The following is a 288358-nucleotide window of genomic DNA, read 5'->3' on the forward strand; positions in this document are numbered from 1 at the left end:
CTTCCATAATAATTAGCAAGTAGTACACGTGTCAGGTATTCAGAAACACTTCATAATAACTACACTATTTGCAGCATTAATAAACCACAAAGAAAGAATAATTCATGATGAACAAATAGTTTAATAAGAATGATTCAGGCCTGAATAATTCTTCTATTTGTTTATTATGAATGAAGTCTTTCTTCATGCTTTATTTAGGCTAATTAAAACTGTACCCCCCTCATCTCACCTGGCACCCTTTTTACCTGTGGTCTCTGGTCTTCTGTTAGGCCTGAGGTGGCACACTATCAGACAATAACTAACATGGGTAGCATCTAGTGGTGATACTTTATGTGAGCATACAACAGGGCCTGGTTGGCCAAACTAATTACAGCTTTAAGGTGTTAACAGAATTTTTGAGACACCCAGGAATAAAATATGTCAAAAGGTACGACTAAATTACTTTTTGGATACATCTGGAGGGAGTCAGGGTCACCAACACAACACTTGGCTGGTGGCAGCTTCTAAATGAATTAGGTCCATCTGTTGTTGCTTCATCTAATGAAAGTGTAGTTATTATCAAATCTTATCAACATTATTCTACTGTGGATACGTGTGTGTATATACCTCTGCAACAACCAGTTATAATCTGTGAAGTTGAACTGAAAATCTTTGCTACATTGATTGTTCTTCTATCACAAATGTGAATGATTTTGGTCAAATGACTTAATAATTTCCTGACAATAAATATTCTCTACAAACTCTAAAAATATGTCATAAATAGTCTACCTCTTATAATTTCACTTTTTTATATATCATTTTGAATATGTCTCACAATGCCAAAGATAACCAGGAATCTTTTAGTTCCAGGGTAAATGCTCTTATCCACTGAGCCAAAAAGCCCTTGTATCTTGGAATATAATATTTGTAATCTACAAAAATACATTTGCTGCTACAGCACAACAACAGTCATAGACACTGATAGTATTTTACTGAATATGCCTGATTTTGGAAAAAGATTACAGTTTAGTTTGTCCTCTCTGAGCTACCATATAATGAAGAAAAATAAAAGGTGTTTTGGTTATCATAAACAAATTATTTTTTTATACAATACGAGACCTATGTGTCTAAACTACTTGGGCTGCTGCATCCTCACTGGAATGCTTCTCACCTAATTTCTTTTTGATCTCTTTCATCATCACTGTTCTGTAAACTACAACAAATTATTGTGAAATAGGGAAAGAATGAGGTATTTTTAGGGTAAAATGTCAGAAATTAGTGAAGACAAAGATAAACATTGTCTATAATTACCAGTGAAAATGCTACTTGAAAAGGGCCTGAGTTTGTCACATGAAAAAAAGAAAATGTCAAATTTGTTGAAAGCAAAATGCAGGCAGGTGATGTGGGCAAATCACACAAATGTTTTTTTCCTGCTCGCAATTCAGAAAAAACAATAGTAATATCATTGTGGACTGTACATTTCCCTTGAAGAGAATTGTAATAAGTGCATAAGTGCATTTTCTACTACACATTTGAATCTAGAAGTTACATAAGTTTAACTACTGCATTGATGATGAACATGTTGGCACAAGACTTGCATGTTTGTGGTTTCAAGTAAATGTAAATATTTTAAAATGACAAGAATTTAGCATACAATGGTGCTGGAAAATCACTGCTCAAGCCACATTGTCTACTTTCTGGGCCTTGCATTATGGTGTCGTAAGTTACCACTGGGCAAGCAATAAATAAATGGGACAAATTACATTACTGGCTTGTGTCAATAGCTAAAATTCAGTGTGAGCCAATACAAAATAGCAAAATAACATCTTCTTTTCCAATATTTGTCACACTTTTCTGGAAATAAACTACAAATGGGCATGTATTTCAATTTTCTTGTACCATTTCTATTGAGCTGTAACTCACTGTGATGTCTGCAATCTCTTTGATACTGCCAGATGCCACTTCAATAAATAATGCAGTGCCACATCTGATTGTCATACACTGATTGAAACCAGCCAACTCACAAATCCTCAAGTTGTGCATATAGACCGATTTGATTTTAAGTGTGCCCCTGATTTGTACATTAAATGATAAATGATTCTAGCACCAATTTTCCAAGCACCACTGTTTGCCGTTATTAGTATGTGCATGATAATGAGCTTGTGATTCCACCAATCCAGAACATGAAAGGATTGACTACATCCAGAGTGGTTAGAAAGCTGCATTTTTCCCAACACTGACCAGTCCAGAGCTTATGAGGGGTGGCCTGAATTGTCTTAAGTGCCACATGCTTCATCAAAGTTGAGGTATTTCGAGCATTGGCACAGTTTGAATCTACTGTTAGATTTTCAAATGCAAATAAAAAAACTCAACTAAAATGGCTCAAAGGTAGAGGAAAGTTTATATCGCTCGAAATTAATATATTGTTTTTCTTACAATTGTTGCTCAAAGACCTGGTTGCTGGTAGGTTTTGAAAGCTGCACTTTTTAAATGGCACTTTGCAAATGCTGGAAAAACTCCACGCGTGAGCACAACAGCTGGATATAAGCATCACCAGCCACCAATACAACCCATGTCAAAGAAAAACACACACGATTTGGCAATGGGACAACAGGCTCAGCACATCCTACTGACCAGTGGAGCTTGGCAATGGGAGGATGGCTACCGAGACAGAATGATGGAGCAAGGAAGTTTTGACAGAGGAGAAGCAGTCTAGAAAAAAGGCTAGTTTCGAAGTTGTAAGATGTTTTGGAACAGTTCAAAGTTGCTCGGGTCTTCTCAAAGTCTAGTCTGAGCTTCAGGGATATAGATCTCAATGCTGTCCGCCCGCTCTGACGCTGAGTTCTGTCTAAAGGAGGCCGCTCTCTTGGCTGCCATAAGCCTCCGCCGTGCCTCCTGCCTGTGCCGGTCTGGCAGGTCCAGGGACTTCTCCCGCACGATGCCACTCCGCTGTCGCACCACCTTCTTTGGTACAGGAGCTGGCAGCTGAGTGAAAAGTTAAACAATATTAACACTAGGATGTCAAATTTTGAAATGTATCTATCAAAAATGCTGTTCAGTGTGATGACATTATTAAAAGTATACTATATATAACTTGTCTGGTGGAGGGTCCTTTACTTGCTTGTCTGAGATGTTAATAAGTATTAACACTTCAAAATATTGCACAGTATGTCAGTTTTATTATTTTTATTAGTTTTGTTACATTTTCAGTTACAGTGTTAGAAAACATGCATTCTTGTGAGCGTGGTCACCTCTCCGCACACCTGACCTGTAACTTGGCCTGGTGGCACCATTTGAATGTCATTATGGAGACAGATAAGTTTAATGCCTAACTATGAAACATTGCTAAGAATTAACATCTCCATGGAGACGAGCAGATGGGAGACTCATCACCAGAAAAGATACACAGCACACATTTAAGTCTTGTTATTATCTTTCTAACATGTATAATACTGTACATTCACAATTAGCCTGTGTCTTTACTATTACAGATGTAAAATATTGTAATTTTGTAAGTCAGTAAGAGGCAAAGATAAGACATACACATATAGACAACAATTCACATCAAGTCACATCCATTACGGGCGGTTGTCAGTATTACTATGTACCTTGCTGTATGAAGGACACCATACCTTCTTCTCAGGGCTGTCCAAAGGCCTCCAGTTATTGTTCTTGATCTGCTGCAGCTGGTCAAACTTCATGGTGACGTCGTCGATGGAGAGCTGCAGCAGGTCCCAGAAGCCAGCCAGGTCCTGAGAGGTGGGCCGAGGCATGGCACTGGGGTCCTATCAAAGAGCAGAGGCACACACTTTACTGAACACAAAGTGTACCTTTAATGAGGTCTGTAGTGTAGGAGCAGCACCCCAGGCAATAGCTGCAACTCCTGTAATCCATAACAATGACTTGCACTGCTTGCATCCAAAAACATTACTGCAAAGAGTGTGTTTGTTCGCACTGCAACTTTTATCCACTAGATGGCAGACCCATCAAAAGGCTTCGGGGAACCATTGAGTCTCCAAAGGCACTGTACAGTAAAAACTGTGTTCTCTTCTCAACAGTCTATGGATTGTACAAGAGAGTGTAAGGACAGTCTGTGTATCTGGTTTATTATATAATGTCAATTCAACAGTCCCATTTAAACTTTTAGTACATTTAATGTTTTGACCTGCTTAGTGATGGTACCAGTGGCCTCTCCCTATGAATTGATTACAGACACTTACATGTTGTTTGTCCTGCCCCACTTGTGATTAGGCAGCTCTGTGTTTTGATGTATAATTACCACAGGGCTGCCTCAGCGGATGATCGGCTTTCCTCTGACCCGTGAACTCATCATTTCCTTCTCAGAACTGTCTCTAAAGTCGAACATATCCATAGCCCGCAGATTTGGAGGAGTTCATTTTAAGCCCTGGCTGACAGCGTGCTGTTTAATCCAAGACTGCCTTCCTCCGGAGAATTGTTCTGCACTATTCCACAACACACTTAGCTTGAGCTGCAGAAAATTTTGATACAGCACCAAATCACTAATCTGTAACACAATTTAGTTTAGTTTATTCAGTTTATTTGACATTGACCATGTACAAGAGCATTAATCAAAGAAACATTGAAGAAATGCTTTGTATCTGATTATAGCTCTCTGAACAAATTTTATTTTCTGTAATATATAATATAATACATAATATAATACTTTTATTTATAGAGTAAAGACAAGTATTGGTAGTGTATAGAACATTTGAACAGTGATAATACTGGTGATAGTCCTTTAGCAGTCATGGCTGCTCTGGGACAGACTGACATAGAAGCACACTCTGCACTCGCTCAGGTAACATTTTTCCAGTAACATTGTCTTTACAAGTTTCATCAATTGATTAAAAACTGCAGTATGGTAAATTCATATCCAAGTGAACCCAGCTCAATAATGTTTATGGACTACAGGTAAACTGCATATCATTATTTTGGTACTTCTCCATTTATATATTCATAATAACCAGACATAGAGAGTAAAATTAGAGTTCAGATTGAAAAAGCCTCATACTGTGGGCCCATTGTGTAGCGCAGCTAATAAGCACCACCCACTGTGATCTGCACCTGTGTGAGTTTAAAAGAGAATTTAGAATTAAGTTACTTGAGACACATTAGCCAGGCAAATTTTCAGGGAAGCGAAGTCAGACAATATTGCTAATTACGCTTGGGGTGTTTAGTCAACAGAAAGGGGCGCTGCACAAACTTTGAAATGTTTGAATTGTAAATGTACTGATGACTTTATGAGAAGCTCCCTGTTGGAAAGGAGCCACACAGTGCGACAGTAGATACAGATTTACAGCCCTCCAAGACAATATTACCCTCTTTTCCACACCGCCTTTGTCTCTTACCAGATTTTGCTGACACAGCCAGTAAAACTGCTGGAATTTCTGAGACATAAGCAGCTGAGCGCTCCCCACTGCACTCCGGATCTTGCCCAGGACTGAAACACAGGTATTAGAGCAATTAAATTTGATAACTGAAGGCAGATGTGCAAAGAAAAATATTCTAAAATACATACATAAAAACATATTAATCCATATTTTAATTTCAAAATATACTTAGAATCATGATGCTGTGTGTGAGGAGATTAAATTGGGAATTATAAGCACAAGCTCCACTAGCACTTAGGTGTTTAGGTTAGGTATTTTTGCAGTCCTGGTCATTTCTTCATTCTTGGGACATAAATGAAAAGTAGTTTGTGTTTGAAAAGTAGTTTATGATCCTATGAATCCTACATAATGGATACACGTACTTGCTAATTAGCAGTGCTTTTGTTTTCATTATCACATTTAGAATTCAGTCTATAATTTAGTCACTCACTCTCCTCTGTCAGATCATTTTCCTCTGCTTCTGCTTCCATCTCTTTACACCATCCCTCCATCCTCTTGGTCTCTGTGTGAAGCAGCTGCATGAACCAGGTGCCATCTCTCCTGAGGGATGGGGAGGCCCGACCTGACTCCACGGGTGAGGCGGTGCTGTCCCGTGGGGAGGGGGGCTCCAGCTGCCAGGTGGCCTCACTGCTGCTCTCTCTGGGACTGGTGGGCTCGGCAGGGGTGCGGTAGTCGTCCCGATAGCTGAAGAGGCCCTGGGTGCGGACTGTCCGGACTGCCCCGTACTGAGTGGGCGTGCTGGGTTCTGAGTGGCGCTGGAAGCCCCCTCCAAACTGCAGACCCTTGTCCTCCATGATTCGGGAAGCCCTCCACCTCCAGGTCTGCTTGTACTGCAGCTGTTACACTGTTGGAACGCTTGAACCGGCCCTGTCTGAGATACAAACACAAGAATACATTTTCAAAACTTGACGCAATGTAGAGAGGTGTTTTGAGAATTTAATTAGCTCCAAAATTCAAATGAAGGGCAAAAAAGATGGCAAAAATTTTAACCCAAAAATACATGCATGGAAATTGTTAATGGGTGGATCCTGTGCCTTTACATATTATTTATCTTCTTTTATCTTTTATGACCTGACTGAAGATGTTGAGCATGATAAATTTTTATGTGGGTGATCATTACCATATAGTAAAATGTGACAACACCATACAAAAAGATCCATCCACCATCTGTTCCTGTTGCTTATTTATACAGTTTTTGGCTCAAAACATCAAAACATCCCGGCTTTTAGTACTATATGCTAGAGGGGGGTATTTTGCTGGTATAATTTTGTCACCAGATACTAGAAAACAACCTATTCAGAAACAACCGCACTCCTAAAAGCACTCTTACCCTTTCTTGTCATCCTCCACCTGGATGCCGACCGAGTGGTACTCCCGCGAGCCTTTGCTTTCTGATTCCGAGTCTGTGGCTGCCTCCACCTAATATGGAACAAAAGAAAAAAAAAGAAAGAAAAGATTCAACATTGCTGCTCATTACGTGCACAAGAATTCCCATGGTAATTCAGGCTTTATTGGTTTGGAACTGGTCAGAGCACCTTAACTGTAGTGCACTGTCAGGAAGTAAACACTGTATGATTAATGGCGGAGGCTAAGGAGACGAGACCGGAGAGGATTTGAGCGGGGGATTATAGGTTAATATTGGGATTCTTAATATAAGGGCAGAGGGGATGGGGCAAGGTTAAAACACTCCATCACCACCATTACTGTAAGTGGCTTCTTATTACAAGATACAGGAAATATTAACAAGAGCAATGCAACTGATAATACAACAGCAATACTTGAGGCAGTTTTCTCCGCTCACACGCTCACAAGTACCACGTTTTATTGGCGTCATGTAGAGCCTTTTGCTATATTTATGCAGAATTAAGCTGGTTGTCCATTCTACTATCCATTTTCTAATTTCCTCACGACATCCTATCTATTGTCTGCCTTAAGCATTTTTTTATTGCCGCTGTCTGAGATATTAAGGGAAACATAAACAAATAATAGCGCCAAATCTCAAGATGTGGAGATGGGTCCCCACTGCTATTGACAGGTTGCCCCAGCGGCACTGAAGGAAGGGTCAAACGCAGGGGATAAATATTTCCACGGAGACAACATGGTGTACATTAAAGCACCCATATTACGCTATTTTCTGATCTATGTTATAATGTTGTTTCCTTGTCATGTTTTGTTTCATGTTTTAAGACGTAAACCCTGCATATTTAGGCTGCATTCTTTACTTAGCGAGAAAACACTAATACAGGAAGCGTTACACCGTACACCTTCACTAGAATCATTTAGATGATTTCAACCCTGGAATTGCTAATCTCTGCTGAACTAAATGTAAAGGGTAGCTGTTAAAGGGACAGTCCAGAATTTTGGACATAGGACCTCATTTCCTAGTGAGCCAGAGTGCTGGAGACTTGTGGAGACACTTTTAAAAATATTCCATCCAGTCCTTGTATTTGCAGAGGTCGCTGGTGCTAGGCTAGTGCATGTCAATGGCCATAGTTAAGCCTGACACTAAAAAAGTCTTACCCATTCCACAAAGACTGTCAATGTAAATGTCTGTGTTGATAGAATAATGTTTGAAATAAAACTAACCTTGCATTGTATGAATCGTCGCATGTTGAGGGACTATTTTCTCAGCAGCAGCAAAATTTTATTTTGCCGGTAAGATAGGGGCTAGGTGATATCAGTCCACCGCTGCCAAGTTTTCTATCAGGAAATACAACTCGCTGCTCCTGCTCAGACATAAATCCTTCAAATGCAAGGTTGGTTTTACTTCTAAAATAATTCTATCGACACAGACGTTCACATCGACAGTCTGGTGTAATAATAGATTTGCTTCAGATGCTTTGTGGAGTGGGTAAGACTGTTTTTAGTGTCAGACTAACTATGCCCATTGACATGCACTAGCTTAGCACCAGCGACCTCTCCAAATACAAGGACTGGATGGAATATTTAAAAAAGTGTCTCCACATGTCTCCAACACTGTGGATAACTAGGAAAGGTCCTATGTCCAAAATTCCAAACTGTCCCTTTAAGTTGAAAACTACCACTACATGAAGTGGAATAGAGCATTTTGAGCTTTGAAGATGTAGACTAAGTATATTTTTCAGGAGGTAACATCATTATAATGTGACTTTAAGTTCACAAGAGACAATTTTGGGTAATATAAGACATTTAATCTTAACCACCCTACAATATTTATGGCCAGAATGTTATGTGGAGAGACTAATATGCATTTGTGCACTACTAAAGGTGTATTCTGATATGTTTTTCTTCCAGCCAGCATAACTACTTCAAGAATGTGACCTGAAGTAGTTAATCTAGTAGTTTCTCCACTTCTAGCTTGGAGTACTTTTTGACAGACACTGACCTCTACAGAACTATGGCTGCGGACTCAGAGTTGCTTGGATACAGTAGTCTAGCTATCACAGTTTGTATGACAGTTTGGCTTAATACCTGTTTGAGAAGAGTCCAAATAGTAAAAAAGGTTTGGCATTTACACATCTTCAGCCCCAGCGCACCCTTTTTACGAACATGTCAAAACACTGGTTAAAAATAGCCCATACTGGAGATGCAGGGAAATGTCAGGGCTTTGGTGCAGAGTGGTCAGTATTAGTGGAGTTTTTGGAGAGGCGCTTTGTATTCTGTCGGGGGAGATGCCGTTAGCGGGCTAGCGATGAGTGCTGCTGACCTCCATTTTACTCGGCGGTGTTAGTGCCGCAGCTAAGTCCAGAGAATGAGACGTGACTGTGTGATGGATGAGGACGAGAAGAAGACAAACATCAAGGTTGGTGAATAAGGTTTAGATCAAGTTTAAAGGTGCATTCTGAAACTTTTTAGTTGGGGACCGTCACCTGCTTGTTTCTATGGAGAGATGTCATTGCTCTCACTGGAATTTTCCACAGTATGACATTAAACAACTCTACCTTACATTTATTCAGTTACAGGTGGTTTTATAACTCATACCTAGAACCATACCAGTACCTAGAAAAACAAGCATTCTGATTATCTCTCCACAGATCTGACCTGTAATTGGTTTGGTCTCCATGAAGATAGAAAGGTTTAACACCATACTGTGAAAAATTTAATAGGCTCTCCACCAGAAAAGTTGCACAAAGCACCTTTAAGTTTGAGCAAGAGAATATTGTATCGTCGATCACATATCACACATCTCAATTTTGAGTGAAAATATTATGACACATCGCAAGTCAACTCTATATTCTTATCCTCGCAGTTATCTAATTTTATATTCTTAATTACATGGAATGTGAAAGGATAATAAGTAATTTACATGATAATTAATTTTGAACCTTTGAAAATTATTTTTTCCCTGCAAGCTCTCTCCAGGCAATTTCACTTCTTTATGAAGATATTTAACATGTTTAATCTGACTTACTACATCCATACATATTAAGGGTAAGTAAGTAAGTAAGTAAGTCTTTATTTATATAGCGCTTTCACAGATATTTTCTGTACCCAAAGACGCTTTACACAGCATTATTCTGCATTATTCATTCACTCTATACCTGGTGATGGTAAGCTACTATTGTAGCCACAGCTGCCCTGGGGCACACTGACAGAGGCGCGGCTGCCATGCCACTCGGCGCCATCAGTCCCTCCGACCACCACCATCGCTCACACACACACCACTTTCATACTAGGCAATGTGGGTGAAGTGTCTTGCCTAAGGACACAATGATTGAATTGATTGTATTTAACTGACCTTGACTATCAACTGTTTTTTTATGGAGACCTATGTAGCATGTTTTGGGTTGTAACAATATCTCAAGTCTCACAACACGATATCATCATGGTATGAACCTCACGATACAATATTTATTGCACCGTAAGGTTCATACCATACATACATTATGGGGAGACTCATGATTAGGAATGTAACAATATCCAAATCTCTCAGTACAATGTTTTCACGATACACATCTCACAGTATATTTATAGCAATATTTTGTGGAGGCTAAACAGGTAAAAATATTAATATGCTACTTTTTCCTCTTAAAATGCCTTGACAAGACTTAATCCAAAGAACTAAGACTTAAAAGTGCTTAGAACTGTTATTTCTTCATGTAATCTACACTGAAATGGAGCAAAGGATCATGGTCTATGTAGTTCCCTTCGCCTTTTATTTTAGCTACTGCTGCAGCATAACACTTAATTTAAACAAAGAGACTTGTAATTCAGTATATTGTGATGGTCCATGATATTATTGTGAGAACTTTGACAACACGATATCACAATATTTCAGTGATTGTTACATCTTTATTACATATAAAACGAATAACTATATTTTTCAGACCCTAACATGTGAAAAGTGTTCTTTTTTCTTGGGGTAGTTTTGGCAGAGCTTGGACTTGTGTTTTGTTATCTTTTATCTTTTTTTAACCTCTGGCTGTTCAGTTCTTATCTTTGAACCATTTCAAGCTCTTCATTGGACTTAAATGACTTGAACTGCAATAAATAAATGGAAAAAATTAAGCTGTTCTAAAACTTTTGACCGGAAGTTTACATTTGAGCAATACAAACACCTGTAATTTAATAACTGCATAGATAGTTTTATGCAATACAGTAGAATATTCCCAGCATCCTCATGGTGAGAAGTAGTTGGTGGACCGCTCCCATCAGAAAAGTTACACATTTCCCCTTTAAATGTGTAAATTAGCAAGGCACTATCTTCTATCTCCAAAAAACAGAAACTCTAGTCTGTAACATACATTTTTCTCTCTGTTTCCAAAACCTTAACCCAGGAATGCACTTTAGTTTTGTTTGGTTTTGTCATCTCAGAACTGAACTGGAGATGTTTGGGAATATAGAGTCAGTGAGATGTGCAAACATACACTGCCACCATGCGCCAGTGATCGCAGAGTCAGCACAGATATGAAAAAGTGTGCGCCTAAGCGAAAACTGCACTGTGCTTTTGAAAACAAACAACTCCCGGTGCCTTCTCCAGACGACATGTGCGCCCGGGGTTAAATACTTTGACTTCCTCCGTAATTACTCTAATGATGCACACAATTACAACTATTTTTGGTCAGGAACAAATCAATGATGGTTTCAAATGATGTCTTTAGGATGAAGCGGGTCCAGCAGGGCACGTCCTCAAGATCAAAGGTAACGCATTTGTTGTCTGCTGCTGAAATGACAGTTGTTACAAACTTCAACCTGGATCAATACAGAAGCAGGATAATTTAGTTAATTGTTTGAGTCAGACTGACAAATGAAACTGTATGATAGAAAACTAACCTCAGGTCAAATGATGTGCTTAGCTCTACAAGTCAATCAATATTACTGCAGTTCGATAAGACAAATGGACTCAACTTTTAGACATTTTATAAGAAGGATAAAAGTGGTAAGTCAGGTTCTTTCATTATAACAGTCGCTGTGATAGAGGGAGTCAGAGAGAAAAAAATGGAAATGAAAAATCACAGAATAGGGTCTTTTAAATTGTAAAATTGTACAGCTTGTTACTTTGTATTATCCTGCACTGTAGCCCTTTGTGGCCTAATAAATGACAAGATAAAGAACGCAAATCCTTGAACTAACTAGACTAACAAATTATTTCATACTCTAATTATTGAGATACATTAGTTTAGTTGGCAATGCTTTAAAAGAAGGTTCCTTAGCAAAGAATTAGATAAGGCGATAATAAGCACTCATTTGTTCCTAAGCACTTACACATAATTTGTCGATACTTTATAATATTAATAAGGCATTAACAACAAAACATTAGTGTGAGCATCAATAAGCTGCTTATTATACTATTACTAACAAACCAAGTGATTCACGGGTTGTATTCAAGCCCTTAATAAACATGCTCAATGTGATTATAACAGAAGGCAGGTTAATAAATACATTTATAAAGGCTTTCTTACAGTAAAGTTTATACAGTGGTCTTATAGTTCCATAATCTCAAGTGTGGACTACTTTTGTAACCATGAAGAATCATACTATGAAAGTGTAACTTTTATTTTAAGTAAAGAGGTGGGACTTGCAAGTCGTGACTTGGACTCAAGTCAGTGACTTGGGACTTGACTTGACAGTGACTTGGGACTTGACTTTGACATGAGGCCCGTGCCTTGACAAGACTTGAGAAGCACTTTTTAACCTGAATTCTTTCTATTCTGACCATAATGATTCACACTAAAATCTTGTCAAGACATTTAAAAAGGAACAATTTACATTTCTACAATTTACATATTCTATAAATACTCATATATAAATATACTATGATATACTATATTTTTTTAAGTACAATTTAGTTTAAAATTCATATAAATTGTAAAAATCTAAGCTATATTTGGTACTTTGGTTTAAAGACTTGAAATGACTTGAAGCTCAAAGCAGACGACTTGAACTTGACTTGGAGAAGTGATTCGAGACTCGACTTGGACTTGCCTGTATTTGACTTGGGTCTTGACTCGGACTTGAGGTCAAAGACTTGATTTACTTGAGACTTGCAAAACAATGCCTTGGACCCACCTCTGAGACACTCCTCAACAAACAAGCCTGTTAATAAATCACAGTGTACTTTTGTAACAACATTCCTTTCCTTTCCATACTCTTCCATAAAAAAATCCAGTGAATTTAATGTAAAATAACGTATATATATTGTTTAAACTAGCAAAATGTCTACTTTAAAGGCCTTTACTAGACTTTAGGATGATATTATGTAGCTAAACACAAACACATGGATGCATCTGTCTTGTTGTCTTAACACCAGGAGCCAAACCAAAGTAAACACATGACTGAGCTAACTGGACAATTACAATGATTTCCTTTTTACCCAGCTATAATTTAGGCTCATTTGATTTATCATTGTTTACCCCTTTAGACTTTCTCTTAGTAATGAGTGAGTCAGATCCCATTCGTGTATTCATTTGGAAAGATTTGTTTCACCAAACCTGACGTTTAGTGAGGCGTGACGACAAGCTTCTATTTTAAATTAACCACTTATCAAATGATCATTCCAGAGTGACTGATCTGCCAGCGGATCCATAGAGTAAGCAGAGATGTGTGATGTGCTCAGTGGAGTGGAGGCACAGATGAGGGAGATCAGGGAGTTTGAATGGGAAGCACAAGTGATTAAGTGTGGAGCGCTGGTTCAGATCGGACAGAATGAATGCAGCAGTTCACCCTGTCCTCGGCTTCAAACAAGTGTGAATATGTGAACGCACTGACATTTAACTCAATCTAAAAATACTATTATGGTACATACAGTATAATGATGGCTATAAAAAGTATTCAGGCCACAGAACTGTTCACAGCTACAGTCATGTCATTTCCTGTGATATTAACTAATGCGCTGAATGGTCAAGCAGCCTGTTTTATTTTGTTAGTGTCTTGAGGCAGAGACACTGTGAAATATGACACATAATACCATACAGAGACGGTTAATACTGTCCAATTCATTATGATCGCTTTATATTCAGCTTAAAGTATCCTTTGTCAGGGGATAGGGGTAAGAGAGCATGGGAGAACTAAATGATTATGTGTGCCCAAACCTGGAGTCAGAGGGGAAGTGCTAAGGACTCAAAATCATATGCTAAAATAAAAATATATATATTATAACTATTCAGTTTTTTTTAAAAGGTTGCACATAAAAGCAATAAAAAATAACTGGACAGAGATACTCACAGCTAGTGCATTTCAGCTGGAAGTATTTATAAACCATATATATTTGGTTGACTTTTATGTAGTTTTTCTGGTGGAAAGTCCACCACCTACTTGACTCCACTGAGGTGTTTGTTACTGCTCTGCCTTGTATGTTGTGTTTTCATTGTTTCACTAGAAAAGTTACATCAGGCATCTTCAAATACTAGATACAAAAATCCACCCATGAGTGCTAAACATACTACATGTGTGGGAAGTTAAAAACAGACATAGCACTGTTACACAGGCCTCATCTTGAAATATTTTATTCGCTAGAGTCAACCATCGCTTATTTTACGATCAAAGCAAAACAACAAAGTCTGTAAGAGTGAGAGATGAGTAATGGTTGGACCTGTGGCTGTGGGGGGAACAATTCCACACTGAGATAATGGGAAATAGGAGGTGAAATTGCACAAAGAGAAAATGGGGCTGGAGCAGGAGGAGGCTGAGTGTGAGGCAGAAGAAGGTACAGTAAGTGGGTGGGGAATGAATGGACCATGGCTACAAACCATTCACTAAAACCTGCTCCGCCTGACTTGAATCTTAATTGATGGATTGCGGTAAAATGACTCACTCGGGCTATTTTTAGAAAAGAAAACAGAGCAGAGTTTTCACCCCCTGACTTGGCCATGTTACTTTTAGCAATGGGGAGAGAATTAAGTCTGCATTGTTTATATAGTTATATGCTGAACAATTAGAGGTACAATTAAGATATAATAGTTTGTTGATGTACTTCCCTAGAGGCTATGTTTGCACCAGACGATTAGCTACCCAAGCGAATTCAAAACCAACATTTGTTTGGTGTTTCTATTTCAGTAATTTATTTCTGCTCTAGGGCAAAAGTTTATTCATGTAATAATTTCATTTAATTTGCTGTTTAGATGCTGTTGACATACCTGATTCACTGGTGCTCCAGGTAACAGCTACAAGTACTTCTTGTGAAAACAGCTGTGGTTATACTTATAAACATCAGCCAAAATTAATACCTAAATATCTAAACCCAAACCAAAACTGTCCTATTATAATCTCATCATATTTTTAACTTTTCCAAACCAAAAGAATTTAAAGGTGTACAATGGAAATTTTCATGTCTCCATAGAGATGTTACACTGGGAAAAAACAATATCTAGGTAAGTTAAAATGACTTAAAGGTTGTATGGAGGATTTTTTTTTGTTTGTTTTTGTTTCAAGTTGTCAATGATAGCATTATAGAGGTGCAGTAGCCTTGTAATTATGATGACAAAAAAAAGAGAATAAAAATTCATCAACTCTGGACGTGGTGGGGCCAGCTAAACATTTGCCAATAGATAACGACACTGCCTCGTTATCTGTTAGCTGACAGGCTGTCAATCAATCTCCCTAAGTTTCTAGCGTAACTGACTTGCCTGCGCGCCGCCGGTACGTGGTTTACGTACGCCTGTCACGCAGTCCACAGACGCAAGCCGCACAGACGCTGTTTACTCCACCAACGCAACAGTTCTTAGCGGCTTTTTTTGACCTATATCTTCCTCGCAGTTAGCACAAAGTTTGTTGCAATGGCAACAAGAATCCAGGAGCAGTTAGCCGCAAAAGAAAGTCCGTTTTTGAGGTCGCTGAAAGAAGAAGACAAGGGGAAAAGCAGCGAAGCTAAACTAAGGTCATTCTTGAAGATTCATTCCAGCGAGGGCGCGACTGAAGCAGACGCAGGGTCTAAAGACTGACGCATTGGTCGCCAAATTACTCCTGGACAGGTCACTTCTGCTTATTATGAAAACGTACTTTATTTCCAAGAGCTAGACAAACGTTTTTCAGGACACGAAAGCGATATCCTATGTCTGAAACGTAATTTTCAAGGCAAAGAAAGAGTCCGCTTGCTGCTGCGTGTTGTAGCTAGTTCATTCGCACGGAATCTCCGCGCAACCTTCTCTGCACCCCTTTCCTGTCCCCGCTGCCCGATCCGCTCTTTCCCCTGCTCCGCTCTTCTCCCTGCTCCTCACTTCTCGTCCGTGAACGAAATGTCCGCGCACCCGCTCCCCCGCTCCTCACTTCTCCACCTTGCCTAACTAACACTGTAGTTAGTTGTTTACAAGTCATGTGCAGCACCGGCTGTAAACAAACCTGTTTCTGGCGTAAGGAGGCGGGAGGAGGCTTTCTACGTAGGGAGCTGTAGGGGAGGGGGGGTGGTTTCACGCATGCGCAACATTTGAAAAAGGACAAACAGTCGCTGGATTTCTCGTTCCTTGGAAAATCCTCTATACAACCTTAAATTAAGAACATTTTACCTTATTTGAGTAAATTCAACTTGACAAGTAAAATGATCTACCAATGGAATAAGTGCGTTTTTCTTAATTCAAGCAACATTGGATTTAGTTTCTTATTTTAAGTGCAAAAACTTGTTGTTTTTCTTATTTGAAGTGTAGCAAGATGTATTTTTATATTTAAAGTACAAAAAGTCTTATTCCACTGGCAGATAATTTTATGTGTCAAGTGAAATTTACTCAAATCATTCTTAATTCAAGTCATCTTAATTTGACTACATTTTTTGCAGTGTATTGCTATTTAATTGTGTGTTTTTGCTGAAATATACAGAGAAACACATGTATTCTAACTGTGAGCAGGCTTGAACCTCCACTGATCAGATCTGTAACTTGCCTCTAATACAATATTCAAAAACACGGCAATACTGAGAAACACCGCGTCAAAATCTTCATAGAGACAAGCAGGTGACGGATCCTCCACCAGAAAAGTTACACACTGCACCTTTAACTTCAACCCCAACCTTTTTTCTTTACCAAATAAACATAAACCTGTTTCCTGACCTGTATGCCAATAGAGGAGCGAGGTGTCTTCAGGTACTCCTCCGCCTTGGACACGAGGATGGCTTTGTCGCACGTGAGCACTGAGCTATGGCTGTCTGTGGATGGGTGCCTCTTCCCTGCCATGGCCTTGGCCGCTTCCATGGCTAAAGTGACGGCCTTGGTGCTGTCCAAGCTGTCTGTGGAGTTGTACAGGGCTCTGCCAGGACTTAGGCCCAGGGTGAGGCCGTCGGGGGTCCACATGGAGGTGTGGAGGTGGCGGCCCTCGTGGTAGGCGTCCTGGGTGGACTCGGTGCTGCTCTGGGCCGTGATGGAGATGAGAGGTTTGGAGGTGGTGCGCGGAGGGACAGGAGGGGGGTCCTTCTTGTAGCTAGGGGTGTAGGTGATGGCTGTAAGGAGAGATGATGAGGATACTATAAAAACAGTATATTTTGCTGCATGTATTTATGAGATCTCTACTAAATTTACTATATTTTATAATCAATATGGTTTATTTTGTACTGATTTAAAAGAGGAATGAAATTTGATTACATTTAGAACAACCTCCAGTCAAAAAAGGTTGGCAAACAAACATAGTTAGTTTTAATGCATTCTTCACTAACGTAAGACATGTAAGTCACTGTAGGTTCTACAAGCACTAAATTTACAATGTCTTGATTGGGGTGGCTTTAATTTCATTATTATTTAGTATGTTCTCCAAAGCAAAGACAAGACTTGAGTTACCTTTCCTTTTCACCTGAAAGAAAAGACATTCAATGTTGCTCATAAGCACTGTCGGGCAAGTTACTACAAAACTGTAATGTGTTATTTATTACTTATTACAGTCATTTTGTTACATTAAAATATTACTGCATTTAAAATGTAAGACATTACACTACTATTGCATTACTTCTAAGTTACTCTCACCAAAATAACTGTTGCCGATCGTCAAATAACAATCAGTGAGCAAAGATGCCAAACTTTTGCGCCATATATGGACTGAACTAAGAATAAACCAGGACTGAACCAGGACTGAACCAGGACTAAACCAGGACTAAACCAGGAAAAATGAAAACTCACCACTTCCAGGTTAAAAATGCATTGTGACACGCAACACTGACATTTGTACCAAGTAAAATATTAATTTTTTTTCCCTGTAATGCCTTACATTACTGTGTTACAGCAAAAAGCAATGCATTACAGTAATTTGTTATTTTATAACATGTTACTCCAAACAGTGCTTATAAGAAATAAATACATTTATAGGTCAACACAACATATTTTTTCTTGAAAACACAAAAAAACATTGCATATTCACAGAATTGAAGGAAAGGTACAAAAACCAAAGCTCGCTAGATGTCACAGAAGGATCTCTAAAGGTGTCACTATAGCTGATTTCATTCAGTACAAGTTTCTCTGACCCTCTTTGTTCAGTTCTTAGCGCTGGGATTTGTTGCTTTACAAGTGCAGATGAATAATATCGCTCTAATCCACTCGCAGATGAACCTGTAGAGTGGGTCGCTGATGTCTGCCAGGCCTTTTCTGTTCTTTATTTTGAGGAAAATCTCAGGTCAATGTAGTTACTATCCGAACCATTGTACCGGGATCAAAGCAAAGCTGACTCCAATGAAAAGAACTGGGTTATATTTCAGCTTTTCCGACAATAGCTTTAACACAATGATTCAAGTCTGTCCGCAAAAATCAATGCCTCCACATTCGGGATGGCCTTCCTCTCACCCTTGTTTTGGTTTATTAATACCACACCATAGCTCATAAAGGATCCATCTGCTTTAGGGCATGGTAAAATGACTCACACCATAGTTCATTCACAAAATTATTCATCCTCCGATTTGAACGCAGGTATTAGCAAAGAGCAAAATGAGGACGGTGCATGGGAGGGCATCTGCGGAGAAAGATTTTGTGTGCGCGGATAAATCAAGGAGATCAAGGCGGCAAAGAGATGACCCATGATTCAGCAGGACGACCAAAATAGAGCTATTATGAGGCAGCCAGTCGTGCAAAGGGGGGGCCATAACTCTCATCCCTGTCCTGGCAGCAACAGTATTACTCAGCATTTAAATTTCACTTTGATGACCAGGGCTAGGGAGATGAAGGGAATGTATCAGATTTATAAAGCATAGGCTAACAAGATGCTCCGCCATGGCCAAGGTTATCCTCTCATTTATGCACAAACCTGGGAATGAAAAGATTGCGTGTTCAGTCAGATGGAACGACCTGGTATTTTAAGTGTTTATATGCAAACATCATCACAGAAAAAGGACTAATATAAAGTGCGTAAACAGTTTTGAGAACGTTTACTAAAATCTAAAACTCATCTGTAAATGCTTATGTCCGTGTTTTGGAATTTCACACTAAAACTTGAGCTCACTCTAGTGCCGGTCCTAAATGGAGAGGAATGCGTGGCCTGTCTTGAAACAAAGTTGTATCCATAATGGCAAAAGGTGCACTGTGTAACTTTTCTGGTTGGGGGTCCTCTACCTGCTTGTCTCCATGGAAATGTTATTGCTTTGCTTGGAATTTTCCACAATACTGAATAAAAAATCCACAGTTTTGAATTTAAATCTTATGCTAATTCCATCACAGGTATTTTATGGCTCAAAATATCTTACAAAACATATATTCTTACAATGAGTGGGGTTGCCTCTTCATAGATCTGACCTGTAACTTGACCAGATGCCATTACCAAGCAGGTGGCAGAACCTCCAACAGAAAAGATACAAAGTGCATCTTTAGGATCAGCTCTACAGTCGTCCCTCACTATAATGCGGTTCACCTATCGTGGCGTCACTGTTTCTTGAATTTTTTTGTGTGCAATTTGGCATGCTTTTTTTTTTTTTTTTTTACAGAGTATGAATACTCATTGTGTTCCTCCCCCTGTGTCCTAATTGGCTAAGGGACTGAAGACCACTGTCAATCAGTCTCCTCCATGCCGTGTCTCCTGTACAGTACAGAATGTGATCAGCTTGACAAAGGCACATAAATGTTCGATCGCTTGCAGTGTGATTCTGAAGTGCTGTATGTTTGCAAGTTTTCTCCTCGACAAAACCCACAATGTCGACAAAACATTGTGCACCGACAAAGGCCATCGCACAAAAAGTTTGACTTCTGGACATACTGAAGAAAGGTAGAATTTAAGCGCTGGCTGTAGGACGCCATTACAGAATAAATTAATCTTCAGTTTGTTACATAAAGAAGGAGGAAAATAACATAAGGACGACAGCAGCATTAAGTTTTAATAAGGATGCAAAAAGGGTTGTAACTGTCCTGTCTGAGAAAAGTGTGTGGTGAGAGTTTTAACAACCTTAAAATATATATAATAATTATAAAAAGTTAAGCTGACTACTTCAGGGATTTCGCCTATTGTGGGTTATTTTTAGAACGTAACCCCCCGCGATAAACAAGGGACCACTGTATATGAAAAGAAACTGTAGTTCAGTAGCTCAATTGTAACAGCATGTTTAATTACTATTTTTATTTAATATGTAAATGCATTTGGTGTTAATAAACCTTACAATTCTCTGTGTAGTTTTTAAGCTGTAAAAACAATAGCTATCTTCTCCCTGTGCGCAGAAGTACCAGCAGCAGCCGCTCTGTGCCTTTGTGCCGAGATAAAACCAAACACAAAAGCAGTGAACCGGGCTCTCCATCTTTGCTAGTTACCCTCTATCTATCAAACAGTTCGCCGCTATGCCAACGTTGGCTGGGCTGGGGCAGGCTGAGTGACAACAGGATTTGTCACTATGAGGAATGTAGTTTGTTTTGTGTGGTGGACTTTTTAAGAATATGTAAATAATAATAATATGTGCAAAAATGGAGGTTGAGTCATGATTTTGCATTGGTAATCTTAATGCCATATACAATGTGAAAGAATTATATTATTTGTAAGAGAGTGGGTGATAAACAAACAAAAATAAGATAAAAAAAACACCAACATACAAAACATAAAACATCTAATTGAAGTTGAAGGAGTTTGTAGACCTCTTAAAAACTTCTGCACAGCACGGTAGTTTCAAAAATGTTTCAATGCCGACATAGACATCAAAATACACCAAAATAGGGCAATTTTCTGGATGTTTCTCTTGATCTCTGAATCAAAGGCAGTGATTTGGTCTAATGCTTTGCCACTGTCCTCCTGTTCTGTCGGTATACTGTCGCTGGAGTCTGATAAAACACCTCTCTGTTGTGAGTCAGATGCATGTGGATACTGGGTTCTCAAGGACATATGGCAAACAACAGCTAAGACAAAACACAAATACATCAATGTAGCAGTAGACGTACACAGAGAATACCTGAGCGTAATTATGTTAACTATGTGATCTGTCAATATCATCGGCTGGAATGGACTAGGAGAAGACTCACTCTCCATACAAATCTGATGTGACTGCAATTATTCCAACAACAGCACAGACAGACCACAGTAGTTTCTCACAATGCTTCACAGAGTCATCTAATCATACCATTAATGTTTTGTTATGACACTTATTTCTCTGGTTTATTTAAAGGTGCACTGTGTAACTTTTTTGGTTACAGATTTGCCTGTAATGTTTCTCTGTATGGTTAAAGTCAAATGGAGGAAAATGACTCATCTTTTCTGAATGTATTCATTGTTTACTGTCATAAAAATACCTTGAAACATACATTCATAGTGTGAGCAAGACTGCCTCTCCACAACTGTTGGGCAAGTTATTTCAAGTTACTTCAGAACTGTAATGTGTTATTTATGACTTGTTACTGTCATTTCAAAGTAATTTGTTACATTACAACAGTACTGCATTTCAAATGTAAGACATTACTTGACTATTGCAGCACTTCTGCTCTCACCAAAATAACTGTAGCTGATTGTCAAATAACAACGACGTGTCTGGACAGAACCAGAACTAAACCAGGACTGAACCTGAGGACTGAACCAAGAACTGAACCAAGACTAAACCAGATCTAAACCAGGACTGAACCGAGGACTGAACCAGGACTAAACCAGGTCTAAACCAGGATTAAACCAGGACTGAACTGAGAACTGAACTGAGGACTGAACTGAGGACTGAACCAGGACTAAACCAGGACTAAACCAGGACTGAACCGAGGACTGAACCAGGACTAAACCAGGACTAAACCAAGATTTGTAATCTAGTCCTAGTCTGTGATTAGCCCTGTGGAGAGTGGAGCTACACCAGTCTTTTTGCTCGCAGTTACCCGATGGTCTACATGGGCGCACCTCCGGCTCATCCTGACATTTAGAACCATAATGATGGTGTTACGTCACTGCTGATATCGCAGTGATTTTAGAAAATTGGTATGAAGAAAAACTAAACCCCTCCTCTTCAGTCCAGGTTAAAAAAGCATTATAATATGTGTTACTGATATTTAATATATTACCTTTTTTCCCCTGTAATGCCACATTACTGCGTTACAGCAAAAAGCATTGCATTACAGTAATTCGTTACTTTTATAACACGTTACTCCCAACACTGCCCTCCACAGATCTATTACTCTATCTATTACTTATCTTGGTGTCTCCAGATTGTCTCCATGGAGATATGACTTTAATGCTAGTCTGTGGAGTATTCTACGCAAAGCAATAACATTTCCAAGGAGACAAGAAGGTGGCAAAGTCTCACTAGAAAAAGAGACTGATGCAAAGGCTCTTGTATACATTGCCATTGTTTAACCTGAGTCTTCATAGTGCACCTTTGAATAAAACCTATTCAACAAAACACTTACTTCTAATTTAGCCTACAAATGACTTTCAACACATATAAGTAACACGAGGTTTTAAATTATGAATCATGTGTAACATACCCACAAATAGCACATGCATTTTTTCATTGTAAATTTAGCAACTGGCTTCATAAATAGATCTAAGTGTTCCATATGGAATAGTGGGGGTGTATTAGAGACTGGTGTTCCACATGAATAAAACAATGCAACCCAATTAACTCCCTCGCTCCCTTCTTATCGAACCAATTTAAAAACTTTTTAGCCAAAGCGTTGTGCACATTTTCATTTGAAGACAAACACAGAAGCTTCTCCCTTTGTGGCACAGCTTCACTGATGTTCTGCTGAAAGATTCTTTTTGTTTCACTGCACTTTATTAGAGCACAGACTTCAACGGGCCATTCCATACACAGCCCAGTAATTGGACAAAAAGACAGATAGAAGTTGTGATTTGCCTAGCTTTTGGGCTGCTGGCAAATAGACTTCCTTAATCTTGGGGGGCATAACATTTTCCCTCTAATATCCATCCAAAACTATGAACAGAGAATGAATGTACACACCATTCAAACATAACATTATGACTACAGTCTTATCATGCTACCAGTAAAGAACAGTGTAATGTATGACAAATTAAAAAGCAGTGTTATTTGATATGTTCTAATTAAGCTAGATTGGATCAGTTTTGAGAAATATTGCCCATAAGAGCTGCAGTTTTGAAGATACTAGGACCAATTTGTCTAGTCTTCCAAATGTATGCCTTGACATTTCCCCATTTTTACAGATGCAGATTTTTCTTACTTGTAGAAACTAGGGCTGTGCAATTAATCAAATTTTAATTGAGATCAAGATTCTGTCATTTCTAATCTAATTATCAGCTTTGGTCTTTTTAATTGAGGGGTTCGGCAGCAAAAGCGTGTGGTTTGTGTTGTCATTCGGGAAATTGATATTGAATGAAATTTTCGTTTGTTCTGAATATAATTTTAAAAAGTTTGAACATTGACATTGATTGAAACTGAACAATTGAAGAGAAAAAAAGTGCACCCAGCCCTATTTGTAAGACTATTTTTTTTCTTTTCTAATACTGGATCTACTTCTCACAGTCATACTCAAGAGAAAATGTGTTCTGCTACTTTTGCACTCATCTGTGGTCATAATGTTTTGCCTGATTGAAGTACAAAGAATATAACAATGAGGCACCTTGAAATGCACAAAATACTGAGCCCATCAATCATGCACTGTTACATCATTATTATCATCATTCAAAGTCACATATATATAAAATAGTTACATTAGGATCTCATTTCAGTATAATTTCACATATCATTACTTTTCATTGTCCATTGCCGTTACAATCTCAGTCTTAAATTCCTGAGCATTTTGGTTATATTTCTCTATACAAAAAATACATTTATTTTTTCTCTCTGCACTATTATTACTGTAGTCAGGTCTTATAATATTCATACTTGACCATATTTGTTTTACAAAGATACTCCAGAATAGCTTCATAGAGTAGCATTTAGGCAACATATTTACATTTTAGCTACATATACAACACTGTGCTAATAACATAGATTTGTTATTTTTGATTGAATGCATTAGTACAGTATGTTACATCAGTCTATTGTTGTGCAAACATTATTTCACAGCATAATTTTCCCTTTTTGTTTTAGATAAGGAGTTCCATAAATAGTTTATATTTGTTTGATAACAGTATTATTCACACAAGTAATAAAAGAATTCCATCATTATTGTGAGATTATCCAGGGTTACATAGTGAGTCACAGTGCCACTTTAGGGATTACCACCGCTTAAAAACAAATTGTCCATAATTTAAATCCAATATAATTTAATTTAAGCGTTCTTTGAAACAGTACATTTGGAAGATCTATGCCACAAGTGGTGGTAGAGTAGTCTAAGGGTCAAAGGGTAAACCAACTGTTTGTTTAATTCCACCAACCTCCATTTCAGTGTTCTTCATTTTTCTAGAGTACTGTGGGAAAGTTAAGAATCCACATTTCAATGCCCCAAAGTTCACTGGAGTGGCTGTAAGGGTCTTGACAGCAACTAATGACTTGATGCTACATGTTGCCTGCATTTTATGAGGTATTGTTTACAAAGTAAGAGATACATATGTTATTTCTGCGCTGTTATAGTCGTATCTCCCACTCCAGAGCTCAACACTAGCGCTCCTGCGAACTGGCTCATCTCTATTGGTTCTTCTATGGCATCGATACCAAAGAAATGTCTCTTCAACTGACCTCTCGGGGTTACTGGCTGTCTCCCCAGCAACGCTCCCGCTCTCTTGGGATATGGACAAACTTTCCTGTGATCTTGCTAACATTTCGTCAGATTCTGCGACCAAGTCTGGTGAGGATGGAGGGTCTGGTGTTCCAAAATCCACAGATGAATCTGGAGAAACTGAGCTAGGAGGAGATATAGTGACAGTGACTAGCGGCAGTGGCACTTGGAAATTTTGAGGCATGTCATCCAAGTTGTATTCCATGCTTGGATCCAGGTATGGCAGTTCAGATTGCGGGCACAGTGTGTCAGGTTCCACGGAGGGCAGGGGTGAGGTTGGATCAGATTGATAAAATGGTGGATCCTCACTATTGGATAAGGAGTCACTAAGGTCAAGTGGTTCGGGTTCAGGATCCATAAAAACTGAGTCAAGATCATCCTGGTCAAGTGATGTTAGCATGACCAAGTCAAAATGCACAAGATCAGACTGGTAGATTGGGGTTGTCGTAAGTGGTTCAGGAAGTGGAGGCCATTCAGAATCTTTGGGGTCTTCTTCAGAAGTCGGTTGAGGTGAAGATGAGCGAGAAGTTGGTTCCGATGTTGGTGGAGAAGAAATGATCACCTCAGGAATGTTTGCAATAGACGATGGTCCTGGATTGCTTTCAGTTGGACTTTCTGGAGGCTCTGGGTCGAAATGCTCCGATACTACGATAGATGGACATGTGATAAAGATACCATCTTTAGCTTCAGTAACAGTCACTTCAGGGGTCCCAGGGTAAGGTGGAGGAGGTGAGTCACATGTTTCCGGCTCAGGCTCCTGGTCTATGGGACTTTGATCTGCACTTGGAGGTTGTGTTGTCACAGTAGCAGGGTCCGTTGGGTCCACGGTCAGAGGATCAATGGATTCCGAGTCAGATGTGACCTCGTTATCGTCTGGCGGTGACACAGTTACCATTGGAACTGGGTATGGGAGAAGCACGATTGTTTCCTTGCTTTCGTCTGATGCTGTGTCATCAGAGAGGTCAATTTTTGGAGAAGTCTCTGTCTCCTCACTTTCCGGTTTATCAGTGACAGATTCTGAAGAAGTGACACTGGAGGATTGTACTGTACTTTGAGTTATGGACTCATGGACAGCCCTCCTCTCAGGTGACTTAACCACTTCCTCATCAGGTAGCTTTGTAACAGGCTCCGCTCTAGCTTTGGCAGGTTTGATCGTCATTTCTACTTTCTTTGGTTTGAATGTTCGGACAGTGCTTGGAAGTATGGGGTCGAGTGGGATGGCACTTTCCACAAACATTGACTGTGGGCTTGCAAGGATACTGGGGTCCATAGAGAGCTGTTTGGGTAAACCTTTGCGCCCTGATTTCTTTTCCTCTTTTTCATCAGGACAGTTGACCGCAGCATCAGCAGTGCTCTGTCGAACAAGGACCTTACTCCGAGCCTGGGTGCCCACTGACACCTTAGATACTTGTGGTTTCTTTTCCCTAGCCCCCAAAGTGGCCCGATCTATTTCAGATGGTCGTGGTTTTTCAGTTGAAGACTCCATGCCAGTTGATGTCCCTGTTGCTGCAGCAGTTCCGAAACCTTGTCCCCCAACCACCCCCCCGCCCAAACTTGGCCCCACTCCGACAGTCATGTGAGCAGCCTGAGGAGACCATGTGTTGTAGTGCTGGGTGAAGGTGTTGAAGTTGCTGTTAAAAGCTCGCAGTTCTTTACACAGGTCCCTTCGGAGCTCGGCTAGCTCTCGTCTCATCGCAGAGACCTCTTCCTTCCACTGCATACTGATGGCAGCGGCCAGGGTGGCAGATTCCTTGATACTGGCCTGGATGGCTTTAGGCGAGCGTTCTGGGGCGCTGGACCTGGGTGACCTGAAGAGGCTGGGAGACACAGGAGGTCCCGAGACAGGTTTGGCTGTGGCTCCCATGGTTTCTGGTGTGTAAACTCGTGCTGGGATGTCTCTCCTGATGGGACAGCCTAAATCGTCATGAGCCAAAGGAGCAGTGTCTAGTAACTTCTCCTGAACACTGGGCCGCTCGGGTAAACATGACTCTTCCTGCATATAATTTCTGTCTGTAAGACAAATGTAAATATGCAGTTGTAATATGGCCACAGGTGTGAGCAGCTGGAGATTATGTGCTTTTTATTGCCACTAAAAACTAACATCAAGTCATGCACTGAATGTTATGAGTCAAAATAAGGCATTAGTGGGATTCTCACACAATATTCATATTTCATGACGACTGGTCACACATTTCCATGACAGATATCAGGGATTATGTTTAATATTAGACTTTACTTTTTACAAGCAAAACAATGAGAAATATTTCTCATTTTGACTCATTTCTTAATTGTTTACACTGCCTTCTCGATCTTAGATTGCAGCATGCAATGTTAAATTTCTTCAATGCACAAAGCTGATCTACTGACTACAAATAAAATAGACATTTTTAACAGATGTAAATGAACACTTCTTGCATGCTCCTTATGTTTGGAGATTTGTGCAATGAAAAGAAACAAAAGGTAAGCAACTCTTCCAAAACTTTTCCACCAATCAGGAAGTATAGTATGAACCCTATTGAAAATGTGAGGTCCAGTTTGACCAAGTCATTCCAAGCTGCAAATTGTGACAAACCTTATGAAAAGTTTTGCAACTTAAAATACTGAGAAAGCAGTGTAAGCAATCTTTAGGCATAAAGAAATCATCAAAGCACATCACCAGATGGCCACACCTCTGGCTTTGAATACTGACTGTCCACAGCAGGATTCTAAGGTCTCATGTTTATCTTTGGGAGGAGGAGAGAGGCTCTTCATCTTCTTTTGCCCGTTCTTCTTCACTTCTTCACATATTGATAAAATGATTACCATTCAAACTAGAACCACAGATGTTCACAGTTGTTACATCATTCTGTATGTAGCACATTTGTAGAACCTTGTGACAAATTTGTGGTAAAGCAACAGTGTCTTATCCCCGTCTCTCCATGTTGCACATGAAAAGGAAAATGTGTGATGTGTAGCCAGGTTTTGTCCCAATACAATTCCATGTGTGGTTTTCAATAGGGTTCATAGCTTTACTCTCTGATGCATCCAATGAGCAGATGAAGCACTGTATTGCAAATACAGTTGATGGACTGGCTCACAAGTTGCAGCTACAGAAACCAAACATCCATAAAAGCAATGGCAACATATACCAATATACATGCAACAAAATGAAGCAATCAGTTATATCTAATGTAAGGGTTAATAAATACGACAACATTCAGCTCGTCACAACCAGGATTTTAGTACTGCCTTCTACAGCTATTGATGAGCGCTTACCTGTGGTGGACCTGATGGTGGAGGTGACAGTGGAGGTTATGGGAGGGATGCAGTCGTCATCCTGGGAGTAGCCGGCCTGGATGGCCCTCAGGTAGCTGTGGCTGCGCGTTCGGAAGCAGCCCGGCAGGTCCAGAGCCTCCATGGCCTGGGATTCCACTTCACTAAACACTGACTCGCAAACTGATTCGAACTGTCCGTTAATCTCAGTCTCACTCACCTGGGACACACACGTATTTATTTATTTAGATAAGTGTCAGAGATTTGTTCAAGAGACTTGCCTCAGAAAATGAAGTAGACTCTAAATGTTTTACTCCGAGCTGAACAGATATCATCATGCGCTGTTTACTTTGGGATTTAGCAGTTTAGCTTTAGTTGAGCTTTTAAGACTCTCAACAAATCAATGTGCCTCAGTTTAAGGAGATAAGGTGCTTGGATCTTGTCGCTGTATTTGTTGAGATAAAAAGACAATTAATTTGTATAATTTGTGTAATTAAATGCCCCCAGTTCTAATATTTCTGGAATAAATCCATCAATATAAAAACATTATGAGAAGCAGGAAAGAAACCCAACCAAGAGGGCAAATACAGACAAACACAGAAAGCTATTACTGACACTTAAAAAAAGATGGCCAAATCTTTTTAAACTATTTTTAATATACTATTGAGTATATACTATTTTATGCAATTTAAGATGCAACTATACATACATCTAACTATACACCAAAGTTTGGATACATTTAGTGAAGAGTCTTACCTGACTAACTTGGCTGACACAGCTGGCCTGGCTGAGTGTGCTCACTGCTCGCATGTAGCTCTGGTTCCTGGAGCGAAACTTGGGAGAGTTGTAATTGGTAGAAGGGTCCAGGCCGATGCTCGGATGCATGTCTCTGGTTTGCAAGTGGTAGTTCTGACTGAACAGACAGAAATAAAAGGAACAAACATGAGTGCGAGTGCAGAGACAGAAATTGCCTTCCATTTAACACAATTAGAGAATTATAAACATGGTTTACCAAGTGGCTACAGGTGTTGCCTGATGACAGAAACTGTGAGAGCTAACTTAAGAGGGAAGTGATTACGGCAGCTCTTCTCCCAGGTGGAAACCTTTTCTCTTACTTTGAGCTGAGCTTTGTGGATGGTGGAAACATCCACTCAGTGTGAGTATTAAAGGAAATGCAAATCAAAAGGCAGAAAAGAGAGCCCACTTCTGACCAAGAGCTCGATCAATTACATGTGCAACCCAAGCACAACAAAAGGGTTTGGAAGAATAAAAGCCAGGAATGAAACAAGCATTATGAGTGCTTGTGAAAAAGACGGCCAAAACATGACATTACTGAAACATGTGAATGAAACACAACTCCAAGTATATGTCTGATGTCAAAACATGTAGTGTAGAATTAGACAATAGAAAGGCAACAGAAAATATACTTTAATTCCCATAGATGATGACATTTTGAAACAACAATACTGTAGAGCGATCAGTCAGAGAGCATGATTATTCTGTTCAACTATGGTTTATGCGGTGGCAACCTTGATAAGTGCACATTGCCCCAGGTGACCTCTCATTGACTGGCCCTGAGTGTTTAGGCCCCTCTGTGAGGGGTCTAAATTGAGTATGTCAGCGGGGCAGTGGGCCAGCTGGCTCCTGCATCCAGCCACTGCAACACACCGACACAACACAACATAACTGAGCCTGTATTCACCTTAAGTCTGCAGCAAAATTGGTGATGTAGTTACGCATGTCACTGTTGATTTTATCCAGGCGGTAAGAGCTGTGGGTAGAGAAGAGAACACAGTTACTGGGTCCCATAAGAGGGAGTTGGATGATGTGATACCAGTGAGTGCACTAGCAACTGCACTGAATGTTTGCTTGGATTTCGCACCAAAATGCTGCAAACATTAGGGTGATAGGAATGGCCTAAGAGGATGGGTAAAGTGAGTATATGTTGTATTTGGTGGACACAACAGTTTTCCATAGCAATGTCCTTGAATGAAATGTGTACACACACGGACAGCATAATAATGGAGTTTAATGGGAGCTGTCACACACACGCACTGTTCACCTCCATCACCATCACACATAAATATAGTGAGACAAAGCATTAGGGACAAAAAGCTGCATCCATCAAACTGTTATTTTTCATCAATACAATCTTTCCCAGTGTGGTTAATTGAATTTGGTTAACGGCGCCGAATGAGGATTTCACTAAATGGCTAACATCCATCTCTGGGCATTTCAGCTTGGCCAGCCTTTCAAAAGTCCCCCCTTTTCCTCTCTGTCCGAAACGGTGCCTGACTATTATCACAATGTGAATCTGGAAAGACTTTTGTTAAATATGTCAGCCCCTTTAGCAAATTACACTTGACAACATTTCCACACAATGCCACGGACCAAAGATAATACATTTCTTTCAAAAAATGAAAACATCTTTGAGAGATGTTTGGGTAGTTGATTTGAGAGGTTGAATAAAGTCAGTGTTGTTATTACTGTGGTCAGCTAATAACACTTTTCTATGTATTAATTTAATGTTTGATATTTATTATTGAACCAAGCGTAAAAAAAATCAAAGCAGTTAGCAGCTATTTAGAGCATGAAGCATTTGACTTATGGTCCGATCCATAGTTTGCTAGAAGTGCTTTGATTTTTCTAAACCAAATACTACCCTTGAAAATTTGTCCACAGAGGAATGATGAGAAGATCCAAGTCTGATCTTAGTCTGTTGACTCAGCTGCACTTAAAGTCTATAAGATAACTTACTATGCATTGCACATCCCTCTTCACTTAATCAGTGGATTAGAGTTGCCTTGACCTTGGATTCGAAAACCTCTGCTTAAACACCAGGAAACAGCTAAAAGAATATGACCATTACACCTGCTCATAATAATTGTCCTTATGTCCAATATGCAATCTAAAATCTACTTCTGTATTTCTTTATTTACAAAATTACAACTAACACAAATGGCTAACACAACCACTTGTACTTGTAGCAATAATGTTATGCAGGATTTGTTCCAACTGAAGCATATCTGCACAGTCTATAATCAATCCATGGGAATTTTGCATTGACCTTGAGATCTGATGAGCCATTGTTTAGTTTTAGTTTATGGTTTACATTAACAGGGACCATATGCAAACCCATTCATCTCGTAAAAGAAGAGATGCTTTACACAAGATTCAGATAAAGCTACTTTCCATCTGGGCAGGTTAATTGTTAATTTGTGATGTTCTTTGGGCGGGAAAATGGACTAGAATGTTAGCCCCACAATTTACCCCAACTGCCGATGTTAAAACTGAACAAACTACAGCTGAAGTAAATATAAATGAGCCAAAAAGGATGGAATAGTGCGACCAAAGTCTTTCATAGTTAGGTTGGAGGTTAACCATTTCTCTGTGTCGGCCTAAGTGGCAATCAGGGATCCAGTCATTATGCTAATGGCTAACTGTGGGATTGGCTGCATGTCATTCAGCTTCCATCATCATTATCTATTAACATCTATGACATGCTCGGATATAGCACAAAAGGTATCATCTGTTTTTCACAAATAATGCGTTTTTTTTTTTTTTTTTTCAAGAGCTGAAGGTAAAGTTAGAAGTGATTGAGAATAATTAAATCAGCTCCCTTAAGTGTGCACAACTTTCCCATTGAGACGCATTGCTTAGAAATGACATGAGCAAAGCCATGACCTTATAGAGACGTGACTGAGAGTTTGAAGAGAGGGGGAGGGAGGGACACAACCTGACAGCCTGTTCTCATTCCGACATGATTTGCTTCAGGGAGCCGCTGCTGTCAAATTTGTGTTTTGGCCCATGTGAATGCCCCCGCGGGACAACAAATTGCTACAAGTTGCAAGGGGAATTTCAACCAACGCCCACGTCTGTCTCCAATCCGGTCCAATTGTGTCCCAGCCGAGGCGAGGAGCGTGAGAGCTGAGATGCCAGGTGACACTTGTGACTCGACAGTGGAGACCCCAAATAGAAATACAGATGCAAAAATAGGAACATGCTGTAGCCACTCATGCAACAAAGGAGTAATGACATAATGTGTGCTATTTATACTGGCTTTGCTCTGATGGCAGCTAGAGGCTCGGTTTTGTCCATGATTGAAATTGTGGTTTTTGTTTTTTTTTCATAACACTTTACAATAATTGCACTTTAATTTGCCTAAATAAAGCATGAAAAAATACTCAGTGACTTAATTAATACCCTAACTCCCAAATCTATAATCCCTTATGAAGTAATTACCAAGCCCGAATCATTCTTAATAAAATATCTGTTCATTATGAAATACGACTTGATCAATTTTTATTAAGGCCAATTAACTATGTAGTTATTGGTGGTAGCAGAAAGAAGATAGAAGAGGTACAATATTTGTACTAGACTTGTCAATCACAATAGCAGCACACAGAAAACAACAGAAGACATTAGTATAAATTTAAAGATGCATCATGTAACTTTTCTGATGGAGGGTCTGTCAAATTATTTTCTTCATGGACATTATTGTTAGCTAGGTTGGCGCCACCTAGTGCCTCCGCTCAATTTCATTTCTCTCCAACGACTGGGTCAGGAATTGGAATACACTAGATGGTTTGGAAGAACCCTGGAAGTTGTAGACCGCGCACTGGCCAATCAGAGAAGAGCTGTGAAGCCATGACGTCAAACTCAAGCGCCTGTCTGGGTCCCATTTGTGGTACAACACAACAGTAAACAAAGTGGTTGAGATGGATGTAGATGAGGACATACATTCTGTGTTGGCAACAATTCCTGAGATCGAGGATTTAAAGCCAGAACAAAGAGAATGTTTGGTGAATTTTATCAAGGGGAAAGACGTTATTGCCTGTCTTCCTACAGAATTTAGGAAAAGCTTAATATACCAGTTAGCTCCGTTAGTGGCGCATTACATACGTCACAACCAAACAGCAGCGACTGGTTAAATACTGTAGAGCAAACGAATCCTAATGCTGGGAGGTCAGACGGTTTCCACAAAGTGAAACCAGTTGATCAATCAGGCTAGATTATTACTTTGTCTGTTATGTTTCACAGTATCGCATTAAACCTTTCTATCTTTATGGAGAGCCCTAACCAGACCAAGTTAAAAAAACACATAACATACACACATATAATTGAATAAATGTAAGGCAGAGCTGTTTAATATCATATTGTGGAGCATTCAAGGCAGAGCAATGAAATATCCATAGAAACAAGCAGGTGCATGTTTAAAGAAAAGGAATGGAAAAGTATAAATAGAGCAAACTATCCAAAATAAACAAAATTTTGGTCATTAATAATCACAGCCAAATGCAGAATTCACTAAAAAGCATTATACACACAATACAGGCTACCCTCTGCGTCCCAGAATAGAACAGCTGGTGCATTCGTAGCATTTACACTACAAAGCTGCCATGATGAAATGCCTCGCAAACAACCTTGACGTTCAGTTAAGCGATCAGATGACAACATGAGGTTCTGCAGATTTGCATGGAACTACCTCATTTCTTACTCATGCACGCTTCTTCATTGACAAACCCCCACTTAAAGACTATACATAGTGTCCAGGATGATCTGTAATGACACCCATGGGAGACTTTTGGGAGACTAAAATGAATGCACAAACAGAGCCCACTCAATAGCAGCACCTCTCTTGTCAATTGCAGCTGAAGCGAAGGGTGCAGTGTGATCCATGCCTGTCAATATCTTGCTTTCAGAGGAGGCCTGGGACGCTCTTGGTCTAACCACTGAGAAAGCCATTATACAAGAGGCCTCAGAGTACAATAACTGCAATTGATAGGGCTTCCTGCTATTCTATCCTCATAAATCATTCACTGTTTACTGCTATTCAAAAAGACAGCCAGGGAACGCTTGGGATGATGGGGGAAAGAGTAAGCCAGAATGGTCCATCATGTTCTCAAGGAGGCAGTTTTAAAAAGTAAAAATGGCTGTATTACACATAGAAGTATCATTTTAGTATCAATTCAGTATGATCATAACATTGGATTTGTCATTTTTTGAATAGCTGAGTTATTAAGTAACTTACGGGTGTGTGAGCATTATCCTTGTTTTCTGTCAAAGACTAAGGTAACAGAGGAAAGTAGAAAAACATGTTCCTGAGTGCATTATGAATATTTTATAATAGGTAGAGTATAAGAATGAGTGAGCACTGCAGCAGTAGCTTTAGGAATATTAATACTAGTATAGGTGCAGTCAACATGGTAGAAGTAGTTTCAGTGGAAATAATGCTGCATTACATACGCCTCAGACCTCAAAGTACTGTTCCAGTGCTCAAGTCAGAAAAACAATGACGACTTGGCTACATTATAATGTATGTACAGTAATGACTTAAAAGTAGTAGTAACCTAAGAAAGTACTGGTCAGTTCAAGTCAATTATTAATCTGGATATTGTCCCTACATTTACTATTACAGATACTTTCAAATCAACATCTGAGAGAGAATCTTTGCTTTTTTTGGACAATAGTTCTGTGTATCCATTAGCATAACAGAGCATAACAGCACATTTGTAGCTGCAGGGGCTCAACACGATACTTTCACTGAACTTAACTTTTAATACTTTGAAATTGGTAACAAAGTGCCGCTGTGTCCTTAGGCAAGACATGTCCACCAGCATTGTGACCAGAACTGAAGAAGCAGTTTGGTTGGATGAGCTGCGAAATGTATTTGATCTAAATAAACTTTTGTCCAGTTGACAAATTTAATTTCTCCTTTGCTTTGCTTAGGCAAGACACTTCATCCACATTGCCTGTATGAAAGTGATGTGTGCGTGAGTAGGGGTGTGCAAAAATATCAAAATATTGATATATAGTATCTAGGGATGTAACAATAATCGAAATATCATGATATCGTATCGTCAAATTTCTCACAATAATATCGTGAACCATCACAGTTTATCAAATTACAAGTCTCTTTGCTTAAATTAAGAGTTATGGTGCAGCAATAGCTAAAAAAAAAAAAAGACAGAGGGAACTACATAGACCATGATTCTTTGCTCCCTTTCAGTGTAGACTACATGAAGAAATAACTTAATCTTTGGATCATGTTTTGTCAAGGCATTTTAAGAGGAAAAAGTAGTATATTAACAGTTTTGTTAGCCTCCACAAAATATCGCAATAAATATCATACCATGAGATGTATATTGTGAAAATATTGTATCCAGAGATTTGGATATTGTTACATCCCTAATCATGAGCTTCCCCACCATATAGTGATAAATATTGTACCGTGAGGTTCATACTGTGATGATATTGTACCGTGAGACTTGGATATCGTTGCAGAACTAGTCGTATCATTTAATGTGATGATACAGTATTGATATCGTAGGCTGCTGTGTCGATATGTCGCATATTTATTTATTTATTTATTTATTTATTTATTTGAGACAGGGACAGCGCACAATTTTTGCATTTTTTTTATTTTTATATATATATAATTTATATTTTTTGGTATATTTTACTCTGTTGTTTTTTTTTTTTGTTTTTTTTTTACAGCGCTACAGTTTTGTTCCTTGTTTAGTGGAAAAAAACTTGTTAATGCAACACATTTGACATTTTCACAGTTTTGATGGCGTGTTAAAATGGGCGTGTTTCATGTTAACTTTGCAATGGTTTAACAAAGACTTTTAGTATCACAGCCATTATTTTGACTGAACCGTATTGAATCGATTTGAAATATATCATATCGAATAGAAAGTGCACTGTGTCGAGATATGTATTGTATCAAGGCTGATGTATTGAGGTACATATCGTATCGGCAACTTCTTAATGATAGCCAGCCCTATGCAAGAGTACTGGTGGTGGTCAGAGGGACCAATGGAGAAGACTGGCAGCCTCGCTACCTTGCACTCTGGACCCTTTAAATTCTGCGGTAAATGCTTTGTTAAGTGATATAATGAATACAAAAGGTGCTAATATAAAATATACAGTGTTACCTAAGCCAAAATCTACAAAATGGCAGATGTTGGAAATATGTGTTTCTCATATCCCTTGCCATTCCTCATAAATACACAATACAAAATACGTCATTATTTTGTTTATATTTAATCAGGGTTAATTTGCCAGTGGTGGATTCTGGTGTTGTTACCCATTGTGGATTTCTTTTATTCCCCAGAGAAAGCCAGAAAGAGCAGCAGCTTTTAAAGGGCTTCCTGTGAATGGTAATGAGCGCGGCCAGTGTTGCGAGACGGGGATGTGACAATCATGGGTGTTAGTGTGTGTATGGCTGTCTGTCAGGGCCACTGCGGGACACCACAAAGAGGCCTCCAAGTGTCAGGCAGAGTACACTCCATCTGAGGAGAGAGGCTGTTTGTATAATGTCAACAAGAGGGCCCATTATTTACTTTCAGGCTTATGCAGGGGAGAGGCGGTCCAGAGGTAGGGTATACTGTTTCAATCAACATACATAGCAACACAGTGTCTTTCTGCCATCTAAAATAATTCTATAAATCTTCAATGTCTCACTATAGCTACTATGTCGGTCACACATATTGTTAAGATGTAGTAAGGATGACTACAAAGGGTTGTAGAAAGGAAAAAAACATGAAAATTAAAATGACTGATTGCTCCTCTAGAGGGTGTTTTGACCGGGCGGGACTAAACTGGAGAAGAAAAAACATAAGTAGAGACAAAAGCAATCCAATAAATTTCTGGAAAAGTTGCAGAGGTCATTTCAATTGAGAATCAAGGTGAGGTGACCAAATCCAATCTAGAATAACACACCACAAGCTGTAAACGTAAAAAGGTGAAGATATAAAACCTCACGATGAGCCATTCGTTTGGATAATTGAAAATACTGACGACAAATCAATCATTGATATTAGTTCCTCAGTTTGAAGGGATGCAAGCAGAGGATGGAGCTATGAACGTTACCAAAAAAGACGTGAAAGAACAGGGCGAGAAGAAAGAGAGCAGAGATGAGACTCAGAAGTAGTTATGGAAAGAAAAATTTGCAGTCTACTAGAGGATGAAGGACATTTGAAGATCAGAAGACCTCAGTAGTGGAGCTAAATCAGGTCCAGACCACTCGGGAGACTTTTGGAGAAGCTGAAGTCTTTTCACAAGAAGAAGAAGGACCAACAAAACAGGCTGAGGAGGAGGTGATCAACATTGAACCATAAGAGAAGGAACAAACTGATTCTCACAGTTAATAGGTCCCTGAGGAGACTGATATTCTGGATGTTTCAACTCTGCAAGAACCTGAAACTGTCAAGTGTGAAGATGACCACCAGACACAAGGACCAGGATACTTGGGAGCCTGATGTAGCAGAGGATTGGTTCACCTGCTTTAAATATACAAATGAAGAGCTAGAGGAGAACACAACGCAGAGGAGCTGAAGTCACTCCAAATAGTGTGGATCCCAGTGTGAGAAGGTGGAGAGGATTCAGGTTTCAACAACCACCACCAGAAACAGAAAGAACAAAAAGAACAAAAATAAGAAGATGGATGATATGGAGTCTCCAGATGAGATCCAAATATATATGACTGCTACTATGATTACGAGGATGTCCTTCTGCAAGGGACAGAGGCCTGAACCAGAGTTAAGAATGCAGTAGTAGAAGTATTCAGAGAACTACGAAGACAACTGGGGGAGGAAGAGAAGCAAGAAGAGGTGCTAGTCCTAAAGAACTTCACTCATTTTTCTTTCTAAACATGTCTTCCTATTTCAACTAACCTTTTCACTGAATGACAAAAGCATGACTCAAAAACATGAGTACCAACAATGATTCATCTCAAAAGACTTAAAAATTGTAGGGTTATTAGTATTACATAACATTTTTTGTGGCAATTATTACGCTCGCTGGGATATCACATTTAATATCGCCCTCATTTTCTTGGGGGGAGGCAGGATAATCAAGAGTTACTTTTAACTTCAACAAACGGGGAGGCAGAACAATGTCAATTCATGTGCATACCACTCACTTTCCTTTTGTCAGGTTTTAAAGGGACAGTTCGGAATTTTGGACATAGGACCTCATTTCTTAGTTAGCTAGAGTGTTGGAGACGTGTGGAGACACTTTTTTAAATATCCAATCCAGTCCTTGTATTTGCAGAGGTCGCTGGTGCTAGGCTAGTGCATGTCAATGACCATAGTTAGCCTGCCACTAAAAACAGTCTTACCCACTTCACAAAGCACCCAAAGCAAAACAATTATTATGCCAGTCTATCATTTTAAATGTCTATGTTGATAGAATAATGTTTGAAATAAAACTAACCTTGTATCACATGAATCGCCGCATGTTGAGGGACTATTTTCTCATATATCAGTCCGCTGCTGTCAAGCTTTTTATCAGGAAGTACAACTCGCTGCTGCTGCTCAGACATAAATTATTAAATACAAGGTTGGTTTTATGTCTAAAATTATTCTATCAACACAGTCATTTACGTCGACAGTCTGGCATTATAATAGATTTGCTTCGGATGTTTTGTGGAGTTGGCAAGACTGTTTTTAGTGGCAGGCTAACTATGGCCATTGACATGCGCTAGCCTAGCACCAGTGACCTCTGCAAATACAAGGACTGAATGGAATATTTAAAAAAGTGTCTCCACACGTCTCCAACACTGTGGATAATTAGAAAATGAGGCTCTATGTCCAAAATTCCGAATTGTCCCTTTAATGCTTATAAGAATCTGTGTGTAGCCAGTCCCATTGCAAACAGAAGAGAAATGAGACAAAACAAACACAAACACACACAATAGGTTTACAAAATGTTCAGTATTGCCATTTAGCATAGTCACATTTGCACAAGCAGGCCTTATATTGTGAATGTAGTGATCTGTAGAGCCTCTGTCTAAAAAAAACAACATTGCATCTTTGCAGTGTTCACAGGCTATTCGAGTCATATTTGGGAAAGTCCCGTCTGGCACCTCCACATAACACTCAGTCATGATTTGCTTTTGGCGCCTTCTCAATCACACTGTGCTGTGCAGTGCTGGGACAAGTTTTACTGACATTTAGCTGTGAGTTTTAATTGAGAATCACATATTTTTCCTTTTTTTCCCCCATCTGCAATCAGCAAAAACACACCCTTGCGTATGTGCTATGTTAACTTTTGTATTATCGACTTTATTTAGAAAGGTATGAAACATAGCACACACCACATGCACAGTCTTGCCAACACCAAAGCTGAAGTGAAATTAAAGATTTTGACAGACTGAGAATTTGGGGCATCTGTCTCCAAGTTAATAATGCATCATTGCAAACTGCCAAGAAAGTGTGTTTATTTGTTCATAGCTAAAAAGAAAATCAGCAAATTAAAAGCAAGGCAAGAATTAAAATTGAGTCCATGTTCCCCAAAAGGTCCAGTTTAAATTTAAATGTAAGTCATTGTTACGTTTACAAGAAAAATGTAGCGTGTTGAATACAACCAGTTTAACAAGGCAAATCATTTTAGTAATATAATGAGCCACAATGCTTTTTTGTGCATAACTGCAGAACAGCATCAGTTACTGTCGGGCTACAATAATGTTGAGAACTGGACTCATAAAAAGAAAATAAAAAGTCATGTTCATTGTTAACCTCGCATTTACTTGCACAAAGAAATTACTAGATAAAAGTTAGTATTTAAAAAATAAAACTCCACTGTAATTACATTTTTATATTATGTTTTGAACAAAGAGATACAAAGAGCTCTTTTTGAAAATGTGAAAGAGACAATTCTCTGCTCCATTTGGGATGAATGGATATCTTCCATACACTGCACAATCCTGTGGACTATAATAATAAAATATAATAGTCGGTCTAATAAAACCTATTTGAAAAGGTTCACTTAAGGATTGGGAGAAAGAATAGCCCTTTTAATAAGCAGCGACTAATATATAGAATGACAAATGATGGCATTATGCTCCTGTGACGTATGCGGCGGTAGATGAATTAGAGTGGAAATAAAAGGTGCGAAAGCCAATGTTAATAATATTTGAACAGATCTGGCGTCCTATTATTCCATATGGTTGTAATGGGTTTAGTGCAATCATCGTTTCCAGTATCACTGAATAACAAAGTTGCTTGTGTTTACTTTGCTGTGACATTGTGCTTCCGCTTGTCCTACCGTGTAATCCTCTTATGTGTGCTTGCTTTCAGCGTCAAATAACAAAAAACAACAGCTTTTACCCTTTATAGAGCACATCCCTGAAGAATGGAGGCACCAAGTACTAACGGATATGACTGGCCATAAAAGGCCTATGGTAAGTGCAAGGATCTGCAACCCACTGCCTGGCACCCAAGTGTCAGTGGGCAACAAAATACTACAAGAAATAGGAGGGATTATGACCTTACGACTAAACTTCAAATTAAATTTACTCACTGGAGTAGAAATACAAACATATTATGGTATTAATTATTTCAATTTTTGAGGTACATTTGTGAGAAAATAATTAGAAATGTCTATAGTTTAACAAATTACAAATAGTTTGTATTCAATCATGCAGGTTTGGGCAGGTTTTTTTCTGCAAAGTCATTCACATCCTGGCAATATTGATGAAGTGTCTTGCTTAAGACATAATGCAATTTAAGTAAGGTTCAAACTGAAATTAAAAAACAAAACTATGACAAAAACCTACAATCACAAATCTTCTGTAAAACTAAAGTACTGTACATTCTGCCTGAAAAGCACATCTTTTGGGATACATAAAGCCACTGTGTAAAATGCTCTATATCAGGTGATTTGAAGTTTATGGACATTTCTAATGGCAACATGATAACCCAAACATTTTACCGTGTAGTGGCTTTATGATCCCAGCCTTACATTTGAATATTGCAGTGTGTACCTCTGTGAGTCCAGTAGGTCTCTAGGTCTAATGAGGGCCTTCACCAGAGCGTCCGGCCTCACTGACTTCTGAGGAGAGGTCTTGGGGCTGGAGTCAGATTCTCCGCTCTCCTCATCTCCCATGGCTTTAACATAACTGCTGCTCCTCATGCGGCGACAGGGGATCTCGTCATCCTTACCCCCTCCAGGATACCCCCCCCACTCATCCTGGGGAACCTGTGGAGAGAAAAGGCACATAGACATACAGTAGTACTTCATTTTAGAGCGCAAAACCAAATCTCACAAGTAGGACTGGATACCTTCTCAATATTTTTGGTACCAGCACTTAAATGATACTTGGTTTTTGGTACCTGTACTTGAAAAATCCATAATCCATTAATCATTCTCAAGGTCAGAAAAGCAAAACAGAATTATAATTTCTTTGATGAAAAAAAAAATTATCATCAGTTTGTGGTGATACTGCTTAGTATTTTTTTGTGTTTATTATCAAAGAAGTCATTTTATGTTTGTTAATATGTATGGAAATGTCTCGTATGCAAAATAATAAATAAAATGATAACAGAGCCTACTGCAGTTTAGGAGATGTGATCAGAATGAATCTCTTGTTTATGTATAGAGTGATCATATGGGACAGATCCCCACTGTGACAAGTAAACCATAAAATACATCCTGTACTTCCATCTGCTGAAAGTATGAATGCGGTCCACTGTGTCTAGTTTATATATAGAGCTCTTTCACTTTCATCATGTTGGTACCACTTAACCACAGCCATACTTGCCACGAAAAGCGTCAGAAAATTGCGTGAGAAAATAGGACACTTGAGGTGGTGTAAAATGGCGGTCATAAATAGCAGTTGGGATCCACTTGTTAGAGCGTCTAAATGAGTGTTTAGACGACAGCATGGACATTATCCTGTTCAGAGCGGGAACAAGGTGTCTCAGTGGCAGTTGGGAGCTGTCTCTCCAGCAAGTGAGAGAATATTTCATGCTTAACAGGGAGGCAGACTGTACTCTACTGTATTGTTTTACTGCTTTTAAATGTTACTATGAAGAACTATATGAACAAGGAAAGATAATAAGAACTAGTCAGGTTTGCTGAGTGCTGAACTGCACTAAAGAAATGTTAAAATTTTAATTTTTCCTCCCCTGTTCTGTAAACTACAGAAAATGGTCAAAACTAAAGATGCACTGGTATTCAGTGATCATATTTAACCTATTAACCATTGGGACCATTAAACACACAACCCCAATATGACATCAGTGATTTCAGAGTGGTCAGTGCTGCAGGGCCCTGTGCTAAACTTTGGTCCCTGTGACTGCACTGAGCTTTCTTGCATTTTCAATGTAATTTATTTGCTAGAAAGTGGAGAAAATAAAAACTAAAAAAAATGATCAAATTAATGGATTAAATTGATTATTATATTCATTGTTTGTTAATCATTTTTTGCCCAGCCCTAAAAGAAACAGTTCCAATCACCAGGGTTACCTGTACTATGTAACTTTTCTGGTGCAGTCTGTCAAATGTTTGTCTCCATAGAAACGTTATGTTTGCCAAAATGTTTCCACTGTATGGCATTTAACTTATCTTGTATTTATTCATTTACAGGTGGTTTTATTGAACAAACGAACAAACAAACAAAAACAAACAAAGAAATCCAGGGTGGATGAGCAGGTGACAGACTCGACAGACAAGTTACATAGTGCTCCTTTAAAATGATTTCACTCTAGGCATGTAAACAAATCTATATTAAAATTCTATTAATCTGATCTCAACTAAATTATCTAAACTATCCATTCAAACATTCATATATGATCTGAAGCCACACACCAAAGGCTTTTATTTGCCCTTATCCCATTAAACAACTTTTCAGAAAATTAAATCAGTAACAACAAAAGCTGTTTTTTTTATTCTTTAAATGCCTCACACAAACATTTACACCATTCAATTCACAAGATTAAGAAGCACATGGCTGAGCACAGACTAATGTTCAGACAGCTCTTTTATTCCTGACACATGAATGTGCTCACACTGTTAAGAGCTTTTATTAGAACACTTGTGATACTGAGCTATTTCACCAATCGTAATCTCCGCTGTGACCCCATTATGTTACACGCCATTATACACCATTTACAAATGTCATTATGTCATTCTAATAGGTTCCTGCATTGGAGCCGCTACTGCAGGCTTATTAAAACCAGACACACTAACTTCACTTATTCATCTCATGGACTTATTAACACTGCACAAGTTCATTACACACTTCCATTCTTTTTCCGACGCCCAATTCATTCTCATTAAATAGTGTTCAGTCACAGGAGTGAGAGATGTTAGATTTTACCAGATACAAAGATTGACAGCTCAGTTTACACTATTTTACTTCTGCTTCTTTAGTAGTTGAACAAGCAGCTTAAAGTTCTAAAATCAAAGTAATGAAGATGTACAAATGTGTACGGTCCCACATCTCAGCCATTTTTATTAAAGATGTTATAATGTTGTTGCCTCCTCAAAAACATACCTGGAGTTGTGTTTTGTTTTATTCACACATTTTTGAGTCTGTCTATTATTATTATCTATTATTAGTCTGTCTACATCACCAAAGCTTGAAATACTCTGTTCCACCTTGTGATGTCATGTAGTGATAGTTTTCAGCAGCTACCTTTCACCTTTTATTTAGTTGAGATGGGCAATTCCAGAGCTGAAATTACTCAAATGATTCTAGTGAAGGTGTATGGAGTTTAAAAACACATTGGCCCACTTCCTGTATTACCACATGACATCACAAGGTGGAACAGAAAGTTTTCCATTTGAGAGAAAAACTCACATGTTAAATGTGTGAATGAAACAAAATGCAACTCCAAGTATGTTTTTGATGAGAAAACCACATTAAACATGGATCACAAAATAGTATAATATGGGCCGTTTATTGCAACTGTTAATAAAGTTCAGAGTCTATTAGGCCTCGTTTACATGTACCCGGGTATTTTAAACTAAACTAAGTTTTAGGAGCTGACACGCCAAAAGTGCGACCAGTGTTTCCCTTTTGCTGTGATGATGACATAGACAGTCTATGGATGATGATCATGAAGCATTCAGAGCAGCAGTCACATTCTTCTGGTGCAAACACTTTCATGTGTTTGCATTTGCACACACACAGCTGATGGATCATATCCATTACCAGAGATGAATGAGCTCAGAGGTCAGTGATTTTGACACTTCTTGAACAGATCTGTGGAGAGGTGTGTTTTTGTGCATGTTTTTCAAGGTATTTTTGAGTAATGCTACAGGCTTGAATCTAATGAAGGTGCCGCCCAAAGGCGTAGTTATGACAGCGCTCGATTGTGTATTTATGCAGATTGACGTAAATGAAAACTTTTTTGAAAATGATGCTATATGCACAAGGTTATTTTGGAAAATGGAGGGAAGGAAATATTCGTTTCTCAACATACCCGGCTAAGTGTAAACGTAGCCTTAGTCTGTCCTGATTACAGTACAAATATTTAGTGTGCTCACTTTAATTCTCTACACAACACCATGTAACTTTATGTTATTTGGTTCTTTTTTCAGACCAAGATTTTGTTTTCATACTCCACACCATGGAGATACATTTTTTCTGCCTGGAATTTTCCACAGTATGGCATTAAACTTATCTATCTTCATGGATATAAGCAGGAGATGCCTCAAGGCTAAGTTATGTCAGGTCATGTGTGGAAAGCGTAGCTGCTGACAGTAAGAGTACATGTTTTTCAAGGATATTTTCAGCCTCATATCTTCACTGATCAAGCTGGTTGCAGTTCTCATACCAGAAAAAAACAAGACAAAAACTTTGGTAATGTTGTTTAATGTTGTGGATGACACCTTGTGCAGTGGAAATAATGGGTCAATATATCACTCAAAGAAATCAATTAGGAAAAGAATTTAATCTGCACACAAACAATGCATTCAGTCCTATTTGGGGAAAGGCATTGAACCGCTGTGATGAAGTGAAGTTGACATAGGGTTTGGGCTTTCATAAAAGATAACATTGTCAGTAATAATTAAATACTTTGGGGAATTTCAGGCCTGCTTGCTCTGGCGTCCATCAGTCACTGCAGGGGCAAGATGGCAGCTGGCTCCGCCTCCAAATCTCATTTAAACTACGCTCTATTCAGGCTTTGTTTAGTCTTCACATTAGCATCAAAATACATGCATCAAAAAGTTGAACACAGAAGTAAACTTGTCCTAAGTGTTGATAAGAATAAAAATGAGTTGAAGATTACACGAACAATGTTGTGATGCTATAGCCAGTGACTAAGCTTCTGCTGACAAGATCACAGTTCACAATGTAACAGCTGACTGGCAAATGTCACCATGTTTAAATGTCAAAAAACAATCAAAAACATGTCCTGTAATAATTCTCCTTGGATATAAATGTGACTCATATTGCAATTAGGTCAAAAACAATGTGACAGAGTATTAAAGGTCCTATATGACACAAAATTGACTCTTGTAGGGACAGTCTGGAATATAGGACCTCATTTCCTAGTGAGCCAGAGTGTGGAGACACTTTTAAAATATTCCATCCAATCCTTGTATTTGCAGAGGTCGGTGGTGCTAGGCTAGTGCATGTCAATGGCCATAGTCCTGCCACTAAAAACAGTCTTACCCACTCCACAAAGCACCCGAAGCAAAACAATTATTACACCAGACTGTCGATGTAAATGTCTGTGTTGAGAGAATAATGTCTGAAATAAAACTAACCTTGCATCGCATGAATCGTCGCATGTTGAGGGACTATTTTCTCAGCAGCAGCGGTAAGGTAGGTGCTAGGCATAAACTGTATATATGAGTGGACATAACTAACGTGCCTAATAGGAAGTTCGCAAGGAGGCTTTTCCGGCTCCTTCTGACTCAAATTGACTTACACTGGGATCTTGTGGCTCCTCTCTCTGTACCTACTGCAGTGAGCTTCATCATTTTGGTCTTAAAATGTTCGTATTAACCCGCTCTACATGATCCTGAATTATTTTTTTGCTATTTTGTCTGTCAAAAAAATCCTATTCATAACACAGAGCCTGGCTCCAGATTTGCTCCTGTAACCATGAGCATCGTGAGCCTCAACTGAGCGGCGCTGAACACTGTGGATGACGTCACACTCGCTTAGTCCACTTCTTTTATACAGTCTGTAGTGCTAGGTGATATCAGTCTGTCACTGCCAAGCTTGCTTGCTGCTGCTGCTGCTCAAACATAAATCCTGCAAATACAAGGTTAGTTTTACTTCTACAATTATTCTATCGACACAGGCATTCACATTGTTAGTCTGGAGAAATAATAGATTTGCTTCAGGTGTTTTGTGGAGTGGGTAAGACTGTTTTTAGAGGCAGGATAACTATGGCCATTGACATGCACTAGCCTAGCACCAGTGACCTCTGCAAATACAAGGACTGGATGGAATATAATTAAGTGTCTCCACAAGTCTCCAACACTCTGGCTCACTACAAAATGAGGTCCTATGTCCAAAATTCTGGACTGTCCTTTTAAGTCATGTTATAATGTTGTTACTTCCTCAAAAACATACCCAGAGTTTTGTTTCATTCACACATGTATGAGTAATCCTTCATTATTAGTCTGTCTACATCTCCAAAGCTCAAAATACACCGTTCTACCTTGTGATGTCATGAAGCTAAGTTAGCAGCTCCTTTCGCCTTTAGTTCAGGAGAGCTTGGCAATTCCAAATGATTCAAGTGAAGGCGTATGGAGCACTTCCTGTATTACCACATGACATCACAAGGTAGAACAGAGTGTTTTCCGTCTGAGAGAAAAACTCTGAATAAGTATGTAGGGTTTGTGTAAAACGTGTGAATGAAACAAAACATAACTCTAGGCATGTTTTTGACAAGGAAACTTCATTATAACAGATCAGAAAATAGCTAAATATGAGCCCTTTTAAGAGTATAAAGAAATCAATTTATGACAAATCTAATTAGTATTAATGAATTACACAAAATCTACAAAATCCAGATATCTATAATGTGTTGAGGTTTGTGGATAATAATTGTTAATACTGGCAAAAAGATAAGTAAAAAAAAAAAGAAAGAAAAAATAATAAACATGAGTGGTCTTTATCCAAATATGATTCCTGTGTCCAAGTATGACCTCCTCTCCCACCAAAGGTCCAAATTGATTATGATTTCATTACGGCCTTGTTATGGTTAATCACATGGACTGGCACCTTTGACTGGAGGGTGTTGTCTCAGATATTAAATAAGCATGAAGGGCGACATGACTGATGCGGAGGTGACCCACAGAGTGCTGGATTGTCGCTTTGTTCAATACAATAAAAGAGCATTATTGATAATACTATGCGCAAGCTTCTGACAAAGGCTTTGATGAATTTATAATAGTTTGGGGCTGCAGGAAGTCGATGCTCTCACTGTGGCTAATTGTAGTTTTCATTGCCATCACGACATTTAAAGATGCACTATGTAATTTTTCTGGTGAAGGGTCCTCCACTTGCTTGTCTCTGTGTTATTGCTTTACCTAGTACATAGTATGTTTGTACGGCATTAAAGGATAATTTGATGAAAAATATAGATATTTATTTATTTCCAGGACAGTGCATACTAATTAACATTTCTGTAAATATGCCAGAATTAGCCACAAATTCTGTTTTACATAAACAAATCTGTCTCTGTGGAGACAAGAAGATGACACTGTGAGGGCAAGTAATAATTAAGCTCTACGGAAACACAAAAATAAACATTTTAAACATTTTCCATTTTTCTGGAAATATTCCTGTCAAAATGAGAACACTTCTGGATTCACCAACTTAAGATTGTTGCTCCTCACGGACTGAATGTAGGGTTTGACCTAAGATGTTTTTTGTGATATGGTTCAACTATGGTTAAATGTTTTTTTATGTAAATATTTAAACTGTTTTTTTCTTGTCATAGAGTGGGCTAAACTCACAGGGTGACCTCACTTTGGGACCTCCCATCCGTTGAAGGGGTATATATGTGTTCCAAAGCAAGAAAAAATATCTGACAAAGGCTTTTTTTGACGTCATATAAATATAAAACAGCTTTTGGACATCGGCCATCTGAGTGTGCTATGCATTTTTTCACTTTTATTAAACATTTTCCAGCCATCAAAAAACACCTGCAAGTGAATGAATTTGAATAAAACACATTTACTCTTACACTGTGGAACATGATCATGGGGATGATCAGGTTGCTCCCCCACTAGAAATGTTACATAGTGTATCTTTAACAGTGAACCTTGGTTTGGGGTTTGGTAAACTGTACATATTAGTTTAATTTAATTGTATTATTGTTTGAACTGAAGCCTTAACAACTTACTTTTATTTGTTTTTTCATTATTATTATTATTTTTACTACTTTTACACCAAAAACGATATGCAAATTAAAAATAATTATTGATCATGTAGATTATACATACAGAGAATTGTCAACTAATTACTAGATTAAGACTGTGTTTGGTATGTGTGCAGTGGTAATCTCACTTCACGAGATATTTAACAGTATGTATGATATGGCCCAAGTAACATTTGTGCGATCACCAGGGGGTACATTGGTTATCATCAATCAACCAGCTGTCTGCACATATTTGTATGTAGCGTTCAGCACTGCCTGACTCTCAACACCTTTAAGTACACAGGCTGATAAAAGTCATTCATCTGCGCTCCACAGACGTGCATGCATAAGCTCACACGCAGAGTCGACAGGTTAATTAAGTCTTGGAGGGGTTTGATATTTTTAGACGTCTAATTAATGAAGGGAACGCCGGAGGACAGGCACAAGCTGTGGTGAGGTTTTGTTCGTTTGGATGGGCTGATAAACGGCAGAGATTGCACTAGGGTGTCTCCCCGTGTACCGATAAGCACAGAAGGGGACTCAGCATGGTAAAGTGAGGCTGATATAGGAGCAGAGAGAGCCTTCAGCACCATGGACAGCGACAGCACCACAGAATAGGCCTTTTGAGGCACTTGTATGGAAAAGGTGCAGTAACTTTTTGCACTAACTTTTCTGGGTGAAGGTTTACCACTTGTTTAAATGTCATACAGTGGAACAATAAAGGCAATGACCGCTCCAAGGGTACAAAAGGTACAAGCACATGGTGGACCCTACACTGGAAATGTTATAGCGCGACCTTAATTACCATACCTCGCATTCTAATTTGCCTCCTACAACATCCTACAACAACGTTTATATTTTGTGTGTTTGTACGTTCATATTTAACAGTTTTGTTTCTTCCATGTTTAGCATTTTCCTTGTTTTTTTGAGAAATAGGGACATTGACTTGATGAATTAGACAAATGAGTCACTGGGTGTTTTTTTCCCCCTTTAAATATATTGTTTAAACATTTTAATTTTAGACCTCAAAGCGTATGATGGTGAAGATAAATCGAACTTTTACGCCAGAAAAGTGTCTGTAGAAGAATACAATTATGGTTCTTTGTAGTCTTTGTTCAAAACCACGGTTTGAATTTTTCAAAATGCCATTATAATGAATGTAGTTTGAATTCCTTTGGACTTGGTTATAACATGACCACTTAACAGTTCTATAGGTAGAATTTCAAAAGCACATATTTCCATAAAAATAGCAAAAGAATATGAATGGATGTGTTGGACAGGATTGCAAACCTGTAAAAAGGGTTAAGTCTCAAACATATTCTTTGGTCTAGTTTAAAGCGAAATAAATGCACATGACTCCGTTGAAATGCTTGCTCTGTCCTGACCTCTTATTTCACAGTACTCCTTCACATCTGCTCTAGCGGCATTTCCGGTTTTAAGAGCATAGCACATTTATCACACCTTCTATGTTGTTTATTTACAACACCCAGAACGCAACAGATGTTGAAAAGTAAACAAGAGTTAAACCAGCCTGCTTGTAAAAGGGCATTTTACAGCATTGTACAAAATAGCAAAACTGTCTTTCTGATTTCTGCTTAGACTGAAAATAGCTTCAGCCGCATTTATAACTTTGAACATTTGATGGAATAACAGACTTTAAGTTTCAACCACCTGTCTAGGCAGTAAAGCTTATTTTCAAAGCCCTGCACATGTTAAGAACAGTAAAACAAAAACAGGTGTAGTCCTAGAACATCAACATCAAAACTGTTAATTTGATACAAAATCATAGATGAATGTGTAACCCAGGTTATAAAATGTGCCAAACATACTGTATAAATTCCTTTTTACCTGTCAGCGAATATAAGTTAAGTCACATGATGCATACAGTTTCATCCTTGTGTGGTCAGGTAAGAGGCTACAGCCAGTCCAGTCCCCACACGTCTCCACCATATCTACTACTTACATTCACACCCCGTTTCGTGCGATACATGCAGTTCATGAACTCTGCTGAATTTCTGGACACTCACTCAAACTATTTTTCATCATGAATTGCAAGTTATAGTGACTCTCTTACAGCCATTGCAGTATTATTGTGGGAGCGTGAACTGTGAACTGAATATATATTTATGGAATAACAAATTATTGAATTTCTAACTAAAGCACTAAAGTACTAATTCTCAAGCTTGATATTCATATCTGCAGATTTGTAAATATTTTGGTTTATGTTGTATGGCTTTTGCATTATTCATTGTTAATATTTGGCTCCAGCCACAAATCCAAATGACTGTCTCCATTGTATTATTAGTGTCGACGATACCTACATTCTGATCTCGCCCATAGTTACACCTTTAACTTTTTAGGCCAGCATCTATGTGTTATAAATGCACTTTTAAAGTAAAGTACAGTTAAAAATGCTGAAAATTGAAGTATATATTTCTATGGACTGAATTTTATTGTCGTAACACACCATGTATAGTCTTATGTTCTCCGTAGTTCCATAAGTATTGTTATCAGGACAGCAGTCAAGATAAGTGGGTTAGGGGTAACATCCAAAATACTCAAACAGATGGGAAGTTACTGATCTCAGCAAAACCGAAATACAAATACAGCAGCTATACTATAACCTTCTCTTTTCCCTTAATGATGACAAAGGAAACCCCTATATGTGGTACAGTATATTTCCAAATTACCAGTCCATCTCTGCTCCTCAAGTTTTGCTCTTCCCATTTTAATTAGACGTCTTTGCGCTTCTGAATCTCCACCTTTGTCGAGCCAGCGTGGCAAGTAATTGGCTTATTAAATCCTAGCACAATGTCCTATCAGCAAAACTATCAAAGACTAATCCTGCCTTTGTAGCTGAAGCAGTGAATGCAGCAGAGATACACGGGCCGGAGCAGCTGGTCGGATCAAAGTGAAGAGCTGACAGTTAGAACAGGAAGCACAGGTTACATGGAGGTGAGAGAGAAGGGTCAGTGTTGTCCAGTAAGCATAACACAAGTCAGAGCATTTTCTGAAATGTAAATAATGCAGTGAGTAAATAATAGAGTGCAATTTTGGTTCATTTAGTTATTTGCTTGCAGTCCTAAGTTTGTTATAAATAGCAAGCCAAACTCTGGTATTTAGGCATGTGCAGGGCTAATTGAGACTAATTTGTAAAATGGCTTGGGGCCGGAGAGCGATGGTTAGAGCCGTGGGTCTGAATTCCAAACATTTATCATTTACACAAAGAAGAAGCCAAAGTGACTTTGTCTCTGTCTTACCTCCATCTATCTCCTCTGAGAGATCTCTTGGCTCATTTATTCACATCACATAGAGACAAGATCATTATTTAAGAAGGAGTTTTGGAATATACAATTAACTGTGCTTTCAATAAAGCAACAAATGAATTAATCTGAAATCTAACATCAGTGCATGTTTATATTTGTATTCAATTTTTTGTTAGACTTTGCAGTAGAAAGACATGCTTAAGACATTTGGTGCAAATGTTGCAGCAATGCCACTAAAAATGTTCAATGAAATCAAATCTGTCACGTTGCTGCATTCATTCTGGAGGTTCTGAGCTTTCACATAAGGCATGTTCATATAGTGACAATGAAAAAAGAAAAAATAGATCTTTGATATGCAGATTAAGGCACTGGACCCAGGCTGAGTTGTAGTTGCAATATCTATTGTAAAACTGTAAGAGCGAAAGCTACATATAGTTCCTTCAAGTTTGTTATGATATATAAAATATAAAAAATGCATAATCTAAATTAGCTTTGTGATATATAAAACAGGGTTTTACCCAATGACATTGGGAGTTGTAGACATAGAAATGTGAAATGTTTAAAATATGAAGTGTCATTGTTCATAAGATCTCTGGTGGCAAATGCATATGAAGGCCATTTTCTTCCTTCTTGAATGTAACACTTTTTGACAGTGTCACAAAAGGAGACGCAGACAAGGCTGGTGTCACCTCTTGGAGCCATCTGCTGTGGAACAAACACATCCCACACATCTGACATAGCCTCCCTGGGTGCACTTTATGTTGTTATTGAGCTGACACTTGTGGCCAAACCCAATCCGACCACAGCAGGACCGACTCACTCCTCAATGTGACCCTTTGGTATGAGAGGATGATTCTGACTGCTTTCATCGCCTGGTTGCCCCCGGTGATGAGCAACAACACAAGCATCACGGAGACAATAACAGTCATTCTTTAGCTCTGTACCTCCTTCTCTTCTCAGGAGGGTCTCCATATATCCACAGACTCTCCCTCTTGATGCATCTTGGGGGCCCACTGACAGAGCATTGATTCTGCGCCGGGGAGGGGAGATGTGTCACCCAGTGCCGATAGGATTGATAACGCCGAGCTAAATATAGCCCTGCGGCAGGAAGCAGCGGCCAAGGGTATTTTTAGAAAGAGTTTGTGTAGTGCCAGGGCTGGGACAGTACCTTAGTTAAATGACTCAATGGGAACAGAACTCACTGAGGCAAATGCACTTAGTAAAATGATGCAGGACAGCTTAATAGATGTGCACACTTCTTGTCTGCGTTGGTCATTAGTTATGTCTAAATATAGCACTGAAGTTCTGGGAAGGGGGCAAGGAGTACACGCTGGTGAGTACACGCTGGTTAGTGTCCCTGCACCTAATCAAAAGAGCAGGATCCAACAATGCAATCTGATGCAGTCTGCATATTCTCCCTGTGCATATCCTCTCTTGTTCTGCTTCAAATAGGTTAAAGGCATGAACTGTAAATGCAATTACATAGTAGATCTGTGACAATAATTACTGTGTCATTATAAAAACATGTTACAAGAGGTTGTTAGGGAGTACAAAGATGATATAATGATTGACAAGACATAGGGTTATCTGTTACATAAGGGTGCGCTGTATAGTTGTATGGCGTATGGTATGAAAGTAAACCTGTATCTCATCTCAAACAGTGAGAAATACAGGACTATATTGTGATGTGTGAGCTACTGCGGCCAAATAATTTCCCTTGTGGTTCAATAAAACTTGTTTAAGTCTTGTATAAGTTTATATCAACTTACCGTTCAATGTATGAAACCTGGAACAATATATTTTGTGGCTAAATATTTATCGTGTGTACAGATTCTTTATAAAAGTGTGGAGATTTAAGGTATTTTTGTTGTAATATGATGAGAACTGAGTTGTAGAGAATTCTTTGGCTTCTATGAGAAATTATTAGTTCATTCTGCTATTTATTTGTTGCTCCTCAGGCCTTTTAATGATACTGTCTATTTAAAAATGGCATAACATATTTTCAATATTATTGTTTATCAGAATATATACCAGTGTTTCCCAAATTTGTATTTTAAAAGTCACAAACCTTCACAACTCAAGTCAATAGACATTATTAGTAAATCACAAAATAACGATGGATTTGACCATTATTAAATATTAATGAGGATATTTTATTGTTGAGTGATTGTGTCTCTCTGAACTATTAGTATTACTCAAGTTTTAAACAATGAAAAACAGTCATTGAAGCAGCAATAAAAGGATCCATAAGTCGCCTATTTGGACATTAAATGTAGCCCATTTCTTTTTATTTTCAACATTCAATTGAACCAGCAATATTGGAACAAAATAGTCAATAAAATAATTACATAATGATTAGAAATGATATAAAACATGTCTTAACATTTCAGCATTTCTAATGAGCTAGGTGGGCCTGTCTGCATTTTTGTAGTGTGTTCAGTCCAGGGTGCAGGAGGAGAGCGCAGCAGCATATCAGACGCAGCATTCAGTCTGTTTCTGTGCTTTGTCTTCATTTTTGTGACCACAGAAAATCCTAATTCACACAGATATGTAGTAGTGAAAGGAATAAGCATAGAAATACTGGCCCTACTGAAGACAGGATATTCTGACGAAATGCTTATTAGATCAGTTCAACTGTATATTGCAGACCTACATGTAGATCGTGACAAGGTGACCCAAAAAAAAAATCTCTTGCGACCCACCTGAGGTTTATGACCCAGTCTTTGGGAAACAATGGTTAATACTATCTATAGCAATACTGCATATCGTGCTTAAAATTTTTTTTCCCGACGGGCCTATTACTTAGCAAAAGTGATTCATAGTAAAGTAATAGTAAATATATCTTACCCTTAGCTGTGCTTTCTATAATCCTTACATTGCAGCAGATGTTAGAAACCCTTAAAGATTAAAAAAAAATTGTGGAATAGAAATTTCTTTGGGGTGTATTGCACCGCTAATGACAAACCCAAACTAACTTCACCCCATTCTGAAACCTGCCCAAATGAAGGTGAAATGAATCAACAAAACTCTTATAAAGTCTATTAAAGTCTTGATGCCAAGTCTCGCCCTCCCTCTGGCGCAGATCATTTATGGAGCTAATTGATTTGGCCTGCTGTGATAGTTTCTGGTGCTGTTTGTTGCATGTTGAGCGACGGGAGGGATCACATTGTCAGAAGCCGAGTGGTGACAAACAAAATAGTTCTTTGAAAATCAATCATGTTTCCAACTGAGATGAGCAGGCTTTTGTCTTGTCTATCAATGAAACTTGCTATGGGTACAATGCATTTTGGTATTGCTGCAGGGATTGTGGGATTTTAAACTGTAATGATTCATTTAATTAAAAGAGCACTATGTAACTTCTCTGATGGGAGTCTGCTACCTGCTTGTTTCCATGGAGATGTTCCACTGCATGGTATTAGACGTATCTATCTTGCGTTTATTAGATTACAGGTGTTTTCATTGCTAGGAAAAACAGCTTGAAAAACATGAATTCCTTCTGTGGGGACATTTAGTTTGAATAACTTTTCTGGTGGAGGGTCTATTAAATGGTTTTCTCCGTGGAGATGTTATTACTTTGTCTTGAAGTTTTCACAGTATGGTATTAAACCTTTCTATCTTCATGGAGACCAAACTAGACCAAGATCTGTTTTTCTGAGCATTTTTGAGCAATAAAACCATCTGAAATTTAATACATGTAAGTTAGAGCCTTTTAATATCATACTGCTGAAGATTCCAGGGAGCATACCTTTTACCATATATGTATTTAATTTGTCACTTGTGAAGAAACTATTTCAGCCCTCTCTATGTCAACGGAAGTCAATAGAGCCCTGAGAGCATCATTAACTATCTTACATTACACCACATTCCTTAAATATAGTGGGAATAAGAGCAAATACACACTTCTTTGGGTTGAAAGTGGATAGTCTCACTTGGGCAGGAAACCATCTCACTTTTTCATTCATTACGGGCAATTTAGATGATGACCAATTCATCTATAATTGCGTGTCTTTAGGTGGAGAGAGGAAGCTAGACAACCTCAAGACAATTTGCAGACTCCAACTCAAGAAATTAAAAGTGTATCGAACCAATGCTCTTCTTACTCAGAGGGGGAAATGGGGGGCAAACTTTTCCACCATGAATTAGACATTTTAAAAACTTACAGTACTTTAAAATATGTAATGCTTTCAAAACCCCATACCATGTAATAATTTAAAGTTTTGAGTGTTTAAGGGGATAGATAAATATATAGTGAACACTGCAACACCAACATCTGCATTACACTACACATAAATCAAGGCTTAATTAATGGTGTTTCCTAAAGGGGGTGCCATGACACCTGCAAGCAGTGATGCGTCCATGCATAAACAACCTGTACCCGAATTACATTTTCAACTAACCCACCCACAACTCCATCCGCAAAAAAATATTTTTAAATATTGTGCCCGACCCATTACCTGAGTCGCATTTTAAAAAGTAGCCCATGCTCTTGATTAACATCATCTAAATAAAGTGACCAAGATAAATAAAGTGTGTGAAATGATGTTAAATAAAGAGCTGCTCTAAACCTGCACACGTACAATCTGCACCCGTATGACCTGCACATGTCTGATCTCTGAAAACATGAACCAACTCTAACGCGACACACACAAAACAGACTCACCATCATCATCAGCATCCCTCTGTCACAGAAAAAAAAACACTCATATTTCACAGATTCATGTCCTTTAGTACGACAGAATCTAAACCTCATCAAGGAAAGAGCTGTTTTTATCAGGCTTACACTTTATGCAAATGAGCCATGTGGTGTTAAGTTTAGTTTCTGTAAAACGTAAACAAATGAGCACAAAGCTGCATTAAACAAATTATGATCTCAAACGATGTTGCTCTATCATGGTTATGGTTTATATGTTGTAAAGTTGAGTTTATTTATGCAGATTAGCAATAGTACTAATGATGATGATAATTTTAATATAAAAATGTTAATGATTAATCGAAAATTGGTTGTTAATTCTCCCAAAGCGCGATTAAGAAAATTTACTATATATATAAAGCTACTATCTATGAAGAAAGCGAAGGACATGCATGCCAGCTTCTGCTCATCCCAGTATTAAGGTGAATCTGGTTTTAATTGAAAATGTATTGGCTGTGTTCATTTTTTTGGGATGTTCAATTTATGTACGTTTGCAAATGTGACTTGGTATGTTGTTGTATATAGGGTATAAGTGTTTTTGCTCTTCCAATGTGGCTCTTGTGAAAAAAAAAAAAAAGTGAGTATTACTGGATTAGACCAATACAGATTTGCTTAGCTATCTGGCCATTTTATTTACTTTACAATAGTGCAATGGTGAATGTTAGCAAGCTCCTAGGATCTGTTTATTCTCTCTATCAATCTATCTTGATTAGCTAAAGCTGCTAAAATATGCACAATGTACCTAATCAAGAAGCAAACCTGTCCTTACCTGTAGATAGTGACAGGGCCGGAGGTTGGGCTTGAGGTCCGTGGGCGTCATGGGCTTCTCCAGGTTGAGCGAGGACTTCCTGTAGGCCTCCTTGGCTTGGCTGACCGTCAGTGTGGACCAGGAGCTCCTTTTCATAAACTTCCCCTCCGGCGCCATGTTTATACTCTCACAAGCAGAACACTTCACATCATTGTTACTTTTGGACATCTTCAGAGACATGTCTCCTGCCAGATGTCCGTGCACAGAGTCAGGGTAGCAGTGGGTGATGTGGTCCACGTGGTGCCGAGACATTATACTGGGTGTCCTATAGGTGCTATCGCTATCTAAGTTATCATCTGAGCTCCACCAGCCCCCTGACCTCTGCTTTCCACTACCTTCTGACTTGCGTTCTTTACTTTTGCTGCGTTTGCTGTGTTTGTGGTGGTGGTGATGGTGGTGATGCGATCCGTCCCGGTGCGAGTCACTTTTGGTGCCATTCATTTTGGAGGAGCCTTCCAGCGAATGAGATTTGGTAAAAAGCTTTTGGACAGAATGGACCAAATGCCGTATTCTCCCCGGGCTTTCGTTGCGCTGCTCCGTGGTGGTGGTGGTGGTCGAGGTGCGTTGGTACTGCAAAGTGTGGAAGCCGTCACGGTGTAGAGGCATCTGCTTTTCAAACTGATCTAGAAGGTTTGCAGGGATTCGGTTCATTTTGCCGCTGCCCCCGTGCGTCGATCCGGTTTCATCTCTAGAATCCCTGTTGTTACTGGTGCCGTCCCGCGTAGTGCTGCCATAGTGCATTCTGGGAAAAGTGCTACTTGAAATGGAGTGGTCGGTGGCCGACATGGACACTGGCATCACCATGCAGTCGGAGTGGATGGAGCTCCGAGGGGAACAGCGGCGGTGTCCATCCAGAGGGCAGCTCTCGGTGGGGCTGAGGAGGTAGGACGGGGGCCGGGAGTCGCCATGGTGCAGGTGGTGGTCCAGGGAGTGGTCACAGTCAGCCAGGCCGCAGGTGTGGGGCGTGGGCGAGCTGAGCTGGAGCTGGAGCTGGGCATGACGACTACCAGAGAGACCCTTCATGTTCCTGGGAGGAGGGGAGCCGCTGTCCTCATCGAAGTATGGCCCGGGACACCATGAATACTGCTGGTCTGTAAAGAAAAAGACAAAAATACTTAATACATAAACCTATACCAAAATCAACTGAATTTAAGTGATAAGTTTTGATAATGTACATATGTATATTACTAACTATATTAATACCAAAAACCTACAGACCAGAATGTGGAGTATGATGATAGGCATTTGATTACAAAGCAAAGCATTCACATTTATGTTAAATGTAAAAGCAAAAGTAATGGAAGACAAAAATCTTAGGTTAAAGTTGCACAACTAGCTTTCCCCAGCAGCCTAAAACATGCTCAATAGACAAAAGCCTCCAGCTAAGTCAGTCCTGACCAAGGAGATGTGTTCTTGCCGCATTGTACAGCAGCTGCCCATAGTTCCTGACTATTTGCCTCAGCAGCATTTGAAGGTCCTATGTTAGATTCTTTAGTTTAGTTTATTTTTTTAATGAAACAGGAACAGTGCACAGTCTACATTAACCTTAAGAGGAGAGATGCACTGTACCAGCTTGTAGCGCCTGTGCTCAATTCCACCTGTCGTCCCTGGGCAGGATTGATGTTATAGTTCATAAAATCAAACATACAAAGAGAATGTTTTTATAATGATTGGAACATCATAACTATTCTGTATCTTCATTCACACCCAGTTCTCTCATCTCAAAACATCATCCTTATCAAAATCATCATTCAGTTCATTCACTCCAGAACATCGTTTTCTCTTCACTCATCAGACACTCATCGGTGCACAGCTTTGGTTTGAGAGGAGCTACTGTTTCGCGAGGCGTGAGAAAGTGCCATACTTTGTACATGTGATGAGCTATGTTGGTGACATGTTCCACTGACGGACGGCCGCACATGAAAAGGCTGACTTTCCAAATGCTGTTCTACGTTTGTGGATCCTGCACTTGCCACGTATGGTGGATCAAATGGCTCGGGAGGTGGTGGTTTCAGAGCTCAGAGGAGCAGCAGCAGTATGATGAATGATCTTAAACAGCAGACAAACATTTGCATACATTATCAGGTTTTCAAAACTTAAAATGTTGTGTTTCACAAGAATATGACAGTGGTGGAATAGCCGACTTTTCTTGTCATGGGTCATGGGTTTTCTGATCTATGTTATAATGTTGTTTAATGTATAATTGCTCAAAGGCAGAAGAGGACAAATGGGGGCCAATAAAGTATAACTTAACCTTAATAAATGAGAATGAATATATTTTGCACCAGAGAGTAACACATTACTCACTCGACTCACACTTTTTCACGTAAACTGGTATTACACGCACAATCTTGTCCAGTATATAATCGCCCGCACTGAAAGATGAAAGGAAGACAAGTATCAAGATGTATTTTTGTCATAAAGTTGTAATCACTGTCTACATAGAGCTGTATTGTGTAAAAAATAAATCAAATAACAGCCACAGTGTGTTATAGCATCATCCCAACATGGCACGTTGATCACAAAAAGGTTAGCTCAAAGGCTTACGCTCTATCTCCATCAACTACAGATGCAGCCAGGGGGCACATCTAACATGTGAAATCAACAGATAGTGATGCCTCAGCCCTCCTATTTGTCTTGCCTTGCAGCTGTGTGATTGCATGCAGCTATGGGGAGGCTATACGAAGATAGAACTGAGCGCAGAAGGGCAGAAGACAGGTAGGAACCCGCATTGCCATTTATCCCATGCAAAGTGAAATAATAGCCTATCACTTTGTAGCGCTGGTGTCATCCGTCAAGCCTTGAAGAGAGGATTGAGAGGCGCTCTGTGGGATAGCCGTCCTTGGAGGCGTCTAAAAACAACGCTGTCTTCCCATTTCCCTGTCGGCCATGTTGCCTTGGATTAAAACCATTCTTTATGTGATGGGCGAACTAGGCCAGACGTCCCGGAGCTCTGTTCGGATGTATTTAACTTAATCATAGAAGGGTTTACTTTATGTCCCACTGCTGTAATCCCATTGTGCGCCACTCAAATCATGTCAGGAGGAGTTACAATCAAATTCAACAAGATGCAATAAGGCTATGGACTGGAAAGCTAACTTATAAATATAAATACAGTCCTTGTAAGATTTGGTCTTGTGAGGCCAAAAGAAAAAGTATGCGCCATTTTCAGTTTTTCGTAAAGAGAGGGTATAATGCACAATCGACTTTTTAGAACTTTCTGCCATGTTAGAATGTTGTTCTCTCATCAAAAACAAAGTTTGCCCTAAGTGATTTTTTAAATATATCATCCATGCATCTTCAAGCAATCTTGCAATTTCTCCTGGGCACAATTTAATGCCTCCTTATGGTAAGCAAGATGAGCCCACAATCCATGTTCCCGCACAGACAATTTTCATGAATACACAAGACCAGATACCATACAATACAACTGTGATAGGCAGTAGTTTCAGTAATGGAATGCATGCTGATTGTGTTGTGGTAGCTCTCTGATGGTGAAGTGACTTACTGCAGTTTTCAGCAAATATAGTATTTTCAAAACAATAAAATGTAACATGATGATCTAAATATGTGTTAGTGTAATAGCCCCTCTTTAAAGGAGACATATGGTATTATGTGAAATTGACCTTTATGAGCTTTTAACCATGTTATAAGGTGTTTGATCATTAGTTTAGTCAGAGTTGTTTTTTATTGATTTATACATGTTTGAGTACTCTGGCATTTGAGGCTGGAGCGCCCAGAAAATCTGTTTTCATGAACCCCCTATCTCTGCCTAGTCAGACTGGGGCCACCTAGTGCCTCCTCTCAATTTGATTTCTCTCCAGCGACTAGGTCAGGAATCGGAATACACTAGATGGCTTGCAAGAACACCAGAAGTTGTAGACCACACACTGGTCAATCAACTTTGTTTGCTGTTGTGCCGGCAATTACTTGGACATCACTGAGTGCTCTAGCACATTACATACATCACAACCAAATAACAGCAATTGGTTAAAAACTAACCCTAATGTTGCGAGGTCAGTTTCCACAAAGTGAAACCGGCTGATGACTCAGGCTAATCTCTGCCCTCTTCTCTGTACTTTATTATTATTATTATAAATTATTAAACTATATTCCAAATTATTCAAAAATTTAAGACTCCATGTAGCGTTGAAAAGGGTCATGTAGTCAAAAACGTGTAAATGAAAATCTACCAATTGCAGTAAAATGCCACTATGAAGACATCTCATAGTCAGAGATTCCACTTTTGTATCCAGACATAAAACATCTAAACATAAAACATAAAAACATTTTGTTTTTGTAGCTTGCTTAAAAAGAAACCAACACAATCAAGAAAACACAGAATTATATAAAATGTTCGAAGGACTTTACATTCACATTGCAGATTTTATATAACAGTCTTTCTTACCTCAAAACACCTGCATACTTATCTCTATTTATTCTATTTATTGACTTTTTTATTAGCAATTGTGAGCTTATTACATGCATACCTGCCTTTATCTATCAAAATCCACCTCTCATAAAAAGTATTAAAAGCCTCCCTTCACTCATGTATTGCCTTAGTTCTCACTCCACTGAAATATAAAAATATACTTCCAGCTATTACAGATCCACCACAAACAGTAATTGGTACATTAGCTTGTGTGAGATTTTCCATTTAAGTAAGCCTGGGTTGACTCAGGTAACCCAGCTTGTTCAAAAACAGGTTGGCACAAGATAAAAGTACACTAGTGATTGATGTAGCCACTGTCTCACCACAAGGCATTTCATCTGACAGCTATTCCAGGAGGAATCCAAGGGAGCTGTGCAGAATAAATTATTTTCTTAGTGAAAATATAACATTTGTAGGGACTAGTACAGATCATAGTCCAGCCTGAGACCCTGTTTGCAGCTGGTGGAAACAGACCTGTGAAAAGATGATGTCTCAAAAGAACAGGGTCAATATCAGGGGTGGATTTGCTAGGCCACCAGGAATATGATGTACAAGGTATTCCATCATATTGACATAGAGGGTTTCAGTCGTGCTAGTGCACCGTAATACTGGATTTCCACTGTATGTACTTCCAAGTGATATTGTGTGTCATAATGTGAAATATGAAGAACTGATTTACTGTGCACTGCTATCACTTTTCTTCTTTTCCAAGGAGATGTTATGGCTTTGCTTGCATGTTCCACCGTATAGCATTAAACTTGCCATCTCCAACAGGTGAAGATCTGCGGAGAGCTCATGTACAGTAAGAACAAGAGATTTTTGAGCAAAAAATGTATCTGTATTAGCCTGATTCATCAGCAGATTTCACTTCGTGGAAATTCTCTAACCTCGCAGCATTAGGATTCGTTTGCTCGATGGTAGGCCGGTACTTTTTTAATTTAACCAATGGCTGCTATTTGGTTATGTATGTAATGCGCCGCTAACGGGGCTAACCGGTATATTAAGTTTTTCCCAAATCCCGGAGGAAGAAGGCCAATAATGTCTTTCCCCTTGATAAAATTCACCAAACATTCTTTTTGTTCTGGCTTTAAATCCTCGATCTTGGGAATCGTTGCCAACACAGAATGTCTGGCACTTTGCTGATTGGCTGGTGCCTGAACTTGCACTTCCGGGGTTTTTGCGAACCGTCTAGTGCAGGGGTCTCAAACTCAAATTACCTGGGGGCCACATTAGAGAAAGTCTGAGTGAGGCTGGGCCGCATTGAGTATTTGATAAATAGCGGTTGCACGGGAAAAAAGGAGAGAGAAAGAACAACACGCAACACACTTTCTTAATCTTTAATAACAGTTCAGAACATGAAAATGTTTTCAGAACGTAAGTTTAAACTAATGCGTCTACTCTTCTTCTTTTGCCTACTTCTTGCTGGTTGAAACCTGGCTACGCTTCATCTTGTACAGCTGAGAGATATTTGGCTTGCAGGAGGAAGCAGATCCTCAGGATAGATTGAAGATGCTCATCAGTGAGCCTTGACCTGTATTAGGTGCTTTCACACCGACAGTATTTGGTGCGCACCAAACGGTCCATTCGAACCAGAAGTGGTTAGCTCGGTTCGTTTGCGTTGATGTGAAAGCGTCAATTGGACTCTGACCCGGACCAACTCAAGTGGACCGAGACCTCAAAAAAGAGGTGGTCTCGGTTCGCTTGAATCCGCACCAAAGTTGGTCATTTGGTGCGGTTCTTCTGGTGTGAACGCGAACCCGGGTCCAAACCATAGACAGCAGGTCCAAACGAACTATTCTAGATGCATCATGGGAGAAACATGTCTCCTGCCTGTAATGACGCGCTGTACGACTCCAGCGCAGTAACAGATTGTTGTCCAGACGCAGCCGCGATTCAATTTCAAAATATTTTACCAACAATGGCCAATACAGAGAATGTAATACACGAAGATCAGAGCAAGAACGTGCGAACGTGTGGCTCCAGAGTGAGTCAAAAATGGGGGTGTGTACTTCTGTTCAGGACCCGCACAGAGGTCCCGGTGTTCCCCGTGATCATGTAGGAACCAGCATTTGTTATTTTAGGCTTTAATTAACCAAATAATTTTATGACAATAGGCAATCACCCATTCAATTGATTCACCTTTAAAAAATGTCCTGCTTTTAGCCTAGTGTGAGAAATACAGTCGGACTAGATCCAAACCGGAGTCCCGAACCAGCAGGAGCAGCTCCGGTTCTGTCCGGGCTCAGATGACGTGGAGCGGGGAGTGAAAAGCGCTTTTCCCGGGAAGAACCAAATGCGGACACCAACTAAACTGGATTCACGTTCTGTCCGGATGCTTTGCACCACCTCGGAACCAGCCGCGGTTCTTGAGCGCGGAGGACAGGAGCAGCACAGACCTGTAGGTGTAGTCCACAGAACATTCTCACTTTCCCCGCACGGAACACGGAACCAGCGCGCAGACGGCGGAACGTACCCGCTCAGACCCAGTCATTGCGCACTGGTCTTGCTCGCCACCGTCTGGAACCAGCACATGGAGGACAGAGCCTCCGGACCATCTGACCAACGCGCTTGTAGGACGACAGAAGACCAAGGACCAGACTCCAGCCCCGTCCTGAGGAGCTGCGCGCTACGCTGAACGCTGTTGGCTTCTGCTGTTACCCGAACTCAGGACTGATGCGGTGAGTTTGTAGAAAGTTCTACGTTGCTGTTTTATGAGTTCATGGTGATAAGATGAGGACGCCCGCGGTATTAACAGGGAACATCAGTATTAGTTACTGGAGATATCACTGTTCTACCGGGATACAGAGGCTCGTTAATCGGACCAGTTTTGGTTCGTTTGCCGGTGTGAAAGCGGACCACACTGGAGTGTATCTGCTTCTCGTATGTCAAACATGGATGTTAGACGCTTGTTTTTGCCTTGTAGTTTTTGCTAACATGTCGCCAAGCCTCTGGAATAGATCACTGCAGTTTTGTGGTGCTTGCATATTGATGGGACAGCTGTGTTTGCCGCTGAGTGCGCGTGGATTTCGGCGACGCACAGGTGGAGCTTGGTCATCGGGTTGCCAGCAAGTTACGCACCGAGTGTTGAACAGGTAAACAGACTGTCAATGTCTTTTTATTTCTTATTAGCCCCTCCAATAAAGGTCCCATACTTAAGAACAGGGGAATTCTGTCAGCGCCTCCTCTGCGCTCTGATGCTGTGGTTGTGGGAGCGTAAAGTGAAGTGCGCACACACGTGTACCACCATGTGTGGTTTGTTTTGGTTCTTCGGTGACGCCGTATGTGCACGTGTACTTGTATTAACAGATCCACTTAGACTCGTTGCTTCACAACTGCTGTAAATTGAGTTTTGGGATGTAAACTGCGTTAATAATCTGTTGTGAATCTGCATGGGCACCGATTGCAGCTTCATCTGTCAGTGCGGCCCGCGGTAGGGGGGTGGGATTGTGCGTACATCTACCGCGGGCCGCACTGACATTATTCTTTGGAATCAAGTGGAGGGCCGCAAAAAATCCTTCCGCGGGCCGCAGTTGGCCCCCGGGCCGCGAGTCTGAGACCCCTGGTCTAGTGTATTCTGATTCCTGACCTAGTCACTGGAGAGAAATGAAATTGAGAGGAGGCACTAGGCGGCACCAGCCTGGCTACATCTGTATGGGATTAAAGCTAAAATCTCCACGCAAATCTGAAAAAGTTACAAAGTGGCTCTTTAAAGGGCCCATATTATGCTATAATCTGATCTGTTATAATGTTGTTTCCTCATCACAGAGTTTGGTTTCATTCACAAACTTTTAGCACACAAATCTTGCATACCGTATTTAGGCTGAGTTCTTCTCTCAAACAGAAAACACTCTGTTCCACCTTGTGATGTCATGTCATAATACAGGAAATCATGCTCCACTGTGTTTTTAAACTCCATTTACCTTCACTAGAATCATTTGGATAATTTCAGCCATGAAATTTCCTGTATCTACTAAACAAACGGTAAAAAGGTAGCTGTTCATTTGAAAACTACCGCTTCAGGACATTATGAGGTGGAATAGAATATTTTGAGCTTTGGAGATGTAGACAAATAATAAAGGATTACTGTACTCAAACATGTGAAAGAAACAAAACACACATCCAGGTATGTTTTTGATCATTTAACACTATTATATGGCTTAAAGTTCACAAAAGTAAATTTTATGTAATATAGGACCTTTAACTGGACATTTTGGTTTTATCTATTGACAAGACACAAATTTTCCTGTAGATTTAACAAGTCTGCTCCAGGCCAAAATATACCTAGGGCAATTTATGCATCGAGTGTATTATGGTCTGGGCCAATTTGTAATTTTGGTCTGGTAAGTTAAACCATTGTTGTAACCAGGGCCTCTAGCACTTTAAAATAGCAATGCTGTCAAATGAACCTGTGATACAAACTGATACAAACTGACACACTGAGGACACATATCTAGGCCTGTCACAATAACACATTTTGAAGTGTGATATATTGCTGAAGTAAATACAGACAATAAAAGAAAATACCGAAACCAAGAAATAAAGCAAAATGATCTAAAAATCTTTTCTAATTACACAATATTGTTAAAAAATGTCAATAAATAATCAGCAGACCCCCCAACCCTCAGTTTTCTTGATTTTGAAAGGAAATGTGTTGTTATTTACTTGACAATTTTGCTCTGTTCCCATTGTGTAAGAAATTTAATTTTGAAAAACAAAAAAATAAAAAATAAATAAATAAAAACAAACTGCAACATCTGATTTTATTTTTTACAATTTGATTATTTACAACACATCACACATTTATCAATAACAAAACTACCTTCATTTCACTGAAACGTAATGAAGTAAAAGTAGTAAAATACTGTACTTAAGTATAAATGTTAGGTATCTGTACTTTAATTAAGTACAATTTAAAGTGGGTACTTTTTATTTTTACTTACATTTATTACATTTGAGAGGTATCTGTACTTTCTACTCCACTACATTTTTTAATTGGACTGAAATATAAAAGTATTTTATATGACTGTTTGAAACCTGCTCAAAATTTCCACTCAGTTGAACAAACTGAACAAAATTCTGCATAAATTTCTATCAAAATCACTTTATTAGATCTCAAAATCTGTCCGAAATACTTTTACTTTTTTCTCTTTAAGTGCATTTTTTAAGATGTACTTTAATACTTTTATGTAAGAAACTAAATAAGAAACAAAATTGAGCACTTCTTCTACCACTGCCCCATTATAACAATGACACAGAAGTTGCTTTTCTGTTTTTCTCTCACCGCTCTTTTCAGTTGACATTTTTGTGCTACCGAACAACTGCCAAGTCATATTTTATTCATCAGCCTTTATAGCGGAGTGCATATGGCAAATTCTCAAATCTAATCTAATTAACAAAACATTCTGGTGCAACTTGAACGTTCTATAAACTGCACAATAATATACACTGCAATAAGATTCACATTCAGAATATACGCTTACAACTTGAAAACAACAACTGATGGACTTTTTCTCTGTGCAGTCATACCAAGGACAGCTCCACTATTGACATTTATTTGTAGATAGCTCTTCTTTGGCATGTGTCATTAGTTATAATCCATCATACTGCTACTACTACAACTACTACAACTACAACTACTTCAGTGCAGGGAGATTTGAATGGAGAATATCACAGTGTGTTGAGTGTACAGGTGTCCACATCCAGAACTGGTGGTATAAACTTCTCCTGTTACAGCCAAAGTCTCTTTCCTCTCTATAATTTTTGGGTTACTTGTTTTTAAACTGTAAATGTAAAAAAAATAGATGTTAGCAACAACATATTCCCCATTTTAATATTGACACTTGATAAGTAGAACAAGTACAAAAACTGGGTAAAGGAGGTCCAGGATTGTGAAGAAAACTGCTTCTTGTTGAGTGCGTGCTGCTCTGGCAAGTGTGGTGTGAACAGGGAGACAAGTATCTGTGACATCTCTGGACAGGCACAGGGCTTGTTGTTTTTGCACTGATACAGCACCTGCCATCACATTATCGGCTTCCTGGCAAGTGACACACAACTTCTTGGACGGGAGATCAAGGGCAAACTGGTGTCAGGGTTTCAGGCTATAGCAGCTGCAGCAGGATGGGAATTTTTTATGGGAAAAATCTCACAGAAATCTTTCCCACAGCATTCGGAAACAACTGGGATGCATTCTAATTAAGTCAAGCAAACTGGCAAAATTATATTTCAAATTGTGAAAAACTCTGATAGGTTTTAGCACTGACATGAAATCAAATATACTCATTATTATTTTAGCATTTTTTGTAAAATAGCAATAAGGGAACATTATTAGCTCCGGGCATCATTGTGGCTTTGTGTTCTAGCAACAGATGTGTTCAGTCTGGTCCTGTCACAATAATTACTACATCAACGTATCATTCAGGATATGACAGCTGGCACAATAGATTTTGGGGCTCAATATTTATTGTTTGCACAATTTCTTTATAATAATGGGGAGATTTTTGGTATTTTAGTTGTAATACGATAGGATTTGAGCTGTAGAGAGTTGAATAAATAACTTCTATGGCTAATTATTGGTTCATTCTGCTTTTTGATTGTTGCAAGTGCCTTTTATTGATATGGTCTACTTAAAAAAGTTGTTTACTGAGATTATCTTGCTTTGTGTCAGTGGCATAAAGTAGTTTCAGTATTATCGTTTATTGTATTATATTTCTCTGTAGCGATATGTCGTGCTTTACAATTTGTTATCATGACAGGTCTAGTTCAGTCCTTTTATAGGCTCAATTCACGCTCAAGTCACAAACCAGGAAGACGTTTGGAAAGATGCGATTACAATTTCTTCACACCCAGTTTTCGTATCGTTATGTTCTCCACTGAAACACAACTCCGAGCGCACTGGGTATATGCAATTAGAAGAGATGAGGGCGCCAAATTCAAGATAATTCCAAACAGCACATTTGTATGCAGCCTTCATTTTCCCGCTGATCATGTTTACTTCAATGGGTTTTATCACAGTCGGTTTTAATACATCCACGTTCGGTGAGTGCATTGTCAATAACTACCTCGGAAGTTGTAAACACATCTTTCCAAACGTCTTTGTAGTTTGTGATGTAAGTGTGAATAGAGCCTATTATGTTTAGCTCTGGTAAAAACTAAATCAGCTTAATTTGTGGTCTCAAAAAGGTCTGAAACTGCATGCTATTTCCAGTGGCCAATCCATTTCTTCTGCTTTGATTGGAGCCCATTAGAGAAACTATTTAGTCTCTCTTCAAATACATTAAGTGCTGGTCTTGCCCCAGTCCGATCATGGTTTTTGTCTCTTGTCTTGTCACTGCTTTATCATCATAGTTGTAGATTAGTCCATCAGTGGTCTATATAGACTTTAGCAACTGGTAGTCTTAATATTTACAACCCCAACTTTAATGAAAAGCACCCTGTCCACCTCACACATGTTAGACTTGACTCGTAAGCGCATTGCGTGCTGCTATCATCATCTCATGTCTGACTGAGCAGCTGAACCATGCAGCTCCATAATGTTGTCAAAGCCCTCTGGCCCTGCGTGATAAAGTCTATCAGGAGTATGAGGTCGTGAAGGCCAGAGAACAGAGTGGAAGGAAGGTGCTCATTTATTAAAGGCCGGGGCTCAGTGTGGCCGCTCCACCCGTTCCCCAAGTGTGAGTAAAGGTCGTTTTGCTCTTCTTAGCACATTAGCATTTAAATAGCATGATATCTGTGGCAAGTATCACTGACGGTGCCCACTCTTCTCCTGGGACGAACCCTAACTGCTGTCGAAAACAAAGTTAGAGGATAATAAAGTGCGTGCAGGACTATAGGACTACAAGTGTGTGCAATCGTACAGCTCGGTGGAGGGTCACTGATATTTTGGATGTTAATCAGATATTATGGATAGTAATCAGATATAATGAGAAGAGAATAAAGGTACTAAAACTTTATTATTATAATTTTTTTTATTATTATTAAGGTACATGTTACTACTGCTGCTGCTGCTACTGCTACTACTACTACTATTACTACTACTACTACTACTAGGAGAGTGCAAAAATATTGAAATATCGATATATCATATTGTTTAATTTGATGATGCAGTCTCAATATCATGGGCTGCTGTACCAAGAGTATTTTTTAGAGTTTATTTTACTGAATCATTTTGTGAAACAGCTACAGTTCTGTTGCTTGTTTGGAGAAAGTTCACTCGTTTATGCGACACACTTGACATTTCCACTGTTCTGGGTAAAATGGGCATTTTTCATATCAACTTAGTGGCTTAATAAAGACTTTTTGTATCAGGGCCTTTGTTTTTTACTGAACCATATCGAAACGTTTTGAAATATATTTTATGAAATTGAAAGTGCACTGTATTGAAAACCATATCGTATAGTGGCCTATGTATCGAAATATGTATCGTATCGACAACTTCTTAATAATACCCAGCCCTAACTAGTACTAACACTACTACTACTACTACTACTACTACTACTACTACATGTTCTCTATATTTTAAAAATCCTTCAATGCAGCTGGGACAGCCTGTCAAAAGAGCAGTCCTTATTTGTGATGTAATTAGACTGAATGCCCTTCCTGGACAGCACACATTCTAATGATTTGGGCTTGGGACCTTTATTTGAAGTATTCTGACATGTGATATTTTGTAGTAAGGGTGTTTGGACATGTATTCCTCAACATGGCCCCCAAAAGGTGTAGGTCACTACAAAAAACAAATAAGAGTGAGGCAAAATACACAATACCTCACTGGTAGAGCGGTCAGACACTGACCCACAGATTGGTAGTGCAATTCCTGTTCCCACAGATGAATGCTGCTGTTGTGTCCTTGGGTAAGACACTTAACTCGCCTCACCCCCTGTGTCTGTGTATACTAGTGTATGAATGTGTGTGTGTGTGAATGGGTGAGTGCTTTGAGTCCTGTGAAGATGGAAAAGCATTACCGTATTTTTCAGACTGTAAGTCACACTTTTTTTCATGGTTTGGGTGGTCCTGCAACCTGCGACTCTCTATACTTCTACGCTCTAAGCTTGTGTGTCAGTTTTCTGCACATGTCTCCTGCAGAAAAAGCAGATGTCCTGCTGCAAGTATTGAAATATTCAGCTGAAAACGATAATCGAGCAGCAGAAAGAACGTTTGGAATGAGCGAGAAACTTGTGAGGGACTGGTGGAAAGTGGGGATGGAGAACACAGCTTCACAGTAACCGGGAGGGTGCATCATGCAACTTTCCTGGAAGTCATTGGTTGGATCAACAAAGCTGGAACGAATGCTGAATCTGACAACAGCTATGCAGAAGAGGAAGCAGCGCTCCGTTTACCTCCGGAGGTCGCAAAGTTGCTCAGAAATGACACTGAGGATGAAGAATTCAATGGATTTAGTGATTTGGAGTGAGATGGAGAGTTTGGTAAACTTAAACAACTGTTCTGTTGTTTATGCTCTAGTTATCTGAATAACTGTTCATATGTGACGTTAACAGCCTGTTGTTCTCTGTACTATTGTTGTTACTATAACTTGCCTTTCAAGATGAAATATTGGCTCCTGGTCTCTGATTTTATAAAAATAAATTTTAGTTTGGTGCGACTATATATATATATATATATATATATATATATATATATATATATATATATATATATATATATATATATATATATATATATATATATTTTTTTTTTTTCTTCTTCATTATGCATTTTTTGGCTGGTGCGACTTATACTCCAGAGCGACTTATAGTCTGACAAATACGGTACAAAAAATGTGACCATTTACCAATTCCATTTGTTTTTTTTTTTGTTGGAAAGAAAGACAAAAATTCTGCTAGCATAGACTAAATTATTAGTGTCAACCTCAACGTTGTGCTGCTTTAAAATTTGCATACGCTTGAACCCAAACCCTCCTAATGAAATGTAATCAGTGTTTCTCTTTCAAATGACTTACATACACACAGAACCTTGAATCACTATATAGTCAGCAGCTTTCTATCCAATTGGCCAAACTAACGCTACAATCCCCATTTCGGAGCAAAACAAATCGATAGTAAAGCGTTCTTATCCATCTCCCAAAGGTTAAATGCAGTCTTCTCTCAAATCTGGCCTTTCCTTTGGATGGCAATGCAAGGGGAATTGTGTCCTCAACCCTCAGGGCAAATCAGCAGTGGCCTGGGCGATTACATTTAAGAGGAAGACCACGGACAAAGAAGCAAATCTGTCCTCTTGGCCGGCCGCCTCTGATATTCTACAGCCCGCTCCATCACAGGAATTTGCTGGCTTATGGCTTTGGCAAATATCCTGCTCTGACTTGTCCATCCGAGTGACAGTGCAAGATGGAGTGTGCATTTCAAGTGAAGATCGTGAACCACTAGTACAAATGTAATACTGAGCTGTCTGCCGCTTCCCCAGCAAAAGGAAACTAATCACATGCAGCTGATATTTGTCCTCATATGCCGTCTGGATTTGAGTAACTGTAAAAGGATTGGCAGAGAGAGATGTAGTGTTTAGATCTTATTAATATTACAGTAGTAAATAAGTCTCCCTAGTGCATTATTGGCCTTGTCCAATTCCAGTGACGGGGAACAACTTACCTTAGTAGCAGAATATTTTGTTAGAAGAAATTGATGCACTGCTATCATATGTGATTGGAAATGTCATAAGGAAAAGATTACCTATCCTTAAAGGTGCATTATGTGACATTTTTGGTAGAGGGTCCGCCAGCAGTTTGTCTCCATGGAGATGTTATTTCTTTGCCTGCAATATTCCATGGTATAGCCATCAAATGTCAGTGTCATCTATCTCCATATAACAAGCAGGTGATGACCATAGGCGGAGTTTGCGGGGTCAGGGGTGGCACTGCCCCCCCTAGTGGCTGAAATATGTCACGACATTAAGTCTATAATATAGCCAATACACATATTTATTTTTTTTAAAATGTATTAATATTTTAAATATGTCAATAAAACAAAAAATATTGTATGAAATAAATATGAATCCTAGGCTGAACCACAACTAAAACAGAACTGAACCAGGACTAAAACAGGACTGAACCAGGTCTAAACCAGGACTGAACCAGGACTAAACCAGGACTAAACCAGGACTGAACCAGGTCTAAACCAGGACTAAAACAGGACTGAACCAGGTCTAAACCAGGACTAAACCAGGACTGAACCAGGTCTAAACCAGGACTAAACCAGGACTAAACCAGGACTGATCCTGCACTGAAGCAGGTCTAAACTAGGTCTAAACCAGGGTAAAACAGGATTAAACCAGGACTAAAACAGGACTAAACCAAACTAAACTAAAGTTGGACTTGAGCGAGAGAGAACCCTGAGCCATACGCTTTATAAATAAGACCCCAGATCTGTGGTGGATCCATGTTTTTCATTGGATTTTTGTCCCATGAAAATACTAATAGTTGAATAAATAAAAAACGATAAATACAGTTAAATCCAAACAGTGGAATATTCCAGGCAAAACAATAACATTTCTATGGGAGTGAGCACACCTTTAAGATTATTTATTTGAGTGCATAAAGTTACATGTTGTTTTAATTACAGCTCAGTGTGCTTGTGAATGCTGTGAGTGGTGTGTGGATATGGCTGTGTGCTTGGTTGCCCATACGTTTAAACACACAACAGAGAAAACATTATCCGTGCAGGTGGACTGGGACCCCACTGCTCACAAGTCACGCTGCAGCGGTTTCCAAGCAATCATCAAATGTAGTGTCAATGAAATATTTAGACTAGGGTTAAAGCAGAACAGCAGAGGGTATGAAGTGGCCAGCTCAACACAAGCTCACATGTAAATAAGAATTCCTGTCATGCTCGTCTCTGTAGAGTAATACTGTACAATGTGCTCAATACAGTGAAGTATTTACTAAACTGGAAAAGCAAAGTCACTGAGGTCCACCTATTAAATCTCTGTTGTGAGATTAAAATGCTGTATCTCTTTTGTAAAATGACAAAACTGGGCGTTAAACCAAAGGTCACTCTCTTGTGCGACGCTAAATGGTTCCATTATACTCTATTAAGCCTCAAGGTGTCTTAAAATGATTCTTAAAGACTGAAGTTAAAGGTGCTCTTCTTAACTTTCCAGTGGAGGTTACAGTGCCTTGTTACCATGGAGATGATACTGCTTTGCCTTGAATGTTCCACGGTATAGCAAATCCATAAAAATTTAGTGCCTCCAGGCCAAATTATATGTCAGATCTATGGAGAGGCAACTCCATTCACAGTATAAATTCATGTTTATAAGTTTTTTCTTTTTTTCTCTAGCCATAAAACCTAAATTCTTTGTAATTTAAAAGCAATAAAATATCTATCAGTACAGGGATTATAAGTCCAATCATTGTTCAGCGAAAACATAGCACAATGTATTTTCAAGAAGCAGTATACTCCTGCTATGTAGGGAGTAGTCTATAATTTCTTGGCTAAGTATGTCTTGTGCCAGGGAGAGGCATGTGAGCAGCATGGATCACACCTCCTCATCTGAGCGTGCTGTCAGCATGAGAGAAACCCACCAGCACCAGCGCCCAAAGCAATAACAGGCTGCACCCAGCTCCCAGTGAATCACAGCGGGTACAGAGCGAAGGAGGAGGAGGAGGGTGGAGGCAAGAGATGGAGAAATGACTGTGCAGGTGCGAAGTGGTTAGTTCACATAGGGTCTGTGTAAACAAGTCTAATTGTCTAATGTTATGTTTGAGGAGAAACAACGATAGAAATACATTAAAAACAGCAAAAAAAAAAAAAAAAAAGTTAAAGTAAAATTGACTCGTGAGCTTTTAGTCGTGCTGGAATGTTGTTCCCTCCTCAAAAACATACATGAAGTTGTCTTAAATAGAAAGTTGCCCTTACTGGAAAAAAGGTGTAATCTTAAAGGCCACACAACATCTGGGCCTTAATGATGATTTGGATTATTCAATGTTCCTCTGAAACTTAACTCTCTTGACAATTCTTTAATGTAAATGATATTTTTGACCTGTCATATTTAATTATATATTTATTGCATATGTGATGTGACACACCTACTTATCTCCAACAAGTCCTGTTATTCTTGTTGCTGTCCGGTGGGTCTACTCATCACCTATATATTCCACATGGTTGGCCAACCTTTTTTGTTTTAGGTTTGTTGTCTTTTTCCAATAGTCATGTGATGTTGTCATGTGATTTGATTGATAATTAATTGCACTTAATGGCATCTGTGTGTCCTGTTTTACCATTTTGCCCTGACAAAGACTATCTTGCTGGCAATAAAGGACTTATAATATATTTAGTCGGAGTGCCTCAGGTTTGTACCTTGCCCACTTTTACAATTTCCAGCAAGGGCAACTTTCTGTTTACGACTACTAGTTTAATCCTAGTAGAGCACCTGTATTGCTCTTTTTTTAAACTCTTTTATGACCCAGTGAAGCGCTCTACCTCTTTTGTTCATCTGACATAGCTGGAGTTCTGTTTCATTCATACATGTTTGAATAACCCTTTATTACTGTCTATCTATCTAAAAAGCTCAAAAATCTTTGTTCCACCTTATGCACAGTGGATTACTCCCTGTATTACCACATGACCTCACAAAATGGAACAGAGTGTATTTTGTTTGAGAGAAGAACTCTAAGAGCCTAAATATGTAAAGTTTGTGAGTGAATGAAACAAAACACATCTTCACATATGTTTTTGAAGAGGAAACATTATAACATAGATCAGAAAATGGTGTAATATGAGTGCTTTGATAAAAAAAAAAAATGATTTTGCTAAAATATTGCAGATTGAATTGAGTAAACAAGGCAGTATGTCTACATTTAAAAAGTCTGCAAGCACATACAGATAGGTGAGTTTGATATAACGCATAGTCTAATGGGTATGAATGATGAAAAATGGCAGAGCAATTAAAAAAATATATATATGTTGAATGACAATTGACTTAGATGATAATAATGTTATGGCTAATCTCTGGGTTAGTGATTATAAACTGCCCATAGCAAATATATGAACAAATGAATTGGTATCATTTAATCCGTGTCCTCCAGAGAGAAACATACAATAAAGCTGCTGTCAATGCATTATCCTCTTGAAAAATTTCTAGGCATATCCTTCAAATACGACAAAACCACTGTCAACCTTCTCCAACCTGAGCAAAATTCTGCAGCTTTAATGTTACTAACACCTTATTTCACCCATAAAGCAGTGCACAGAATAACTTAAGTATTTAGAGATTACGGTTGCCAGATAAGAACAGAGCTGCTGAATGCCTGAATACTTATCGTGAACGCACTAATGATGAAGTGTGCTATCTGCCGCGCTCAGCTACTTTCCATCTTCTGCCAGTCAAAGCGGATAGAAAGGTGACACAAGGAATTTTTGAATGAGCTTGAAGTTTTTCTATCATATTTTGTATTACACAGACTTTGAAGTTGAATCCAACGCATCTCAAATTTAATCTTTTTGGCGCTGCAATCACACAGAGAGTCAAATCACGATCTTTGTTTTGTTTCTTATTTTTCCAAGATTGCTCTAATTTAAATCTCCCCAAAGCTGTCCTTTCATTTAAAATCCCCACCGAAGCTGCAGTAATACCATTTGTACAAAAAGGATGCCAAAACTGTGCACAAGACCAACACTGCTACCCATGAGTGAATAAATGAACGGGAAGGCCCCTATGCGGCACAAAACACATAGAAATAGGCAAGAGTAGGCTGCGTCTTATGTAACACACAGAACTGCATTCCCAAGCAACTTACGTATTACAGAAAGCCTCAGAACTACTGCTGGTTACCATGGCAACACACACTAAAGTTACCATCGTCACCGTCTTTGTGGTGATGGAGGTGTTTGGACACAAAATAAGAGATAATTTGCTTTTGTCACAGTGCTATTATTGCACAGAAGAAAGCGCAGATCGAGAAATACTAAAATATGTTTCAGGTGAGGAGCAGGCACAACATCATCCACAAGCCACAGCTTTGTCAATACAAAGCTACAATGATCCCCACCAGAGACCATCCTATCATATCATGCATGGGATTAGAAAAAACAAACAAACACCACGGTCCATTAGGTCTTCGAGGCATTAGTGCTCCAGATAGTTTCATTAGCACTGCTAAAAGTGCTTGTGTTGTCATCATACTGAACAAACTACTACCACTACTACGGTAACATTACTGCTATAGCTCAGAGGTGAATGTTACTGACAAAAATGCATATTTTATTTTTCATACTATTCCAATGATGATCATACAAAAATCTGGCAATCCAGGATGCACAAAGTCTCACAAAAGACATTTTAACATAACGAAAATGAAGAAATATAACTTTATGGACTTATTTTTAGCTTCGCTCTGGCATTTGCCATAGACTCTGTTAAAATCTCTAAGACAGCAATTGTGCTATTATTATATTATATATTATTAAAAAAACAACAACAACAAAAAAAAATATTAGTGATGTATTGTAAAATTGGAAGGAAAACAAAACAAAATGCATCTAGCTGCCTAAAGTGGTAGTGAAATATACAAATATACTATTCTGTAAATGTACCAGAATTAGTCAGAGAGGCTGTATTTCATCTGTAGTGAATGGTCACGCTAAAAATACAACAATAAGAAGTATACAAAAAAGTGCCATTGTGCATATACAGCTTATAGTCAAGTCCATTAAGTGAGTTGACTTGAATCTACTCAGTAACAATTATTAAACACATTGCTATTGTTATTAACAGTATAGAACTGTACACATTAGAACACACAATGCATCTGCTGAGAAAAAGAAAACATGACCCAGGGGTCACTGCTAGAACCAATTCTTCTAGTTTGAAAAAAACATCCAAAAGCTACCATCAGTTCAACCAGTCCTATCATGGAAGTGATTTTAAGAAATAGGTCCCTCGGGTGCTCCCCAGTCTGAAGAAGACAATTGAAATCTTTTCCACTCTAATGTAATTTTCCCTTGCACCCTGACCGTCTCCACAGACCAGGCGGCCCACCGAGGGAGAGTCAAGGTGGGGGCACACAATAATGACTTTTTGGAGATGGCACAGATATCGACAGTACAGTGCAGATTCTTGTCTGCCCGCCTCTCCAAAGACAGATGGAACATTTGAAGTCATTCAAAGAGTACAATGGTTCAACTCACTGACATTTTAACAAAAAAGGAACAGCAAAAAAAAAAGAAAAAGAGCATGAGCACACAATGAGGACCACTGAAAGTAAATAGGAGACATTTAATTAGGGCAGAATGGTAAATAACAAGCACATGAACTTTAAAAGAAGAGCTAGTGAATGTTTTGATTATGAAAAGTTAGACAAGTTATGACGGCTGACTGTAATATCTTCATCTGTGACTTTTCTGGTTTCCGCCACCTGCTTGTCGCCATGGAGATGCTATTGCTTTGCCTGGGGTGCTCCATCTTGCATTTCTCCAATTACAAAATTTCTTGAAACACAGCCATTCTTACAGGGTTGCCTCTCTGCAGATCTCACAGTCTGCTTGTCCAAGTGCCATCACCTGCTTGTCACCATGGAGATATGAAAGTTTAATATCATGCTGGAAACAAGATGGTGTAATCCCACATTTGTCCAGGAGTGGTTGCACCATTGAGACCTTCTCCGCACCACAGACTGTATAAAGAAGTAGCCTAAGTGAGAGTGATGTTACCTACAGCGCTCGGATCCACTCAGATGAAGCTTGCGATGTTGGCAGTTACAGCCAGGCTCTATATTATGAGTAAAATGGTGAAACCCCCCCCCCAAAAATAGGATCATATAGACATTTTAGGGGCCACAATTTTCCACTGTAGGTCAATAGGAGCCAGGTTTAGTAGGAGTTGGAAGTGCCTGCACACCTTAGCATTTAGATTTTGTTCATTTTATTTTTATTTATAGTTTTCTAACTTGTCCTCTGTAATAAATCCATGTGAAGTTAATAACCTAACAAAAACAAGTTTTTCGATAACCAACATCTCTGAAAAGCTTCTACAGTCGCCTCAAAAAGTTTTTAGACTCCCTTTTAATTTCTTTTCTTTTTTTTTTTTTTATCATAGTACAGTCACAAACTAACCCCTGTTCAGTTTATTTATTTTTGATCCTGGACATGATAGTATCCTATAATCTCCCAGCCCTATTTAGGAAGAAGAAACTAATCCTCCTATTAAGAGTCTATCTCAAAACACTTAAAAGATTGATTGAAGATTGGTTAACTCAAGGACACAACTATAAAGGACACAAATGAATGGGCCGGGTCTCAGGAGGATATCAATTCTGTGGAACATTCCAGGTGATGTTTGCAGCGGATATGATCAAGTTGTAGACTCTGCTGTCAAAAGCTCTGTTACTCAAGTTAGACTTTAATCTGAGTTTAGTTTTAACACAGTCTGACTGTAAAGGACTTATTTAGTTGGAAGTACAAAAGGTGAGCTGATTTGTGCGCTTAAAATCTCTCACACATAAAATTAGTTAGTCACTCGCACCTTTTTGTTGAAAATCAAATACCTAAACAGGACCACGAACGCTCGTATTGACCACAGGCTCCTGAAAATGTATTGTTTAAATCTATTTTGTATTTTTTTTACCTCACTGTTTGCTAATGTGTGCATTATATTGTGTCACCATAGTAACTGATGAACATTCAACCATAAAGATACATGTACAAGTATCAATTGCAAAAACATCTCCATTTAAACGAGCAGCAGCAACTTTAAAAACATGTGGCTCTGTTCGCTTGTTGTGTAGATCAGTGTTTTCCAAACATTTTGTCTGGGGACCCATATTTTAAAAATCACAAAGCTTCATGACCCAAGTCAATAGACATTATTCATAAATCACAAAATAAAGGTGGATTTGATCATTATTGAACATTAATGAGGAGATTTTATTGTTGACTGATCGTGTCTCTCTGAACAATTAGTATTATTCAAGTTTTAAACAATGAAAAACAGTCATTGAAGCAGCAATAAATGGATCCATAAGTTGCCTATTTGGACATTAAATGTAGCCTGTTTCTGTTGCTTTTCAGCATTCAATTGAACCAGAAATATTGGAACAAAATTGTCTGTACAATTGCATATTACAGACCTACATGCAGATCGTGACAAGGCGACCCCAAAAAAATCTCTTGCAACCCACTCTTTGGGAAACAAGGGCATAGATGGTCAAAATGTTTTGGCCATTTGATTAGTTGGATTCTTATTACGGATTGTTGTTGTTTTAACCTTAATGAATTTTGACCATTCAAAATCAATCTGATAAATTAAGAGAGCCACAGTCAGTGGTTGTCCTGAGGTGCCCTTTCTTTCTTTCTTTCTTTCTTTTTAATGTTTGCAAACACATTGGACAATTACCACTAATTAGACTGAGTGTTCAATAGCTGGGTACTTTTACAGCAGCCAAATTAAGCAAGAGCAATTGAGAATGCCCTGGCCGCACTCAAAATGTCATACAAAATCAACACTCGAGACTGCGCCATTGTTACCACAGGAATACCAAAGCATATGTGTTTTAGATAAGGAACAATACTATGAAGAGTAGTTTGATGAGTTTCCCTTCAAAATGAATGTCATATTTAGCATAGATTGAATAGAAAGAAATTGTAAAGAAATTTCAATCAATATCTGGCAATGGGTGGTCCACGAATGCCCTTTGCAAGATCCCTGCAGAAAAAGGTCAAATAATAAAGAGCCAGGCCAGATAATGCTAATTAGTTCTTTCCTTCAGGACAGAAGGTCGAAAAGTTTCACTCCAAAGTCACTGCATAATACTGTATAATGTCAGGTATTTCTGAAAAGCTTTGCACATCTCATAGTTTTGGCTAAGTAATCAGATTAGATGCTTTTAGTTATTTACATCAAAAAAGTTGAATTATAATGTTGGTGTCAGCATTAAGAAGAGGAGATTCAACCTAAACATAACAGAACATACAGGATACGTGGTTTAACTTATCTTAGTGTTTCTTGATACTCATCTGTACAAAGCAGATTTTTTGTATAAGTTAGTGATAAAATTACAACTAAAACATCAACTAACTAATTAACCTCTTAACACCTGAATTTATAGAGATGTATATATAAAAATAGTGAGGGGTTGTTGGTGTAACTCTTGGTTTAACTCTTGACTTCAAACTTCAAATGAACTGTCTGACATGAATCGTATTTACAGTGAGTGTGTTGCATGTATAGTGAGTGTGCTGGTTTTATGTACTTTTATGTGATTGTACTTTTACCTGTCCTGTAGACTAGACATGTCAAACTCAGGCCTGGGGGCCAAATTTGGCCCACGATATAATTATATTTGGCCCACGAGATCATATCAAATGTGTATTACAGCTGTCCCATCGGCTACAGAGACATTATTTATTTAAAATGTTGTTATTATTTTATATTATGCTTGTTCTGGATTCAGTGTTTAAGCAAAACTATTATAAAACATTTATTTTAATAAGAAAAGGTTTGATATTACATATCTTGAAAGAAGAGACATGCAGATGCTGTGTAATTTTTTCAATAAATATTTAGTTTGGCTCACAACTTAGTCCCAGTTATTATTATTATTTTTTTTATTTTGGCCCTCTGTGAATTTGAGTTTGACACCCCTGCTGTAGATGATTTCACATCAACCTGCTGAGGGACTAAAGACGGAAATTAGCCGCGTTGGCTATAATCTTTACATATTTACAATTTAAATGTTCATTAATATGTGCTGTCCCTTTACATGTAAATAAATAAGAAGAATAAGAAGTATTAATTCAACTATGGCAAAAAATAAATAAATACATTGAAATTTGGGTATGTTGCAAATTTGCGAGAAACTAGAAACAAGTGCTTACCAAAGGTTCCTAGGAAGGTTCTGCATATGCACTTACCGGCATCGAGGGAATACAGCCGCTATCTTGATGTATATCTTTGTCGCATATTTGTGATAGTCGGCGTTAAGAGGGGTTAAGGGGTTAACACAGTACTTAACAGTAAGGCCGGGCAATTGCATTTTAGATTTGAGCATTCATGTACACTTTATATTGCCTTGAAGAACTAAAGTGAGCTTTTTCTTCTAAACGTTCACACTTCATTGCAGTTGGTTAAATTCACCTGTTATTCAGTCAGTGCCGCTGCCATGTTGCTCAGATCTACTCAACAGCATGTACAAGGCTTATATCTTATTTCAGTGAGTAAGTGAGTTTATTTGGAATGCAGTGATGAATGTATGTACTTTTATTACTTGTCTGGGCACACAGCTGCTGTTCATATTGTCGACAGAAGTGCAAGAGAAGTCTAGAGAGACCAGCCTGGCTCATTCCCCAGGCAGTCACTCAAACCACATGATTGGAGTAATAACTCAGTGGAGTAAGCAAGTTGATTTAGTCCCAGCTCAACGCCTTTGACTGAGCAGAGGTAGCAGTAATGGAATAACTGGTGAGAGGGAAAACATGGAGACCGGATTAGGCATGAACAAACTGATTTTGATTTTAAAAAGTGGGAAGTACTGCAACTAATATAATGATACTACAACAACTACAATGACAGCTACAACACTACTACTGCAATACCAAACTTTTATATTCAAATAAATGCTGATATATTTGTTCCAGCATTGATACTGTTCAGTGTTTTCAAAAACTAGATCATCTCTATAATAAATCTTTGCTTTGGTGTTTGTACTTGACAATTGACTAATAAAATACTGCAACAACAACAACTTCTAAAGCTTCCTGCGATTACTAATCCAATCTGAGACATCCTGAAAAAGGTGAAAAGAAGAAAAAGAAGACATAGTGACTACATTTCCCATGAGAAGCCATTCACTAAAATGAGCTAACATGGCTGACAGTCTCAAAAACATTTACTTGAGAATGGCAAATTATTTTTAAATGAGCCCTGCTTCCTGTTCTTTCATGCTGGAAATTAAAACTAAAAAAACACACTGAATGACAACTTGAAAACCCCATCTTTCTCCAGTTCCCCAATTATCTCTAAATGCTGAAATAACTGCAGTTAAAGTGGTCTATTTAAGTGGAACTACTAACCCAACAGTACACCAACTCCTCCATCCACCCACAGACGCACTCCTCATTCATTTTCTATAAACTCGGAGCTGGAGGTTGCTTAGATACAACTACTAAGAAGACGTTGTGAAAGTATGTTAGTTGCAGGAATAAGCTGGTACAGTGAGCTGTGGACCACTGTACATTCAATGTCAATCACACACACAGAAAAAGCAACATCTTATAAAACGTATAGTAGACTTTTTTGTAAAGAGAAAGTGTCATTGCATTTTCTCTGAATGTTCTATGATACTACATTAAGCATTTATTTCATTATGGGCCAAAGAAAAATGAGAAACATGTATTCCTACTGTGAGTGAGGTCACGACATTATAGATCTGACCTGTAACTTGGCATGGTGGTGCTTTTTTCTTGTTGCCATGACGATAGATATGTTTAATACTACAAAAGCAAAGCAATAGCATCTCCATCTCAGGTGGCAGACACCCCTACCAGAAAAGTGACATAGTGCATTTTTAAGGCAGGACAATATGCAGTTTGGATGATTCTTATTATTTTATATGATCCTTATTACGACTCAGCTCGCTATGGGGTCAGGGAAGCAACAAAAAAGAAAGTGGAAAATTGAATAAATTAAGTCATGTTTAATTAACAGGAATATAGTTTAGTTTTGTTTAGTTTAGTTTATTTATTTAGTGTCATGCACCATTTAGTTGGTGCCCAGTCCGCATGGGCTTATAAGACATAAAACAATAAGCAGACAGATCACACACAAGTCCCAGGCTTTTAACACAAACTGAGACAGCTTGAAAACATTACATTTAAACAAATACTCCAGTCTCTCCTCATCAGACACAGCAAACCAATTGTAAGATACATTAGACAACAACTGATAGCACAGGTCATGATACAAAGGACAATAGTACAGAAAATGCATTTCATTTTCAATGTCCTTTAAGTCACACAGAGCACATGTGAACTCCTCCTCTGGGTAAATTAAGGTTAAAGGTAAATTAACAAAACAGGCTAAAATATATACAGAAAATAACCTAAACTAAGAAATAAAATAACAAGATAAACATACGAGTTTTGTGCCAAAAATGGGTTACATAGGCTTATAGAAGGAACACACACAAAAACTAAATCACAATTGCCCCAAAGTAAAACCACATAAACCCACCAACAGAATCAAGTGACAAAACAAAAAGACACAAAACAGAACTAAATTAAAAAAGTGTCTCGACACAAACAAACTTAGATACGTACTAGTGCAAAAACGAGTGACGAGAGACACACAAACACACAAAATGGCAGAGTGACCACAAAGGCCAGCAGCCCCCAACACTTCTGAAATAGGGGGAGTAGAAGGTGTAGAAGTGCCCCACCAGTCAGGGACCAAGACTCTCACAGGAGGAATCAGGACAGCAGCAAAAGAAATTAAAACACACAAAACAAGTGAAAGAACTGGAGTGCTGGGGCCATAACACTCTGGACAGGAGAATGGTTATGTAACTCCCTCATTTATTATTAAGACTAAAATCAACCATGACAAGTAACTTCAAATGGATGTCTAAAGAAACAGAACAGGCACAGAGTAACTTAAAAAAAAAAAAAGCACATCCAACTATTGTATACGTTAAGATGAATACTGTTGTTGTGTCCTTGGGCAAGACACTAAACCCGTGTCACCCTCAGTGTCTGCGTACACCGATGTATGACTGCGTGTGGAAAGGGGTGAGTGGTTCCTTGAGGTAAAACGCTTTGAGTGCCCTGAAGATTTATGAAAATACAACATATCACAGTAAAAGTCACATTTGACATCCTCCTTGGAGTTTGTGAATGAGTCATGACCTCATTTACATATTTCATTTGCCATTTCCTATTCAAAAATGGCAATAACAATATTTTAGCAGTGCATAAAAATATCTTTTGTACTAGATTCATTTGCATTCCCTGGTGGTCCCTCTCATAAGTCTCATACGTGACAAGGTGAGTCTTCCGGTGCTGCAAGTGGCTCTCAGCTGATTGGGTCACATGCCTGTCCTTGAATCCATGCATGCTATACGTGTATATATGTGCACACTGTATAATCGATTAAGTCAAGTTCAGTTTGGACAGACAGCGGCTCTTATAAAACAACAGGCCTATGTCATTTTGTGTTAGATATGAAACAGACCGACAGACTCCGATGCCTTTTGTAGAAATTTTGTGGACGTGAAGAGAAGCCAGTGCATCTTTATGAGTAATTATTATGTTTGGCAGAAATGAAAATGGAATATTCAAAACATAATGAGGATCAAATGCACTAAATGATCAAATTGATGTAAGCCTATTCATGCCCATACTTGAATGTGACTATTTAACTGACACCTGTCCCATCTTTCATCACAGCTTTTATTAATCTGGTAAAGGCACATCATAAAACATTACATCGTCCATGGCATTTTCAGATTTCAGACAGTATTTACCATTTTGATTGGAGCGTAATTAGGGTTTATGTAGTAAAATTTTAAAACACGAAAGAGGAGCTAAGAGAGCAGAAGATCAGGAAATAAAATGGCTCTGGTAATAAAACTGTTTATGGGTTTCTCGTAACATTAGTGAGATACGCACGGGTGACTGGAGTCAGTAGTAAAGGGCAGTGACCCCATGACTGCTTAATGCTACAGTTCAATTTAGAGCCATAACAATAATGACTCTTGGATGTGTAGACAGACAAAGCTATGATAACAGAAGTTTAGAGGTTTGAGAATTAAAAGCTAAATGTAAAAATTAAATTGTAGCCAGTGTTAATTACTGGATTTTTTGGACTATAAGTTGCTCTGGAGTATAAGTCGCACAAGCCAAAAAATGCATAATGAAGAAGAAAAATATATATAAGTAGGACCAGACTATAAGTCACACTTTTTTGGGAAAATGTATTTTATAAAATCAGAGACCACGAACCAACATTTCATCTTGAAAGGCAAGTTCTAGTAATAATAAAAGAACAGAAAACAACAGGCTGTTAAACAAACAGTTATCTGAACAATTATTCAGATAACTAGAGCATAAACAACAGAACAGAACAAGTTTATCAAACTCTCCATCTCACTCCAAATCACTAAATCCATTGAATTTTCATCCACAGTGTCACTTCTGAGCAACTCCAGGACCTCCGGCGGTAAACAGAGCACCGCTTCCTCGTCTGTGTAGCTGTTGTCAGACTCAGAATCAGTTCCAGTTAGAATTATCTGGGCCTTTCTGAATCCCGACAGGATGGTTTTGGTTGTCACTGAAGTCCAGGCTTTGTCGATCCATCCCATGACTTCCAGGACAGTTGCATGGCGCACCCGCCTGGTTACTGTGAAGCTGTGTTCTCCATCCCTGCTTTCCACCAGTCCCTCACAAGTTTCTCACTCACTCAAAATTTTCTTTCTGCTGCTCGATTATCGTTTTCAGCTGAATATTTCACTATTTGCAGCAGGACACATGCAGGATACATGCACACTAGACGGTGAAGTAATAGTGGTACAGGAGGAATAGGAGCTGACTGACACACAAGTCTAGAGCCTCTCGCCGCTGTCAGTGTGAAAATTTTAATATATAAATCACACTGGAGTATAAGCCGCAGGAAACACCCAAACCATGAAAAAAAGTGCGACTTATAATCCAAAAAATACAGTACATTTGCTCCCTTACCATAATTTACAAAGGGGATTGTTTTATCTTGTCCCTTGTAACCCTTCTTCATTTTTTGGAAAGTTGGACCAGCATAAAATGTACTCTAGGGGTATCTTTCACACAGCAACTCATCTAGATTCATTTGGAACCATTTTTGTACCTCCTTGCACTATTTTTGGGCACAGACTAAGCTTGAAATCTTTTACAACTTGAATTATCACTGTGAGAGAGCCAACGCATAAATATTATAAAATATTGTTGAAACTTTGAAACTAAAGTTGATCAAATGCTGAATTATTTACGCTCATTTTTGAGCTAATTAAAACTGTTGACATTTTGCGACTTTTCCAATCAATGTGTGAGGTGGAAGGTACTATAAAATCTAACTGCAAAATTAACACATTTCATAATCTGTACTACTCATTAATTAGTTCAGTACTTTGTAAATTAGGATGCCTGATAAATATACCTTTGCAACAAAAGAATAGTTAGCGTCTATTTAGGCTCTCTGCAATATAAAACTACAATTAAATAAGGTTTTATGCAATAGAAATATTATCTTTTTAAAAATGTAATCAAATGGAGAGGCAACCACTGCACTTAAACTGCACTTTGTTTGATTACAAGCAGGCTGTTATGACACTCTCTCAGCTAAAATCAAGCTCAGTTCCAGACACAACATTTTGAGAGAAGACATAAGAGATGCACTGAAACTGGGCTGATAGACATTAGAGGGATGAGAGGGCAAAACAGGCTGAGGTGACAGTGATAGATAGTTTACCATTACTGTTAAGTGTGGCTGGCTGCTGTGTTGTGTTTGAGGATAATCAAAATGAAGTATCTCATGTGTCTCTTAAAGGCTTCCTATAGAGAACAAAGAGGGTTTAAACACACAAGGAGCTGCGAGGTCTGAGTAGAGAAAGCTAAACTACGGAAATGAGCTAAATGCACAGATCAGATTTAGCATTGCAAGATTAGCAATTAAAACAAAATCTCTGTTTGAATGGTCATAATTAGCAAATCACAAAGTCCGACATTATTTAAAGGTGTACCTTTTCTTGGTGGAGGGTCTGTCAAATTAGCCAGGCTGGCGCCATCTAGTGCCTCCACTCAATTTCATTTCTCTCCAGCAACTAGGTCAGGATTTAGAATAGACTAGGTTTGCAAGAACCCCAGAGGCTGTAGACCGCACACCAGCCAATCAGTTAAGAGCCAGCTCTTCAAGACATGAAGCCATGATGTCAAACTCTAGCACCTGTCTGTGTCCCTTTTGTGGTACAGCACAACAGTAAACAAAGTGGTCGAAATGGATGTAGACGAAGACATACATTCTGTCTTGGCAATGATTCCCGCGATCAAGGATTTAAAGCTGGAACAAAGAGAATGAATTTTAGCAAGGGAAAAGATGTTATTGCCCTTCTTCCTATGGGATTTGGCGCATTACATATGTCACGACCAAATAGAAGTGATTGGTTAAATAAAAAAGTACCTGCCTGCTGTCAAGTGAATCCTAATGCTGCCAGGTCCAACAGTTTCCACAAAGTGAAACCAATTGATGAATCAGGCTACTGTCAAATGCTTTTCTCTATAAAGATGTTAATTCTTTGTCTGGAATGTTTGACAGTCTGGTATCAAATCTTGCTATCTTTATGGAGACCAAACCAGACCGAGTCAGATCTGTGGAGAGGCCACCACGCTCACAGTTAGAATACCTGTTTTTCTAGGTGTTTTTGAGCTATAAACCCACCTGTAATGGAATAAATGTAAGGTAGAGCTGTTTAATGTCATACTGTGGAACATTCCAGGCAGAGCAATAACATATCCATAGGAACAAGCAGATAACGGACCACCAACAAAAAAGTTACACAGTGCACCAAGTAAGTAATTTCAGTAATTTCCTCTGCAAGCAACATGATATCAAATCTCTATTTGAAAAAACCCTAAAAGGCCCATAGTTTAGATTAGGGATATCAAGCTTTACTCAAAAATCTGTCAATGATGTCTTAGTCAAGCACATTTCATGGATTAATTAACTATTAATTGGCTTTTTTAATATAAAGATCCCATAGATTTGCATGCACAACAGCAGAAAAGAGAAAGCATTAAGTGCCTAGACAGTTTAATCTGCCTTTTCACAGAAGATATGCTTTAATAGTGCTTCTCTGTATACATGGCTGTATTTGTGCGAGATCCTAAAAAATTTAAGAGCTTTTGCCAGCGCCTCACTGCACCCCTTTTAGCTGATTAAGTCTTTAGTCAACCAAGAATTTCCTTTACGACTAAAGCCCTATTTTAGACCTCTACAAACATGCTCTGGAATATATGAGTTTCTCAAATAAGAATCTAGAGATTTTAAAGCCAAAATTGCACATCTGATAACAGTGCTTGTTCCAAATGTTATGTTTTTACAGCATTTTTTAACCCGACCACAATATTATGTTTTCCTTTACACTTTTGAGTGCCAACTTTGGTCACTCGATTTCCAAATTACACCAGCGCTTTCGAGAGATAATATTTGTGTGATTACTGTGAATTATCCTGCTCACCGTCAAACAGCTCGGCTACAGAATCACAACTCATTTCATGCATCTATCTTTGACTGCTCCACTTCCTGCCTCCCAGATTAACCCAAAGTGACCTAGCCCCAGACCCGGAGAGGAATTAATGTTTTCTAGGTCCACAGAGGGTCCGGCGGGCAGTTAGTCGTCACAGCAACTGCAGGGGAAGTGCGCAGCCTGAAGGGTATGACACGGTACACACTATTAACCCAAGTGATCTCTGACTATGACCACATCTGACAGGTCCGGTTAGCACCCACTGCCCACTACGGCCAGGGGTTGGTTTACCACTGAAGATTGAACATAGCCTTGGACAACAAAAGCCTATATACTCCCTTAAGTGATTTTGCATGTAAGCTGGTGAAGTTTTCAAGCAATTTAAACTTCCCCGTGGTAATAACAGAGGCAGTTCTATCGCAGTGATGACAGACTCTTCCAATACACCGAGCAGCAGCCATTGTTCCTTTGTTTCTTTATTTATGCTTTTTATGTGTAGGAGACAGCGTTTCCTCCTGAAAACTAGGAAGGGGTTTAGAAAAGTGTATTTTTAGCAGTGAAAGTATGTCTTCTGCACCAGGACTGGGCCTCTAAGGCATGCACGCAGATGATAGGCACTAAATGGGGAAAAACGGGGAATATTTAGGTGGACTATATGCAAATTAGACAGCTATATACATACATGTGTAGACTTAAATTATTAAAGAATGGGATATCGTAGTGATGCTTTTTCACTGGTTTTTGGAGGATGTGTGCCATATTAAGGTCCAAAATGACACAAAACAGAATCTTGTGAGTGTAATGTTGTAATAATGTTGTTACCTTATCATAAACAATTCTGGAGTTGTTTGGTTCGCTCACACATATTTGAGTAATCCTGCATTATTAGGTTGTCTACATCAAGGGTTTTCAGATTGGGTGAATGTGAGCCTCCCCATAGAGTGTGCCCCCACGTGACATGGTTTAGTCTTGGTTAAATCCTGGTTAAATCCTGGTTTAGACCTGGTCCTAGTCTTGATATTAGTCCTGGTGTAGACCTGGTTTTAGTCCTGATTTTAGGTTTGGTTTAGTCCTTGTTTAGTCCTGGTTTAGACCTGGTTTAGATCTGGTTTTAGTCCTGATTTTAATCCTGGTTTGGTCCTGGTTTTAGCTCTGGGTTAGTCCTGGTTTTAGTCCTGGTTTAGTCCTGGTTTTAGTTCTGGTTTAATCATGGTTTTAGTTTTGGTTTAATCCTGTTTAGAGCTGGTTTAGAACTGGTTTTAGTCCTGATTTTAGTCCTGGTTTAGTCTTGGGTTTAGTCCTGATTTTAGTCCTGGTTTAGTGTTGGTTTAGTCCTGGTTTAGCCCTGGTTTTAGTTCAACTCACACGACATACAAGAGGAGAGAGAGAGATTGACAAGAGGATTCTAGGGTTGAAATTACCCAAATGATTCTTGTGAAGGTGTATGAAGTTTAAAAACACAGTGGAGCACTTCTTGTATTACCCCATGACATCACAAGGTGGAAGAGAGTGTGAATGAAACAAAACACAATTCCAGGTTTATTTTTGATGGGCAAACAACATTATAAGAGATCAGAAAATAGCGTAATATGGGCCCTTTTAGTTAAGTCTGAGTGACATGATTCAGGCCATTAGGAATACTGTCCAATTCACTCAGCTCAATTAGTGTTCACTATATGATAAATAGCTGTGGTACTTTAAATATTACATAATGCTTTTAATTAAGAAATAAAATCCTATCAAGAGAAACTGTGAGATGCGGTGCCATCATATTCTCCCGACCTGAGGAAATGGTGTGAGCCTGATTTCCTGTCAGCTCTCAAACTTCCCCCAGTGCGACTGCAGTCTCACATCTCACTAAATACAGAAGCTGTGGAGCATGATAATGTCATTTTGGTGCTAGAACATCAGCAACAAAACTGTGGGAGGGCTACTGAATCGCTTGAACTGTGAAAGTGTGATAATGTGTTTCTCAAACTGGGGTACAGAGAAAATAAATAAATAAATTGATATAGAGTCAAAAGGAGTGTGTTTTTTAACTGGCACATTGGAAGCTTGACCCGCATTTCCAGCGTTGCATACTGCTGTTGTGCTTTCAGGCAAAACACTTTAACATTCACAATCCTTGTTTGACCCATTCATGATAAAAGTTGTTTAGGCTCACAGTTAAAAGTAGATTCCTAGAGAATACCTTAAAAATGTGTGAGCAGAGGTGGGGACTTGCAAATCGTGACTTGGACTCGAATCAGACTTGAGTCACTATCTTTTAGGACTTGAGACTTGACTTGATAAAATGGACTAAGACTTGGGACTCGACTTGGACTTTAATGTCAGTGACTTGGGACTTGACTTGGGAGGCCTGTGACTTGAGAAGACTTGAGAAGCACTTTTAAATCTGAATTCTTTCTATTTCTACCATAATGATTTATTCTACGATTTTGTCAAGACATTTAAAAAGGAAAATTTAACTAAATTACTTTCTGCAACTCTTACGTACTATAAATACTCATATATAAATACACTATGATTTCTTAAGTACAATTTAGTTTAAAATGTATATAAATTGCAAAAATCTAAGCTATATTTGGTACTTTGGTTTAAAGACTTAAAATTACTTAAAGCTCAAAACAGAGGACTTGGACTTGACTTGGATTTACTTGCCAGTGACTCAAGACTTGACTTGGACTTGCCTGTCTTTGACTTGGGACTTGACTCGGACTTGAGGTCAAAGACTTGAGACTTACTTGAGACTTGCAAAACAAAGACTTGGTCCCACCTCTGCAGTGCACCTTTAACAACAGATAACAGTCAAATAAATCAGTTTTCTTTATTCAGAACATACTATTTATTTTTGTTCTCAGGTGACACTAAAAATGTTCCCTCTTGTCAAAGGGCACTGAGGACTGCATCAAACAATTGTGTTCCGTCTGGGTGACCTCGAGCCATTCGGACCTGATGAAGTTGTAAACAAGGCGCTACAATAAACCTAAGTCAACTGGCTGCAGCCCTCCCAGCTTTATGAGAGGTCAATGACGTCAATATTATTAGAATCAATTGACTTATCCGGGCCTCCAGTGTGCTCAAACCAAATGAAAACAAAACCGAGGGAACTGTTAGGGCAGGCCGTGCTCAGAGGTGGAACATTCGCTGAACTCCGGACAGCTGAAAATAGCAAGCCCATGATTCACCCATGTTCCTGACAGCAGTGCTCTGTCATCCCACCTTTAGATCCATTCTGCGGCGTTCCTAGTCAGTACAACGGCTACAGTGTGCTTTCAATTCAGCACCGCGAGCCAGTGCATCATCCCATATCTCGGGCTCCCGTCTAACGCTCGACTAGCCAAGCGTTACCGTGGCGCTGGCATCATGAATAAAAGCCCCGCCAATAAACTTCGATTAGGATCAAAAAAGCAATGCAGCACTTAAACATGGTGAGTTTGCAGTAACCATGAGCATCTCCAGAGTGCTATCATTTGGAAACGCAAGGATTAATAATAATTTTTCGAGGAGCTACAGACAGTTCTTGGTCATGGGTCAGCTGTGTATGTAGTGTACGAGGGGAGAAGAGGGTCTTATTACAGTAATTGGTAGCAGTATGTGGCACAAACTGGGTGGAAGTGTTGTGATTTGAGATAGAAAGATAAGGGAGGTGTGGGGATCCCAGAGGTAGGCTATGTGGGTTTTAATAAGCAGAGGAAGAGCTCTCCACAAAGCGCTGGCGGTCCGCTGGGAGAAGACCTCCGAGCCGATGACCATAGCGAAGAGAGCAGCCGCCACAGCCACATTAAGGACAGAGGTAGCACAAGACCACGATGGGGAATTTCACAAAGCTCAGAATAAAAGGATGCGGAATAGTTCATGAAAGAAGAAGTCTATGTGGACAAAGAGACAGGAATCCAATACTACCATGACAGTACTGCTGTTATTTGTTGTTATGTATGTATGATTTGCTATTCAGTTTAGCTACATTGCCTTGTGAGTACATGAATACACATCTTTTCCAACAAAGTATCAACAGAAATTACAGACAAATGGTATAAAATGTAAAGAATGAAGCTCTTTACTTTTCATTGCAATTTTCTCCATATATATTTATGGCAGATATAAGCTGATATATTTAATTATATGATATGAAATAACTATTGACAAACTCAGTGCCTCACAGACCAGAGTCCTGAGTATGGGCAAATAGTTGCTGAAACAGGCGGGTTTTAAAGTTCTGCAATTTTACGGGCAGGTAGTAATTACACACAAGCAGGTCAGGACTAAATCAGGACTACACCAGGACTAATCTTGTACTGCAGAGAGAGCCTGTGCCCGATTGGGCATCGGCTGCTCTTACCTCCGTGAGGTGCAGAGCTTTGCGACAGGCCTTTCGCTTGTGGGCGCACTTCTGAGCCCATCCATACAGTGAGTCCTGGTTCAGTTCTGGTTTAGTCCTGGTTTAGTCCTGTTTTAGTCCTCCTGGTTCAGTCCTGGAATCAGTCCTAGGTTAGTCCTACGTTAGTCCTGGGTAAGTCCTGGTTTAGTCTTTTTGGTTCAGTACTGGAATCATTCCTAGGTTAGTCCTACGTTAGTCCTGGGTTAGTCCTGGTTTAGTCTTTTTGGTTCAGTACTGGAATCATTCCTAGGTTAGTCCTAGATTAGTCCTGGTTTAGCCTTGGTTCAGTCTGTGGCATCCCGATAAATGTTTCTTCTGCTCAGTAAAAAATGCCTGTGAAGTAATGACAGTTGAGTCGCGTCTGTGTGTTCGTACTGAAGAAAGCGTAAACATTTCATTTCGTGATTGTAATTCTTAAAGTTGTAACTTTTCAATTCGTATTCTGCTGGATGCTTCAGTAATAATGCTTTTAATTTGTGTGTGGTTTATCATGGGGACGGGCGGGTAATGGGTGGAATGTTACCGGGTCCAGGTGGGTATGGGTTTAACTTTGATATAATCACGAGTTAAGGGGCGGGTGCGGGTCTCCAAAAATGGACCCGTGCAGGACTCTATGACAGACTGAGCATTACAAAACTATGATAACTGGAAAAATATCCAACAGTGCCTCCATTCTAACAGATTTGATGTTGCAATAAAATCCTGGTTTGCCCAAATATAGTCAGTCAGGACCAAAAGCTTACACACAAAGAAGAACAAAATGCCGTGGTCACATTGCTATCTTGTAAACATGAATGTGGAAAACCAAATAAAACACTCAGACATGCATACAGATGTTATGAAGTGAGAGTTTGCCAATCCTCATTTGTCTGCACAGACAGGGAAATGAATGATGAACACAGATGACAACACCACTGGCCAATTTCTATCCCGCTCCCTGTAGTCTGTGTCTAATAATGAGACTATTTGCAGGCCCACGGTCAGTATTTGTAGTTATCACCCAGAGCACCTGAGCATCACACCATGGTCTGAAGTTGGTAGTAGGAGCTGGAGCTGAATGTTCATTGCATAGCCCTATACATTAGAACAGTATATTTCAGGTAACGCTGGGCAATTAATCAAATTTTAGCAGAGATTGACATTCAGTCATGTGTATTGTCATTGATTTGCTGATGTGATTTTAAAACTGAGAGGTCCCCAGCCAGTGTTTCAGCAGTGTTCACACTTTGGAAGAAGAAACTTGATTATTTTTTGTGTAATAATGCTGAAAGCCAATTTTATTTAGTTTTTTCCCGGTCCTAATTTCAAGAATAATGGGGCACTGCGTGAGCTAATGATTTATTTTATTCTAGTGACCATCTTTCTAAACAATAAATAAAAGACTAAAATACAATTGCTATTGTTAAGTATATTAGGGGAAATATGTGAACTATGTACATTAGAGGATGTCAGGCCCTTGTGTGTCAGTATCTGCTACTCCTATTACTTCTATACCTGTGTCACTTTTACTTTACTGCGCATGTCTCCTGCATGTGTCCTGCTGCAAGCAGAGAAATATGCATTAGAAAATTGTAAGCAGAAAGAAAGGTTGGAGTGAGCGAGAAACTTGTGAGGGACTGGGGAAAAGCAGAGATGAAGAACACAGCTTCACGGTAACCAGGAGGGTTTGCCATGCAACTTTCCTGGAAGTCATCAGATGGATCAACAAAGCATGGGCTTCAATGACAATTGAAACCATCCTGTCGGGATTCAGAAAGGCCAGAATAATTCTAACCGGAACTGATGCTGAGTCTGACGACAGCTACACAGAAAAGGAAGCAGTGCTCTGTTTACCCCCCAGAGGTCACTGAATTGCTCAGAAGTGACACCGAGGATGAAGAATTGGATGGATTTAGTGATTTGGAGTGAGATGGAGAGTTTGGTAGACTTGTTCTGTTCTGTTGTTTATGCTCTAGTTATCTGAAGAACTGTTCATTTAACAGCCTGTTAACAGCCTGTTCTATTGTTATTACTAGAACTTGCCTTCCAAGATGAAATGTTGGTTCCTGGTCTCTGATTTTACAAAACAAATTTCCCCCAAAAAGTGCAACTTATATGTTTTTGTTTTCTTCATTATGCATGTTTTGGCTAGTGTGAGTTAGATTCTGGAACAACTTATAGTCAGAAAAATACGGTATATGAATGCTAAATAAAGCTATATTATTTTGGTATACAATATTAAAATTAGTATGGTGGAACTGAATACAGAATTTGATGTGACCAAGCAAAACGTTATAGATCTACTTGGTTTGTCAACACCTTGTATAACGCAGACATGTCAAAATTTAGTGGCTTTCCTACAACATTTTACCTTGCACAATTTCTTTACAAAACACATCCAAAATAAACAACTATTTAAACATTGTCACTAAAAGGCTCAGATGGAAGAAAATATTTCATTACCAAGGCTGTCTCAATACTCATGAAAAGGACACAAGATTACACAGCAGTCCACTATAATCACTTAATTAAATGCCCTCTTCACTCAGCTGCTCATTGCTCAGGCCTGAAGGAAAGGAGTATAAATTAGAGTAATGAGAGAAAAAACATGTAATCTGCGATGGACAAATAGCTGTATTAATAACAGAAATATTCAAATACCAATGTCTCACAAATACTCCTGCTCAAGAGGAAGTCTACGTGCACTCAATCTGTCATAAGTCCATAACACACTAAGGAACGGTATGTATTAAACATCAAAGTGCATGTGAGTGACAATAAGCAGTGAGGGAGGGGAACACAGGAAAGCTGAGAGGGCGGTTTTGCTTATACTTGATGATAAGCTGCAAAGATTGACTGGCTGCTGTTGCACTTTTCTTTGTAAACGGCGGAAAAACTGCTTGGCGTTTAAATAGCTTGTTTTCTTAATCCCACTTCACTGGGCAGCTGGGGGGTATGCTCAGATGTAAGATTTCCTTTCTTACTCACACTTCTCTATTCTTTCTGTGATTTTTATTTTTTTTTTTTTATGTTAAAGGTGCACTAGGGAACTTTTTTGATGTGGTTTGTCACCTGTTCTTTGGATATGTCATTGCATAAATTTTGTGTAATAATGCTGAAAGCCAATTTTATTTTGTTATTTCCAAGGCATATTTTCAGGAATAATGGGGCATTGTGTGTGCGAATGATTTATTGTATTCTGGTGACTAATGAATAATGAATTACTTTCTATAGAATAAATAAAAGAGTAAAATATGAACTATATTAAGCAAAATATGTGATGTATAAATTATATTTAACTCTAGAGGATGTCAGACCCTTACTGATGAAGAATGAAGACTGCCGAGCTCTGCATATTTCCTTGCAGGGATTAGAGACAGCAGTGGACATGGGCTCACCTGAGAGCCACAGTCAATGCTACAGTAAGTGCATCTTGGTCTCATTTAGAGAGCTTGGACCTCTTTGTGAATTAATTTTATGATTAGAGGAACTTGAAGTATGTGCTGTGTCTGGAAACATAGTGGGTCCCAAAACAGAACCTTGTGAAACTCCTGTTGTATTTCTGATGACTACTGTGTGAAAGTAATTACTGTATTACTGTATTTTTTGGACTATAAGATGGACTTTTTTTCATGGTTTGGGTGTTTCCTGCGACTTATATATTCAAATTTTCACACTGACAGCCACGAAAGGCTCTAGGCTTGTGTGTCAGTACCTACTACTCCTATTACTCCTGTACCACTGTCACTTCGCTTTCTGGTTTTATATCTTAAAAATTCCCAGAAAACAGGCATTCTGACTGTGAGTAGGGTTGCCTCTCCGCAGACCTGATCTCTAACTTGATCTGGTTAGTGTTATTAGGTTCTTTTTTCAGACCAATTGTTTGTTTTCATACCTAACACTTTGGACTGCTCACTGCTGATTTAAACAGATTTTGGCGCTGTCTTTCTACCAGTAGAGGCAGGATGACAGCGCCATCTGCAGTCCGACTTCCTCAGGACAGTATCCCAGATGTGTGAGAGTAAAAAAGCCCCCTCGTCCTGGTTTATTGTCCCGTGGGCATGTTTCCGTATTTCGATTGCCTCTTTAATTCAGTGACGGTGTTTGTTTTCCTCTGTCCCAGTGATGTTTGCTCTGTCCCAGTCCATAAGGTGGTTCTCTCTTTTACAGTGGTCAGAAACGGCCGATTTGAGTTGTTCCTGTTCTGCTTTGTGTTTTTTTGCTCGTGTTTCGCCTTCGCTGTTTCCTTCTTGCAATCTGTTCAATGGTCCTTTTTTCATGGACTGAACGCCCTCCCTGTTTCCCTGATGTGTGTTTTATTGCAGGACACGCTGAGTATTTTGTATATGACATTACATTTATGCTCCGGTTCTATTTTATCTTTGGGTGGGTTTTATTGCCTGAGTTTTCTGTACGGTTTCACTGTAGTGTTGATAGTGTGTTTTCTCATGGGGCTTTTTTTTTCACACACCCAGGATACTGTCTTGAGGAAGTCAGACTGCAGATGGCGCTGTTATCCTGCCTCCACCGGTAGGAAGACAGCACAAAAACCTGTTTAAATCAGATGAGCGGACACGCCACAGCAACATCACGTGACCACTTTGAGTAAGAGCGCTAGTGAGCATTCGAAACTGTCAGGTATGAAAACAAACTCTTGCTCTGAAAAAAGAACCTAATAACACAAATTATCGGAAGAACCTCAATGGACTATCGGCCTGGTTTAGTCTACATGGAGATAGAAAAGTTCAATACCATACTGTGAAACATTCCAGACAAAGCAACAACATCTACATGGAAAAAAGCATTGACGAACCCCCCACCAGAAAAGTTACACAATGCACCGTTACCATTTTATTGTGAGTTTAGATGTATACTCCATCTTCCAACCATAGTTCATAGAGTTCTTATAGGAAAAAAAGTCACTTCTTCTTTTGCCGAATACCCATTTCTGTCTTATCAGCACACCCAAGACCTATTTATCCATGTGAACAAGGATTCTCTTAATGGGAAAAAAGAAAAGAGATAAAAATTTATAAAAAAAAAAGAAAAACATATTGTTGTCTTCATCTTCAAATAACAATGATATTACTATAAAAACACACAACACAACAGCAGCAATAGCAATAAGCAGCCGCATTACCAACAAAGATAATAGCCATGATTATGTTTATCACAACCATCCAAATAGACCACAATAACACAACTACATGACTCAATAATGCCGCGATGATTATTTGTATAGCAATAAAAGCACACATATTACAGTGCATGTTCATGAGAAGATTCTGACACTATTACTGCAAAAGCTGTGGTGCTCGCCTTCCTCTCAAAAACCCAACAAGAGCGTGTGAGCCTCCCCGGGCTGCAAATGGGCCTGTGTCCAACTTCCAAGGCAGCAGACTCAAAACATTATGGGGTGCTATTAATGTGCACTGTGTTGCCAGATCTGAGACATGTCAGGAGGAAGCTGCATTTTTAATGAATAATTTTAAAGTATGGCGAATGGTGGTCATATCATAAAAGCTATTTTCCCTCAATTACATCAAACTATGACAAGTTTTTATGATGAACTTTACTAGCAGTGGGGGAAGAAGTACTCAGTTTTGTTACTTAAGTAAAAGTACAGACACTGGAGTAAAAAAACAACAACTCAAATCTGCTAATATAAATGCATTATGTATTGCAAGTATATATTTAAAAAAGTAAGTATTTTGTACCGATTTTTTGATCTAATAAAGCTTCAGTGTACTGTTTTTGATAAAGATATGTGCTGAATTTTTTAAGTTTTTTCCTCGCTGTTTTTATCTGTATATTTTTCTTTGCTCACACTACGAACCTGCTGTGCTAAAAATAACACAGCAGGTCTCAAACTGACAAGAAAAACTACTTTTACTTTTCAGTCCTGTTCAAAAATGTAGTGATGTAAACGTGAAGTAAAAGTAAAAAGCATCCAATTTAAAAATAAAACATTTTAATACTTTTCCACTAAGGGTGTAATGATATCGAAGTTTATTTATCATGGGAAAGCTCACTATATGATATGAGGCTCACAATTACGGATGTAACAATGTCCAAATCTCTCTGAACAACATTTTCATGATATACATCTTTATTTATTTACTGCGATATTTTGTGGAGGCTAAAGAGCTAAAAGTGTTAATATGCTACTTTTTCCTCTTAAAATGCCTTGACAAGACTTAATCCAAAGAAGTAAGACTTAAAAGTGTTTAGAACTGTTATTTCTTCATATAGTCTACACTAAAATGGAGCAAAGGATCATGGTCTATGTAGTTCCCTCTGTCTTTTTTTTAGCTAATGTTGCACCATAACTCTGTAACAATAACAATAATCTTATCATCAAAGTTCTCACAATAATACCGTGGACCACCACAATATATCAAATAACAAGTCTCTTTGCTTAAATTATCCCTATTTTCCACCACTGGCCTTAAAAAAACTACATTTCTGTACATCATTTGTTGGCAACACTTCACTTCCCTTTGCCTCACCATCACTATATTGCTTAATTGGACCACTTTTGCCAGAGTAAGCAGGCCCCACATATCCCACCATAACAACAGTTTTGAAGATGTTGCAATCGAAGTGTCCAACTAATGTGACACTTACAAACTCGTAATTTCGTCTCTTCCTGTTTCTGACACTAATCAATGCATTTTATCAACTAACAAGTACCACAATGGGGATGTAATGGTCATTTATCCACAAAAATGAATTTATTGAGATTAATTGCATGCCCTGTCCCGTGTAATTTGTGGGTGAGTCAATGTGACGTCTATTGTTCATCTGTTGACAATAAAAGGAACATCAACTTTAGACATTCTTTCTCTCTGGTTAGCTGCTGTGTGTCATTTCGTGAGGTCAAATTGTTAACCTTATTTGATATTTATAAATAACAGAATCATTATCTCGTTCTAGCTCCAGGAAGCGGCCTGTTAACCTGAGGGGTGAAAGGTGTCAGAACACGCCAGCACCAGTATTGACACATAAAACTGCAGTATTTAGCATAAAGTACAGATAATCTATAGCTCTGAACAGAACAGTGAAGGTTGTGTCACCATTTTCTCTTTGGCAGCTCTTGTTGCTGTGGGGGCTTCAGAGCATGTCATCTGCACTCCGCTCACACCTACAGCACAGCCACTCTATATTAGACACTGACCTTGGTCCGCCAGTCTGGCACTCATCCTATTTGTCCAGCCAACATACAATGTAGATGGGTTTGTGCAGATTAGACGTTTGTGCAGGCCAATTCAATATGGGCCTGTTTCTGCACACTGGGGATATGCATTAGATTAGAGTATAATGATCTTGTCTTGTCTTTCATTTTTTTTGAAAGTCTCAATGGTGATGTTATTGCTTTGTCTGTTATTTTCAACAGTATGGCATTAAACATGTTACAACCTTCAGTCATTAGAGTCATTTGGGTGTAAAGTCATACAGTAGCAGTCAAGGTGAGCGTGCTGACTTACACTTCTCAATAATGTTTTTACTTAAAGTGTTTATGAAAGAGTCCTGCGTGCCCTTGTCCCACAGCGGGGATTGTTCTGCTTTATTAGTTACAGTTAAGAGGAAATCTCTCCACAGCAGCAGTTCAGTCACAATATTTAGAGGCATTTGGTCCTTTTTCAAATAACTTTGTCCTTTTGTCAACCATGATCAGTCTCCTGATTATATTTCATGTTTCATGTTACATGTTCCTTTGAAGGTTTCACAGAGACAGAAACTGACCTCAGTTCCTCAAGATTTGACCCAACAAATATTTGAGTTTGGTGGGGTCTGTTTCTTACTTTGGCAGGAATGTTCCATAGTATGGCATTGTATATATCATAGGACCAAGCATGTGACAGCACTAGGGAAAATTAAAGGTCAGATCTGTGGAGAGGTGAGTCCTTGATCACATCATGTACATGTATCATGCACTTTTCTATGGAGCAAGCAGGTGGCCAGCCATCAGAAAAGTGAATCCACCTTTAAATAAAGCTAGGTAAATTAATCTCTGTTAAATTAAGGACCGCACATTCATTACCAAAGTTTGATTTATTGCAGCCCCACATCCTGCCAACAAAACATAGTAATATTCTAAAGCATTAGCTCTACCGTTTAGGTCTAAAATAACTCATATTATTAAGTGCATGAGGCTGCCTGTCCGTGATTATAAATGTCTTTGTCATAATTTGCATGTGTATGTATGGTTATCTGTCCCACTAATGCACACTGCTGCCTCCAGCCCAGCCTTCTGCAGTCCAGCCTTCTCCAGTCCAGCCTTCTCCAGTCCAGCCTTCTGCAGGAACCGAGTTGAGCAAATGTGCGTGTTTGCACTTTAATCTCTCTCTCTCTCTTTCGTGTTTCCTCGGAGGACAGTAATTACCTGCAGGCGCTGCGGCCTTGCTGGCCTTGTAAATTCACTTTATCCCTTTTGGAGTATCCTCGCAGCGAGTAAACACTATTAGAACAAGAAGAGGCTGATTATTGTCCCGTTTAAAGATGGTAAATAATAATGTTAGTTTAAACATCCATCCCCCCATCCATTAGGGACAGTCTCTTAGTGGACTGCCTCAGGACGGACCCTCCCCAGTCCTATTAGAGTGTTAGCAATGTGTTCATATTCAACCACTGAAACTTACAAAAGGCAAATTTAACTGTCTCTTTAAAAACAAGTACAAGTATTGAATTGCCCATTATGTAGCTTTAATAGGTTGTTTTCATTGGAGGCAATACATTTTGTGTTATTTGTCTGACTTTGAAGATTCACTGACTTTTAAGTATTTGCTTAATCTAGGCTAACTTTTTTTTTTTGTTTTACTAAAATGCATTTCGGGTGCACAAAAGGAATATTAAATTGGTAGAACTTGAGAAATGTCTAAAATCCCAGAGGGTACATCACTTCTCAACGCTGCACACAACATCGTCATCAGCAGTGAAGCCTTGGGATCTCCCTCGTGCCACCCTGACACACGCATTTGTAAACATGGAATACTGTACACACATGCACATTGAAACCCCACCCCCCTCCCTTTCCCTTTTCTCTCCCTCTTTTTCCTCTTTCTCATCACTCCCCCTCCCTTCCTCCTTCCTTCCTATAGCTCCTTCCTTTAGCTGCTGTCTCTTGGTGGGAAGGTCACAGACACACAGTTATCGCACTCGATTTGATTATGTCTTAATCCAATCAAGCAAAGCAGAGAGAGCCCCATTGATTTTCGCGATACAGAATAATGCTCATTGGGCTTAGAGGCACATGGCTGTTTTTCGGCGCAAGGTTAAATCCACAGGGAAATATCATATCTGTCACTGAGCCCATTGCTCAACAACAACTACATGTGAGCACTTTTGTTTCAGCGCACGCCCCTCTCCTCTGCAAAGGAAAAAAAAAAAAAAAGCTGTCAACCCGGATCGTATCAAGCATGAATTCTCTTCGCTAATGCTGCGTGAGGTTGCTGGGGACTTTCAGAAGTAGTCAACAATGTCCGCGTATCAGCTGAACGTGCAAATATATAACCCTCTTTCCTGTGACAATAATACATGCAAAGACAAGCACAGTATTTATGAATCAAATGGAAATGACCTACGCCACACTCTTGGAATAGGAAGCATGTGTGGAGTGCGGTGCGGAGAGGGCCCTACAGCTCAGCAGCCATTTGGATAGTGCTCTTAATAACACGTGTGAATGAATCATACGGTTCGGGATAAGGTGAGGCACGAGCGTGAGTGGTTAGATAGCGTCACGTCCTTGAGCCTTCATGCTGTTGATCAACAAAAAGCAAAATAAAAATGGCCAGCTACTTCAAATGTACAAAAAATGCACAGGGCAAGGTCAGAATCTCTTCTCCGGGAGTCAAAACCAGGCCATGCACCGTTGCTTTGTGATGGAGGCATAGTGGTGTCATTGCTGGCCTAACCGCAAGCTGGAGATGACGGAGATGACATGGGCTATTCGGGGATGGAGAGGCCCACTCACCTTCTGGTTCACCACATAGTGTGCATTGAGATTCTAAACCAGAGAGAAGACAAGAGTATGTTAATATAGAGAGAGAGTGTGGGGGAGGCAGCATGTGTCTGTGTGGGAGAAATGCTAAGAACGAATTACTATCAACAACTAAATATTTACTGTAGTGCCTTTATTACAAGATAACAGGCCAGATTTGTGTTTCTATTATAAACTAAGAAGCCAAAGCACATTTTATATTAGAAGCATATTCAAAAATCCAATATTGCAGGCTCTCATTCAAGCATAAATCATTATATGGTAATGTACTGATACTGTAATCAAGGTTACTAGGACAAATTAGTTAACAATATGGTGGTCAGAAAATAAATAATTAGATAATACTTCACACTAAATCATTTACTGGAACTTTTTTTTTTTTATTGCTCATGCTATTATTTTGTTGGCCTCCATTTAAAGAGAACAACAACAAATGTGACAATTAACATAAATACATATTTCTACCATTATTTGCCTTGTCTTTGCTGCATGAACAAAAGGAATAGGAAGAAGATAAATCTTATAAAACATATACTTATTTGAATAATACATTTCTTAATCTAAACTGCTTTTATTCTGTGCTAAAAATTGTGTCATGTTATAAAATTATTATTGTGGTATCAAAACATAAAGCATTTTATTTGGTACCAAAATCAAGTTAGAAATTTTTTTGTATTAGTGTCACTTATTAGCCAGGCTGGCGCCACCTCCATTTCATTTCTCTTCAGCGACTAGGTCAGGAATCAGACTACACTAGATGGTTCACAAAAACCCCGGAAGTGGAAGTCCGGGCACCAGCCAATAAGCGAAGCACCATACATTCTGTGTTGGCAACGATTCCCGAGATCGAGGATTTAAAGCCGGAACAAAGAGAATGTTCAGTGAATTTTATCAAGGGGAAAGATGTTATTGCCCTTCTTGCTACGGGATTTTGGAAAAGCTTAATATACCAGTTAGTCCCGTTAGCGGCGCATTACATACGTCATGACCAAACCGCAGCAGTTGGTTAAATGAAAAAAAGTCTCCGCCTACTGTCAAGCATACAAATTGAAAGGTCAGACGGTTTTTATGAGGTGAAACCGGCTGATGATTCAGGCTAATTACTTGAATGGATGCAGCATACAATAATGGTATCATATATTGGCGATGATATTGACATTTTTCATGGATCAGAAATCAGGAAATCAGTTCCAAATCGGTTCAGTCGATATCCCATTTTGTTCTATAAATTGGTGTAGTAAGACAATTTACTGGTCAGTGTTAGCTCAAAATGTCTTGTAATATTACACTTTTATTAATCAAAGTTGTTTGGTAGTTACTTGAAACAATAAATAACAGCTATAAAAAACATTTTTTACCATATGCTGAAATAAATGATATTTTCAGTCTCACATGTAGTATCGGTTGATATCGGGTATTGGCAGAAACTTAAAGTATTGACGTCAATACTGGCATAAAAAAGCTGGATATTTTGAAGTACAGAACAGAAGAAGAACAGAACATGGAAGTGTGGTTTAGTCACAAGAGAGAAAATATCACATAGAAATAACAAAACAGAGAGCACAGATTTATTGTTCAAACATGGATAATTGTTGTGTTTGGAAATAAATAGCAAGCGACAGATGAACTTTTGCACCATCAACAAGTAACATTTCAACAAAAACTAAAAATGTTTGGTATAGCCTTTTAATCTTGCCTATCTCATCCTGTACTGCAGCTCTACACATTTCTTTTCTCAGACCTCATTATTATTGTATCACAACGTAATTATAAAATGCCTTGTTTTATTAGTAGATTTTTGGTACTGTGGGTAGAAAGAACAACATGTCCTCTGGCTTTGCCTCTCACAGATGGCTCAGAGCAGCTGTGCTATGTCAGTATATCTGTCTCAGTCTGACCAAAGGAAGCCCTGGTGTTTTTACCCTTCATCTAATCACCACTAATTAGAAGCCTCATTAATTCAACCGCCACCTTGTTGAGTTTTTGTCAGAAAATAAACTACTTTTGATGCAGGATAATATGGGAGGCCATTTTAAGCATTCTGACAAGCAAGGGAGAAAAAAAAATCATCTTATTAGGTCAAAATGAACAAATGGAAGTTGCAAACCTGTTTATATTGGGTTGGGACCACACAGAATTGTTGGGTCCAGGATGTGCAGTGACAAATAGCAGAGGCCTGAAGAGAATTTACACATTTAATTAGTCTTTTTTACTTGCCATTCCCCACTGTCTAATTCCACTGAGTCAAAGCAATTGGCTCTATTACTTTGGCCTGCCAGGTTTAAGATTTAAAGGGCTTTTGGATTTGACTGTGTGCAGCCCCTATTGATTCCTGCCCATTGTGTTTTTACAGTATGGGCAGTGTTCCCGTCTCATTTGAGCAGGGTTTGGGGGAAGCTGTAAAAAGGAAATAATATTTTTACTAATTAGAGTAAGAAAGCATTGGAACACTAAAATGGAGTGGAAGCTGCACATTTTTGTATTTTCAGACCAAAAAAAGGGAAAAATTTGGTAACTTATGTAAGCAGGAGAGGCCCAAGAAATGAACTTTTTATATTATATTAACCCCAATGAGGGCAGTGATCCTCTTCATTAGTCCAACGTCACAGGGATTTCATCACCTCAGGAACTGTTAGGGATTAACTTGTAAAATCTAGACCTTTTTTCAGAGCTGCAGTAAATGATATTCTGATTTGAACATTTGTTCCCTTTTTCATACTAATTTGAAAAGGAAAATTTGGTAAAAAAAAAAATATATATATATATACTGTAAATTCCGCTTGTATAAGCTGCTATTTTTTCTCACACTTTGAACCCTGCGGCTAATAAAACAATGCAGTTAATATTTGGACAGATTCTTTGTTTGGCACATTGTCCATTCACATATACGGTCTATGGTTTGGAAACACAGCGGATACGTGCAGCCTGAGTGCAGAAAACACCGCTTTCTGTGCAGTTCACACATGGATCTAGGGTTCACTAGCTAGCGATATTGTCAGCGCCATCAAATAGTTTATCGCTGTGTGATAAAATAAGTTTTGATACTAAATGAACATTAACTCGTATCTGTAAATTACGAGAAGAAACGTCTCAAACTTCAGTAGCCAGACATCCACTCCTACCTATTTGATGGAACTAGCCCCGCCCCAGGGAGAGTCTGAAATCTGCTGAAATCCTACAAGACTGACATGATATCGACAGGACAGAGGCTCTTTCTGCAGGAGACATGCTCCGTAGAGCACAGGGAGAGACGGGGGTGATGCATCGAGGAAGATGCAGTTTGATTGTGTTTTGAACATTTTTGTTATTTTTCACGTCATACACACACCCTCCTCATGGAAATCATACAAAGAAAAACAGATGATGCATCTTTTAAGTTAACGGCTGCTGCACGTGAGCTTGACATCAGTGAGTCGATGGTGAGATTTTGGCAATGGCAGCGTGACAAACACTTGACAAAAGCTTTCAGAGGCGATAAAAGCAGACAGCCTGAACTTGAAAATGTTGTTGAAGACGTGGACACCTGTGGCTTATATTCAGGTACAGCCTATATATGTAAAATTTAAAAACGTTGTTAAAATTTAGTTGATGTGGCTTATATTCAGGTGCGCTCAATAGTCCAGAAAATACAGTATATAGTCATAGCAAATAATATGATAATAAAAAATTAGGACTGCTCTCAAAGCAATTAGTTATTTAAAACAGATTTAAATAATAATAAATAAAAAAAGATTTGAAAAATGAAAAGTCATCAAAATTGTATGTGAAACCCATTAATTAACCTGATTCGATATATATATATATATATATATATATATATATATATATATATATATATATATATATATATATATATATATATATATATATATATATATATATATGAAAAGTCTCAAGTAACACTACTCAAACCTCTCTACCTGAACATACATGACTTCTCCATATCCAATTTCCACAATTTACATAAAGACAAGCAGTATCTGTGTTATTACGCTGTGATACGGTGCAGGCTGGGAGTAATCTTACAGACAGAAATGTGTGTCCCCCGGTGCTTCCTATCTCCAAACACAACACACAGAGCAGCCGGAGCAAATCCTTGGCCTTGATCTGATAATGTATTCATCCATAATTAAAGACTTCATTTCCATATCAGGCCGCCTTGCTCACACCTTCCCCATCGGTGGAGCTGCGTGATGCACTGGAGATACAGGTGCTAATTAGCTTGTGCAAAAAACAGTTCTGGGCTTTTTCACGCGAATGCCATGTCTCTGAGAAAGTTAAGTTAGGGGATGGTGCCGGGTGAGATCACAGGTGCAGACGATGGGGGGATGGACGAGGAGGAGGAGGAGGGAGAAGTTGGTTGGAGGGTTTGTTGGGAGTGTTTGCTCTGATGAATTGGCTCTCCAAATGTGTTTGTGTATGAGTGAAGGGGCTGGTCTGCAAGGCAAATAGAATCTTATTTATAGGGCAGAGTCAAACAGGAGTTGATGTGAAAGCCAACAAAATAGGGTGTTTTGGACTTTGCTCATGACTTGATTAAAAGGCACTGCACCTGATTTTTTCTGTCTTTAAAATGTGAAAAACACACCTTTTTTTTTTTTTTTTTTTAACAATTTTGATCCAAATGTATGCCTCACTTTCTTAAAGGGACAAAATTTTGGACATAGGGCCTCATTTCCTAGTGAGCCAGAGTGCTGGAGACATGTAGAGACACTTTTAAATATTCCATTCAGTCCTTGTATTTGCAGAGGTCACTGGTGCTAGGCTAGCAAGTGTCAATGGTCATAGTTACCCACTCCACAAAATACCAGAAGCAAAACAATTATTACACCAGACTGGCGATGTGAATGTCTATGTTGACAGAATAATGTTTGAAATAAATCTAACTTTGCATCACATGAATCGTCGCATGTTGAGGGACTATTTTCTCATACATCAATCCACCTCTGCCAAGCTTTCTATCAGGAAGTACAACTCACTGCTGCTCAGACGAATCCTTCAAATGCGAGGTTAGTTTTACTTCTAAAATGATTCTATCAACACAGACATTCACAGCGACAGTCTGGTGTAAAAATAGATTTGCTTTGGGTGTTTGTGGAGTGGGTAAGACTGTTTTTAGTGGCAGGCTAACTATGGCCATTGACATGCACTAGCCTAGCACCAGCGACCTCTGCAAATACAAGAACTGGATGGAATATTTTTAAAAGTGTCTCCACACGTCTCCAACACTCTGGTTCACTGGGAAATGAGGTCCTATGTCCAAAATTCTGGACTGTCCCTTTAACCCACGCTAGCATCCTAATTATTCACCCAGACAAGCTACCAGAGGGGAGTTTTGCCACCACAGAATAACTACAATGCACAGCGCACTTCTTGGTCCTTGAACACTTTTCTAATTTGATGTAGTTTCACTTCCACCATGAGCTGTGTATACAATATGTACTGGAGCTTAACTACATAGAAAGAAAATGGGCCACTTGAAACTTTCAACAAGATCATTACGTTTATAATAATCATGAGTTAGATTTATAATGCACTTTACAGACTTGACAAGGTTCTCAATGCTCTACAATTGGCCATTATTCATTCACTCTCCTCACTAGGTGGTAGCTTACTGCAGGCTGATGGAAACATAGCCACCGATCTTTTTCTCCATCACCAATCCCTCACAAAATGCGTGAAGTGTCTTGCACAAGGACACTACAAACATGCGCTCTAATCGGAGCTAAGATTGGACTGTCATTCTGGTGATGTGTTCCTTCAGTGGCTTATGTAGAAGAGAGAGAGATTAAATGCTTAAAAAATCTAGTGGCTCACAAATAGAAAGCCAGATTTATTTGACTCCTTATTATGTAATTATGCAAAACAGATCTGACGTCAAATAGGTTTTTCAAATTTCAAAAAATCCACTAAATATCAGCCCTAATTGCATGCCGCGTCACTTGCTGAACAGTTCCCAGTGAGAGCTAAGGGTGCACAATATCAGCCCAATATTGGTATTCATCGATATTCACACGTTCTAAAGAGGAAGTGAGCATGGGCACACTTCCAGCTCCATCGACTCCAGCTCCAACTCACTGTATTGAAAAATGTAGCTCCTCGCTGAGGCTTTTGGACTTAAAATGTTCATATTAACATGCTCTACATGATTGTGGTCTTTTTATTTCTTTATTCTGTCAATCAATTCCTATTCCTAATATGGAACTCAGTCCCACTGCTGGCCTCGGTGAGCTTCATCAAACGCTATGGGTGACGTCACACGCATCCCTTAGTCCATTTCGTTACACAGTCTATGATTCTAACAGAGCAGAGTATACATTTTATCCAGTCTTTAATCTATGTCAAAAGACACAGTAAGGACAAAATTACAGACTGTTAAAGGCATAAGAAAAGTTTTACGCAATAAATGCACGACTTATTTACTTGCACCCCAAACTCGATGTTTTATTCAGACATTGTTTGACTTGTTTCCCTCCTGAATGTTTAGTTTAGACATATTTACTGCCTCTAAGTTAGTTTTAGTAGTTAAATGAAGACGAAGAGAGCGTAATGCCTGTGAGCAGAGTGTAGTACGCTGAGGAGGAGGAAGAAGCACTGAACTATCTCTCCTGCTGCTATAGGGAGGAGGAAGAGTAATGTAATGATGACACATGGACTAGAGGGTGATTTTTCTCTTTGTGTGGCGACTTTTCAAAGTTTGTGTTGTTTAAAATTTTAAAAATATATGCAAAAAAATAAAAACATACCAGTGTAATATCAGTTATCGGGCAAAGCTTTTTACCTGTATCGGCCTAAAATCGGTGCATCCCTGGTGAGAGCTGAGGCTGAGTGGCACCTCTGTCTCTGAGCGTTGCCCCCGGTGAGAACAGGGGGTCCCAGTGGAGCTGAGGTGGCACTTCTCTCAGGACCAGAGCAGAACTCAGGATCCGGGCAGCAGAGGCCCTGCTGCTACTGCTATTGGGGCTAATTACACCCAGTGGTCACACACCCTCCCACAGGCATGCATTATGTAATTCTCTCCACTTCAACATGTCTCGGTGTCAACTTGAGTATCAGGTGGTTAATATAGAGAATAACAAGGGTCTGTTGCTCTACATCTGGATTTAATGAGGTAGTATGGGAGTGCCCTGAAGAGATTTGCCTAGAAGATCAACATGACACAATTTTACATAAGTACTGTGCAATTCATTAAATTTTAAAGGAAATCAAGATCCAGTCATTTCTAATCATAATGATATGCTTGGGTCTTTTAAATTGAGAGGTGCATAGCCAGTGCTCAGTCTGTAAAATTCAGATGATGGCAGAATAAATAGGACACTTTTGGGGTGTAAATAGTAGAGATAAACCGATATATAGGGTCGGTATGTGCACTTTTTAGTGTATCGCTATTGACAGCAGAGGACGATATTTTCTTATGCCCAACCCAGTGCCTAAGGTTACGTTTACACTGAAACAAATCAGCATATCACCGTAATGGAAACGATTTGCGTCCCTATTCACACAGTAACACAAAACCGCCTGAAATACTAATCAGATGACTAGGCTGGCGTCACATCATCACAACGTCATGTGGGCGGTAAAAACAAAGAAGTGGAGCATCGTGTCTGAAGTTGCAGCAGCCGATTTCGAGCTGAGAAAGATGGCAAGCGTGAAAGTAGTAAGTAGTTCTAGCTACGCTGTTTCCCATTTGGCTATTGTTTGTTTAAACTGTTTTCCGCAATACTGTCACATGACTGGTGTCATGAACCCAGCAAATCAGGAACGTGCAAGTCACAGTGGCGTGGTCCAATAAGGACAGACACTTGGAGCTCCTACGTCAGCGTATCAATGTTTTCAGACGTCCACACAGTGCCGGATCAGATCTATACTGAGATGAATTCGTGGGAGCTGGCGGCACCAGATCATTCCGTCTCTGGAGTCGTTTTCCATCAGATTAGTGTGGACGAACACTGCATCCACAACGAAAATGACTCGAATACGTACTAGCGTGGATGGGGCCTAAAATTATATATAAAGCTGTATTGTGACTACATTGTCTCTTATAGGTTTGTGGGTTGTGGTTTTTTAAAATATAATTTGTGGAAAAAAATCTAAATTGGCAGATCTTATCTGCCACCTCCTTCTCTGGATTCTAAACCATCTGTATCGGCCATGTAAAAAGTGTATTGGTCGATCTAGATCATAAAATATCATTGCATTTTTTTCATTAACTAATCAATATAATCTGAAATGAGAAGTTTTGACTCTCTTCAATAATGATGTTTCAATACATAAGAAAAACTTCGTTCATAATATCATTGCAGGCAGAGGCACACGGTCGACACTTCACTCTAACTGTGCACGTACATTTGAAACCAGCCTCTCAGTATTGCCTACTCTACTGCAATGGAGCGTGTGTCTAAATATCCATAATTGATTCATACTTAGCGGGGAAGGGGCCAGTACTTGACATCAAACAGCGCGTGTCTGAAACTAAGCCATCATTCATATTTGTGGGATGAGGACCGCAGCGAGAATAGTGAATTTGTGAAGTTCAACTGTTCTAACGTCCAAACAAGCCAGCACTAAAATGTGTCTGACAGTATGGGGCAGAGAGGGCAATGATGCTGGAGGCTCTCTGCGCCACATACATGCACCAATAAAATATTCATACACTGGGGATACCGTAGGTTAATTTCTGTCCCATTAATTTGACAAATCAATCTACTGCTGCTGACATTTCCACTTTGACTGGCCAATTTGATTACATTTAGCGGTCAATAGTAGTGTCCCCTGGGGCTACGATTGCTGTTATGTGTGTTATTTCGAGTCATTCAAGTAACTCCACAAATAGGGTGATCAAGATTACAAAAAATTGTGACAAAAAATAACAATAATTTTAGAAGCTGACATGTATTTCAGTTCAATATACATATAGATGTAATTTAAAGTGATTTTTATGACACATTATTATAATTTTTATCATTAAAAGGGCCCATATTATGCTATTTTCTGATCTATATTACAATATTGTTTACTAGGGATGTAACAATAACCAAAATATCATTATATCGTATCATCAAAGTTCTCACAATAATATCATGGACCATCACAATATATCAAATTACAATCTTTGCTTAAATTAAGAGTTATGGTGCAGCTAAAAAAAAGACAGAGGGAACTACAAAGACCATGATCCTTTGCTGTATTTCAGTGTAGACTAGATGAAGAAATAACAGTTCTAAGCACTTTTAAGTCTTAGTTCTTTGGATTAAGTCTTGTCAAGGCATTTTAAGAGAAAAAAAGTAGCATATTCACAATTTTAGCTGTATAGCCTTCACAAAATATCTCAATAAATATCGTACTGTAAGATCATATATCGTGAAAATATTGTACAAAGAGATATTGTTACATCCGAGAGATATTGTTACATCCCTAATCGTGAGCCTCCCCACCATATCATGAGCTTTCCCACAATATTGCAAAAAATATCGTACCGTGAGGTTCATACATGATGATATCATATCGTGAGACTTGAATATCGTTACCTTCCTATTGTTTACTCGTCAAAATCATGGAATTGTATTTTGTTTCATTCACATGTTTAGTACACACATCCTGCATATTTAGGCTGAGTTCTTCTCTCAAACAGAAAACACCCTGTTCCACCTTGTGATGTCATGTGGTGATACAGGAAGTGCTCCACTATGTTTTTAAACGTCTCTATCATTTGGATAATTTCAGCCCTGGAATTGCCAAACAAAAGTTAAAAGGCAGCTGTTAACTTCAAAAATACTGCTTCAAGACATCAAAAGGTGGAACTTTGGAGAAGTAGGCAAACTAATAATGAAACAAAACACGACTCCAGGCAAGTTTTTGAGGAGGTTCTTACATGGCTTAAAGCTCACAGGAGTCAATTTTGCGTAATAAAGGACCTTAAAGAAAGTCTGATTTCAAATGTCTTATCAGTAAATGTCTTATGAAACAGTAAGGACGCCCACTTAAACTCATATGTTCATTACATCACTGAGATCTGCTGCATAACACCAGTATATAAAACCTCTTTCGAAATGTCATTATTATTCTCCCCAACTTTCTTCAGTGTTCTAAGTGTACTGCCATTTTAACAGCACAGGAGCACTATTATATTACAACCGCTCATACAAGCCACTTCAACCACATTCCCCGAGGTTTTGATTAAAGGGTTAAATAATTGAACATTGCTATTTCAAATGCACTTTAAGTATATTGCTGAATATGGAGTGTACCTATAGCACTCGCCACTATACAGCCTGGTTCCATTAGAAAGCATGTACGCTCCATAGGTTTATACATAAATGCATGGATGTCAACTTGCTGACATACCAGTAGCCCTCAGTCCCCGCTGCGACTGCTTATTCAAGTGAAGAAACATTTCATTTAGCACCTTGCGTCTTGGATTTGCCTGTGGTGCTAACAACAGACTGGAGGACAACGGGAGCGTAGCACTGGGAGGACGCTGGACACAGAGAGGGGACATCGGTCACAAAGAAATGGACAGACAGAGAATGGCATTGTGTTTCCATCATACTGAATGAATGAAGGCTCTGGGGAGTTATTGGTACTCGAGGCAGCGGACATAAATATTTTAAATAGAGGCTTAGCCTGCAACTGTTTCGGACTTTTTGGTGAGATAAAAAGCTGCGGACATTGTTCAATAATGGAAAGAATGGTTAAAGTTGTGTAGAGAGGAGCACAATTCACATGCCTCGACAAAAATGAACAAAAAGGGTGAGTTCTACTTCAAGAGTAAATGTTCCTCTGAATAAGAATCTCAAAATGATGAATAATATTTACAATTACTAATAGTGACTCTTAACTGAATCCACACAGCTTTGAAACCAGTGCTTTTTTTTGTTTAGTTGCAACTTTTCTGGTGGTGTTACCCCCTGCTTGTTTCCTTGGGTGATGTTATTGCAGTATGGAGTTAAATGTATCTATCTTGCATTTACTCAGTTACAGATGAATTAGGTAGGGGTGTGTCTGTATCGATATATCGCAGATATATCGCATATATATCGATATATTAGTATATAGTATTTTTTATTGTGTTACAGCTACAGTTTTGTTACTTGTTCAGAGGAAGGAAACTCCTTAATGCGGCACATTTGACATTTTTACTGTTTTGATGATTAAAATTTTGTGTTTCATATGAACTTTGCACAAAAAGTGGTTTAAGAAAGACTTTTAGTATCACAGCCATGATTTAGCCATTATTTTTTATTGAATCGTATCAAATCGATTTGAAATATATCATACTGAATCGTATCAAATTGAAAGCTCATTGTATCGAGATATGTATTGTATTGTGGCCTATGTATTGAGGCATGTATCATATCTGCAACTTCTTAATGATACCCAGCCTTAGTTTAAAAAATATATATACATACAGTCTCTGTGAGAATTTTCTGTAACTCTCCTTTTTTACCTCCATCACAAACAGATGAGTTTAATACCATACTGTAGATTATTCTAGGTACAAAATACCATCTCCAATGGAAACAAACAGTTGGTGAAGTTACATCATGAACTTTAAAGACATCTTGCTTCATTATTCATATTTTAAACTTTACTGTTGGTAGCAAAAGTAAATTAATGCCTTATTTGTGAAAATGAATGAAAAACATCTGTACCCTGTAGTAAAGACTCTTGTGTATTCACATGCTATTCTGAATCGACTCCTGTTACAGATATAAACCAGTTGTGACCATCACCATCGATACAAACAAACTAAAAATAATCCGGCAACATGAACAAAAAGACAGAGGACATTTTTGTTTTCCTTTGTCACCTAGGGCCCCTGGATTTATTGGTCCTCTCTTGGGTTCAGATAAATATTTTAAAATGGAGGAATGGCCCGAGACTGTCTACGGGTGACAAAAACAGAGAAAATAGAGCAAAAGGTTGAAGATATGATGGAGAGCTGAAGTGAAAGGTGCGCAGACAGCGGCAGACTGGTGCACCGGGATATTGATGGGCCTCGTCACGCCCCGCTACACTTATGTTTTACTAAAGCATCTATCAGGAGCAGCCCGGGCTCCTACTGATCCACACTCGAGGAGAGAGGGTGGTGCATGTCTGTCACTTCAGTGTAACATCTAGTAAAAAGCTGTTTTGTGCATCCTAATAGTACAATGAAATACAATAACACTTTTAACAATCGATATCTTCTCCATAAGCAGACAGGAGAGCCAGTTATTGTCACAGTGACTTCTTTTCTTGCGTAAATTTGAAAATTTTCACAAAAGTTTAAGATATAACTAGTGTTGTCACAATACTAAAATTTCAAATGTGATTTAGACACCAAGAAATAGATTTGATACTCGATACCAATTCACAGAGGTGGGGACCTGCAAGTCGTGACTTGGACTTGGGTCAGACTTGAGTCACTATTTTTAGGACTTGAGACTTGACTTGATAAAATGGACTAAGACTTGGGACTCGACTTGGACTTGGAGGTCAGTGATTTGGGACTTGATTCAGACTTGAGGCCTGTGACTTGAGAAGACTTGATGTTTCTCCTTTAAAAATATATGTTTTTAGACAATATTTTTCTCTTTACAGCTGATGCATGTGGTGCTTCATTTTACAGGAACAAACTGGAACATGTCCCTCCCACTTCTGTTTGTTACTTTGGATATAACTGAAGTACTGTGATGTGATATCCTCAAATGTACTACAGTAATATACAGTACAATACAGTAAAATAGAGGGAACTACAAAGAACATGATCCTTCCATTTCAGTGCAGACTACATGATAAAATAATTGTTATTAAGCTCTGTTAAATCTGAATTCTTTCTGCTCTGACCATAAAGATTAACACTAAGATCTTGTCAAGACATTTAAAAAGGAAAAATTGAGCATTTCTAGAACTCTTATATAAATACTTAAATAGAAATATACCATGATTTTTAAGTACAATTTAGTTTAAAATTCATATAAATTGCAAAAATCTAAGCTTGGGGTAAAGACTTGAAAAGACTTGAAGCTTAAAGCAGACGACTTGGACTTGACTTGGACTTGCCTGTATTTGACTTGGGACTTGACTTGACTCGGACTTGAAGTCAAAGACTTGAGACTTACTTGAGACTTGAAAAACAAAGACTTGAGATTTGCAAAACGATGACTTGGTCCCAGCTCTGCCAATTCAAATATCACGATGATTAAAAAAAACAAAAACAATGCTTATTTATAGCCATAAATGGACAAGAAGGGTGAAAGGTGGTACGTAAATTACTTCTCTTTTTTTTTCGCAACAGAATGAAATATGTCCCATTTGTTTTATATTATTGCTCACCATTTTCTGATGTTTGAACTTTCAAGGATCTAAACTTTTATAGAAGAATATTTCATTGGTAAGTGCTCTCAAAATGATCAAACTAAAAAAAAGTATGTCTGACGTGTACTGACCTGCTGTTTTGAGTGATTCATATGACATGCGCGGATGTACTTTGGCAGGTTTTAAAGGTGCGCTATCGTCAAGAATCTGTTCTGGCATAATTTGAACAGATGTGAGGAAGTTGAGGCTTGTTCATTATGTCGTGTAGCAGCTGGGAGCCTTTTCAATACAAAAGATGGTGAGCCTCTATATGAATCCATGCACTGACAAATCAAACAAGAGCCTGACCTGAGCTGGAGGTGAATACTGTGATGGTGATGGAGTTCTTTATGAAGGACGTTTTCTTCATCTTTCACTCGGCTTACCCTGTGACTAGTGTTAATGTGAGATTGTGAGATTGAATTGCTTGATGTTCCTGAGTTGCATGTATGAATGGTGTATTATATTTCTATTGATTTAAACCCAAAGGAACCTCAGTTGACATTATAAAATATGACTATTACCTGAAAAGTTACATTGTACATCTTTAAAAGGCTTATATTAAGCAAAATTGACTCTTCTGAGCTTTAAGCCATGTTGTAATGCTGTTACTTTATCAAAAACATACCTGGAGTTGTGTTTTGTTTTGTTCACATTCATTCACAGGTTTGAGTAATCCTGCATTATTAGTCTTTCTACATCTCCAAAAGCTCAAAATGCTCTGTTCCACCTTGTGATGTCATGAAGCACTAGTTTTCAAGTTAAATTTAAGTTTTACCTTTTCTTCAGAAAGAAGAACTCAGCCTAAATATCCAAGTGTTTGTGTGTTAAACATGTGTGAATGATGAATTGCAATGAGAAAAAACATTATAACTAGGGATGTAACAATAACCGGAATATCATGATATTGTATCTTCAAAGTTCTCACAATAATATCGTGGACCATCATAATATATCAAATTACATATCTCTACATCTCTACAACTACATAGACCATGATCCTTTGCTCCATTTCAGTGTAGACTACAAGAAGAAATAACAGTTCTAAGCACTTTTAAGTCTTAGTTCTTTGGATTCTTTGGAAGTATTACCATGAGATGTATACCGTGAAAATATTGTACAGAGAGATTTGGATACCGTTACACCCCTAATTATAACAGATCAAAAAACAGCATAATAACGACCCTTTAAAGCTGCCTAGAAATAATTTTCTTTTGACATTCCGAATGTGCACAGTAAACTTCCTAGCAACAAGCTCTTGTTGTTCAGAGAAATTGTACGGCCCTGATCTTGCAGTGGCTGACCCTGACCTGTCAATTATGGGCAGCGCTGATTGTTCAGAGGAGGTCTTTAGATGTGGTGGCCTTGGGACATGCCCTGAAAATGAGTTCCCTCTGTCCCCGTCCACAGCAGCGCCTGAAAGCCTGGCTCTGTGTCAGTCCCACTCTATGCACATGCACTTCTATTCTACCACAAGTTAGACAACAACATTTATAGGATGCAGCATTTGACCTTATTTATGGGAGAAATCAAGCAATTTCCTGTTTATACAAATGCAGTAATCACTTATAATATTGATCATCAAGGATTAGGTCAGTTATTTTTTCCCTGAATCTTTTCACATTATGGCATCAACATATTTATTATCCATTTTCAATTACAGAAAAAAAAGGAAAAGCAATGACACCACAATGGACAAGTTACAAAGCTTTAAAGGTACACTATGTAATTTTTCTGGTAGGGTCTGCCACCTGTTTGACTCTGTGTAGATGCTATTGTTTTTCCTGGAATGTTCTACAGTGTGGCAATTAATTTTTACTGTCTCCATGGAGACATCACCAGGCCAAGTTACAGGTCAGAACTGTGGAGAAGTAGATCTGTTCACAGTAAGAATGCATACCTTAGTTTGTTTTAGTTTTGTGGAAACACCTGTAAATTAATAAATACAAGACATATTTTTGTTAATTGTCATACAGTCATCACCATGAGACAAGCAGATGGCATACTCTTCACCAGAAATGTTACACAGTGCACCTTTAAATCTGGATCATGCAACATCATGATTATGTTATTATAAAGAAAAAGTATAATTACAGACTAGGGGTGTAATGAGTCTCACGATATGATATCATCACGGTATGAACCTCACAGTATGATATTTATTGCGATATCGTGGGAAAGTTCACAATATGGTGGGTAGGATCACGACTAGGAATGTAACAATATCCAAATCTCTCGGTACAATATTTTCACGATATACATCTCAGGTACGATATTTATTGTGATATTTTGTGGAGGCTAAACTGTTAATATCTTATGTTTTCCTCTTAAATTGCCTTGACAAGACTTAATCCAAAGAACTAAAACTTAAAAGTACTTAGAACTGTTATTTCTTCTTGTAGTCTACACTGAAATGCAGCAAAGGGTCATGGTCTATGTAGTTCCCTCTGTATTTTGTTTTAGCTATTTAATTTAAGCAAAGAGACTTGTGATTCGATATATTGTGATGGTCCACGATATTATGGTGAGAACTTTGATGACATGATATCATGATATTTCGGTTATTGTTACTTCCCTATAACAGACATTAAAGGGTTAGGAAAAAATGTAAAAAGGCTGAACACACATTTATACTTCTGCTTGGTTTTGCACGCTTCTTCTATATTTCCTCAATGTAATCACCCCACCTTCTGCACTCTGAGCCAAAAAAATCATTACATGTTGTGTAATGATATGGGTGAAGTCGAATGGCGAGCCAATGCTACACGAGTTTACAGGAGTTCCTATGAATCGATATGTGCACTAGCCCTCTGCACTGACCATCTCGCCCGGGCGCCCTGGACATGCGTTCGGTGGCAACGCTCAATAAAAACAGAGCACACGGAGGCACAGGAGACAAACTGTCATCCATGAAAGTAATCAGCCAGGTCAGTGACAGTGGTGCCGAGGCTCCTGTCTGCTGTTCTTATTCATTTACTGCTATTGCTGCGCTGGATACAGAGCAAATAAGACACAGGAAGTAGCCGTCTTCGCCAAGGGAAATATATACTCCTCTATTTGGGTCCAATTTTCTCTGGCTTGTTGGGGTAATTTTCTTTTATTAACAAGGCACAGCAATGTAAATGATCTCAGGAAGAAATTGAAGAGAGTAAATTGTTTGGGATTGCATAGGGTAGATGAGGTGAAATTTTGGGTATTTTTTGGAAAGTGTTATTAAGAAGATTTGGAATTGGGGGTTAGTGTTGGGCTAGACTTTCAAAAGTAAATTTGAATTAATCTGCTGCTAAAATCCATCATTTGTGCATATTAATCAGGGCAGAGTCCTGCACGGGTCCATTTTTGGAGACCCGCCCCTGCGCAGTACAGCACCACACCTGTGATTTTATCAAAGTTAAACCCACACCCACCTGGACCCGTTAACATTCCACTCCACAATCAATCACACACAAATTAAAAGCATCCTAAGTGAAGCATCCATCAGAATGCGAATTGAAAAGTTACAACTTCAAGAATTACAATCACGAAATGAAATGAAACGGTACCTAACTAACTAACCCAGGACTAACTCAGGACTAACCCAGGACTAATCCAGGACTAAACCAGGACCAAACCAGAATTGAACCAGGACTCGCTGTCGGGACGGGCTCGGAGGTGCATCAGGTGACTGCAGGAGAAAGGACTGGTGCAGAGCTCCGCGCCCCACGAAGTTAAGCGCAGCTGATGCCCAATCGCACTTTACGGGCACCCTGCACCATGGGCTCAGGGTTTTCTCTCTCTTAAGCCTAAGATTAGTCCTCGTTTAGTCCTGATTTAGTCCTGTTTTAGTCCTGGTTTAGTCCTGGTTTAGTCCTCACCCACCTGTGTGTAATTACTACCTGCCCGTAAAAGTCCAGCACGTTAAAACCCGCCCATTTCAGCAACTATTTGCCCGTACTCATACTGCATCGACTCTGCAGGACTCTGAATCAGTGATGCTTTCCTGTACATTTTCAGTGAGCGATTATCCTTCGCAGTGTCAATCTCAATCTTGGAGACTAGTGATTTGTGTTGGAAAGGGCATCTAGCTCAAAAAAGCAAATCAGAAAGAAAATCATGGCGCACTATTCACAAAACTAAACCCTATCTATGGTACAAGCAATGCTCTTTTCCTTTGCATGTTGAAGCGCTTTATTCATAATTTTTCATCCTTAGTTTGAAATGTTGACCCCAAGTAAATACTTTATGTCTCATTTTTGATAAATGGTCACATTTTACATTGCGCTTTTCTACCTTCAAGGCACTAAAAGCACTTTACATCAAGGAACCACTCAACCATTCACGCACACATTGACAAACCAATGTATGCAGACACTGAGGGCGAGGTGGGTTAAGTGTCCTGCCCAAGGACACAACAACAGCACTCATCTACTGGAATCGCACTAACCTAACGGGTCAAAGGATCTGACCCCTCAACCAATGATGCTTATGTGGAGAGTGGGATGGAAACCAATTAAAAAAGGTGACAAAAGAAAAAGGTGACATAAAATATATTTGTGAATTTATTTTGTAGCATTTAGAAGTAGTTTGCAATAATGGTCGTGTCCTCGATTACCCTGACAACTTACAGGCTCATTTGCGGTCCAAAAATATAGTACTTTGTAGGTGGTACTTGATCTAACAAGAAAGCACTTTTGGCCAAACTACCTCTCACTTGGACAACCTTTTCCTCATACAGCAGAACACATAAGACTCCAGAGGCACAGAGTCACCATCATCGTCATTGCCATCAATCCATTCTCACTACCCCGAGATGATGTCATTGGCACCCTGCCTGGTCGTGGCCGCTGGACTGGAGGGACCTGGCTCTCATTAGCTCCTGTCAAGATTTATGGTCCTGCCTTGTTCATATTTTTTTATCAGTGGACACGGTTTGGAGATAGTTGAAAGAAGTCACATCACTGCACCTGACTATTGGCTCTATAAAAGTGGATTGTGTAACTTTCTGGTAGAGGGTCCGTCAAATCCTTTTCTCTGTGGAGATGTTACCAGACCAAGTTACAGGTCAGATCTGTGAAGAGGCATTTTGGAGCTATAACCATCAGTAATTGAATAAATGTAAGGTAACTGAGTTAAATGTCATACTGTGGAACATTCCAGGAAGACGAAAGACATATTATCGAAATAAGCAGGCAATAGACCCCCAAACCAAAAAGTTACACAGTGCACCTTTAAGAAAAACTCTGGTGGCTGTCAGAACTCCTAGCAGGATCTGATATAACTATATGTACGTGGGAGTTTCTTTACACATTGAAACTCCCTGAATATGCAGTACACTACTATGTTTGGGTTTCCGGGGTCACGGACGACGAAGATGACTCATCCCGTACGGTAAACAAACAATATTTACACACTGTAGTCGCGCCAATTTCATCATAGTAAAGCCTGGATCCTTATGCAAGCAATTTCACAGGGATTTCTTATCAGCCTTTTCATAATGTCACAATGCGGAGATGGGTTTTGGCACCTGGTAAAGCCACATGGCACCACACCTGCCGTCTGGGCTCCTGGTGGGATGGTACAGATGTAGAGGTACATTTGTAGGGATTTTTTACATTTGACTTCATCTATCCAGAACGCTGCATTATGGTAAATGCCCCAGAATGGAGGTAATGAGCCATAAGCAGAAAGCAAACAAAGCAGGCCCAGAGGCAGCGTGTTCGATGTGTCTAACACCTGGTCAGCCATGTCACTGGACGCCATCTTGGATCCATGCCGGAGCCTTCTGTCCGTTAGCAAAGCGCATCCTGGGAAATGAGGTAAGTGGTTGAGATGAGACAGAAATCAAGGGCAAAGAATATATCCACTTGAGAAACTTTACTGAGAAACTTTAATAAAACTTCAGTAGTTGGTTGGTTGTTGTCTGACAGCAAACAATACCTGAAAACTGTCAAATCTGGAAGAAATTTCAAAGCAAAACAGTGTAACTTTTACCTGCATGATTCTATAAAAGTTAAACAATACTTCAGATCATTCTCTATGGTAATAGTCGCACTTTATTCTTAAATATTGTTGACCAGGCTGGCGCCACCTAGTGCCTCTGCTCAATTTCATTTCTCTCCAGCGACCAGGTCAGGAATCAGAATACACTAGATGGTTTGCAAGAAGCCGGAAGTTGTAGACTGTGCACCGGCCAATCAGCAAAGAGCTGTGAAGCCATGACTGGGTCCCTTTACAGCACAACAGTAAACAAAGTGGTCGAGATGCATGGAGATGAAGCCATACATTCTGTGTTGGCAACGATTCCCGAGATCGAGGATTTAAAGCCAGAACAAAGAGAAAGACATTATTGCACTTCTTCCTAGGGGATTTGGCGCATTACATAGGTGATGACCAAATAGCAGCGAATGGTTAAATTAAAAAAATACCCGCCTACCGTTGAGCAAACGAATCCTAATGCTGCGAGGTCAGGTGGTTTCCACAAAGTGAAACCGGCTGATGAATCAGACTAACAATATTGTAGCCAAAGGAACAACATTTCCATGGAGACATACACGTGGAAACCTTCCTCCAGGATTAGAGACAGGTTTGTGGAGATGCAAGTCCACTCACAGTAAGGTTTTCTAAGTTTTCTAAGTTTTTCAGAGCAATAAAAATTCAAAATGAAAACAAACAACCAAACAAACAAAACAAAACAAAAAACTTTCAAGCTTTTATTTAATCTGTTTATTTGGCTACAGTAACAGATGGTGGGGCTTTAAGAAAAGGTCACTCTACCAACTACTGTGGCCCTCACATAATATTGTAAAATCCATCTTTTAAGGTGAAATGTAATGTAATGTAATGTTAGGTCATGCTCCTAGTTGTGGCATTTACCTGTGAACCACTCCAAGCCTCAACCAAAACACTATCCATCTTTTACTAAGAGTCTTCGCCTTTCTTGTCCAACTTTCAGAAACTTTAAAACTACCTCTGTCACCCTTGCTCTTTTACTTGTAGTAATGGAGAATACTACAGCCTTTTGAGACACTGTATTGTTATAGAAAAAGTGAAGAAATACCAATCTAATACAAACTGACAGCAGGGAGTCCCACGCACACCTCGAGTAACATTTGGAAAGAAATGCCACCAAAATGTGATAACAGAAGGCTGAGGCTCTAGCTGCTGTGGGTAAACATGTTAATCCACTACACGGAGCGCACGTAGAGCCGTAATGATAAACACTATGATTTGACTCAGCTGAGAAAAGAGTAGAGGGAAGAAGAAGAAGAAGAAGAAGGCGAGTATGTGTGATGGGCTGCAGTCAGGAACGCATTACGCCCACACACGCTGCATAAATCATGGGTGCTCCGGAGCGAGGTGTTGGCTGCTAACATATTGACTGCATTAGGGGCTGTTTGCGGAATAGATATAAACAGTAGTGCCAGTGTTGAGTGGGTTTTCCCTGTTCTGTGTGGCACTATCATCTCCGCTGACCTGCTGCCACCACACCCCTTTGCTCTGAGCTTTAAAAGTATGCCAAGACTATACAACTATGGTCACGATATAGACAGAGGCAGAGTTCACTCATAACATAAATTACTTTTTAGATTGTTATGGGGTTCTGGCGGAAATCCCATTCAAAGTGCTTCAATCTGTAACTGTACATTAACACAACGTCGCAATTCGGAACAATTAAACACTTGATCTGTGTCCTCGCAGTAGCCTAGCAACCACCTTAGAGGGCTTTCTTTTCGCATCTGCAGCGTCATAGATTGTCAAGGGAATCTACCCAAGACGTTTAAGAAAATTACATACTCGAGAATAATGAATACAATTTTCAAATGGATGACAGAAATTGATTTGAAATTAGAAGCAGGAAGAAATACGCTCACATCCTCAAAATCAGCGTGCCATTCACAACTAATAGAGCTCATTACCTACTTAGCTTTAATATAGTTTCAAAAAAAAAAAAAAACAGCAATGCAGTTATGTGAATACCCAATAGTCACTCGGCGCTCGTGTTTGAAGACAACCCGTTTCCATGACGACGAGCTAGGAGGAGGAGGAGGGGAGGAGGGATGAGGGGAGGAGGTGTTTGCTCGCGGAGTCTCCTATACCCTATGTGTGTCTTCCAAGTGTCTCCCCTCGCTTTCTCCCTAACCACTATCTCACCGGGAGCACGCGCGTAAAAAGCTAATCCCACGCCATCTCGCACCAAGACTGATTTAATGTGGCCCACTTACATTCCAGATGCGAGGAGAGGGAGGAGGCTACACATTTTCATTATACTAGAAGTCAAGGGTTTGAAGCCTGGCTAAAAGATAAATGAAAATTGCAACAAAACGGCCACGCTCGATAGCCATGGTCATATCAAGTGTGTTTTGAAAACCAATAAATATAAGCAGTTTACGCCCTTTTTATGACTTCATGGCGTCAACAGTTTATCACCTGTGTATTTTTATTCCGGTAGACAGAATCGTGCTTAGATTAAATCACTCATTCATTACAGTAGCCATTTATTTGGTCTAATCTCCACATGGGCAAAAGCTGAAGCGGCTGGGAATCTGATAAATGGAAAAGTAGTACTCCAGCGAGAATGTGGCCCTATAAAAAGTACAACGGTTCTCTCAGCATTGATCGCTAAGCTCTTTGGATAGATGGTTAGTGGTGTGCAGCCAGTCGTGAACTCCTATGGACCCATGTTAGAGGAAGAACAGTTTACACTAGTCAAGAAGTAGTAGTAAATCTACACTTATCAGGCAATACATTATGACATGAAATAAATGAATGTTACCATTTCACAAAAACAGTCAAACATTTACATTTGCAAATTATTCTATTTTCTCATAAATCAACTTGGATGACAAAATCTGTCACAATAAAACATTTTGAAGCATGGTGTACTGCTACAGATATACACTGAGATGAACAACAATACTGAAACTTCTTCATGCAACTGACAATAACAATAATGCAGGATAATCCCTGTACACAAACGTTTAAATAGACAATATCCTTAAAAAGCATGAGCAGCAACAAATGAATAGAAAATGAAGCAATAATAAGCCATATAACAGAGGTCTGCGTGGGACAGAATTTTTTGTCCTGCTCCCCCAGGCACCTAGCCAGGCTGGTGCCACCTAGTGCCTCCACTCAGTTTCATTTCTCTCCAGCAACTAGGTCAGGAATCAGAATACACTAGATGGTTCGCAAAAACCCCGAAGTGTGACTTCAGTCACCAGCCAATCAGCAAAGAACCATACAATCTGTGTTGGCAAGGATTCCCGAGATTGAGGATTTAAACCTGAAACAAAGAGAATGTTTGGTGAATTTTATTAAGAGGAAAGAAGTTATTAAAAGGAAAGAAGTTATTTCCTTTCTTCCTAGGGGATTTGGGAAAAGTTTAATATACCAGTTATGGCTTAATATACATACATCACAACCAAACAGCAGTGATTGGTTAAATGAAAAAAGTGAAACTGGCTAATGAATCGGGCTAGCCCACACCCGCATTGTGCAGTCCCGCTCCCACGTGCACCCAGAAAGAATTATAATTTTCATTCCTGCTCCTGCCTGCAAATCCTGCAAGATGGGGACGTTCTCTTTCTTAAGTTCTGTCAAACATGAACTGTCCAAAATGTGCGCGAGATTAGATCATGTCCGCAAATTGAGGCTGCTTAAAATGTTTATTAATGCCACATAAGCTATCAAGCACAAATGTATGACATTTAATCATTTGTATATTTTACATTAAACTCGTATTTAGTTTGCGCGACTGCAGTTTATCATCCCACCCACCCGCTCCCGCCTTGTGCAGTCCCGTTCCCACCCGTGCCCGCAGAGAGCTTTCAAAATGTGTCCCGCACTGTTTTGTGTCGGAAGTGCAGTGCTCTACCATAAAAGCTACATTTTCAACTCTCTACAGCTCATTTTGTTTTCATATTACAACAAAAATAACTGAAATCTCCCCACTACTGCAAAGAAAATGTAGACAGGATAAATATTGAGCTCCAAAATATATTGATCCAGCTATCCAATATTAAACCATAATTCGATGTAGTAATTGTCAGGGTGACAAGCCGAGCTGGCTCTTTTAATTCACAGCAAGAAAGTCCAGAGTTTGATTCCTGGACCAAATGAGACCTTCCAATAAACATTTGAATGGGTTTGCATTGCCCCCCCCCATCATCCTACTCATACAGAATATATGATAATTCTCTAGCGTCATAGTCCACAGGCCAAAGGTAACAGTGAGAATGGTGATTGGATAGTGCACTGCTGTGAGACTGTTCCTGACATGTGTGCCCAGCCTTGAAGAATGAGTCAAATGCAGTAGAAAAATGTGCCTGTGGGGACAATGAAGTACCTTACTATGTAGTTTAACAAGTACAATGATAAAGAGATCTCTTACTCACTTCACCTGTCAGTGGTCATAATAATATGCCTGGTTGGAGTACTTCAACAGTTTTTGTATTGCTTTGTGACCCTTTTTACCCTAATCTATTCCACGCTCCTCAGATGCCACAGAGTTTCACTGCAGCCCCTTAATAGAGTCCTCCAAAATGACTTGTGCGGTATATTAGGCCTGACCTTGTATTCGGATGGCCCAGGTTAACAAGCTTTAACTAGCAGGCCGACTGCACCCAAGTCCATCATAGCTGTCTTTAAGGAGCCATGACTAAGTGGGAGTTGGGGACACCTCTGGTTTTATAAGGAGACCTGGCTCGTTTAGCATTGTAGAGGTGCTGAATCTAAAGTGTTTGGTGTAAAGCACTGAACAGGCGAAATATATTCAGAAAGTAGGGTCATTGTTATTCTTAGGCATAGATTTAGTTCACAGTTAGACCATGGTGCTTCACCTATTATTACAGTGGTTATATGGGCAAAAAATTACGCGCTTCCACGGTGAAGAAAGAAGCTGGCAGCTGTGACGACTACCTTAAGGGACTCTTCACACTTGCGTGACTTTTTTAAAATGCCACAGTCATTTTTAATAATAATTCCTTTTCTTTTTTTAACCAAAGGAGAGCTGCAGGGTAATCTTCTATAATTGCCTTTTAAATAAAACCCAGATGAGTAATTACTTATAAGAGTAAGTCAAGGCATGCTTGCGTATCTTGAATATGTGGAATGTGAGTCTACTTCCACAGAAACATTTAGAGGCAAATATAGCAATTTTAGAAGAAGAAGAAGGAGATAAAATTGCAAGCTCTCATCTTTTATCATTAATCATACATCCCTTCGGAGAACGCCGAAAGAGAAATATGGCCCCATGATGATCAGCAGCTGGAACGTATTGCTGTGATCGGTCAGGAGAGAGCGCCGGCCTTGGACTCCCAAGGATAAAACCAAGTCGTCAAATGGTCAACTGAGGCCACAGAGGGGTACAGACATAATCAAGGCAGTGAATCACACGACACAGTCCAATAACGCTGCTTATGTAATACGATTGTTACACTACTTTTAAAAGTGTATTATTACCTAGGGATGTAATGTGATATCGTATCTTCAAAGTTCTCACAATAATATCATGGATCATCACAATATATCGAATTACAAGTCTCTTTGCTTAAATTAAGAGTTATGGTGCAGCAATATCTAAAAAAAGACAGAAGGAACTATATAGACCATGAGTTCTAAGCACTTTTAAGTCTTAGCTCTTTGGATTAAGTCTTGTCAAGGCATTATGAGAAGAAAAAGTAGCATATTGACAGTTTTAGCTGTTTACCTTCCATAAAATATTGCAATAAATATACCATGAAATGTATATTGTGAAAATATCGTACCGAGAGATTTGGATATTGTTACATCCCTAATTTTGAGCCTCCCCACCATATCGGGAGCGTTCCCACGATATCGCAGTAAATATCGTAGCGTGAGGTTCATACCGTGACGATATCGTATCATGAGACTTGGATAGCGTTACACCCCTATTATTACCATACAGTGGTATTGTTTTTAATGGAATGATGAAATATTATGTTCATCATTGCAGGATATGTTCAAACTTCCAACCAAAAGAAATAAATGATGGATTAGATTAATTTTACCATGCTTAGCAGATCAATGCTGATGTAAGGATAAATAGAGCATTTCTGTTATGGCACTATACTTGATTTATTGCAAGACTGAGATGCAGGATTGGGCTCTTCAAATCCTTCTAGTGTAAAATTGAAATTAAAACGTCCTGTCCTGCATGTTTAAACTAAATTTGAAGAAAACTTGCCATCAGTGGAACATAAGTGAAAATGACACAGAGAGCAGTCAAACCTTTCATAAGCATTATAACATTATTGACATACACTCTTAAACTGATTCCCATCATGCTCTGCTGCTTTCTGTCTGGGCTGATTTAATCTATGAGAGGCACGTCAATGTCTCATGTGTGATACATGCCTGGGAATTCACATGTCCATCAGCATCTGCCACCGCTGGAACACAATATGATTCCAATCAATGGCATAATGGCCCAGACCTAATCAGCCAGCCAGGAGCCATGACGACAAAGGGAGTATATGAGCGTCTGCAGGGAAGCATTTCTGTGAGCCACTCGGATACAAAGTACTAATGTGATGAAGGCATGTTTCCATTGTGAGACATGATTATGGTGTTTTCATAGTGCAAGAGTCAGTAAGACATGGGTATTTATTGATGGCGTCTATAGAAGCATACACTTAGGGTTTGTTCAATGGAAATGAGTTTATTGCAGTGTGATGTAACGCCATAGTTTTGAAATCTCATGAAACAAAAGAGATAATGTGTCAAAAAGGCTGGCAAAACAAAAGGTTACGCTGTTCTTTTGAAATCCGTCTGTCATCTAAGTGAAAGTTTGCCAATAGGTTTTGTTGAAAAGATGTCATAACACTCAAAGGCCTCATAGGTTAAAGTTAAGATGGTTGTTTTGCTCTTTGTATCTCATCAAGAAGAAAATATTCGCATAAATATATATTGTGGCTTTAAGAATATTATCAAAGTTATTTTATTATTCTATGAGCTGCTTTAGTAGACGACATTAAGTACCGTATTTTTCGGACTATAAGACACACTTTTTTTCATGGTTTGGGTGGTTCTGTGACTTATACTCTGGTGCAACTTATATGTTAAAATTGACAGCCGCGAGAGGTCTAGACTTGTGTGTCAGTATCTGCTACTCCTATTATTCCTGTAACACTGTCACTTGACTCTACTGCACATGTCTCCTGCAGAAGAAAGAGAAAGAGCCTCTGTCCTGTCTGATATCAAGTCAATCAATCGCACCATTACGTCTGTATCACTGACAATTTAAAATTTACACTAACATAAAGACAACTGAAACCATCCTGTTGGGATTCAAAAAGGCCCGAATAATTCTTACTGGAACTGATGCTGAGTCTGACGACGGCTACGCAGAAGAGGTAGCGGTGCTCCGTTTACCTCTTTATAAAATTAATTTCCCCCAAAAGGTGCAACTTCTAGTCCGGTGTAACTTAAATATGTTTTTTTCTTCTTCGTTATGCATTTTTTGGCTGGTGCGACTTATACTCCAGAGCGACTTATAGTTTTAAAATACGATAATTGTTCTCGACTACTCCAGCTGAAGTGGGTCTTACTGCAATTGCACAAGTACTTCAAATTTTTTAATACAACTGTGCTTCTTGGAGTTGTTTTAAGATGCCGTTCTTTCCTCCTACTTGAGAAATATATTTTACAGTTTATCACTCTTACTTGGGTAAAAGTTTTAGTTAGTCTTCTCCCTGTGAGTAATACAAGGACGGCTTTATGTTGATTATGTTATTTAATGACTTGCATGCCATTCTCTTTCAGATGACTTTCCACATTTTTAAACACTTACTTTTTACTGAGCATATTATTGGAACTCTACTAAGTACTTCCTCTTGAAATGTTACAATTTCAGCAGAGTTTCCCATAGATTCTGTTAACATTACAGTGGAACTAATTATTTTTATTTGAATTATATAGTCTAATTCAAATGACTTATATATATTTAATCTTTAACCACTGATTTTAAGTTTATGATGAATGCAATGAGTAACAAAGTCTACTTTTGTTATGTCAACATCGTCCAGATTGTTTTTAGACTATGGGGGAGAATTTTAGACTATGGGAGGCCACCATTGTCTCCTCTACTAATGGGAAACACTACAGACCTCTGCACTTTAGTATGTCAACCATCGTAATTCCTTTATGACATTTTATCTGGCACAATAACACAGTTCAATGAAGACTTCAACCCATTTAAGGGTTCTACTATAGAATAAATCATTTGGCACAATTACACCATGTCTATTATGTCTGGAGATCCTTTGGAGTCCTATTATAAATGCAAGCTTCCCAAAACCCAGCGGACACATTGAGCACTTGCTTCATATGCCTGCTAATCAAAAAAGACCAATGCCCATCTGCACGTTGCATCTGTTAACTGAAATCAGCCTGCACGCCCCCCTCCCTCCTCCACCCTCCTCCTCCTCCTCACTATTGTCATTCACACGGGTGCTGTACTCACTTGGCAGGCCCGTCCAACACGTACACGCATAGCTGTCCTTGTCTCGCAACTTTTAGACGCCGCCGCATCTCGTTAGTGGATCAGTAATTAATTGGAACTCACTTTTTGATAAGCTGTCCCTACAACAACAAGCAGATGCAAAGTTAGTGAATCAAGGAGATATTCTGGTTAGTTGCAGGATCGGACTCGAATGTCAAATAGTGCAATCTACTTAGTATTGACATCTGCCCCAGTCAAAGTGATGACATAGATTTTGTAATTTATTGCCATCTGTAGGTCAAATACTGTAATCCTATTAGTAATGATGAGGGTTACAAAGTCTCTGCTTGGATGCCATGTGTTGGTTAAATAAACATTGAAGGCTGCATTTGAATTTATACCAAAACATAAATAAAAACTGACTGAATTTTGACTCCATAGCAATCCAGGCTTTAAATAGACTTTTCAGGGGCAAATACTGGTGTTTGGTCATCATACAATATATCATAGAATACACTAGATGCTTCTCAAAAACCCCGAAGTGCGAGTTCAGGTACCAGTCAATCAATGAAGAGCCATACATTCTGTGTTGTCAACGATTCCTGAGATCGAGGATTTAAAGCTGAAACAAAGGGAATGTTTGGTGAATTTTATCAAGGGGAAAGGCAATAGCCCTTCTTCCTATGGGATTTGGGAAAATCTTAACATACGAGTTAGCCCCGTTGGCGGCGGATTACATATGTCATGACCAAATAGCAGCAATTGGTTAAATGAAATAAAGTACCTGGCTACTATCGAGCGAATGAATCCTAATGCTGCGAGGTCAGACAGTTTCCATGAAGTGAAACCGGCTGATGAATTAGGCTAATAATATTGTTTCTTCATTGCAAACATGCCTGCAGTTGTGTTTCGTTTCACAAACCCTGCATATTTAGTTTCACTACATGACATCACAAGGTGGGAAAGAACCTTTTGAGCTTTGGAGATGTAGACAGCTTAATAAAGTAGGTTTACTCAAGCATGTATGAATGAAACAAAACTCAACTCCAGGTATGTTTTTGATGAGGAAACAACATACTAACAGAGGATTTTTGCGTAAAATAACCTTTAAAATTTCTTTTAAAAATTCCAATGCAACAGTTTCAACCAATTCCAGTCCCATAACAACATCACTTGCATGGAAGAAAGGGTCACTCTTCTAATGGAACGTAAACATAATGATTAACGGCGGCAGCTTACTAATCTTTTGTCCAGTCTCTAGGTCTTAATACCAAACATGTGCATCTCAGTGGGCATCCCATCAGCTCTACCTGGCCCTGTGCCCCTGCCTCTTCAGAGTCAGCAGGGCTCTGGCTCCAGACACCACCATACACAAAGAAGAACTCTGCTATTTCACAAAAAACAAGTGTTACATAGCCACATTACCAAACTGTGACATTTTACCAACAGAACCCACTGAGACAGCCCCCAAAGTGCGAATTGTGTTTGCTCAATACTCTACATGGGTGGTGTTTTGCTGTGGGTGACTTCTGTGCCGAGAGCATAATCCCAGCCACATTCTGAGTTGTGTTGCTGCCAAATCGGCTTGATCAGAATCTGGCATTGTGTCATGGGCATGTCACATTGATGAGTTATCGGAGCCTATTAATAGTGACAGTGTGAGAGATGGGTGTAATTGTATTTTCATGATGACTGAATGTATAATGTGATGACTATAGGCGCTGGATAATATCAGGCGACTCACGTGCTGTCCTGTTACATAAAGAACCCATATGATGCTATTTTCTGATCTCTCTTATAATGTTGCTTCCTCATCTCCTAATTTGTTTGTTTCATTCACACATGTTTTACACACAAATCCTGTATATTTAGGCTGACTACTTTTCCCAAACTGAAAGCACTCTGATCCACCTTGTGATGTCATGTAATACAGGAAGTGCTCCACTGTGTTCTTAAATTCCTTACATCTTCACTACAATCATTTGGATCATTTAAGATCTGGATTTGCCAATCTTTGCTGTAATACAGGTAAAAGGAGCTGTTAACTTATAAATTACTACTTCATGACATCAGAGGTGGAACAGGGCATTTTGAGCTTTGGAGATATAGGCAGACTAATAAACCAGGTTTACTCAAAACATGTATAATGTTTGTTGTGGAAAAATTATATATCTCTTGAAGATCAATTATGAATCCATTTGCAAAGCCCAATGAGTGTTTGGAATATAGACCAAGGTTACAGCAGATATGGACAGGGCCTAGGCCTGCCCTGGCCAGAGCCCAACAGCCTCTCTTAACCAGCAGTAGCAGAATGTCCCTACTCCATTTTGCCCTATTTCCCCCAAATGTTACAAAGCACCAAGTTTATAAAGCCTGAGATGACATTTCAAAGTGAGAAGGTGATGACTCCTACTGAGGTGTGGCCAGATGTGCTTGATCTGATTTACATCCATATTCACATGCATTTATCACTTCCTAACAAGATTAGCAAGCAAAAGGGAACAGAAGTTGTTACAATGAAGGGTTTTTCTAACAAACCAAATTAGTTTTAGTTACAAGACCAAATGTGTTTCTAAAAGACAAACTAATCACTATTTTAATTTAATCAATCATGATCAATATTTTTCTGTGGGGGTCTGGTCTCGGGTACAAATCACATTCATTTACACAAAGACAGATTGAGAGAAATCTTTCCACAATATAAATTTCCATCACATGTTTGAACTACCTGTAAAAGTTTCTGTGTGTCTGTATGTCGTGTAAAATTCTGGAAGAGTCTGGATCTCAAGCAATGCCAAAATATCCATAAATTTAAGTTGTTCTATAAACATATGGTCACAGTGAATAGAGAGTGGGTCTTAACATTAGAACAATGCTTCCTTTTGTAGCGCTGCTTTATGTTTGTTGTTTCCTTTACCATTGCTGGTTTGTGCCATCCTTTACATCACTTGTATCTGTTGTCAGTTACCATTGTCTGTATCCTTAACCTTACAATTGTTGGTATGATTATGTTACACTACCAAGCTATAAAAATGACTCTTTGTCCGCACTTGTAAATAGTTCATATAGTTTAATGCAAACTGTCTGAAAAATGCAAAAGAAAGCTCATCGTGTTAGATTAGAAGAGTGGGGGTGGGATTAAATACATTTTCTTCTTCCCACTCCTTTTGGGCAAATTTTTTGTTGTGGTTATTTTCATTTCTATTATGATTTCACTTATGTTCCATTGCATAAGAATGTAAATCTCTATTTGCCCAAATAAATACATAAATATACAAAAATATATGTGTGAATGAAGCAAAACACAACTTCGAGCATATTTTTAATCAGGTAACAACAGAGTAACATTTCCTCAAAGTCAAGAACGTTAAGCAATACGATGGACATCCTAATTATTCACAAGGAAGAGTTTATAATCCATTTTCTCTGAGACCATTTATGCTGAGACTGTAAAGCTAACAACAACAAGTAGCATGCTAACACGCACTTCCTAATTATCAGACAATAAAATGCTTTCTAATTAAATGCAGAAACAGCATACAGCAGACTTATTATTTGGGGCAAGACTAAATTAGCTTGAATACATACAGGGCCTTTAAAGAGTAGAGCCAGAACATGAAGTTAGGCACAGTGTAAGAGTACATTTTTTTCAACAAAACCTGCACTTTCACCTTACAACCACCATAATAAATCTACTCTTTAAATCAACTCAATGTCTTGTAAAAGTTTCAATAAATGCCTACCTCTTTTATGCACTAACACTAAAGACAGATCTGCACCCTAATTTGATATTACAGCACAAAAATTTGAAATGTCTAATAAACGCTGTAGCCTGTGGGACTCATATTATGTCGCCTTCATATTGCTGCTAAAAAAATATTCTTTGCTTTGTTTTGCAGAAGCTGGGATGGAATGCCCCCAGTCCTACAATCAAGCAAATTTACACTTTCACGTTGCAGCAAGAATGAGAACACAGCATTTTTTCTATTTCTACTACCTTCACAAAGCTTATTCTTGGGTATAGTTATAGTGCAAAATCTGTTGGACTACAAAACACTACAAAACAACACTTATGAGCCATGAAAGCAGAAAACTATTCAACAACAAAACAAGAAGTGCAAGCAGATTGCAGCTTCATTCTATCATGTCATAACCTTGCATTGTGACACCATTACTGACCACTGATACTAGAGATGCACCGATACAATACTGGTTTTGGAAATCGATGCCAATACTGAGAAATTTGCTGGAACGAATATCGACTTCCCATTATTGGTTCAGCCAATATCCTGATTGAACATTTACAACGATGTACCATAATAAGACTCAATTTACTAGGGGTGTAACGATATCCAAGTCTCACAATAGGATATCGTCACGGTATGAACCTCACCGTACAAAATTGATTGCGATATCATGGGAAAGCTCACGATATGGTGGAGAGGCTCACGACTAGGGATGTAACAATATACAAATCTCTCCATACGATATTTTCTCAATACACATCTCACGGTATGATATTTGTTGAGATATTTTGTGGAGGCTAAATAATATGCTACTTTTTCTCTTAAAATGCCTTGACAAGACTTAATCCAAAGAACTAAGACTTAAAAGTGATTAGAACTGTTATTTCTTCTTGTAGTCTGCACTGAAATCGAGCAAAGGATCATGGTCTATGTAGTTCCTTCTGTCTTTTTTTAGCTGTTGCTGCACCATAACTCTTAATTTAAGCAAAGAGACTTGTAATTTGATATATTGTGATGGTCCACGATATTACTGTGAGAACTTTGATGATACGATATCACGATATTTCGGTTACTGTTACATGCCTAATATTTACTGGTTGTAGTGGGCATAGAAATTTACAATTTATTGAATTTTTATTTATACAAAGCTGTTCTGTAGTTTTTTGAGGGATAAATAACAGTTAAATAACACATTTGGATCAGTTTTGTATTATTTTATTTAGTTTTAAATAAATAAATGCTGTTTTCAGTCTTTTCTTATATCAATTATTGGCAGTTAAAGCTATAGTATTGGAATTGGTATTGGAACTGAAAAAGATGGCCCATTACCTTTTGCCTATTACTGGCACACTGCTGTATAATTTTATGCAGTTGTTTCACTAAACTCATAATAAAAGCGATGCACAATGTTTGGCGATGTATGCATTTTAACCAAGACTGACAGCTATGCACTTTGCCTGTGGATAATTCTGTAACAGTATGGTAGAATATTGCTGCTCGGTTAAAAAGTGCTTTTCCTTGGATCCTCTGATGGCCGTTTGTTTTGACAATGCTTGAGTGAACGCATTAGTCCCATTATTAAAGCGACTGTGGTTGCTTTGTTTTGCATGATTCCATTTCTGTGGCTGTCAAAACACAGCGGAATGTGGTCTAGTCTATTTGCAGATATCACAGGGAGAGAGAGTGAAAGCGACGCACTCGAAACAAGCAATACACATCGTATATCCACACTGACATTACACTTTGCACGCATCTGTTCAGTAGGAAATTCTACAAAACAACACATGAAAGCTGTTGCGTATATTGGCTTTGCATTGACCAGTATATAGTTTCTTTTTAGTGCCACATGCTTACCAGCTTCTATAAGTAACATTACTCAAAAAACATGGGTCAATAAAACAAATAAAAATTACTAGTATGTTTGAGTTCTTAGCAGTGTTGGGAAGGTTACTTTTAAAATGTAATCCCCTACAGATTACAGATTACACACCCCAAAATGTAGTTTGTAATGTAATCAATAAAATTACTTAAAGTGAGTAACGTAATCTGATTACTTTGGATTACTTGATATTGTCATGTTTTTTTAAACGACATGAATGTAGCAACCACATCCTGAAAATTCTTGTTTGTTGTCTTCAAATTGTCTGAGCCCAAGTCTCCATGAATAAGCAACTGTTTGCTGTAGAGAAACAAAGACCATGATATCTTAATATAAGAGGTTTTGTCTGTTAAAAGACAGTAACAAGATCAGCCTTTCCTTCACCATATTAAAAAATATTATTGATAGAGAAATTATTTTTTATATGAGATCACCTTAAATTATGTCAACCTACTGTTAGGTGTCATGTTGTTTAGACCTGGTTTAGTCCTGGTTTAGTCCTGATTTTTAGACCTGGTTTACTCCTGATTTTAGACCTGGTCTAGACCAGGTCTAGACCAGGTCTTTAGTTCTGGTTTAGTCGTGGTTTAGTCCTAGTTTAAACCTGGTTCAGTCCTGCTTTAGTCCTGGTTTAGTCCTGGATTAGTCCTGGTTTAGTCCTGGTGTTAGTTCTGGTTTAGAGGCGCACAGGAGGAAGCGCGGTTTACGCGAGAAAACACGGTCCACACGCGGCGCACGAGACGGCGGTGTCCGCGCTGTAACTACGGAAGGAGACGTGGTCCGCGGGTTCTCAGGTTGATGACGATGATGAAGGTGTGTGTGTTTGTGTGTGTTTGTGTTTGTGTGTGTGTGTGTGTGTGTCCCCTCATGTCGCAGGTCATTATAGGACAGTAGTGCAGATATTATGAGTCTATGCAGGTTGTTTTCACCAGTGCCAGTAGCTCCTGTTTCACATTTAAGTTGTAGGTGATTTTATATTAGTTTTTTTTATATATATATCTCACATCAGGAGAAGAATTTCCAAGACACAAATGCGTTTTTACCAATGCACTGCTGCTTCCACTGTGTGACTGACACCGCCAACTTTAATATGACGTTTACATCGGTCTTATTGCGCGCGTTCTGTTTGGGTTTCCGGCAATGAGTGAAATTACCGAAATAAAAAAATAAATAAATGCGAGGTAGCACAAAATGTGAAAACAGGAAAATACCGCCTTGTAATCCACTTATTTCAGCAAAGTAACTGTAATCCAATTACCACTCATTGAAACAGTAACTGTAACTGAATACAGTTACTCATAATTTGTACTCTGATTACGTAACGGCGGTACATGTAATCCGTTACTCCCCAACACTGGTTCTTAGTGGTTCTCAAACTGTGGTACAAGTACCACTTGACCTACCACAAGCTCATTCTGCTGAAACTCAAAGTCCTCTTCTGTTCTAGTGTCTGACCGATTACGAGTATTTCATTGAGTTTTTGTCCTAATATTGGTCACTTGATTGGAACTACTGTGGCAACAATGTAGGCTTTGTCAAGCTATAATTTATTCAGAATTGTTATAGTGCAGTTACAGACCTGGTTTACATCGAGTGGGCATCAGAAAAACACATTTTCTTAGGTGGTGGTGTGAAGTTTAGGTACACTGTTTTAGATTAGGCAACAACATCCTATACTGCAGTTAAATGGTAAATGGTCACATTTTATATAGCACTTTTCCATTTTCAAGGCACTCAAAGCCTTTTACATGAAGGAACCACTCACTCATTCACACACATACCCCAATGCACCACAAGTGGGACCAAGTCTTTGTTTTGCAAGTCTCAAGTAAACCTCAAGTCTTTCACTGCAAGTCCGAGTCAAGTCCCAAGTCAAATATAGGCAAGTCCAAGTCGAGTCTCGAGTCACTGGCCCATAAAACCAAGTCTAGTCCAAATTGTCTGCTTTGAGCTTAAAGTCATTTCAAGTCTTTAAACCAAAGTACCAAATACAGCTTATTTTTTACAATTTATATGAATTTTAAACTAAATTGTACTTAAAAAAATCATGGTATATTTGTATATGAGTATTTACATAAGAGTTGTAGAAATTCATTTAGTTATTTTTTTCTTTTTAAATGTCTTGACAGGAACTTAATGTGAATCATTACGGTCAGAATAGAAAGAATTCAGACTTAAAATGCTTCTCAAGTCTTCTCAAGTCACAGGCCTCAAGTCCAAGTCAAGTCCCAAGTCAATGACCTTCAAGTCCAAGTTGAGTCCCAAGTCTTTGCCCATTTTATCAAGTCAAGTCTCATGTCCTAAAAATAGTGACTCAAGTCTGACTCGAAAGTCATCTGCAATGTACACTGACAGTGGGGAGAGGGGGATTAAGTGTCACCTGTGGGAGCTGGAGTCGCACCACTCTGACTACTCATGATGTTTATGTTGAGAGTGGGATTGGAACCACCAACTTTCACCTCAGAGGATGAGCACTCTACCAACTGAGCTACTGTTGCCAAAAACCTAACAGTGTCAGTTTTGTATAGGAGCTCCAGTCTATTATTGCTATGTGAAAAACATAAACAATGAACTGAAAATAATTAAGCAGTAATCTGTCATCTGATGAAATGGCAATTATGTGAATGCTTCAAGAACAGAACACCACTTTTTGGGTTGTTGTATGTGTTAGCACAGCTGTTGTAATGAGAATGCCAAAGTTGCATCACTGGGGCATGACTCACATCTGATCTGCTGTTTATGTCCCACAAAAAGACTTCAGCCTACAGTCTCAAGGCAACCAAGCAACGGCACTCAATTTTAACTACCCCCATTTTTGTTACCCTTTCTATTTCTGCGGTAACCATGCACATTAATGTTTTACCATTTTAGCCTCTGTCAGCATTTGTGGTCATAATGGGCAATACTAAATGCCACAGTGCACAATAAGCCAATTACCCATGTTATTATGACATTAAGACCCTCCTCACTCCATTCTCTTCTCATATCTCAGGCATACGAGTCCATGTTCACCCCCACTACGCACTCTGACCTTTGACCCATTTCTCGCGGCTGCTCGCTTGTATAAGGCGAGGGGCTGTCCGGTGCACGTCCCGGCTGTCACATATATCAGCTCATCTTTTCACTCACGTGTCATAACCTTACGTTAGGACCGTGAACGCCTCATAAATCAAAGGCTTGATGAAGGCTGATGGTCAGTTTTATAGATACAACAGACAGGTAGCAGCGTGAAGCAACGGGGATGTATTCTTGGATATGGGAGATTATAGACTGTAAATTGTTCCAAGGAAAATGCAAGAACAGCTAATTTGTTCACTATAAAATGCATAAAAATGATTTCATAAATTTGCAGTGTGGCATCTGGCTGTTAAAATACTTGTAGCTAATTATGGATTACAGTAAGCAGTATACAAGCTCTGTAAAAATTCTTATTAGTATGGCAATAAAGTCTTTTTTATGCAAAGTATTGGGATTTACATTAACACAATAAAAATGAATAAAGCGTAGTAAAACATGACGAAACCACATAGGAGATAACTCATTGACCGTCTTGCAGTCTATGCGCTCAATAGACATAAGTATCCAAAGATAACCACTCAGGGAGCATAATAATCCACTTGTACTTACAGCTCTTTGAAAGGAAGCCTTAGGGAGCGCAGGGACCAATCACAGACGCACGCATAAGGATGTATTGATTAGCAGGGATATTAGCTCAATTCCACATTTTACTATAGTGCTTTGCTTTATGGATAAATAAAGAGAAGACACTAGGTGTGATCCATAAATCTTTAGCGTTTGCGGCTAACCCCCGGTGAGCTGATGAGAGGGGGTCAGGATTTGGCTCAGTGCTTGGAGAACTGGCTCCTCAAGGCAAAATCATCTGCACTGTTGCGGCATCCCTGCTCCCACACACTCCCGTCACACTCCTGTCATAACTACTGTACACATTGCCATTCTTTCTCATTCATTCTCTCTCCTCCTCCCACCTTGTTATTCTGATCTTCACTCACTCCTTTGGGTACACACAGCGACATCACATGCACCCATCATCCCACCCACATTCTAGCACACTTGGCATGGGTGAGTCCCCAGCATGTAGTTGGCGTGGGGCTATGCAAAGAAATACAAAAAAATGTATATTAAAAAATGGTGCGGCACAAACTGTCTAATGGTGTCACCATGGCAACTAAGAGAGCAGGGCCCTGCGATGCAGTGTCAAGCAAACACTGGGTTTTTCAACCTCAGTTAGGGAAAAATAATAGTGTAGTAGTGGCAGGGTACACATTGGTCACGTTAGCCTAAGAGCCCTCAACCATTCATCACACCGCCTGACTAATGAAGGATGCCATTTTAGAGTATTATACTTCTGTATTATTCAGAACTCACTGTACTCACTGGTTAACTTAGGGGTCTCATAACAGCAGTAACAGCAGGTAATAAACTACAACTATGTATATTAACACATGCCAATATAATCTTGTACTAGAACTAGGCCTGCACAAATGTGATGAATTATATCAAGCAGCAAGGGCATCTGGCATAAAAATGAATATGCATAAATTTGTGCAAACTATGTAAGAAAGATTATTAATTTTGCAAAACATACACCAGTAGGCTATAATTACTAGTGCAGCCAGCTGGTCAAATTTGGGGCAATATAAAATGTAGCAAAATCTAAACCAAGATTTAAACATAGTTTCAGCGGACCCCCAACGGTGCACCTTTAAGAAATAATGACTTTGTGTAACTTTCCTTAATGGCCGACTTGACTTACACCACTGGTGCACTGTTTAAAAATGATAGAAAGCCCAGCCCAAGCGCAGACACAGTATTTTGTTGTAGGGAGCAGTACATCATGTGGTAAACAGAGCAGGTCTCCAGAGCACACAGCCGTTTATCATTGTGTGACTGGTGTCTATCAGAGCCACTAGGTGTGTCAGAAAACTGCTGCTATAGGAAAGAGGGAAGAGACTAGAGCGAACCATTCTGCTGGAACTTTGATAAGAAGAAACAGTTTGGTGCACTGTGAGCACTGAAATGTGGTAAAATGTATAGATTTGTGGAGGTAAATATACCAATGGTAACCAAACCAAATAATGTTAACCAAACCTAATCTCAGGTTATGTATAAAGCTTAAGGCTGCACTATGTAACTTTACTACAGTGTGCCACTAAACTTGTATATATTATATACTGCAAAACAAGCATTCTTATTGTGAGTATGGTTGCCTTGTCTGATGAAGTCTCATGGTGGGCTCCATGGAGAGGGAAATTTAATGCCATACAGTGGAACATACCAGGCAAACCATTTTCTTGTGGACAAGAGATTGTGGACATGATGCACCTTTAAAGCAATGGGTCTTAAAATTGAGTTCAAGTATGACAGAATGCTATAAAAAGTATTTATTCATGTGTGTAATTAAATGAATTGTAATAAAATGTATGATTAATGACAGTTATAAAGTTAACACGTTAACTTTATTCAAATTCCAAGAACTCAACTGCATAAAACATGTGGCCTTCAGTGCAACAGTATTTCGGCTTAAGTACTTCACCTGTTCTTAAGCCCAACACCACTTAAGCTGCTGGCTGTCAAAAAAGGAGAGGGAAAAACATGAGAAGAGGATGAGAGACAGAGAAGAAGAGGATGATTCAGCCTCCTTCTCTGCTCCTTGGACATGGTTCAAGCTGCCCATAGGGACACGCGCCTGCACTGAACAGACCACTGTTGTGCGGCCTCACTCCAAGTCTCTTCACTTGTCCTTATTTATGCCACACAGGGCTGGGTTGTGGGGAGTCGTTTAGAGATGGTGATTGGAGTCAAAGCCATTAGCCTATAGCAGACAGATTGTAGCTCGCGGTGCACACATGAATGCCCAAATATAACGTCGACAAATGTACACAATCTGAGCTACAAATCATGCAACAGCAGCAGCAGCCCATCACTGGAGTATAAGCGGCTATAGAAAACTGACCGCAGTGACCAGTGATTTATCAGAACAGGCGTGGGGACCATCTGTGTTAGCCACCAACTGCTAATGATGATCCACAACTCATTTCATTCGCCCAAATGCTAGGACCCTTAAATAAATCATATTTTACCGTTTTTTGTACAGTTTCCAAGCTGCAGTATCACCAGCAATCTAGATCTATATGCAGGCAATTGTTACTCACTAAGCAATGAGCAAATCACATTTTCCGTATCCTGCTCCTAACATGTTGACCTCCATATTGTGCACGATACCCCCCATACAGGTGAAGGTTGTTAACTGTCAAATTGCTCCATTGTTATTTATACACCTATTGCTGACATAGATTTTCATTCACCGTTTGGTAGTCAATAACTGCTGGCGTCAAAAGCTATTGTGAGTCCATTGTCCAAGCTATTCAACCCAAGCACCGGTTGGCCTTTATGCACTTTCATTCACTTTTATAGCTCCATGTTGAGAAGGCATGTCATCGCCAATGAAAAGAGCAGTGGTAAAACAGAAAATATACCCCGTAAAGACATGATAATGGTGCATATTAAATAGCCAATCTCTGTGCAATCATCTTTAGCTGTCGCTCACAAGTCAATCATCCTGGTACTCTGACAACATCTTCCTTCAAAAGCCTGTATGTGTCTCACTGATGCTGCGTGCTGATTGGCTGTCAGGGCTCAGGAATGGACTAGCGTTATTTGACAAGACAAACTACAGACTGTATTTTATGTAGTAGGCTTTTACAAGGGAACAGGCACTGACAGTGAACTCAGTGCATAAAGTAAATGTATTTTTGTGAGTCCATTACTTCACTATCTGAAGATCTTTACCAGGGCTTGGGCGAAACACAGCATAGACTGGTTTATGTTACTTTGGCTAAATTGACAAAACATCATATTAATGTTCTTAACAATGCTTCATATAGACAGAATCAAACAATATATTAAAAAGTATGTATATTATGTTCTCCTCATTAAAGTTGCACTAACTTTTCTGGTGGAGGATGTAACCAGTTTTCATTGAGAAGCTATTACATTTAACTTATGTATCTCCATCCAGAAAGCAGATGACATAACCAGGCTAATTTAAACGTCAGATCTATGGAGAGGCAAGCCTTCTAACAGCAACAATATTTTTTTTCAAGTTATTTCCTAACAATAAACACTTGTAATGGAATATATGTAAGTTAAGATTATGGCCATAGTGCAGAACATTTCAGGCAAAGCACAGAGCCCCATTTTGCAATAGGTTTCTGAAAAAGCAGAAAAGTAGGTCCCATGGTCAGTACTGCAACTTACACATACCGTAAAGAGATCTCTATATTTTCTTTCCACTAAACAATTTCCAACAATAAGACTCAAAAGGCACATTGTAACTCTGCTAGTACAGAATTATGTCAGCTGTTCTAGGGTTACATAAGATGGTCACCACTGTTTCATGGCACTTGTGACTAAAACGGCATGAACAGGATCTTAATTAAAACTACTTAGTTTTAACATACAGTGAGCCAGCAGCATGTATGTACTTTACAGCATAGGGAGGTGCCCCTTTTAATTAACCAGTGTCACAGAGAAAGCTGGAAGAGCCGGGGAATCCACTGGGGGTTGATTATTGCCATGTCTGACTGATAAGTGGTGATTACAAACAACAGGACTTTCACTTGTACAAAATGGGAATTTACCAGTAATTATGATTACAGTGTTAAAAGTATTCATACTTGAAGTAAAACAATTTGATGCATAGACTAAGCACACTTTAAGACATGCACCAGAAGACGCTAAGCAATTAACTATGCAATAATCAATTCCATCTAACTGACCAATAGGATACCTGTGCTAGCCCTGCAGTAGTGGACATACTGGGAAACCTATAGTAAATCGTCATAAAGTCCCCACCCACAGTTTGAAAGCGCCCAATACATGATCAAAACGCAGAATGTGCCAAAGAGGTGTCTCCCTAAAATCCACACATGCTACAATACATACATGTACGATCTCTGTCTCTATCAATGCCACACTTCATTCAGAAATCAAGCAGCACTGCACCCCACGCACCGCTGGATGTGCAAGTTTACAATAGACGCATTCAGCCGCCCACTCACCTGCTCGCACTGTCACAGAATCTCCCATGTATTTACTCCATGCACACGGAGGGCGCATCGGCAGGGCTTTCCCTACCAAAAACACTGCCGCATGCTCCCTCTAGTGAGCCCCTATCAATTACATGCAACTATACTGGAGGAATTGTTGCTTCTATTCAAAAATTTCAAGTTGGTGCAGTAGGATTTTAAAAGCTTTTGCTTTTGTGAGGGAAATGCCAAGTAAGTGTATGCAATGAGGTACAAATTTGTGTAGTGCAAAATAAAGTGCACCATGTCATTATCATAGAAAAGTATAAACATTGTGCTGCAAAGTGAATACTTGTGTAGAATAAAACATACCTGACACTGGTTCTAAACGCAGAAGGCATTTAAGATCTTCTATATGTCACCCGGAGACAGCACCAGTCATATGTTCAGGGATGCTCCAAAGCTCTCTCCTGCTCCTCTCTCTCCTCCTCTCACTGTCACTGCTTCCCTGTGCAAAGATGCGGTCCCTTACATGTATCCAGATAGGGGGAAAGAAGGAGCAGAGGAGATGGACTGGACTGGAGGTTTACAAAAAGCCAGCTCAGACACTCCTCCGTGGGGAGACGAGTTGCGAGCGGCCGGCGGAGACCAACCACTGCAGCAGATCGGAGAGTGGAGAGCAAGAAGAGAGAGAGAGAGAGAGAGAGAGAGAGGGAGAGGGGGGAAAAGGGAGTGAGAGAGCTAAACAGACTGCTGCTACTGCTGGTGGTGCCTTCACTGAGGGTGCAGACAAAACCTGGAGGTGGACCGTGGATTCTGGATTATGCTGAACAGATGGAGAAGGAGCGAGAGACAGAGGAAAAAAAGCGCGAGGCAGTTTTTAACACATGAGCAGATTTGGAGAGTCTTGGATGAGGTCAGAACTGGATACGGCCAAAGCTCCATCCATATTCTGCACAGAAGGGCTGTCTGTCTAAACATAGGAGTGTACTGCTCATGTCCTGACACCTTCATCCACACGTCTGCGCTTTCATTAACACTGACTATTAATACACAGTTCAGAACTAAATATAACAAAAGTAACATATTTAAGCACTATAAGTCAGCAATAATGATGTAATTAAGCTTATGCAACTATTTTGTTATTTGATGAAAAGGGCAAGGAGCAATATATGTCCCAAAATGTAAATCACAATATGAAAGAAAAAAATGATGCAAATATAATATGCATAGCACATAATATATTGTAACACGATGACAAAATCTGTACACAATTTGAGGTCTTGACCATATTAATACTACTTGCTTTAGGTTCTGTAAGTTATAGGAAAGGTTCTTTTTTACTCCACAAATCCTTTCTCTGCCATTATTAGAGATATCACAATGCATACAACTAACTAAAAAGAGAAGGGATTTATTATGTCAAAAAAATTAAGCAAGAATCATAACATGATATTTGCATTACAAAATGTCTAAGTGAATACATCCAAATAGGCACAATCCTTTATGATACTGGAGACAACAACTCTTTTAACCTGTAAGTGAATCTCATGGGTGCTCCATAAAACTGAATAATTATTTTTATTGTAACTTGCTTGCTTATAGCGTGTAATCAGTGTTACTGCTTTGTAGCCATACTAGACTAGAGCACAGAGCAAGTGACTTGTGTTTGTTGTAACAGCTAAGGAGGTGGGCTTTTAGTGCAGTCCTGAAGACCGGGGCTCAAGGTCACCTGACAGAGCGCTCCTTCTCCACCAGCCCAAATCCTGCATGATTAACAGAGGCATACGGGACCAGGCAGCTGTCATTCCACTCCTATAGTCCTGCCAACCTGAGAGTGAGAGAGGCTCTAGAGCTGTGTATACACTGCTGGGCTAGTGAAATAGTTGAAGCGATTTATGGGCCTAATGTAAAAACCCACTTGCTTGTAAAAAAGTTACACATGCTGATATTGTGGATTGGCTCATAAAAGTAAAGAGAGGGTTTTATAATCAATAAAGGTCAGAGAGGCTTCAGAGACTATATGGAAAAGAAAAGCTTTCAACTGAAATCATCCGTGTTTGCAAGCTTATTTACATGAGAGAACGCAGGGAGCTCTGGGCTGTTGGCAGGATACTACAGGATAATATTTTAGACATTTCACCTTCCTTATCATGTCTGTTTGAATTGCATTTTCAGCTCATTTGACTTTGTCTCCCCAGAGACTCAGAGCTCCACCGCCTGGAGTTTTCAGACTGTTTGTCTGAGCAGAGAGAGGACTGTCCCTGCCTGCTCCAGCCCAGGGACGTGGTACTGGCGGTGGTCCCAAAGGTCTTCCTCAGCCTGTGGCAACCGGCAACAGCCGAGTGATGCAGATTTGTTCAGTATGTCATCGTCTGAGCTCAGCATCAAGGCCACTGGACTGACCCATCGTGTTCTGGACTTTGTCACAGGAGATCTGGAAAAGATGCTCCAGAAAGTGCACTTTTCAGACTGTCTTTGGGACCAAATGGTTCTGAAGATTCTGAAGAGGATCCATCATACTTCTGCCTAGACCTGCTGGAGGCCATCACTGACCTCACTGTGGAAGAGATCTACGTTCTCTTTCCTCCTGAACCCGAAGACCCCAGCACAGACAGAGTCTGCTGCCTCTGCTCTTCCTCCCCTGGAGGAAATCAGCCAAGAAGCTTCGGAGGAAGATTGTAGTCTCACAGAGAGTCTAGTCTCTTCTGAAGTACTATGTGACCCACAGCCTGTGGAGCTCACCCATTCTGTTCCTGCCAAGATCCCTGCTCTTCAGGAGACCCCTGAGTTCTTGAGGAGGAGATGCCAGATCTAGAGGATCCCTGGACCTGAGAAGATCCCAGGGCTGGAGACTCTCCTGGGATCAAGCTGATTCATGGATCCTTACAGGACTCAAGAAACTCCTAGGACTCCAGCAGATACCTGGACTCGAGACACTCCCAGACCTAGAGACCCTCCCAGGACTCGAGGCCCTTCCAGGACTCAAGCAAACACCTGGTCTCGAGACACTCCCAGGACTCGGGCAGATACCTGGGCTCAGGACACTCCCAGGACTCCAGCAGATACCCGGACTCGAGACACTCCCAGACATCGAGACCCTAGGAGTCAAACAGACACCTGGTCTCGAGACCCTCCCAGGACTCAGGCAGATACCTGGTCTCAAAACAGTCCCAGGACTTGGGCAGATACCTGGACTCGAGACACTCCCAGACCTCGAGACCCTCCCTGGACTTAAGTCCCTTCCATGACTTGAGTAGATCCCTGCTCTAGGAGCTCACGTGCCAGTAGAGCTCTCTAAATAAATAAATAAAATGGTTAAATAGCTTGTGCAACATTTTGTTATGATGCGTCATCATGTTACACACTAAATCCATTTTCATGATGTTAAACTACTAGTATTTCTTCTGTCTTTTCTCCTAGACTATAAATGATAATTACAGTTTACCATTTCTATTAACTACACATCTGTAGAGCAACTAGACAACATGAATGTCAATTTACATTTTAATCAAAACTTGTCCATTATATATGTCCCAGAGTGCACCAGCACCACTGACCACTTTCATGGCATGACTACTGCTTGATTTTGTGTCTTGGTTTTTAGCTAATTTACATTAGACAAATGGTTCTCAACCTGGAAGTTGAGGCCCTCATAAAGTTTGCAAAATGATGCAGTGATAACTGTAGATAACATTCTCTCTCTCTCTCTCTCTCTCTCTCTCTCTCTCTCTCTCTCTCTCTCCTTTTTATCTTATCCTCATCTGAAAACACCCAAATGATTCTAGTGTATGGAGTTTAAAAACACAGTGGACACTTCCTCTATTACCACATGACATCACAAGGTCTTCTGTTTGAGAAAAGAACTTAAATATGCACGATTTGTGTGCTAAAGATGTGAATGAAACAAAACATATCTGGTATGTTTTTGATGAGGAAACAACATTATTACAGATCAGAAAATAGCACAATATGGGTCCTTTAATGGAAAATCTAGTTAGACAGTACCACTTCTAATCTCTATCCCTGCTGTTCTTCTCAATAAACTCAAAACATAGCCATCTCTCCTCGGTATCTAACAAATCCCACCTCCAAAATATTCATTACACGAGTTCCTATCCCACATGAGCCAATATGCAGACTCTCTGTTCAGACAGAACAGGCAAGTGGGACTGTGCTGTGGTCTGTGCGCAGTCTGTCCTTGTAATGGGGAGAAGCAGCCTCGAACCATTCATCCTGGTCATTTAGCAGCTGCTCTTATCATTACCTGACACAGACTAGGGCTAAATCTTGTTCAAATAGCACAGCCCACCTGCCTTGTTGAGGTAGACTAAAGAACAAGAGGTGCTTAACAAGCAAGTTCAATGATTACTACTGCACCTTTCATTTATTACTGTACAATTTTATAAAAACACGGATTTAGGGATACATATATTCTTTTCAGTCATCAATTAACTGGGCTAGGCTAAATCTGCTAGTGGTTATATATCCACATTAGGAATAGGATTTTATTCACAAACAAAATGGCAAAATAAAAACACTACGATCGCAGAGCGGGTTAGCGCAAACATTTTAGGACCAAAATGACGAGGCTCACAGCAGCAGTTACAGAGAGACGGGTGACAATGTTTTTGTGTAAAGCCATTTGGAAATTGGAGTCAATGGAGTCGGAAGCGCCCCCATGAACATTTCCTATTTGGAACGCGGCGGCCAGCAGGATGTACATTTACATAAACACTTTATGATTGCTTCAGAGAACTATTTTGCGGTAAAGTATAATATGGAAACTACTTTACGCCATTGATTAAGATTAAAATAAAACAAAAGAATCCAAGTAAACCATTTATAAATAGACAGTATCATTAAAAGGCATGAGTTACAACAAATACAAAGCTGAATGAACCAATAATTAGCCATAAGAGTGACTTATTTGACCCTATACAGCTCAAATCTCATTGTACTAACTAAAATAACAAAAATCTCTGCACTACTCCAAAGAAAAAGTACCCACAATAAATACTGAGCTCCCAAATATATTGTTCCAGCTATTGAACGATAAATCGATATCGTAATTATTGTCCTATTTTCTGCTCACTGAAGTCAGTTTTTCACATTGTCACCAGTTCAGTATAATACTATTGTCCATCTGAAAGCCTGACCTCACAAAAGCCCATCTTAATCACTGTGAAACTGAGGTCTGCTCTGTGTCTCAACTAGTAAACCATTTTGACATTAAGTATATCCAAGAGGAAATATCCAAATCAAATCTAGACCTAATACAATTGTGTCTGTGTATTCCCGACATATCAGGCTCTGGTAGGCTCGCTGCTGGGATAATGGCCCTTTATCTATTCTTCTGATCACATTTGATCTTATGTTTGCCTTGTTTAATGAGGTTGTGTTATATAACCAGTACTGTTTCACTGTAACTGTGGTGATACCTGCAATATTTATTTTGTTATTGAACTTAACCTGGGCTGAGAGAATGAACATAAACATCTATTTAACATACAGAAGAAAGGGATGTGGTAAAAAGGATGGACCATTTTGTGACACCAGCAATGACTGTACTGTCTAAAACAAATAAAAGAAACAAATGTAAATTTAGATTTTTCAGAATCTTTTTGATCGATTAAGTTGTTGGATGAAGTTAAATAGCATAAAAACATCTCAAAAACAACATACTTGAGAGTTGTCAGATACATAAAATCTTTGATCTTACAAAAAAACCAACAAAAACAAATCTGTAAAAAAAGTAAGTTATGTAAATTGTTTGGTAAAGGGGGTCTGTCACTTGTATGGCAGAGGTGGGGCCAAGTCGTTGTTTTGCAAGTCTCCAGTAAGTCTCAAGTCTTTGACCTCAAGTCCGAGTCAAGTCCCAAGACAAAGATGGGCAAGTCCAAGTCGAGTCTCGAGTCACTGGCCCATAAGTCCAAGTCAAGTCCAAGTCGTCTGCTTTGAGCTTCAAGTCATTTCAAGTCTTTACAACTACATTTTCTGCAATTAAATGTTTTTTAAACTAAATTGTACTTTAAAAAAGTCATATGTATATATATATATATACACACATATACGTATATATATATATATATATATATATATATATATATATATATATATATATATATATATATGAGTATTTATGCATGGAAGTTGTAGAAATGTTAATTTTTTCTTTGTAAATGTCTTGACAAGAGCTTAGTGTGAATCATTACAGTCAGAATAGAAAGAATTCAGATTTAAAAGTGTTTCTCAACTCTTCTCAAGTCACAGGCCTCAAGCCCGAGTCAAGTCCCAAGTCACTGACCTTCAAGTCCAAGTCGAGTCCCAAGTCTTGGTCCATTTTATCAAGTCAAGTCGCAAGTCCTAAAAATAGTAACTGAAGTCTGACTTGAGTCTAATTCACAACTTGCAAATCTCCACCTCTGCTTTCTGCAGCTTTACATGAGAAAAGTGACTTATTGCTCTATTTAGATGAGGGAACTTTAGATGATCCAGTAAAAACTTGCAATATTTTGGATACATCTTTACTATTAAAAGTCCTATTTTATGCTAAATTGACTCTTGTGAGTTTTCAATCATGTTATAATGCTGTTACCTCCTCAAAACATACCTGCATTTGTGTTTTGTTTTATTCACACATGCTTCAGTAGCCCTTTATTATTTGGCTGTCTACATCTCCAAAACCCCAAACACTCTGTTCCACCTTGTGATGTTATGCAGTGTTAGTTTTCAAGTTAACAGCTACCTTTACCTTTAGTTCAGTAGAGAGCAAATTTAGGGCTGAAATGATCCAAATGATTCTAGTGAAGGTGTGTGGCGTTTACACAGTAGAGCACTTCCTGTATTACCACATGACCTCACAAGGTGGAGCTGAGTGTTTTCAGTTTGAGAGAAGAACTCAGCCTAAATATGCAAGGTTTGTGTGCTTAACATATGCAAATGAAACGAACCACAACTCCAGGTGTGTTTTTGATGAGGAAACAACATTATAGAATAGATCAGAAAAGAGTGCAATATAACAGAATCCTCAAAGAACACAACAACTTGGGCATTCTTCCATTCAGCTCTTTCAAATCTCTGACCACATGTGCAGTGACTTGAGCTGTGATAAATGACAGCTGGTTAGAGCGGAGAAAAACACCATGCTCAATATGCGGCGGCGCTCTGTTCACAGTTTAGGGACGCGCGAGGAATGGCTGTGAGTAGGTGATTACTTGGTCGAATTAAGCCGTGTGATGGATTTCCCCCCAAGGTAATAACTGCACCCAACTAAGACAAATATGTTGGAGGGGGATGCCAGACTGCAAGCGTGTGATAACCAAATAAACACACAAGCAGTGGTCCTGTGGTGAAGACGCCATTTATTTTGGTTACGTTGCCCCAGATTTAAGCCGTTTTCCTCACAGTTGGTTCAGGCTAAGCCAATTTGTAGCAATTTTGGATGTTTTTCGGCTGCAAAGTAGATGTGACGTTTCTGGTTCTATTTTTGGGTAGTGGTTACAAAAGCTTCGGCGTGAAGAAGGTAGTTACCAGTTCCTATTAATCAAACCATTAAGCACTTAACTAATTAAGGGGTTATGACTAAACCTGTTCTACCTGTTCCCTGCCTGCCAAATGGTCAGACAGTGTAGATATGGGAGGTGAGTTCGTCAGTTAAGTGTCAACATGCTGCTACTGAGTTTGCATTCTTATATCAATTTTCTATCTACGTATCTACGAGTTCTTATGGCATTTCATTCCTACAAATGTAGTGTCCTGTATTATTAAAGGGACAGTCCGGAATTTTGGACATAGGGCCTCATTTCCTAGTTAGTCAGAGTGTTGGAGACATGTGGAGTCACTTTTTTAAATGTTCCGTCTAGTGCTTATATTTGCAGAGGTCACTGGTGCTAGGCTAGTGCATGTCAATAGTCATAATTAGCCTAAATCTATTATGACGCCAGACTGTCGATGTAAATGTCTGTGTCGATAGAATAATGTTTGAAATAAAACTAACCTTGCATCGCATGAATCGTTGCATGTTGAGGGACTATTTTCTCATATATCAGTCCGCCACTGCTAAACTTTTTATCAGGAAGTACAACTTGCTGCTGCTCAGACATAAATGCAAGGTTGGTTTTACCTCTAAAATGATTCTATCAACACAGACATTCACATCGACAGTCTGGTGTAATAATAGTTTTGCTTCAGGTGCTTTGTGGAGTGGGTAAGACTGTTTTTAGTGGCAGGATAACTATGGCCATTGACATGCACTAGCCTAGCACCAGCGACCTCTGCAAATACAAGGACTGGGTGAAATATTTTAAAAAGTGTCTCCACACGTCTCTAGGAAATGTCTCCAACACTCTGGCTCACTAGGAAATGAGGCCCTATGTCCAAAATTCTGGACTGTCCCTTTAACTCTTCTGAGCTTTTAGCCATGTTAGAATGTTGTTACATCATCAAAATACCTGGAGTTGTGTTTTCTTTCATTCATGCATGTTTGAGTAATCCTTTATTATTAGTCTGTCTACATCTCCAGAGCTCAAAATGTTCTATTACAGTGTTAGTTTTCAAGTTAACAGCTATTCAAGGGATGAAATCATCCAAATGATTTTAGTGAAGGTGTATGGAGTTAAAAACCCATGGGCGCACTTCCAATGTGTGGAACAGTGTTTTCTGTATGAGAGAAGAACTCAGCCCAAATATGCAGGGTTTGTGTGTTGAACATGTTTGAATAAAAAACTTCCAGGTATGTTTCTGATGAGGAAACAACATTTAGCTCAGATCAGAAAGTTGCATAATATGGGCCCTTTAAATTGCCAGGTTTAGCACTTAGGGATGTAACGATATCCAAATCTCACAGTACAGTATTATCACAATATTCATCTCATGGTACGATATTTATTGTGATATTTTGAAAAGGCTAATGTAATTGTAGATGGGACTCTTTTTTGCTTTTAAAATACCTTGACAAGATTTTGGTGTGAATTATTTCCGTCATAATGCCCCAACATAATAATTCAAGTAAAAAACATATTTCTTCATGTTGTCTGCGCTGAAATGAATCATGGAATATGTAGCTCCTGTTTATAAGCTGTTGCTACTATAAAACCATGCATTTAAGAAAAGGAACTTGTGATTCAATATATTGTGACAGCCCACGATATTATTGTGAGACTTTTGATGATACGATATCACGATATTTCGGTTATTGTTAGATCCTTAATAGCATTTGTCCTGTGTAATGGAAAACAACTGAATAAGATGGCATCATTGTGGTGTGGATGGTTTTTCCTCTGGTATAAAAAAAACAATTATTTTCTTATTTTCTTTTCTACATCATTTTGGTGTAATTTGGACAAAATGGGAAGTGTAGCAATTTAAATCTTACATGGATTTATGTTTTATGCTAGCAATTTGTCCAGATGTATGAAAGCAGCAGTTTCATTATGCAACATTTAATGGGAGTCTGTTGTTTGCGGTCAGACATGCTTATTGAAGGCCAGATCTTGGTAAATGATGTGTTTAGCTTCTGCTCGTCCTGACTCAGCAGTCTCCTTGCGGCAGTGGCCCAGTCAAAAGCAGACCTTCAGCACTTTCATGTAAATCATTAGTTCTTTAAAATACCAGAATGTTTGTAGCCAGCAGTCATCAGAGGTGTAAATCAGGACCTCTTCTCTCTCGTGAAAACTTTCCCCACTCAAAAGCCATTATGGAGTCGAGGTCATGCAGTTAATCCTGGTACATAAAAGATGACAGGAAATGAATGAATATATGCAGGCACGGTGTGTATTGTTATTCCAGCAGTGATGCGCGGTGTGGCGTGCATTAGCTGGGCTTCATTTTCTCTGCATTAGGGTTTAATGAAAAAAAGTGCTCAAGCGTCCCGGCAGCACAGCAGAATGGACAATAAAACAGACGCAAATTACAGTAAATGACAATTGTAGGGAGTGCACACAGAGGAAACTTGTGCCTGGAGAGAAGAAGGTATTCTGTTTTCTATGAGGACACAAACATAACATGTGTGTACACTTCAGATTTTTTACAGAATAAATGAAACAATTGTACAATTTATTAAATAACATTATTTACAATTACTAACAAATAATTGAGCATTAATTTAACCAAATGAATGATTCTGTATTAGTAGTTATGTAAGGATAGTATGTTTAGTGTTGAACAGAAATGGAATGATACAAACACATGCAAAGGAACTTAAAGGTTTCTGGTGGAGAGCCCATCAAATATGTGTTATGGCTTTGTCTGAAATGTTTGACAGTATAGTACTAAACCTTCCTTCATTGAGACCAAACATCTAATCTAATAACATCTACAGCCTTTTACCATCTACAAAACATAGCAAAAATCAAAGGTTTACTGTCTAAAGCAGACTTGGAGAAACTTATCCATGCGTTTGTCTCCAGTAGGTTAGACTACTGTAATGTTCTGCTCACTGGTCTCTCCAAACAAGCTGTGAGACGCTGCAGAACATCCAGAACGCTGCAGCTCGGGTCCTTACTCGAACTACGAAGTACGAGCACATAAGTCCTGTGCTCAGGTCTCTGCACTGGCTCCTGTGCCTCAGAGAATAGACTTTAAAGCAGCTCTGCTTGTGTACAAGTCTCTCCATGGCCGAGCACCAAAGTACATCTGTGGCATGTTAGTGTCATATGAACCATCTCGCACTCTGAGGACCTCAGGGACCGGCCTCCTGCTGGTGCCCAGAGTCAGGACTAAACAAGGGAAGTCAGCGTTTCAGGTTCATGCAGCTAAAACCTGGAACAGTCTTCCTGAACATGTGAGACAGACTCTTCTGTGACGCTGTTTAAACCCAGGCTCAAAACATTTCTGTTTGACTGTGCATATAACTGAAAGGTTTTCATTCCGCACTCTTCTCTCTAATTTATGTCTTTCTTTTTTAATTTTAATCTTCATGATTATTTATGTTTTGATTTGTTTTTATTATGATTTTAATATATTTCTTATTCTGTAAAGCACTTTGAATTACTTTGTGTATGAATTGTGCTATACAAATAAACTTGCCTTGCCTTGCCTTGCCAAACCATACCAAGTAACAGGTCAGATCTGTGGAGAGGCAATACCTCTCATAGCCAGAATACCTGTTTCTCTATGTATTTTTGAACTACAATACCATCTGTAATTGGATAAATATACACAACATACATATACACAGGTCTTTAATGTTATACTGTGGAACATTCCAGGCAGAGCAATGAAACGGGCAGGTGACTGACTCACAACGAAAAAGTTATATAGTGCACCTTTAAGACAGGAAAATATTGGCAAATCAACTTCAAACATTATATACCTTTTATTCATTTTTCTTCTTTGCAGCTTTTAGATTTTAGATTTCAGTTTTGACAATATACAGTTTTATAATTTAAATATTCAAAACACTTCCTATCAGAAGACACCACGTGAGATTCTTAAATATAATGTTCTCTGAATATGAGAAAGGTCAGTGAAAGATTGTGAGAGTAGATACATAGCCTGTTAAAGTGCATCTCTGGGCTATCCATATGCTCTTTGGGATAGTGAAGATATAGTACATCTTAAAGGCTTCTGAGGCCTGTTGGTACATTTTTGTGATATGCCTCAACCTAATCTGAAAACACACCTTGGGGAAGGGCAGGGGTAATGGTGACAGAATTTCTGTCAGGGTTATGATTGTGTCCTGAAAGAGTGCAGAGGACAATGGACTCACAGGCTACGATTACACTTAAAATATGATTACATAAGCCAATTCTTAATAATGAATGGCCAAATTGAAGTCAACAAAGTTTTAGTGACTAATGAGTGTATTCTGAACAACACTGGTTACACAGTTAAAGTTTGGTCTACAGGTCAGGACTCATAATGACAATTGGGCCAATATGAACTACAAGATATGGACAGATGCTCACTATTAGGAATGTAACAATATCCAAATCTCCTGGTACAATATTTATTGTGATATTTTGTGGAGGCTTACAAACAAAACTGTTAATATGCTTCTCTTTCTCTTAAATGCCTTGACAAGACTTAATCCAAAGAACTAAGACTTAAAAGTGCTTAGAACTGTTACTTCATCTTGTAGTCTACACTGAAATGGAGCAAAGGATCATGGTCTATGTAGTTCTCTCTGTAATTTTTTTAGTTATTACTGTACCAAAACTCTTAATTTAGGCAAAGAGACTTGTAATTCGATATATTGTGATGGTCCACGATATTATTGTGAGAACTTTGACGATACGATATCATGATATTTTGGTTATTTTTACATCCTTAATAAATAGCATAGCTACCGTGCTTGCCGCCGTGTTCCAAATAGGAAGTTTGCATGCATGCACTTCCGGCTTCGTCTGACCCTGGCTCCCATTGACTTACATTTGAACAGGCTGTGAGCCTCGTCAATTTGACTTAAAATGTTCGTATTAACCCGCTCTACATGATCCTGGTGGGTTTTTTTCTGCTATTTTGTCCGATCAAAAAGTCCTATTCATAATATAGAACCTGGCTTGTTTATGCATGTAACATATTATCTTAAACATCTGGCTTGGACAAGATATAATTCTTATATATAGTCATTTTGTATTGTGTTTTAATGTATAAATCTAAAAAAAGTATTCATGGAGGTTGTTACTTGTTAATAGCCTTGTGAGGAAGGGTGTGCTTCTGATGTTATTTGATAATCATGACATTCTATAAATGTAACAATGCAATATTGTTTTTCCTAGGCGAAGATAAATACATCTGAAATCTAAACTTTCTTTCTCTCTAACTAATTTTCATTTTTCTAACACAGCTTATATTTACAGGTTCCCTGTTACCTCACTAAATTATATCACTTCACAAGCCCAACTTGTTGTGTTTTATTTTTCTATAATAACCAGCATTTTTCTAAACACATTGGTAAGTTATTAAGCTAGTAAAACATTCCATTGGCACAATATGATGGAGAGGGTAAACCTTGCATTAAAATATTAAAACTGCCCAGAGTCAATAGTTGAGTGTTTTGGTCTCACTCTGCTGCATTGCGCATCAATAACTCCAACAGCAGTGTCATTTTGGAGGCAAAATCACCTCTCCTCCATCTTTAACCCTGGCACTGTGGCTGAAAAACAGATTAGAGGCCATTTGTCAGTGTTATGTGAAGACAATTAAAACTATTTGCAGCTTTGGGTAATTGGCTTGGGCCAGTGTGGAACGGTGACTTTAACACATATGGATTCCCATGGTATGGTTTAAAAAGAAAAATGTGCTGTAGCAAAAAAATGGCTGACCATGTGCAAAACAGGAATACCCAAGCACTAGCACATAGACTATCATTATAATCTATAATTATGTCGAACAATACATCATACATGCTGATGGAAAATGTAGTTGTACATTCTATTCTGTCTATCTTCAGATGTGATTGGGATGATAAGCTGCCAAACGTTCTAATTGCAAAAGTGGTATTTCCAGATAAATCTTGCATTTGCCTACTTGGATATTAGTGGGGAACACGCTAACACAAGGATCATGCTTGTGAACATGTAGCAGCGGGTTATCTGATCTCAGTCTGGCAGGTTTCTCAGTGTGCAAATACACAGCTTAGCCAAGACGCTCACATGCAGGGCAGTCAAGCCAATGATGTATGGTATTTTCTGTAGTTCTAAATTACCAGGTTAGTTGTTATGAACAGAGTTAAAACATAGAAACTCCACTTTGCCCCCTGAAAGTTGTGAAACATGTTAATTGTGGTGCAGAACTGGTATGTCAGGATAGCATTTACAAAGTGAAGAATGAGTTTGGATTGCTGGTTACAGTTTAAAATGTATGACAGTCTTTCACAGTTTAGAAACTGAAAGAATCTGGTACAGAGCCTTTAAATGTCAAAAAAATCAGACGCCAAACAATCTCAACATTTTGAGACAAATATGCAGTTCTTTTCAGCACACATTGACTTATTCAATCCACGCAGCATCAGTTTATCTGAAATCTCTTGAGACAACAAGACGAGATACAATGCTTTTATTCATCCATTATTCAGTAGCATCCCTCCTGAGTGACTACTGTCAGAGAAACTTAAAAGTGTGGGTTCCCTTTAATACATCACTTACTCGAGCACAAACAGGACTTCAGTCAGAATGGCTGTCTGGTCTAATCACTGCGATAGTATATTTTTGAACTGAAAAATAACAAATAACTGCTCTTTGCTTGTACTGCCCTGGCCCATTAGAAAGCTGCCATTGGATTGAAATGAAGTGTTCTGCTGGTGTCTCATTGAGTGGAGAGCCTTAGGGAACAGGGAAGCCCTCTGAATAATGCAAAGGATTGAGCTGGAGGAGAAACATCTAAGTGGAAAAACAGACTGTCAACAAAAGTCCATCTAGTTGCTAATTTGAGCCAGGATGTGTATTTCTAATGGACAAAGCTTTAGGGCCACATTCAAGAAAAAAGGCCACTCAGATGAGTAGAAAATGAAATAAATTCAATAATAACAAAAGATTAACCCTAAAAAATTCTCACATTAAAAAGTGAACTATAGGTAACTCCTGTGGGGATGCCACCTGCTTGTCTCAGTGGAATTATTGTTTTCCCTGGGATGTTGTGCAGTGGGGTTTTAAATAATCTGTCTTGTATTTTTTTCACTTACAGGTGTTTCCGTTGCTAAAAATGTTCTGTGTTGAACAGATCTGATTTGTGGTTTCACCTTGGTCAGTTGGCGTTACTTATTTGTCATGGAGACAGATAAGTTTAATGCCATGTTGTGGAAAATTCTAGGCAATGTAATCATGTAATCTCCATGGAGACAAGCAGTAATGTTAGTGCACCTTTAATAAACAACAACAAGGATTATGTTATTAGGTTTCTTTTTCATACCTGACAGTTTCGACTGCCTACCTAATAACATAAAATATCGGAAGACCAAATAAACCTCACTGGACAACAACAAGGATTATCCACAACATAATATTGTGTTGTCTTTTTTTTTGAGGCTAACCAATTTAGAATATCAAAACAATGAGCTGTAATCACCCAATATGTAATGATATTTCTGCATTTTGTTTAATTTGAATGTTCATTTACTGAGTGCTACTTGAACCCAACCAGACACAGCAAGCACATTTCAAATCTGGTTAGTGTTATCTAAAGGTTTTTTTTTTTGTTTTGTTTTGTTTTTTCAATTTTGTCAGTATCACCCAGCAAAACATTCAACAATTCACATTTTCTATGGCGTAATTTTAACTCTCTCTAACAACAAAGCTCCCATTAACTGAAAATCCCCCTGCTGTGATACTGACCATATGTAACACAAGTTGTGCAGTCCATTGGCTAAAAGCTGCTATCTACTGTCCAACGCTCTGTTCCGCGCCAGAGACAAGCCATCTTCCTCCACACAGTCTGTTGCTCCTTTCTCTCCTGCTTCTGACAAACTCCATCTTGCTCTCTCTCTCTCTCTCTCTCTCTCTCTCTCCCAGTTCCCCCACAGCTCCCCACCTCACACGCTTCTCGCCACGCTCCCGTGAAGATCTCCCTGTTCATCTCAGCGGCCAAATGGCACAAGGCAGGATACCAGATACCGCCAATCCTGCACCACAACAGTTTAGAAGATCAGAGAAGAAGAACAATTAAATACACAAAAATCAGCTAGAATATTATAACCACCTGCTTAATACTAGTGGTGGATCAATGTAGATTCTGATCCTGACCGCTGCTATGCCAATCCTACACATTAATATTTTTTGGACTATAAGTCACTCCAGTATATAGCTATAAGTCGCACCAGCCAAAAAATGTGTAATGAAGAAGAAAAAAACATATATAAGACACACCGGACTATACGTCGCACTTTCTGGAGAACAACAGGCTGTTAACGTCACATATGAACAGTTCTTCAGATAACTATAGCATAAACAGAACAGAAAAGTTTACCAAACTCTCCATCTCACTCCAGTTCACTAAATCCATTGAATTCTTCATCCTATATGTCATTTCTGAGCAACTCCACAACCTCCAAAGGTAAACGGAGCGCTGCTTCCTTTTCTGTATAGCTGTTGTCAAACTCAGCATCAGTTCCAGTTAGAATTATTTCAACCTTTCTGAATTATTCCAACCTTTCTTTCAACAGTCACTGAAGTCTCTTATATTTAAAATTTTAAGTGGTACAGAAGTAATGGTGCGATCGACTGACATGACACCAGACAGGACAATGGTTCTTTCTGCAGGACCCATGCACAGTAAAGCACCAAGTGACAGTGGTACAGAAGTAATAACGTAGTAGCAGATGCTGACACAAAAGCCTAGAGTGCTCTCTTGAGGCTGTCAGCATGAAAATTTTAATATATAAGAATAAGTTGCAGGCCCACCCAAACCATGAAAAAACGTGCGACTTATAGTCCAAAAAATATGGTACGTTTAATAACGTACTATGGAACATTCCAGGGAAAGCAAGAGCATCTCCAGGGAAACAAGCAGGTTGTAGAACATATACTGGAAAAAATCTTCTAATGTTCTAATGTTTTGGCTGTAAAGGTTAAGGCTATGTTATAATTTAAACAAAAACCAGAGAATAGGTCATTAAAATGACATTAGCTATAGGAAGCTTGTTGAGTATAGAAAAGATGATAATAACTTGGATCCATCGCTGTAGTGCATTATGTCTTTGACGTACATGAGAACAAAAGGAATGGCCAAAAGATCATCTCCTTTCAATTAACATTTGCTTTAAAAGGCCAAAGGTTATGTTCAGTGTGGAAGTGCTGGGCTAACAAAGGAAGTGATAAGCCAGTAGTTTAAAGGGTTTTATTCTGGGGTCAAAAAATAAAATCCTCTAGGGAAAAAAGTTGGCTTTAAAGTGCTCAAAAGTTGGACGGGGACGGCTCCTGCTATAAGCCTGGCACATGCATTATGGATGTCCTATAAACACTGTCAAAGGGCCACAAAATCTGGAGCCATTTCAGATGCCTTTGCACCAAAGTCCCCTCACTGTGCACGTATCCACCACACCACATGTCTCTGAATGGGAAAAGTGACAGCTGACTGGCAGGATGTGTAGAAATCAATCCAAGGGGAAAATAGGGACTTAGTAAACGATAAAGAGCAGATGTGATTATGGAAATTGAGTTTTGATTTGGAACTTTGAGCTTTATCCTTCACAGGTGTATTATCAAGGTGTATTCTGCAATAAAAGTAAAGAAAGTGGTTGTTTTTCATCATTTGGTCAAAGGAAAGATCTATAGCCGCTAACCAAACATTTCCTCTGCTCCCCAAAGCACACAGAGCCAAGCCAGCACTTTTCATCCACTGTCCCCCTCACGCTCCCTCACGCTCCCTCACGCTCCCTCTCCCTGTCTCCGTCTCTCTGGGCCGCTCGCCAGCACGGATGAATGGCAGTCCCAGTCCCCTGCATCCTCATGTTCCCCCGGCATGGAGGCTTGTTCCATTACAAAAACTGGCTGGACGCAATGTGTGTGTTGTCTGCAAACTATTCATCCCAGAAGAAGAACTCTCCACACTCCAGCGGTTTTCTAAATTTGCTCACCACGGGCAAAAGACGGCACCATGGCTGCAGAGTAGGATGAGCCCAAAGTAGGGAATACTGGAGGTGGAACCAAAATTTAACATATGTAAAAGTACTGCTACATTAGTCAACATAATTAAATTTATTATGTCCCCAATGTCCCACATTCACTCACACACACACACTGGAGGCCCTTTGAAGTGTTTTGCTGATCGACACAACAAAAGTATGCCATCATGTCCACCTCACTACTGCAAACTATATTCCCAACAGTCTCCCGTTTAATACTAACAAGGCCCAAACCTACTTAGCTTTGGAGATCAGACGAGAACGTAGATTCTCAAGGGGTATGGCCGATTCTTTGTTCTTGTGGTTTTTAGTAAAATGTGGTGTTTTACTAAATTATTTTGTTGTAGCTACAGTTTTGTTGCTTGTTTAGAGGAAGGAAACTCGTTTATATGACACATTTGACATTTTCACTGTTTTGATTATTAAAATCTGTATTTTTTATATTAACTTTGCAAAGAAGTGGTTTAACAAAGACTTTTAGTATCATAGCCATGATTTAGCCTTTATTTTTTTTATTGAATCGTATCAAATCGATCGTATCGAATCATATAAAATCGTAAGCTCACTGTATCACGATATCTACAATATAGTGGCCCATGTGTCGAAGTATGTATCGTATCGGCAACTTCTTTAGGATACCCAGCCCTCGTAGGCATTGTCAATGACTAATGAACTGCTAAATCTCTTCAGACTCTTAGTAGTTATATAAATCTTCACAGTTTTACATAAATACAAATTACAGTAACTTTAATTGACTGTTCCCACCCATGGCTTTTCCTTTTGCCTGCCTTTGGTCTTTCCTGGATGAAGAGAACACAAGGCAGCATCCTCTAATTACCCAGAGTTTCAGGCGCCTTTGCTGTACAAAGGCCTGGCCCATATTCTTTTAAGTGAGACGCAGGAAATCCCCAGTCACAGGGCTTATAGGCACAGTGCGCTTCATTAATAATTCAAGTATTTAAATAGACCTCCATCGATATGTGCTGACTCGCGTGGGTCACTGCTTTGGCTCGGCTTGACGGTAATAAAGGGTGTCCCTATAATGATTAATAGCCACAATCTTGCAGGTAGTCCTGGCCTAGACCAATATTGAAAATTATTACGTGATCAAAACACTATGAATAATAAACAGGTTGCATGAATATTATGTAAGAGCATTAATCATTACACTATATAAAGCGGCGCCAAATTGTAAAGCGTCACAACTAGAAGGTCCTGGGTTCAATTTCCGGACTAGATGTGAATTTCTGTGTGGAGTTGATGATGGTGAAATGACGATGGTGATAATAATATTAGTTTAAGTATAGGGACTAAAAATGTTTATTTCAAAATGGGAGGAAAAAAGGACATGCATTTAAAATTATGCTTTGTGTCATGGTTCACGTTTTGTAGTCGTTGTTTTTGCTTATTTTGGTGTATTTTTTCCTTTAGTGTTGTGTGCCCTTGGTATTTAATTTTGACATTTTGTCCTGTCTTCTTGTAGTTTTGAATTTTACTTCCTGTCTTGATTGTTTGCCCCGCCCTGATGTGTTTCATTTGTGTCTGTGTGCATTTATAGCCTGTGTTCTCCTCTGCCCTTTGTTGGTCCATTGTATTTGCCATTGTTTATGTCTTTGTCAGTGTCTTGTCCTTGTCCTTGTCTCCATAGCAGTTTAGTTTAAATTTTTGGATTTTTTGGATTTATGTTTTTTTTGTTTGTTTGTTATTAAATAACTTTAAAACAGTTCTGCATTTTGGGTCCTCCCTTTGTTTCCTCGCGACACTTAGAGTTTGTAATAAATAGCAAAAGATGATGAAAGGAAATGATGATGATGAAAATATTAGTTTAAAGGTTGTATAGAGGATTTTCCAAGGAACGAGAAATCCAGCGACTGTTTGTCCTTTTTCAAATGTTGCGCATGCGTGAAACCACCCCCCCTCCCCTACAGCTCCCTACGTAGAAACGCCTCCTCCTTACGCCAGAAACAGGTTTGTTTACAGCCGGTGCGCTGCATATGACTTGTAAACAACTAACTACAGTGTTGGTTAGGCAAGGCGGAGAAGTGAGGAGCGGGGGGAGCGGGTGCGCGGACATTTCGTGCCCGGAGAAGTGAGGAGCAGGGAGAAGAGCGGAACGGGCAGCGGGGACAGGAGCAGGAAAGGGTGCAGAGAAGGGTGCGCGGAGATTCAGTGCGAATGAACTAGCTACAACACGCAGCAGCAAGCGGACTCTTTCTTTGCCTTGAAAATTACGTTTTCAGACATAGGATATCGCTTTCGTGTCCTGAAAAACGTTTGACTAGCTCTTGGAAATAAAGTACGTTTTCATAATAAGCAGAAGTGACCTGTCCAGGAGTAATTTGGCGACCAATGCGTCAGTCTTTAGACCCTGCGTCTGCTTCAGTTGCGCCATCGCTGGAATGAATCTTCAAGAATCACCTTAGTTTGGCTTCGCTGCTTTTCCCCTTGTCTTCTTCTTTCAGCAATCTCAAAAACGGACTTTCTTTTGCGGCTAACTGCTCCTGGATTCTTGTCGCCATTGCAACAAACTTTGTGCGAACTGCGAGGAAGATATAGGTAAAAAAAAAGCCGCTAAGAACTGTTGCGTTGGTGGAGTAAACAGCGTCTGTGCGGCTTGCGTCTGTGGACTGCGTGACAGGCGTACGCAAACCACGTACCGGCGGCGCGCAGGCAAGTCAGTTACGCTAGAAACGTAGGGAGATTGATTGACAGCCTGTCAGCTAACAGATAACGAGGCAATGTCGTTATCTATTGGCAAATGTTTAGCCCCACCACGTCCAGAGTTGATGAATTTTTATTCTCTTTTTTTTGGTCATCATAATTACAAGGCTACTGCACCTCTATAATGCTATCATTGACAATTTGAAAAAAAAAAAAATCCTCCATACAACCTTTAAGTGTATAGGGGCTAAAAAATTTTTGTTTAAAAATGGGAGCAAAAAAAGAAGAGTGAGAAAAGGAATTTCAATTATAAATTGGCCAAAATATATCAATGTAACGGGGCCTAGTGGTGTGTTTATGCAGCACTACCACATTACTTTAGTTTTATTTAACCAAATTTGTGTCAGGGTGTGTGGTCAATTGTTTTGTATTTGTTGTGGGTGTTGTAGGTGTTGCTTTATGTTTTTTGTGTTTTGTTTTAATATTGATTATTGTATTTTGTTAAATGTTATATTCTGTTGTCCTTAACTAAAAAAAAATAAATAAAAATGTGTGGAGTTTGAATATATACAATCTACTTTCAAAGGTAATTTCATGGTTCATATTTTTCCTTATTCAAATTGTATATGGTGGTGTTTGCTCACTTCTCAAATTGTGGAAGCTGAATTCATATCTGCCAATTTTTTACTGAGTTGCTTTTCAGTTCTCTTTACCAAGTCCTATATGTGCTCATAATCTGAGACTGTTTTGGGGCAATGAGCGAAACTATATTTAACACCCCATGACCCACTTCGTAAGGAATCACTGATGTAAGAAGAATATTGAATCTTTCATTGGAGAGTGGGAACTGAATAAGATGAAAAAGACACCCACGGCAGCTAGCAGATTCATATAAAATAAATTATTCTATATAGACATTTTTGTTAAAGATTCTCATGTGCAGGAGACAGGAGACAGGAGACTGGAGACTAGAGACTGGAGACTGGAGTGTTCATCAATTTCAAGGCTGTCTTTTCTTAATCCAACAAAACAAAGATTTTTGCCGGTGGGTTTTTCTATGGGTCATCAACTTCGCTATAGGGCCATGGTGCAGAAAAGGCTATTAACATTTTAATTGAGGTAATCTAATGTCCCTAGGAGCTAAAAACATGTCACAATATTTTCTCTTGTGCATTATGGAGCATTTTTATCCTCGCGATTTGAGGCTATAGAATAAAATACATTACAAATCCATCTTTCTGCTACTAATGACATCGTAGTGTTAAAAACCACTTAAAACACACTAGAGGTGGGTAAAAATACAGAAATATCAATATATACTGATACTATATTTGGTGATACAGTATCGTTATCATGGACTTTTGTATAGATATATCAGCTAAAGTGTTATCTTTAGCATAATATTTGTGACTACACTATAATTTTGTTGCTTATTTAGTGAAAGGAAACTTGTTTATGCAATACACTTGACATATCCACTGTCTGATGATTAAGAAATATTGTTGCTAAAATGTATTTGGTTCTTAAAAAACAGTAATATGATATATTTCAAATCAATTACATATGGTTCAATAAAAATAATGGCTAAATAAAAGATGTGATACCAAAAATCTTTGTTAAACCACTTCTTGTGCAAGGTTCATATGAAACATCAAAACAGTGAAAATGTCAAATATGTCACATAAACTGTTTTTTCTTCATCTAAACAAGCAATAAAACTATAGCGCTGTAACAAAATTAGTTAGTAAAATATACCAAAAAATACTCTTGGTGATATATCGATACAGCAGCCCATGATATCGATACTGTATCATCACATTAAACAATATAATATATCGATATTTCAATATTTTTGCACACCCACAATCATGATAATATCGTATTGTGAGTGGTGTATCGTATCAAATTATGAGAAACCCTGTGATTCTAAGCCCGATACTACACACAAAGGCAGACTTCTTGCTGTTTGTTCTCCTTCTGTATGCGTGATAGTTCTTGTTTAACTCCAGTAGTCACGTTTAAGCGTATAGCCTTTAGCACCAGCACCTGTCACAACGTAATCTAAATCTATTGCAAAGGCTGGTTGACTCACTAGTGCAAACTGAAGATAACCTGGCTCTGAGCACACGACAGGGAGAATGCTAAGCAGTGAGGGTGAATCTGATTACAGGCTTGGCTGGAGAAGGTGGGGAAATTGCCGTCCTTCTGTAGTCCTTGATCCTTTAGTTGTACTTTCAGTAGATGCACAAATACTATGAATTGCACATTGGCAAAGAGAAAATGCAGCAGGGATCTCTGTAGTATGTGGGATTTCTGTCAATAGTAGTGATTCCAATTTAGGACCATAGCACCACCTTATGGCTTTATTTAGAAATTCAGTCAAAATTCAGTCATGTCAAACGCACCTGCAGATGAACACAGTTGTAGTTATTTCCTTCTACTGAGATGAGAAACAATCTTCAGTGTTGAAAAAGTGAACGTCATTGCTAAATGCTGTAGTCCAAAGTTTCAGCTGGGACTTTTCTTTTCCATCTTTCTTTAGTACAGTAGAACTTTAGTATTGTTAATATTTAAACACTTGTACTTCCCAATAACAACCTTTATACCAGGAAAAACTATCAGAGGAGTCCATGTTGCTAGGGTAAAAGACACAGCCATACAACCAGATGAATTATTAAATATTAGTCCTGTTTGAAGTTGGCAGTGCTCACAACAGCAGGCTGCACCGCCTTCACAGCACAGGATGGAGTTATATAAGCCGTGTACAGAAAGTGGAGAGGGAGATGAGATGTGGCCATAGCTAAAAGAAATCAAACTTGTGTCATAGTGTAATAATGTATGGGCTGCTGGTGCAGAAAATTGAATAGATGTATAAAGGCTCAGCCGGTCATCATGAGCTGCACATAATGGACTGACTCCAGAAAAAAATCTATATCTAAGCCTTGAGTATGATTCCTATTTGCATATTTCCCATGCGTATCAATCATGACCTTTTCTCAATCAATCTCTCCTGACAGAATAGATTAGCAGTGAGTGTAAACATGGCTGACCTCACACTCACCATGATGCATGAGCCATTTACCTGACATTCTTAGCTTAAATCCATTATTAGCATTTATAAAGCATCAGGTGCCACAGGGCCACGTAGCACCGGAGCTTCCCATAACCCTGTGTACAGTGTATGGCAGTGATTAGCTGTGGCTGGTCTACGGGCCACTGTGCTGAGGCAGGTTTGTGATGGATCCTAATGAGACTCCGGTGAGCACTCCCCTGTGGTCGACGCAGCAGGACAGTATCCACACCTGCTCTGCGGGACACATCACCGCCGTCTTCATGACCGTCAGCTTCTTATTGCTTTAGTTTAAAAGAGGGGCTGCTATCATAACATTTTCTACCACAGAAACAGTATTCGTTCAACTTTCAATAGAAAGCACAGCCACAGAGCTAATCTAGACTGGCAAACTTTGACTGCAAACTCTCTCTATATAAACTAAACTGACTATATAAATGACTTCAAAGAGACACAAGTTGATGAAGCTTACACCTGACATTTTGTGAGTATATAGTTTGCTTTAGTTAGTGTAACTTTAGCTTTTGATAACGGAAACATGAAACTGCTCTGTTCTTTTTTGTTTGTATGAGATCTGTAAGTGGGCTGCGCTACACTGAGCCCAGCACTGCAAACTTAAGTGTCTATTACGATAAAGGGCAAGATTAAACTGAGCATGTCTTCTATACTGGAGCTCATCTTGGGGTTTCATCACTTGGGCTTTATGTCACTTCTGTCAGGCAAGTTCACTGATCCTCTAGATGGTAACACTGCATACTCCTATAGTATGGGCTTAATAGTGCTGAAGAATGACATATGATCTGAAGGCTCCTTATCCTCTCTCCCCTCTGTTACATAACAGTTGGTTGGTCTCAAACAAAGAGTGCAAAGCCAGCTCTCAGGCTGATGCCGCTACATCCACTTGTCTCTGCGGGGGTCACTTCAGTCACACACTGTGATGGAGGCTGTCAAAAACCTATCCTATCCAGCAGCACATTTATGTGTAGGAGTCTAAGTTTAGGCTTTAGTTTACTGATTAAGATTGCTGATTATACTCATGATATAAAGACATAAGAACAGAAAAACCGAGACTTCAGATGTTTGAGTACAACCCAAAAGAAAATGTCACTCTATTGTTCATTGTTCATTTTCTTTTGTGCTAAATCTACAGTGTCCCAGACGCTGAGTGGAGATGCTCTCAATTGTCATGAAGGGCTTAAGATTAACTGTGCCAAAAAAAAAAAAAAACATTAGTCACTGCATCATCAGAATGTGCAATACTAATCAGTAACAACATAGACAAAAAAGTCAAGAAAAAAGTAACTATTGGGATTCCAGTCATTTGAAAGTTCCAATGTTCCAGAACCCCAACATATCCTTTAGAACAAATCACTATTGTCACAACAAAATTGTCCAGGACCACTGGACTTCCTGTTTTCGTATTTGTTGTGGCTGTGATCTTAGTAATCACATCAGCGCTCCTTCCTCCAGACAGGAGTCTCAGGACCATCGGCTACAAACAGTCCACAGATAATGTCACTTCTTATACCAAAGGACAGAGCCAGTCACATAAATATCATTAAAACTACACTTGCTAAACAGTGCTAAGGCATACTGGTGGCACACAAAGAATAAAGTTAGCAATTAGTGAAATAAATGCAAGCTTGCAAAGGAAACTAATTCTGAATCAACCAAAATGAGGATAACTTATATGGAATGTTAAACAATTAAACAATTAATCAACTAGATAAAATGGAAGGAGAGAATGGATAAAAACTTCAGGGTCGTCCTGAGATAAGTTAAAATTGCATTACAAGGACATACTAGGATGTAGCAATATCCAAATCTCTTGGTAAAATTTTCATGATATACATCTCACAGTACAATATTTATTGTGATATTTTGTGGAGACTAACAAAACTGTTAATATGCTACTTTTTCCTCTTAAAATGCCCTGACAAAACCTAATCCAAAGAACTAAGACTTACAAGTGCTTAGACCTGTTATTTCTTCTTGTAGTCTACAGTGAAATGGAGCAAAGGATCATGGTCTATGTAGTTCCCTCTGTCTTTTTTAGGCTATTACAGAACCATAACTCTTGATTTAAACAAAGAGACTTGTAATTCGATATATAGTATTCGTCACGATATTATTGTGAGAACTTTGACGATATGATATCACAATATTTTGGTTATTGTTACATCCTTAGTACATACATTACTATAGTTCGGATATAGTACTGACCAATCAGGGTTGCCAGTCTTCAGTGACTAAACTCACCCAACAGCACTGAAAAACTGCCAAACCTCCAGAACACACGTGTAGCTGTAATTTCTAGTACATTTCTGAAAGCAGCACTCCTTGGATGATATAGACTTGCTCTTTCTCATTCTTATTGAAAAAGCAGTTTAAAAAAAGTTCTGATTTAAAAGAAATATTATATTTTTACACTGGAAAATGCTGTGGACCAACCTGGGGAAATTTTTTTCCAGATTCCAGAGGAAAACCACAGAAAAATGTTTCATCCACTTAACCAAAGAAGCCGTACAGCCCAAATAAACATATGTATAAACTATAAAACAAACTATAAAAACAAACAATTAAAGAACCATGCTGCAAGTACATAATAATATGACTCAAAAGTCCACTTTGTCTTTCAAAACAAAAGAAAAATGTGCTCTGGGCGCACACAGAAGTTTGGTTTGACATTGGACCCCTGACAAATGGAGAAACATGAGGTGCACTCTGAAGGCGCTGGAGTGGAGCAGACAAGTGGGCATTTCTCACTATCACCTTCACACACTCTCAGACAGGGGACGGCAAAGGCAGGGCTGGACCAGAGCTGAGTGCTACATCCAACACTTCTGTTCCCTTCTGATGTCTCATTTTTATTGACACATCTGAGACAAGTAACATGTTAGTATGCGTAACAACTGTCATGAGTATTTGATTCACTTCACACACTTTCTGATGTGGCTAGATCCCTACAGTAGGAGAGTCCAGCCACAAGACAGATCAGCTGTATGTGGTTTATTATGGACTTATATTTTAGATACACTTAGATTCCTGTACTGAATTAAGGAATAAGCAGCTGATATAGGCTGTCAGTGACTTTTAATTTGTTTTACACCTGAATATTGGCAAGTGTAGCTCCAGTTTGCTTATTGTAGCTGTATGATAGGTGAAACATGAAACAGATTAAATAAAAGGGGATTAAAACCAACACCACAGCCAAAACTAAAATTATCTTTGCTTTCTTTCCTTTTAATGAAAGGGGTAATCAGAGTTAAGATATAGTGGGCTGCCTCATTATTTTATTGTATTTATTATTTTTAAGGACCAGTTACAGAGAGAGTCCACTTCAACAGTGATGTTCAGCCACAGTTACCCATGGATTTCAGGAGATGTTTGTAGAGGTATAAACTACAACAGGATATTTTTATACAAAGATGTTTTGTTCTTTGTTCGTCACCTCAAATTTAGATTCTCATTTGATTGCAATATTTCGGAGATGTTGTAGAAGTAGTCAGATTAACTAAATGACCCCAAAAGAGTCAAACATATCCAAAAATATACTACTTGACACAGGTTCACCCTATTTGTTTACAATCAATCTAGCAATGCAGCAGTCCATTGGAGGGCAGAGGCCTATAGGAAAAAAAGGATTCAGAGCATCCCACTCTGGTAACAGTTCAGTGGGTCTGCCTTGGCAACGCTGAAGAGAGCCGGAGGGAGGGAGAGTGTGGAGGGTGCACACTAATGCTACAAAGTATAGAAGGGCTGAGGGGGAGAGATAGGGCAGGAGTCATTATCAACAACAGCAGAGAGAGTTTAGCCGACATGAGCACAGCGTCTTGGGCTGCAGCTGCCCACACATAACACCACCAGCTTCTGTCCTTAAGTTTCACGTAATTTGTAGTTTGCTTATACTGCTCATTAAATGATGGTGCCATTATTATAAACAAAAAATGACTAAACAAAAGTGGTTAATAAGAGGCAAAGCAAGCACTGCTCTTTCTCCTTCTAAGATGCTGACAGTAGGTTAGGGACTAGGAGCAGGCTGAGTGCATTAAGATGAACTGCAGTGACAATGGGCAGAGGCTGTGTCAGGTAAACAGGCTGGAGTCTGGACACTTCAACACTATCTGAAACACATATTCCCTATAGACACTGACAGCAGACACAGGCACACACTGGACAAGAAGTATATTTTGTTGGTATTTATAGCTCAAAGGCTTCTTTTGACAGTGGTCTATCCCCAAGACTTTTCTAGTTTGTTTCCATGGCAACATGGTACAAGAGTTTACTTCCACTGGCTAAAATTGCTAAATAGTTATTTATTTAAACATATATATGAGCTTAATGTGGGTGTAACAATGTGAATAATTAAATCTTTTTTCAGAAACTGTACTGCACTGCATCATAGTTACTATGGACTTATAGGCTATTTTTAAATTTCTTTTCATAAGCCTCACTAAGCACAAAAATTTAAGTCCTTTCAGAATAATGAATGATAAGTAATAATTCACTTTTTAAGGGCAAAATATTGAAATATTTGTGAAAAGCATGAAGTATGCAATGATATACTATTGTGTAAGCCTATGTCCAGGAGAGGGCGCTGTGTACCTGAGAAGCAGCAGAGCATATTATACAAATGCATGTGTATCAACGCAAGCAGTAGGTATCAATCTGCAATGTTTCTGTCTTATTTTGCACATGTCTCCTACTACAGTGGCAGTAGTAGTCACAGAGCTGCCCTCAGAGCTGCTCTACATCCTGCACATACAGAAATGGACCAGAGTGTTCCAGCGAGTCCACGGTATTTATGCCTTGGCATTAGCATAACAACATAACAGAGGTACATTTACCACAATCAGTAAAAGAAAGCAACACTTACTTTAATGGACTCAAAGCTTTCTGTGCATCAGTGGATGTGGGGTTGTCATAGCAACAGGAAGCCAAGGTACTAGGCAGATTAAAAACAGGAGTTGGGGGCACAGTGTTCAATATCCTTACTGTAGCACGTCATAAAAGTTACTCTGACAAAAGTATAAACCATAAACTTATCAGGCAAAGGCAAATCTCATTTGAACACTTGTGCTGACTTTAATTCTATAGTATTCATTTCGTGTAACTGACTGTCTTCACAACATGTAAAATGTCCATTTTATAAACTGTTGTGAAATGAAGTTTCATTAGTCTGGCAGTTCATATGACTGCTATGCTCTTCTAAAACACAATATGTGTATATAGTTTTTTTTTGCTTTTTTTTTTACCTTTTTCCAAAATATTGTAGTCCTACCATCTGCAAATTTAACCTATAGGAAAAGCCACATTTTTGGCACAAGGGGGTATCACAAGGGGAAGTCAGCGACCACAATGTCATCCTTAAATCAGGCACCATACAAGATCACCTCAGCTCCACAGAGTTCACTTTTAAAACTCTTGTTCGTGCAAAGTTTGATGGATGCACCCTTCCATATTCATGTAGGGACACTCTGTTACTCAGCACAATCATCCCGAGGGGACGTTAAGTCTGATAAATATTAAAACACTCCTCTCTAACTCATTACTTTGGCCCCTTCTCTGGCAGGAAGTCAATTATTCTAAAATCAAGCCCTGTCCGTCCATCAATAACTTTTCATCATAGAAAAGTAATTATGTCTTGATCCTTGACCATAAAAAATGAAAAAATAAGGAAGACTGTAGTGATTCAGTCAGTTGTAGCATACTTCAATACCAATACCAGGACTGAGAAAGTGAAACAATAAGAAACTTTTTACAAAACCAGTCCAATACTAATATATTGTTATGTCACTTCATTTTTCTATTAACTATGGAACAGCACTATCTAAACAAAATTCCAAACATTATGGGGCATTGCAATTCTATGTAGACCAACAATTGTTAATTCAAAATGTCTATAGCCTAACCTTGAACTGAGACAGTATTTTTTTATACATTATCAGTGCACAATAAAAAATAAGTGTCAGGGATATAAGCATAAGCATCCAAGTTGCAAAAAAGAAAAAGACATAAAAGTGCCTTCACCTCTCACTTTTAGAATTAATAGGGCTTACTTGTTATGATAAACACTATTTGCATTACCCACAATACTTTCTTTCAATAAATGTCCGTGAGTTTGCCTCACTCAGCAGATTAAACGTCTACGCTGCGTCGGTGAGGTTTTGTTAGCAAAATAAATGGTGATAGTGGAGGCCATGTACATGCACTCTGATTACACTTGCAAGGTTAGTCCAGCTGAGTCACCACAAATTGTAAGGAATGTTATTATGTTATTATTATAGTTTGTAGTACCTGAGTATATCTCCCTGCTCTTCAATTTCATCAGCAACCTCTTCACTCCTGCAATGATGTGAACGGGAGAAGCTTGTCACCATAACAACATAGCAGGACACACCTAATTTGCTTTGTAATATACTCATTAAATGGCTACATATGCACTGGTTCATGTAAGCAGTTCTTTTGTGTGACAGATAAATTGTGACTTATTCGATCAGCATCTCCCATCAAGCTCGCCTACTCATTTGCAGCTGTCTGGCAAGGTGCTGTGATTTTTGATTGGTGTGTGGAGGAGAGACAGATTTTTGGTCCTTACCTGTGTTCCTGTCCGGTATTAGACAGCAATGCTTCTGCAGTATGCTTGGCAACACCTATGGAAGACACAGCGGAAACAATATTGGAAAGAGACATGACTTACAGACTTGGAAATGATCAGATAGAAACACATAGAAACATATTTGAGATATTGTAACACTAAGATCATTTGTGAAAAAAATCATTTAGATTTACAGCTTGCTTATCACTTATCAAGTCATTTCTTGCTCTTGTCTTTTGTAATTTTTCGAGGTAGGGAAAAGGACAATGATGAACAGCTGGAAAATGCCAAGCTATGTTATGACCATTAATTTCAAATACCATTCGCATTCAAAGACTTGTGTTTTATGCACAACGATCAGGATAGTGCATAGTGTAAAAGGTAGATTAAATGGTCCACAAAGCCTCATATGATGCCTTTACTTCAAATATGAAGGTCAAATAAATGTGCCAAATGAGATAGTACTGCTATTATCAAAGCAGTGAGGTCATGTCAACAGGCCAGAGCTCTCCTGTGCTCCATCAGCAGCTTTACAGAGCCAGCAAGTTGTAACAGCAAGTACAACAGCCAATTATTGCACTGCTCACAGCCCGAGGTGGTCCTTCTGATCAATAATGCATGCCTTACAATCTATTCTATTAGGAGTTTGAGAAAAGAAGAAATTGATCCAAAGATATACGTCATAGTGGCTAGTATTTTTCTGTCATCAATAGTTGTTAAAGTTGTTTTTATGTTGTAGGGGAAATTAGAATTGCTTTTATATTTATTTTTTTTATTTAAGCAGTCCAAACCTTTTCATTGCACTCACACATGAAATTTCTAACTTATATTTGAGAGAGGACAGGATCAGTAATAAAGTTTTTGACTTAAATAGTTACTACAAACTATAACAAAGTAAATAAAATACAAGAAAAGTAGATCCTCATAATTAGGGAAGGGACTCTTAAAAATGTTTGCCAACGGTTCTTAAGCAGGGAGGCTTTTTGAGGAGTAAACTGATGTACACATTTTGATTTTCATGGTTGAAATAGTCTGTTTATTAGGGCCACAAGAGACCAGCTGGCATTGCCCACATGCCCCTGTTCCTTCTATGAGTCACTTTTGATCCAAACCACTCCAGGAACACTGAACAAGACCTGCCGTTTGCAGATGTCATGACCCACATAGCCAGTACAATGTCAGGGCTATAAACTTTTACAATATCATAATTTTTTGAGTACTACAGTAGAGCAATGAAGAAAGTGTATATTCATTTTACATGCAGAGTTATTTACATCAAAAGTCTTGGCTGGTGTGCCGTTACTGTTCCAAAAATGTATTCACTTTTCAATCAAGCTGGCTCCTGAGGTTTTGGTCTAAAAGATAACAGCCCGATGATAGGAGACGTGGTAATTGCTTTGTAATGGCTCAAGCAGCTGCATGATGTACACTTATAATTGATGTGAACAGGGCTGGCAGAGCTGTGCTGAAGGAGTGTGAAAAAGGGACAGAGCTGTCACTAAAGCACAGAGCTGAGCTTCAGATCGGTCCCTATGAAACCATCCTCCCTCATCTGCCATCGTAAATACATCTGTTTGTCTGCCTCTGACTCACACATGGAACAATTATGTCAACAGGTTTTGTAAAAAGAAAAGACAACAACACAAATCTGCAGAATTAAGGTTATTATATTTCTAACCTAAATCCCACAGCAATTACTCAGAACTTAGAAAGCAGTAAAATGAATAAGCACAAAACCCGTGAGACTAAATTAGAAAAGTTTATTCTTATATTGAAAAGCTGATGTTCGAGTTAAAGACTCGTTAAACAAAGGACAACCAAATATACCTGGTTTTCTTGGAGGTAAATCACAATTTAATTTACTACTATTCATGTAGATTGGATGTAAGTTCTTTCTTCTCTACACTGGAAGGTTTAATTTTGTGCACTTCTAGTAATTGGTGAGTCCAGGAGCTTATATTCCATTTAGCATCAACTGCCACACTTTGATTACTCTCTCAGGTTTTAGATAATAACAATATTCAGTACAACCCTTTAGGACTGTAGTGATACATCATGTATTTTCTTGTCATGTTGTGAATGTGGCATGATGACTGCTCTGGCCTGACAGGTATCCACCTACACCTTTCATATTAATTATAAATAAAAACTAAGATACAGATGCACAGGGTGACAGATTCACTTAAACTAAGATTCTTATGACTACCACACACATAATTACTTGAGCTCCATGCTTAGTGCTGTAGTCTAACATTTATCTAGGACACATGTTCTCAAGCCATATTGGTTTTCAGATCTGTAAGTGACAAATACAAATTCACCCACTAACCAAACATTCAGTGATTTTGGCAATAATTCCTTCAGTAGTGTCATTAACTGTTTGTTAACTATTTGTAATTTGTAATGTGTTGGCTTCACTGTAAAAACATTAGTAGTTGCAGAGACCATAGGCACAGAATGACAGGCAAGTTTGACTGTCTACAAAAGCACAAGACTAAATCAAGGCCAAAAACTTAATTAACATAAGATCTACATCTGATCCAGGTCAGGGAAACAATGACAACCACTGAACACATAATATAACATTAAAGGTGTACTATGTAACATGTAACATTAAACATTTTACCTTATGTTCTTAAATTACAGGTGGTTTTATAGCTCAATAATACCTAGAAAAAAAGGCATTCTGAGTGTGAGCGGGGTCGCCTCTCCACAGATGTGACCTGTAACTTGGTCTGGTTTGGTCTCCATGAAGATAGAAGATAGTTTCATACCATACTGTCAAATATTCCAGACAAAGCAACAATCTCCACAGAGAAAAGCATTTGACGTACCCTCCACCAGAAAAGTTATACAATGCACATTTAACCTTAACCAAGAAAAAGGACTAAGAAATGGTCAATCACCAACACTGAAATTATACTCCCTAAGAACACCATAAAAATGCTATTCCCATGCATTTTCTTAGATAAACCAAAAATGGACAAATGTCTCCTCACTTAAGATGAGATAAGACTCAAGATACAAGTCTTTCTAACACTGAACACACCTTGATAAATGCAGGAGCCCAGCGGGTGAACAGCAATTTAGCCTCCAAAGAATTGCAATGAATATGGCTGACTATTTTTAGCACCTCTGTGATTATGATGTCTGACTATTTGAGCGCACAGCAGCCAGTGCTTTGTCACTCATATTGTGTACTGTGTGTATGCGCCCTTGATTCAGCAGCAGTGGAGGCAGTGCAGGAGCAGTGCAGAAACCCGCTTTCAATACAAGTTCACTTCTTATTGTCTCGCTCAATTCTTACAAATCTATTCGAGCTGAGACATCAATGGTTTCTTATTGCCGCTGAATCTTAAACAACACAGCGTAGTGCACGTGGGGAGAAGAATATTTTTTGCATGAGTAGGTGGTTATTAACCCTTTCTAATCTAGTACACTGTATGACAAGCCAGCAAATATGCATTGCTAATTCTCAGTTAAATCAAGATCAACTTATTTGATCTTACTGCCCAACCAATAGGCTACTCCAACTTCTAATAAAGATTTTCAAGGTAATGTTCTAACTGCATGAATTTAACAACTTCCTTTTTCTGACAAAGATCACAATTGCTACAAATGCCTTCTTATTCAGCAACATGGAGCGCCACTCTCATTGACAACTGCCAGCCTTGGACTTGGACACAGGCAGTCAAAATCAGCAAAGCCAATCCACCCCCAGAAACTGGATGTAGAATTGTGAAATCCTGCATTCACAAAAGAGTAAATATAGGCTGTATTTTCTCTAAACTGTCTTGGATACAATGAATGATAGGATGCAAGAGAAATCCCATGGCTACACTCCACAACCTTACGCAAAACACTTTACATTGCACTTTTAAAAACACATGATGCGAGTTATAAGTTCATCTGAGCAAAATTGCAAATGAGGGCACATTTACCTTTTTCAGAGCTGACATTCTAGTTGGATCCTCCTCCTGCGGCGCCTGTTCACATTCTGAGGTCCCGAGCCAAGTTTGGAGGGTGCAGAGATCCTAACTCAGCCCGGTGCTGATGCTGAGCCATGAGGCGGCTGTTTAATATTCTCATCTCGCTTCCACTCCACTCTCTTCCACAGCACCGTGGACTGCCTGCATGTGCGCACGCCCCAAACTGATGTCATTTCAGAGAGATGAGGAGCTCGAGTCATCCACAGGTACACAACATCAAAGTATCTGTGGATGGAAAAAGCAGCGTAATCTTAAAGACGAGACAAGTGCAACTCAAAGTTCAAAACCAAAACCACGATTAAAAAAAAAGTTCACGAGTTGCATTTGGCATTGCATTTATGTTGAACGAAATGTGGGATTAAACATTATCGTTGTTTATTATTGTTTATTATATTTGTTACAACTACCTGCCCGTGTAAAAATACGTATTTGTGCACATGCAAGATGAACACCGACAAAATAAATGCTTAATAAAAAACGTGTACATGCTTGTTTATAGTGTAAAACGGAAACCACGTGGTTGGAACTTCCGGTCTAGTCTGTGAATGGAGTTAGTGGATATTCGGTGGCAAAATGACCCGCGTGCTTTTATTTTGCCTCTTATACACTTTTTTTGCCTATGCCGTATGCCCCTTGTCAATGTTATCGGGAGTATTTAAATTTTTCTACCGATTGTTTTGGCGCTAGTTGTTGTTAGCCATTTGCTAGTTTGGTCTGCTTTCACATGCCCATGCGTCTCCATCACTTTTTCTGTGTGTCTGTAACTTCTCTCAATGGCACTAAGGAAAGAAGGTGAGTGCAGCTTAAGGTTTTGTGATGTACTGATTCTAGCTTAAATCAGGCTATTTTACCTTTCACCTCTTGCTGTTGAATGATTGTAAACAAAAGCGTGTGCTCATCTGTCAAGATCACTAGTAAACTGTAAGCTGTTGTTGTACCGCAAAAATAAATGGATTAAAACTTTATTAATTCCGAATTTAATAAACACATTACATCTACATTTGAATTATTTAGTTAAAAACTTTTCATTCTACTCACTGAATATCAATTTAGTCTTATGCCAATTATAAGAATGACGTATGAACGCTGTTTTCTTAAGATAAAAAAAAACAAAACACTATTCCTCGTATTCGCAGTATTTCAAGCTAAAGTTCTCCAGAAGCTCTATCCCGCTGCACCTGCTCAACAGAGGGACTCCAGCAGTGCACCACTCCATACAAATGTTTTGTCCAAGAAACCTACAGTCAAAAAAATCCCTCCAGGAAATTCTAGTGCAGGTAAAGTATAAATGGATCAAATAGCCTACATGTAATCTAGCCGTCTAATTCTTTCTTGGTTTCTTTCACCAATTTAGGAAGCACTAGCACTCCTGCCAAGCGCTTATATACAGTCCTACCTCCTCCAGCAGACTACAAGACAGATGCAGAGAAATCTGTCACACACTCTGCGCCTGAAACCCTAAAGAATACTGAAGACCCAGCTGGTGAGTAGACTGTTTTATTTATGAACTTGCTACACACCATAAAGCCACGAAAGGTATATTGGCCTGTCTGTATTTTATTGCCTGGGTGGCTTTTTGTTTATGATTCAAAGTAACTTTGGGTACTACAAAATTGTTTTGATCAATCTTAAATGTGCTTGTGTGATTTGTTAATACAAAGATTTGTTAATACAAAGGTTATTTAAATGTACTTTATTCAGATGTGACAAATACGTTACAGAAAAGAGTGAAGATGAAAGCAGCAATGAGACAGACCAGGGAAAGGATCCTGAGGAGAAAAAGAGGAGAAGAAGGCGAAAGAAGCGGAAAGATCATATGCCTCCCCTGAACCAAACAGCTGTGAACGAGGGAGAGGAGCGAATGAATAAAAATAAAAAGAGGAAGCTGAAGAAGAAAAGACACAAGGAAAAGCTGCTCTCCATGGGTCTGGTGCCACGAGCTGCTGCCGTGGAGTTCACATACCAGAGAGAGGGACAGAGGCCGGAGGAGGGTGAGGAGGACAGGGAGGAGGGGAGCAGCCAAGTGAACCAACCTGGACAGGACTGCAGAGGAACTCCATAAGAGAAGGCAGGTGTAGAACTTTGCTACCCCCATGACTGCTCTGTATGTTCAAATAAGCCCATCAAATACTGCAGTAAAAGTATTTACAGAAAATGTTATTTAATTATTTCATGCTAGCACATGGTGAAATGTAATTATTTAATGTTTTTTTTATCACTAATACACAGTATTTGTCTAAATTGGGTGCTTGTTTTGTGAGTTAGTTTTTTTCATAAGAAATTCAGTGGTGTGATGTTAGACAACATTTAGACACGTAGGCCCATCCTTTAGCTTGGATAATCCTGACAGTGACCAAGATCTGGAGGATGGAACTGTTCCGTGTAAAGAATAGAAGTATTACACAAAATGGATTAATTCACTTGGTTAACTTAATTATATGGGAAAAAATGTAGTAACTGCTCTTTTTTTTTGTTCAGTGCAGCTTTTTATGGCTCAGCGATCTCTTCTCTGGAAAGTAGACCTCTGTCCTGAAACCACCCCATGTACTTAGAACAGGAATTTATTTCAAAGACCCAAGTGGACTGGCACAAGCACCTGAGGACTTTTTGACCAGCCTCACCCTGCCTGCTGGTAAGTCTTAAGCGGATGCCCTTTGTGTTGCTCTTTCCTTGTTGGGATCTGCCTGAGGCCCAATTGACCTGCCCTGTCATGTTAATACTTGCCCCTGATTGCCCATGCTTGCCTAACTGTATGTGGATACTGTTGATCTTGGTTATTCACCTGTTTATACTTGTCATTATCCGCCAACGCTTGTAAGAACTTGCCCTTTATGCACAGTCCTGTGACCTACTTGTGACCCTTTGTCTGAACTGACGTGTTGGAGTTTGTTTATTCTGCCTTCCGCTTACTCAAACCTAAACATCTGATTCCCTGGACACATTCTACCACCGTCTTTGTTTTGGTGCAGTGGTGTGGGTAGCTGCATAATAGGATCACTTGGGACTTTGCTGGCTTTCACATGCACTCAAACAAGGAGCTGGTGAATGCTCGCCACTGCCATATTTATGAATGGGCACCAACTGTTGCTCAGCGCTGTGTGTCCCTGTCACCTGGACAACCAGAGTAAAAGCTTCAATTCCCAAGTTAAAACCTGCCCTACAATACTGAATTTCACTGGCTGGTGTCTTGGAAGCTTTTTCAGCCTTTTGACACTGTTTTTTAAAAAAAAGTAGAATTTAAGTTTAGTTTATTTCTGTTCAGGTGATTAAGATAAAGTTGTGAGGATTCTGGTGCTTTTTATTCACCGGTTCGCCATCTGTTTACCAAGTTTCATATTCGTCATATTCTATACCTCAACTACTTTGTTTCCCACCCTCGGGAACTTCCTTCCCAAACATATAAGAGGCTCACCATCTTCAAAAAAAGCCCCAAACTCACTTCTCCAAAACTGTCTGTCAAACTGTCAAATATCTGCATCTTCATTTTTTCACTACTGCTTCATCTAGTTTTACTTGTGTTTTTGTGTGTTATTGTTAATATTAGTGTGGCTTCATTTTAACCAAGCTTTGTGATTCTACACATTTTAGAAATTTAGACATTATGTATTATATATTCACCATATTTTTTTGGCATTTTGTCTTTCAGATTAAACTGGCCTCTTCTCATTAACCCACACTGGATGATGGCATATCATTATCTATCTTCTACTAACTAAAAAGATGTATGTTCAAGAGACTCTGAATCAAGAAAACTCTGAATCAAAAGAACTGTGTGAAAAACATGAATTAAAAAGTGTCCTATTTTCACTTTTTACATAAACATGGATGAACTTGATGTTTGAGGTAAACCTATAATGATTATGTTTAGCCATGGATTTTAGCACCACCCAGGGTGTTGCTGTCCTGCTCTTGCAGCTCAGTGGATCTATTCTCACTCATTTACACATAGGTGATGCCAAGGAATGGAGTTCAGGAATAGGCCAGGGAATTATCTGAACTGGAAGGGTGACTTCCCTGTGGTCAGGCTTTAGACAAGAAGTATTAGAATTACACAGTGTGCTATGTACTTTATATTGTCCACTTTTAATAACAGTAATATTATGATAAAATAGATTTATGCAATATGTTATACTCAAATTGGATTCTTGAAATGAAAAAGGTCATGGAGGCTGCCCTCTCTGGAGATAAATTGTATTTAGTAGCAGCATCCGTGATATATCAACTTTGAGGTGGGGACACACGAATGAGCAAAGATAGTGAAACCTTGAAAAATCTGCTGACAAGTAAAACAGATCTTTTTCTTTATCAGCAGAAAAAGGTGAAGCAAATAAACTTCAGACAAGTTTTCTAAATAGACTGCTTCATACTTTCTTAGTTTCAAACAAACGTGTACAATTATGTTTCCAGTCCTGCTGTTTTTAGGATAACCTCCAGTGCCATTTGCCTTAATCCCCTTAGACACCACCTGCAGTCAGGCTTATGTAAAGACAAATGCAGCCGTTATAAGGTTGAGCACTGTGTCCTGGATCACACTGTGAAACTCAGGCTAAGGATCTCACTGGGACAGTCCCTCTCCAGTGGGTTTCCTGCCCTGGGAGTCCAGGAAGAGGAGCACTCGTGTCCTGAAACCATCGCAGCATGTTCTTCACACTTCCACGACTCACTCCAGGTTACATCAGACTACTACAGGTCAGTAATGTAATCATTTAGTGTAGGATTTACATAACCAAAAATACAGCTGTTAATCGTGTCTTATACAAACCTGTTCAACTAAAATTAATCAAAAGTTTATAAATAACATGTTTTTTTTAGGTTGCCACTGGCATTACATTCGCATCATGGCTCCATAAAAGATAGTTTACTTTAAATATTTTAGAGCTGTTACTTTTCTGACTGAACAGGTTTAAGGCAGAAGCAATAAATCTTTATGTTTCCCTTCAGAATTATATTGGACAGAATGATGAAATGTTCGGAAAGGACCGTATTGTGCACTCCTCCGCTGCAAATATGAGACTGCAGCTTTGGTAATTGCAGGGTGCTTTTAGTTTGAGCTCATAAAGCACAATCACCGTTTTGTCAGTGTTTTTCACAAACAATGGGTAAATCGAAGCCGGTGACAGTACATTGCATAGTAAATGGAAATGAGAAGTGGATGAGTGAGCGATGGGAATGGGCCGTTTAACTGCAACACAGCCCCATTAGAAAGTATGATGTTTCTATTATTTGCGCATCTTTGGTCTGCATTATTGTCAAGGGCTCACTGAGGAAATGGCCCATATCACAAAGCAGATGAGGTTTTTATTCGACAGAAAAGATGCCTCACCATTTGGTAAATGAGGGGAAATGAGTTTTTAATCTCCTGAGGTTTGGTGGCAGCTCGGCATGGGTCTGCGGAGGGCATCTTGCATTTCGACACATGACTGCATTTGGTCATAGTGTGAAGACTAGGCTTGATTAAATGCTGAACACCCTTTTTAAACCTACCAAAAATACAGTTACTTTAAAACTTAAAGCTAAAGTACTCAACTTTTTCACATGAAGTGGTTTATTCTGTTTTCCTCCCTAGGAAGTGCTTTGTAAAACTACAACTGTGACAAAAATCAGACCGCACACACTGTCATTATTCAATAAGAGTAATATTGAAAACTTGTCAGAAAGAGCCATTTGACACCTTGGGATGAGAGCTGATTTAAATACATACTTTCTCTTGTCACTATTTGAAAATCAGGTATACCAGCTTTAACTTCTGAATGCTGTATAACTTGCCACAGAAATGTTGACTTCTAACATTGTCATTCTCTTCCAGACCCAGACATACCAAAATGTGGCAGTGTCATGTCCAGTTCAGAGGTCTGTCCCAGCGGCGATGGCCATGCTCATGGGGACTGTGGGCGTAGGGCTTTGTGGCTATAGCTCCAGGCAGTTGACCATGAACCACCGGCCCTCGTCCCGTGTGCTGAGATGGGCCGGCTCGCGCACTGACGTCTGGGTGCCCTCAGCTGCTTAACCGCTCACGCCTCTGGATGTCCCCACCAGACTGGAGTCTACAAAGAGATCAGCCTTTGTGGCTCAAAAAGTCTCTATGAAATAACTAAATAAAACAAATTTTAGACAAGGGCTGCTCCATTATGGTAAAAATCATGATCAGTTAATTGACTCATAATTAAAATCACAATTATTTATAACAATTACTTATACTATCAAAAGTAACACGTAGAGAAAATGTAGACCTAGTAGATTTAATCTGTAATGTTTTGTGACACTTTTGTTTTAAAAGGCACAGCACTTTAGACTTTGCTCTAGGTTTTGGGAACGAGCAGAGCACATATTATTTACAATAGAAGTTTCTTGTGTTATCCTTCAGTCATCCAGGTACGATCCATAGCAAAGAAGAAATTCAGTTCTGTCAGCTGGACTTGATCAAACTTGATCAAATACGTTTAGCAGCTCAGTTTCTGTTTATCAGAACAGTTTAACAGTTTCAGAGTAGTTTCAGTGTAATTACCTCGTCCCATCAGGCAGATAAAAGTCAGTGTCCTCCAGCGTCTAACCAGAACTGAAGAAGCGGCTTTGATGAACTTCGATCAAAAAACTTTTTCCTAGTTGACAGAATTGAATTTCTCCTTTGCTATACAATAGAAGTTAATAAATTTTATGTATTGTATTTTCAGTGATACATTTGCAGTTTAATAATTTCATTCACAATTAAAATGCTTACTGTAGGTCTGCTAACATAATAGTTGAGCTCCAGTAACAAAGAAGTCTAGCACATTTAAGATTGTAGCTATGCCGGCCCATCGTACGATGTGGCCCATGTGCTCTCTGTCAGTGTGCTATGTGTTTTGTTTAGAACTCAACCTGCATGTAATAAAATGTACTGTTCTATGTAGTGATCTAATGCTCTTGTAACTCATGCCGTGTTAATTAAAATAGTTGGTAATGGGCACTGCTGCGTGGATGAATAGTTGAATGATGTAATGATCTTCACTGAATATGGTGTAAATGAACAAGCATGTTTCATTTGGAGACATTGTGGCTCTCTTTGAAGGCTGGCACAAAGAGGGACAGGCGTTTGGCAGAAGCCCCCTGAACATTGCACAGATGGTTGGCAACTCAAACTTCTATCACCCCCCCTATTTCTGTTCGGGCTCTCTGCCATGTGTAAGTGCTCCGGTCGTCCATTCCTTTTCATGACTTCAATTGATTTTTACAGAGGAGATGCAGGTGCCATCTATAAAAAAGTCAGAGAGAAAAGTGTAACAGTGAAACCAACAGCATTAAGTACATGAGTGGGTAGCGGTTAATGAATAGATGACGCCAGAAAGGAACAAAGTTGCTTAATATTGCTCCATGTAATTGACAAAAGTGTTTTCTTCAGCATGGTTTATCAATAGAGCATTTTACAGCTGGCTATTTGCCTATACAACATAAACTATTCGGTTTAATGTTTGACTATGAGATGAAAGTGAATCACTTTGTTATTGCATTTGATCCTCCTGAGAAATGTCACAGCGTACTTAACTAAGGTACAGATTGTCTCAGTAAGTATTAATCTTATAGTCACACCATTATCACATCTCACAGGTGAAGTGTTCAGCACTAATCCAAAGGTTAGCGCTGCAGTCCCAGCTCAGGCCAGTGTGTACCGTTGTACTACTGTGTCCCTAAAAGGCCCATATAGTGCTGTTTTTTTAATCTGTGTTATAATAGTTCCTCATTAGAAACATACCTGGAGTTTAAAACATAGGCCCTGAATATTTAGGATGAGTTTGTCTTTCAAACTAAAACCTTTCCGTTCCACCGTGTGATGTCATGTGGTAATACAGGACATACTGCACTGTATTTTAAACTCCATACATCTTCACTAGAATCATTGGGATAATTTCAGCCCTGGAATTATCAATCTCTACTACACAACAGGTAAAAAGTAGCTGTGAATGTGAAAATTACCTCTCCATGACATCACCAGGTGGAACAGAGGATTCTGAGCTTTAGAGATGTAGACAGACTAATAATACAAGATTACTCAAACGTGTGCATGAAACAAAACACAACTTCAGGTATGTTTTTGATGAGGAAACAGCATTATAAAATGGCTTAAAATTCACTAGAGTCAATTTTCCAATCATCCCTCAAACTTCTCACTTAGTTCTAAACAATAAATTTGAACTGCTATCATTTCGGCATAATTCCCATATGAATCTTATTGTTCCAAGGTGGCAATAATAAATAAATAAACCAGTATTAGTTAACAGATAGTATTCCCATTTGGCCCATATCTTTTCATATGAATGATGTGGTATGTAAGCAAAGAGTGATTATCCCCTTGAATTAAGTTTAGGCCTTCATAGCAGATTAACTTGGGTGGAAAATTCTTGGCACACTCACTCAACTAAGCTGTTATTAAAGAGGAAGGGTATAAAGCAGGCCTCTTTTGATTCTGAAGTTTTCCTTCACCATTATACCTCACTCATGGTCACTGTGCTGCTGCTACAACTGGGAATCTGAAGTTATGGCATTAGCTTGATGAGATGCTCAGCTGAGAATGTGTGATAAAAATGTCAACAATTGCTTTGCAGCCATTCACAGGCATATTCTGTTACATTTTAATGCAGTAAATATGAGAAAATGGTCTAATGAGAGATGATGAGACTTTGCTTAGGAGGGGGTATTGGAACTACCCTTTTGTTACATAGCCAGATTAAACCAAGGTCGTGAGAAAGTTGAGTGACTTTGAGGTCAGCCAGAACTTGTAATCCATACTCACTTAGCTCCAGACCACCCCTGACTCACTCTGAGTGCACCAGCAGTCAGGCAAGAATATATATATATATATATATATTTTTGTAGAACATCAGTTATAAAGATAGCTTGCATGCAGTGTTTTGTAAAATATTTTAGTTCCTGTAATTTTGATATTTCACATTTATTTTGATTTTGCATCCTAATGAAACAAGCATTGAAGAAGCACTATGTAATTCATGTTACATTTATTCAGTTATCAGTGTCTTCTTTGCTTAAAAAAAAAAATAATCTGACCTGTGACCTGTTGGTATTGCCTAGTTGTCTTCTCGGAGACAGTTCTATCGCTAAACTCTATAAATAACTTTAATGCCATACTGTGCAACATTCCAGGCAAAAGAAATAGGCTACATCTCCATGGACGCGAGTAGCCAGCACTGCTATCAGAAATGTTATAGTAGTATTTAACACATTACAACAACTTTCACAGTTTATGTTTTAAAGTTAAGCCTTTGATCATCATGACATTATCTTTAAAGTGCACCATCAGTACCACTGTTGTCACTGTGAGTGTATTGACTGTACTGAGTAGGACGCCCCCCAGTGGTAGCGCGCGTGACTGCAGGCAGACTCTGCCCTCCAGTGGACACATCAGAGTGGATCTCCTCTGGCGCTGATGGTCATCGTGTGCGTTGTTTTGCTCTCAGAAGTTGGGATTATTTTCGAACATATTTTAACAGATAAGAATTTAAAGAGCACATAAAGTTTCTTTTAGTTGCGCCTGATTTGGGAAATGCATAAAAGTGAGTTTCCCAGAAGCAGCGGAGGAACACAGCGGCGGCAGTGCGGAGGCTGAACGCGGGACACCAGAGGACTCCAGGCAGACAGGCTGGAGCTGTGAAGTGGACCTGAGTGGACCACAAGAGTGGAGGTTTGCTTTAAGATTTCAAGTTATGAAAGTTGTTATGTTTCTGTCTACATTAAAGCTTAGTCCACGATGCAGGGCTACCTGTGGAATGAGGCGCGTGATGCCTGTGCGAATTGTATCAAAGTTTATTTGGGCTTTTGAAGCCAATGATTGATTTAGCCTATCACTGGCTACACTGTTCCGTTATCGGTGAAACGTCGGTGGAGCTGTTTGATGTTACTTCTTATCAAGAACATCTCGCATTGTTTTGCGTGATTCTGAACCCAGATCAGCACAGAGCTTTTGTTTGCACATGTGCTCAAAGTGTAGCGTCCCGCGCCTTTACACACACCCTCGTTTATGGCGCTGCTTGAATAAGCAGTCGTTGTGAAAGATATTTTTGTGTCACTGAGTTAGTGAAGACACTGTAGATTAGTCATCGTTCCTGGCTATGGCTGTGTGCAGGGCATCTCTACGGAACAGTCTACTTTGGCCCGGGAAGAAGAACCAGCACCTGCTGGGAGCTTTACTGCTGTAGTCCCTTCACATCTACAGAATGGGCAACCTTTCCTCCAAAGATGGAAACCATGGACCCACAGGTATGTATAATCAAGTGAACATATTTTTTCATTTAGTTGACATTGCCTAAAGGGGTCTACTTTACCTTGAGAGAGTGCCTGTTTATATTCAACAGTATTAGGCTTTATTATTTGGCTTTTATTGAATAGCTTATACCACGTAATTGCACAACAAAGAAAATCGATTAATGATTTGTGTAAGAATGAGGAAGTCCCTGTGTGTCTTGGCTGCCCTCCTGCCTCTCACTGTGGTCATTCTCTGGTCCACATCTGATTGGTTCTTGTTCTGTCTGGACCAGCTGTGATGACTGCGCACAATTCTCCAGCTCCACACAAGGGCACAGGATTTACTCATAGGAATTTTAATACTGACTGACACACACACTTGCAAATGTTGGAAATGCCCACACACATTGCTTGGTCATTTGTCACTTTGCTGTCCCCCATTCACTTTAAACTTGAGCAAGCACATTGGATCAGAATGAAATAAAATGCTAGAATGACCCAGACGCATTAAGAAAGTTGTGTCATAGTTTTATTGTGATCTGACTTCGACTCGTTTTCTTACAACACAAATAAAAGACTTTGCCCAAATAAGGTAAAAATGAAAGTAAAGGAAGAGAAGAGAAGGAGAAGCAAGTAATGGAGCATGAGTTATTGTTCACAGGCTGCAACAAGCAACAATGCTGAGAGAGAAAAGAAAGAGAAAATAGTTATGTTTGGGGAAATACTTGAGGGCTATTGTTGGAAAATCTCCCAGCTAAGCAAATCAATTGTTCTTAGTTTATGTGGTCCTCAATTTGAACGGACGCAAAATGGTTATTAGGTTAGTTTATTTGCCATTTATAGTTAAAAACCACATTAGAAAAACAAAAAAGCTGGTAAAAAAATGGCTGAAAATAACAATGTTGCCCTAGGTTCTGTTGACAAAATTTTAAACGTGCATTATATAACTTCCATGGAGATGATGTGGCTTTGTCTGAAATGTTCCCTACAGTGGCATTAAATTTATCTTATTTGCAATGACCGGTATTAATGTTGCTAAATTAAATAACTTGAAAAACATGCATTCTTATGGTGAGCAGCTTCTCTCTGCAGATCTAACTCTTGATTAAGTTGCCAGTTGGGGTCTCCATGCTTGTCTCCATGGTGATAGGTTTAGCTTTGTCTGGAATGTTCCACAGTATGGCATTAATCGTAACTGCTTCATGGAGATCAGAAATATTACATAGGGATAGTAAATGGAGGAGGCGTGAAAGATCTTTTAAACGTCCCTTATTGCGCAAAATTGACTCATGTGAGCTTTAAGCCATGTCACAACATTGTTATCTCGTCAAAAACAGACCTGGAATCGTGTTTTGTTTCATTAAAGTTTGAGTTACTCTTTATTATTAGTCTAACTACATCTACAAAGCTCAATCTGTTCCACCTTGTGATGTCATGAAATGCTAGTTTTTAAGTTAGCAGACACTTTTTACTTTTAGTTCAGTAGAGATTAGGGGTGTGCAAAAATATTGAAATATCGATATATATCCTATTCTTTAATGCGATGATACAATATCGATATCATGGGCTGCTGTATTGATATATCACCAACAGTATTTTTTGTATATTTTATTCATTTATTTTGTTACAGCGCTACAGTTTTGTTGTGTGATAAAAGGAAGGAAACTTGTTCCTGCAACACATTTGACATTTTCATATTTACTTTGCACAAGAAATGGTTTAACAAAGACACTTTTAGTACCACAGCCATGAATTAGCCTTTATTTTTTATTGAACCGTATCAAACCGATTTGAAATATACCGTATTTAATCGAATCCTAAGCTCACTATATCGAAATATGTATCGTATCGTGGCAGCTTCATAATGATACCCAGCCCTAGTAGAGATTGGCAATTCCAGATCTAAAATCATCCAAAGGATTCTAGTAAAAGTGAATAAAGTTTAAAAACAAAGTGGAGCATTTCCTGTATTGCTACATAACAACACAAGGTGGAATCAACTATTTTTCGTTTGAGAGAAGAATTCAGCCTAAATATGCAGGGTTTGTGTGATAAATATGTGTGAATGAAACAGAAAATAGCATAATTGAAATCAGATCAATTCTATATTAGTCTTATTATTAAATTCTGTCTGTCAGCATCTGGTGATCACTACTGTAATAACAATTTTTCAATCCCAGTTCCTCTAATTCCACTGCGTAATTTCATTATCTTGTCTGGGTATATCCTAACTTGTTTTTTCTTCACACCAGGCCCTCACACTGACAGCTTCCATACTCCTCCGGGTTCACCTCAAGGAGAAGGCCCGTCTCTGAAATCCAGTGCTCCTTCTTCTTCACCGACCTCCGCTAGTCCACTTTCATCTCCATTGACTCCACTTTTCCACACACCCAGCGGGAAAAAGACCCACTCAGCAGCCCTCTCATCTCCTGCCAGCTCTCCTCCTCCACCACCACCTGAACGGAAGCCTCACTCTCCTGTTCAATACAATACCTCAAATGCATTTCACCGCAAGTCAGGAAGTAATGCAGGAACCAAGGGACAAATCACTTCAAGTAGAAATGGCACTCAACAGACTTCTACCCCAAAAACTGCAGTCCCACAGGAGGACGGTGGGGATCATGGACCCTCCAAGATCCCCTCATCTCCAACGGCTAGGGTCTCTCCGGATAAGGCCTGGAAAGAGGAGGACAGTGGGGTGAGCCAGTCTCCGCAGCAGGTTACAGAAGCCGGGGACACGCAGGAGGAAGACCTGCGCGGACTTCTGGAAGAGTGTAGGACGACTCTGGGTTTGGCTACTAATCAGGATGGAGCCATAAGCACAACAGGTAAAATGAACCTCTATTCCTTTAATGTAAAAATCTTATGAACTCTGTGGCCAGGCTAGATAGATGCTTAGATTGAAAATCTTGGTTATCTGATTTTCATACTGACGAAAGAGGTATTTAAAATTCTTAACTAGTTTCTAGCTCTGACAAACCTTTTAGCATGTTTTAATATCCACACGCATTCAGTTTTTGGTGTGTGCCATTTGGTCTTCCGATATTTTATGTTATTAAGTTCTTTTTTCAGACCAAGAGTTTGCTTTCATACCTGACAGTTTTGACTGCTCACTAGTGCTCTTCCTCAGAGTGGTCACGTGATGTTGCTGTGACATGTCCGGTCAGCAATCTGACTATATAATGGGCAATAAACAAAGGAAAACAACAGGTTAGAGAGAAAGAAATCAGAACCAGAAAAACAAAAATAAAATTGGGAAAAAAAGTTCACATGCATGGTAACATTACTGTACATCAGGAGCATAACGGAGAAACAGCATAGGGCAATCAGAAAATATCATCGTGCATAGAAGCAACAAAACAAAGCAAAACGGGAACAACCCAAATCGACCATCTCTGACCACTGTAAAAGGTCGTCATTGTAAATGAGAAGGTGTTCTCAACTGACTTACCTGGTAAAATACTGAATAAATAAAAAAAAGAGAGAACCACATTATGGACTGGGATGGAGCAAACATCATTGGTACAGAAGAAAACAAACACCGTCGCTGGATTAAAGAGACAATCAAAATAAGATAACGTGCCCACGGGACGATAAACCGGGATGAGGGGGCTATTTTACTCTCACACACCCAGAATACTGTCCTGAGGAAGTGGGACTGCAGATGCCGCTGTCATCCTGCCTCCACCGGTTGAAAGACAGCGCCAAAACCTGTTTAAATCAGCTGAGCGGACACATCACAGCAACATCATGTGACCACTCTGAGGAAGAGCGTTAGTGAGCAGTCGAAACTGTCAGGTATGAAAACAAACTCTTGGTCTAAAAGCAGAACCTAATAACATATGAGAACAGATTTTTTCAGACTGCAAAAAGAAACTGGCCAATCAGAGTCCTGCTTTTAATTCAAGAAAACATGTAGTTCATTTCAGACAGTTCACGGTGGTCAAAGTACTGATTTCACTCTTATACTAATTTACTAAAAAAAAAGTTGTTTACACCAGCTTAATTCTAGTTCTTTTATAATGCTTATTGTTGGTAGAAGTATTTTTTATTCACTTTGCTACTTTCCTTTTACAGAGGCACTGAGGCATCTACTATCAGAAGTGAAAAGCTTGAAACACTCCCTGCAGGTAATAACAACATGAGAGAGAAATTGCTGCCTTTAGAATTACCATTACAGGGTGTGTGCCTTTCCTTATATGCAATTACTACAAACATAACGTTACACATTTAAAGGAAAAAACGAAGCACTTCCCTGTATAAATATAGCACTGTAAACAGGAAATCCACTACGAGTCCACATAGGGCATGTAACCTTTCATCCAGGAGATAAGACACTACTGCTTGTTCTGCCCGTCACAATAGGCCGTGAACTGGGCTGGACCTCTTGGGGAAATGCATTTCATCTAAATTGGGGTTTTCCTGTCAAGAAACTGGTAAAATCATAAGTTGCAGTTATAGTTTAGAGATACTATACAATAAATGATCCTAGTTTTGATGAGGAAAAAAATGCGGGGTAAAAAGACACGCACGTTTGTACACTTTTGTAATTTCAACGTGGAGGCAAATTAATCTTACCAAATTTCTATTCTTGTACTACACATGCTCAGTTCTCCAGGCATCTGTCGCTCCAATGAGAAAGGTGATATTCTGTAGTAATTTCCTGTAACTCGTTCCAATTCCTGACCCTCCCTTATGAGAGTTGTAGCTGGAGGCTTCAAGCTCCTCCAGATCTGAAGATAACAACAGATGGAATACAACTATTATCTGTGTATTTTACTTCCATTTTGACCCTTCTAATACTACACAACATTTTATTTATCATCTTATATTAAACTTTTCATATCCTTTTATTTTCTTGGCTTCTTTTCTACATCCCCCACATTGGCTCTAAAATTTAAACTTAACACAGAGCAGCCAACCCTCTGAGTGAGTGCGGTTGGGCAATAATGGCTCACCATGTATATGAATACTAGAGCAATTTGACACTGTGTTTATATGGGCCCTCAATAGAGCAATATAAGCTAGTAAAGCCTCAACTTTATGAACTATCCCGGTCTGCTGTGCTGGGAGTCTATTTTGTAGAGGAACCACCAAGGAGGGGCTTTGCTTTAGCTATCCACAACACGCAAAGTTGTTGGCATGCTGGTGACAGTCTGGTCCTGTGTTATTGTATGTGTGCACGTGAGACTCTTCAAACGTGCACAGAATGATACAGCTGATGTTTTTTTTTCTCTTAGAAACTTCATTCTTTCCCCCACTGTGCCTCTTCGCCTTGTCTTCATTCTTTCTCCTTCACACAGCTGACCTCTCCCCAATACAATAGCTCCAACAATTGCCCAACAATGGTCGCTGGAACACTTTCTCCCAGGCTTGTCAATCTCTAAAACACATTTGTTGTTTTTCTTTGTTCTTTTTCTACTACTGCAGCCAAATGTTTGCTTGATTTCTATCCAATTGACTTTATGCATAACGCTCCTTTACTCGCTCTTTTGTTATGATTTGTATTTATTTTCTCTTAATTGTATGGTGGTGTGTGGTTTGTTTTTTTGGCACCTTTGTCTTCATTTATTTAGACTAGAATAGCAGCTACGCCATTAGTGTTAACATTTACAGATTGTACTTTGGAAGGGTTTAAATTGTGTCAAAATTAGTACGCAGTAATTGTATCTTAAGTGGACTATATAACTTTGGTTGGGGGTTTGTCACCTGTTTGTTTCTATGGATATGTCATTGCTCTGCCTGGAATATTCCACAGTATGACTTTAAACAATCCTACATTTAAACAGTGTACCTTACAAAGCCAAAGATGTTCATTTTGTCTTTTTATGTACTTTAACTTGTACTTACACTTTTCTGTACTGTATTTACCTTGTTGACAAAAGCAGCCGAAACATGTCAACAAGGTAAATACACTTTACTGTATTATCTTTAAAAAGAACCCAAGAAGTCACCTTACATTTATTCAATTACAAGTGGTTTTACTGCTCAGAAATACCCAGAAAAACAGACATTCCAGACAAAGCAATAACATCCCCATGAAGAAAGTGACCCTTCTCACAATGCACCTTTTTAATAGCAACACTTCTCGATATGACCACAAACACACACACATTTGCATGCATTTGATATTTTTCTTCACAAATAATCAGTTATTCAAGAAACTGAACTGGGTCTCACTTGCACTATATTTAGCACAGGCTTGCATACCTTTTCGACTTTCACTTAAGAATGTTGGCGTTTGCCAGCAGCTTATATAGTCTTTAGTTTGGCTTACACACTAACAATGAAAATGTCCCTCTCAAGGCTGCGTACACTGAATAGTCTGTGTGTGTATGTGTAAGAGAGAGTGAAGGGTTATAATTGGTTCTCTACCGGAGCTTGAGTCAATATAAAGGCCTGTTTTAGCCTTGGTTCCATGTGGATGGTGGGGCTAAATTCCAGGAATCTTCAGGTTGCTTGTTACAGCTGAGTGCATTGTGTCTAGGGGCCAAGAGGGAAGACTTAAAGCACTCGAGAATGCTTGACTGAGTGTTTGCTCCTAATTTGTTATGTAAATCACACATAGCATGTTTTTCAAACTGTGGTACTGGTGCAGGTACAGGTGCTGGTGGTGGCTCCCTCTGGTGATACGTTTTTTTCCAGTTTGGTTTCATGTCCTGTTTTCGTCCCTTCTCCTTGTTCTGTGTTAATTAATGTATTCATTTTTAATTAATCATTGCATTTATATAGCACCTTTTTGATGGAAGTGAGGCTGCCAATCTGCACCATCAGCCCCTCTGACCGTAACCATCACTCACGCACACACCACATTCATACTAGGCAATGTGGGTGAAGTGTCTTGTCTAAGGTGCCCCACTTTGGCTCCTGGAGATCCCAGTGGTCTTCCATCCAAGTACTAACCAGGCCCGGTCTTGGTTAGCTTTTGAGATCTGATGGGATTAGGCGTCCTGTCACATTTTTTGATTTAGTTTTAAGTCAGATGCCCTTTCTTGTTCAACCCATCACATGTATCTGAGCTTGACACAAGGGAACACTGGGTGGAGGCTGAATTACTTATTAGAAGTGAAGTCATTTTCTTTTAGCCTCAGTTGTATCTCATGAGAGTGCACAAGAGAGGCATTTCGAAGACAAGTTAAAATCCATGACACAATTTGGATGTTACTCCAAGTATGTTCAATAAAGTGTGGGTGTGGGTGTGGGGGTGATTCAGGGACAGATGTTTGGACAATGCTTCCCAGTTTTCCAGTTTGTCTTGATGTTTTTTCCTGGAATTGTTGGAAAATGGCATATGTTTCAACACCCACAACGTGTATCTTAATGTACACGTGCAAGTGGGCCGGCAGGATCCCACATCTGGTCATGCAGTGGGGCATTGGGTCGTGCTCTAGTGGGAGGGCCTGTGTGTGTCTCTCTGTACTGACAGCTCACACCCTTATCTCGATGTGCGCAGAGGAGCCTTTTCCTGTTTTCTTTAGCAGATAGTGTCCACACTCAGTTCAAGGCTATGGTTCCTTACTGGAGACCCACTGTATATGAAGAGTGCATCTTTAAATAGCTTGGCAGGCCTACATGATATGACTTCTCTTTATAGGGTTTACTGCTTTCACAAAGAGGAAAGAAGATTATCAATAATGGAGATAGATAATATTGTGAATGTTGTTTTGAAGATATGCAAAGTTTGTCTATCAAAATATACATTATATTGCCTTTAATTAAAAAAACTGCAAATTAAATTTTTAAACCTCTAAAGTAGGGTATATATCTGCAATTTTGTTGTGATGTCCTGGCATTAAATGTTTCCATCTGGTATTTACTCAGAACATGTTTTTTATTGACTTCAGAACTTGCATTCTTACTCTGAGAACATTCCAGGCAACATCTCCATGCAGAGAAGCTGGTAACAGACCCTGCACCAAAAGTTACACAACAAAGTTACACAACATAGACATGTAAAGACATGTCTTATCACATTTCTGGTAGATTGTCATGATATCACCTGGAAATATGTCTCCCTCATTTGACCTATCTTCTATTGCTGCTGCTGGTGGTCTTCTCAAGGCAGAGCACAGGACATCTCTACAGTTTTCTAGGCTTGGTCCAGAGAACTGAGGATTACATAGATTGTGTTATTGTTGCATGTTTTAGGTTGAGGGAAAGCAGGCTGATCTATCATTATACAAACATTTCTTGCATATTTGTGATGCAGTTTAATCCAGGCCTTGTATTTGTATGTAACGGATTGTGCCAGTAAATGTCCTCCAGACAGTGTGTGAGACTTAACAATGTGGTTTAGCAGTGAGGTATAAGAACAAGGGGGTGTTTAAGGAGAAGAAAGGGGAACTTGATCTCTGTGTCTGTATGTGTATGCAGCATAATTGTGTCCAGCTGTGGTCTTAAGTCACTGCTGGTCAGATGAGGGAGCGTCTTGGCTCAGATATCACGCCTCCTCCACGTCCCATAACCATTCTTCACCTAATTACAATTCAGCGCTGCTCTGCTCTCCCATAGCTCTCATATCTGGTTTACTTTGCATCATATTCCTCTTTCAGGCACTCTTGTCTTTTCCTAAGTTCTTTTCATGATAAAACTTTCTTAGAAACAACTAATTACGTCATCATCTAAGTTTTCTCATTTCCGATCAGTCTTTTTGAAGTCTGTCGAAATCTGCAACGTAGTGTTTGGACATGTTGGAGTCTCAAGTTAAACTGTGGAGCAAAGAACAAGAGAAACAGTTATTATGATGTTGCCAAAATGAAATAGGGATAGTTTGTCTTGTTCTCTCACATATTTCTTTATGGATGGATTGCCCTGGTGTAAGGGATATGCTTGATGTGTGTATGTAGTATGTACAAAGTACTTTATGCATAACCACTTGGCTCTACTATTCATTTCTTGTTGAAACTTGTTTTTAAACTTTAATTTATTGTTATCAAGCTTTGCCAAAAATGTCTCTGTTTCGATTATTCTATTACAGATTATTGTAGGGATTTTCATGTCATTTTTTTGTCTTCTCAATAGCTATCCTGGACGCTCATTTCCTTGACTAGATGCCATCTCAACTGTTTGTTTTGTTTTGTTGTTCACACCATTTTGTGCTGTTCTATATGTGCAGAGTGAGCGTGGAGAGTGGTTGCAGTTCCAGGCTGACCTCCAGGTGGCGGTGTCAGTGGCGGATCGATTGCGTGCGGAGGCAGAGGAGGAGTTGGCGGCTCTTCGGACTGCCCATAAGGACATGGAGCGGGAACTCGCCGCGGCTCAACAACGGCAGAAAGATGCAGACCTGCAGCTGCTGACTCTGAGAGGAGAGCTGAAGGAGAGCAGGCAGAGGCTAGCAGGAATCACCCCTACATCTGAGACCAATGATACTATTCACAATGTAGATAAAAGCAGCGCTAATAAGTGTGATCAGAAAGAGGAGACTCCAAGGGGGAGGGACAGGGCCGCACACAGGCTGGGAGGTGAATGCAGAGACACTGGAAATGACAATGAAAACTCCAAACAGGAAGAAGGGCCAAGAAGAGATGTGACCAAGAGGTACCTGAAAAATGTGACCAATGAGGAGCGAAGTGGAGAGGAAGTCCACAGTGAGACCAGGAGGCCCCTAACCACAGAAAGGTCAAGGTTTGTATCATGTTCACACTTGCATTTTAGTTTAAGATGTTTATACAATGCCATCCAAGCCATTCTGTGAATTCAACATCATACATTTACTACTATTATCTTTGCATTGTTAACATAATTCTTGTCAGAGAATAAAAATGCACTTCAAGTACAGTAAATATGATCAGTTTGACTGTATACTGTACACTGCATGCTAGTTTCCCATTGTGTGAACTGAAAACACTGTTTTGACTGCAGGCAGCACAGAGTGGGTGTTTGTAGGCACTGTATAGAACACATTCATTTGAATAGAGTGGGCGGAGCTTCAGAAGTGGCACAAAAGATTTGTTTGTTTGGCATGAGCTCAAATGTCTTTGCCTGGAAAGAACCATTATTCAAAGCTGAATATCATGCTTCTAGTTTTTGTGTTAGTTTGTTGTCAAAAAGTCAGTTTTGACAATAAACAATACAAGTCAGTTCTTGATTGAGTCAAATTGTTCTATAAAATAAAAAGTGAGTTTATTGCTGTTAACTCACATTGCTTCTGATTTGTGCATAATTATGTTACTTTTTCCCTTTTGCAGGAGCTTGTCCAGATTACCAGCGTCAGCAGAGTTCTCTACTACTCAGAACAGAAATTCTCAATCAAATACTATTTCAACATCTGGGTCTACAAACAAGGTGATTTGTATGCCCAAATGGACTTTCTTAAGACATGTTTGGCTAAACTTTGGCTAAACACACTAGTAATGTGTTTTGTTATTAGAATCTAGTGCAACTAAAAGGCAGGAGAAGTTTGGACTGGCAAGACAACAAAAGCTCAGATAAAGGTAAGTGAAGTTTGCTCAGAGAATCATTTTATTTTATTTATTTATTTTTTATCATGTTTTTTATCAAGTAAAGTATTTCAAAATGTGGCCCACAGTAAATATCTTGTTTTTAGTCATCTCCTTCTTAATTGATTTTCAGGAAAGCGTGAGGAGTCTTTGAATAAGTACAACTCTGCCCTCGCTGATCTGCCTCCCACTAAGTGAGTACATTGTGTTTAATAGCAGCTTTTAGAAATTCTTCCTTCCTTTTTGTGAAGCATTGTTAGATGCCAATTAATTATTGATGACCAAACTCAATATACAAGACAGGATACCAAAATAAATGTCTCTTTTATGTCTGTACAGTTTCTTTTCATGACAAAGCTACAACTCACACAGTATGTGTGTATCTTTTGTGTGGGTTGACAGGTCACAGGACGGCTTCAATCTGCTGCTGCGTCGCCATGGAGGCTCCAAAAGGAACTCACTGCTTCGCTGGTGCCAAAATCGAACTCAAGGCTATAAGGTCCACCATACACACCACTGGGCTTAGTTAATGCATATAATATATAAAGGCCTTAGAATCTAAAGGGCACATGTGACAACTTCACAAGAGGAGCAATAAAGAGGCATATTTTAACTTGAAGGCTTTGACACAGATGGATAAACATGAACGTCACTGAATAAATTAACTGTTTTAGCTAGTTATGCATATTTACTTTTTTCTATTTGGCACCAACTATTTCCCTTTATTCAGAGATGTCTGGACTTGATATCTTCTTATTTCCTTTTTATATTTTACCACTGGAGTTGTATTTAACTCTAACCCTAAACCTAATGTCATATTTGGGGCAATATAGCTGGAATTAATTTATTTCAGAAATGGTAGTCATTTTCTGCGTGTTTCTCATAATACACTGTTAGGTAGTGCTCCCATTGTCCAAGTGCCTAATATTCACTGCAGTGTTCCTTCCTTTGTGCTCCATTCTTTCATTCAGAATATTGACATTACCAACTTCAGCAGCAGCTGGGCCGACGGTCTGGCCTTCTGTGCCATCTACCACACTTACCTGCCCTCACACATCCCCTACAACAGCCTCAGCCCAGAAAACAAGGTATGTGCTGCTGCTGCCTGTGCAATGACTGGGACACAGTGATTTATTGTGTTCAACTATTGATTGTACACTTGCTTTCCCAGAGGGAAAACCTCAGCCTGGCATTCAAAACAGGGGAGAGTGTGGGGATAGAGCCCACTTTGGTAAGCCTCTGTGCCCTTTTTACACTGGACAATTTCCTCATAGATTCAGTAAATATAAGGTTGGTGTGATATTTGTTTCTGTGCTGCAGACTTTGGAGGAGATGCTCAGAGTGGGTGGTCCAGACTGGCAGAGGGTCCTGAGCTATGTGGAGAGTGTGTACCGACACTTTGAAATGTGATGGAGGTACTCTCCTCGGGACTCGTAATGTGGAATGATCAAAGCAAACGCATCTAGGACTGTGTGATTTTTTTTATTTTTTTTTATTTTTTTTTTAGGATTACTTGGAAAAAAGGAGACATTTTGTCTCCATCAATACACAGTGAATGTTACCCCAGTGTTATGCCTGCATACAAATTAGATATTTTCTTGAAATGAATGTAAAAAAGAAATATTTTTTTGCAAAACTCAAATCACATTCAAGTTAATATTTTTGCATTTTCTTGCCATGCACATGCGCATTTTCTTGCCATGCACGGATCATATTAACATAAAATGACATTTTGCATTTTGTTGCAAAGCATAATGTGTAGCTTTCATAAAGTTTCAAAAAGACTGAATACTAAATGTGCTAAAGTTCCAGCAACCGTTTTATGTAGTGTTGGTTGCAGTAATCGTCTTCACACTGACACCTCACTGACAGAAAGTACTGTATCCCAGCATGCCTTTCTTCAATTCAGTTGGCAGTTTTCCTTTTCATGTTATGTTTGAAACTTTAACCTCTGTCTTTCACTTCCATCCTGTAAATATGCACTTACATCAGCACTTTGTTGTTAGAATGTATCAATAATAATCTGCTGTAGTGGGCATTCAAGACAAAACTCTTTTACATAATAACAGTCACACAGACATAAGTGAAACTTGTTAAGTGACTGAATTATGTTCTTGTGAATACTACATACCACTGGTTTGACATTGCACACACTGAAAGATTTGGAGCCAATGCAAATGCCTGACCTGGAGGCTTGTATGTTTCATTTGAACATCTCTTGTTTCACAAGCATCATCAGATACAAATTAATTCCACTATGTCAGTACTAATATGTGCCAAAATAAGTGTGAATTTATTACTGTATATTTTATGTAACTAGTGTAAAAATACCAAAGTAATAAAATATTAAAGTTAAAACCATTTGTGTAGTAGTAGGATTGTTTTTCTCTCATTTGTAAAGCTTTGACCCTGCTGCCATCTGCTGTCCAGAAGAGGCATGCTTCATATATTTTCTGTGGGTTGGGTTGTCAGCAAATACCAAAGTAATTATCTAAACTAGATACTCATTTGTGCAGAATGTATAACCTACTAAACATGCAGTGAATAGGCCAAATTATGGCCTTTCCTGAACAGCTATAGAACACTTTTACTCTTTAGATAAAGTATTATAGGTCATATGGGGAATCACTGCTTTTATATTTGCAGCACATGTATCAACTGAAAAAAGAAAAATGTTTTTAGGAGAAGCATCAAGTCTTCTCAAGTCACAGGACTCAAGTCCAAGTGAAGTCCCAAGTCAATGACCTTCAAGTCTGACCCGAGTCTAATCACGACTTGTAAGTCCCCACCTCTAGTATCAAATATAGGTTTTTTTCCTCAATATAAAAATTGAGATTTAGATTCTTTTATTGTGACACTGGTTGTATTTGAAACACTAGTGCAAACATGCTAGACCAACAGAAGTATACAATCTTAGAGGAGTATTTCTTTTTTTTTTTGTTAATTAAGTTAAATGCAGAAAAGTTCTTCAATATAACAATTCTTATGAAAAGGATTTTGTGTTGGTGGTTTTACTATTAAAATTCCTAAGCTCATCATCTTACATATTCTGTGACAGCAGGGTGGCCTATACCTATATATCAGTGATGTGAGTTGACAGCCTATGAATAGACAGTTGAGCCCCGACCCCCCTGGGCCAAGGCGTTGAAATGTGTCTTTACCCCTGCCCCTCCAGACCACAGCCTTTGTTCAGGGCTGAGTACACATGTGATACTACCTGTGAGTATTTGGTCATGTGATCAGGGAATTCTGGGCCAGTGGAGGCGGAGTTTTGTCCCATTCAGGTATAGGACAGGTATGCTTCTCAGAGCAGACTCAGAAGTGCACGTCCAAAAGTCAACATGGCGTGCCTTTATAGGATAGGTTTGTGTTTGGGAATTATAAGTCTAAATGTACCTGGATCACATCAGCAATCACCCAGGTTGGAAACTGTCTAATACCTTATATGTTCTATCTCTGAATGGATCTCAAGTTGTTTTTATTTTTTCCCTTTAGCTCTCTTTTCCTGGTGTCTGTTCCAGAGCAGATTCACGCTGGGATGCCCACGTCGTTGGCAGTGACCATCCTGGCAGATTTCAGTGTCCGTGTCTCTGCTGAAATTTTACAGGGCAATGTCAAAATGGAGAAATCTGAAGCGTTTACAAAAGGTGAAGACTTAATGATGTTGCTCCAATGCATTCATTTCACAAGAGGGTTTAATTTTAGATAATTTAATGTCAAATTGATCTGATATCCATGCTTGTGTTTTAGTTGCTATAATAATCAACTCTTTTTCTCTTATGTAACACGTTGTGGGTTGAATCATTTTCTGTTTTTCCATAGATGTGACAGGACTGCTTACAATTCCTCCAGTAAGTAATACTTTATTTTGGGATCTTGGTTTATTCTTATTTTCTAACTTGAGTGTCAACATGTGTTACAGATTTATGACTCAAATCTTAAGAGTTCTCCATTCACGCTGACTGTGAGAGGCTACAAAGGCGATGAGGTTATTTTTACCAACATCACTACTATACCGTTCAGTTCCAGAAATGTCACTGTGTTCAGTCAGACGGACAAACCACGCTACCAGCCAGGGGACCATGTGAGGGTCAGGGTGGCATTAGTCTACCACGATAATTATCCTTACAATGGCAAAGTGGACCTCTCTATAAATGTAAGTGTATTGTTGTACTGTATATATATATATATATATAGGTATATATATATATATATATTATACACAAAATGGACTCATGTGAGCTTTAAGTTAGTTTTTGTTTCATTCATACCTGTTTGAGTAACCCTTTATTAGTTCGTCTACATCTCCAAATCTTAAAATGCTCTGTTCCACCTTGTGGTGTCATCTAATGATATTTTTCAAATTAAAAGCAGCCTCATCCAATTGATTTTACTGGAGGTGTATGGAGTTTTAAAACATTGCGTGTAAAACATGTGTGAATGACACAAAACACAACTCCAAGTGTGTTTGTGATGAGAAAACAACCTGATATCATGCATTACAAATTAGCACAATATTTGCCCTTTAAGTATGTGTATATGTGTTGAATATGTTGGGTCTGGCTATACACAGAATCCCAGTGGGAATGCTGCCGACAGATCTCAGTCCAGTGGGAATAATGGGATTGTGTTGCGAGATTTCATCCTACCCCAGGCAGGTCCACTTGGACGGTGGACAGTCGTAACAACAATCAATGTAGGTTTTCATTATACTTTTAATGTTAAACTATTTGGTTAAACTTAGGCTCAGATGAACTTTATTGATCCACACGGGAAATTATTTGGACACAGTAGCTCACACATCACAATAAATTATAATGACAAAATGTAAATGGTAATAATACACACATTCAGAGTAATAAGTAGCAAAAATAGCAATATGTATGTACAAGTACAAGTAAAAATAAAATATACAAATATAATGATACGAACATATATCAGCTATAGGCAGTGTTGGGAAGGTTATTTTTAAAATGTATTCCCCTACAGATTACAGATTACATACCCCAAAATGTAGTTTGTAACATAATCCATTAAATTACTTAAAGTGAGTAACGTAATCTGAATACTTTGGATTACTTGATTTGCTGTAGAGAAGCAAAGACCAGGATATCGTAGCATAAGATGTTTTGTCTGCTAAAAGAAAATAAAAAGCCCAGATTTTACTGAACTGTATTAAAAATATTATTGATAGAAGAGGAGGAGACACGTCCGCACAACATGGTTTAGTCCTGTTAAATCCTGCTTTAGTCCTGTTTTAGTCCTGGTTTAGACCTGGTTTAGACCTGGTTTAGATCTGGTTTAGTCCTGGTTTAGACCTGGTTTATTCCTGGTTTAGTCCTGGTTTAGACCTGGTTTTAGACCTGGTTTAGTCCTGGTTTAGATCTGGTTTAGTCCTGGTTTAGATCTGGTTTAGTCCTGGTTTAGACCTGGTTTAGACCTGGTTTATTCCTGGTTTAGACCTGGTTTAGACCTGGTTTGGTTCTGGTTTTAGTTCTGGTTTAGCCCAAAATGTGAAAACTGGAAAATACTGCAGTGTAATCCATTTATTTCAACAAAGTAACTGTAATCCAATTACCACTCATTGAAACAGTAACTGTAACTGAATACAGTTACTCTTAACTTGTACTCTGATTACGTAACTCCGGTACATGTAATCTGTTACTCCCCAACACTGGCTATAGGTCATAATGTGAAACAGTGTGGAGATTAAACAGCAGAGGTGGGACCAAGTCATTGTTTTGCAAGTCTCAAATCTTTGACCTCATGTCCGAGTCAAGTCCCAAGTCAAATACAGGCAAGTCCAAGTCAAGTCTCGAGTCACTGGCCCATAAGTCCAAGTCAAGTTCAAGTCATCTGCTTTGAGCTTCAAGTCATTTGAAGTCTTTAAACCAAAGTGCCAAATATAGCTTTGATTTTTGCAATATATATGAATTTTAAACTAGATTGTACTTAAAAAAAAAAATCATAGTGTATTTATATGAGTATTTATGGAGTATGTAAGAAATGTAATTTTTTTTTTTAAATGTCTTGACAAGATCTTAGTCTGAATCATTACAGTCAGAATAGAAAGAATTCAGATTTAAAAGTGCTTCTCAAGTCTTCTCAAGTCACAGGCCTGAAGTCTGAGTCAAGTCCCAAGTCACTGACCTTCAAGTCCAAGTGTAGTCCCAAGTCTTAGTCCATTTTGTCAAGTCTCAAGTCCTAAATATAGTGACTCTAGTCTGACTCACCCACCTCTGTTAAGTAATGATTAACCTGTGACATAATGGTAAGTTGTTGTACAGTTGTAGGGAGTATTATCTGTTAGATAAGGGTAAATTGTCGTACAGTTGTATAAAGTATGGTATGAATATAGTCCTGTACCTCTGACTGTTTGAGCGGAGCTGTAGGAGCCTGTTGAAGAATGGGCTCCTCTCTCTCTCCCTCTATATATAGATCTGTTTTTCAAAATTGGTCTTTTCTTTTTCTTAGGGGTTGACTGATGCTATAACCTTTTTTGTGGAACATTTTGGTAAGAGTGACATTTTGTATTAATGATGTTGAATTGAGTATTGTGATTTACTAATCTCATGATTACACCCTAATGCCGTTTATTGAAAAAAATAATCAAGTAAATTTTCATAATTAAGTCTCTTTTAAAACAGAAAATCCTGCTTTTGATGTTTTGATCAACACACCCTCTCATGTTCTGACTCGTGAGGATATCTCAGGATCTGTGAGGGCCCTGTAAGTACCAAAAGTGGAAACAAAAGTAGTGATGAAGTACATACAGACATGGTTTTTATAACAAGCCAATTTGTTCCACGTAGTTACTCCAGTGGGCAGCCTGTGCACGGGACAGTCAAAGTTACACTCACACTTGTACCCACAGCTGATGATGACTCGACCTTCACTTTGACTCAGACCAGAGAGGTGCACTGATTTTTTTTTATCTGGGATGCCACTTATCTGTATTTTGACATGAATGTAAATGTGTTTTCAGATCTATGGGTCCACAAACTTTCATTTCAGTAAGGATGATTTGCATTCACTGATTGCAAAAGTACAAAGTGGCAAAGATGTTATGGTCTCCCTCCATGCTGCTGTTATTAATAACTCCACAAGTAAGATACCACAGGTTAGCTATCTCTGAACTCTCTGGGCTGATCTAATAGCATTAATCATTGCCCTGTGCTTTTTTTTCCCATTTAATTCTGAAGTCACCAAAGGAATTGAAGTAACCAAACAAGTTACAGTTCAAATTTCCAAGGAGATGTATCACCTAACATTACACAACTATCCTCAAGCACTAAAGCCGGGAATGGAGTTCTTTGCAAAGGTACTTCATTATTTACTATGGCTTGTATGGAAAATAATTTTGTGATTACAAGGCAGGGGTGAGCAATCAGTTTCTTTCCCTGGAACTACATTTGAGGCGCAGAACAATTCACTCACTGGTCTAACAAATGTTCATAAGCATATTTCTGTATAATATGGGCTGCTGTAAATTATTAATAGACTATAATCATTCTTAAATGATGATTAAATAATTATTAGCAAAAATGTTACAGATGCTGCAAAATGCCCAGGTCTGTTATAAGATATTCTGTGTACTACCTGACCAGAAGTGGGTAATCTGTGTGGATGGGCATCTGGCATAAAACTATACTAGGGATGTTACAATAAGCGAAATATCGTGATATCGTATCATCAGAGTTCTCACAATAATATTGTGGACCATCACAATATATCAAATTACAAGTCACTTTGCTTAAATGAAGAGTTATGGTGCAGCAATATCTAAAAAAGACAGAGGGAACTACATAGACCATGATCCTTTGTTCCATTTCAGTGTCGACTACAAGAAGAAATAACAGTTCTAAGCACTTTTAAGGTTCTTTGGATTAAGTCTTGTCAAGGCACTTTAAGAGGAAAAAGTAGCATATTAACACTTTTAGCTCTTTAACCTCCACAAAATATCGCAATATGACAATATTGTATTGTGAGACTTGGATATCGTTACACCCCTATACTATACCAATAATACAGACAATTATTTTATTTTTGAATAGATTCATTGTTTAGTTTATTTGACTACCTTTACTACTTTACTATATTTAATTTATTTATTTTTGTAATTAAATGTAGTCACACTTTTGGACAAATGTGTGTACTTTCTCCACACAAATTAGTTTTTGTAATAACTTTTTTTTCCACAGCTCAAGATCTCTCGCTTTGACCAGCAGTCCTTGAGCTCAGCAGATATGCGTGAGTCTGTGTGGATTGAGATAACTCAGACCTCCATGGACACTGGTGAGCCCACGTCTCTCTCACGTCCGGTGCCTGAAGACGGGATTGTCCGCGTGAGCTTCAGATTACAGGCTGAAGTAGAGGCGCTTTTTATTCAGGTGAGCATTTTGATTTAAATGGTATGTGGATCCTCAGGGGGGAGGCCAGTGTTCGGCAGTTTCACAGTGTAAGATGAGTAGTTTCAGTATAGAACAAAATATCGCCCTCCCTAAAATGTTTCAATGAGTAAACATGTCGTTGTGAAAAGGTTTTGTTATTTTTACAAACAGGCAAGATTCCACTCCAGCGTTGTTGCTATAAATCTCTCCAGAATTCACCCATCTCCAAGTGCTTCCTATATCCAGATCTCTCCAATAACTCCCACACAGGTATCCTCAAGATGCACTTTTCCTTAATCAAAAATCCAAACCTGTAGAGTACACACATTTGTTTTGTTTTTTTCTGTTACACATACTGCATTTTTAATCCATAATTTCAGATAGGATCACCTGTTCAGATCACCTTGGAGAGCTCAGTCGAGCCTAAACTGCTTCACTACGTGGTATGTGTCACGTCATTTTTTAATAAGTCTTTTCTTTAGTAAGCACAATACAGTTCTATACAGTAAAGTTCACTCAGAATTTCTCATGTCCCTGTGCCATTGTGTGCTCTTCCAGGTGAAATCCAGGGGGCAGGTTGTGGCTGCTGGGACAAAGACATTTGGTTCTTTCTCTCTGACTCCCACAGCAGCCTGGGTCCCTCAGGCCTGTGTGACTGTCTACTGTGTCCTCGCTAACGGGGAGATCATGAGTGACACCGCAGATCTTCTGGTCAAACAGCAAGAGGTATATGAAGTGTGATATATTAATTAGCTTGTGCCTACTTTTTTCTACTAATGCACTTACCGTATTTACTAAAGACAGTGGAGTAAATAAACTATTAATAAATGCTTCGCAGTTAGTCAACTAACAGCTGAATAACAAGTAGCTGACATTTCCAATTTTCAATTACCCATTAATAAGTGATTGTTTAACAAAAGTGTTATGTGTTATGTACTGTATATCATTGTTTCCCAAAGACTGGATTGCGACCCTCAGGTGAGTTGCAAGAGATTTTTTTTGGGTCGCCTGATCTGCTGCTGCCCTCTCCTCCTGCACCCCGGATAGGAACGCACTACAAAAACACAGACAGGCCCACCTGTCTCATTAGAAATGTTCAAATGTTAAGACATGTTTTGTATAATTTCTAATCTTTTTGTAATTATTTATTTTGTTCCAATATTGCTGGTTCAATTGAATGTTGAAAAGAAAAAAAAAAGGGCTACATTTAATGTCCAAATAGACGACTTATGGGTCCTTTTATTGCTGGTTCAGTGACTGTTTTTCATTGTTTAGAATTTGAGTAATACTAATTGTTCAGAGAGACACGATCACTCAGTCAACAATAAAATATCCTCATTAATGTTCCATAATGATCAAATCTACCTTTATTTTGTGATTTGCGAATAATGTCTATTGACTTGGGTTGCGTTTGTGACTTTTAAAATATGGGTCCCCAGAACAAAAGTTTGGGAAACATTGCTGTATATGAATCAGTTAGTGCTTTAGCCTCACAGCAGTTTGAGAGTTTGAGTCCTGAGTAGTGCTGGTCCTTTCTGTGTTCAGTTTGCATGCTGTCCCAGTGTCTGCATAGGGTTCTTCCAAGTGCTCTGAATTTCCCTACCACAAAAACAGGTCCCCTCTGGAGGAAGGACCTGCCTGAAAATGAATCTAAATCTTTGTGGGACTACCCTGGTTAAATAAAGAATAAATAACAAGAAACAAGATTTTTTTTTTTTTTTTTTTTTTTTTTTTTTACATGTGTGTTTCTTTTAGATCTCTCTCAACTGGAGCAGTAAGGCAGCCCAGCCAGGGGAGCAGGTGACCATCAGTGTCACTGGGCCTGACAGTGGCTCTCTGGTGGGCATCGTCATCATGGGCATGCACGACTCTGCTCCAGAGGTTTCCACACACTTTGAAGTGGAACAGGTAAGCTTACAAGGTTTACTTGCCATTTTCTTTTATTTGTAGGAATACAAATAATATTTAAATGTGTTTGTTTAACCAGAGGATAAGTCTTCATTAAGTACCTATAAGATTCATATAAGGTTTTGTTATCTATGCAAATCCTAAACCATTCACCCAGGCTGTAACGTATATGCCTCCTTTGTATGGAATTGACTCTGGTTTACTATAATATGGTCATTCTGGTGCAGGGTTCCAGGCTTAGCTCCAGGGCTATTGATATGATAGCAGATAATTGTGCAATTGACACTCTGCTCTTTGTATTCCTTACACCACACTCCATTGCTTGACACATATTTTTAGACTAAACACTTGTTGTTTGTGTTACTTGCTCCTACATTTCATCTACTAAAACTGATGACATTTTCTATCTCTTTATAAAGGAATGTTTTGTTCGGATGTTGACAAATGGGAAATTGTATAAAACCCAGTCATTTGATGGCTCTACCCAAGGTATAGTGAGGAAATTACCACTGTAGTAATCACGAAAAAATAATTCTGTTTTTCTAACCGAATGTCTTTTCTCTGGGATGCAGATATGATAGAGAAATACTGGTACCATTTTATGGATGGAGCTGAATCTCTGATGTGGTTAGATGCAACAATGGGGTACATAACCACCATCTGAAATATTCAAATGTATTCATAAAATGTATATATGAATATGTAATTATTATGCACATCATTTTTCAGTGATACTACGTGGACGAGTGAGAAAATAACAGTACCAGATGGTGTGAACTCCCTCAGAGCTGCAGCTTTCGTCATGTCACAAAAACACGGACTGGGCTTCACATCACAGAAAGTAAATATTATTAACTATATTTTTTAATAATGTTTTTGGATAGGGTTTATCAGGTGAACTGTAAATGTGTGGGGGTTACGTCAAACAGGCCTTTCACAAATTCAAACAAAACAGTTTTTATTAATTATTTAATTTATTTTTAATATTAATTATTAGAATTTACTTCTCTATCAAATACTTTTTTATAGCTTTTATATAATATGATGACATTAAAAAGCAAAGGTTTTTATGTAATATCCAAAATGAGAGAAAAATATAGAAACTTTCTTCAAATATGGATCATCATTTTGCACGATTATCCCCATTTTCAAATTCGAGGTGCATGATGTAACTTTTTGGTTGGGCGTCTGTTACTTGCTTGTTTCTTAGGATATTAAACATATACTAGACATACATTACAGTAATTAAATTACAGATGGTTTTATCTCCACAAATGTGACCTGATGCATTATTATAGTGTGAAACATTCCAGACAAAGCAGTAACATCTCAGTGGAGAAATAGAAATACGGAAGCAGTGAGAGGCAAGAAAAAAAAAAAAAAAGAGGCAAGTAATTTTTTTTAATTGTTTGTTTGTTTGATGTGGCTGATTTAAAAAAAAAAAAAGTGTTTTTCCAGTATATTCGTTCGTGTAAATACCAAAATTTAGAATGATAAAACAGTGGAAGAAAAGCTTATTGTGTTAAGCTCTGGATTAGGACATGGGAGACTAGGGTTCAAAGCTCACCTGTTCCCAGTTATGTGTGTATTCACATTAGTTGAAACTAGTCTTTTCATGAGTTTTACTTTTGTATTCTCTTTTATGAGTTATATGGGAAGTAAGATTTCTTGGCTTAGACCTGGTTTAGACACACACACGCACACACGCACACGCACACAAATAAACACTTAGAAAATAGAGCCCAAATGACGTGCCTCTTTTTTTTTTTCTCTCTTGTCGCTCAGGGCTTCTGTAGAGAAAAGCATTAGCCTCCAGAAAAGTTACCCAATGTATCTTTAAGTTAAGTGTTTAGTTCATTTAGATTTAGCTCTGGTTCTGTCACTATACATCAACTATATTTAAGAACTGAACATTCCCTTTGTGTGCCCTTCAGTTGTCTATTACCAAAGACTTCTCCCTGTCTCTCAATGTGCCTCCATACCTTATTCGAGGAGAGGAGATAGTTCTGGAGGTCAACATCATCAACCATCTACACCGGGACCTTGAGGTATGTCTCTTTCTCTCTCGTATTGTTGACTTTCTTACTCCCTGCTACAGTTTCACACCTTCAGCCCTGTATCTGCCTGTATTAAGTTTTCTTACATTTGTTTGTAGGTCATCTTACTGCTGGCGGAAAGTGATGCATTCGAGTTTGTTATGGCCCAACGTGGGGGTCTCTCAGTCGTGAATGCCCAACAGCTGACGTTGGGAAGCCATGTCTCTGCTAAAGCCATGTTTCCTGTCAGAGTGACTGCTTTAGGGGAGGTGGATATTTCTGTGGACGCTGTATCTGCAGATGCATCAGAAAGCCTAGTTTGGACTGTCTTCGTGAAGGTTTATTTTTATTTTATTTATTTACTGAGACAGGGACAGAGAACTTAAGCTCATTTCCACCTGTAGTTCCTGGCCAGGCTGATGTTATGTTCATAAAATCAAAAATAACATGAAGAAAATGTCTTTACAATGATCATATTCTATAAAAACAGAAGATCGCTCCAGGAAATATATCAGTGGTATTGTTGTAACTGCTTGATTGAATTACATGTCTTATGTTTCGGCAGCCTGAGGGAGTTGAGGAATCTGTTTCGGAGAATCTTTTTTTGGAGCTACCACCTACTATGAACAACTTCTCCATCTCTGCCACCTTTGCTTTTCCAGCAGGAGTGATCCCGGACACCCGCAGGGCACATCTGGCTATAGGGGGTACGGACTTTGTTTGCAATATACATACCATTCCACAAGAAAAATGAAAAAGAAAAGATAACTTGTCTTTTTGAAGGGGACATACTGGCCTTGTCCATTCACCAGCTGGACTCTCTGGTGGACCTGCCTCTTGGTTGTGGAGAGCAGAACATGGTCCACTTTGCTCCCAGTATTTATGTTTTGAGATACTTGATGATGTCTGGTCAGGATGACAGTGAGATCAGGAGCACGGCTATGAAGCATTTAGAGGAAGGCAAGATGCACACTACTTTTTATACTGAAATGAAAAATGCTCATTTTACCAGTGAATTGTCTGTGTGAACCAGGATATCAGCGGCAGTTGTTATACCAGCAAAGTGATGGTTCATTTGGGGCCTTTGGAGATAGTGACAGTTCTGGCAATACATGGTAATGATTAACACTTTTTCACTATGCTCTAAATGTTATTTCAAATGTTATGAATTTTATTTTTTCCTCAAAAATAAATATAAAATGTTTGACATTACGCTGAAATGTCATCACTGTTTGTGTCCTCAGGCTAACAGCATTTGTGGTGAAGTGCTTCCAGCAAGCCCAGACCTACATCACTGTGGACCAGAATGTTCTGACCAGAGCCAGAGATTGGATGCTGAAACAGCAGGGAGCGGAGGGAGAGTTCAGAGAGGTGGGAACAGCCATGCACACAGAGATGCAGGAAGGACTGGACAGTGGTCCTGTGGCACTCACTGCGTACGTCCTGATAACACTATTGGAAGATCAGACCACAGTTGTGAGTAAAAGACATTTGTGTCTGTTTATAGATATATACTTATAGATATATACCAAAACCAAGTGTTTATGTGCAGGGAAGATACGCTGACCAGGTCTTGTTGGCTCAAACCTACCTGGAGAAAAAAATCTCCACACAGGCTGTTAGTAACTACACTCTGGCTCTTGCTGCATATGCCTTATCCATTGCCAACAGTCCAAGGTGTCTGTGGCCTTGGCAGAGCTCAGCAGGAGGGCGGATAATCGAGGTACACGCAGGAAGGAAGTAAACATTGCAGTTGGAAGCATACCTCTATCTAAACTGGTTGTTTTTATATTCAAGATGGAGCCAAGATATGGATGTCCTCTGGTGGCACTCATTCACATGAGCAGTCTCACGCAATTCAGATTGAAATCGGTGCATACATTCTCCTGGCATATTTTAACCGTGGGGACATTGTGGAAGCCATTTCTGTAATGAAATGGCTTAGCAACCAAAGGAATCATCTTGGAGGTTTTGTTAGCACACAGGTACATTTGACTAACACTCAAATACTGTATTTAAGCACACTCAAGTTCATCTCCTGTCAATATTTTCTTCTTCAGGACACAGTGATAGCTCTTCAGGCTTTGGCACATTTTGCTGCTTTCAGTGGAGCCAATGCTATTGACCTCAGGCTTAAGATAACTGCCCCAACAACCACATTTTCTTCAATTCATCATATCAACTCAACCAACTACCGCATGTATCAAAGGCAAGAGGTAACAAACATCCGCTGTAGGCATTTATCTGACTTTTGTACTGGTATTGTAATGTATACATTCTATGCTGTGTTTGGTTTGGTCTCTTCAGATTGATGTTTACGATGATCTAAAACTGGACATATACATGGAAGGAAGAGGATTTGCTACATTTCAGGTACAAGTCATAACATCCACTTGGATTTTAGGTGCATAAATGTTGTATTTATGCATCACTAGTCCAATGAAAACACTGCATATACACACAGTACAACTGCAGAATATTTCCGTATATGCAACACAATCCACTAAACACCAGGTTCAATAAGCAGAGCGTGACCACAGTAAATGTATGCAGTTCAGCCAGCACAGTGTACTGAATAGAGTATTATAATACAGAACCTCAAATTGCAAATGTAGCATGATAATGGTCTCCCAGAAGTGCACATCTGGAACACATGTACATGATCCAGCTTCTCTATACATGTTCAGATGGCATCTATCAGAACAGTATGGCCAAACATGAATCTTTTGCTCTGTTAAGTTGAAAACCTTTGTTCTAAACTGTCAACTGTGTTTCTTTTATGAATTATCACATAAATAAAGCTAATTTTGAAAAATTTGGAAAAGTATAATAAAAATTACAACAAAATCATAGAGTGGTTTGGCAAATAACCATTTTACACAAGTTGCTGTGATCCAATTGAGTGGCCATTTACTATGTGAGTTTAACTGGAATTAGGTTTAAACCACTGCCTATTTTTACAAGGAATGCATAAACCAAGACATTCTTTTTATAATTATGGCATGACTTTTTCAGTTATGGTACAGGTCAAAGGACCACACTGATCCCCAGCACATTTTACCCAGCTGGCCTTCATCAGGGGGATAAATAATATTCAAATGTACCATAGTTTTAGTTTATCCATTGCTTACAAAACCTTTTCAGTCAGAACTGGTGGAAAGTGTTAATGTATCTTATATTCACTGTTAATTTTATATTTGGTGGTATTCAGAATATAGTTACTTTAAAAATTAAAGGGATACATTGTAGTACTTGCAATTTAGACTTGAAACTGCACAGAATTGATGAGTATAGTGAGTATAGTGAGAATAGAAAACATTGCTCTTGTGTACATGTTTAGTGATTGGATGTTTTTAATACAAGGTTGCCTCTTTACACTACAATTTATATGTAACTCTGTGTGAAGTCTTCGAAGTATTCATAATACAGTACTCTGATTGACCCATGTATCAGAATACATTATAAAATACATTTTAATGCATATTCAGTATTCTGTAACTAAATACATTTTCAAAGTGTTCTTCCCATCACTGCTTATATTCATTCTTCTGTTCATTTCATCAGATGAATGTTTTCTACAATATGGACAGCAAAACCTTTTCAGAAAATCTCCAAAGCATCACGAACGAGGAGGCCTTCTTGTTAAATGTGAAAGTTAACACTCAAGGAGATGACTACAACCGATTACAGTTATCTGTCTGTATGAGGTATGCAGCTGTAAAATGATTCCTTAAAAATTAAATACATTGAAGTAATACTTTTTCTTTCTCTGTATGTCCAGACTCAAGGACACTAAGACCATCTCCAGTACAGGGATGGCCATTCTGGATGTGGGCATGCTCAGTGGGTTCACTATTTCCCCTGGAGCCACTACACCAACAGACATGATCCCCAAGACTGAAACGTTATCTGATAAAGTCATCTTTTATTTTCACACTGTAAGTATTTTACGCAGAAGTATGTTACGATTGAACAGTACATATAGTATTTGTGACTCTGCCATATGTGACTTACAGCTGAACACTACAGAGGTCTGCGTCACACTTCCCCTCATCAGAATTTACAAGGTGGCTCATATACAAGATGCAGTAGTGCGTGTTTATGACTACTATGAACCAAGTGAGTACGCATAGGCCTTGTTACTGGAGTTGAAACATTTTTTGCAGCACTAAAATAAAAGGAAACATATGTAAAATCATCACTTTTATGAGCTTTTAACCATATTATAACAGTGTTATCTCATCACTAGAGTATTTACATGATTTAGAGTTGAGTAGTTCTATATTGTCCTGTAAGTGAGTCATGAGTGCTCTGAAAATTGCTGTTTTCACCTATCCTCTATCTCCGTCCACAACTCTGTACTTACTGTACTTACTCAAAAAATCAGACTCTGGGTCATACATTCAAAAATGTCAAAATGAATTCAAGAATTGAAAATCTTCATTGGTACACTGAAATTTTAAACAGGAAGTTAATGGACCTGTTACTATTATTAATTAGAATAATGATGATCATATGCTATAAATTCATACTAAGTATCTGAAATGTAATCATATGTTTATTTAAAATACTTTGTAGCGAGAAAAGCCACCAGGACGTACAACCTGGATGACCTGCGTACCCTGGACTCGTGTGTGTTCTGTGGTGAGAACTGTGAGCTGTGTGAGCCTGGAGTCTCTATCATTGTGTCTGGTATAACATCCCATTCTGTAATTAGCGCCACCTACAGTTTGACCTGTCTACTTTTAACTGCTATTTGTACTTTTCTACTGATTAGTAGACTGGCTGATTAGTATGTAGATGTTCTCTACAAAGAAAATGGGTATTTATGTGCAATTTCATTTGAAGGTTGTTTCAAACACTGTGTAACTTTCTATTCCAAGATTACATGCCTTGTACATGTGCGGCGAAGTAGATACAAACACATCAGTATCATTAAGGCAATGATAGGGCATTTTATGGATTTCTATTAAATAAAGAGAGCAAAATTGTGTATTATGTTCTGAAAGATAAAAAAAAATCCTTGTTGTACTTTTTGTTAAAATGAAGGAAAATAATGTATGCGATTATGTAATTGTATATAATATTTAGCCAAGAACTTAGCTTAGCATGTATATGGGCACAAGTTGGATGTTTTGTTTTATATTGAAGTAAAATCATTTTGAACAAAAAACAATTTTGGATGTGTGAAAATGGTTCCTCGTGTATTAACTGCAACAATGACTAAAAGGGGACCCCTTCACATATGTATTCTGTTATCAACCTGGCAGAAAAAGCAGACGTGCAAAGCTGCCTAGCCACAAAAGGGCTGGAATAAGATTTATTAGAACTTCTACTGTACTTTCTTGGCTAAAGGGGATATTCGACAGCCTGTATTTTCACTATTGACAAAGACCAGTCCCTCAAAACACTGTTAATGTGGCACTACAATACATTATATAATTTCACTTGTGATGATGGACTCTGGCTTAAAAACCTCAGAGCGAAGAATGAACAGAGAGGGAGAGCAGAAGCTGAACACACATGTAAACTATCAATGTGCAATAATTGGGTTAGACAGCTATGTTGGATCATGAAAGATGGTTATTATTGTAAGAGTTAGCCTGCAGAAACCAGTGCCTGCTGGTCTATGATGATGTCCAAGATAAACATAAACCACACTGTACTCATATGATCATGATTATCTACATACAGTAAATACAGTACGTTATGCTTTGCTTACACGCTAAGCCTTTGAGTACCTGCTCAATTTAAAAGGGAATTCTGTGCTATTAATCTTAATAAAAACAGTGAAGATCAACAGTAGCTATTTCTGTGCACTTTACAGTTCATTCAACAACATTCCTGGTGCAAAGTATACTGCCAATATTGAGGGGGAAAAAAATCACACATCTTACAACAAGTCTACTCTAAAGAAGAAAAGTCATAAATTAATATGTCACTATATGAAGTTATTAATAAAAAATAGAGTTCCAGATGATAGAGTTAAACAAAATGGAGCTACATCATGTGTACAATTACCTTTACTCATCATCTTGCTCAGTAATGATCTATTAAACATGTTTAAAGCAAGTTACAATTATATCATAAATAGACCCAGAAAATGCTGTATTATTTGATTGTATTTTTTTTAATTATCTTATATAGCCTAGACTTGCTTTCATTATATGTTCTGATCTCTGTAAGATTGTTTTCACCACCAGAGGGCAGTGTTGGCTTTCCTTCTACACGTGCTTTTCCAAACGGATTAACAGGTAAAGTCTGATGGGCTTATATCTTACTCTTTTTAATAGTATTTTTATGGTTTTAACTCCAATAATGGAAATGCTATGATTAATAGACAGGCCTTTAAGGGTAAAACATTATATTGTCATTGTGAATGTCAAACTGAGTTTATGGCTGTCGTAGATGATCAAAGTATTCGTCTTTAGCAAAGGTTACACAACTAAGAGAAGTTACGGGGCATGTGGTTTAAAAAAAAAAAAAAAGTTTAGAAAAGAGTTTAGACTACACGAGTGCCTTATAAACTGTATTAAGAATATATATATCATTTAAACTGTCCATGGTGTGCGTCCTTGCTCTGAAAATGCCGCAACTGCTCAACTAATCCATTGCAATTTTACTCGCTAATACCATCCATCATTCTTATCATTTCCAACAGCCCTGCAACTGAAATGCAGATGAGATAAACAAAATGGTGATAATTTATGACTCTCATCTAGCGTGAAAGCTATAAGGCAAACATGCACAATTGTTGTTGGAATGACTGTTACACAAGGCCAGATCTAGTGTGTTTAAGTTCCAATATTGAGCACATTGAGCAGATGAGTTGGATCGACAGTGGGGATGACAGATTTGTGTATAGTAGGATAAAACCAGTGTTCCTCCATTACAATTTAACAGTGATGGACTGCATAATAAGCACTTTAAAGTTTACATTTGAGGCTCAACTTCCAGATGTGATCATAAAATGTGAGTGAGCAACTGCTTCTTATAAGTGCTTCTGTTTTCAGTAAATCAGTGATTTTCCCAAAAAACACTAAACTACTCCCAGTGGTGGCGGTACAGATGACATCACCAGGAAAGAATCACCATGACGACGAACATCACAGGGGGGAGACCCAAAGGTGCTGGTGGTGTCACGGCCGAGCGTGGGGGTGGCATCATCAAAAAGGAAAGAAGTATCCAACTCCCATGTGATGTGGCTCCAAAACTTTCGAACGGGGGAGGATGGGAATGATGTTTGGCAAAGCACGCTCCATTCACCAGGAAAAGTCATGGAAAATCCTATCCCACCCACAATGAGATGTGTATTTGGACAACCACGGAGCGACCCTACGCTCACCGGCCCACTCCATCCATCCCTGCTCAGAGACAGTCCTCTTCATAGGAATAAAGTATGCCCTCGCTATTTAGGGAAAACACTCATTGGTCATTACAATGGTATGTCCAGTTAACCAGAGATTTTTCATTAGTAAAAGAGACATATTCATCAAACTTTCATTCCATCATTAGTTGTAATTATTGATATGAATAATAAAACCAAGGCCGTGTTTTGAAATTTAAAACAAATTAACTCTGCTTTACTTTGTTTGTTCTTTCCACAGGCTGAGAGGCAGAGGTGGAACCAAGTCGTTGTTTTGCAGGTCTCAAGTAAATCTCAAGTCTTTGACCTCAAGTCCCAAGTCAAATACAGGCAAGTCCAAGTCGAGTCTCGAGTCTCTGGCCCTTAAGTCCAAGTCAAGTCCAAGTCGTCTGCTTTGGGCTTCAAGTCATTTCAAGTCTTTAAACCAAAGTACCAAATATAGCGTAGGTTTTTGCAATTTATATGAATTTTTAACTAAACTGTACTTTTAAAAATCTGAGTATATTTATATATGATTATTTACATAAGGTGGTAGAAATATAATTTTTTCCTTTTTAAATGTCTTGACAGGAGTGTGAATTATTATGGTCAGAACACAAACAGTTAAGACTTAAAAGTGCTTAATAACAGTTATTTTGTCAGCTGGTCTAAGCATCAAGTCTTCTCAAGGCTCAAGTCCCAGTCAAGTCCCAAGTCATTGCCCTTCAAGTCCAAGTCGAGTTCCAAGTCTTAGTCAAGTCAAGTCTCAAGGCCAAAAAACAGGGATTCAAGTCTGACTCGAGTCTAAGTTACGACTTGCAAGTCTCCAACTCTGCTGAGAAATTCTATATACAGTCATTCAGCATTTCCTGCTTCTGAAAGCTAACAAGAAACTAAAACTATTCCATACTGCGTGTTGCCCAAGGACTAGGGGTGTAACGATTTCCAAGTCTCACGATATGATATCGTCACGGTATGAACCTCACAGTATGACATTATTGTGATATCATGGGAAAGCTCACAATATGGTGGGAAAGATCATGATTAGGGATGTAACAATTTCCAAATCTCTCAGTACGATATTTTCACATTCTCACCTTACGATATTTATTGCGATATTTTGTGGAGGCTTACAAAACTGTTAATATGCTAAAATGTCTTGACAAGACGTAATCCAAAGAACTAAGACTTAAAAGTGCTCAGAACTGTCATTTCATCTTGTAGTTTACACTGAAATGGAGCAAAGGATCATGGTCTATGTAGTTCCCTTTGTCTTTTTTTAGATGTTGCTGCACCATAACTTAAATTAATTTACGCAAAGAAACTTGTAATTCGATAAATTGTGATGGTCAACGATATTATTGTGAGAACTTTGATGATACCATATCACGGTATTTCGTTATTGTTACATCCCTACTAAGGACCCAATAGCAGCGTGCAAAACTGTCTTCATCTCTAGGTTATATTTGTACCTGACACGTCTCTACCTACCGCATGGTTTAGCCTAGTTATGTGATCTTAGATAGATAATGATCTGATACTGTCTGTGTTTTTTCAGCAAGAAGATTGTGGGTTTCCTTGTAACTGCCAAATCTGCCTGCCCTCCCTATCCATCCTTCTCTAGGTACATTTCCGCTTTATTGATTTATGAAAACACTCTTCATGTTTAGACATTTCAATTACTGTTTTTACATAAGTTTTCTTCCAGCTCAAGTGATGCAACCCAGCTCCACTCAGACAAGGCTCAGACCATCCTTCCTTTCCCAAATATCTTAGATTAAAGCATGTCTAGTAGTCACTCATCTACAGGGAGGATACTCACTACAAAGGTATGTTAATTTTACAAACACCCTATCCTGGAAACTCTTGTGGTTGATATGTCTGCACAGGTGGATGCTATGTCTTTATGTGAGTCAGTGCCTTCATCACATGTTTTGTCTGAAATCCGATTAAGTATAAGTTCTTACAAGCCCAATGATGGATAATTATTAAGTTATTGTGGCTTTTCCTGATTATTCACACAGAGCTCTTGTAACAGCACGCTTAAAACAACACCAATGTGGACTAAAACATCTGTGCAAACACTCAATATCAACAAGTAGCCTATTTCATCCAGTACATGTTAAGTGCAGTGAAATTTGCAAACAGAACTTAAAACAACTTGAGAGAGGTTATGAAGTTGGTAGCGTGTTCACAAATAATTAATAACTTGATCCTAATGCCAATCATGCTGACTATATTTAGCCTGCCTCGGTGTAGTGAAGTAGGCGTAGTGTTTTTGTTATTCTTGTCAGCTAGATAAGGAATTAGAAAAATGTAGTCAGATCATTTGTTGACTGGATTACAAAGCTGCTTTGTTTGTGCTGTAAACAGGATAACACCAGCAGTAATTATTGAGATACTTCATTTTTTAAATTTGAAAACCAAAAATATTGCCCATTGATATTTGAATGGCCAGTATTCCTCCTAATGCTACCTGTAAAAGAAAACTAACTATTTTACAGCCAGAGGTGAGTGACGGAGTGTATAATTAAAGGTGGACTGTGTAACTTTCCTGATGAACAATCCGACACCTGCTTTTTTCAAAGGAAATTTTTAGCTTTGGTATGTTTCACAGTATGACATTAGGCATTTTTATTACTTAACACACACCTTGAAAAACTTGCATTCCTACCGTGCACTGGGTTGCCTCTTCATGTATTTTACTGTATTTTGGCTTGCTGGTGCTACCTGCCTGTCTCCATGTAAATAGATAACCTTACTGCCATACTGTGAAACATTCTAGATAAAGAAGTAACATCTTCCTGGAGACAAGAACCAGAAAAGTTCAAGTGCATCTTTACTTTGAATTGATAGTTCTTTATTGGTTCATGAAATGTTCTCCTCTGGATGTTGTCTTGTTGAAATTTCCCTAACCATCTAGAAGCCATTATCACTCTTCTATAGATGTTGATCGATTACAATATAATGCAACAAATATGCACTATATCCATTTTAAGACTTAAAATTTTTTGTTGCAAATTTGTCCTCTGTGAGCACTGCTGTTGTTACATAAATGGCAGCTACTTCATGTTAAACTTCTGCAGTTGGAGTAAGTTGTAGTCAGTAGACACTGCAACTGATGCTACCACTTGTGGTGTGATTAATAGCGTGGTCTGGCCCTTTACTCATCGCCTGTGTGTTCCATTTATCCACATGCACTGGGGCTGGGTGAGTCAGTGCCCACTCCTCTGTTGTGTTCAGAGAGTGAGAGAATGAATGCGTCATCGTTTGAGGCAGACTAAACTTACCTGGTCCACAGCGGCACCCCAGAGCTCCTGACTTTCCACTCATTTTTCACAGGGGTCACTTTTTGCTAGCCCACTTTCAGATGTCACACATTTCCCCTCGACCCACAGACCAATTAGAGTAATCAGAAACAGCCGGCAACGCACTGCTCCTTATAGAAGAGGAGGGACAAAATATGTACAGATACTAGGAATATACAATACAATGACTTAAACAGAATGTTATGATACTTCTGCTCATGATTTTTCTATGAGGAGATTCTCAATCTGAAGAGAACAGATTAAAAGACAGGAAATATATACTGGAGTGTATGTTGTTGGTAAAATCTTGAAAATGTATTCCACAATGGATAAAGGTACAATGTGTAACTTTTAGGTGGAGGATCTATCACCTGTTTGTCTCCATGGAGATCATATTGATTTGCCTAGAATGTTCCACAGTATGGCATATCTATCTCATTGTTGACAAGCGAGTAATGTCACCAAGCCAAGTTATGGGTCAGGTCTGTGGAGTAAAAAATAATGTTTTTCAAAATATGTTTTTGGCAATGAACTGAGGTTGAACAAACCGATAAATTTATTGCCAGACTTTTGGAACATTCCAGGCAAAGCAAAAATATTCCCATGAAGACAGGCAAGTGTCGGACCACCCTCCAAAAAGTTGTGTAATACACAAGAATAAATTAATAACCAATCATTTCTTTGCTGACTTCTGGTGTAATTGCTCCATTTCTCATGCTCTCCATTAGTGACTAGACTGCTTATTTAAAACCTTTACTAGCATTGCACGACTCAAATTAGTGTATTTGTTTTAGTATCTCGCCATGATTATAAGTAAAGTATTACTTCAGAAAGCAAGAGCATAAATGATTTCTTCCTGGTCATGATGAACTCTGCCTATATTTGACTGACGTGAGATGAATTTGTCTGCAAACCGCATCAGTCAATGGGGTTGCTGTAGGTTTAAATGGACCAAACACTGTCAGATCCTGCTTTGATTAGAGTGAGCAGCGGAAGTGTGGGGGCCGGGCTTCCCTTTAGCTAAACACATGTGACACAAGGCCGTGCGCAGTAGCAGGGATCAGGGGATTGATGAATGGACGGGTCTGAGCAAATAAACGCTCCTTCTCTGTTATTCCACTGACGTATGGAGCAGCCATAATTAAAGCAGTGAACGCTAGACCTGGTTTCTGCTGGAAATACTTAACTTGTGGTCATAGAGCAATCTTTGGTGGCACCGGTCCAATATTTATGAAGTTATGCAGGGCTGCGGTTTTGGTGTGGTTGTTAGTTACACATAGACAAGTCCAAGTATATTAATGCATTCTGTGTGTTTACAGTGAGTGGCACCACTAAAAACAATTTTTTATCTCTTAATGACGTAATTTGCATAGCGCTTTTGCAGCAACAACTGAACCAAAGTGCTTTCCAAATGCATGATGTTAATGTGTCCTTGTGCTACATACCTTTACTTGACAGTCTGATGATGTTATAATATTGCTCATTTATTCTTCATAAATAAAATTAAGAGAAAATTACAAATAAATCATAATCTGAATAAAATCTATGGGAAACAATGGGTACAATGTAATATTAATAATACTTATGATAGCGCTAGGATGTCCAGCAGAGGTGGGACCAAATCTTTGTTTTGCAAGTCTCAAGTAAGTCTCAAGTCTTTGACCTCAAGTCCAAGTCAAGTCTAATTCGTCTGCTTTGAGCTTCAAGTCATTTCAAGTCTTTAAACCAAAAAAGTACCAAATGTAGCTTAGATTTTGGCAAATTATTTGACTTTGATAAATTCGACTTAAAAAAAAAATTATAGTATATGTATATATGAGTATTTATATAAGAGTTGTAGAAATTAATTTAGTTAATTTTTCTTTTTGAATGTCTGGAGAAGATCTCAGTGTGAATCATTATGGTCAGAATAGAAAGAAATCAGATTTAAAAGTGCTTCTCAAGTCTTCTCAAGTCACAGGCCTCAAGTCCGGTCAAGTCCCAAGTTACTGACGTTCAAGTCCAAGTTGAGTCCCAAGTCTTAGTCCATTTTATCAAGTAAAGCCTCAAGTTGTAAAAATAGTGACTCAAGTCTGACTTGAGTCCAAGTCACGACTTGCAAGTCTCACCTCTTTTCCAGCAAGCCAAAAAACTTAATTCTCACAACCTTTTAGTTTGATCTATTGCGTAGTAGTAGGAGTGTCACTGGTCAGATGCATCCAGGAATGCGAGCTCAAGAGTCCCGTTTCTAACCAAAAGGAAACATCATTACACTGTTCAGTTGTTTTCTTAACTGGGGCCAGGCTTTTCTGGTCCCTAGACTTAACCTTAATCCTGGCATTGTCTCGCTGCTCAAGCTTCTAATTGCTTTTTAACACGAACTATAATGATCAGTTCTACCATTTGTCTTGTTTCTCATCATCATCAGTTTATTTGGGCAGATTTCATTCAATGCACGTCATTCTGGCAAAGCTTTTTAGCATGAGATCAGTGAGTTAGGTTGAGATTAGTAGTAAAAATGGCATATATTTCAGAAGCCCAGTTGCATTCACACAACCCAAACCAATTGACTCTTTGTGCCAGCTCCCGGTTGTAATAAATAAAGTTGGTTTTATCAGTAAGTGCAGCTGTCTTCTAATGTGCTCGCTATGAATTTTGGTGGAAAGGAAAAACTAAAAGGAAAGAATTAGGGATTAAAGTTGCACAATCCATGGTGTTAATAAAAACGGGACTGCGTAAGTGATTTAGGACTTCAAGGTGGAATTTCTGATCAGCAGCTCTTTTTAAACATTTTCACAGATTACATTGGCTCGCGCTCAGGAAAGTTGTCTTATAGTGTCATAATGGGACCGGCGTCTAGTGAGTTGCGACATTCTGTTTGTCTTTCCTTCTGTCCTCACCATGGTAGACCCTCCTGGCCTGTGAATTGTGAATCCACTAGAGATGATGTTGTCTAAATATTTCTTGTCAATTTGAATGGTTTTGCAGGAGGCCCGATGTTATAAATGTCAGGAGTCTAATATTTCTATTTTACCTCTGGGCTCACGGATACAGTCTATGAGTGACAGAGTTATAGGGGTCAGACCAGGCTAGATAACCACTGCTTCTCTGTCAGGTGTCAAACTTTGCCGCATCATTAACACTAACAGTCATGGAGGTGTGTTTCTGAATGCGATCGGGTCATTGACTGGAGAGTTTTATCTGTCAGCAAGTCTAAGTATGGACACAGACAAACAAAAAGGTGAACAGGTCATCCTCAATATGTGTGTGTTAACTTGAGACACTTTCATATTGGTTACATTATGAGATGTATTAAATTTAATGAACCGCAATCTTCCCTGTTGAGGCTGTTTCATTTTCAGTCAAGAGCTTGTAAAGTTTAAAGCTTACACAACGGCCCAAAACAATTAAGACACTCTGTTTGGTAAAGTTTACACCAGTGGTTCATTCACCACTAACAATTGTCTACATTAACAGATAATGAAATACTGAAATCTGTGTCATCAAATAGCTTGCATTCTATTGGTAAGTGATACTTTGCAATGACATCATGCTGGGGGTATTATAAATGTATCTCTATTGCCAGAATGTTCAGCAGTTACCAGGGCGACACAATGCTCACATTAGCAAAAACTATGTTATTAGGTTCTTGTTTGACAGATTTGACAGCTCACTAGTGCTCTTCCTCAGATTGGTCACGTGATGTTGCTGTGACATGTCCGCCCGGTCATCTGATTTAAACAGATTTTGGCGCTGTTTTCCTACCAGTAGAGGCAGGATGACAGCGCCATCTGCAGTCTGACTTCCTCAGGACAGTATCCCAGGAGTGTGAGAGCAAAAAGCCCCCTTGTCCGGGTTTATCGTCCCGTTGGCGGGTTTCCATATTTCAGTTGCCTCTTTAATCCAGAGACGATGTTTGTTTTCCTTTGTTCCAGTGATGTTTGTTCCATCCCAGTCCATAATGTGGTTCTCTCTTTTACAGTGGTCAGAAACGGCCGATTTGAGTTGTTCCTGTTCTGCTTTGTGTTTTGTTGCTTGTGTGCACGCCTTTGCTGTTTCCTTCTCATGTTCTGTTCTATATTCCTTTTTCATGTACTGAACGCCCTCCCTGTTTCCCTGATGTATGTTTTATTGCAGGGTTGCAGCGTATTTTGTATATGACGTTACATTTATGCTCCAGTTCTATTTTGTCTTTTGGGTGGATGAGTAATTGCCTGAGTTTTCTGTACGGTTTCATTGGTGTGTTCATATTTGTGTTTAGGAAGACAGCGCAAAAACCTGTTTAAATCAGATGACCGGACACGTCACAGCAACATCACTTGATCACTCTGAGGAAGAGCGCTAGTGAGCAGTCGAAAGTGTCAGGTATGAAAACAAACTCTTGGTCTGAAAAAATAACCTAATAACATAAATTATTGGAAGACCAAATGAACCTCATTGGACTATTAGCAAAAAGTTAAAAATGCTAAACAGATTTAACACATTTTCAGGAATCTGTGATCAATACGAGCATTTATGTTCCTGTTTAGGAATTTGATTTTCAACAAAAAAGGTGAGAGTGACCACCTGAAAAACTGCAAGCTAGTGACAGTAATTTCATGTAAGAGAGACTTGTTTAAGTGCACAAATCACCTCACTTGTGTGGTCAGATTGTGTTAAAACAAAGCTCAGATTAAGTTGAGTAACATCTTCATCCCCAAGAAATGTTGATGACTTGATGATGGTTGTGTTTATGGAGATACATGTGTTTAATGCCATACTGTGGGTCATAGTGGATCCTATTTTCACGGGAAATAGAAGCTGACAGGCACCCTCTAGAAAAGGTACATTCTGTGCCATCCTGATAACAAGAAAATAAAATATTCCTGGACCAGTCTTTAGTGATTAGGATGTTTTGAGTCATACTCCGGCTGTCGTAGCTTGATTTCATAGTGTCTCGCCTACAACTCTGGTCCATAGAGAATTGCCCTCATCCTGTGACAAAACACAAAATACCAAACAGTTTCTCAACTTCTTCTTGCATAATTTCTGACTATGTCTCTTGCACAGCTGGAGGCTTTTGCTCCTCCAGCATCTGCACTTACTCACCAAGAGAGACTGCCCCACCCCTGTGTAGTCTGATTACATCTTACTGCTCCTGGAAACACGCCCAGATCTGCTCCTGCTCCTCCTGTCAGTCTCATGTGTTCCTAGATGGACTGAACTCTGACATATGCGGAGACGACTGGACCGAAACCAACAAACAGCAGCTAATATAATAGACACTATGGGCCACCGAGCAGAGCCAGAGCAACGCGCTGTAAATCTCTGCATTGGTCTCTGCACAGGACATCATTGTTCTCCATACAATTCAGTTGCAATGTTTAAATATGACTCTATTAGTGGGATGACAGATGTTTGCTTGTCATTCCCATGAAGCAAAGGGTTGTTACCTCTATAGTTAAAGACTGCATATAGTACTACTAACACTGCTTATACAAAATAGCTGCTGTTATCCTGCTACTACGACTACTATGTAGTTTCATAGATTGTATAAAGAAGTGGACAAAGGGAGCTCATGAGGCTAACAGTTACACAGAAAATTAAGAGCTGAGATCCATATTAGCATTAGGAATTTACTTAAGGACAAAATTGTGAAATAAAAACACCAGGATCATGTAGAGTGGGTTAATAGTAAGAATAATATTTTAAGACCAAAATGATGAGACTCAGAGTTGAGTTATCAGTTTTTCACTGTGAAGTCATTTGGAATCAAGAGTCAATGGAGCTGGTGTTCTATCAAAATGGGCTGCCCCGTCGAAATGAGCTACCCGCAGCCTAAATCAACAGTGATGTCTATCGATTCACGCTGTCCTGTCGAAATAAGCTACTTTATGTTTTTCTGTGTACAGTTGTATAGATCTAATAAAGCCAACCTCCCCAGTTTTACAACATATTTCTTTGGATTAGAAACAGCGGGTTTGATGCTGTTTGCACACGGTGATTAAACTTTATACCTTAGTACCTTGTACAATTTCAAATCATTTATATGAATATGCATTCATTTCAACAGTCGTATTCTGCTCAATTAGGCTAAGACTAAAGGGGAGTGCATATCTACAGGACAATTTAGCCATCGAATAATGCTCCCACTGTATCAGCTCATTTATGTGAATTTGGGCAGAGGTAGCTCATTCCAACAGGCCTGTATCTTCTATCAAAGAAGGCTCCCACTATAAGAGAAAGACATTACTGGAAACACTGAAATCTTTATATTAAATAAATATCACAGGCTACAGTATGAATTTCCTATAGTGATATTTTATTTATACAGCACCTTTTTAAATAAAGGTACAATGTTTTCTACACATGGAAATAAAATTAAATACAATGTAATGAAAATGATAATGATAAAATAGATAAAATAGTAGGTATTCTGCCTCAAATGTAACACGCACATGTTGATGTTTAACTGGTCCAAACAGACAATAAAACCAAAACACTTATAACATGTGCCTTGTTACTCCACTTCTGCCTTGGGAGCGCAAATCGATGGCATTTAAACTGTAACAGGGGGCTTTGGGGTGGGTTAGCTGTGTCCATTTATACAGTCTGGGTAGTTTTCACATTTATGGCATTGTGAAATCTACTACTGCTTCTACTACTACAGTATATAGGCCTACGTCAATTACAGCTACCTATTGTATTACTTTCACTGCTGCTGCTTCGTTAGCATTGCAATTACTTATCACAACTTCTCTGCAAAATGCCATGTTACTATCTTTGGCTCACAAACCTCTGCAACACTTTTCACCACTTCCAATGCTTTTCAACAGCTCCTCACCTGCTGACTGTCAGAACACTGTGTCTTTAATGATATATCATGTCTGTGTAGAAAGGTAATACATTTGTGGGAATATACTTTATTAAACCGGCTATAAAGGGCGGTGTAGTACAGGAGTAGACTGATAACTGTTCCCTTTGAAGCTGGAATGATTGAAACTGACTCTATGCAAACTTTCATCTGTCTTGACTTGACTTAACTCCTGCTGCTTTTCAATCTAGATTCACAACATAAAAGCTGCATCCATAAAAGGAATACATTTGGTTATCTTAAAATAAATACAGATATGATCATTTACTGAAAGGCAACACTGGAGTCCCTGCAAAATCAGTAATGAAAAAACAAAAACAAACATATATCATTACGAAGTCCATGTATCTTGTGTAAGGATCATCCCCAGATTACAATAAAATGCTCACCTTGTCGTGCCCTGGACATTCTGCCTTGGTCTTTTCTTGCTCAGTACAAGTTGTATTCTGCAGCGGTCTGACATATGAGTTATTGTTCCAGCACAGTGGAATTCTTGAACATCTGAGGTCCACATGAAGCACAGGGTTTGCTCTTTTGGCTGTGAGGCTCCTTGGTGATTCCAAAGTACCAAGAAATGCGCAAAAATGTCTTTGCACAAGTTCAATGTACCAGGTTGAATGTAAATACACATGCATTACACTTGGGTGCAAAATCATTTTTCAGTTCATGAGCAGCAGACATCCATAACACATGCATGCATTTACCGTAAGTGATGAAACGTATACAGTTGTGCACAGCCTAGTACCCTACAAAGTAAAAGAGCTTGTAAAAGAGCAAGAGGAAATACCAGGGAATTCCATTCAGATTGATTTTGGTTATGGTTGGATGGTTTGAATGGTTGCAATTAGCAAAGACAACTATTATTTATATAACTCAATTTCCTCTGCAAGCAACAAAATATTGTGTACAAAACTTGCCAAAATCTGATCAACCACTGCGCTGTTTGTCAGATAAATCACAATTGATCAGCTGTATGGGAGATTGTCTTCATGTTTCTCTGTCTTGTCCAAGTAGTGAATGGCAGTAAACTGATTGTGGAGATTGCAGCAGTAAGCCTTGGATTAGTGACTGAATGTCTCGCCAACTCAGTGTGAGTACCTAACACAAGAAAAACATGCAAACATAAGTGTTTTTATGCATTGCTATGTTTTCAGATGCAAATATTTGTGTGAGCTCCGTGATTGTGTAAACAGTGTTCATCTAAATTGAGAGTCGTCTATGGCGGTGGCGCCTCTTCAAAAGTAATAGGACTAGAGGCTAGAGCCTGTTTTTTCATTCAACTTTTATGAGAATTATTTCATTATTTCAAATATTATGTGCTGATTTTATATCTCAGACGACTTTTAGTTCTGTCACTTCTCCTTTGAACAGATCATAATTATTTTGACTGAAATGTAACCACATATTTTATTGTGGCTTTCATGGAAACACAGTTTTACTCAGAAAGTAACAGCATTCCTAAAGACAAACTTTTACAATCTGTGTCCCGATTAACATAAAATGAATGAATGCTTTCTTCATATTCAAAGTCTTTATTGGCACTGTTTAGATTAGCAGCTTCAAAAGACATTTAGAGTTTAGTGTTTGGGATAATACCACACGGACCATCACAGAACATCCAAAAGCTCCATCAGCCCGATATCTTTTGATTCAATCTGCCAGTGCATATGGTAAAACAAGCTCAGTCTTTTGCAAAATATTGAGCTCTTAATCCTAATATAGATGTGATGGACACTTCAGATGCTTGTCTGTAAGAGTAGGTCATATATGCTGCAGAGAGTCTGCTCTCTGTCCACAAGACTTTTCAACATGTTGTCTACCTCAGATCTTCAGAGTTATGACATCATGGCAGTAAGGAGTATCATAAGTCATGTGTGTGGTGACAGCAAAAGCTGAAATTTAGTGCAAGGGGAAATCCTTTGACTTTGTGTATCTGTCGAATAGCTTAAAATGTGGGCTGACTATAGCAGTGTTATCACATTGAAAGGCTGGAGTAATTCCATACAACCATTCTTTGATCCCTATATTTGAGCACTGTATTTTGAATCCATATAATCCTTCGCACAGGCTGATTATAAAACCATGCGTCCTGGCTAGCATTCGTTCATTATCTAAATATACAGTCTTGTTAGAACGTAAAGCTGAATAATCCCTTTTCTTTGTCTCCTTTTTAGAGCCTTATAGGGGCTATAGGGTCTACTGACTTTCACGGTTTTGTCAGCGCTCAAAGTGGCAAATCGACTTGGCCAAGGGTGAGCTGGCCGAGATGGTTCAGTTGAAAAGTAAGCGCTGATGTTGAGATTACCGTAAATTCTGTGTGAGTACGCCCCCCGAGAGCTGTGAATGACCTGGCTTCTGTTGTACTGTAGGTTTAAGACGTGCTCTTATTGCTGCAAACTGCTTCTATGGGTTTGTAAAGTTGGCATTTACAAGTCTGTACATTCACATATTTTATTTTCTCTATGTATAGCAGGTGATTATGATAAGTCTGGATTTACAAGAAAATAAAGACAATTTTGTACTGAGGTAAATCTCTATTATATAACCTACAAAAATGCAGTCTTAAACAGAATTATTGTATTTTTGAGCACTGTGATGAATAAATACTAGATGTACATGTTTATTGTCATACTATGGAACATTCCAGGCAAAGCAATAACATCTCCATGGAAACAAACAGGTAGCAGACCCTCCAGAAAAGTTCCGCAGTGCGGCCTTAGGCTACATTTATATGATGACGTATTTTTCTGTGACTAAGTCGCACTTTTTTTCATGGTTTGGGTGGTCCTGTGACTTATACTTCAGTTTGACTTATATATTAAAATTTTCACACTGACAGCCATGAGACCGCGCTCTAGGCTTGTGTGTCAGTATCTCCTACTCCTATTACTACTGTACCACTCTCACTTCACTCTCTATTGCGCATGTCTCCTGCAGAAAAAGCCACTGTTCTGCTGCAAGTAGTGAAATATTCTGCTGAAAATGATAATTGGAGTGAGAAACTTGTGAGGAACTGGCGGAAAGCGGGGATTGAGAACACAGCTTCATTGTAACCAGGAGGGAGCACCATGTAACTTTCCTTGAAGTCATTGGATGGATCGAAGCCTGGATTTCAGTGCCAACCGAAAGCATCCTGTCGGGATTCAGAAAAGCCGGAATGATTCTAACTGGAACTGATGCTGAGTCTGACTACAGCTACGTACACGACGTGAACAGATCTGACCAGAGTTTTGTGTCTTGGGCAGTGCAGATGGAAATGGTACAGCGGAGTGGATTCAACTTTTCCACTCTGGAGGGTAGTTTCAGATTTTTGCATTTTTAAGCCCTAAAAACATCATCACTGTCTAAATGAACCCTCAAGTGTTCTCATGTAAGCAGACCCTTAAAAAATGCTCCTGGACTACGAAGTTACTTTACCTTTTTGACCGAGCAACTCGACTGTACCTCCTGAAAAATGTACTTCACATTGATATTTGTGCGTGTCTCATATGGGACTCTAATCAGTGCCCAATACATACACTCACAACAGCATACTCCATCTATCTTTATCCACCAGGACCATCTTTGCTCCATCTTTGCTGCATATGCGCCAAATGGTTTTGGAGCTGGAAAAATGTATTCAAATGACAGAACCACAAATCACCCACAGACCCTCTTCCCCCTCTGTCTCCCGTGGCTACCTGCACGTGAGGGAGAGAGAGCCCCTTATATGAACGCTGATAGGGGGAGAGCAGGCGAGGGTTGAGGGGTAGCCGAGGGTCTATCCAATTAAGCAATTACAAGCTTTCGGAGCCTCAGTTTTTCCATGACTTAACCCCAGTAGCTGCTCGTGGCTCACCATTGGAGGCTCCGCGGCGTCTCCTGGAAAGAGGGGGGAGATTGGTGGTTTTTTGATACAGATGGATGTCTATAGCCCAGCCTCCCCTAAGGTTAAGTGGCGAAAAAGCTGCCATAATACATCACAGTCTAGACATCGGAAAACCATCACTTCGCATGGGAGAAATGCGTCTTAATCCCTCATCACTATCTTCTCCACGGCTCACGTTTCTGTTCCATTCTCTCATTGGATACCTGCTTGACAAATAGGTGGAGTTTAGAGGCTTTATGCAGACTGGAATATTGCCTGTTTGTGGGTAGACTTATGTAACACTTGGCAACGTATCTTCTCGAGAGCCATTTTCCTCAAAAGCAACATGGCACTGAACTCTGACCGACTGTAGATAACGTCTAGGCTCACCTCTGCTTTAATGTATTTCGCATATGTTTGACTCCCCCAGCGTCAGAGCGCAGGACACAGCGGCTGTAAAATCTATTTAGGTCAAAGCTATTGCGATTCCAAACTCTTGTTCCCTGGCTCAGCACTTTGGAGATATTGGGGTGTATGCCACGGACTCCATTTGTCTCTATTGAGCAAATGTCTCTGCTTTGTGTGCATAGCTAACAGGAAGGAAACAGGGAAGACAAGCTTCGAAGTGAAACGACACAGATACGGTAGTAGTCGTGAGAGGTGTTTCACTTTTAGCAACACCTCACTGACAGCTGTCCAGTTACACATGCCCAATCCGTCTGTCAACACCACTGCACTGGGCAGAAGACTGATCAGATAGGACTAGATAAACTGCTCCAGATTACAGGATTGTGGTCTGTTACTGATTTGCAAATAATATTTCCCTTACACTGCACTTATTGAGGTGAGGTAACTTAAATGAATCACATCTGGAAAAATACAAAGGCAAGGTGATTGATAGGTGTGATAAATGACCAAATAAAATGTACTTTAGATTAGAGCTGCATTGCAATTTTCCAAGTATTGCGATCATGATTAGATTTGTGATAAATGGTTTAAATACTTGGGTTTTGTTCAGAGCGCACATTTTAACAACTCCAGGAGCGTTAACATTTGAGAGACTGAAATATGAACTGATAAAGTAATACAATAATCCCATAACTGTAGAAAACATAAAACAGAAGAGTTAGCATAAAAACTGGATATTTGATTATTACCTAACTGACTGGTTGTTTTGATTATGATATACTGTGCAGCTCTACTTTACAAATTCTGAAATGTCCAATGTTTATATATGTATATGCACAGTTGGTTTATGTCTCTGCAGTTTCTCCATTTGTGGGAGTCTTCGTGCAATAAATAAACACACCACCTTCAAATAAAAGGCTGAACTCTTGCGAGCTCCAGTGTCACAATAGCCCAGACTGTAAACTCTATGTCACTTAACATCTAGAAGTCAAACTTTAGACTTTTTTGTTCTCAAAATGTACAGTATTGATATAATCCTACACATCTTATTCATCAAGTACACCAGCTGAAATAGGCTAAATTGGAAATTTAATTTGCTTCAGAACTTATCTTCCTGACATCTTCCATCACCTGCCTTCTGCACAACCTCATAGCTCAGGCCTGGAGCTTGTGAACTTACAGTGAGTAATGTGCTGCCTATAACAAGACATTGCTTAATGTGATAATGAGATTTACAGGCTGTCATTAGTGAGCCTTGGAAAAAGGTAAGCCATGACATCATCACTTCTACAGCTATTTCCACTTATATCCAACGAGCAGAAAAAGTCGACTGATGAAGTCATGCCTTACTGTTAGAAGGTGCTAAAATAATCATTCACAGCAGTAGGTCTATTGTGGGGCCTGTTGCTTTTTTCTTTTGTTTTACTGTGGCCCAATTATATCAGGTCTTATTTAGGGAATAAGTTGTTCCATATTAGATCCCAGAAAGTGATTTCAGGCGTTCCTAGTACATGCAGTGATTCAAAGCACACACGCCTTTTTGGTAGCAAAGGGACAAGACACAATTTCCACGAGATGAGATAATTTATAACAATTTAACTGGGCAGTTCCGTACACAGTTTTGGCCTCACAGTGTCTTTGCTCTTTTTGTAGTACTGCCTGAACAATGCGCTTATTTTAACCAAGCAAAGTTAACTCTTTTTTTGTCCATTGTATTTTGTGACATCTTCTCCCATCCAACCAAACACAATTATCTTATAACAACATTTTTCACACATGTTTCTGTTGATCCTGTTCCTACTGTTTTGAAACATGTGGTCTGCCAATAAATACAAAATCAGTAATAGCTGTTTCTACTCCATTTTGTTTGTTTCAGTTTCAGATAATAGTGGTTGTGGAAGTACTAGCATTTGAAATCCATTGTACTGTGGTTTCAATTACTATATTCTTTCTGAAATGTTCAGAATCAAGTGTTTACTACAAAGATATACAGCCAGATGTATTCCCATATGTCTTTAAGAATCATTAGAAATCCGAGCCTGTGTCGACGAGAGTACAGAGCAGGATTTTAGTGTTGTGCAGTGTGATGACTTTTCAGGCCTCACATGCAAATTCTGCTCGCAGGCCTTATTTTCCACTCATTAGGCTGCTCAAATCTGTGCGCTCATCACGTTTCTCCACTAAAACAATACAACCATGTGTCGACTCAGCATTTCCCTGCATATTCCCATGTCGGGCGCAGTTCATGCAGTGCGTCTGGTCCTGCCTTTTATTGACTGTCAGAGGGAAAAAGTTCGGAGGTGTGCGCTAAAAGGTGATGATTCAGAAACATGTAAAAAAAAATATATATAAAAATACCATCGCCACACACACAGTTGAGTTACATCATGTGGTGAGAAGGTGTCTTTTCTAATAGTCAGAGTTGGAAAAATAGAAGAAATCCCAAACAGGAAACACTGGGTTTGATCACCAGCAAAAAGCATGACCTCATTTAGCTCGGGCTGGCCAATGTATAAGCATATAACTCCTGGTTATGAGCTCATGAAACCATTGCCATGAAAAGGGCCCCAGGATTTCCTCCCAGACTGACCCACTGCCCCACTTACTCCCTCCACATGTACTCTGGACACTCACTGGCCATTGGACATGCTAACGCTAAATCAACCACACTACTGAAGGTTTGATTTTTAGGTTTGATGTGGTAGTAAAAGTGACTTACAGCTGGCTAGACACACACCTTTTGTTCATTACGGTGGTTATTACCAATTATAAAACAAAAATGTCCACATACCTGCTCGGTTAAATAATGGTTTCAGAAACAGTGTGTTAAGAGGCTGTGAAAGGGTTTGTGGTGTCCACTGCCAAGGGAAAATCACATTGTTGTGAATATGATTGTGCCAGAAACTGCACCTGTACAACACAAACAACTGGTTTGGTTTGGCACACCCAAAAAGAATGTGAATGTGTTTTTCTAAAGGGAAAGTTTTTACCATTAAAATACACAACTTTTTAATAAATCAAATATATCCTTAGTTTCCTCTCATTACCCTTGATTATAAATATACAACCCTGCATTCTTTTTGGTGAAGGAACAGCTTAGAAGGTCAACTTTGCACACCCGCTGCCTTACCCATACTATTCACAAAGGCCACACTGGAAAAAAACAATATCTAGTTAAGTTACCATGACTTAAATTAAGAATGTTTTACTTTATTTGAGTCAATTCACCTTGAAAAGTAAAATTATTTTCCAGTGGAGTAAGTGTGTTTTTCTTAATTTAAGCAACATTCAATTTTGTGCTAAAAGTTGTTGTTTTTCTTATTTTAAGTGTAGCAAGATGTATTTTCATATTTTAAGTACAAAATGTCTCATTCCATTGGCAGATCATTTTACTAATCAAGTGAAATTTACTCAAATGATGATGAAACTTTCTTAATTCAAGTCATCTTAACGTGGCTAGATTTAAATTTTGGCAGTGCATGGTCTTTGTCAGAGCACACTTTACAAGTACATCACCGATAACACACAATAAGCATGATTTAAAGTATTTGATCAGTGTAGCACCCTGTCTTAGCTGTAACCAGGGGCAGTCTGCGTTCCCTCACTCCATCCTGAGCCTTAGAGCTGCTAAGCCTTTCCTCTCTTAAGACAGGATGCCCATAAACTTATTGGAGCTTTTGGTGCAGCCAGACAGAGGAACCGCTCTCAGGCATTTTATGGACAATCTTGTAAGTTCAACTCGCAGATGTGAAGTAGTATATTCTGGAGGGTGGAGAAAGAGGGAGAGAGATCCAATCTACAAAGTGTATGCACTAGGCTATATAGGACAACGTCTCCCTAAATGCTCTTAAAACCGTCACAATTTGTACAGTGGACTGACCCAAATAGGTGCTGACTCCCTCTGACCCCTCTAGATCCATATGTCGATGAATACAAGCTGCCCCAGCCACAGTCACTGTGGAGTCACAGTGACTAATGCACCTCTCCGCTCAGGTTTTTATTTGTTATTCTTTCCTTTTAAAATCTTTAAAGAGGGCAGAGATCAACGTGGAGGTTTAGGGGCCATAGCTGGATAAGTAAACAACATATTAGGTACCAGGTAGACATTATCAGCTGGGAGATCCATGAAGACACTCCTTGGGGGAAGATTAGGACAGGACCATGGGGCAGAAACAGAATCCTCTGCAGACAGAGAAGGGTGATGTAATCAGGAAAGAGCGAATTCAAGGAGAGAGAGAGTGTGGAGGGAAGTTTGGAGATACGCACTCACCTCACAGCATGGTACCACTTTGAATCAACACAGGATAAATAGAATAGGGATACCTTTGGTCTGTCTTCTGGGTATACATGATTTAGATAAACTTTATTTCACCCACTGGGAACTGTGGTCTTGGCGATCCAGAAAACCAAGCCAAATATAAACAATTTAACTTTTCTGGTGGAGTTTTACAGTCTGCTTGTCTCGTGATTTTATTGCTTTACCTGTTATGTTTTATTGCGTTGCCTGGTATGTTTCACAGTGTGGCATTAAACATACATATCTATAATTTATTCTGTTCCTATCCATCCATTTTCTTCCGCTTATGCAGGGCTGGGTCGCGGGGGCAGCAATCTAAGCAGGGACTCCATTCACCCCGGACACTTCCTCCAGCTCCTCCAGGGAGACCCCAAGGCATTCCCAGGCCAGCTGAGAGACACCATCCAGCATGCCCTGGGTCTTCCCTGGGGCCTACTTCTGGTAGGACATGCCCAGAACACATCCTGAGGGAGGTGCCCAGAATCCGATACAAATGCCCAAGCCACCTCAGCTGCTCATGTCTCTAAGGGAGCGCCCAGCCACCCTGCGGAGGAAACTCATTTTGGTTGCTTGTATCTGTGATCTTGTTTTTTTGGTCATTACCTAGAGCTCGTGACCATTGGTGAGGGCAAGAACATTGATTGACCGGTCAATTGAGAGTTTTTCCTTTCGGGTCATCTCCCTCTTTCACCACAACAGATGCTGCACCGATCCTCCTGTCAATCCCACGCTCCATCCTCCCCTCACTCGTGAACAAGACCCCGAGATACTTGAACTCTTCCACTTGAGGCAGGGACTCTCCACCCACCTGCAGAGGGCAAGCCACCTTTTTCCGATTGAGAACCATGGCCTTGGATTTGGAAGAGCTGATCTTCACCCCAGCTGCCCAAATGTGATGGGTTTGCTTCTCCAAAGATCGGCCCTGTAGCCTCCTTAAACTCTATATCCATGGAGATAGAGCAATAACAAAACATCTTTAAGGAGAGAAGGTAACAGCCTCTTAATCAGAAAAGTTACATCACGCAGCTTTAAGAAATAAAAGATAAATCTGGACATTTGACTACATAACTTCATTGACCTCTACAGAAGAAGATAGTCATTTATAGAGTGGCAAAATGTTGTAGATTACACAGCAGTAAAGGTGAAGTTAGTTTTGGACCATAAAATGTTAATGATATCACTAATGAGGGAAAATCTCACTGGCCTGTGAAAAGGCAAAGGTGGAAAGGCTTAAAATGATTTGTAGAAGGTCTAGGGAAGTTTAAAGATAGTAATGGCCATCATGGGAGCTCATTGTGGAACTGTGAAACCTCTGTTGAAATAGTACTGCAGATGGGCCAGCTACAAAACATGTAACTGGGCTTTCTCATCAGAGCATGAAAGATTACATAGAATTAAACCCAAACATATAGTAATTCAATGAAAAGGGGGTAACAGAATTGCACTGATATGTCAATTCTCATTGTGTTGGTGGTTTCTGTGGTCTCTTCAGTGAATGGGAAACTAAAGAGCTGGAGTTGTTCTTGAAGCCAGTAGGAGGCACTGTTCAGTTAGAAGTTGTGGATGCTGGCAAATGCCCTCTCACAATTTCTAACTTTATTATATCAGGTTTTTGAATCTCAGAGTGGAAATCTACTCGGAAAGTCATGGAATAAAAACATGCCCTGAATTACCTATGTCCAATGCTGCCCCTTATGAATACAGTATGAGTATATGATGTAAATGCATTGGACAGAGGCACAGTGTGGACTTGGTTTGAGTGCTTTGTAGTGGTGATTTTAAGTACACATGACCAGATGGATACTTTTTTCATATGGTAATGTTTTTGACTTTATGGAATATTAGTTTAAGGTCACAATTGTTTATGTGAACTGTTAATAAAAAACATTTTAGTTTGTTTTTACAGGAGTCTTCAACTACAATAACGAGTAGTGAAGCGCAGTGGTGCAAAGTTTAGCTGTCTTATTAATTTTCCATTCCACCTTAAAATTGTGAAGCCATAAAATCCACCAAGCAGATGTGGATAATTCAGAGCTGCCATTTTAGATCCAGGCAATTTAACACATCTTCCCTGTTATAAGACTGGAAGTAATGTCTTGTAAACACCAATTGATTCATTCCTCCCAGCAATTTAAGCCACTTAGTTTCATTTGTTTTTCATTCTGACTGTATTTAATGGGTACTTAATACAACCGTTGGCCTTTCTTCTTTCAGCAACCCCCTCGAAAGTCCATAAAATAGCATTAAAATAAATTACTGTCAGATGATATGTAACCAAATCTACAGAATCTCTATACGTTGTTATCTTGTTGCTAGATTTTGTTGCTTACTCTTGTTAATCATTAAATCCATTTGCACCCCGGAATAGTAGATGCCTCTGTAATGGCTAACTGCTGACATACAGTTCACACACAAACACTTTTGAGAGATTTTTCTTCTTCCCTCTCTGCATTATGAAACCATTAGATCGCAAATGATGATTGGGGGCTAATTTGCTCAAAAAGGACTTGGTTGGGCTCTGGTATGGACCCGCTTCCAGATGTGATCACCTTGCTAACGTTGCAGTCGGATGAATCATTTCCACCATTTGTGCGACCCCCAGCACTGTAGTGTTTATATGTAAAAGCCTGGCACTTTTTGATCTCATGTTGTAGCTGTAGTTCATTGTTTTCTATCACAACTTCTCACATCTTTTGGATAATTAGCTTTTTTTTTCAGTTGTTTAAAATTGTGTCATCCATTTTCTTCTCTGGGGGGGGTTTGCTTGTTGGAGACCGGAGACATGCTGCGTTCTGTGTTGTGTAAAGATGGGCGGACATATTGGTGTCTCTAATGTTGAAGGGTCCGGCCCGCCGACCACATGAAGTAACATCTGGTTCATCTGGTAGCTCTACAATGAAAAACACATACATTCGCCAATCCCTGAGCAGAAAAATGGAACATAAGAATCTGCAACAGTGATTGGTTTAAAGTCCCATAAGCAGTTAATTGGGCTGGATGAATAAGCCCCATCAGGTCGCAGGATGCCTGGACTGGAATGGGAACTGGTGGGACTGGTGAGTTAATAATTAGGCTTAAGTACAATAGGCGATTCATTGGGTTCTGTTTACCACTGCTGTTTTAAAGTGCGTGTTTCCGATCCCAGTTTATTGCTCCTGGGTGGTAAACAAAGGGGAAAAATAACTAAAGCTGCACAACACAGGCTTTAAGAGTTCTAATGAACAATAAAGCTCTGTTGTTAAATGAATAGCTCTGATGCTTACTTAATACCAGCTGATGAAGAGCTGATTGTGGTTGTTTCAGTGTAAGCAAGAACAACAAACAAGCGCAGTAAGCGAAAATTCCAAGTATTTTTTTATATTAGAAACCTATGGTCTCTATATCTGAACTGCAGAGTATGTGAAAAGTACATCATAAAAGCATAAAAAGCCATTCAGTCTCAAGGTCTGTTCCTGGCTTTGTCATTTGGCTAATTGTCTCTTCTTACTCGTCATTCCCACTTCATATTGATTTGTGCCCTTTCCCCCCAAAAAGTCTTGGAAGAAAGAAAGGAGAAAAAGAAAAGGTTGGAGTGCTGTGAATCATTTTCTTGACAACAGCTTTTCATGGTCTTAAAACCAACTGACAACCAACAAATATGTGTTAGTCCATCATGGAGGCAGCACTAAAGCAATAAATAAAAATAGTACTTCGTAAAACATTTGTCATAAAGTATGAGTTTTAAGATTGTTGGGCTACTGTAGGTGGGCAGTATATTGAATTTTTGATCATCATTAATTTAGATTGAAGCTATGCAAAATTTGAATTTTGGCTTAAAAATGTGTCACATTTGTGTGATAACCCACAACTTTTAACAACCTTATTTAGCACATTTGTGTTGTATTACCAAAATATCTTATGGTTAGTGCCATATAGATAAAATTCATCACGATAAACATAATGAATAAGCTTTCTAAACAAGCTACTTGATTTGAAAATATATACTTGTAGTGAAGTAATAGTGTATAAAAGTAATAATAATAGTACTAGTCAGAGGTGGGAAATGCAAGTCGTGACTTGGACTCGAGAAAGACATGAGCCACTGTTTTTAGGACTTGAGACTTGACTTGATAAAATTGACTAAGACTTGGGACTCGACTTGCACTTGAAGGTCAGTGACTTGGGACTTGACTCGGACTTGAGAAGAGTTGAGAAGCATTTTTTTAAGTACAATTTATCTTAAAATTCATATAAATTGCAAAAATCTAAGCTATATTTGGTACTTTTGATTAAACACTTGAAATGACTTGAAGCTCAAAGCGGACGACTTGGACTTGACTTGGACTTATGGGGCAGTGACTTGAGACTCGACTTGGACTTGCCTCTCTTTGACTTGGGACTTGACTCGGACTTGAGGTCAAAGTCTTGAGACTTACTTGAGACTTGCAAAACAACAACTTGGTCCCAACTATGAATAGTAAAAGTGACAGGACAATCAGGTGCTCTTCAGAGATCACAAGTGGGCAGATACTTAGAACTTACTAGATGAAAGAAGAGATCTTTTTTTGTGTGTGTGTGTGTTTTTTGTTAAATTCCTTTTTTACTTATAATACCAACAAGTTTTGCATTTTCATCAAGGCACGTAGAAGTCCTAGGTGCATTCTGAGTATTTAAATGTACAGTGACTTGTACATTTAAATACTCAGAATGCACCTAGGACTTCTACGTGTCTTGATTTGTCACATGACAGTGTAGGTAGCCATGTGACTATGGCTACACTGTCGTGTGACAAACCACCTATACAAAATTATATATATATATATATATATATATATATATATATATATATATATATATATATATATATATATATATATATATATATATATATATATATATATATATATATATATATATAAGATAGATAGATAGATAGATAGATATAGATATAGATATAGATATACACACACACACACCCATACAGTCGAAGACAAGAAGAAGTGGTGCATCACATAATATAAGCATGTATTGGACACAGACCACTTACAGCCCAGAGCATGTGGACAGAATGGTAAATATATTGACAGTTATAAAAAAAGAAAAGAAAAAAGGCATTCGAAAAAACCTAAATGAAGCATATCGAAGCCTTGAATCTCTTCTTTCATGTTGTGAGTTGTTTGATGTGTTGGGTGTCAGTAGCAGTACAAATATAGCTGTAGCGGAATTCACTGTGTAATGCTTGAAGTCATCTGTTTGCACTTTCCTATGGCACCACCTCACTGTCTAATCATACGGGACAATGATGCTGCCACAGTCCTGCTGAGTGTTGACTTATAATACCAGTCACCAGCTCCAATCATATGGCATGCTCCCTGGATACCCATTACTCACTGCAGCTCTATAATATTGGCCAAAGTTTAACCTCAGAATCCGCTGCCCTTGGTTTCTATATAGGGGACACCCATTCACCACTCTAACCAAACCATAGGGGAGCGTAACCATGGTGCTCTCAGTTGTGGTGACACTGGTGGATTTGGCAAGGTCAGGCCCTCAATTAGCACTCGCCACTCTCGCCGATTCCCTGATGCACATATGAAATTTTTTATGGTGTGTTAAATTATTTTGAAAAGTTTTCTCTCGGGTCAATTTGTGCAACTTCATACTTTGATTTGCCTTGTACGAAGTGAGGTTTTGGCTTGTCATAATGTGTTTTCTCTTAACTTTGGCAAGCTCTCTCTCTGACTTCATAAAGAGCTGATTTTCACACAATCATTCAGCATATTTACTTTAACAGTCACAATGAAACGCTTTTATTTGAGCCTTTTAATGATGCCAAAGGAAACCCCAATCTCCAGCTTAGCACGTTCCCGCAATTAAACATGATCTAACCTTCTGTAGAACAATGCATTTTCTCATGTATTTTTATGTGAGGTTGGCCATGTTGTTATCATTGTCGCATGACGCTAATCAAATTAAATCAGGCCTGTTTACAAGAGGTATTTTAAAGCAATAAATAATTTGATCTTTTGGCTTTTTGTCTGGAATATTCAAGAGGGTTCTCATGTGGTTGTGTGTGACAGAATGCATGAGAACTTGGAGAGGCCTTGTATCAACACACGATATGTCTTTTGATGTAAGACTTTTACAATCGCAGCTCGTATGTGAGGGTTAATCAAGCGACCATCATGCAAACTGCTCACTCCATCATCCAGAAGCTAGGGCAAGTAAATAGCCCTGATTTATGGCACACACGTTTCCACTTCCTCGTGATGAGATCTCGCCGGTCGTAGATAATCGGACAATGAAGCTATAGTTCTGAGGAGATGAGCAGATTGGAGAGTGTTTTTCAAGGGCTCCACATATATCTTGTAATTGTAATATATCCTGGGTGACAGATTTGAGATTTAAGGCTGTACTTTATTGTCCCTGTGGGGAAATTTGTCCTCAGTGTTTGACCCATCCTTCATTACTTCTGGGACAACCTGTCAGGAGGAGTGGGTTACTTAATGCTGCGTCCGAGGACACATTGACAGGACTGACCTACCGTATATGACTTAAATTGGTTTAGGTCAGGGATCTCCATCCTGTAGCTCGGCAGCTACCGGTAGCTCTCCACCTCCTTTCAAGTAGCTCGCCAAGGGATTTCTGAATTAGGCGTATTCTGCTGAACAAGTCAAATGTGTTTATTTAAATGCCTTTTAACATTGTACACTCCTGATAAAAATTTTAAGACCAGTTGAAAAATTGCAAGAATTCAGATTTTCTCTTGCAGATGCCGTCAAATGGTTACGGGACTGCAGTTGATACTAGTGACAAGCTTAATTTGAACGAGGATCGTCTCATGTTTGACGGGCAGCCAATTAGATCCTCCGGCTCAGGGCTGGTGAAATTTTTTTGGGTCTACCACTTCATATTTTTCCCCATAACACTCAGGATATTTTAAGCAGTTTAAAATGGCTTACTGCGTCCAACCTGAGCAGCAATGGCGCACTGCGAGAGGCCTTGCTGATGCAGCTCATCAATCCGACCGTGTTCAATGAGAGAAAGTTTTTTTGCCTTTGCCATCATTCTTTTTACATTTTGAAGCACTACTTTGAACCTTCTTAAGATCCAATAGTGCAAAATGTGAATTCTTGCAATTTTTCAACTGGTCTTAAAATTTTGATCAGGAGTGTACATTTTGTCATTTTGATGCCTGAAAGTTGTGCACTAATAAATGGATAATGGTTTATGTGTTATGAGCATCTAACTGTACCCCATCTAAGGCTCGCTGTGGCTCTTTATTTACTACATGTCTTGTGACTGCTAAAACTAGTAGCTCTCTGGCATTTTTGTTTTGCAAAAGTAGCTCCCCGGAGGAAAAAGGTTGGAGACATCTGGTTTAAGTATAATTCGTGACTTGTTGACAAGAGAGGATTAAAGAAAAATCTTAAATGTCATTAAACTGGCCCAAGAATGTCATATGTATATGGGACAAAATGAGGGCAACAGTGGCTCAGTGGTAAGAATTCCCCTCAAACCAATGCATACTGTTGTTGTGCTGTTTGGCAACACACCTTAGTTAGTATGAATGAGTTGTGTGTGAGGCAGATGGTGCAGATTGCGTGCCTTCCAATAGGAACAGGACAGCTGTGGCTACGGAAGTATCTTAGTCACTGACTCTGGAGTTAATGAATAACGCATTGTAAATCTTTAATAAAGTGTTTAATTTCAAACATGTGAATAGGACTCATAGTTTGCCATAATGAGCTCATTGAATTGAAGCACTTGATCTTAACAACCATAAACATTATTTATCGTAATGGATCTCATCTGGGCATAAAGAGGAGACAGAGAAGAGCGTGCTCACAGATTGGGAGGCTTATGGACAATCACAGTCTCGATGCAGTTGTCATTCAAATTGTTGTAATCCAAATGATTGTGAAGTTTAAACCCACCATTCAAATGCACCAAATGTTTGGAGCTGTTACAGACACATCCGCTAATCACTGTCTTAGCAGGAGAGTAAGAAGATTTCCAAGTGTCAGGAGAAAACAATATTGTCAGATTCTATTGCGTATTATGCCATTTCCTTATTCAAAGTCCAGATCGTTTCAGTTAGCTTAAACATATGATTTTTACCAGCTAAAATGGGCCCACCTCCTGGTACTCTTTCATTATAGGAGTATGGTAACCTCATTTTGTTCATTCAGAAATAGAATAATGTGTGAAACCACTAAAGCCATTCAGCAATCTCCTCAAAATCCTTTTTGTGGCAAACACAGTTCAGCAACTTTTGTGTTTTACAAGTCAATTTTAACTCTGTCCTGAAATACCTGAAGGATTTCTTTATTTGTCCAAGGACTGTGGATCTGAAGGAAACTGCTCAGTATATGATGAATGTAAGTATTTTGTTCTCAGCCCAAATATATTTAGATTTGTCAAAATCTCTTTCTTAGGGATGTAACAATAAATCATATCGTCAAAGTTCTCACAATAATATCGTGGACCATCACAATATATCGAATTACAAGTCACTTTGCTTAAATTATGAGTTATGGTGCAGCAATAGCTAAAAAAAAAGACAGAGGGAACTACATAGACCATGATCCTTTGCTCCATTTCAGTGTAGACTACATGAATAAATAACAGTTCTAAGCAATTTTAAGTCTTAGTTCTTTGGAATAAATCTTGTCAAGGCATTTTAAGAGGAAAAGTAGCATATTAACAATTTTGTTAGCCTCCACAAAATATCGCAATAAATATTGTACAGTGAGATGTATATTGTGAAAATATTGTACCGAGAGATTTGGATATTGTGAGCCTCCCCACCATATTGTGAGCTTTCCCACAATATCACAATAAGTATCATATTGTGAGGTTCATACCGTGACAATATCGTATCGTGAGACTTGGATATCATTACACCCGTACTCTTTCTGTAGTGAAAGAATTTTGCATGAATAAATCCAGATTTACCTGTCATTTATTCAGCAAGGTCCCACTGAGATTCAGAATATTGACAGGACAGTCCTGACCCCTGTACATGTATTTGTTGCAGGGCAAACCTGGTGACAGAGAAGAAACCTACATGGGACAACATGTCAACTCCACACTGAAAGTCCACCTGGTGTGCTAATTAAACTCAGGACCTTCTTGTTACAGGGCTGGATCGCTAACCACTAAGCCGCTGTAGTCTGCCCCACATTGTGTAAAGCTAGATTCTTTGTTTCATCATGTTCACTCCATGGTTTATATCTGAGCGCTGGTTTCCAAGAAAGAAGACCATCAAAGAATTCAAGTCATATTTCACATCACAATTGTTACAGTGCAGCAGTTGTGCGGTCAGTCCGCTGTGTCAAAACACTTCCATCTTTTTGTAGTAGCTTGTTTGCCAGTTTACTCTTGGCTTCCACAACTTTTCCCGACCTCCATTCTTCTTTCTTTTGACATGCCAATTGAGAGCCAAAAATAACTCAAGTCATTACTAATGTTTGTTATTGCGGTGCCCACGTAACATGCTATGGTCAATTCATTAACATGACAGTTGCTGCGCACTAAAAGCCAAAATAGTTGTCTTTAAAAGCGGTAGGTATATTTTCTTTCAGCCTAACCAGAAGCATATGATGGATGGTATTATGAATAGCTCGCGTGTAAAAGTCGTACTAAGGTAACTATAGAAGCGGTAGTTCACACATCTTGAAAAAAAACAGCACTGGACCGTCATAAACAACACGACCAAAAACATGCTTTCATCCAGCTCTCTAACCCACTGTGTGATATATGTACTATCATATGTAGGCCTATAACTCAACAGTCAGCACTGAGCAGACATCACAAGGAGCACGTGAGAATGTAATAAGGAAAACATGCGTCCCACTTCAATGTCTTTGCTGCCCTTTGATAATAACTCATTCCTCATGCTTTTGTTTTGATCAGGGATTCAGTCATTGTCTGGTTTCTATGCATCAACAAAGCAAGTTTATTAAATGTTGTTTAGTCAGGTGATGACATTTAAATAGAAATTGGTGGCAGGCGCATTTTTACAGACAGTACTAATATACTAATCTAACTACATAATCTTACTATTGCTCCAGGCACATGCATATTTCCTCATGCAGCTCCCCTGTTGGATTTGAAATATAAATCCAATCCAGCCAAAATAAATATTCCAGATACATCTGTATGTGGAGGAGCGGCAATTCTACTTTAAGCTCCTGCTGCAAATAATGTCCTTAAAGTTGTCAACCAAAGTGCACTGAGAGCAGTATTCTATATATAACAAATTATTATTATTATTAAGATGGGTTGGAAGTAAAGAACTTATAGAAAGCCCTATTGTTGAACTTGAAATATCAGTTTCATGAACATAAACAAAATGGCCGGTTTTGAATAACTGTAGTATAACAATTTCTTCATCCAATTGTTTTTTATTATAAAATTTTGCTCCAAACCACATACTTTACTGACAAAGGATTGCATGTACATCTCTCATTGAAAAGGCATTTCATCAATAATTTGAAATGACAGAATCTCTCCACACTACCCTGTATCATTACAGAGCTCAACACTGACCGCTCGCTCCAGTTCTGGAAGTACATTTTCCATTCATTTTTCCCATAGACTTTTTGAAAAATTCAAATATTAAGAGTTCAAAGACATCGCTGAGGCTAACCAGCTATGTGGTAACTAATGTCCAAAAAGGCACTCTGTCTCTGGCCCCAAACTCTGGAACAAACTGCCGCCCGATATGCGCATCACAGACTTTGGCCTGTTTCAATCCAAGCTCAAAATTTAACTCTATTCAGACTGGCTTTTAATACTCAGTTATGTAGTGACACTTTGTTTTGTTTCATTGTTTTATGTTTTCATATTGTGTTGATTTTACTGTAAAACACTTTGGTCACCTTGAATTTTGTGACAGACTCTATAAATAAAGGTTGATTGATTGATTATAAAGTTTCAGACTGATTTTAAAGGTTTATTTCTCTCTGCCTAGAACAGACATGTCAAACTCAGGACTGGGGGCCATATTTGTCCCGCGATATAATTATATTTGGCCCACGAGATCATATCAAATATGTATTAGAGCTGGAACTCCAGCTACAGAGACATTATTTATTTAAAATGTTGTTATTATTTTATATTACGCTTGTTCTGGATTCAGTGTTTACACAAAACTATTATTAAACATTTATTTTAATAAAAAAAGGTTTAACGTTACATATCTCAAAAGAAGAGAAAACATGCAGATGTTGAAATTTTTCAATAAATATTTAGTTTGGCCCATGACTTAGTCCCAGTTTTTAATTTTGGCCCTCTGTGAATTTGGGTTTGACACCCCTGGCCTAGAATGTTCCACAGTATGACATTAAATAGCTCCACCTTACATTTATTAAATCACAGGTGGTTTTATAGCTCAAAAATACCTAGAAAAACAGGCATTCTGACTATGAGCGGGGTTATCTCTCCATAGATCTGACCTGTAACTTGGTGTGCCATACCATGAAATATTCCAGACAAAGCAATAACATCTCCATGGAGAAAAGTATTTGACAAACTTTCCACCAGAAAAGTTCAACAAGTGCACCTTTAAATAAGATTATTAAGATTTTTATGGTCACTAGTTGCCACGTCGCTGATTATCTCTTTGAAACTTTAACTCTTTTTTTTTTTTTGGAAAATCTATGAGAAAAATGAATGGGAAATTTGAGGGGTGAAGTTTGATCTGCACAGAATCACAACTGTCTGTTCTGTCAAATAACTTGTTCCGATGAAAGCTGTGGCGTAGATGACTTCACATGTTGATTACACACGTCCATCTGTTTCCAAAGCTGGTGAGAATGGCAAGCACAACCTACAGAAAAGCATTATAACGTATGAAGGCCTTCAAAAGGTGTTTAGACGTGAACAGAAGACTGATCTGGTCATGATTCCAGCTCTCACAACACTTGTTTTTGCTCAATCACTGCCATGTCTGTGGAGTAACTGTACATGTGTGTAATCAACTCCATCTATCCACTGTGCAATTGTTCCTCTAATTGGTAGTGCATGTCTCCCTTTCCCTCTGTTTGCTCCAGCTGTTAGCATGTCGCTCGTATTGACCCGTCCAGATGTGAGTGTTTAGTTGCCATCTGGACCTTGCTTGTTCGCTCAGTAAATACCACAGGAAGTACAGGTACAAAGTATTTAGCATCATGCTGCCCGTAGTCATGCTAACGCCCATAAAAATCAACTCTGGGAAAACAAGGATACAAGGTAAACTCATAAAGTCGCAGTGGGACATGTTCAAATCCACAATGTTAAGTACTGGCAATAAAAATGATTACACAAAATACGTCTGAAATCAGAAGTGATGCCGTAATATCGTATTAGGTAGACCTCTCTCCTGTAGGTCTCTAGCTCTGAGTCTGAGTTCTGGTTTTGATTTGGCAAACCCATTTGACCAGAAATGTGTTAATTTTACCAATCAACAGGGCCGTTTCAAAGTTTTTTGAGGCCCCATGTGCAAGATATTTTAGGGTTTCCTGGTGTACAAACAAAAAGATATTCTGTATGAATTTGTATGAGTCCCATTAAAGCAATATATACATACCTGAGGAAGGTCTGAGGGACTGAAACATCGTACTAATAAAAAAAATCAAGAGTGAAACAGTGTGCGGGAGTTTTTCTTTAAAAACAGCTAAGTGCTTCTCCTCCTATGCACCTGTCGCCCACTCAGGTGTGCAGAGCCTATACAGAAACGATTATAGCAATAATACAAAGACAAACAAAAAACAAAACAAAGCTTATTATTAAAAATTAAGGCTAAAAAAAAAATTAAGAGAAGTACATGAATTTCCCCCTGAAGAGTACATTGTAAAATAAATACTTGCTGACAAAATCATGGGTAACACTTTATAATAACTACACTTTATTTAGCCCCAATAAAGCATGAACAAAGACTTAATAATGAACAAATACTGAATTAAAGCATAATTAGTCTTCACTTTACAAAAGCTCTTGAAAAGACTTAACTAACAGGTAATAGCTGCTTGAATGAGCCTTGCATTCAGTATGAGTAAATCATTCTCTCATGGCTTACTAATCATTAATAAATGTTCAAATCTATACACAAATATGCATTTACAAATACACACAAATGGTTAGTTTATGGGTAAGTAAGTATAAAATAATTATGAGTAACTATTTACAGCACAGGCTAATTAAGTGCAAGTTAAGTACAAATTAAGGTAGTAGTTAAGTAGTTATTAAGCCTGAATGAAGTATTTGTTCATTATTAATTAAGTCTTAGTTTGTTCATGCTTTATTAAGGTTAAATAAGGTGTAGTTATTATAAAGTGTTACCAAATCATGTTCTCTGCATATAATTATAAATAAATTGTGGAGCCTTAAAAAAGAGTTTGCAAGAAAGGTTTGCTTTGTTTCACTTGAGGTTTGGAGTTGGTTGGCTGTGCTCACACCCGGAAATTGAAGACATGTTAATACTAGCGGTAAGACAAAGGCTTTGTGGGAGCTGGAGACAAACAATATAGAATAAATAAATCCTGAATAATTATAAGTCGTTGACAAACTCTCATACAATGCACATGTTTTAATTTAATCCTTGCTTTATTACAACCACAACATTTTTTTTATGACTGTAGCAGACTACTAATGCATGTACATGGTGAGCTTTTGTGGTGTTTATTCTGAGGTTTTCACACCACCTTCAATCCATATTTTCACAGTCCCAGCTGGAGTAGTAGTTATATTATAAACTTGTGTGGAGGAATAATTATAGGTAATTTTCCAGTGTCTGACACCGGCAGAGCTTGAACTGAAATCCAGCGTTCTGTCCTTGATAGAATGTGGATAAGCCATTCATCATCTCATTTGAGCAAATAAGAAGATAGACCAATTTGAATATCTTGTTTGTGCATCATTTTCCTAAATTCTAACTGGTCATAAATCAATATTATGTTTAGAACGGTTGTAGACAGAAGCTATTTGAAACTGTAAACGCTCATCCATGTGCAAACAAACATGACTTGGGGCAGTTTCATAAATAGAGCAATAAAACAATCCACTGTAAATCAAACATCTTTTGATTTATTTAATTGTTTTATCACTAAGTAAATTTTTCTCTTTTTTGCATTTGACATCCATTAAATGTTACATTCATTTGGAATAAGCTATGTAGTAGTGTAATAAATTATAACTGTGATGGATTAGGCAGATTTCCTCTTGTCTGGGTGGATCTCCAGTCGGTTCTTCTGACCACACGTATGAACCTTACACATGCACCATGATTGATGCACTATATAAAATAGATGATACCTCTTACCAAGCTCTTGGCTCAGACGTGAGGGAAGTTCCCCAGGTGCAGCTCAGGGGTTGCCCTAGCAGTGAAGAATGGCCGGTCCAAAGTATATATGTGAATGAACACACTGTGCCAAACTGCAGTGAGAATGTACAGTGGGACTTTCTGGGGAGCAATATTCAGGTGCACTGGAAAACATGATTCAGTAGAGCAAGGTGTTAATAACTCTGTCGTAGGTGGGGTGTGCTGCTTGTGCCCCTGTGGTGAGGATACTGCTCCTTTAAAGGCGCACTTGGTAACTTTGCGTTTTTTTCTCCATGGAGATGTTAATGTTTTGGTTTAAAATCAGTATGGCATAAACCAGCGGTTTTCAATAGGTGAGGCCCTCCTTCGCCACTTGGGGAGGCACGATACATGTGGACGTGTGGGTGAAAGGACCGATGCAGGATCATTGCATCATTACCAGGAACAGAAAAGATGCATTTACTTCAAAGGCCCAAAGGGGGGGATTTTTAAAAAATCCCTTCTCTCTGTGAGGTGGGTTGCCTCTCCTAAACCTGTAATTTGACTTGCAAGTCTACCCGGAGTTGAGCTTATGGCCATACGTGGAACATTCTAGCCACATCTCCATGGAGACAGGCAGGTGATGGACCCTCCAGCAGACAAGTTACACAGTGCACCTTTAAGACCTAGAGACAGACCTAAGACTGTAGATGAAGTGATGGTCCACCCCACCAACAGCTGCTATCGTACTTTATCACTGCTCGGCTCAAAGAATGTTCCACTCAACATCCTCTCTAACCATGTCTGCTCCCGTCTGCTGCACTTACACCATTTCCCGAATCCGCCGTGGAATAATAAATTAGAGATGACTTCTCCTACTGTTCAGATGCACAGCGGTGGCCTTGAGGCATAAAAATCCCTTGTAGATATTATTATTATTATTATATGCTCTGTGCCTGCAGGATAGGAAAGAACGTGTACTTCAGGTGTGCACCGTTCATTATAAGCTCTCTCGATGTTTTTTATATGAGTCATAAATGTTCACCTTGTAATTAGATTGTATTCCTTCAGATTATTTTGCAGGTGATCCGCACTAGTATATACAGACATAATAAGATGGTTAAAAGCTCAAAAACATACATTTTGCTTGTGCCCTTTAAAGGTACTCTCAGTAACTTTTCTTTTGTAAGGTCCGCAACTAGCTTGTCTCCAGAGAGCTGTTATGTCTTTGTCTTTGATGTTCTACAGCAGTTTCCCAATTTTTTTTTTTTTTCTGGGGGTACCATATTTTAAAAGTCACAATTCTTCGCGACGATATCCAAGTGTCACAGTACGATATTGTTACGGTATGAACCTCTCGTTATGATACTTAGTGTAATATCGTGGGAAAGCTCACGATATGGTGGGGAGGCTCACGATTAGGGATGTAACAATATCCAAATCTCTCGGTACGATATTCTCACAATATACATTTTGAGGTGCGACATTTATCATGACATTTTGTGGAGGCTAAACAGCTAAAACTGTTAATATGCTACTTTTCCTCTTAAAATGCCTTGACAAGAGGCAAATCCAAAGAACTTAGACTTAAAAGTGCGTAGAAGTGCAATTTTTTTAGCTATTGCTGCACCATAATTCTTAATTTAAGCAAAGAGACTAATTGGATATATTGTGATGGTCCACTATATTATTGTGAGAACTTTGACGATACAATATCACAATATTTCAGTTATTATTACATCCCTATTTGCAACCCAAGTCAATAAACATTATTTGTAAAGCACAAAATAAAGGTGGATTTGACCATTATTGAACATTAATGAGATTATTATTATTATTGTGACAAGGTGACCCAAAAAAAATCTCTTGCAACCCACCACAGTATGGCATCAATTATATCTATCTCCCCAGAAACAAGCAGGCAGTGTCAGCAGGTTAAGTTACAGATCACATCTATGGAGAGCTGTCCCTGCTCAAGGTGAGAAGGTATTTTTCAGCCATAAAAAACATCTAATTAAATGAATGCAAGAGTGATGATTTTTTTAAACATCATACTTTGAAACAATCCATCTCCATGGAAACAGCCTTTCATCAGCGAAGTTACACATTGCACCTTTAACGCCACAAATGCCCACAATCCCACTTCTGTATTGAGTTGTTTCAAGGCTTTTTATCATGTGTGTTGATAAATGGTGTGGTGCTTCAGCGGGTCTTGAGTGATAGAGGTTTTTGTGTTGTCATTACACAGCAGAGTACAAAATGAGAATCATACTTTTCCTGTCAAATGTCAGCATCAGTACCATAACTCAGACACTTGCATACGGTTCCATTTAACACCAGACTGCAGCTATTCCAACGTATTCAAGGATGAAACAGGCCTGCAGTCCACGCACAATGAGACATGTGGCTCGAGTTGAACTATTTGAACTTTTTCTTTTAGAAATTGGCCCATTTATTTATTTTTTTTAATTTTTATAATATTGGCAGTCAATGAGTAGGATATAGATGCCAGACTGGAGAGTGTTATTGTAGGACACTGTGAAACTCAGTCAAAAAAATCTAATGCCAAAAGTAAAGTTTTTAAAAATAACTATCATTTATTATTATGATTATATTATTAATATTATTGGTTCAGTATGTGGTGTCTTAAAACCTTAAAAATCAATAAAAAAAACAAGGAGTGAGAAAAAAAATAGTAAGTAACTTTTTGGCAGAAATCGAAAGTTACAACCATACTTCACAACATTAGTCAGATTGGTGACGATGCAAGGTCATGTTTTTCAGTGCAGTTAACACAGCCACAATAAAAAAACATGCTTTATTTTGTCTATTTGTTGGCCAGAAATGTTACATTCACTGTGGCTTTAACAGTCAACTGGTTAGAAATGTAAACATGGTCATTCTGCAGGTTGCCTCCCAGCTTGTCTGGATAGCTTTCAGCTGTACAGACTTTGTTGTGGGCTCTCGACATCCTCATGGGAACTGATGCTGCTACGCTGCGCTAGATAATTGACAGGCAGCAATCAGTGAGAGCTGAGAGGCCCCTCTTCAGCGCCAAAAATAAAGAGTCAAGAGCGCTTATATAGCACAAACAAATGCAGAAAAGTCCACCACATGATAAGCATCTTAAAATACAACTCAAATAAGAGGCCAGTAATTACATTTAAGCTTTAATTTAGACATTCACAAGCATCCACCCTGTGCACCTGCAAGGGACCTCCACCGGTCACTCACTTTGACATATGAGTTTAGCTTGGCTCAAGTCTGAATTTAACACATGTAAATCTATTCAATCCATTGGCAGAGTGGCTAGAGTAAGTGAAGTATGCTTGTCGTACTTGTTTGGCATCAGCTGTGGTCACAGTACACCGCAATAGTAAGGAACAAAAAATCAAAAGCAGAATGTTTTTGGTTTTTTTTATGTAATATCTTTTCCACTGACAGAACCACAGACATATCAGTGTTGCTTGGGATATGTGGAGACAGATGATTCTTTTTCGCGACTGTTGGAATGTGAAGAAAGGCTTTATGTCAACCGTTTGAGGTGCTTAATGTCAAATCGGAGTCTGATAATATTTTTACATTTACTATAGGTACTAAAATCTTCTGGAAACTCTGCTATAGTGAATAAAACAGCCACATTCCTTTGTCTCGCACTTGTCTGCGTATGACCTGAATGTGGCCTTGGGCTATAAGGTTATGAGGTACAAACACATGCTGTCCTCATGATGCAGGGATTCCCTACTGACGACACTGTCCATATACCTGTCCACACATACATGTAGTATGAGTAACACTGCTGGCCTGGGCGGCACTGTACACCAACCATATACTGTATTATGTGCATTTTGTGATCCCAAAGAATTGATTTCAAAGGAAAGAGCAAGTCTGGATTTTATGACCTCTGAAAAGACTTCAATGTGTCTTGGGTATGGAATAGAAATGTCTTCCATCACAGAGGAAAAGTGTGCTCCCAAGGCCTGACTGGTAATGAGCAACAGGCTGTTACGGCTCTGCCTCACAGCTACTGGCTGCGAGTTCCTACCACCTAAATCATCAGCTGTGGAGTGGACAACAAATGGAAAGAAACTCCTCCAGCATTTTGTGAAAACAGATAGAACAGGAAAACTGACAAATCCCGGCTTAATTTCCCAGCATGATCCCCTACTCACTTTTTACAGCTCATGACTACTCATAAGGTTTAGTGCTGAAAAATTTTCATGCAAAAATTTCAACGGAAAGCACACGGAGCACTAAATGTCCACAACAAATCTACTCTGAAACTCCCCAGTGTTTGCTGTCTTCCACAGAACATGGGAAATTTATAGTAGTTGTGGGCGTAAGTGAAAATACATGCATGTTCAAAATAAAGACATTTGAGCAGTTGTAATTATCGACTTCTGTGTCAATATACACCATTTAACTTTTATAGCACTCTGATAGAAATTTGTTTGCTTTTTTTTTTCATTATAAAAATTTAGATTGTGAGGATTGCTTGTTGTTGTTTAGTGTGTAAATAAATTAAAATGTACCTGTAATATTTAGCCCTGGCAAAAGGTTATTTGCAGATTGTGTTTTCTCACTTTCCAGTCTACCTGTCCTTTACTGTATACTCCCCTATAGTCCTGCTTCCAGTATGGTTGGTGAATCCATTTGAATGAATGAGTGAATTCTTGTTTGTATGTCTACAATAAGGCACTGGCAATTACAACACTGTATGCAAAAGTTGGTGTCTGATGCTAGCCAGGCTGATGGCACCTAGTGTCTCCACTCAATTTCATTTCTCTCCAGCGACTAGGTCAGGAATTCAAATACACTAGATGGTTTGCAAGAATCCCGGAAGTTGTAGACAGCACAGAACAGACCTACAGCACAGAGCAAGTCTACAGCACAGAGCATGCCTACCGCGACACGTGTTTGAAGTTTGCCTAATTAAAAGTGCACAAGTGCATCTGCATTTGTCATGATGTGCATTTGGTAAACGTGCAGAGGAGAGAATTTTATCAAGGGGAAAGACATTATCGCCCTTCTTCCTACGGGATTTGGCGCATTACATATGTCACGACCAAATAGCAGAGATTGGTTAAATAAAAAAAGTACCTGCCTACCGCCGAGCGAAAGAATCCGAATGCTGCGAGGTCAGATGGTTTCCACGAAGAGAAACCGGCTGATGAATCAGGCTAGTCTGATGCTGCATTTAGAGAAAATATATTGTGCCTGTCTTCTGTCACTGCACATTTTCCCCTTAATCTACAAAGACTAAAAGAGTCTATAGGCTACAGTGAGTTTTCCAGCATTCATGAGCTCCATCAGAAGTTGTTAGGTGGCGAGTGGCGCATCCTGGTCAGAATCAGGTTTGACTGCAAGCTGAGTTGTACCATAGTGAGCTCTCTGTTTTGATAGAAGGTGTCTGACATAATGCCCAGTGCTAGCCGAGGATTAAATATCTCACACATCTGTAGAAACCCTTAAAAACGTATATGAACAAAGATTTTATGGAAATCACAAAGGTCTTCTGTGGGCTAAAGCCAACCCAAGCTGCCCCAGTCCAGCGGTGCATTCCCCGTAGAGTGAATACGCAGTCCAATGTGATCACTTCAGCATGGGCTTGATGAGAATTCCTGAACAATTACAAAATAAAACTTAGTAGGTGGCTGGTGCTTATATAGGTGCTGCATGTGCATATGAGAACAGCCAAACTTTTAAATCATGGCAAATTTTCCTCGTGACCTGTCATAAAAGAAGATGCAGCCGTTAGCTAAGAAGAAGTGGAAAACTTAAAATTGCCAAAACCAAAAGGAAAGGCGAGGTTATGCGAAGTCCAAACTCTAAACAAGTTACTGAAACTGTCTGATATTTATTCAGCTGTCTTGAAGTTGTTTTATTTCAAGAGCTAGCATTGTTTTTGGTAGTTTGATTGATAGGTGACATGTTGCATAACTGAAGCTGCTGCAGTTTCCTTTGGGAGTCAATGGTAAAACGTAGGAATGAGTGTATTGGCTACTACTCTTCTGCTTAGTTTTAGAACGTCATTGTGAATAAATGAGTTTTGTCGTGATCTGCCATGAGGACAGTAACCAGACGGAGACTTCTGGATATGTACATTGCCAGAGTAAATTCACAGTGTAGACAGAAGTCCTTGAATTTTTTCACCTGTTATCCAAACATATGATGAAAGCTCTTTTTAAAGTACTTTAAGTTTGTGATAAATTACACTGCAACTTCTGATCTGTTGATAGAGCATCTTGTAAAAAGAGGAGAAAGCGCTGACCAAACTTTGCAATAAAGCCTGACTTCTTCCAGCAAAAACCTTACCTGGAAGGACCGTTATTTGCTACTGTTTACCTTGGCACAGTGTTGTTATTGAGGCATGCTTTCCTGCCATTATGATGATGGATAAGGACAGTGTAGCCAAATGCTTAAAAGCACATGTTGTTCACAATCAGCTTAATTCATTTAGTCCGTATTAGTCAAAGGTTAATGATTTAGAATATGTGGTAGTGTAGCAAATGGAAAACAGTATTAGATCAAACATTTCCTACGCTTCTAAGATGAAAGTTCAATTCTGAGTTAGCTGATAAACAATGTTCTAATAATGATGTTATGTTGTTTCTCCCATCATTCAAATGCATGCAAAAGATATCACAACCAAATAAAAATGAAATTGTTATGATTGCAATTATCAAATCTCAAAAGCTTCCATTATTTTGGGTATAGAATGTCCTCTGCAAAGAACACATCCATCGTTTTTTAGAAAACAATTTAAGGTACCCTATATTTGTCATTCTTCAATTGCCATGTCATTTGCCATTCTTCAATGTCGCAGGGCAGCCTGTCAACAACAGCGAAGCGCCAGAGTGCCACGTCCTAGGGAGCCCATCTCCAGATCTTGAGCTAGGCTTGGTCTTAAAGTTGATTATGTAACTTTTTGGTTGGTTTGTTTCTATGGGTATGTCACTGCTCTGGCTGGAATGTTCCACAGTATGACATTAAACAGCTCTAGAAAACATTAATTCAATTACAGGTGGTTCTACTGCTCAAAAATATCTAGAAAAACCCAAATTCTAACTGTGAGCCGGGTTGCGTCTCCACAGATCTAACCTGTAACGTGGCCTGTTTTGGTCTCCACAAAGATAGAAAGATTTAGTACCATACTGTGAAATATTCCAGACAAGGCGATAAAATCTCCATGAATAAAAGCATTTGACAGCCCCTCCACCAGAAATGTAGCCAGGCTGGTGCCACCTAGTGCCTCTGTTCAATTTCATTTCTCTCCAGCGACTAGGTCAGGAATCAGAATACACGATTTGCAAGAACCTTGGAAGTTGTAGACAGCGCACCGGCCAGTGCGGTCAGTGAAGAGCTGTGTAGCCATGACTGGGTCCCTTTTGTGGTACAGCACAACAGTAAACAAAGTGGTCGAGGTGGATGTAGACGAAGCCATGTGTTGACAACGATTCCCGAGATCAAGGATTTCAAGCTGGAAGAAAGAGAATGTTTGGTGAAAGATGTTCCTTCTTCCTACGGGATTTAGCATACTACATATGTCACAACCAAATAGCAGTAATTGGTTAAATAAAAAAATGTACCTGTCTACCGTCGAGCGAACAAATCCTAATGCTGCGAGATCAGACGTTTTCTATGAAGTGAAATCGCCTAATGAATCAGGCTACCAGAAAAGTTACACTATGCTATAAGTTGGAGGATTTGACCTGTTGTGCTGAAGTTGGAGTGTCTGAAAGAAACCCACCCAGACACAGGGAGCAACATGCAAATTCTGCACCGAAAGGCCCGGGAGGCGTGAAAGTTGAACTTTTAAACCTTGCGGTGAATGATGAGTGCTCAGCCGCTGTGCTGTCAACAGGATTAACAACAATGTGTTAATAGACCTCTACACAAAGATCAGAAATATATGTGATTATATGTGTGTATCGTGTTTCATTTCATTTCAGTATTCTCTCAAATGTTTATGCTTTTGGATTGGAAATGTGCACTGTAAACACAATTTGAAACCACAATCGCAAATCTAATTATAATTGCAATATCTATCAAAAAAATCTGCAGCTTTATTTATTTATTTTGCCAAGTTTGTACAATTGAGTGGTTGTGCGTCTGCCCATACCTCTGTGTCAACACCACAACTAGAAAGGAATCGTGATTTTTGCCTCAAGTTTCTTGTTGTAAACTGTAAAAAATTGTGCTGACGATGTGCGTTGGCGAACTGAAATTTGATCATTCTCCAGCCCAGATCTAGTTGAGCATTTCTTTAAAGCCACAAACAAATCTCCTGAAAATGTGCGCTCGCCCTTAACCACAGTGAAGCGTTTTAGCACATGTCTCTATAGGTCTACGTTGACATCTTGGGTTGTTTTGGATCCCTGATGTTGGAAAAGTTTTGAGGACAAGATATGTTGTCACCTGGATTACCCTTTTCATCATTGTTGATAAAACAGGCACACAGACACATAGCTCAATCGCTCATAAAAAGTCCAGATGTTTTAGCACTGCACGCGGAGAATGTCATCACAACAAATGTAACCGACCAATTGCAATTTTGTCCGAAAGTTGAAGTTAAATTGAGGAGATAATCTTTGTTTGCATCATTTTGGTAAAATAGGGCCATTCATTCTAGCCTTATTATCATCATTAATATCCATTTGCAAAGTACAGTGTAATGATAGGAGCAGATGGGGGTGAGGGAGGGAGGGGGAGGGAGACCGCGGTGTGTTCAGGGGCGCTCTGACCACACAGTTGGTGGGAGTTTATTGATTTTTGACAGTATCTGGTAAAATAAACTTAGAGGTTATGGACATTTATAGTGAGTGGGTGAAAGCTGATGCGTAACCATTCTCAGAACAATAAAAGCTTGTATTTTGTAAAGCCAATTTATTACGATTACCAATGATCTAACGTGTCTGGCCACAGCGTCCTTATTACTCAAGATGGCTGGCCTTCAAATGTCAATCTTTGGGTTTTAGAAGGATGATGTCTTCAAGTTGTATGCATGAATTCTTCTTTTCTTTTCTACCTCATATTACTTGTAACTTGCCAGCTAATTGCAAAATCATTCCTTCCTCAAAAGTGCACTATGTAATCTTTCTGATAGTTACCAGCTTGTCACCATGCAGATTTTCTAATTTTGTCTGGAATTTTTAGCCAGGTTGGCGCCACCTAGAGCCTCTGCTCAATTTCATTTCTCTCCAGTGACTTGGTCAAGAATCAGAATAAAAATACCAGAAGCTGTAGACCATGCACCGGCCAATCAGCGAAGAGCTGTGAAGCCATGACGTCAAACTCAAGCGTCTGTCTGGGTCCATTTTGTGGTACAGCACAACAGTAAACAAAGTGGTTGAGATGGATGTAGACGAAAGACAGACATTCTGTGTTGGCAACGATTCCCAAGATCGAGGATTTAAACCTGGAACAAAGAGAATGTTTCTTGAATTTTATCAAGGGGAAAGACATTATTGCCCTTCGCCCTACAGGATTTGGTGCATTACATACGTCACAACCAAATAGCAGCGATTGTTTAAATAAAAAAAGTACACACCTACCATCAAGGAAACGAATCCTAATGCTGCAAGATCAGACGGTTTCACTTCATGTTTCACTTCGTGGAAACTGGCTGATGAATTAGGCTATGGAATTTTCCCAATATGCTCTAAAATACCTTTCATTCTTGTTGTGAGCAGGGTCGCCTCTCCATAGACCTGACCTGTATGCTGGCCTAGTGGTGTCACCTGCTTCTCTTCATGGAGATATTTATATTTAATGCCTTATTGTGGAAAATTCTTTGCAAAGCTATAGCATCTCAGAGCAGGTGATGGACCCTGCACCAGAAAAGTGCACCTTTCTGTAGCCCCTTGCTCATTTAAATTTTGTCTAGTTATGCAACAGTTATAGACTTGTTATGGACTTATTATCAGCAGCACTGTCATCACAGCTGTCAGTATTTAAGTCTGTTGTCATCCACAGGCCTCATCAGTGCTGTAATTTGTGTCACCATTACAGTCTACTCTGGACAGTACTGAGTTTCAGTTTGGTGATTAACTAAATTGCTAATCCTAATAAAAACATTACTTTATTGGCCTTTTACAAGACAATGAGATTTTATTACCCCTAAGAAATACGAAAATTGTGCCAGAGAAAGTGGAAAAATGTCATTGTTCTTCTTAGACTCACCAGCTCTTTCACATTGTTTAACCATTCATATTGTTAATTGTTGCTATTCAGGGTTGCCTGGCAAATCCAGAATGTATCTCTCTGTATTTTTTATACAGTTTGATATGCAATCAGGTTTGTTTATTTCAGACGCATGGGAAACGAATGAGCTCACTGGTCAAATATCATTTCAAAATAAAATCAAACTTATCTCACCTCAGATTAATAGATAGTTTAGCATTTGGCTCACTGATTCTGCAGAAATTTGCCATGATTTTCAGATCCCTGTGATATTTAACAGACCATGTGTGTCCCTGATTGGCTAATCCACCTGTGAATCACACTCATCTGAAGAAAGGGAGAAAGACTTATATCTTATCTATTTCTTTGTAAAGTAAGAAGTGTCTAGTCTGGATCCCAGGCAGTATTTGTGCATCCTCAGAATTTTGGGCCTAGGCAGGGTATTTTTTTGGACAGTGATAACAGTTACAAAAAAACAACATCCTTGCACTCCACCATACACCCCAGATACATTTTATTTTATTTATTTACCGGGTAAGCCAGTTGAGGACTAGCCAGGTTGGCGCCACCTAGTGCCTCCACTCAATTTAATTTCTCTCCAGCAACTAGGACAGGAATCAGAATACACTAGACGGTTCGGAAAAAAAAAACAAAAAAACGGAAGTGCGAGTACGGGCACCAGCGAAGAGCCATACATTCTGTGTTGGCAACGATTCCCGAGATTGAGGATTTCAAGCCGGAACAAAGAGAATATTTGGTGAATTTTATCAAGGGGAAAGCCGTTATTGCCCTTCTTTGGGAAAAGCTTATACCAGTAAGCCCCGTCAGTGGTGCATTACATACGCCATGACCAAATAGCAGCGATTGGTTAAATAAAAAAGTACCCGCCTACCGTCAAGTGAACGAATCCTAATGCTGCGAAGTCAGATGGTTTCCATGAAGTGAAAATGACTGATGAATCAGGCTAATTGAGAACGCATCTCATTTGCAATGATGACCTGGCCAAGAGGTAGATGTAATCTGTTTAGTCTTAAACCCTCTTTATGCAAAGACCAATTTCCACATTATGGTGGAGTATCAGTGATCATGCATATTATTGGGTTTTTAGGACTACTTCTACTTATTCACCTTGCCCACTTTTTCTTTTAAATGCTAAAACCTAATTTTACCTTTATGCTGGCAGTTCCAATAAAGATGGAATCCCATCCCATTTTGACTGATTTGTGTAAAATGCTCAGTGTTCATTTCAACAATACACCTCTTGACTGTGTGGTCTGAAATGGCATTGCAGTATATTTGCTATTGAGACTGAGGAAGAAGGGCTACACTTAATGTTGCCACAGCAGCACTGAGTTCCTGAATAAACTGCATAGGATTACACAAGTACATATCTTTAATCCAAGAACTGTACTCCCAATGTCACTGATGTCCATCCATTCTCGCCTATTTAAACCTCCTCCAGGTTCTGGGAATCACGTGCAGTAGTTAAGTACAACAGTATGGGCTGGATAACTCCTCCATCGCAGTAATTCAGAGTGTCATGTGTGGCCTGAGTGATTCTGTGCTTAAGCCCAGAGGAGAATGCACTTTGTTACCATAGGATCCACATAAGCACACAAGCATGGCTCGTTCATAAGTCATGTGTGATCGTCAGAGGCTGAGTGAGGCCTGTGAACAGCTACATCTGTTCTTACACATCCTGGGCTTCACTGTCTACATGATGTCATCACAGAAATCAAGATGGCTGCTACAGTTGTGTCTTCAATCATAAGACGAGTTGAGCATTTCAGCAAGTTTTAGATCTGCACTTGAACAGGCCAGGGTAATAAATAAACTAGGCTTTGTACAATCTCTAAAAACATCTGAACATCTCATGGTTTCAATAAATATTATAAATGCTACTGATTCTACAGAGTGAAAGAGACCAATAGAGGGCGGCTCTGTTGTGTTCTGTTTTAACAGAAAACGAGAAAATAAGCTGTTAACATTCTTTCTTTGTATATTTTGTACTAAGAATGTTAAATGACCGTGAATAATCAGAGGAAAAGGAGAATTACGCAGGTGGAAATAGGTAAATAAAGATGGTAAATAAAGACTAAATATAGAGAGCCTGTTGATTGGTTTGTATTTTCTTCTCAGTTTGCCTAATTTTAAATCAACAGATATTTTAAAAATTCTAAACTGATACTAAACTAATACTATAATGAAGCTGACACTGCAGTGTGAAAAATATTTACCAGTCATGACCCCGCAGCTTAGCACTGTTTCATGGAACAGTAACATCACGAATTTTGCTATAAATGTGATTTTTGACCTTCAGGCCCAAGCTCTACAAGAGGGAGCATGGAGGTGTGGAAGTATGGAGGAAAAAGCTTCATTATGAATTATGTGAGTGCGTCTGGCCTTGGCCTTCAGCAAAGGACTAAGGATGGAAATGAGCTTTGGCTCCTATTTTTTCATTACCTTGTTTCTAATATGCATTTTCTTGTTAATAAATAAATACAGAGACAAAGCATAAAGACATAAGCAGAGAACACAAGAGCACATACCATAGTAAAAAGCTCAATTTTGCACGCTTCCATGGTTTTTAGTAATAGACTGGTCAAAGTTGAAGATAAGTGCATGACTTTTTGTATTATGTGCCACCTCACCACAGTCACTGTACCTCACTTGCTGCCCTGTTACAAAGATCCTTTTAATCTGCCCCTAATGCAGAGGAATTAGATGCGGTAGTGTGTGTCTATAAAGCTGAGTGGGTGCTGCGCTGGGCTCCCTGCACATGTGTGGAGAATTATCCCATTGGCAGAGGCTCTAATCCGGAGTCTTCCTCAACTGGAAGCTGCCCAGCAGACTTTTATTCATCCCCCACTGACAGATCTCAGTGGAAAGTCTGTGTCCATTTATACTGTTCAAACTCTGTCTAGGATTGACCACGAGTTATTTGGTAGTAGTGATAAGGCAATGAAGTGCGTGGTGTTACTGTACTGTACACTAGTGTATTGCAGACAGTGAATCAAGTGTGAAAATCGGCAAAAAATGTTGTCGTAGTAGTTTTCAGTGTAGTAAACAATTTTGTTATAGGGCTATTGAGTGTTAGCCTAATTCATCAGCCGGTTTCACTTTGTGGAAACTGTCTGACCTCGCAGGGTTACGATTTGTTTGCTCGATGGTAGGCGGGTACTTTTTAATTTAACCAATCTCTGCTATTTGGTCGTGACATATGTAATGCGCCAAATCCTGTAGGAAGAAGGGCAATAACGTCTTTCCCCTTGATAAAATTCACCAAACATTCTCTTTGTTCCAGGTTTAAATCCTCGATCTTGGGAATCGTTGCCAACACAGAATGTCTGTCTTCGTCTACATCCATCTCAGCCGCTTTGTTTACTGTTGTGCTGTACCACAAAAGGGACCCAGACAGGCGCTTGAGTTTGACGTCATGGCTTCACAGCTCTTCGCTCTACAACTTCCGGGGTTCTTGCAAACCGTCTAGTGTATTTCGATTCCTAACCTAGTCACTGGAGAGAAATGAAATTGAGCAGAGGCACTAGGTGGCGCCAGCCTGGCTAAGTGAGTGTAGCCAGTTCAACTATAGGCCTGTTAGAACCATGGTTAATACAGAGACATAATTACAGAGTGATGGCAGTTTAAAAATGACCATTTGACACTAGCATGAAAGAACTCCAAATCGCTAAATGATTACAAAAGACTTTATTACTATGACCTTATGACTTGAATTCATGTTAATTCCAGTTAAATCCTTGTTTTACTAATTAACAGATTTAGTCCAGACAACAATTCGCAGTGTCTGCCCTTTCATTTCGAGAATAATTTTTAACTGGAATCAGTGTTCCAATTGAGAAATCACAATCTGACAAATAGCAGACATTCATTCCTTTATATTACTGTTTGGATAATGGGGGAGAATAAGCAAACTTTTGCAAACTTTTTCCAGGACAATTTTTAAAAGTGGTTGCATCAGGGAATAAAGTCTGTGCCAAATCAACATACAGTGCACGCAAGGATTCTGATTATTTCCCCAAATGACCCTGCAATGGAATATAAAAAAGTTAAAGGCTAATTGATACAGCATTGGTGTAAGTAAATATATCAAGTATCTCTATCTTATCATGACCTCCAAATAATTGTAGTCCATTTATAAAACCTTAGCATCTGCAATTCATTCAATTGTTTTCCATGTTCCATTCAACCTTTAAATATTCCTTTTTTCCATCTTATCAACACATGAAATTCATTTGTTGAACCAGTCTTTTCCACAATTCGCAAGAGTTTTTACATTACAAAACTATTTTCTTTGCACGTGTTTCCACTTATTTTAACGTTTTGAGCAGAGGTGCGTGATGGGGTGTCTTTGAAAATCCAGACAGCTTTACAGTCATGTAGCGAGATGTGTAAATTAGTAGGTTGGGGTAATGACTGATGGTGAGTGCTCTCAGATCTGCAGGCTTGTTCGGGATGTCCTTTACTGCCACACCTGTCTCTCCTGAAATGCGTTGTGGAAATGTTCAGGGGTTCAACGGCTTTGTGGTGGTGAGGATTTAACAAGGGGGACCTGCCCAGGTAATTGTGCACAACAGAAGTAGTTAGCACCAGCGCGTGTGATTTATAGTAGTCAAGCAGTCACTCAAAGAAAGTTATACAGTTTGATTGCAACTGGTTTGGAGGTTTGTGGTGCCATGTTGTCAGTCAGTGTAAGACTGTAGTGACTGTTGTTTGTGTGCAGTAGTGGAACGTAACATAGTACTTTTAATTTACTACATCTGAGAGCAGGTATCTGAACTTTCTATGTCATTGTTTCCTAAAGACTGGGTTGCGACCCTCAGGTGGGTCGCAAGAGATTTTTTTTGGAGTCGCCTTGTTATGATCTGCATGTAGGTTGAAATGTTAAGACATGTTTTGAATCATTTCTGTTCTTTTTGTAATTATTTTATTGACTATTTTGTTTCAATATTGCTGTTTCAATTGATTGTTGAAAAGAAAAAGAAACAAGCTACATTTAATGTCCAAATAGGCGACTTATGGATCCTTTTATTGCTGCTTCAATCACTGTTTTTCATTGTTTAAAACTTGAGTAATACTAATTGTCCAGAGAGACATGATCACTCAGTCAACAATAAAATATCCTCATTAATGTTCAATAATGGTCAAATCCACCTTTATTTTGTGATTTATGAATAATATCTATTGACTTGGGTCACAAAGGTTTGCGACTTTTAAAATCTGGGTTCCCAGAAAAAGAAAAGTTAGGGGAAAACTGTTCTACGCCACTACATTTTTTAACAGGACTGAAAAGTAGATTTATTTTTTTTTCATAGTTTGACACCTCCTGAAAAGGTTGAGGGGTTATGTTTAACACATTTGTAGTTTGAGCAAAATACTTTTTTTTTTTTTTCCTTTTTACTCTTTCAGTACATTTTTTGTAATTAAAGGGACAGTGCAGAATTTTGGACATAAGGCCTCATTTCTAAGTGAGCCATAGTGTTGGAGACGTGTGGAGACACTTTTTAAAATATTCCATCCAGTCCTTGTATTTACAGAGGTCGCTGGTGCTAGGCTAGTGCATGTCAATGGCCATAGTTAGCCTGCCACTAAAAACATCTTACCCACTCCACAAAACACCCAAAGTAAATCTATTATAACACCAGACTGTCGATGTAAATGTCTGTGTCGATAGAATGATTTTAGAAGTAAAACCTTGCATTTGAAGGATTTAGGTCTGAGCAGCAGCAGCGAGTTGTACTTCCTGATAGAAAGTTTGGCAGCAGTGGACTGATATATGAGAAAATAGTCCCTCAACATGCAATGATTCATGCGAAGGTTAGTTTTATTTCAAACACTGTTCTATCAACACAGACATTCACATTGATAGTCTGGCGTAGATTTGCTTCAGGTGCTTTGTGGACTGGGTAAGATTGTTTTAGTAGCAGACTAACTATGGCCATTGACAGGCACTAGCCTAGCACCAGCGACCTCTGCAAACACAAAGACTGGATGGATTTTTTTTTTTTTTATGTCTCTACACGTCTTCAACACTCACTTGGCTCACTTGGAAATGAGGCCTTATGTCCAAAATTCCGAACTGACCCTTTGAGTAGATTTCTTCATGTGATACTTTTACTGTTTTTTGCTCTGGTATTTGTACTTTTACCCAATTACTTCCTCCACCACTGCTTGTGTGAGGGGAGGGCAGATGAGGCATGGTCCAGGCCTGGTCTTTATTACCATTGTGTCCAGTGCTGTGATGAGAAGTGGTTCACTGGTGGGTCCCATGTGTGGCCCCCAGCTGCTTCAGGACCAACGGGTCAGACTGTGGCTCGTACTAAAACTTTATAACAGTGTGTCCGTTAATGGAGTGCTATATTTTATAAAAAGAAACATTCAGTGAAGAAGTCAATTTAAAGGCTTCAACCATTTTTTTGTAGATTTGGTCGATAAAACAGCTCTTTAATGTAAGCTAGAGCAATAAAAGCACAGGTTGGGGTCTCATGGCTGGGTCAGAAGATCCGTGTGAAACAAAACACGTGAGTTTAAACCACAGCCCAGATTCACCAACACCACAATCACGACAGCCGAATGGTAATTTCATTTCAGTCTTCTGGCAGACCACAGGGCCGTATCAGGGCTCCTCTGCTCTCTCCTCTTACATGATGGTTGCTTGATGTCTACATGGACATGTGGCAGCACTTACACATCTTTTCCACTGTTTCAAAGATCTGTCATGCATTTTTTTTTTTTTCCACTTCAGAGTTCAAGGCACCATGGGCCTCAGCAACATTATGGAAATGTAAATCTGTATTCTGAATATGACTTGTTTACGCATGCTGTAATTACAGTGAGGCTTTGAAGTCCAACCGCCCATAGTGTTCAACATGATCTATCTCAGCGATCACCTCATTATGTGACTTTATTCACTTATCAATATGTATGAAGGCTGACTGCATCCCTCCCAGAAACACTGGGCTTTTGAATGCCTTGCTTAAAGGTGCATTGTATAACACTTTGTGAGGAGAGTCCGCCACCTGCTTGTCTTCATGAAGATATTACTGTTTGCCTTGATTATTCCACAGTATGGAAATAAACTTGGAAGTCACAATGGGGACAGGTTAATGGTCAGATCTATGGAGAAGCAAACACATGGTAAAAATTCACCTCTTTAAGGTATTTCTGAGCTTTAAAACACCTGTAATTAAACAAATGCAAGGGAGCTATGTTTAATGCCCTACTGTGGAACATTCCAGGCAAAGAAATAACATGTCCATGGAGACAAGCAAGTAGCAGACCCTTCACCTTAGAAGTCACATAGTGCACCTTTAATTCTGTATGTAACTCAATGTCTAAAATGGAGTGTATAGTAAGTCCATTAGAAAACCCTGCAGAGTGCATTGCAGCGCTGTTGGAGCCCTGTAAAGCATGTGCATAATGATTTAGTGATCCAGCCGTGAACGCTAGTGGAAGGCATGTTCGTGTGGATACTATGAGTCACCCTGATGTCGTCCTGCAGGTACCAGGCCTGTCCCGTGGAGGAGCGGCCTGTCTGGGCCTCAGAGTCAGCTCCATGGAAAGTGAGGTTTAGTGCTTCATTTCAAAAGACAACAGTGCACAGCCTACAAAGACACCTTTAGTTTGACTGCAGACCACTACACAGACCTGCACAGCTTATGCTGAACACTGGATTGTTTAAAAAATTCAATTGCACTGTGCACTTGACAAAAAACAGAAATTGTTTCAAAGGAAGTGTTATCCAAATTTGTACAAAAGCTGTTCATATAATAAACACCTCACCACAAAATACAATCCAGTGTTCACTTGCTTGCATAAATGTTCCTTCCAGGGAACAAAAGGAGGTATTGGACCTGAATCAGTGCAAAACACTACAACACTACTCTCCATTTAATTATGACTGCTCACATTCCAGGTATTAAATCACACAAGTAGTTTGTCTTTATGCTACATGCTGTTAAAAAGCAGCCCCAGCCTCCTGATATACACTGAGTCCATAGAGGTGTCAGAACGGGCCTAATTGGAATCATCATTTAGCAGTAACAACAGGGCTGGCAGCTCTCATCCATCACCTGAGCCAACACTTACTGTATTTATTTTCCCCTTTGCTCTGTGCAGATCAGGTTTAAAGGCTTATCCTGCCCATTCATCCTCAGGCACCACACATTTGCCCCTGTGCGTTTCTGCTTGTGAATGTTATGGTTTGGCTGCACTACCAGACTGCTGGTAATTACTGAACTTAATCCTTTATTAGTGCCTGCACAGCATTTAACATCAATAATGATTATGTAACAAATGGGTTGTACTGTGGTAGTGAGGAGTACATTTCATCTCCAGTCTGCTTTAATTTGGGTCCAGATGCACAGAAATGCACTGAAGTGAAAAGAGAATATCACAACAACACTGCTGCATCTGCTAGACTCTGTTGGACATTTTACCATTGTTGGATACCAGTAGAGTAAATATGAACAAAACATGAGCAGAGGACAATTTTTAAGTCAGGCAGTGTTGGCACCAGAGTCACAGATGTGTACCAAATCCACATTGTTGAGACCTCACAGAACTTCTGCATGGGAACCTTCTATAATGTCCCAGACTTTCTTCTATAACTGTGGCCGAGGTTCTATTTTGAGCCTTACAAGCCCGTTCCTAATGCTAAATTAGAGAGTGAGTCAGGATGTGTCGTTTAATGAGAAGCATTCCCCTCACCAGAACTCTGCTGGGGCCAAAAGCTGTTAACTGCACAACATGCTATGTACACATCACGTCACGCACAGACAGAACTACTACTGCTCATAGTACCACTCATTTACGCCATTGAGGTGTGGAAACCATAAGTGGAAGATACTAAAACCTAAACGTGTGAAAACAGAGAAGATTTTACTGCCTGTAGTATCCAGTCTCCCATAGCACAGAATACACGGCGAGGCAAGGGTTTATATTATGTTTAAATAAAACTGCAATGCGGAGATGACGTTTCTTAAACAGACGAATCAATTGTACAAAATTGACAGAGACAGATTTGTGTCGAGAATGTTGGCAAACTCCCTAATAAGGTGCAAGAGGTCAAAGGTTACAAAGGGCTCAGACCACCAAGAGGGAAAGCGCTTGTTCACTGGAGAGTAGCGTAACCCCTGCAGCCACTGGGACCATAAAAGTGTGGATATGAGATACAACTGGCCGAGGGCTCACTAGGGCTGACTGCTGCGCTGTGGTTAATGGGCAGACACAGCACAAGGAAAAGTCTTGGTCATGCTCGGCTTCTCTGTGCAGATGCCAAAACAGAGTGAATTTGCTGTTACAATGATCTGTTCTGTTGGCTTTGCTATTTAATTGGAACATGTTTGAGAAGGCTTTATAGCTTTAGTAATGATGTTATGGATCCTAATAATTCAGCGATAAAAGGTATAGGTCTGGTATAGCAGGGGTCTCCAACCTTTTTTCCTCCAGTGAGCTACCTTTACAAAACAAAAATGCCAGAGAGCTACTCATTTTAGCAGCCGTTAGAATTTGAGACGATTAAAAAAGAGGGCGAGCCTTTGGGTACAGTTAGATGCCTATAAAACATAAACCTCTGTCCATTTATTAGTGCACAAACTTGGACTTCAAAATGATACATACATATACAGTACAAGGTAAGTAATTAACCTTTTTTTTTTATACAGCACAATTGTGTAATTCTGAAATCCTTTGGTGAGCTACTTTTAAGGGGTGGAGAGCTACTGGTAGCTCCCGAGTCACAGGTTGGAGACCCCTGTGGTATAGCAAGGCTGGCACCACCTAGTGCCTCTGCTCAATTTCATTTCTTTCTAGCAACTAGGTCAGGAATCAGAATATACTTGACGGTTTGCAAGAACCTTGGAAGTTGTAGACCGCACACCAGCCAATCAGTGAAGAGCTGTGAAGCCATGACGTCAAACTCAAGGGCCTGTCTGGGTCCCTTTTGTGGTACAGCACAACAGTAAACAAAGTGGTCGAGATGGATGTAGGCAAAGACATATTACATTCTGTGTTGGCAACAATTCCCGAGATCGAGGATTTAAAGCTGGAACAAAGAGAATGTCTGGTGAATTTTATCAAGAGGAAAGACTTTATTGCCCTTCTATCTACAGGATTTGGTGCATTACATACGTCATGACCAAATAGCAGTGATTGTTTAAATAAAAAAAAGTACCCACCTACTGTCAAGTGAACAAATCCTAATGCTGTGAGGTCAGATGGTTTCCACGAAGTGATAAATCAGGCTTGTTCTAGTATGTCATTTGAAAAAAGTTTCAGTTTTGAAAGAGTTTTTATCTTGTTTGAACCTTCCATAAATTTTACATTAATACATTTTCCTCCCAAAACAATTTTACCTCCCAGTGACCACCATCCCTTAAATCTCTTAAATCCCTTAAAATCCATTAAATCGTTTTTCAGATACACTAAAAAGTCAAATCACTAAGAAAACATTGCCTTATTAGCTTTTATGGTTCAAAGTATGGTTAATTTGGCAGTCCCTTTGTTCTTGTTCTTCTGACTAAAGCTAATAAGATTCACATTGATTTATATTTTATGTTTTCAGAATGTTGTCTTGCATGTATCAACAATAATGATGTTTAGACTGTTCGATTTGAGCTTTTGTGTGCAATCCTTCATGCAGTGTCTCTCCATCTGATCTGGGGAGAGGAGCTAAGAGTTATGGCTTAAGAACATATCGTCTTGATTCCTGGCTGATGGAGTAATACTCTTTCATTTTGGTTCAAAGACAAAAACCCCAAATGTTCACGACCACTGCACGAAACAGGAACTACTGGCAGAGATAATTACCCATAGGAAAGTTCACTGGTGGAATTTACATTGTTCCCAGGCTTCTCAGAGTTGTTACACTTTGGCCTTAGTTACCCCAGTACAAGTTGGTTAGCAGTACTTGAAGATTTATAGTATTGGGCAGTTCTGTCTTTTGTCCTACTCTGGGGATAAGCTATTATTATCTTACTGAGAATGTAGCGGTATCATCTAGCCAAATTAGGTATGTGATAATTTAAGACAAGGAGGATACAAGCATTGACTGAAGTGGTTTTGACAGCTATTGTGTCATAAATGTAACATGATCCAAAACTAAGTGGTGGTCTATACTCTTAAGTACAAGAAAAGCGAGGTGTGCCGATACCCCAGTGCAAAATGATTAAATCAATCCAGTGTCTTTCCAGAGTCAAGCCAGAATCACACAAAGCTAACTTGACATGATGATGTGCCAAAAAAATATTCATTGTGATTCTTAGTTCTCCCCAGGAAGTTGTAACTGGAACAATTCTGAATTATGACACACAATAACATTTCACTTTTCCATGATCCAAGGTGCTGAATATAATAGATCATAATTGCAAACTATGACATAGCGTTTAATGGTTATTTTTTTTATTATTATAAGCATATTATTACCAAATCTGATCTGTGTTCTCCCATAAACCCACAGGGAATTTGATAAGTTTGACCACTGTTCAAATGATATCATGATTTTATAAGATTTTTGTATCCTTACGTCAGGTCTGTGTCTTTCTCTCCAGGTGCACTCGCCTAAAGGCAATTGTGTCTCAATTCAACAGGAGAAAACAAACTCATTTGTCTGCTATAATCCGTGTATCATTTGTTCATTTGTTCTTCAATATAAAACCAAAAATAAGAAACAAAAAAAAAACAACTATTTTCTTCATTATTTGTCTGAAAAACCAGGACCAGACCAGGACCAGACCGTGATTGAGACCAGAACCAGACCCGGACCATACTGGACTGAAAATGGTTTAGTCATGGTTTAGTCCTGGTTTAGTCCTGTTTTGGTCCTGGTTCAATCCTCGTTCAATCCGTATGCGGCGCAAAAGTCCGGCATCACAATGTAAGTCACGGAAATGGGAAACAACCGTTATCCGTTTTTTTCCATTATTCATTTAAACAAAAAAATCGTATCGTTATCTGCTTTTTCATTTTGGTTTTGGAGACAAATAATGAAGAAAATAGTTGTTTTTATTTTCTTATTTTTGGTTTTATTTTGAAAAACGAATGAACAAATGATGCATGGATTTATTATGCATTCCTTTGCCTTGTGGTCTGGCTTCATGGGACATTTTGAGAAAACGAGCCCTTTTGCCTTTACAAAGTTAGTAAAGAGTTGTGTAAGATTTCCATTCTCTAAATATTGTTTTATACTTTCTAAACCACTTTTACACCTTTAAGCAGCTTGTATTGATTTGTTTATCCACAAGCTGCACGGCTGCCCAGTCTGCCATAAAGACAAAATGGGATCCTTGTCTGTGGACCCCGGCACTGTCTGCTTCAATTAGAAGTGTTCAAACCATAGCCGGAACTTTTTCCACTCTGCGCTCACTTTTTCCATCTGCTGTGGAAGTCCATGTCCCAGCACTTTTAGGAGTGAGGGGCGCACTCTTTATTTAAGTGCAGGGAAAATAGGAACTTCCAATATCAACGGTAGGCACGCAAGAAACGGCATTTTTCTTGGCCAAGAGTGGAGTGGACCACATTAAAGCTGCAGTGTGGGGTTTTAGGGGTAGGCAAATAAATAGGGAATGGGTTTTCATTGGTGGATTTTTCTGTGGTTTTGTAGCTTTGGAATGTTCATTTATTGATTTTCCTTTTGTAAGAAAGCTGGGAGGCTTATAACATAAAACCAAACTTTTTGGGGCAAGAGTGTACTCAAAACTGGTTTGGGCGTCAACAGCTTCTGCCCTTTAGCTGTTCTATTTTCTGTCAAATCACTACCGCAAAGCATTTACTCGGGTATATGATCCCTTTTTACTGTATGTCCTTATTATTTATAATTTATGACCTAGGGGGGGTTTGATATATCACTGCGCATGATTTGGGTGACATTCTTCGCTTCCAGTCACTTGGAGGCAGCAGCACTCCTCTCTTCTCCCTGACCATCAGTGGTGTGACTGGGCTGGGGGCTGGGCTCATGTCCAGTGGCTCTCACGCTCCAGTGGAAGTGTGCCTGCTGAGTCACCTCTCCACCAGTGAGAACGTCTCTGCTCTGGCCCGATTCAGACCCTACCACAGGGTCCCACTGCGGCCCCTCTGTGTCCCCATCCAAATAAAGCAAGAGGAATTTTAAAAATAATAAACGGCTTTTGGATCAGGCTAAGGATTGTCTGCATCTGCGGCGATGTTACCTTGGTAACAATATGTTTAGGAAATCGTGTTCAATAGATCTTTGTCTTTAGCTTCAGTTTAAAATTGTTGTGCTATTTCACTTTGTCACTGTTCTCTAACAGAGAAAATTACACATAATGTAACCACTACAAATATTCAACCTCACACTGAGTACTTCATTAGTTACATTTCTGATAAACAATAGCATTAGAATTAGAATTTATACTTAGATCTCTGCTGCTACTTTTTTGTAATGCCTCCAAAGGCTAAATAAATAAATGAATAAATAAAATAAACAATAAAAACCAGTGGTTTGTAATATCAGAGGAGAAAATGATAATTTTATCTATTGCATAATTAGTTGTTATTTGAGTCATCTGTCAATTTCAACATTATTTTGCAAGTACTATTAATTTTACATGGAAGATTAGTTGTAATAAGATGTCAAATTATTGCTATGTAACCACTGTAAATATTTGGAATCCTGATTTATAAACTTCTCACCGAATTTGGACAAGACCTCCTCCAGACGACTTGTATGGTAGATGCTCCAGTAGTTTATTGCGCTATCCCCATGATAAACATTAGGAACCATTCCAATATTTATAGACGCAGTTTTTCTACCCTTTGGATCTGGAAAAGTTCATAAGACTCCCACAGGGATACAAGGGCAGCCATTTCAAACGGAAGAACTGGGGATGATGAAGTTATGAAATATTTTTGTGTATCTTGTCCTGGGATTACATCACTGTGGAAGAGGAGATTCAACAAACAACACGCGAGCTCGATCTGTCTTCAAGGTGAGACATCCTCTTTGGAGTTGTATCCTTTTCATCATCGTTGTCAGGTTTTATTTACACATCAGCGTTTTTTGTTTTTTTTTTTGCAGAGCTTAAAGGTGCACTAGGCAACTTTTTTGGTGAGGGGTCAGTCACCTGTTAGTCTTAGATGCTTTTTTGCCGGCCTACTTACACAAGAACACTTGCGGGTAAAAACAACAAAATATTTTACTGGAAGTATCTTTCCTTTAGACGACACCTCAACAGCCCACAAGTGTTAAACGCAACAAGCACGCAAACAACGAGAAGAAATGGCTCAAATCCTGGTTTATTCAAGTGCATTTTTGTTAATAAGTCCTTGCTGTCAGCAGGATTACATTAGGCTGTTTTTTTGTTAACTTAAGTCTATTTTATTTTGGCCTATTGTTTTTGGTTGAAAGTCAAGTTTATTGATCTTTGAAAGGTGTATTTGCATTTTTATTCCATGGTCATTATATTAGTTGAAAATGATCTCAAGATGTCAATATTATCATTTATCGCAGTAACTTCTTCAATTAATCCTCCAGCAAAATCTGTTATTGTTACAGGCCTACCTACGAATACCACTGATTTAAAAAATTTAATTGGGGAGTAACGTAAGTACAGAGCAGTGCGTGTATACTGATGGCGGTGAAAACATCAATCAGGCTAAATACGACTTTGAAAGGGGAAACGAGAAGGGAAAACAATTATAATATCATTAAAAACTCAAAATTATTATTAATAATAATAATACAAAAAATAGGGCCACTTTAAAGACCATATATCTCAATATGTATCTAAAAAATTTACCCACTAATTTGCAATTCTAGCACTGAGGATGTAGTAGGAGTACTTTAGCAGGGTTGACAGGTGTTCTTGTACTGTAACATGAGTCAGATTGTTACAGTGGAAAGCCCTGGATTAGCCGTAGAAATCACTCAGCGCTCACTTATTACAGACTGGCCATTATTATCAATCTGTGCAGGGACTAAACTTAAGCCAGAGGATGGAGAGGGGCGCAGTAGGCTTCCGTTGCACAATTGGCCCAAGCTAGACTCCAAAACACCACAACATCTGCTGGCCTCTCCTCCTCTCACGCCGTTGAAGATAGTGCTTGGTAATCGGGAACACATGGGTGAAAGTGTGTCTTTACAGATAGGTACAGTGTACTTTGAATGGGAATGATGAGTGAGGAGGAAATGGACCTCCCTGTAAACAGCTGTCTTATAAAATCTTGTTTAGTAAAGTCATAGGCACTTGTGTTGTTCAATGGGGACAATTCAATTTAATAAAACATGACCCTCATCTTGATGTATTTATGTTGTTCATATAAACGAGTATAAGCCTATGGTGGGTATCTAGTGCATCTGATTGTACTTCAGAAAGAATTTAACAATATTATCGTAGTGCATAGTTGAACTAGCTGCGTTTAATGGTAGTTAAGGTAATGGTGTTGCAGTAAGTAGTTGTGAAATAAGATATAAGATAAGAAAGAACTATTGCAGCAAAATTCACTTGTTAAGGCAGTTGTTAACACATAGTTCAATAAAGTGTGCCTGCATAAAAAATTGTGTAGATGTATTGCTTTGCTGAGAATGTTCCACCGTATAGCAACACAAGTATCTATCTCCATAGAGACGAGCAGGTGACACCACCAGACAAACTTACAGGTAAAATTTGCTGAGAGATGCCCAGTGTAAAAATGCTGTCTGTAAGTATTTTTGAGCAATAAAAACACCTGTAATTGAATAAATGCAAGATATAATGATTTATTGGCATACTGTGAAACATTTCAGACAAAGTCAAGACAACTAAATGACAACTAAACAAGTAGATAGATAGCCAGTGCCTCCGCTCAATTTCATTTCTCTCCAGTGACTAGGTCAGGAATCAGAATACATTAGACGGTTTGCAAAAACCCTGGAAGTTGTAAACCGCACACCGGCCAATCAGCGAGGAGCCATACATTCTGTGTTGGCAATGATTCCTGAGATCCAGGATTTAAAGCTGGAACAAAGATAATATTTGGTGAATTTTATCAAGGGGAAAGACATTATTCCCCTTTTTCCTACAGGATTTAGGAAAAGCTTAATATACCAGTTAGCCCTGTTAACGGTGCATTACATACGTCACGACTAAATAGAAGTGATTGGTTAAATAAAAAAGTACCTGCCTACCATCGAGTGAATGAATTCTAACGCTGCGAGGTCAGACGGTTTCACCGAAGTAAAACCAGTTGGTGAATCAGGCTGGTAGATAGTGGGCCCACAATCAGAAAAGTCACATAGTGCTCCTTCAAATAACACCATTTGATTTGACATGAACTGAAACTCCTTTTGAGAAGAAAACTAAGTTTCCCATGACTGACACTTTATTCATGTCTTGGGTAAGGAGATGTACAAGTGTGCTGTATAATGCTGACTAGCAGTAGCTGCTAAACAAGGCTTTAAAACCACAAGATCATCTCTGGAGGAAGAGGGTCAGGCCTGCAGAGCTGCATGGGCCAAGTCTAACCTAACCACAGACATGTTACTGTTGTTACAAGAAATGGAGACAGCTCAACTCAAACAAACTTTTAAACATCTTTTCCCCATTATAGGATAGGTTATAGCAAATTACACTCAACTGGTGTGTGCATTGGTTTATAATTGTGTTTTATTTTCATTTGTGTAACAGAGGAGACAAAGTTAAAGAGGATGTGGAAAAAGGGATGTTTGCAGACAGAAAATCACCTTAGCAGCAGCGGGAGGAGGAGGAGGTGGGGTTACTGTGGTCTATAACATCATTTGGTCTGGATGGAGTGTTCCAGGTTTGTAAACGTGCACATAAATATGAAATACAGTCTGTAGTACCACAAACGCAAACAAAGACATCTGTACATTTACTGCTATATCTATAGGTCTACTGTCATAGTGATCTATTAGAACATACTAAGGATCTGAGCCAAAGCATGCTTTATATTTGCCAAAGGTTACAAGCTGAGGTAGTCATGGTTAGTTTAGACTTTTACATTGTTGCTATGACACCAGAAGAGTTGCTTACATGCTTATCATTGTATAGAGCAAGGGATCCAGTCTTGATTAAAACTGGTTAGAATCATCATTGAGACCAACTGAAAAGAATCCAAGTTCTGTATTTCATCCAATACATTATTGTAAGTGTATATTTATTGATGTATTCAGATGCGGCCTGCTGTGTGCTATTTTCATGAGTACAAATCACTTTAATAGAGCCGTGGGCCTGCAGCTGCTGTTCCCGTCCAGCGCTTCCAAAGTGTAAAGAAAAAGCCTCTTGTTGTGAAACGATTTATTAGAACAATAAAGAAGCGTGATTAATTTTGAAACAGACCCAGCAGTGGGTGGGGCCATTTTCATACAGTGGACATTGTGTGGTAGTCATACTTATGTAAAACTCCGCGGAAAAGAACATCAAACATTAGTCTTTTTTTTTTTTTTTTTTTTGTAAAAATCCACAATATCCAATATAATTGCTGAAAAGTACTTTACTTAACTTTACTTGTTACTTTACTTGTACCTTATAGTAATATTACAAATATTGTGAAATAGTTGTAATGGGTGGTGATAGTAGTAGTTGTAGTAGCACCATGCTCCTGCTGCTGCCACTACTACTACTACTACTACTACTACTACTACTACTACTACTACTACTACTACTACTACTACTACTACTACTACTACTACTACTACTATATCACTACTACTACTACTACTACTACTACTACTACTACTACTACTACTACTACTACTACTACTACTACTACAAGTGCTGCTGCTGCTACCACTACAACTACTACTACTATTGCTACAACTACTGTTGCTGCTACTACTACTATTACTACTACTACTACTACTAGTACTACTACTACTACTAACTACTATTACTACTAATACAACAACTACTACAACTGCTGCTGCTGCCACTACTACTACTACTACTACTACAACTACTACTACAACTGCTACTGCCACTACTGCTACTACTACTATTACTACTACTACTACTACTATTACTACTGCTACTATTAGTACTACTACTACTACTACTACTACTACTACTACTACTACTACTACTACTGCTGCCTGCTGCTGCTGCTGTTCCTGTAGCAGTAGTGGTTTAGATCTGGTGGTACTCATAAGTCCAAATATTTTCTTAGGTGGTACTTGGTGTGAACAGTTTAAGAGTGCGCTCACACTTGGAAAAACAAAGGATTAAACATGGGCTTACACCTGGACTAGACAGGGGCTAAACCAGGACTAGAATAAAACATAAAACTTAAACTAGTCTCAAACGACGACCAAACCTGCCCTAAGACCCACCGATCTGCTCTGAATATGTCTATAGCAGGCTCCACAACATAGGAAAAAATGTAAGTATCTTGGCTCGCAAAACCCAATGCATGCATTTAAGACCCATTGTAATTGAATACGATTTGGGGGTTAGACTGGATGGAAAATAGGAAAGCCCACAATTCCCCCAGTTGTTGTGTGCTTCCTCGGCAGAGTCCAGACATGTTCATCTGTGGAACACATCAGTGATAGGAACCCCGCTATCATCTACCAGGAATGTCCCTCCCACACACCTCCACCATTTTACCCCAACTTCCCCAGGAAAACTCACAAACCAAACACACACCGTATAAATCATGGTAACACTGTTGTATTCTTCTGTTTATTAAATATGTGTTATTTTCAACCATGTGACATGTTTAGAGCCCAGAATATATGGCGTGTTCTGTAACCTTATGTTCCATACTGGACTATGACTTCACAGTGAAGCAGTAAAGTGAGTTCCAATGGGCAGCCAGGGATGGAGACTCCGGTTTTATTTCTCTGGCTGTTCTCAACTTGTTAACGACATCAATGTGGAGAGAATTAGGTAGTTTTGACTCAATGTTAATACCACAGTTTTTCTCCTGCCAAACAATGGTCGTTTTTTTAGGTTAAGGAATTCAGCAGGTAGAAAATGTTTATTTTGTTCTTTAGCAGACTTGGCCAGTTCCACTTATAATAAAGTTTTAGGAACAAACAATAAGTTAAAAGGGACTGAAAACTTGGAAAAACAGTTAAGTGTGCACAAAAATAGAACTTTATTTTACAAAAATATAGACAGGAGATTGCAGTTACAGCTGGTGACACCCACAGGACAGGTGTAGGGAGGGAAGGAGCAAGGAAGAGGGAGAGAAAAAGAGGTGTGAAAGAGTAAAAAAACACAAACAAGAATAATAAATGGCACAGAGATCTCAAAATTTACCCTTTGTGTTTCTTTGAGTGTATGTTGATGATGTAAGGGGCAGCAGTCGCTCAGTTGGTAAGAGCATTTGTCCACTGATCCGGAGATTAGCAGTTAAAATCCCACTCTTGACATAAACATGATTGTTTGATGTTGGTGCTGTGATTCCAGCTCCCGCAGATGAATGCTGTTGTTGTGTCCTTAGGCAAGACACTTAGCTTTACAACAAAGCTTTTACAACAAAACGTTTGAGTGCCTTGAAGGTGGAAAAGTGATTAATAAAAATGTGACTATTTACCATGATATCATTTAGTTGTGCTGCTTGTTAGTGAAGCCGTCTAGACCATTGTTTCCCAAAAACCGGGTCGCGACCTTCAGGTGGTTGCAAAAGATTTTTTTTGGGTTGCCTTGTCACAATCAGCATGTAGGTCTGCAATATACATATACATACATCTCCACACATCCCCTGCTCCTCACTTTTCGGCAGCACTGCCTTGCCTAACCAATTTTCTGTGGGAAATATTGATTACTGTTTTCCTTGTTTAAAACTTGAGTACCGTATTTTTCGGACCATAAGGTGCACTTTAAATCCCTTAATTTTCTGAAAAATTTACCTTATGTATTAATTCTGGTTGTGCTTACTGACCTCGAACCGTTTTTCACACATATTTCACTGAGTCGTGTTCTTTAGTTCGACAGAAGCTGAACCGCATCAGCACACAAGGAGCGAGCTGTTTTTTTCAGTGCATATATTTTATGCAAATGAGCCATGTGGTTTTAAGTTTTGTTTCTGTAAAATGTGCACAAATATGCACAAAGCTGCATTAAACACATTATTACTCAATGTATATTTGAGTCCTCCTCGTAGGAAATAAAAAGTCTCAAGACTCAAGTGTCATCCTTTTGTTTTGCTTAATGCACCTTATAATCCAGTGCGGCTTATGTATGAAAAATATGTTAATACAAATTGTTCAGAGAGACACGATCACTCAGTCAACAATAAAATATCCTTATTAATGTTCAATAACGGTCACAAATTTATTTTGTGATTTACAAATAATGTCTATTGACTTGGGTCGTGAAGATTTGTGACTTTTAAAGAATGTATCCCCAGAAAAAAAGTTTGGGAAACACTGGTCTAGTCTGCAGAGTGTTTGTCTTAGTGTCATTAGATCACTACTTGAGTTGAAAAAAAAGAAAATATATGTTTAATTAAGTTCTGTCTTTTCTGTGCCAACACCAGAAAGTCTGATTACGTTTACTCTAACTGCCAAATAGTTAATCAACTGGTCATTTCTTATAGTATTTTATGTTAAATACTTTTATTAGTCTGTTCTACCTGATTGATCATCACTGCTGTTTAATATTACTTGAATAATAACATTTTGAAGTAGTAGTAAACTTGAGTAACGTTTTTGGCTACTTCTCTGCAGCCACTTAGCACATTTCTGACTCAGTAAACCTTGAGTAATTGTGAAATATTCCATAGACTAATTCCCCCCTTTTAAAGCTTTAGTTTCTTGTCAAAACTGATCTTTTTTTCCTCAGAATTGGGTAACGTCTTCATCTGTGACCTGTGGTGGACTGGGCCGAGTCTGACTCACCGTCTCGTCATGTGCACAGGAGGCTCAGGAGTCAGAGGAGGTGATGACTCCTGCCCTGTCAGTGGTTCTGAGCCCAGGGGGATCCTGAGGACTTCTCTAATGGGAAAGATTGACACAGCAGCAGCAGCAGCCTGGTGTGCACCTCTCCACTCTGGGGGATCTCACCTTGCCAATGACCCACATTACATTCATCTTTCAAACTTGTCAGTTTCAGGTCATGTCATGGTTTAAGGTTAATAAATAAGCTATGACCAGACATTTAACTCCATGTGAACAAACATAGGTTATGCTACATCTGCTTTCACCATATTGCTGATCAGACACAATCATAATTGTGAGCAAAATCAGAGGTAAGTTTATTGTTTATTTATTTTATGCTCTGGCATCATATCGTAGCCTTAAAGGTGCACTGTGTAACTTTCTGGTGGAGGGTCTGCCACTGTCTTCATCAAAATGTTATTGCTTTGCCTAGAACATTGTTTCCCAAAGACTGGGTCATGATCCTCAGTTGGGTCGCAAGGGATTTTTTTTGGGTCGCCTGATATGAGTTTTGCTTTCTCCTTCTGCACCCCAGACAGGAACATGCAACAAAAACACAGAGAGGGCCACCTATCTCATTAGAAATGTTGAATTTCTAATCTAATTTCTAATATTATGTTCCAGTATTGCTTGTTCAGTTGAATGTTGAAAAGAAAAATAAATGGGCTACATTTAATGTCCAAATATGCGACTTATGGATCCTTTTATTGCTGCTTCAATGATTGTTTTTCATTGTTTAAAACTTGAGTAATAGTAATTGTTCAGAGAGACACAATCACTCAGTCAACAATAAAATATCCTCATTAATATTCATTAACGGTCACATCCACCTTTTATTTTGTGATTTACAAATAATGTCTATTGAATTGGGTCACGAAGGTTTGTGACTTAAAGTATGCGTCCTCAGAAAAAAATGTTTGGGAAAGATTGGTCCCTCAGTATGGCATTAAATGTATTTATTTCCATAGAGACAAGCCCGCAATGCCTCTTTGCCAAGTTGCAGGTCAGATCTGTGTAGCAGTGAGCTCAAGTCACTGTAGAAATGTATGTTTTTGTAGTGTTTTTGCACACTGAAACACCTGTAACTGAATAAATGCAACATAGATGTGTTGGATGCCATACTGTGAAACCTTTCAGGCAAAAGCAATAGTATCACCATGGAAACAAGTTTGTGGCAGACTCTTCACCAGAAAAGCACACAGTGCACATTTAATCTCAGTCCATTATGACAATCTGAGAGTAGAACTAAAACTGTTTTTTTTTTTTTTTTTCCCATTTCTTATTCTTTTTTGTTTGTCATTTTTCTTGTTGACGTATATTTCCAGTGGCAGCAGCTGTGTTGGGGTGGTTTATTAAGCCAATGACATATTCACACTTGCGTCATTACAAAATGCCATGACCTGCTTTAGTCCTACATCCTCTGACTGTCCCCAAAAACATTAGCATTGTAATCATGTTAAAATAAGTGGACTCTGATAGATTGAAATGGATATTGTCATATCTTGGAGACCACCTATGGAAAATATTTCACTGTTGCTTCATAATGTTCCAAAGACCCAAAGGAACACTGTGACTTTTTCTACACCAATGCAGCACTTTCACATAAAATAGTTAGATTTATTTTGCTTTTGTTTACTTCTCAACATCACCTTGGATGTGAATGGCTCCCCCGGAAGAAGTGTCCAGGGAGAGTTTAGAAATGCTTGATTTAACCACGTCATCACATTCTTAATTTCTGCACTATTTGGTCAATAGTCTCTAGATTCTCTTAAAATGCATCAGCAATAATGGTTAAAAAATAAGTAGGTCCCATTTTAATATTTCACAGCTGCTTCAGTGTGCTACAAGGATCCAAAGGGGACCGTAAACACGTAAACTCTAAACTGGTCTTTGGAGACTGAAGTGGCGACTGAGTGTTCATTGTTGAGTGAAATAGTCCGGACTGTGAACTGTGAGTGAGGTAATCTAACACTGTGGAATAGAGATCGACTGATATGGGTTTTTTCCATGGCTGATGGCGATACTGATTGTTTAGAATACAGAGAAACCAATGGCCAATGAGCTGATATTTTTGGGCTGTTATGTGAGGCTGATATTATTTTCCCCAAATGTATTTAAATTTAGGGGGCAGGAGTGCTACTAGGATGTACAGAGATTGTACAAAATTCTCCTTTTGGTGCTCTTCAGTGTACGTACCAGTCTTAAATACTAAGTTAAAAAAGCTGAGGCATTCAAAAAGTACAAAATAATGAAAAGCCTTTAATACCAGACAAACAGTTTGCCCTGATGAAGGCCGAGGGGCTGAAATGTGTTGGTGTGATTTTAACGTTATCTGCTATGTGGTATTAAAGGCTTTTAATTATTTTATACTTTTTGAGTTCCACAGCTTTTTCAACTTTGTAATGTATTTAAATTTACTATAAACTCACCCACCGCCCTTTTTCACCATAAATCTTTCAGAAAGCAGTGTAGTAATATTTGTGCAGCTATCTCTTTGTATTAAAGTGTTAAAACTAAACTTTATGTGTATCTTTAGGCAGACTTATCAATAAAAAAAGATTTCAGTCTATTCTGGAGATTTAAGTCTGATAGCTGATATGTTAAAGGTCCAAATATCGTCTATCCCTACTGTGGAACCGTGAGTGTTCCTTTTTTATGACTGACCATAGTACAATGTCTGGGAGGGGGGTTCTTGTTTATATATCAGCTGGGTAGGACTTTGCCCAGGAAAGCGAACCTATAGTCAACCAAATCTCATGGCACAATATTACTACCTCAAATGAAACAGAAAATGCACACCAATTTAACAAATACAAAGAACAACAATATAAAAGTGAAAACCTGTGATCCAAAGGAGGAAGAATGGTCTGACAAAGACTTTTTGCGGAAACATTATTTTGAAATTGCCATAAATTCCGGCCTAAAATCCGTTACTTTTTTTGTCACACTTTGAACCCTGCGGCTAATAAAACGATGCAGCTAATATATGGACGGATTCTTTGTTTAGCAGATTCTCCATTCATATATATGGTCTATTGTTTGGCAACACAGCGGATACGTGCAACCTGAGTGCAGAAAACGCCGCTGACTGTGCGGTTACACATGGATCTAGGGTTAACATGAAGTTGTGACACTACCTAGCGATATTGTCAGCGCACTCAAATTGTTTATCGCCGTGTGATAAAATAAGTTATGATGCTAAATTAACCACTCATACCTGATTGACAGAACTAGCCCCATCCCTGGGAGAGGCTGAAATCTGCTGAAATCCTCTAAGACACTGACATGATACAGACAGGACAGAGGCTCTTTCTGTAGGAGACATGTGCAGGGAGAGACGGGGTGATGGGCCGAGGAAGATGCTCGTTTGATTGTGTTTTGGACTGTTATTTTGCGCATCATACACACACCTTCCTCATGGAAAACACACGTAGAAATGCACATGATGCAGCTTTTAAGTTAACGGCGACTGATGTGGCTGTGGAAGAAGGAAACAGAGCTGCTGCATGTGAGCTCGGCATCAATGAGTCGTTGGTGAGATTTTGGTGATGGCAGCGTGACAAACTGACTAAAGCAGACGGCCCCGAACTTGAAAACGTTCTTGAAGACGTGAACACCTGCGGCTTATATTGAGGTGGAGCCTATATGTACAATTTTAAAATTTTGTTAAAATTTTGTTGATGCGACTTATATTCAGGTGTGCTCAATAGCCCAGAAAGTACAGTATTATTGGAAGGCAAATGGTATTGTAGAAAAGGTAAACATCTTTAAGCTTTTATGTTTATGGCACTGAAATGAAGCAATACGTCATGGTCTCTGTATTTGTTTCCATTATTTTAGCTACCAATGCATTTACAGGAATAAGCATGCAACTGTGTCCTGAAATGAGCTCACAATATTATTATGACTTTGATGATCTGGAGTTATTATATTCTTAGTAGCCAGAGCATTATTGTTTGAGTTGGCAAAATTTAAAGCACCCAAAGGAAGCAATCAGAATGGATCAAATCCATGGTTTAAATTGGCTTATATTTTCTTGTGGATTCAAATATTAAAAATTTTACCTAAACGGTCAAATAATAACTGAAGACCTAATTTCTCCTTTACTTTTCCCATGTCTGTCACCCAGCCTGACCTTTCCTCATGTCAACACAGAGACCACCAACAGCTCCATGTATTGAAGTCCCTCCTAGGTCCTGCTCTGCTTATGTGTTTTGTCTTTATCTAGCATTGACCAAACATTGTGTGAAGAAGACAAACCCAAACAAGAGACTTTGGCTGTCACTCTGAAGTGCTCACAGCTGGGCGATACATATGCTTAAAAGAGAAGACGTAGGAGGGAGATTGGACCCACTGCTTTCCAAACTATAGCATGAGAATCCCACTATGAAATGCCAGTAAAGTGATAAAAGCGTTGGATGTTATAACATTTTGTATTCAAGCTGCTGTATTGAGTCTGACTGTTTCTCCTATAAAATAAGGAACGCGTGGTTAACTTTTCATATGGGGAACATTTGGGTGACAGATATCAGGTCGAATAAGGACGTGTTTTTTTAAAAAATCATTTACTACCGTCTTCCTTTTTTAACAAGTCGAGCTGTAGATTCGAGGCAGGCTCACTGTTGTTCTTGGCCCGTTGCAAAGTGGAAACCTAGTCATGGTCTGTACACTGACTGAATATCTGCCTTTTGAGAAGACTAACTCCCCACCACTCCAAGAACACCGCTCCAGAACCTCCGCAACTTTGAGCTGGAAAGTCACAAATCAGAAGTGTGGAGTAGGCATGGGCGGTTTGGCACAGAAAAGGGTTTGTGTTAGTGTCACTTTGTTTTGTATGTTAACTCACTAAGAATGGTATTTTGTGTTATGATTTTATAGATTGTGGGGTACTTATTGGCTGAGTGGTTAATGTGCCTATGATAGATTGGACTACTCATTTTACTAAAACTCATACCTTTTAAAATTTGTGCAAAAAAAATAAAAAATCACACTTGTTTTCCCCGTTTGGCCATTTTTTAGGTTTAAAATGTTACTTTCTAGTTGGAAATCGTTGCATTACACTAGGAAATACATATCTGTTACCTAGACTACACTTTTATTTTGTTGAATTGATGTTAGTATCAGAAAAAAATGTTGTTTTGTAAATTGTGCCAAACTTCTGGACAGTATTCTCCCTAGTGTCATGTCAAGTGTGTGTTTAGAATTCTCTACTTTCTATAATTTTCAACACATTTTCAACTTTTCTTCTCAAACAGCTTCTTGATTTGTGCAAAACTGTCATTTATATAAATTAAAGAATCATTAAAAAAAAACCTGTCATATACACTTAATTTAGCTGTTGGATTGATTGTTGGTATGGCACACGAGGGTTTTACATTTTGGTCTGGTTTGTGATCACTACTGACTTGAAAATGAACCTCTGAATGCAAAACTGTGAAGGAAGTCATATTAAGGAAAAGATGAGAAAATATTTAAAATAGTTCACCATACCTGCATAGTTTTTGTATTCTTTATGGTCCATATATCAAAAGAATGGCCCATGTGGATGTCTGAATACTCCCTTCCAGCTGCACCTTAAAACTCTCCATACTGTGCATACTCTGCTTTGAGCACATAAAAGCAACATACATTACCTTTAAGTGCTATAGGGGCATGGCTGGGGCCTGGCGAGCATTATATATTGCCAAAGTTACAT

General features: G+C 38.9%; 4 protein-coding genes across 6 annotated transcripts; 3 read left to right on the plus strand and 1 right to left on the minus strand.

Annotated features, from left to right (window-relative positions):
- Nucleotides 1–2757: 2757 nt before the first annotated feature.
- dlgap2a (discs, large (Drosophila) homolog-associated protein 2a) lies at nucleotides 2758–178331 on the minus strand. Its single transcript, XM_020919672.2, is given in 14 exon segments — nucleotides 2758–2964; nucleotides 3588–3764; nucleotides 5349–5440; nucleotides 5821–6182; nucleotides 6184–6261; nucleotides 6721–6809; nucleotides 16847–17232; nucleotides 28109–28325; nucleotides 28871–29018; nucleotides 40875–41089; nucleotides 56948–58077; nucleotides 174029–174076; nucleotides 174330–174384; nucleotides 178271–178331. Coding segments are annotated over 14 exon segments (3222 nt in total). The 5' UTR covers nucleotides 178289–178331.
- A 530-nt stretch (nucleotides 178332–178861) lies between these two features.
- LOC110155688 (uncharacterized protein DDB_G0283697) lies at nucleotides 178862–182138 on the plus strand. 2 transcript variants are annotated; one of them, XM_020919843.2, is made up of 6 exons: nucleotides 178862–179110; nucleotides 179455–179595; nucleotides 179673–179801; nucleotides 180040–180386; nucleotides 180797–180950; nucleotides 181965–182138. In XM_020919843.2, the coding sequence occupies exons 1-4, from the start codon at nucleotides 179092–179094 to the stop codon at nucleotides 180378–180380; spliced, it is 630 nt and encodes a 209-aa protein (XP_020775502.1). In that variant the 5' UTR covers nucleotides 178862–179091; the 3' UTR covers nucleotides 180381–180386; nucleotides 180797–180950; nucleotides 181965–182138. The 2 variants fall into 2 exon arrangements, with proteins under 2 accessions (XP_020775502.1, XP_020775501.1); XM_020919842.2 differs by having other exon boundaries at nucleotides 180802–180950.
- A 5571-nt stretch (nucleotides 182139–187709) lies between these two features.
- On the plus strand, nucleotides 187710–201351 carry si:ch211-195o20.7 (cytospin-A). 2 transcript variants are annotated; one of them, XM_055161744.1, is made up of 13 exons: nucleotides 187710–187991; nucleotides 188433–188566; nucleotides 190804–191379; nucleotides 192629–192681; nucleotides 197667–198175; nucleotides 198739–198835; nucleotides 198921–198984; nucleotides 199124–199184; nucleotides 199393–199489; nucleotides 199962–200078; nucleotides 200162–200221; nucleotides 200311–200405; nucleotides 200498–201351. In XM_055161744.1, exons 2-12 carry the CDS (start codon nucleotides 188524–188526, stop codon nucleotides 200398–200400), a joined length of 1767 nt encoding a protein of 588 aa, XP_055017719.1. In that variant the 5' UTR covers nucleotides 187710–187991; nucleotides 188433–188523; the 3' UTR covers nucleotides 200401–200405; nucleotides 200498–201351. The 2 variants fall into 2 exon arrangements, with proteins under 2 accessions (XP_055017719.1, XP_020775339.1); XM_020919680.2 differs by having other exon boundaries at nucleotides 200311–201351.
- Nucleotides 201352–202331: 980 nt separating this feature from the next.
- LOC110155389 (CD109 antigen-like) lies at nucleotides 202332–216459 on the plus strand. The gene is given in 33 exon segments (XM_055155049.1): nucleotides 202332–202411; nucleotides 202486–202637; nucleotides 202813–202841; nucleotides 202913–203146; nucleotides 203564–203686; nucleotides 205465–205504; nucleotides 205638–205719; nucleotides 205803–205905; nucleotides 205976–206096; nucleotides 206193–206311; nucleotides 207192–207380; nucleotides 207552–207650; nucleotides 207761–207823; nucleotides 207939–208106; nucleotides 209136–209288; nucleotides 209708–209777; nucleotides 209861–209933; nucleotides 210018–210129; nucleotides 211223–211336; nucleotides 211444–211662; nucleotides 211890–212031; nucleotides 212108–212284; nucleotides 212358–212439; nucleotides 212569–212800; nucleotides 212877–212994; nucleotides 212997–213047; nucleotides 213122–213309; nucleotides 213385–213540; nucleotides 213632–213697; nucleotides 214889–215031; nucleotides 215106–215262; nucleotides 215341–215443; nucleotides 215903–216459. Coding segments are annotated over 33 exon segments (4173 nt in total). The 3' UTR covers nucleotides 216118–216459.
- Nucleotides 216460–288358: the final 71899 nt, after the last annotated feature.

This window comes from Boleophthalmus pectinirostris, unplaced genomic scaffold (assembly GCF_026225935.1).
Source record: "Boleophthalmus pectinirostris isolate CB_2022bp ecotype Guang Dong unplaced genomic scaffold, ASM2622593v1 HiC_scaffold_10, whole genome shotgun sequence".
Classification (NCBI taxonomy): domain Eukaryota; kingdom Metazoa; phylum Chordata; class Actinopteri; order Gobiiformes; family Gobiidae; genus Boleophthalmus; species Boleophthalmus pectinirostris.

Bases quoted from the DNA above. Each gene is read 5' to 3' on its own strand.
- si:ch211-195o20.7 (XM_020919680.2), top strand. From the start codon at position 188,524: ATGGGCAACCTTTCCTCCAAAGATGGAAACCATGGACCCACAG. The intron at 198,176-198,738 runs GTTTGTATCATG...TCCCTTTTGCAG, and splicing joins CTAACCACAGAAAGGTCAAG to GAGCTTGTCCAGATTACCAG. The intron at 198,836-198,920 runs GTGATTTGTATG...TTTTGTTATTAG, and splicing joins CATCTGGGTCTACAAACAAG to AATCTAGTGCAACTAAAAGG.
- LOC110155688 (XM_020919843.2), top strand. The intron at 179,596-179,672 runs GTAAAGTATAAA...TCACCAATTTAG, and splicing joins TCCAGGAAATTCTAGTGCAG to GAAGCACTAGCACTCCTGCC. The intron at 179,802-180,039 runs GTGAGTAGACTG...AATACGTTACAG, and splicing joins GAATACTGAAGACCCAGCTG to AAAAGAGTGAAGATGAAAGC.